The sequence below is a fragment of the Rattus norvegicus genome, chromosome 6 (assembly GCF_036323735.1).
Source record: "Rattus norvegicus strain BN/NHsdMcwi chromosome 6, GRCr8, whole genome shotgun sequence".
Taxonomy (NCBI): Eukaryota; Metazoa; Chordata; class Mammalia; order Rodentia; family Muridae; genus Rattus; species Rattus norvegicus.
In genome coordinates, this window is record NC_086024.1 from 61,543,718 (window position 1) to 61,832,075 (window position 288,358).

General features: G+C 37.8%; 1 long non-coding RNA gene across 2 annotated transcripts; it reads right to left on the reverse strand.

Annotated features, from left to right (window-relative positions):
- Window positions 1-140,247: 140,247 nt before the first annotated feature.
- Window positions 140,248-232,951, reverse strand: LOC120103524 (uncharacterized). Of its 2 annotated transcripts, XR_010052641.1 has the most exons (5): window positions 232,862-232,949; window positions 179,677-179,826; window positions 168,950-168,992; window positions 140,778-140,845; window positions 140,248-140,674 (listed from the first exon to the last, which is right to left on the reverse strand). It is a non-coding gene; the product is annotated as an uncharacterized LOC120103524 (long non-coding RNA). The 2 variants fall into 2 exon arrangements; XR_005505891.2 differs by lacking the exon at window positions 179,677-179,826 and having other exon boundaries at window positions 232,862-232,951.
- Between the last annotated feature and the right edge of the window lie 55,407 nt (window positions 232,952-288,358).

Consider the following 288,358-nt stretch of genomic DNA (forward strand, 5'->3'; position numbering starts at 1 on the left):
TGGCAGATAAATTGAAGTGAGCTCATCCTTCAGGGGGATAATAGGCCACTAATGCGTTATGCCTGCATCCTTATAGAAGGAGGAAATAGGGACTGGCAAGGAAGACATTGTGTGACTGTGAAGGCTGAATTTGGTAGTGTGTCCCCGAAGCCAAGAAATACCAAATATTGACACTAGTCCCCAAAAGGTAGGGCAGATGTGATTACAATCTTCATTATAACCCACAGCAGCTTAGACCCTTTTGTTCTTCACCTTCGATTTTCCAGTGTGATCAATTTATACATTTTGGGGTTGGTTAAGTTTATGAGAGTTTATGGTACTTTGTTATGGCACCCTCAGAGAACTCAAAGAATTGCTTCTCAGTTCCCCAGCTTGGGTAATTTTGCATCGTAATTGGAAACATCACGTGAACTTGATTTGTTCTCAATGCTGTATAATTACAGCGAAAGCACCTTCTTCAGTGGCCTCCTTTAGAAGTTCTGAACCTTTTGCTTTCAACAATGAACTTAATGTTTCCCCTTATCAATGTCATCTGAAATTGACAAAGGGATCATGAAGTTCAGTGCCAAGACTGATTCTCACTTTGAACACTATTAGTTTACTACAGTTAAGCAATGACTCATAGAGTTTTTGGAAGAAAATTACAGAAAAAAATAAAGAAAATCATCTAATTGTTGCTCCCATTCAAGTACATTCCTTACTTTGAGCTATGTGGGCAGGCCACACATGGAACATGTCAAACAGATTGATGCAGCACTGCTTTATAATTCTTTAAACTCCATCTTCAAAATATAACAAAGCCTGTTAGCGCCTTCCCTTGATCTTTGCAGAATGCTATGAAAATAATAATAAACCCCTTCGTTGAATAAACAATCTGCCTGTGACAATTGCTCAAGTGCCTTCTGGCAAGTCTAGTCCTTTCTGCTCTCTTTAAAGCTGCAAAGTGCAAATTGCTTTGCAGTAGTGATATATCCTGGTCAAAGTGAGGGGCGGGGGAGGGAGCATGCCACTTCAAAGTTGAGATTGGAGATGGAATCATCCGAACTCCATCAGTGTCTTTGTGAAACTGTCTCTTTTCGAAGAAAGTAGCTTTTGCCTATGGATCAGATTTTAACGCACCGCACTACTATTTTCTTTCACACATCCCCAGAAAATATAAATGAGGAAAAATACAGTGTTGTGACTTACGTCCAACTGTTAGAGAACACTTTGCTCTGAACCTTGTGAGGATTGGTAGTATGTCATGTCCTTCAAACAGGTCACGGACTATTCTTCTCTTACGGGACATTGAGGTGCCTCCTACTCAAGAATGGGCACGACCTGATCTTTTGTGGCAGTGTCTCATGGATGGAAAAACAATAAAGCCATAGACCTCACCTGCTTTGCACACCTAAGCTCACCTTCTTCATGTTCCTTTCAGTGTTACCACTTTTAGCAACTGTTTTTAGTAAGTAGTTATTTGTCTTTATTTTTACTTCTTATTTCTGTGATTGTATGTGAGCCTGCCTTAGTTATTATGTACCAGGAGGGACATTATAACCTTTGGAATTGCACTTACATTCAGTTATAAATCACCGTGTGGGTGCTGGGAACTGACTTCTCCCTACAACTCTGCCAGTCTTCTCAATCATCTGCAGTATGAGTTAGTGCTCTTACCTGATGAGCTCCAAAATTAATCTCCTAATGATATTTTGACATCTTTTAAGATTAACTCTGTTATAATTGTATGTTCATTAAGCAGGCAAAGATGTAGAAAATACACAGCAGTATTACATATTTGATGCAAGTTTACACATCTTGTTTTTTCACAATATTAACAATCCAACTAATTTTGACTCTTCCTACTATTCTATATTAATGTCCTGCTTGTTCTTTTATCCACTATAATATGACTTCTGATCTTCCTAATTGTGAGGTCCTTCTCTGGCCTTTTTCTGTTGGTCCTTTCTGCTGTTTTTGCAGTGTGGAGCCTTATTTCCTATTCACTTGGGTTTGAGTTCAGAGTTCTCTTAGCCCTCTTTCTCTCTGACTGTTTCTATTTTGTCTCCTTTGCACCTTCTACAGCTTTTCATGGTCTTTGGAGCATCTCATCTAACCACTCTGTTGCACCTACCAATTAAACACATAGCTGAAGCTCCTCCAGGCACTCAGAGACTGCAGGCTCACATAATCGTAATTTTGAGAAATCAACCATTCTTTCTAATCTGTTCCTGAGGCCACCATCTTAGTTTTTCTCATTATTTATTATTTGTTATTTTTAAATTCATTTTATAATTTCCCTTCCTTCTCCATTCTTGTGCCAATCAAACACATCTCAACATATCTACTAGGAAGAATCTCTCAGAAATACTTAAATAAATAGTCAATCTCTGAGTTTAAACTCTTTTAGTGTCTTCTTAAAAGTAGGGAGACAAAAATCCAAGATTTATAATTTGGAATAAAATTTTTCAAACTTGATCCTTGCCACTCTGTGGTCATAGCTTAACCTTTATACCCCAGCAAGGACAATAAGATTTAAGAACTTCACAGATCCTGTTTCTTTTCTATTCTTTGTGTCTCCCCTTTTATTATCGGGAAACTCTTTTCTTGTTCACCCTTGAGTTATTCCTAAGATCTCAGTTCAGTGTCACTTTCCTCTAGCAGCCTTTCCATGCAAACTCTTCTGTGTTCCCTTCAGGGTAGAGAAAGTATTGGGTAAATATTTGTTGAATGAATTACTCCACTTCATTTTGTTGATCTAGGCACTGGACAATCTGAAAACATATCAACATAATATTAAAATGACTTACTCATGTTAGTGTCAAATTGGTGTGCCCCACATTTTTTATTCCATGTGAACTATAATAAAGGGGCTTATTTTTTTCTCTAATAGTTGTCCTGAACAATATTATAATTAGTTCCCCTTGATAGCATAGTAACTTAACATAGTAGGTTGAAACAAACAAACACATAGACATTTCTATGAAAGGGACAATTGTATCTTTTTGGAAGTTGGGAAATTGAAATTAAATTCTGACTAGTAGGTGTAATTTAAACTGTTTGTTCCTAAGCTTTGGAAATCAATTCATAATGTCCTTCACAGAAGCTAAAATTTTATATGTAAATATAATGTATCATCGAACAGCAACATAAATGTATAGAAACATTACCCTTAATGTTTAACTAGGCTGAGGGCTTCAGCAATATATTTTCTTATTATAAGAGATGACATTGGTGGTAAATTTGACCTTTAATGTACTTTATGTACAACTTATTCATTCTAGTGTATCTATGAGGGTCTTCAGTTTTGGGAAACCTAGCCAAAAGGTTTCAAATTTGAGATTCTTCGAAGAACAAAAGTGAAAGCCTTTGCAGATGCCATGGTTAGCAAGGAAGGGAATGAATAAAGTTCGTGGAGATTTCTTTTTGGTATTTCAGTTAGGATGAGAAGTTAACGCTAACAATCAACAGATCTAAAGAGAATTTCCTGTCCTCTATTCTCATTACAAAATGGTTGGTACACAAAACAATATATGTAATGCATGCATGAGCCATGGAATATATCATTAAGAAAATTTTCCTTGGGACAGTGATACTCAGTGTTAAGAAAATCACACAATAACAACACTAATTCTGTGGAAACCTTATAGTTGACCACTCCCACTAAGGGAGAAATGAAGAGGCCAGTTACTTTGTCAATGACCTGTCGTATTCTAACTATGAAAATGAATGAATTCTGAACTGCCCAAGGAAATGGTTGTGCTGCAAATCGATCATGCCTTTCACTTTCTCCTTTTGTCTAAATGTTTTCTATGAAATGCAATTGTTTTCAATGCTTCCACATTACCACCTGTCCCATCTAGTAACATGGCTCTTTTGAGAGTAAAATGGCCCTTGGGTTGAAGGAAATACTGTGTTGCACCACAGGAAGCAATGTTTACTTTTCTTTGTTTACCACCCCCCCCCCCATCTGTGTAGTATTGAAGAAGGGCAGTAAAAAAAAGTTATCCTCCTGTCCCCATGGCCATCCTTCTAGCTAATGCCGACTTAAAATTTAAAACAGGTGAAGCACTGGCCTGCTGTAAACGCTGCCTGAAGTGGCAGATGGTGGATTGTGTCAGGACCAGATTGTTCATGCCCGGTCCCATGGCCTTATGTATTTCAGCTGCTATTTTTCATTTATTACAGCAATACCATTATCTTGACCAGTAATGCAGTTTCCCAGATATTTTGAAATCCTTAAAGCTTATTTTTTTGGAGAGTCTGTGCTGGAACACCACCGGCTGTGCCTCGTGTGCATTCTATTAGGCTAATGTAGGGTGGAAATAGCAAATTGACTTTGATAACGGATTTTCAAGTGCGCTCTTTGCGGATGAAATGCTGTTTCACTTATTATGATTTTTACAGGCAGTAATTTATTTGTAAATGTCTTGACTGCACTTTAATGCCACTCTGTCTCTGGGGGTGAGTCTGTATTACAACCAGTTACAGAGATAACAAGGTTAGGAATACATCCTCATGTGGTCTTTGTCTAGGGCCTGAAACTTTCTTCTGTTGTGACAACCTGACAGGAACAAATGACTCAACAAGCTGTAGCAGCAGGAGGGTATGGAGGCTCCAAATTAGCATATGGATGTCCTATCCATTATATGTGTGGGTTCCTTCCGTAGAAAAGTCAGACCATTAAGAAGGCTGTTCCTTCTCTCTTCAACAGAGACTGCTTTGGATTTATGAGGATGGTGAGAGTGGAGAGTAGGAGAACCCAGACACATCACCTTCAAGTGAAAGAAATCCCTGCCCATGGGCCTGTTTTCTTAATTCCTTAACATGCCTCAGTTTAGGTGCTCTCGTTCGCTTCTCAGATGAGGGAGAGCTTTATCTTCATGTTAGTGGATGGAGACAGGATTCTGCCCAGAGTAAAGTAAGTTTTCTATGTAGCAATCACCTGGTCCATATTTTCAGTTCTGTTGGTCACAAGATCTCGGTTCTCTCGTATTATTACTTCTCTTCTAATGTAGTGCAAGAGCAGCTACAGTTGCCAGTAACGTACAAATTAATGAGTATGTTAAAGGAAACCTTTCATATTTGAATGAAAGCAGGCTGTGGGAAAATTTAGTAAAAAAAAAATCTAGGTTAAGCGGAAGGTGGGTCTTGCACCTATTTGCACACCATATTTACACACCATTTAGGGTCATTGGGAAAACACCTATCCCATGTAATCCAAGTTATTCCATCCTTCGTTCCTTTTCTTTTCTTTCCTTTATTTTAAAACTTTAGCTCTCTCTCTCTCTCTCTCTCTCTCTCTCTGTATGTGTGTGTGGTGTCTGTGTGTGTGTATGTGAGAGAGGGGGCAAGGGAGAGGGAGAGGGAGAGGGAGAGGGGGAGGGGGAGGGGGAGGGGGAGGGAGAGGGCGAGGGCGAGGGAGAGGGAGAGGGAGAGGGAGAGGGAGAGGGAGAGGGAGAGGGAGAGGGAGAGGGAGAGGGAGAGAGATGAAAAGAGACTGTTGGATCTTCAGGAGCTGGAGTTATGGACATTCATGATGCACCTAAGGCAAGTTCTGGGAAATGAACTTAGGTCCACTGGAAGAGCAACAAACCCTCTGAGCCACTGATCCCCTTCCGGTCTCTTAGTTAACTTTTACATTTTATTAAAATTCCATATTCAGTAAGTGTGTTACCATCATTCTCTATTATTATGTCTCAAGAGTGAAATGAATCCATTGTTATTAACAAACTATTTTAATAACATAAATCAAGGGAATGGGTTTTATTGTAGTGTTTCTCACAGAAGCATAGAAAGCACTTTGATCCCATTTACCCTTTACACTTCCATAACCCTAACATTTCCTCTTCTGATTTAATACCCTGGCCCTCTCCTAAATCCCACCCGTGAGAGAAGACATATCACACTTCCCTTTGTGAGTGTGATGGTTAATTTGTCAGCTTTACATAAGCTACAATTACCTAGAAAAATGGCACCTCAGCTGTGGAACTCTCCATCTGACTGGCTGTACATACACACATTGCAGGGTGTTTTCTTGATTACTGATTGATGAGGGCTGGCACAGCCTAGTGCAAATAGCACCACCCCTGGGCAGGTGGTCCTGGGTTGCATCAGAAAGCAAACTGAGGAAGTCATGGAGAGCAAGAGAGTACACAATGTTCCTCTGTTGTCTCTGATTAGGTCCCTGCGTGACAGACTGTGATATGGAAGCTAGGGCAAAGGCATCTTTTCTCCCCAGGGTGATTTTAATGCTAATACACACCAACAGAAAGCCAACTGACACATTGAGTCTGATTTATTTCACTTACTATGATAATTCCTAGTTCATCCATTTTCCTGAAAATTACATCATTTCATAAATATCTATGGCTGAAAAAATTGTTGTGTGTTTAAGTGGCATCTACCCATGACTAACTGTTCGGTTTTTAACTTTGTCATCTGAATAGGGCTGTGATAAATGTGGGTGTTCAATTAGCTCTAGTCTGTGTTGATTTTGATGCCTTTAGGTATATATCCAGAAATTATATTTCTGATCATATGGTAATTACCTAAATTTCTTTTCTTCCATTTATTGATTGATTTATCTATGTATCTATTTATTTACTTTTAGAAAACTTTAAACATTTTGTCCACTAGACTGGAATAACTTAACTTGCTACCACCAGTCTGTGAGGGTTCTTTAAAAACTTAGATTTTGAGAATTTCATAGATGAATCTTATGTTTTGATTAAATGCTTCTTCCACTCCCTTCCTTCCAACTCTTCTTGTAAGCCCTCAACTTCTTCCTCTTAATTCCATGTATTCTTTTTAAATCCATTGAGTTCACTTAGTGCTGTAGGTAAGTGCAAGTGTATAGAGTCATCCACAGGCTAATAGGCAGCCTCTAAAGGCTATGTCCAAAGAAACTGGCTCTCTGTCCCCAAGACGTCATCTGTTGCCAAGAGCTTTTCAGTAGGAGTGGGACTTCATGAGCTTTGCCTTAAGGATACTTTGTTCTTCTGAATTATTTTTATATTTTATCAAACAAAGGACCTTGTGCTTTCTGGAAGAGAGATACTATCCAATGAGCTATAGTGTCTTACTAAGTTATCTGAGCTAACCTGGATTTCTCTGTATAGTCCACGTTGGCCTTCCCTTACCCCAGGCCTGTCTAAGTAGTCATGATTACAGGCCATCAAATCCAGCCCTAACTTGGTTATTTTCTTTAATGATCGGCATTCTGACTGGGGTGGGATAGAATCTCAAAGCAGGGATTTTGCTATTGTTCTTTTGAAACATGGTCTCATTCTGCAGTCCAGCCTAGCCTTCAACTTACTGTAACTTTCAGGTTGGCCTCAAACACTCAGAGATCCTCTTGTCTCCATCTCTAAGTGACAGCATTGAAGACATTATCCTCCATGCTTCTCTCAGTGACTTGCATTTTGCTGATGATTAAGGAGGTTGAACATTTTTTGATATATTTGTTGGTTATTTTATACTTCACTGAGAAGTTTTGTTTTCAATTCAATGGTACGCTTATTGAAGGAATTATTGTTTAGTTAAGACATTTCTTAACTGTTGCAAGAACAGTCTTAAAGAAAATCACACTTTATTTTATACGTATGAATGTTTTGCCTGCTTGGATGTCGGTACATCATTTGTATGCCTGGTGCCAGTGAAGATCAGAAAGAGGATGAAGGAGTTCTTGAACTGGAGTCAGAGGTGGTTTGGAGATGTCATGGGTGTACTGAGAATGCAATCCTTGTCCTTTGCAGGAGCAGCGAGTGCCTTAGCTGCTGAATGATCTGTCCAGATCCCCAGAACAATCTTTTAATCCTAACAACAATGCCATGATTGAAGTCCTTTAGAAAGTGAGCTATTATTGCTTCAGTCAACGTTTTGGGATAAAGGGTGACTGTGTTTTAACACACTAATCATCAAGACCTACAGTAATATGACTTCATTTTCCCTTTGTCTTTTTTCTCTTCTTCCTTTGCCACTTGACTGTATCATACTGTGTGACTGGTTACTGAGGTGCTGTGTCACCTTCTGTATTATTGCTTAATCCTTGATTTCCTGTGAAGTACAATGAATCTTACATTAGACTCTTCTGAGTCAGGTGGTGGGCCATCTGTTTCCAGGCTTGGGAAACATGAATAACAGAGTCACAGAAAAGCAACATCGCCCTCAGTTTTCAATAGAATATCCATATTCACACCACACACACACACACACACACACACACACACACACACACACACACACAGAGAGAGAGAGAGAGAGAGAGAGAGAGAGAGAGAGAGAGAGAGAGAGAGAGAAGATGGGGAAATTATGATCTTTAGCAGAATCTTACAGTCACCTGAATTTTACATAAAGCTGTTATTAAAATAGTGTGATACCTGAATACACACATGGAATGGGGTTGATTTGAGCAGATGCCTTTGTTGTTTTGGGGCTGACGCTAGATTTAAGTGGTTAGAAATGGTTGTGTAATTATACATAATAGGTGCATGGCATGAGGCTACCGGGCACAGGAGAGCAGCTGGCAACACTGTGCATCGATGCTGATAGCAGGTAGCACGAAGCAAATTGGAAGAATGGAGGCAAACTAGAGCCCGGCTGCCAACTCGTGATAACATTTCAAAGCCTTTACCACCTTCAGTCATAAAAATGAGGGCTCACTTAACACACTACTTTAAATTCCTAAGTCAAATATTTAACTACAGACAAAGTCTTTTAACTATTATAATCCCTTGCTTAAATTTACTCAAATGAAAATCAAATTGCTTTTCATAGTGTACCTAAGAATTCAAAGTTACAATACAGAAGAAAGTTGCTAGGACCTGTCTTTATTGTGTTTTAGAAAACCAATCCTCCTTTTTATTAAATTTTTTATTGATTCTTTGTGAATTTCACATCATGCACCCACATTACACTCATCTCCCTGTCCCTTTGTATCTGCCCTCTGCCCTTGCAACCTAACCCCAAAATAAAATAAAATAATATAGAATAAAAAAGTCTTGTTATAGTGTGTTATAGAGAATACCTTTTTGTTCTCACATCTTTCCTTGCAAATGTTCATATCAACAAGTCATTGGTCTGGTTCGAGGACCCTGGCTCCTGCTCCACCACCTATACTGGATCGTCACCTGGACTCCTCTCAGATATCCTGTTGTTACCCTATGGCCCACTTTCCCCAGTGCTTCAGTCCCTGAGGGGCAGAGCCAACTCTCTCACTCTCATGACCTCATAGCTGGCTCTCCCCTCTGCCACAGGAGGCAAGGAGTGGGAAGGGACATCTCTGCCCATGCCACCCAATGGCAGACTATGCTTGAGGCTAGATATGCCACACTTATACTTTCAGAGGCTGCTCACTTGTCTTCCCTGACATCAGAATCAGCTCTATTGTGCTGCATAGGCAGGGGTGGGGGAGAGCCAGATCTCCCAAGTGTTGTGACTTATGAGGGGCAGGAACAACTCATTACAGTGCCTCAGGCAGCAACCAGTGCAAACCAGGAACATATGTGTGGTCTTTGGTGATAACATGGGCCTAGTACACCAACACAGACTCTAGTTGCCATTAGACCATGGACTAAGACACGACCCTTGGAGACAGCCTGGGCCAGGACCTTACTATGGCCTCCTCATGTCTGCCTGTTCTTACTGCCCTAGACTCTCCAGCACACAGTCATCCACCTTAGTGATGCTCCCAGCAGGGGCTTGGTTATATTTCTTCCATCTGCCCAGGGGCTTCCCTCTCCCCTTAATGCCACACGTGCCCTCCAAATTCTCTAATGATTCCCAAAATGTGTTTCTACACAAAGGTCAAAAATTAGTACACTTGGAAATTGTTTTGAATTATTTATTGAGCTTGATGCACTGTTTTGATATTTATTAGGTATTTTTAAGAACTGTCATATATCAGAAACCTAAAACATTGCTATGATAATGTTAGAAGTGTGGAGCCTATAAAAATAAATGGGACGGAAAACTGCTTGGGTTGACGGCATACACTGCTGGCCCATCCCCTCAGAACTCAGGGCAGCACCATGAGAGGAAAAGCTATTTCTTTCAGCTGCATTTTTTTTTCTGTTAATGTGGACCTTGAACAGCTGCAGTCAAATTCCAGCTGGAAATACCCCAGTTGCAAACTGTGTTTTACAGGGTACTGGGTAATAGTGAGTTTTCCAATTTCAGGAGCTTCTGATGAAGCAAACAAACTCTAGTTTTTAGATAAGCTCATCAGAAATAGTTTTCTACGTTTCCTTGAAGTATAAAGACACACTTTGAGACAGGGATTTGAGTGTTGGGGTCACTGGGAGGTAGAGAAGATGTGATGTCAGATTCGGGAGCACAGAATGAGTTACGGAAACAGTGCTACTAAAAATAAAACAGCAACAAACAACATTCTACTCCCCTTACTGTTTCAGTAGCACAGGTCATAGCCAGTCTGTAAGTTTCTCCTTTACCTAACTGCAACTAGAATTAAAATGGATACAGGCATAGCCCATCACGATTAGTTTCGAATTTGTTCTGCTTCTAAAACAACACTAAATTGAGTCTTGATACATTGATAATCATCTTTGTGAAGTACAACATATCTTTGTTGTTATAAACAAAGAATGTAGTTTATTTTAGAAATAAGCTTTCACCTTGGAGAGTGTTAACACCATTCTACCTATGCTGAGAGTAATTTTAGTGTTCAAAATCTATATTGCAATTTTATGATTCTTGCTCATTTGACTTCATTATTTTCACCTCTTCCTTGGTATGTAAAACTTTCTTCTGTGGGAATACAGAACTGAAGGCCTTTGATACCTCTCTATGAAGCCTGCAGGTTAAAATCTCTGTGTTCTTGGACCGTGATGTTTTCCATAAAATAAAATAGATTTTCCAACATCTACCATACACTATGGTCTACACAGTTATGATTTTCACAGATCCAAGATATACTCTTACAATTGGGTTAGCCTGTTCAGACTCTTTATAACAGAACACATTAAGATTTTTCTTCCTGATTTCATCCATGCCTTGGTTTATTTGACAATCGTCGAAGTCAGGGACTCCAAAATGTACACAGGATTCACAAGGTCACTTACAAAGATTCAAATATAAGGAATAATCAATTATCCAGTCAAGCCAAACAACAAGGTCATTACTGTGACCTCAGTAGCTCACTCAGACAGACTCCAGGAATTTTTTTTTTTAACTTTCCCTGTATGCTGTCATTGTTTTTCAAAGTTCCTTTAAGCTGTCTTAGGGTTGAGGTGAGCAATTCACTCTGCTTCGTGGATGTTTGCTGACTCAGCAATACATGACGCACACATTCTCTCTTCTCACTAAGAACTTGCTGTCAGTATGGTTGGGTTACAGCCTCGAATAATGTCTACACTTGGTTGTAGATAACCAGATTTTTTTCCTCCTGCATATAAATCTGTAAACTTATTTATACATATGCCTGCATACTTCTATTAAATTAAATTCATAATTTCACAATTGTCGCCAGATAACAGATGTCCAAACACTCTATGGAGTCGGGAGACTATGGAAATTGATAATTTTCTTATTTTTATATGAAGTCTGTCTTTTAAAAAGTTTTAGTTGGTCATTTGCTGTCTAGGTTTTAGTCTTGGAACAATATCTCAATTGAACAAAATTTCCACAGAATGCATATGGAGGTCAGAGGATAATTTACAGGAACTGGCTCATTACCACCACACCTGCTCTTCAGTCAGGGCTGAACTATAGGTTCTCAACAAACTATTGACACAAATGCTTTAAGCAACATACAGGGATTGAATATTATTCTTTGATGTTTTTTCTTGACTCTTCTCTTCCATGAATTTCATTTTACATGACTTTTTCCTTGACTTGTTGTTCATGTCAATAGATGTCACACTTAAGTATCTCAGTTGGCCTGATGAACTTGCTCATTTTCATTGTCAATTTATAACCAATATGAGTTCATCCATCCACTAAATAGAAGGGCTTGTCAAGTCTGAGAATATGCAAGATGCTTTGTATTTCCTACCTTGTAAATGGATATAGCATATATCACCAGAGATATACTTATTTAATGGTGATTTATATTTATTTACTCTCTCAAATTAAAAATTTATAAAAGGAAACTACTTATGAATATACTTTCTATAAAATGTTTTCTAAATAATTTATAGGAATAATACATATATATTTATTTAACAATATATAAGATAATAAATAACTGTGATCTAAATTGACTCCCTGTGTCACAGATTTGAAACTATGTTTGAAGATCAATTTTAAATGTATTTTTACTTGGATAATATTGTTCACGTATAATGATCTTTCATATTCTATGTGTTTCTCAGTATAAGGAGGTGAGTAAACCAGAGTGCCTTGTGCTAATTCAAAAAAGAAAATCCTTCCAGTAGGAATTGTTTCAAAAGCAAAAGTCTGAGTAAAAGACTACAGAGTACTATTACAGAATTTGTTTTTGCAGTGAACTAGAGTACCTTCGTTACTAAGTATCATTTACCTGTTTAGGTCATGTGGTGGTTTGGAGTGAAAATGGCCACCTTAGTCTCCTATAGACTGTCATTATTGTAGGCATGGCCATGTTGGTGAAATGTGTGTGTGTGTGTGTGTGTGTGTGTGTGTGTGTGGTGTTGGTAGTCTTTCAGGCTTCAGAAGTTGATGCCAGGCTCAGTGTGACTCTTTCCTCTTGCTACATGCCAATCCAGGTGTGGAACTCTCAGCTCCTTCTCGAGCACCAGGTCAGTCTGCTTGCTGCCTTGCTTCCTGGCATGATGGTAATGAACTAAATCTCTGAACTGTGACCCAGCCCCAATTAAATGTTTTTCTTTGTAAGTGTGGCAGTGGTCGTGGCAAGTCTTCACGGCAATAGGACACTGACTGAGACAGTTCTTGTTTAATAGTTTTCCCATGAGAGTGAATTGCTAGTTGAAAAATACTTATTAGGGATCACAAGCTGACTCGAGTGAGAAAGAAACCTCTATTAGAAAATATTTGTAAAACTTAACATGAAAAATATCTTCTTTTAAATATATCTATAAGGTTGGTGATGAAATGTATTATGCTTTGAGAAGATAATTAACATTTTAAAAAGATCAAAGGACTATAAAATAAGACGGAGCCAGGTTTGGATTTCTTCGCTCTTGTCATGTTCAGAGGTAAACTGTGTATGGTTTGGGCAGGAAGATTTCATGGTCATTGAAAGTAGAAGAGAAACAATCCTGAATGAACCTGTTTCAGAGGCTTCTAATTGCTATTATCCTTAAGTTAGGGCCACCACTGTGTGGTAATTGGTTCGTACTTCTGCCCTCCTCACATTGCGATCAATTAGCTGACAGAGATGGAGCTGCTCCTTAATTTCAGAGAAAAGGCCCTCATGCATTTTCAGATCCTAATTATTAAAAGGTGGCTAAGACCGATAAATTTTAGCCTTCCTGGAATCATGTGGAACTACTTTTGTAAAATTAATTATATATAATTAAAAAGAGATTACAAGTGGGATAGTTATTTAAAATAGGTGCATTTATTGTACATTTAAAATATAACATATGCTTAGTTATGCTTCTAGTTTGAGAAAATAATATTTAACAATCTTACCTAAAATATAATAAAGTAGGCATTAAGTGAATCAAAACCTTAAAAATATTTTAAGTAAATGGTAGTTGGTCATTGAAAGTATTTCTGTCTCACAAACAATTAATTACCAATAAAACACATCCCAGTTTAGGGGAAAATGTAATAAGTATCTAGTAATAACATTTTTAACTAAAAATGATCCATTGAATATTTCTGATGTATAATTATGAAGAGGACAATAAGGAAGAAAGAATTCTTCTGTGGAAATGAAGAAAACATGATTTAAAAATTTTTTGTTTAATACAAAATCTCCTTCCTTTAGCCCAGACTGATCTTGAACTCTATACACTTTTGAGGATAGCTTTGAACTATTGATACTGTTGATTCTGTTTTCAGGCTGTTCGAATTGCTCACTTCTGTCAGCACATCCAGCTTATGTGGGCTAGAGATCATATATATATATATATATATATATATATATATATGTATATGTATATATATGTATATATATATATCCATTAAATCTAAAGGTTTCAAGCTACATTAATGAAACTTGACCATAAAAAGTATTCAAACTTAACAAAATTAGAAAACTGTAAGAACTGAACAAAAGTGAAATGGACAAAACTGAAAACACTTTTTTTTTCAGTTTAAAAATATTTATTTCATTCCAGTCTGAATCTGTGCTGTGAGTTGACCATTTGTGCTGGCTCTGCACCCAGTCCCACAACCCAAGAGGATGCTCAACTCCCAGGAGCTCTAACATCTCAAGGATCACAGTGGCACAGGTTCCTTGCAGTTTGAACCTGCACCCTGAACAGATCAGGGGCGCTGGCTCTGTACCCACTACTACAACACCCAAAGGGAGCCCGACTTTCAGGTGCTCTGAAATGCCCAAGATCATAGGAGAGGCCACAACATCTACCGCAACACCAGAAGTAACTGGGTACCCCAGGATCCAGGGATGTAGGAACCCCTGACCAGAGTTCCTTCCAGTATGAACCTGCACCCAGAGCAGACCTGGGGTATTGGTTCTGCATGGACACTTACAACACCCAGAGGGATCCCAACTCCTAGGTGCTCTGAAACACCCAGGATCATAGGATCACAGGATCACAGAGGAAGCTCGACTCCCAGCAGATAGGACACACCTAAAAGTACTGGAGCTCAGACACACTCAAGATCACAGTTGAGGCTACAACAACTTTCCCAACACCCCAGCCTAACTGGGACCCCACGGGAACCAGGAAAACACAAACCACCACCCAGCCTGAGCCCCAGGTTCCTTCCAGTCTGTACCTGAGCCTGGAGCCAACCCAGGGTTCTGGCTTCCCACCCACCCTTGCAACACCCGGAGAAAACTTGACTCCCAGGGGCTCTGACACACCCAGGATCTCAAGATCATAGATTGCCAGAATCACAGGATCACAGAGACAGCTGGATGCTAAGTAGTGCTGACACAACCAGGATCACAGAAGGTACACGCTGCAGTAAGAGACAGCAAGAACAGGTAGTACTAGAGATAAACATATGAGAGGCAAGGGCAAGAACATAAACAGAAACCAAGGATACTTGCCATCATCAGAACCCCGTTCTCCCACTACATCAAGACCTGGATATTCCAACACACCGGAAAAGCTAGATTTGGATTTAAAATCACATCTCATGATGATGATAGAGAGCTAAAAATAACTTGCTTAAAAAAACAAAAACAGGAGAACAAAGGTAAACAGCTAGAAGCCCTTAAAGAGGAAACACAAAAATCCCTTGAAGAATTACAGGAGAACACAACCAAATGGGTTAAGGAATTGAACAAAACAATCCAGGATCTAAAAAGGAAAATAGAAACACTAAAGAAATAACATAGGGAGACAAATCTGGAGATAGAAAACCTAAGAAAGAGGTCAGGAGTGAGAGATGCAAGCATCACCAACAGAACAAGAGATAAAAGAGAGAATCTCAGGGGCAGAAGATACCATAGAAAACATTAACACAACTGTCAAAGAAATGGTGAAACACAAAAAGCTCCTAAACCAAAACATCCAGGAAATACAGGACACAATGAGAAGATCAAACCTAAAGATAATAGGTATAGAAGAGAGTGAAGATTCCCAACTTAAAGGATCAGTAAATATCCTCAACAAACTTATAGAAGAAAACTTTGCTAACCCAAAGAAAGAGATGCCCATGAACATACAAGTCTACCAAATCCAAATAGACTGGACCAGAAAAGAAACTCCTTCTGTCACAAAATAATCAAAAACACCAAGTGCACAAAACAAAGAAAGAATATTAAAAATCAGTAAGTGAAAAAGGTCAACTAACATATAAAGATAGACCTATCAGAATTGCATCAGGTGTCCCTTCCCAAAAGGGACACCAGAAGACAGAAGATTCTGGGAAGATGTCATACAGACCTGAAGAGAACAAAAGTACCATCCCAGGCTAGTATGCCTAGCAAAACTCTCAGTTAACATAGATGGAGAAACCAAGATATTCCATGACAAAACCAAATTTACACAATTTCTTTCCACACATCCAGCCCTACAAAGGATAATAAATGGAAAGAAAGGAGAGAAAGTACACCCTAGAAAGAGCAAAAAAGTAATCTTTCAACAAACCCAAAAGACAATAGCCACATAAACATAATTCCACATCTAACAGGAAAAATAAGAAGCAACAATCACTTTTCCCTAATATCTCTTAACATCAATGTACTCAACTCCACAATAAAAAGACATAGATTAATGACTGAATATGTAAACAAGACCCAGCATTTTACTGCACACAGGAAACACACTTCTGTGACAAAGAAAGACACTACTTCATAGTAAAGTCTGGAAAAAAATTTCCAAGCAAATGTTCCAAAAAAAAAAAAACCAAAAAAACAAAAAACAAAAAACAAAAAAACAAAAACAAAACAAAACAAAACAAAACAAAACAAAACAAAAAACCAAGCTGGAATGGCCATTCTAATATTGAATAGAATAGATTTTCAACCTAAAGAAAAGGTGATCTTGTATTAGGTGAGGGAAAAGGACTGGAGCCCTGAGGGCCAGCAGAAAGAATAGAAACAGGTGACCTCAGGAGGAAAGAGATTAGGAAGACCCTCTAGAATGTACCAGAGACCTGGGAAGTAAGAGACTCAAAGGGAGAAATCCTAGATGAAAAGCCCTATAGTGGGGGAGAGGGAACTTATTGAATCCACCTCCAGCAGACAGACAGGGCATCAAGTTATGGATGGGGTTGCTATTCCATAGCCAAAGCTCTGACCCATAATTCTTCCTGTCTGAAAGAAATGCAAGGATGGAAATGGAGAAGAGTCTAAGGAAAAGGTCCAGCGACAGGCTTAAAGTGGCTTCCAGCTCAAGGGGAGGCCCTGAAACCTGACACTACTACTGAAGTTATGGGGCAGTCACAAAAAGAAACCTACCATGACTGCTCTCTGAAAGACCTAACAAGCAGCTTAAAGAGTCAGATGCAAATATTTGTACTCAACCAATGAATGGTAGCTTCTGATCCCTCTGGTTAAATTAGGCAAAAGCTGGAAGAAGCTAAGGAGGAGAGCAACCCTGTAGGAGGACCAGCAACCTCAGTTAATCTGGATCCCTGAAGTCTTTTAAACACTGGATCACCAACCAGGTGGCATACAGCAGTTGAGATGAATCCTTCAATATATATACAGCAGAGGACTCCCAGGACTGGGTTCAGTTACAGAAGAAGCATCTAACCCCCAAGAGACCGGAGGTGCCAGGAAGTTTAGAGGTCTGGTGGGTTGGGTGGGGTGAGAACATCCTTGTGGAGATGAGGTCGGGGGTGAGGAGGGATGGGAAGGAAGTATGGCATGTGGAACCCTCTGGGGGTGACCAGGAGGAAAATAAAATCTGGAGTGTAAGAATAAATAATAAATAAATAAATAAATAAATAAATAAATAAAGAAAGAAAGAAAGAAAGAAAGAAAGAAAGGAAGGAAGAAATGGAAGGACACTTCAACTCATCAAAGGAAAACAGTCTACTAAGATGGAGTCTCAATTCTGAGCATCTATACTGCAAATGGAAGGGCATCCACATTAATAAAAGAAACTATGAAAGTTCACAGCACACAATTCACCACAGACAATAATAGTAGGAGACTTCAACACTCTACTCTCATCAATGGACAGATCATGGAAACAGAAACTAAACAGAGACACAGTGAAACTTACAGAAGTTATGAATCAAATGGATTTTACATATATCTATAGAACATTTCTTCCTAAAACAAAAGAATATACCTTCTTCTCAGCACCTCATCATACCTTCTCTAAAATTGGCCATATAATTGGTCACAAAATAGACCTCAACAGATACAAGACAAGTGAAATAATCTCATTCATCCTATCAGATAACCATGGACTAAGGCTGGTCTTCAATAACAAAAATAAAGACAGAAAGCACACATATACATGAAAGCTGAACAACACTACTCAGAGATAACTTGGTCAAGAAAGAAATTAAAGACTTTTTAGAATTTAATGAAAATGAAGGCACAACATACTCAACTTATGGCAAAAAAAATGGAAGTAGTGCTAAGAGAAAAACTCATAGCTCTGAGTGTCTCCAAAAAGAAGCTGGAGAGACCATACTCTAGGAGCTTGACAGTACTATTGAAAGCTATACAACAACAAGTAGGAAATAAAATGAGAAGGAGAGTACAGCAGGAAATAATCAAATTCAGGGCTGATGTTAATGAAATGGAGATAAAAAGAACTATACAAAAAATAAACAAAACCAGGTGCTGGTTCTTTGAGAAAATCAACAAGATAGAAAAACCCTTAGCCAGACTAATGAGAGGGCACAGAGACAGTATTCAAATTAACAAAATCAGAAATTAAAAGGGAGCCATAACAGATATACATATATCAGATCCTACTACAAAAGCCCATACTCAACAATACTGGAAAATTTGGATGAAATTGTCAATTTTCCAGAGAGATATCAGGTACCAATATTAAATCAGGATCAGATAAATCATTTAAACAGTCCCATGACTCATAAAGAAATAGAAGCAGCCATTAAAAGCCTCCCAATGAAAACAAGCCCAGGACCAGATGCATTTAGTGCAGAATTCTATCAGACCTTCAAAGAAGATCTAATACCAATACTCTTCAAACTATTCCACAAAATAGAAACAGAAGGAGCGTTACCCAATTCATTCTAGGAAGTCACAATTACACTTTACTTAAAGCACACAAAGACCCTAAAATGAAACACAACTTCAGAAAAGTTTCCCTTATGAATATTGATGCAAAAATACTCAATAAAATTCTCACAAATTGAGTCCAAGGACACATCAAAATGATCATCCATCGTGATCAAGTATGTTTCATCCCAGGGATGCAGGGATGGATCAATATACAGAAATCCATCAATGTAATCTACTATATAAACAAACTCAAAGGGGAAAAAACACATGATCATCTCATTAGATGCTGAGAAAGCATTGGTCAAAATTCAACACCCCTTCATTATAAAACTCTTGGAAATATCAGGAATTCAATGTCTATACCTAAATATAGTAAAAGCAATATAGTACAAACCAGTCGTCAACATCACATTAAATGTAGAGAAACTAAAAGCAATCCCACTAAAATCTGGGACTGAGCAAGGCTGCTTTCTCTCTCCCTAACTATTCAAAATAGTACTCAAAGTCTTAGCCAGAGAAATTAGGCAATAAAAGGAGGTCAAAGGGATACAGATTGGAAAGGCCAAAATCAAAAGATCACTATTTGTAGGATCATATGATAGTATGCTTAAGTGACCCCAAAATTCTACCAGAGTTCTCTATACCTGATAAACAACTTCAGCAAAGTGGCTGAATATACGATTTACTCAAAGAAATCAGTAGCCTTCCTCTACTCAAAGGATAAGCAGACTGAGAAAGAAATTAGGGAAATGACACACTTCACAGTAGTCACAGATAATGTAAAATACCTTGGTGTGATCTAACCAAGCAAGTAAAAGATCTGTATGATAAGACCTACAAGTCTCTGAAGAAAGAAATTGAAGAAGATCTCAGAAGATGGAAAGATCTCCCATGCTCATGTATTGGCAGGATTAATATTGTAGAAATGGCCATCTTGCTGAAAGCAACCTACAGATTCAATGAAATCTCCATCAAAATTTCAACTCAATTCTTCCTAGACTTAGGGCAATTTGCAAATTCATTTCAAATAAAAAAAAAAACCCTCCAGAGTAGTGAAAAATGTTTTCTGGGGGAAATCACCATCCATGACTTTAAGCTATATTACAGAGTAATAGTGATAAAAACAGTATGGTATTTGCACAGAAACAGACAGGTAGATTAATGGAATAAAATGGAAGACCAAGAAATGAACACGCACTACTCTGGACACTTGATCTTTGACAAAGTAGATAAAACCATCCAGTGGACAAAAACCAGCATTTTCAACAAATGTTGCTTGTTAAAATGGAGGACAGCATATAGAAAAATGCAAATTGACCTATACTTATCTCCTTTTCAAAGCTCAAGTCCAAGTGGATCAAGGATCTCCATTTAAAACCAGATACATTGAAACTAATAGAAGAGACAGTGGGGAAGAGCCTTGAGTACAGGCACAGGGGAAATTTTCATGAACAGTAAAACCAATGGCTTATGCTCTAAGTTCAAGAATTGACATATGGAACCTCTCAAATGTGCAAAGCTTCTATAAGGCAAAGGATACTGTCAGTAGGACAAAGGGACAACCAACAGATTGGGAAAAGATCTTTACTAGTCCTACATACCATGGAGTACTTATATCCACTATATACAAAGAACTCAAGAAGTTAGACTACAAAGAACATACTTTTGGAATTCATAGTCCAGAATTTCTTATAAAGAATTAACTATGCCATCTTTTACTAGTCTGTCAAATAAAAAATAATTCTTAACCAAAAAAGAAGTTAGTCTCCAGAAAACCATATAACCTTATTAAAAATCAGGTACAAAGCTAAATAAAGAATTCTCAGCTGAGGGATATCAAATGGCTAAGAAGTCCCTAGCAATGTTCAACATCCTTAGTCATCAGGGAAATGCAAATCAGAAAAATCCTGAGATTCCACCTCACATTAGTCAGAATGGTAAGATCAAAAACAAAGGTGACAGCAGATGCTGGCGAGGATGTGGGGAAATTGGAACAGCCCTCCATTATTGGTGGGATTACAAGCTGGTATAACCACTCTGGAAATCAGTCTGGCAGTTCCTCAGAAAATTCGATAGTCCTACCTCATTACCCAGTTATACCACTCCTGGGCATATACCCAAATAATGCTCCAACAAAAAAGAACACATACTCTACTATGTTCATACTAGCCTTATTTATAATAGCCAGAAGCTGGAAAGAACCCAGATGTCCTTCAACAGAGGAATAGATACAGAAAATGTGGTGCATTTACACATAGAGTACTACTGGGCTATTAAAAAAAAACATTGACTTCCTAAAATTCTTAGGCATATGGGTGGAACTAGAAAATATCCCGAGTGAGATAACCCTACCACAAATAAACACACATGACATTCACTCCATGATAAGTGGATATTAGCCCCAAAAGCCTGGAATAGATGCTATAATTCACAGACCACATGAAGCTTAAGAAGGAAGACCAAAGTATGCATGCTCAGTCCTTCTTAAAAGGGTATACAAAATACTCATGGGATAAAATAAGGAGACAAAGTGTGAAGCAGCGACTTATGGAAAGACCATCCATAGACTGCCCCACCTGGGGATCCATTCCATATATATACACCAAATCCACACACTATTGTGGATGACAATAAGTGCTTGCTGACAGGATCCTGATACAGCTATCTCATGAGAGGCTCTACCAGAGTCTGAAAAATACAGAGGAGGATGCCTGCAGCCAAATATTGGACTGAGAACAAAGTCTACAATGTAGGAGTTAGAGAAAGGACTGAAATAGCTGAAGGGGTTTGCAACTTCATAGGAAGAACCACAAGATCAACCAACCAGACTCCCCAGAGCTCCCGGAGTAATCTACCAACCAAACAATACACATGGAGGGACCTATGGCACCAGGTACATATGTAGCAGAGAATAGCCTTGTCAAGCATCAGTGAGAGGAGAGGCCCTTGGTCCTGCGAAGGGTGGATTCACCAGTGTAGGGCCATACCAGGATGGGGAGGCAGAAGAGAGTGGGTGGGTGGGCGGGTGAGGATTCTCCTTCATAGAAGCAGGGGGAGGGTGGAAGGGATAGTGTGTTTCCGTAGGGGGAACCAGGAAAGGGGATAATACTTGAAATATAAATAAAGAAAATATGCAATAAAAGAAAAATATTTATTTATTTTAGTTTTTTTTTTTAATTCAAGACAGAATTTCCCTGTATAGTTCTTGCTAGCCTTGAACTCACTCCATAGATGAGGCTGGCCTGTAAATCAGTTTTGTTACACGCGTGCACACACATGCACACACACACATACACACACACACACACACACACACATTGAGAGTGGGATGTGTACTGTGGAGTCTAATCCCCCCTATGAGCTTAGGTCCCTTGTAGATCCAATGCTTCAGGTCCACACCCACCATCTGTTCCCCAGAGATGACTGTATCCCTGAGCTACTTTTCTACAATGGGTCCAACATATGCAAAGCTGTCTTTGTGGGCAATCATACTCAAATAAAATGCAGAGTTAGTTTTAGCTTAACAATGTTTTAGAAGTATTAATTTTACTAATTGACTTTCTTTTCATTCTGTTAGTAATTGAAAGCCATTTTTTCCAAATAAAATACACTAATTATTTTCTGAATATCCAGTTCTGTAACACCAAACGATTTTTTTATTAAATTATTTTATTTATTTACATTCCAAATGTTGTCCCCTTTCCTGGTTCCCTCTCCTAGAGTTCTTCATCCCATTCTCCCTCCTCTTTACCTCTGAGAGAGTACTCCTCCACCTACCCACCCTACCTCCCTTTTCTGGGGCATCAAGTCTCTACAGGATCAGTTGTATCCTTTCCCATTGAGGCCAGAATAGAAGTATATATATGCCAGGGGCCTAAGACCAGCTCATATGTGCTCTTTGGTTCATGATTAGTCTTTGGAAGCTCTGAGCATTCTGGGTTATTTGATGCTGTTGTTTTCCCTATGGGGTTGCCATTCCCTTCATCAACTTCAAAGATGTTCCACTATACCACAAGGACACATGCCTTACTATGTTCATAGCAGCCTTATGTGTAATAGCCAGAAGTTGAAAAAAAAACCCGATATCCCTAAACAGAAGAATGGATACAGAAAATGTGGTTCATTTTCAAAATGGATACTTGTCAGCTATTAAAAATGAGGACATCAAGAATTTACAGGCAAATGGATAGAACTAGAAAATATCCTGAGCAATGTAACCTAGACCCAAACGAACATGCATGGGATGTCCTCACTGATAAGTGGATATTAGCCAAAAAGTACAGAATACCCATGATATAGCTCAGAGAATGTAAGAAATTGAATAAGAAGATTGGCCAAAGTGAGGATGCTTCAATCCCACTTAGAAGGTGGAAGAAAATAATCACAGGAGGCAGAAGGAGAGACCAACTTGGGTTCAAGAGGGGAGAGGGAAGGGAAAAGGCAGGGCAGGATCAGGTATGGAGTGAAACAGAGGAGAAGCACAGAGAGCCAGAAACATGAATGGAAATATGCAATGACAGGGCATAGGGAAACTTCTAGATAGTCCCATAACCTGGGATATAAGAGACTTCCAGGAATCAATGAGGATGACCTTAGCTAGTGTGGTCAACAATGGGTGTAGGGAACCCAAAGAGACTAACTTCACTAAATAGACAGGGTTCCTAATGTAGGGATGGGGCCACCTACTTACCTTTAAAATTTTTGACCCATAATTGTTCCTGCACAAAAAAATGTCGGGACAAAAATGGAGTAGAGACTGAAGGAAAGGTCACTGACACTATTACTGATGCTACTCTTGCAGACAAGAGCCTAGTATGGCTGTCCTCTGAAAGGCTCTACCAGAAGCTGACTGAGATGGATGTAGATACTTACAGCCAACCATTGGACTGAGGTTGGGGACCCATAAGGAAGAGTTAGGGAAAATGAATTTTTTATGGTGAAAAAAGTGCATATTTAGAATTAGTCATCTGGACTCAGTATACATGATCCAAATTTTGTTGGCAATGTCCACAGCATCATAATCAGGAACCAGTCTAGCAGAGCTTTCTTCCCTCCAATAGGCCTTACTGGGGTATTCATTTTAGTCACATCAATGTCATAGAGTTTCTCCATCACCTGTTCAATCTGGTGCTGTTTAGTCTTGACATCCACAGTGAACACAAGCATGTTGTTGTTTTTTGTCTTCCTCATGGCTGACTCAGTGGTAGAGGGAATTTGATGTAGGGATAATATTCAAACTTGTTTCTCCTTGGGCAAATTATTTCAATGGCATATGGGCTGACTTGGGAGCCTCAAGTTTTTGAGCTGCTGGAAGGTTTGTAACCCGTCTTCTCTTTGTGGCTGTGGACACCTTTAGGCAGGGCCGTTTTTGGTTTTCTAGGCATTACTTTGGCTTTGGGAGGGGCACGAGCTTATTTCTTTACTTTCAGTGCCATCTTGAACAGAATGTTTGAATTGTTATAAAATACAAAGAATGTTTTATTTTAAATAGAACATTATAAAAGTTAGTTAATATAAGGACAGGTATAAATGGATCTCAAAATTTAAAGGCTGCTTTTGAAAGTTAAAAGAAAAAAAACAAGAAAGAAACATCTGTTCTCAAATCCATGAAGACAACTAGAAGGCTATTCAGAACTGTCTGTAACATGTATAATGACATATTCTGATTTTAGTTCTCAAACTACAATACTCATAGAAATATAAAAATATAGAAAATATTTACAAAAGGTATCTTAAGTAAACAATTTCTTCTTTCCAAGAGTTTGTCAGACTTTAGCTGTTTATCATGATATTTACAAAATTATTATTACAACTTGATCACAATATTCAGTTTTTTAGTGTCAACAATTAGGAATGAAGAGCTTACTTTTGTGCAACTTTAACCACTTATAATTTAAACCATTTGAATTTTAGCCTTTAGGTCACCAAATATAGTACCAATAAATGATATGCCACTTTGTTGTGATGCTGTGTAATAGACCATGTGGATGGCAAACAGTATGTTACTTCTTAAATACACTCTGTTGAGAGTTATTTTTTATGACATTGGAAGAGATTACTGAAAATATGAAACCAAGTGATAATTAAACTTAATCATGGCTATACAATTATTTTAATAAACAAATAAATTATTATGGGTCATGATATTAAGCTGATAAATATTTATTGATTATTGTGAATGACCTGCATGTTGGAGAGACAAAATAAAGAAAACCCAAGCTTCTCATCACTGGCATCATGTGATCCAAAAAAAAGAAAAGAAAAAAATATTTCAAAAGGAGAAAACACTTGTGGTTTCAGAAGGATCCCATGATAGGTAAACATGGCAGAAAGCTTCAAGCTGGATGAGAATACTGAGAGCTTACACTGAGCTGCAAACAGGAAGCCTAGAGCTCCCTGGGAATGATCCCTAGTTTGAAACCTCAGCACTGGCCCCAGTGACGTACTTCTTCCAGCAAGGCCATATCTCTTAAACCTACCCAAACCACTATGTCCTAGGGACCAAGTATTCAAATGCTTCAGAGGATGAGATACATCTCACTCAAACCACAACACAGGGACACAAGGACCTCTTTAGAATATCTTCTTTCCTCCCAGTGGAGTTACACTTCACCTTTGTTTTCATAGATTAATCTTGGACTAAATTGTGACAATCATCATAAATAGAATGCAAATGAGACCCAAGATGTGAAGTGGAAATTTCTGATTTCTTTGGAGAGTCAGTTGTGTGATGTGAAGTTTTTATGGAAACTGTCCTGTGAGAGGATGTTTTGTTGAAGTAGACATGTGGTGCTTTTCTGGAAGCTGACTGGAAAAGGGGCATGTGATGTTTGGTTAGAGTGGATGCTTGTGAGAGCACATGATGTTTGGAAAGGGACAGTGGATAATTTTGTGGTATTGATTTGCCTGGCTACTACTTACAGATCTTTGTTGGGCTTTGCTGATGCTAATCTTCTCTGAAGATACTGTGGCACTGGTTCACCTTGCCTTCTTAGCTGATCATCACTTGTTGTGACTTTGTAGAGAGAAACTCACCAGAGAACGTCTCGTGATCATCCAGTGGCTTATGGCCACTTCTATTAACTCAGGCTGATTGGCAGAGCCTCGCCAAACTGCTAATTCACAAATGGTGTTTATTAGTGGATTGAGCTGCTGCTACTGATTCATAGAAACTGAACTGTTGCTATCCTGACAATGAAGAATGGTCCCATATTTCTAAACAAGTCCATATTCCCTTTTGCTTTATGAATCTTTCCTTTTCACTAATTCTGGTGCGTGGTGGGCTAGATGGGAGGTTAAAGTGTTTAAGAACTCTTATTAAAGTAAGTATTGAAAAATATTAGCCTAGAAAGATGAGAAGTTATTTAGTTTATGCCAAGCAGCCATGTACAAGAAACAATATTCCATACTCTTAGTTTTACTTACTAATGTTACAACTTGAATACATATAATTTCAGGTTAAGAAAGGACGATTCAGGCGGTACTGTTCGATATTGTCCCCTAATATTTAATAATATTTTATAACTTTATATATTAGATAATTCAAGTTTTAAAATAATCTTGTCTGTTGATATTCTGGTGACTATCTTAGTTTCTATATTTTTATAATTAAGCTTTACTATATATACATACAAAATACTATAGACCCCAGAATGTAAGATACATAAAGAATATTTAATTTTTAAAATTAGTCCATAAAGTATTAAGGACATTATAATATCAATTTAAAATAAAATTTTTAGTGAGACTATAAATGAAAGAATATGACATAAACAACTTTAATTATTGCTCAAAATGGAACTAAAAGTCACGTATACATTTATATTTTTAATGCATACAACAAATCCTTAAGGGGAGATTTTTCTAGTTCAAAGTACATTTTGTTGAATGTATCCAAAATGTGGTAATTTATAATCATACTTACAGAATGTGAGGGTCTACTCTCATGCATATCTTATCTTGTGAGTCCCCCCATTTTTTTTGTTATCCAAGTTCATGTGTTGATACATATGGAATCATTTAATTATAAAAAAAATTTAATTTTTTACAATTTGGAGAAATAATTTAAGATTTCAGAGTAATAATACTTTTTTTTATTTCTTTTTCTTATTAGCTTGAGTATTTCTTATATACATTTCGAGTGTTATTCCCTTTCCCGGTTTCCAGGCAAACATCCCCCTCCCCCCTCCCCTTCTTTATGGGTGTTCTCCTCCCCATCCTCCCCCCCTTGTGCTCTCCCCCCAACAATCTAGTTCACTGGGGGTTCAGTCTTAGCAGGACCCAGGGCTTCCCCTTCCACTGGTGCTCTTACTAGGATATTCATTGCTACATATGAGGTCAGAGTCCAGGGTCAGTCCATGTATAGTCTTTAGGTAGTGGCTTAGTCCCTGAAAGTGGGGTTGCTTGGCATTGTTGTACATATGGGGTCTTGAGCCCCTTCAAGCTCTTCCAGTTCTTTCTCTGATTCCTTCAACAGGGATCCTATTCTCAGTTCAGTGGTTTGCTGCTGGCATTCGCCTCTGTGTTTGCTGTATTCTGGCTGTGTCTCTCAGGAGCAATCTACATCCAACTCCTGTCGGCCTGCACTTCTTTGCTTCATCCATCTTGTCTAATTGGATGGCTGTATATGTATGGGCCACATGTCGGTCAGGCTCTGAATGGGTGTTCCTTCTGTGTCTGTTTAAATCTTTGCCTCTCTATTCCATGCCAAGGGTATTCGTGTTCCCCTTTTAAAGAAGGAGTGAAGCATTCACTTTTTGATCATCCGTCTTGAGTTTCATTTGTTCTAGGCATCTAGGGTAATTCAAGCATTTGGGCTAAAAGCCACTTATCAATGAGTGCATACCATGTGTGTTTTTCTGTGATTGGGTTACCTCACTCAGGATGATATTTTCCAGTTCCAACCATTTGCCTACGAATTTCATAAAGCCGTTGTTTTTGATAGCTGAGTAATATTCCATTGTGTAGATGTACCACATTTTCTGTATCCATTCCTCTGTTGAAGGGCATCTGGGTTCTTTCCAGCTTCTGGCTATTATAAATAAGGCTGCGATGAACATAGTGGAGCACGTGTCTATTTTATATGTTGGGGCTTCTTTTGGGTATATGCCCAAGAGAGGTATAGCTGGATCCTCAGGCAGTTCAATGTCCAATTTTCTGAGGATCCTCCAGACTGATTTCCAGAATGGTTGTACCAGTCTGCAATCCCACCAACAATGGAGGAGAGTTCCTCTTTCTCCACATCCTCGCCAGCATCTGCTGTCACCTGAGTTTTTGATCTTAGCCATTCTCACTGGTGTGAGGTGAAATCTCAAGGTTGTTTTGATTTGCATTTCCCTTATGACTAAAGATGTTGAACATTTCTTTAGGTGTTTCTCAGCCATTCGGCATACCTCAGCTGTGAATTCTTTGTTTAGCTCTGAACCCCATTTTTTAATAGGGTTATTTGTCTCCCTGCGGTCTAACTTCTTGAGTTCTTTGTATATTTTGGATATAAGGCCTCTATCTGTTGTAGGATTGGTAAAGATCTTTTCCCAATCTGTTGGTTGCTGATTTGTCCTAAGCACAGTGTCCTTTGCTTACAGAAGCTTTGCAGTTTTATGAGATCCCATTTGTCGATTCTTGATCTTAGAGCATAAGTCATTGGTGTTTTGTTCAGGAAATTTTTTCCAGTGCCCATGTGTTCCAGATGCTTCCCTAGTTTTTCTTCTATTAGTTTGAGTGTATCAGGTTTGATGTGGAGGTCCTTGATCCACTTGGACTTAAGTTTGTACAGGGTGATAAGCATGGATCAATCTGCATTCTTCTACATGTTGCCCTCCAGTTGAACCAGCACCATTTGCTGAAAATGCTATCTTTTTTCCATTGGATGGTTTTGGCTCCTTTGTCAAAAATCAAGTGACCATAGGTGTGTGGGTTCATTTCTGAGTCTTCAATTCTATTCCATTGGTCTATCTGTCTGTCTCTGCACCAATACCAGGCAGTTTTTATCACTATTGCTCTGTAATACTGCTTGAGTTCAGGGATAGTGATTCCCCCTGAAGTCCTTTTATTGTTGAGGATAGTTTTAGCTATCCTGGGTTTTTTGTTATTCCAGATCAATTTGCAAATTGTTCTGTCTAACTCTTTGAAGAATTGGATTGGTATTTTGATGGGGATTGCATTGAATCTGTAGATTGCTTTTGGTAAAATGGCCATTTTTACTATATTAATCCTGCCAATCCATGAGCATGGGAGATCTTTCCATCTTCTGAGGTCTTCTTCAATTTCTTTCCTCAGTGTCTTGAAGTTCTTATTGTACAGATCTTTTACTTGCTTGGTTAAAGTCACACCGAGGTACTTTATATTATTTGGGTCTACTATGAAGGGTGTCGTTTCCCTAATTTCTTTCTCGGCTTGTTTCTCTTTTGTGTAGAGGAAGGCTACTGATTTATTTGAGTTAATTTTATACCCAGCCACTTAGATGAAGTTGTTTATCAGCTTTAGTAGTTCTCTGGTGGAACTTTTGGGATCACTTAAATAAACTATCATATCATCTGCAAATAGTGATATTTTGACTTCTTCTTTTCCAATCTGTATCCCCTTGACCTCCTTTTGTTGTCTGATTGCTCTGGCTAGAACTTCAAGAACTATATTGAATAAGTAGGGAGAGAGTGGGCAGCCTTGTCTAGTCCCTGATTTTAGTGGGATTGCTTCAAGTTTCTCTCCATTTAGTTTAATGTTAGCAACTGGTTTGCTCTATCTGGCTTTTACTATGTTTAGGTATGGGCCTTGGATTCCTCTTCTTTCCAGGACTTTTATCACGAAGGGGTGTTGAATTTTGTCAAATGCTTTCTCAGCATCTAATGAAATGATCACGTGGTTTTCTTCTTTCAGTTTGTTTATATAATGGATCACGTTGATGGTTTTCTGTATATTAAACCATCCCTGCATGCCTGGGTTGAAGCCTACTTGATCATGGTGGATGATTGTTTTGATGTGTTCTTGGATTCGGTTTGCCAGAATTTTATTGAGTATTTTTGCATCGATATTCATAAGGGAAATTGGTCTGAAGTTCTCTTTCTTTGTTGTGTCTTTGTGTGGTTTAGGTATCAGAGTAATTGTGGCTTCATAGAAGGAATTCGGGAGAGATCCATCTGTTTCAATTTTGTGGAATAGTTTGGATAATATTGGTATGAGGTCTTCTATGAAGGTTTGATAGAATTCTGCACTAAACCCGTCTGGACCTGGGCTCTTTTTGGTTGGGAGACCTTTAATGACTGCTTCTATTTCCTTAGGAGTTATGGGGTTGTTTAACTGGTTTACCTGTTCCTGATTTAACTTCAGTACCTTGTATTTGTCTAGGAAAATGTCCATTTCCTGTAGATTTTCAAGTTTTGTTGAATATAGGTTTTTATAGTAAGATCTGATGATTTTTTGAATTTCCTCTGAATCTATAGTTATGTCTCCCTTTTCATTTCTGATTTTGTTAATTTGGACACACTCTCTGGGTCCTCTGGTTAGTCTGGCTAAGGGTTTATCTATCTTGTTGATTTTCTCAAAGAACCAACTTTTGGTTCTGTTGATTCTTTCTATGGTCCTTTTTGTTTCTACTTGGTTGATTTCAGCTCTGAGTTTGATTATTTCCTGCCTTCTACTCCTCCTCGGTGTATTTGCTTCTTTTTGCTCTAGAGCTTTTAGGTGTGCTGTCAAGCTCCTGACATATGCTCTTTCCTGTTTCTTTCTGCAGGCACTCAACACTATGAGTTTTCCTCTTAGCACAGCTTTCATTGTGTCCCATAAGTTTGGGTATGTTGTACCTTCATTTTCATTAAATTCTAAAAAGTTTTTAATTTCTTTCTTTATTTCTTCCTTGACTAGGTTATCATTGAGTAGAACATTGTTCAATTTCCACGTATATGTGGGCATTCTTCCCTTATTGTTATTGAAGACCAGTTTTAGGCCGTGGTGGTCTGATAGCACGCATGGGATTATTTCTATCTTTCTGTACCTGTTGAGGCCTGTTTTTTGACCAAGTATATGGTCAATTTTGGAGAACGTACCATGAGGAGGTGAGAAGAAGGTATATCCTTTTGCTTTAGGATAGAATGTTCTATAAATATCCGTTCAGTCCATTTGGCTCATGACTTCTCTTAGTCTGTCTACATCTCTGTTTAATTTCTGTTTCCATGATCTGTCCATTGATGAGAGGGGGGTGTTGAAATCTCCCACTATTATTGTGTGAGGTGCAATGTGTGGTTTGAGCTTTAGTAAGGTTTGTTTTACGTATGTAGGTGCCCTTGTATTTGGGGCATAGATATTTAGGATTGCGAGTTCATCTTGGTGGATTTTTCCTTTGATAAATATGAAGTGTCCTTCCTTATATTTTTGATGACTTTTAATTGAAAATTGATTTTATTTGATATTAGAATGGCTACTCCAGCTTGCTTCTTCTGACCATTTGCTTGAAAAGTTGTTTTCCAGCCTTTCACTCTGAGGTAGTCTCTGTCTTTGTCTCTGAGGTGTGTTTCCTGTAGGCAGCAGAATGCAGGGTCCTCGTTGCATATCCAGTTTGTTAATCTATGTCTTTTTATTGGGGAGTTGAGGCCATTGATGTTGAGAGATATTAAGGAATAGTGATTATTGCTTCCTGTTATATTCATATTTGGATGTGAGGTTATGTTTGTGTGCTTTCATTCTCTTTGTTTTGTTGCCAAGATGATTAGTTTCTTGCTTCTTCTAGGGTATAGCTTGCCTCCTTATGTTGGGCTTTACCATTTATTATCCTTTGTAGTGCTGGATTTGTACAAAGATATTGTGTAAATTTGGTTTTGTCATGGAATATCTTGATTTCTCCGTCTATGTTAATTGAGAGTTTTGCAGGATACAGTAACCTGGGCTGGCATTTGTGTTCTCTTAGGGTCTGTATGACATCTGTCCAGGATCTTCTGGCCTTCATAATTTCTGGCGAAAAGTCTGGTGTGATTCTGATAGGTCTGCTTTATATGTTACTTGACCTTTTTCCCTTACTGCTTTTAGTATTCTTTCTTCATTTTGTGCGTTTGGTGTTTTGACTATTATGTGACAGGTGGTGTTTCTTTTCTGGTCCAATCTAATTGGATTTCTGTAGGCTTCTTGTATGCCTATTGGTATGTCTTTTTTTAGGTTAGGGAAGTTTTCTTCTATGATTTTGTTGAAGATATTTACTGGTCCTTTGATCTGGGAGTCTTCACTCTCTTCTATACCTATTATCCTTAGGTTTGATCTTCTCATTGAGTCCTGGATTTCCTGTATGTTTTGGACCAGTAGCTTTTTCTGCTTTACATTATCTTTGACAGTTGAGTCAATGATTTCTATGGAATCTTCTGCTCCCGAGATTCTCTCTTCCATCTCTTGTATTCTGTTGGTGAAGCTTGTATCTACATCTCCTTGTCTCTTCTTTTGATTTTCTATATCGAAGGTTGTTTCCATGTGTTCTTTCTTGATTGCTTCTATTTCCATTTTTAATTCCTTCAACTGTTTGATTGTGTTTTCCTGGAATTCTTTCAGGGATTTTTGTGTCTCCTCTCTATGGGTTTCTACTTGTTTATTTATGTTTTCCTGGAATTCTTTCAGGCATTTTTGCGATTCCTATCTGTAGGCTTCTACTTGTTCTCTAAGGGAGTTCTTCATGTCTTTTTTGAAGTCCTCCAGCATCATGATCAAATATGATTTTGAAACTAGATCTTGCTTTTCTGGTGTGTTTGGATATTCCATGTTTATTTTGGTGGGAGAATTGGGCTCCGATGATGCCATGTAGTCTTGGTTTTTGTTTCTTTGGTTCCTGCGCTTGCCTCTCGCCATCAGATTATCTCTAGTGTTACTTTGTTCTGCTATTTCTGACAGTGGCTAGACTGTCCTATAAGCCTGTGTGTCAGGAGTGCTGTAGACCTGTTTTCCTGTTTTCTTTCACCCAGTTATGGGGACAGAGTGTTCTGCTTTTGGGCGTGTAGTTTTTCCTCTCTACAGGTCTTGAGCTGTTCCTGTGGGCCTGTGTCTTGAGTTCACCAGGCAGGTCAGTTGCAGCAGAAAAGTTGGTCTTACCTATGGTCCCGAGGCTCAAGTTTGCTTGCGGGTTGCTGCCCACAAGCTATCTGAGGTGGCAGCAACCAGGAAGATATGCGCAGCCCTTTCCGGGAGCTTCCGTGCACTAGGGTTCCAGATGGCGTTTGGTGTTTTCCTCTGGCGTCCGAGATGTGTGTGCAGAGTGCAATCTCTTCTGGTTTCCCAGGCGTGTCTGCCCCTCTGAAGGTTTAGCTCTCCCTCCCACGGGATTTGGGTGCAGAGAACTGTTTATCTGGTCTGTTTCCTTCAGGTTCAGGCGTTGTCTCAGGCACAGGGGTCCTGCCGTTCCTGGGCCCTCCCTTACGGGAACCCAGAGGCCTTATATTGTTTCCTCTTGGGCCAGGGATGTGGGCAGGGGTGGGCAGTGTTGGTGGTCTCCTCCACTCTGCAGCCTCAGGAGTGCCCACCTGACCAGGCGGTGAGGTCTCTCTCCCACATGGTTTGGGAGCAGAGAGCTGCTGCGGGCCGGTAACCGAGGGTGTGGGACTTCCGGTAAACACAGGAAGTGCCCGGTCCTAGAGGAATTTTGCCTCTGTGTGTCCTGAGTTCACCAGGCATGTTTCTTGCAGCGGAAAAGTTGGTCCTACCTGTGGTTCCGAGGCTCAAGTTTGCTCGTGGGGTACTGCCTAAGTCCTCTCCGCAGCGGCAGCAACCGGGAAGATCTGTGCCGCTCTTTCCGGGTGCCTCCGTGCACCAGGGTTCCAGATGGCGTTTGGTGTTTTCCTCTGGTGTCTGGATGTGTGCAGAGTGCAGTCTCTTCTGGTTTCCCAGGCGTGTCTGCCTCTCTGAAGGTTTAGCTCTCCCTCCCACGGGATTTGGGTGCAGAGAACTGTTTATCCTGTCTGTTTCCTTCAGGTTCTGGTGGTGTCTCAGGCACAGGGGTCCTGCCGCTCCTGGGCCCTCCCCTACGGGAACCCAGAGGCCTTATACAGTTTCCTCTTGGGCCAGGGATGTGGCACCAAGAAAATTTTTATGGTTGTGAAATTTAAAACTTTCTAAGAATTCAGTGATTAAAATTTTGGGATCATATGTGAATATTAAGAAATATTTTAATTTTATGATTGCCTGGTTTCATTTTATCCTCAGGATAAAGATCACTTTACAAATAGTCTCTTGGAGGGATGACAACTTATAAATACAACAAAATATCAACTGATCATCAGATATAATTATATGTTCTCTTAATAGAGAGTTAACCAGTGATGAATGCAACTTTTCACCTATTATGCTAAGAGAAGCAACTTAGTTACCATGATTGTAAAGTTAGGTAGTCTTAGGTATGAGACAAAATAATCACTTTTAATATAAATTTTCCAGACAGCAGTAGCAGAATTATAACATCTCTTTTCCTTTTGAGATGTTTTATTTATGCTCCTAATAAAAACTTTATCATATTTTTATTATTTTAAATTTTTATTCTTTTCTTATACAAAATATCCTGATTACAGTTTCCTCTCCCTCTACTCCAGTCCCTTTCTATCTCTCCTTAGAAAAACAGCAACAGTAACAACAACTATAACAAAATAATCTTCTAAGGTTGTGCTATTTTTGTCTATGGAAAATTTATGCCTGCAGAGTGGGTTTGCATTAGACATTTACGCCTTGTGAAAATTGCCTTCATACTTTGGAATTTGTGTTGGGTGGTAGGTCTTGTGCTTATCCTATGAATGTTAAAAATTTTGTTTTTCATTTTGTAACAATTTTTCACGTTTATTTTATTTGACTTTATAGTTATATCTTTATGCAAGTAAGTTTTTAAAGTAATCAAACACATACTTTCTATGTCTTTTGGTTTTAGGCTTTCCTGCTACAAGCCTTATCTAAAGCTAACATTATATGTTTCCTTAACTTTTTCCTTTTAAAAGTAACTTTTTTGGGGCTGGGGATTTAGCTCAGTGGTAGAGCGCTTACCTAGGAAGCGCAAGGCCCTGGGTTCGGTCCCCAGCTCCGAAAAAAAGAACCAAAAAAAAAAAGTAACTTTTTTTTATTACAGAATTTTATTGTATATTGGATTTGTTAATATGTATTTAGAGGAACCAATCTATATGATTTGATTTGGGATACATTCTATAAAATATTGCTGAGAAAACTAAAACTCTCTTCTTAAAAACTCTCATTTGTTTACTAGCTTAGCTCTTTTTCTTTTGGGATGGGCAATGAAGGGGGCTGAGATTGAACCCAGGACCTCATGCATGTTATGCTACATGCCCAGCCCTTAGCCCTTTATTTCTGAGTTTTAAATATGGTTTTGAAAAAAGATTTATACTAATTATTTTTATAGTATGCATTATATAACTTTATAAAACATTTAAAAATATTTTTTCAAATATATTTGCCTAAAAGAATGTAAAATCTGGTTTAACATTCTTCCACAGAATTGCCTAAGGATTTTGCCTGAAATTATGCAACACCAAATAACAACAAGAAAGAAAAGTATTTTGTTTACTCATAGGTTCTAGATCAATATTTTGCATCAAATGTTAAGAATATACATTCATTTATCTCATAATATTTAATCTTATAGATTTTACAATTATGGTTATGAGATGTAAAATCATTAACAGTCATGGACTGATTGAGTTAGAAATATCATTGTATGTCAAAGCAACTTTACTATTTCACAATGTTAATTAACAAAAATTATTATTCCAGGAATTCTTTTGTCCATGATAATGACATTAAAAATAATTCTATTGTTTTAGAAATTTCTAGGAATTACAATGATTCAAATAAATTTTGCTCAATCTAGTTTCCCTCAGATAAACAGTCTTCTCAATTTTCATTGTTTACTTATATGTCTCTGTTCTTTAAAAGACTTTCTTCAAAACATCTTCTATGACCATCAAACCTAAGCTTTAGCTACTTAGACTTTGACAGACAGATCTCAATTAATATCTCCAGTAAGAACTATGGGATGACCTCTTAGAACTTAACACTTTAAATTTGTCAATGTCCATTTCTTAATTTTGTCTATACAGTCTTCTAATTGTTGAAGGAGCTGATAGTGTGTATTCTTCACTCAACACTCACCTTGGCTTTGCTAGGCCAATAGGCTTCTTAGCTGTCAGTTCAGAGTTATCTTTGTGGTCTTTCTCACTCTTATCTTTAACTGTCAAATTTAGTGTTTTTCAACCTTCATGATGCTGTGATTCTTTAATTCAGATCCTCATGTAGTAGTGACCTTAACTAAAGCGTACTTTCATTACTACTTCATAATATAATTTTGCTACAGTTATGAATTGTAATGTTTTCTGACATTCTTAGGTGACCTCTGTGAAAGGGTCATTGGAACCCAAGGAGCCATGACCACAGGTTGAAAAACACTGGTCTAATGAAATAATAATGAGAAGCCACATTGTTAACTCTGTTATCAAGTTTAAATTTTTCAAATGACTGTTCCGAATTTACTTTTCCAAAACCAATGATAAAATTAAAAAATAGAAATTTGCTATTTTCAGTTTCATTTGTTTTTACCTCCTTATAAGTTACGTTTTCTCTATATTCTATTAAAAGCAAGTTGGAACAAGCTTAAATGTTCATCAAAGGAAAATAAAGACATGGAACATGTCAACGTCAGAATTTTGTCTAACTATACAAAATAAAATTATAAAATTTACAGCAGAAGAGTTGGATCTAGAAATTATATTAAGTAAGCTAACATAGTCTATTCTTTCAATATGTAGAACATTCTTACATATTTAGGTATTCAATTTTAGTTTTTATATATATTCTAATGTCTGTGTTTTTGTAGATATGCCATGTAATGTGAAAAGAAACCACAACCACAACAGGAAAATGGTAGTATAGATGGTACAGGGGAAACAGATGTCTATATCATGGAGGAAGGAAAACGGTGGACAGAAGGATAGGTGAGGGGAATAATGGAGAAACTTCAACAATAACAAAGTATGTGTGAAAATGTCATAAAGAAGCCCAAGACTTTGTATGATAATAATGAAAATAAAATGAAAGCAAGTTTCACCAATATGTTGATACTGAACATTTTTTTTAATTTGTACTTTTGTTTAGACCATTTATATCATTTTGATGTTTAATAAACAATCTGATATTTTCATAAGTATTTTTGCATCTCACATTATCCTTCTTTGTTTTTGCTAGAAAATTTTCAGAAAACAGTTAGTGAATTTTAGCAAGTATGATTTGCCATCTATTGATTAGGTGTTTATGGACTTTAAACAAATTTTATATTTTTTGAAATGTTAAATATTTATGAATATTGAGGTTTACTTTCCTAGAATTATAAAGTATTAGTGCATTTTATTTACTTAATATTGACTCTTTGTAATTATATGGTAGCAGTGCTGAAATCGCCAATATTTGATTACTTTTGACCTAAATATTTTCATTAATTCATAGTGTCTAGTAAGCATTGTAACTTATTAAGTTTTTCTTACTCTTGGTGTTTTATGACTTCTATCTCATGCCAAAGCTCCTCTCCATTTTGTTCCATATAATTTTGTGATTCCATAATTTGTTCATCCTTTATTTTCAACCAGATATTTTATTTTGCTTATAAATAACATAGCACAAGAGTTCTTCAGTTTATTCAATTGTATGGTTTTTACCTTTGGATAAATTCAACTACACATGTATTATGATCCGTGATCTTAAATGTTTTATACTCAGATCTCTGTTGTCTGGCCACCCTACCACCGCCTTCACCAAGTCTGTTTCACCAGAAACATACATCCAGGTTAGATCTCTTTCCTCCACTAATTGTTCTGCCTGCTGTGTCCCCGGGGACACAGACAGTTGCGGAGAGATATTCACTACTCCCTGAGTTCCATTGTCCAGCCCAAGGCTGCCCACCAGAGACTGACTGTTCCAGGTTAATCAATGCCCAGATTTTATAATGCTGCAACATCAGAAACATATAGGGAAAACCAGATGCTAAAAGGGCAGCATAAGAACACAATAAACAAAAACCACGGCAATATGGCACTTTCAGAGCTTAGTTACCCCATTACAGCAAGCCCTGGATATCCCAACACAACTGCAGCACAAGAAAATGACCTTAAATCCAATCTTATAAAGATGATAGAGGCCTTTAGAGAGGAAGCAATTAATCCTCTCAAAGAAACATCAGAAAACGCAATTAATCAGGTAAAGGAAATGAGCTGAAAATTCAAATAGAAGCAGTAAAGAAAACAACCATCAGATGGAGCACAGGTACCCCAAGGGAGGAGTTAGGGGAAGGACTGAAGGAGCTGAAGGGGTTTGCAACCCCACAGGAAGAATAACAATATCAACCAACCAGACACCCTAGAGTTCCCAGGGACTAAACCACCAATAAAGAGTACACATGGCTCCATCTATATATGTAGCAGAGGATGGCCTTGTTGGTCATCAATGGGAGGAGAGGCCCTTGCTCCTACAAAGGCTCATTTCCCCAATGTAGAGGAATGCCAGGGTGTTGAGGTGGGAGTAGGTGGGTGGGAGGGGCAGCATCCTCATAAAAGCAGGGGGAAAGAGGCATGGGAGAGGGGGGAACTGGGAAAGGGGACAACATTTGAAATATAAATACATAAACTATCCAATAAAAAATAACATCAAAGAAAAGAAAATACATTTAAAGTTAGGGAATACTGGAGTTGGAAAATCCAGGGAAGAGAACAGGAACAATAGATTGCAGGATTAGAAGATACAGTAGAAGAAATAAATTCACCAGACAAAGAAAATGTTAAATCTAAATGTTAAATCTTCCTGACACAAGACATCCAGCAAATCTGGGATAATATGAAAAGAACTAACAAGAATAATAGGAAAATGAAATAATAAAATCATAGAATGAAATTCCTCAAACTAAAGAATGAGATAGCTATAAACATACAAGAAGCTTACAGGACACCAATTATATTGGAAATGAAAAAAATCCCCTGCCAAGTAATCAGTAAAACACTAAATATACAGAACAAGAAAGGATATTAGAAGCTACAACTGAAAAAGGCCAAGTAACATACAAAGATATATCTATAAGATTTACACCCAACATCTCAACAGAAACTCTAAAAACTTGAAGGGTCTGGACAAATTTCTTACAATTTTTAAGAAATCACAGATGTCAATGTAGATTACTATAACAAGCAGAACTCTTAGTCAACATAGAGTGAAGATATTATGAGACCATAATAAATTTAAACAGTATACAGACTGATAGAAAATAGAAGGAAAGCTTCAACCCAAGGAGGTTAACTACACCCAAGAAAACACAGGAAATATTTCCATACCAAAACAAAATAAGGGAATCACACACACACACACACACACACACACACACACACACACACACACACACACGTACGTATGTACACACACACACGCACATATGTACACACACACGTATGTACACAGAGAGAGAGAGAGACAGAGACAGAGACAGAGACAGAAACAGACAGAGAGAGAGTCAGACAGAGACAGACAGAGAGACAGAGAGACATTAACACTACCAAACAAATGAAACTAACTGATGTTATGAATTAAAGGGACCTAACAAACATCTATAGAACATTTCACCCAAACACAAAAGAATATATGTTTTTCTCAGTATCTCATGGAATCTTCTCCAAAATTGACAGTTATAGTCAATCACAAATCAAGCTTCAACAGATACAAGAAAATTGAAACTATTTCTTCTATATTATCAGATCACCATGGATTAAAGCTGGACTTCAAACACAAAAGAAATAGCAGAAAGCCTACACACTCCTGAAAACAGAACAACTCTCTACTTAATGACCATCAGGTCAGGGGAGAAATAAAGAAAAAAATTAAAGACTTTCCAGAATTCAATGAAAATGAAAGCACAACATACTCAAACTTATGAGACACAGAGAAAGCAGTGCTAGGAGGAAATATCATAGCACTAAGTTCCTTCAAGAAGAAATTGGAGAGATCTCATACAAGCAATTTAAAACTATACCTGACAGCTCTAGAAAAATAGAAAGCATACATACCCAGGAGGAATAGATAGCAGAAAATAACCAAACTCAGGGCTGAAATCAATAAATTAGAAATAAAGGCTTCTGGTTTCTGCCCGTACCCTGAGCTGACCCAGTCCCACAGCTCTCTGTACCCAAATCCCGTGCAGGAGAGAAGTGGACACTCAGATGTGCAGACAGTCCTGCAAGTTCAGGGGAGACCACCACTCCTGCACATTCCTGGCCCAAGAGGAACCTGCCTAGAGCGCTCTGACACAAGAACCTAGGAACAATCAGGGAGAGGATATTTCCTGTCTTTGCCTGCACCCAGAGCTGAAAGCAAGTTGCCAGGAGCTCTGACACACCTGAGAGAGCAGAGGTAAGATCACCACTTCTGCTATGAGGGACCCACCTGGAGCCCTCAGGGTAATTCCAGTTTCTGCCTGTACCCAGAGCTGACATGGTCCCACAGCTCTCTACACCCAGATACCACTGGGAGAAAGCTGGTCTCCAGAAGTGCTGACACACAGGCTTACAGGAGGGCCAAATCACTGTCAGAGACAGCAAGATCAGCTAACACCAGAGACAATAAGAAAGCAAGAGGCAAGCACAAGGATATAAGCAACAGAAACCAAGACTACTTGGCATTATCAGAGCCCAGTTCTCCCACCAATGCAAATACTGGATATTCCAACACACAGGTAAAGCAAGATGTGAATTTAAAATCACATCTCATGATGATGATAGAATACTTTAAGAAGATAAATAACTCCCTTAAAGAAATACAGACAACACAGGTAAATAAGTGGAATCCCTCAAAGAGAAAACATAAAAATCCTTTAAAGAATTACAGAAAAACCCAACCAAATAGGTGAAGGACTTGAACAAAACCATCCAGGATTTAAAAAGTGAAATAGAAACAATAAAGACAGCACAAATGGAGACAAATGGAGATGGAAAACCTAGGGAAGAGATTGGGGGTCATACATGCAAGAATCACCAACAGGATAGAAGTCATGGAAGAGAGAATCTCAGGGTCAGAATATACCATAGAAAACATTGACACAACCATCAAAGAAAATGTAAAATCCAAAAAGCTCCTAACCCAAAACATCTAGAAAATCCAGGATACAATGAGAAGATCAAACCTAAGGATAATAGGTATGGAAGAGAACAAAGACTTCCAGTAAATATCTCCAACAAAATTATAGAAGAAAACTTCCCTAACCTAAAGAAAGAGATGCCTATGAACATATAAGAAGGCTACAGAACTCTAAGTATATTTGACAAGAAAAGAAATTACTCCAGTCACATAATAGTCAAAACATCAAATACACAAAATAAAGGAAGAATATTAAAAACAATATGGGAAAAAGGTCAAGTAACATATAAAGGCAGATCTATCAGAATTACACCAGAGACAATGAGAGCCAGAAGATCCTGGGAAGATGTAATACAGACCATAAGAGAATACAAATGCCAGACCAGGCTACTATACATACCAAAACTCTCAATTACCATAGATGGAGAAAACAAAATATTCCATGACAAAAACAAATTACACAATATCTTTGCACAAATCCAGCCTTATAAAGGATAATATATGGAAAACTCCAACACAAAGAGAAAAAGTAGACCCTAGAAAAAGCAAAAAAGTAATTTTCTTGCAACAAATCTAAAAGAAGAGAGCCACACAAACATACTACAACCTCTAACAATAAAAATAACAGGAAACAACAATCATTATTCCTTAATACCTCTTAACATCAATGCACTCAATTCTCCAATAAAAAGAATAGACTAAAAGACTGGATAAGGACTCAGCATTTTGCTGCATACAAGAAACACACCTCAGTGACAAAGACAGAAACACACTTAGAGTAAAAGGCTGAAGAACAATTTTCCAAGCAAATGGTCTCAAGAGACAAGCTGGAGTAGACATTCTAATATTGAATAAAATCGACTTTTTTTTTCAACCAAAAGTTAACAACACCTACTTGATGATAAGTTGGTTAAGGAAGAAATAAAGAAAGAAATTAAAGGCTTTTTAGTATTTAGTGAATATGATGGCACAACATACACAAACTTATGGGACACAATGAAAGCAGGGTGAAGAGGAAAACTCAGCTCTGAGTGCCTCCAAAAAGAAACTGGAGAAAGCATACACTAGCAGCTTGACAGTACACCTAAAAGCTCTAGAACAAAAAGAAGCAAATGCACCCAAAAGGGGTAGAATGCAGGAAATAATCAAAATCAGTCCTGAAATCAACCAAGCAGAAACAAAAAGAACTATACAAACAAGAAAACCAGGAGCTGGTTCTTTGAGAAATTCAACAAGATAGATGAACTCTAAACCAGAGGTCACCAAGGGTGCATCCAAATAAACAAAATCAGAAATGAAAAGGGGGATTTAATAACAGAATCTGAGGAAATTCAAAAAATTATCAGATCCTACTATAACAGCCTATATCCAACCAAACTGGAAAATCTGGATGAAATGGACAATTTTCTAGAAAGATATCAGATATCAAAATTAAATCAGGATCACATAAACCATCTAAACAGTCCTATATCTCCTAAAGAAATAGAAACAGTTATTAAAAGTTTCCCAACCAAAAAGGACCAGGACCAGATGGGTTTAGAGGACAATTCTATCAAACCTTCATAAAAGCCCTAATGCCAATACTGTTCAAACCATTCCACAAAATAGAAACAAGAGGAATTCTACCCAATTCTGTCTATGAAGCCATGATTACATTTATACCTAAAGCACATGGAGACCCAACAAAGATTGAGAACTTTAGACCAATTGCCCTTATGAATATTGACACAAAAATACTCACTAAAATTCTTGCAAACCAAATACAAGAAATATAAGAACATGTCAAAATGATGATCCTTCATGATAAAGTAGGCTTCATCCCAGGTATGCAGGGATGGTTTAATATAGGGAAGTCCATCAACATAATTCACTATATAAACAAAGTCAAAGGAAAAAAACCCACACGATCATCTCATTAGATGCTGAGGAAGGATTTGACAAAATCAATACCCCTTCATGTTAAAAGTCTTGGAAATATAAAGAATTCAAAGTGAATACCTAACATAATAAAAATAAAATACATTAAACCAGTAGCCAACATCAAACTAAAGGGAGAGAAACTTGAAGCAATCCCACTAAAATAAAGGACTAGAAAACACTGCCTACATATTCAGTATAGTACTCAAAGACTTAGAAAGAGCAGTCAGACAACAAAGAGGTCAGAGAAAAATTGGCAAGGAAGAAGTCAAATATCAGTATACTTAAGTACCACAAAAGTTCCACCAGAGAAAGACTAAACCTGATTAAAAAAAAACTTTTTTTTTAGTTTTAAAAAAAAAAGTTTTTTTTTAAAAGTCATCAAAAAAGATAAGGAAGGACACTTCATATTCATCAAAGGAAAAATCCACCAAGATGAACTCTCAATCCTAAATATCTATGCCCCAAATACAAGGGCACCTACATACGTAAAAGAAACCTTACTAAAGCTCAAAACACACATTGCACCTCACACAATAATAGTGGGAGATTTCAACACCCCCCTCTCATCAATGGACAGATCATGGAAACAGAAATTAAACAGAGACGTAGACAGACTAAGAGAAGTCATGAGCCAAATGGACTGAACGGATATTTATAGAACATTCTATTCTAAAGCAAAACGATATACCTTCTTCTCAGCTCCTCATGGTACTTTCTCCAAAATTGACCATATAATTGGTCAAAAAACGGGCCTCAACAGGTACAGAAAGATAGAAATAATCCCATGCGTGCTATCAGACCACCACGGCCTAAAACTGGTCTTCAATAACAATCAAGGAAGAATGCCCACATATACTTGAAAATTGAACAATGCTCTACTCAATGATAACCTGGTCAAGGAAGAAATAAAGAAAGAAATTAAAAACTTTTTAGAATTTAATGAAAATGAAGGTACAACATACCCAAACTTATGGGACACAATGAAAGCTGTGCTAAGAGGAAAACTCATAGCGCTGAGTGCCTGCAGAAAGAAACAGGAAAGAGCATATGTCAGCAGCTTGACAGCACACCTAAAAGCTCTAGAACAAAAAGAAGCAAATACACCCAGGAGGAGTAGAAAGCAGGAAATAATCAAACTCAGAGCTGAAATCAACCAAGTAGAAACAAAAAGGACCATAGAAAGAATCAACAGAACCAAAAGTTGGTTCTTTGAGAAAATCAACAAGATAGATAAACCCTTAGCCAGACTAACGAGAGGACACAGAGAGTGCGTCCAAATTAACAAAATCAGAAATGAAAAGGGAGACATAACAACAGATTCAGAGGAAATTCAAAAAATCATCAGATCTTACTATAAAAATCTATATTCAACAAAACTTGAAAATCTTCAGGAAATGGATAATTTCCTAGACAGATACCAGGTACTGAAGTTAAATCAGGAACAGATAAACCAGTTAAACAACCCCATAACTCCTAAGGAAATAGAAGCAGTCATTAAAGGTCTCCCAACCAAAAAGAGCCCAGGTCCAGACGGGTTTAGTGCAGAATTCTATCAAACCTTCATAGAAGACCTCATACCAATATTATCCAAACTATTCCACAAAATTGAAACAGATGGATCACTACCGAATACCTTCTACGAAGCCACAATTACTCTTATACCTAAACCACACAAAGACACAACAAAGAAAGAGAACTTCAGACCAATTTCCCTTATGAATATCGACGCAAAAATACTCAATAAAATTCTGGCAAACCGAATTCAAGAGCACATCAAAACAATCATCCACCATGATCAAGTAGGCTTCATCCCAGGCATGCAGGGATGGTTTAATATACGGAAAACCATCAACGTGATCCATTATATAAACAAACTGAAAGAACAGAACCACATGATCATTTCATTAGATGCTGAGAAAGCATTTGACAAAATTCAACACCCCTTCATGATAAAAGTCCTGGAAAGAATAGGAATTCAAGGCCCATACCTAAACATAGTAAAAGCCATATACAGCAAACCAATTGCTAACATTAAACTAAATGGAGAGAAACTTGAAGCAATCCCACTAAAATCAGGGACTAGACAAGGCTGCCCACTCTCTCCCTACTTATTCAATATAGTTCTTGAAGTTCTAGTCAGAGCAATCAGACAACAAAAGGAGGTCAAGGGGATACAGATCGGAAAAGAAGAGGTCAAAATATCACTATTTGCAGATGATATGATAGTATATTTAAGTGATCCCAAAAGTTCCACCAGAGAACTACTAAAGCTGATAAACAACTTCAGCAAAGTGGTTGGGTATAAAATTAACTCAAATAAATCAGTTGCCTTCCTCTATACAAAAGAGAAACAAGCCGAGAAAGAAATTAAGGAAAAGACACCCATCATAATAGACCCAAATAATATAAAGTACCTCGGTGTGACTTTAACCAAGCAAGTAAAAGATCTGTACAATAAGAACTTCGAGACACTGAGGAAAGAAATTGAAGAAGACCTCAGAAGATGGAAAGATCTCCCATGCTCATGGATTGGCAGGATTAATATAGTAAAAAGGGCCATTTTACCAAAAGCAATCTACAGATTCAATGCAATCCCCATCAAAATACCAATCCAATTCTTCAAAGAGTTAGACAGAACAATTTGCAAATTCATCTGGAATAACAAAAAACCCAGTATAGCTAAAGCTATCCTCAACAATAAAAGGACTTCAGGGGGAATCACTATCCCTGAACTGAAGCAGTACTACAGAGCAATAGTGATAAAAACTGCATGGTATTGGTACAGAGATAGACAGATAGACCAATGGAATAGAATTGAAGACCCAGAAATGAACCCACACACCTATGGTCACTTGATTTTTGACAAAGGAGCCAAAATCATCCAACGGAAAAAAGATACCATTTTCAGCAAATGGTGGTGGTTCAACTGGAGGGCAACATGTAGAAGAATGCAGATTGATCCATGCTTATCACCCTGTACAAAGCTTAAGTCCAAGTGGATCAAGGACCTCCACATCAAACCAGACACACTCAAACTAATAGAAGAAAAACTAGGGAAGCATCTGGAACACATGGGCACTGGAAAAAATTTCCTGAATAAAACACCAATGGCTTATGCTCTAAGATCAAGAATTGACAAATGGGATCTCATAAAACTGCAAAGCTTCTGTAACGCAAAGGACACTATGGTTAGGACAAAACGGCAACCAACAGATTGGGAAAAGATCTTTACCAATCCTACAATAAATAGAGGCCTTATATCCAAAATATACAAAGAACTCAGGAAGTTAGACCGCAGGGAAACAAATAACCCTATTAAAAAATGGGGTTCAGAGCTAAACAAAGAATTCACAGCTAAGGAATGCCGAATGGCTGAGAAACACCTAAAGAAATGTTCAATATCTTTAGTCATGAGGGAAATGCAAATCAAAACAACCCTGAGATTTTACCTCACACCAGTGAGAATGGCTAAGATCAAAAACTCAGGTGACAGCAGATGCTGGCAAGGATGTGGAGAAAGAGGAACACTCCTCCATTGTTGGTGGGATTGCAGACTGGTAAAACCATTCTGGAAATCAGTCTGGAGGTTCCTCAGAAAATTGGACATTGAACTGCCTGAGGATCCAGCTATACCTCTTTTGGGCATATACCCAAAAATGCCTCAACATATAAAAGAGACACGTGTTCCACTATGTTCATCGCAGCCTTATTTATAATAGCCAGAAACTGGAAAGAACCCAGATGCCCTTCAGCAGAGGAATGGATACAGAAAATGTGATACATCTACACAATGGAATATTACTCAGCTATCAAAAACAACGAGTATATGAAATTCATAGGCACATGGTTGGAACTGGAAAATATCATCCTCAGTGAGCTAACCCAATCACAGAAAGACATACATGGTATGCACTCATTGATAAGTGGCTATTATCCCAAATGCTTGAATTACCCTAGTTCCCTAGAACAAACGAAACTCAAGACGGATGATCAAAATGTGAATGCTTCACTCCTTCTTTAAATGAGGAAAAAGAATACCCTTGGCAGGGAAGGGAGAGGCAAAGATTAAAACAGAGACTGAAGGAACACCCATTCAGAGCCTGCCCCACATGTGGCCCATACATATACAGCCACCCAATTAGACAAGATGGATGAAGCAAAGAAGTGCAGACTGACAGGAGCCGGATGTAGATTGCTCCTGAGAGACACAGCCAGAATACAGCAAATACAGAGGCGAATGCCAGCAGCAAACCACTGAACTGAGAATAGAACCCCCGTTGAAGGAATCAGAGAAAGAACTGGAAGAGCTTGAAGGGGCTCGAGACCCCATATGCACAACAATGCCAATCAACCAGAGCTTCCAGGGACTAAGCCACTACCTAAAGACTATACATGGACTGACCCTGGACTCTGACCCCATAGGTAGCAATGAATATCCTAGTAAGAGCACCAGTGGAAGGGGAAGCCCTGGGTCCTGCTAAGACTGAACCCCCAGTGAACTAGACTATGGGGGGGAGGGCGGCAATGGGGGAGGGTTGGGAGGGGAACACCAATAAGGAAGGGGACGGGGGAGGGGGATGTTTGCCCGGAAACCTGGAAAGGGAATAACACTCGAAATGTATATAAGAAATACTCAAGTTAATAAAAAAAAATAGTATTTTTTTGGCATAAATACAGACAAGTTGTTCAATGGAATAGAATGAAGGAATCAAAAATAAACCCACACTCTTGCATGTACTGGATTTGTATACAGAAGCCAAAACAATACAACAATATAATGAAAACCTCTTCAAAAATGGTACCGTTCTTACTGGATGTTTGCATGTAGAGGAATGTAAATATTCCCATATCTATCACCCTGTACAAAACATAAGTACAAGTGGATCAGTGACCTCCACATAAAATTGGACAACCTAAATCTACTAGAGCAGAAAATGGGAAACAGCCTTGAACACATTGACACTGGTCAAAACCTGACTAGAATATTGATTGCTCAGACACTAATATGAATAACTAATAAATGGAACCTCATTAAACTGAAATGCTTTTGCAAGGGTAAGGACACCATCAATAGGATAAAACTGCAACCTTAAGAAGGGGAAAAGAGCTTTACCAGCTCTAAAATCAGATGGAGGACTAATATGCAATATATATAAAGAATTCAAATTAGTCTCTGCAACCAAATCCCGTGGGAGGGAGAGCTAAACCTACAAAGAGGCAGACACGCCTGGGAAACCAGAAGAGACTGCACTCTGCACAATCCAGACGCCAGAGGAAAACACCAAACGCCATCTGGAACCCTGGTGCACGGAGGCTCCCAGGAAACAGCAGAGCAGATCTTCCTGGTTGCTGCCGCCGCAGAGAGCTCGTGGGCAGCACCCCGCGAGCAAACTTGAGCCTCGGGACCACAGGTAAGACCGACTTTTCTGCTGCAAGAGATCTGCCTGGTGAACTCGGGACACACAGAGGCAGAATTCCTCTAGGACCAGGCACTCCCTGTGTTTACCCGGAGTCCCACACCCGCAGATCCAGGCCCGCAGCAGCTCTCTGCTCCCAAACCATGTGGGAGAGAGACCTCACCGCCTGGTCAGGTGGGCACTCCTGAGGCTGCAGAGCGGAAGAGACCACCAACACTCCCCACGCCTGCCCACATCCCTGGCCCAAGAGGAAACTGTATAAGGCCTCTGGGTTCCCGTAAGGGAGGGCCCAGGAGCGGCAGGACCCCTGCGCCTGAGACACCGCCTGAACCTGAAGGAAACAGACCGGATAAACAGTTCTCTGCACCCAAATACCTTGGGAGGGAGAGCTAAACCTTCAGAGAGGCAGACACGCCTGGGAAACCAGAAGAGACTGCACTCTGCACACATCCAGACACCAGAGGAAAACACCAAACGCCTTCTGGAACCATAGTGCACGGAGGCTCCCGGAAAGGGCAGCTCAGATCTTCCTGGTTGCTGCCGCCGCAGAGAGCTCATGGGCAGCACCCCACGAGCACACTTGAGCCTCGGTACCACAGGTAAGACCAACTTTTCTGCTGCAAGTGACCTGCCTGGTGAACTCAAGACACAGGCCCACAGGAACAGCTCAAGACCTGTAGAGAGGAAAAACTACACGCCCGAAAGCAGAACACTCTGTCCCCATAACTGGGTGAAAGAAAACAGGAAAACAGGTCTACAGCACTCCTGACACACAGGCTTATAGGACAGTCTAGCCACTGTCAGAAATAGCAGAACAAAGTAACACTAGAGATAATCTGATGGGGAGAGGCAAGCACAGGAACCCAAGCAACAGAAACCAACATTACATGGCATCATCGGAGCCCAATTCTCCCACCAAAATAAACATAGAATATCCAAACACACCAGAAAAGCAAGATCTAGTTTCAAAATCATATTTGATCATGATGCTGGAGGACTTGAAGAAAGACGTGAAGAACTCCCTTAGAGAAACACAGGAAAACATTAATAAACAAGTAGAAGACTACAGAGAGGAATCGCAAAAATCCCTGAAAAAATTCCAATAAAACACAATCAAACAGTTGAAGGAATTAAAAATGGAAATAGAAGCAATCAAGAAAGAACACATGGAAACAACCCTGGATATAGAAAACCAAAAGAAGAGAAAAGGAGCTGTAGATACAAGCTTCACCAACAGAATACAAGAGATGGAAGAGAGAATCTCGGGAGCAGAAGATTCAATAGAAATCATTGACTCAACTGTCAAAGATAATGTAAAGCAGAAAAAGCTACTGGTCCAAAACATACAGGAAATCCAGGGCTCAATGAGAAGATCAAACCTAAGGATAATAGGTATAGAAGAGAGTGAAGACTCCCAGCTCAAAGGTCCAGTAAATATCTTCAACAAAATCATAGAAGAAAACTTCCCTAACCTAAAAAAAGAAATACCCATAGGCATACAAGAAGCCTACAGAACTCCAAATAGATTGGACCAGAAAAGAAATACCTCCCGTCACATAATAGTCAAAACACCAAACGCACAAAATAAAGAAAGAATATTAAAAGCAGTAAGGGAAAAAGGTCAAGTAACATATAAAGGCAGACCTATCAGAATCACACGAGACTTTTTGCCAGAAACTATGAAGGCCAGAAGATCCTGGACAGATGTCATACAGACCCTAATAGAACACAAATGCCAGCCCAGGTTACTGTATCCTGCAAAACTCTCAATTAACATAGATGGAGAAATCAAGATATTCCATGACAAAAACAAATTTAAACAATATCTTTCTATAAATCCTTCACTACAAAGGATAATAAATGGTAAAGCCCAACATAAGGAGGCAAGCTATACCCTAGAAGAAGCAAGAAACTAATCATCTTGGCAACAAAACAAAGAGAAGAAAAGCACACAAACATAACCTCACAGCCAAATATGAATATAACAGGAAGCAATAATCACTATTCCTTAATATCTCTCAACATCAATGGCCTCAAATCCCCCCAAAAAAAGAAATTGATTAACAAACTGGATATGCAGTGAGGACCCTGCATTCTGCTGCCTACAGGAAACACACCTCAGAGACAAAGACCGACACTACCTCAGAGTGAAAGGCTGGAAAACAACTTTCCAAGCAAATGGTCAGAAGAAGCAAGCTGGAGTAGCCATTCTAATATCAAATAAAATCAATTTTCAATAAAAAGTCATCAAAAAAGATAAGGAAGGACACTTCATATTCATCAAAGGAAAAATCCACCAAGATGAACTCTCAATCCTAAATATCTATGCCCCAAATACAAGGGCACCTACATACGTAAAAGAAACCTTACTAAGCTCAAAACACACATTGCACCTCACACAATAATAGTGGGAGATTTCAACACCCCCCTCTCATCAATGGACAGATCATGGAAACAGAAATTAAACAGAGACGTAGACAGACTAAGAGAAGTCATGAGCCAAATGGACTTAACAGATATTTATAGAACATTCTATCCTAAAGCAAAAGGATATACCTTCTTCTTAGCTACTCATGGTACTTTCTCCAAAATTGACCATATAATTGGTCAAAAAACGGGCCTCAACAAGTACAGAAAGATAGAAATAATCCCATGCGTGCTATCAGACCACCACGGCCTAAAACTGGTCTTCAATAACAATAAGGGAAGAATGCCCACATATACGTGGAAATTGAACAATGCTCTACTCAATGATAACATAGTCAAGGAACAAATAAAGAAAGAAATTAAAAACTTTTTAGAATTTAATGAAAATGAAGGTACAACATACCCAAACTTATGGGACACAATGAAAGCTGTGCTAAGAGGAAAACTCATAGTGTTGAGTGCCTGCAGAAAGAAACAGGAAAGAGCATATGTCAGCAGCTTGACAGCATACCTAAAAGCTCTAGAACAAAAAGAAGCAAATACACCCAGGAGGAGTAGAAGGCAGGAAATAATCAAACTCAGAGCTGAAATCAACCAAGTAGAAACAAAAAGGACCAGAGAAAGAATCAACAGAACCAAAAGTTGGTTCTTTGAGAAAATCAACAAGATAGATAAACCCTTAGCCAGACTAACGAGAGGACCCAGAGAGTGTGTCCAAATTAACAAAATCAGAAATGAAAAGGGAGACATAACTACAGATTCAGAGGAAATTCAAAAAATCATCAGATCTTACTATAAAAGCCTATATTCAACAAAACTTGAAAATCTTCAGGAAATGGACAATTTCCTAGACAGATACCAGGTACTGAAGTAAAATCAGGAACAGATAAACCAGTTAAACAACCCCATAACTCCTAAGGAAATAGAAGCAGTCATTAAAGGTCTCCCAACCAAAAAGAGCCCAGGTCCAGATGGGTTTAGTGCAGAATTCTATCAAACCTTCATAGAAGACCTCATACCAATATTATCCAAACTATTCCACAAAATTGAAACAGATGGATCTCTCCCGAATTCCTTCTATGAAGCCACAATTACTCTTATACCTAAACGACACAAAGACACAACGAAGAAAGAGAACTTCAGACCAATTTCCCTTATGAATATCGACGCAAAAATACTCAATAAAATTCTGGCAAACCGAATTCAAGAGCACATCAAAACAATCATCCACCATGATAAAGTAGGCTTCATCCCAGGCATGTAGGGATGGTTTAATATACGGAAAACCATCAACGTGATCCATTATACAAAGAAACTGAAAGAACAAAACCACATGATCATTTCATTAGATGCTGAGAAAGCATTTGACAAAATTCAACACCCCTTCATGATAAAAGTCCTGGAAAGAATAGGAATTCAAGGCCCATACCTGAACATAGTAAAAGCCATATACAGCAAACCAGTTGCTAACATTAAACTAAATGGAGAGAAACTTCAAGCAATCCCACTAAAATCAGGGACTAGACAAGGCTGCCCACTCTCTCCCTACTTATTCAATATAGTTCTTGAAGTTCTAGCCAGAGCAATCAGACAACAAAAGGAGGTCAAGGGGATATAGATCGGAAAAGAAGAACTCAAAATATCACTATTTGCAGATGATATGATAGTATATTTAAGTGATCCCAAAAGTTCCACCAGAGAACTACTAAAGCTGATAAACAACTTCAGCAATGTGGCTGGGTATAAAATTAACTCAAATAAATCAGTTGCCTTCCTCTATACAAAAGAGAAACAAGCCGAGAAAGAAATTAGGGAAACGACACCCTTCATAGTAGACCCAAATAATATAAAGTACCTCGGTGTGACTTTAACCAAGCAAGTAAAAGATCTGTACAATAAGAACTTCAAGACACTGAAGAAAGAAATTGAAGAAGACCTCAGAAGATGGAAAGATCTCCCATGCTCATGGATTGGCAGGATTAATATAGTAAAAATGGCCATTTTTCCAAAAGTGATCTACAGATTCAATGCAATCCCCATCAAAATACCAATCCAATTCTTCAAAGAGTTAGACAGAACAATTTGTAAATTCATCTGGAATAACAAAAAACCCAGTATAGCTAAAACTATCCTCAACAATAAAAGGACTTCAGGGGGAATCACTATCCCTGAACTCAAGCAGTATTACAGAGCAATAGTGATAAAAACTGCATGGTATTGGTACAGAGACAGACAGATAGACCAATGTAATAGAATTGAAGACCCAGAAATGAACCCACACACCTATGGTCACTTGATTTTTGACAAAGGAGCCAAAATCATCCAATGGAAAAAAGATAGCATTTTCAGCAAATGGTGCTGGTTCAACTGGAGGGCAACATGTAGAAGAATGCAGATTGATCCATGCTTATCACCCTGTACAAAGCTTAAGTCCAAGTGGATCAAGGACCTCCACATCAAAGCAGACACACTCAAACTAATAGAAGAAAAACTAGGGAAGCATCTGGAACACATGGGCACTGGAAAAAATTTCCTGAACAAAACACCAATGGCTTATGCTCTAAGATCAAGAATCGACAAATGGGATCTCATAAAACTGCAAAGCTTCTGTAAGGCAAAGGACACTGTGGTTAGGACAAAACGGCAACAAACAGATTGGGAAAAGATCTTTACCAATCCTACAACAGATAGAGGCCTTATATCCAAAATATACAAAGAACTCAAGAAGTTAGACCGCAGGGAGACAAATAACCCTATTAAAAATAGGGTTCAGAGCTAAACAAAGAATTCACAGCTGAGGAATGCCGAATGGCTGAGAAACACCTAAAGAAATGTTCTACATCTTTAGTCATAAGGGAAATGCAAATCAAAACAACCTTGAGATTTCACCTCACACCAGTGAGAATGGCTAAGATCAAAAACTCAGGTGACAGCAGATGCTGGCGAGGATGTGGAGAAAGAGGAACACTCCTCCATTGTTGGTGGGATTGCAAACTGGTACAACCATTCTGGAAATCAGTCTGGAGGTTCCTCAGAAAATTGGACATTGAACTGCCTGAGGATCCAGCTATACCTCTCTTGGGCATATACCCAAAAGATGCCCCAACATATAAAAAAGACACGTGCTCCACTATGTTCATAGCAGCCTTATTTATAATAGCCTGAAGCTGGAAAGAACCCAGATGCCCTTCAACAGAGGAATGGATACAGAAAATGTGGTACATCTACACAATGGAATATTACTCAGCTATCTGAAACAACGGCTTTATGAAATTCTTAGGCAAATGGTTGGAACTGGAAAATATCATCCTGAGTGAGCTAACCCAATCACAGAAAGACATACATGGTATGCACTCACTGATAAGTGGCTATTAGCCCAAATGCTTGAATTACCCTAGATGCCTAGAACAAATGAAACTCAAGACGGATGATCAAAATGTGAATGCTTCACTCCTTCTTTAAAAGGGGAACAAGAATACCCTTGGCAGGGAAGAGAGAGGCAAAGATTAAAACAGAGACTGAAGGTACACCCATTCAGAGCCTGCCCCACATGTGGCCCTTACATATACAGCCACCCAATTAGACAAGATGGATGAAGCAAAGAAATGCAGACCTACAGGAGCCGGATGTAGATCGCTCCTGAGAGACACAGCCAGAATACAGCAAATACAGAGGTGAATGCCAGCAGCAAACCACTGAACTGAGAATAGGTCCCCCGTTGAAGGAATCAGAGAAAGAACTGCAAGAGCTTGAAGGGGCTCGAGACCCCATATGTACAACTTGCCAAGCAACCAGAGCTTCCAGGGACTAAGCCAATACCTAAAGGCTATACATGGACTGACCCTGGACTCTGATCTCGTAGATAGCAATGAATATCCTAGTAAGAGCACCAGTGGAAGGGGAAGCCCTGGGTCCTGCTAAGACCGAACCCCCAGTGAACTAGACTGTTGGGGGGAGGGCGGCAAGGGGGGAGGGTTGGGAGGGGAACACCCATAAGGAAGGGGGGGAGGGGGATGTTTGCCCGGAAACCGGGAAAGGGAATAACACTTGAAATGTATATAAGAAATACTCACGTTAATAAAAAAAAAAAAAAAAAAAAAGAAAGAAAGCAGGCTAAGCAAGTCAGGAAGAGCAAACCGGTAAACTGTGCCCCTCCTTTGCCTCTGCTTCAGCTCCTGCCTCCAGGAATTGTTTGTTTTTGTGTTGTTGTCGTTGTTGTTGTTGTTGTTCGCCCCAATGCTTTTGAACTATTATGTGGAACACCCCGAGCTGCACCAGACTACACTCAACTATGGTCTAGTCTTTTGCTCTTACCTGGAGGCTTGACTGGGGAAGAAACCTTTTCCCATCTCATTCTTAGATTCACATGACTCAATCCCTACATCTTGACTTCTATAAAGTGTATCGAGGTCACTCCCGGGTCAGAAGGAGATTGTTCCCCTGAGCAAGTGGCTCTTCTCATCTCTGGTTCTTTCAGAGAGCTCACTTGATCAGGCTCACCTGCTCAAATTGGCAGGATCTCAGAATTCTGCCAACCACAGAGGTAACAGGAAGTAAGGAAACAGTGTTTGGTTTTAGACATACAAGTGTATCTTATTTTATTGCACTCTTAGATACTACTTTACTATTTTTATAATTCTTATGTGCGAGTGCTCACTTGTGTGTATGTGTACCTTATACATGCCCGAGGCCCACTGAGGCTGAATTGTGAGCCACCACGTAGGGGCTGGGGACTGAACCCAGGTCCTCTGTAAGAGTAGCAAATGCTCTTAGCCACAGACCATCTCTCCAGCCTGTATCATTGTTACTTTTTAACAAATTGAAGGTTTGCTACAGTGTACAGGCTGTGTGCAGGAAATACATCCATTTGCACAATTAGCCAGGTGGCTCTGATGATCGTTATCAGTTTTAAGCAATAAAAAATAATTCACACATGTAAGAATTTATTTTTTTCCATATAAGTGGCTTCTGGGCCATCAAGAATGGTCTTTTTGTTTGTTCTCTTTCATTCATTTATTTTTTTGTCTTATTTTGGGGTCTCATGTAGTCAACCCCAGCTTGAACTTCTCACTATTTGCTCAGGATGACCTTGAGCTCTGGCTCCTGCTGCCTCTACTTCCATAGAGCAGGTCCTGTCTTACCCTGCATACCAGTATGGTGTTTTTGTTTGTTTGTTTGTTTTTGTTTTTGTTCTTGTTTTTGTTTCTTAATGAGTGTCTTGGACTAGACATGGCAGTTCATGCCTTTAACCCCAGCACTTGGCAGGCAGAGGAGGCAGAGGCGGCAGAGGCAGAGGCAGAGGCAGAGGCAGAGGCAGAGGCAGAGGCAGAGGCAGAGGCAGAGGCAGAGGCAGAGGCAGAGGCAGAGGCAGAGGCAGAGGCAGAGGCAGAGGCAGAGGCAGAGGCAGAGGCAGAGGCAGAGGCAGAGGCAGAGGCAGAGGCAGAGGCAGAGGCAGGTGGATCTCTGGTTTCAGGCTAGCTGGGATTACAAAATAAGATCCAACTTAAAAAAAAAAAACAGAACATACCACAAGCAAATAAGGTTATATTCAATAAATACAAATTAAATATCTGAAACACTATCAATGTACTTCAACAAATAATACTAAAAATCATATAAATATAGGCAATATAATGTTTTTTATGCTAACATGCATACATTTTAAAGACTTGATGCTATTGTACATTTCATAGATAAAGATAATGAATGCATATTTTCTTAGTCCATGTGAAACCAGAAGGTAATTCACTGTGATATTTGCTTTGTTGCTGTGATCTGGCAAGCAATAAATAAATAAATAAACAAACAAACAAACAAAAGAATTCAAATTAGACATCAATGAACCAAATAACTCAATTTAAAAATGGGGTACAGATCTAAACACACCATTCTCAACAGATGAATCTCTCTAATGGCTGAGAAGCACTTAAAGAAATATTCTACATATTTATTCAATAGGGAAATGCAAATGAAGACCACTCTGAGATTCCATCTTGCACCTGTCAGAATTGCTAAGATCAAAAACTCAAGGGACGGCACATGCTCGTGATGATGTGGGGCATGGGTAACACTCTTCCAATGATGCTCCACCATACCACAAAGTCACTTGCTTAACTATGTTCACAGCAGCTTTATTCTTAATGGCCAGCAGGTGAAAAGAAAAAGTAGATTTCCCCCAACTGAAGAATGGGTAAAGAAAATGTAGTACATCTATGTAGAATACTATTCAGCTATTAAAACAAATATATCATGAAATTTCAGGCAAATGGATGGATCTAGGGAATATCATTCTGAATGATGTAACTCAGACCCAGAAAGACACGTATAGTATGTACTCACTTATAAATGGACATTAACCGCAAAGTACAGGATAACTGTGCTATAATCCACAGACTCAAAGAAAATGGGTAATAAGGACCCAAAGAGGATGCATGAATCTCACTCTTAAGGGGAAACAAAATAGTTATTGGATGTGAATGGAGGCAGAGAACTGGATGAGAGTTTGAGTGAGGAAGGGAAAGGAGGTGGGGATCAGAGGTGAGGAGAAGGTAGGTGGGAGAGAGCTGGTAGTAAGAACAAAAATCTCTGGAACTAGCTTGAGACCTGGGAAAGGGAGGCTCTGGTGAGATTATGGGGATAATTATAGCTGGGATTCCTACTAAAGGAGGATATACAGACTGAATTGGGTACCTTCCACACTCTGGCAGGACTTCTGGTGGAGGAATGCGGACATCAACCCACCCACAAACCCTTCAACCCAAAATTTGTCCTACTTACAAGTTGCACAGGCATAGAAATGGAGCAGGGATGGAGGGAACAGCCAACCAATGACTGCTCCATTATTAATGATACTCAGTTATGGTTGCAGGCTGGAACCTAGCATAACTTTCTCATGAGAGGCTTCACAGCCAAACATCAGGCAGAGCTGGAAGAGCGGGGGAGAGAAGTGAATAAGCCAGAGAAATAAAGGAAGACCTACAAAGTTGACAATCCTATGTTGAGGGGTGCTCAGAGTGACTGCTCCTTTAACCAGAAGAACATGCAAGGGCAGGACCTAGACGGCCTACACATATGTAGCAGATGTGTAGCTTGGTCCCAAAAAATTAGAGTGGGGAGGGTCTTCTCTGACTCTGTTTTCTACAATTGGATCCCTTTCTCCTGGACTGCCTGCTTGGGCTTCAGTGGGAGAGGATATACTTAATCCTGCTGGGACTAGATGTCCCAGAGTGGTGTGGTAGCCAATGGGGGCTTCCCCTTCTTTGAGGAGAAGGGAAGGTGGTAATGGAGCGGGGGTTATAAGGTAAGAGACTGTGTTCAGGATGCAAAGTGAATAAAAATCTAAATTATTGAAAAAATGTTTTATCATAATTATGGACTGAATTTGATTTTTCTTGTTAATGATTTCCAAGGTTATTAAGCTATCCTCACTTATATTACTTTCTTTTAAAAAATATATTATTACTGGAAATAGAATCATATCACTTTTTCCCTGTTCTCTTCTCCCTTCAATCCCTCCCAGGTACCACCCAACCTCTTTGACCCTATTCCCCAACTTTCGGGTTTGTAGCCTCATTTCTTTAATTATTATCACATATATGCATGCATACACACATATACATACATACATACATACATACATACATACATACATGCTACATTTGTTTAGGTGACTATGGCTTCATGACTGAACACTGCATTGAACAAACTCTTCCTAGGAGAGTCGCATTCTTCTGCTTGTCATTAGTTGTCTGTTGTTGTAAAATTATAAAAATGAAATGCTGTCTTTTATCCCCCACTAGATGTGTTATTTGTTTGTTTGCTTATTTATTTCGTGTGTGTGTGTGTGTGTGTGTGTGTGTGTGTGTGTGTGTGTGTGTTCGTAAGTAGAAGTAAGGACAGTTTGCTGGAATCTATTCTCTTTTACCATCATGGGACATGGAGATACTACTCAAGTCATGAGGTTTATCAGCAAATGCCCTTACCCTGGTGCCATCTTGTTGACACAGGAGTATGCTTTCTTTCAGATGAAAGTAAAGCAAAGACATAATTTCCTCATTCCACAAAATGAATGTTATCTGTATCTTCCCCGAGACTTCAGTCTATGAATTTCTCACTATGCTTGTCAACTCTGCGTTGGTCCATCTATCAACAATGAACATCTAACCATGCTGTTCTCTGACGTGTGTACCAGCAACACTGTTTCCTAAGCTCTTGTCTTAGTCAGGGTTTCTATTCCTGCACAAACATCATGACCAAGAAGCAGGTTGGGGAGGAAAGGGTTTATCCAGCTTACACTTCCACATTGCTGTTCATCACCAAAGGAAGTCAGGACTGGACCTCAAGCAGGTCAGGAAGCAGGAGCTGACGCAGAGTTCATGGAGGGAGGTTACTTACTGGCTTGCTTCCCCTGCTCAGCTTGCTCTCTTATACAACCCAGCATCACCAGCCCAGGGATGGCACCATTCGCTGGCTGGGCCTTTGCCCTTGATCACTAGTTGAGAAAATGCCTTACAGCTGGATCTCATAGAGGCATTTCCTCAACTGAGCCTTTCTCTGTGATAACTCCAGCTTGTGTCAAGTTGACTCACAAAACCATCCAGTGCAGCTCCTTAGCAAGCAGTTGAGCAGAGACCAAGACAGGGAATAAGTAAGCTTAGGCAGCCATTTTCTCAGAACCAGCCTTTGTGTACTCTGAATTTAAGTTCTTAAGACATAAATATGTATAAATATGCCTAGAAATATATTATCTGATTATCTTCAGGCTCATTATCTGCCTTCCTCTAACTTCTTAGCATTTCTAATTTGCAATGAGATGAAAATTAATCTCAAACTAACCATCTTTGTTTCTTCTTATTTTTTCCTATCAAAAGGTTTCCATGTCAAAGAGGTTTTTGCTCTTGACATACAAGTGTTTCAGATTCACCTGTGGGTTCCTGGGGGCCTACAGTTGACACTCTTTTTAGTGATTTTGACATTTAAAATGGTGTATTATAAGATTTTTCTTAAAATGAGAGTGGTGTTGGTGAATTTCACCCTGTAAATAATTGTTCTTCTAGTTTTTATTATATAATGTGAATCACAGAATCCTTTTAAAAGTCCAAATTTTTACATATCATTTTTGGGAGTTCGAAAACTCACAGTTATTTTTACTAGCACCTACTGTGCAAATAATAGATTTCATCGTGGTATCTTCATATATTTATATGTTGTTTTTTGTTTATAACTATTCCTGTTACCATCTCTTGTCCTTTCTCCCTCATTCTAGGTCTAGTCTTCTTCATAAATAGTCTCTCTTACTACTTTCATATCTGATATATTGCTGGAATGCACATTTTAATTTAGTATATACTTATACAAAATATGTTTTCATTTTGATATTTTTACAAATGTACATAATGGCCTTTTGTTATATTCACATCTACCACTAAGTCTATTTGCCACCAGTGTATCTCTTTCCTCTTCCCAAATAGTTAATCAATTGTCATGCTTTTGATTTTTGAACTTAACTTCTTCAAATAAGAAAAAAATGAGGAGTTTCTATTTTGGGGCTTGACTTATTTTACTTATCTCATTAAGCAAAGTTGCTTCTAACCTTTTGATTTCATTAGAAATATGCATAAAATGTTTTCATTTAATGTGTCTTCCAATGAACAAAAGTAAAGTTTTGTGATATTATTGAGAAGGACATGAATAACAGAGGCTCAATTTTTTACTCTTATTTTTGTCTCTGCATTTCCATGGTTTTAGAACAGGCCAATCAAATGAAACCATGTTTCCCAGTAGCAACTGTGGTGTGACTGAATATCTTATATTTGTACTGTGGAAGTGCGACCTCCTTGGTGACTCTATAATCCTAGAGGACAGAAAGAGAGAAGCAGCATCTAACTCTGCCTGGAATCCTCGAGTATTTGCTTGACCACTTCTGAAAGGGCAGATGCAATTTTTGAAACATCCTTTTCACTAGGGAGATTAATCTTTATATTACCATTCAGAAAACACTACAAAGAATGACTCTCCTGAATCTTTGCCCCTTGTAGTGACCTTTATGAAACTATTCCTGATATTGCTCCAAAGACCGAAATCTTGCAGTTAAACAAGACCAGGAAACATCTGTGCTCTAGATTTGATGCATGAGCTTAACACTGATCCTTGTGTTGTTCTATAATGACTGATAAGTTGACACTTCATGAGTTTAAGAAAAGAATGTAGGGATTATAAAATAGATTGGCTAGAAACTTATGCCAGACCAGACTCATATCCTATTTTTGTCAATGTTTACTGAAATAGAAAATCTGGGGTATGGTGGACCATAGAAATGTTATACTCGATTTCAGAAAGATGTTAGACAGTCTCTCTATGTTAAGGGAAAAACGAAAGAGGGGTTGTGGGGAAAGTGGGACACAAAATCTCTGAACTCTTCCTCTTTTCTAGTGATGGGGTGGCACCACTCTTTCCACTGATCCTTAAAGTTTCCTCTCCCCCTCCTCATTCTCCCCATCTCCCTTCTACCCCCATTCCTGCTTCTAACTCTTCTGCTTGCACTCTTTTCTGGTCCTATTGGGTTTACTCCTTCCCAGATTTTTATGTTTAGCTCACATTTGTTAAATATAGACTGGAAAGAATAAGATTCATTCTTCAATATATCTGAAATTAGAGCCTTTCAAAGGCATTATTAGACAAGTTTTGTAATTTAGAAGAAAAAATGTTAGCAGTTGATTCAATTGCTGTTAAATTAGCCAAATAAAGTGGGATATTTTAAAGATGGTTATTCATGATTTTCAAATTAACCATTCAATTATTTGAGTTGGAGTAAATGCGTAAAACTATATCACATATCAATTTTCACAAATGTGTTTGCATACAGAATTTTATTCCCTTGCCCTCTCTGAGCTGAGTTAATTACACATATGTGAGTTATAGCTGAGAAAGCCTAATTTACCAGAAACTTGAATATTGCTGGTATGGGAATTCTATTATTATAGTATCAATGCTTCTGAATGTGTATTGTTAAGCTTTCATGGTTTTGCATGTAAACTTTTAAAACAATTTAATGCCTCATGATTTTTAAAAGATAATATGTAATTGAAGTTAACATATTTTTAGTCCTTTGAGATTTTTGCATATTTTGTAGTTTAATAATTTTTGTAATTTTTGAAATTATAATTTAATTACAATTACCCCTTTCCTTTTCTTTCTCTAATTTCTCCCATATCACTTTCCCCAACTCCTTCAAATTTATAGCCTTAATTTATTTTTACTAATTGTTATGGCATACCCATTATATTCTGCAATATGATGTTTAAGTCCATATAATATCACACACACACACACACACACACACACACACACACACACACACACACACACAAACACATTGTCAGGACTGATCAGTTGCTACTGGATAGCCAATTAATGTGCTATTCTCTGGGAAGGGCCACCTTTTCTGTTCCCCACTTTACTCAGGTGGTGATAGTTCTTTGTGTAAGGTTGAGGCCTCATGGGCTCATCCCCATCCAGTTTGACATGTTTGTTGGTGTCTTCCTGGTCCAGATCAAGTTGGAACAATCATGTTGGTGAGACTTTATGCATACAGATTCTCTTGTTACTGGGAGACACAATCCCGTAGCAAAGTCCTTGATCAGACTTGTGGCTTTTACAATATTCCATCCATTCTTCAGCAATATACCCTAAGCATCAGATGTGGGAGTATTTTGTAGACGTATCCATTAGGATAGAGTGACATAACCCTGCACTTCAATTAATTATGGTTTTCTGTAATGATCAATTTGATACAAAGAGTGGTTTTTTTGATGATGGACAAAAGTGACACTTATGTGTAGATATAGGGATAATTATAGACTGTTTTTGGCATTATGCTGCTTTAGGAAATCAATAACCATGGCTTCATTATCACTGAGTAGTTAGGTTTCCAACACAGAGCATGGTCTCCCTCATGTTCAATGTATCTTAAGTCCTATTAGAGACTTGTTGATTACTATGTACCAATACGTGCCGTTGCTGTGCCCTTAAAATTATCATGCCCAGCTAGTTGCTGATGTCGCAGCTAGGTAGGACTGTTGGTTCCCATCCTCCTTTGAAAACTTGTGTGGTACTTTCTGGTACCATGAAAGCTAGTCCTCAGGGAAGGGGGATCGGTCTTGGGTCTCTGGGCTTCGTTTCTGAAGTGTAAAGTGACTTTAGCAATAGACATTTACCTTTCACCTTTGGAGTTAACCAAAGGCAACAGCAAAAGGCTATATATCTTGGGAGTCTCTTAGACAGCTCCAGGAAACAACCCAAAAGAAGGCTTCTTATGTCTGCCATTGGGTTTTCTTTTAGGCGGTCTTTGAAGGGAGCGCTCTCGGTCCATGTGAGAAAAGTTCACTAAAAATATATATGTGTATTTATATATAGGTTATGTATATATTTTTGTAAATGATAGTATGATGTCCTGTCTGATTTTTAAGCACCCATATAATTATTTTATCTACCTTCCCCAAGAAGACCCCACCCCATTTTCCATTTCTCTTATTAGATCACTTGTATCTGGCTATTCCCCTCTACCCTCCCTAAGGAGGCCTCCTTTCCCTTTTCCCCTGTGAGATTACATGAATCATGATTTTCTCCTTTACGCTCCTCTCATCTTCTTCAGTTCTGTCCCACCCCAAGGAGTCCACTTTTTCTCATTTTCTTCATCAAATCATCTGTGCCCTCCCTCCTACTACCTTCTCTATCACTTTCGAAATCCCATATTCTGTCAATGGTCCTCTTTTACTTTCCTAGTTTCTGAGGTAGCTACAGCATGTGGACTCACATCTGAAGATTTAGAGCGGGGAGCCTTCAGTAAAAGAGAATAAATGATGTTTGTCTTTCTGGGTCTGGCTTTCCTCAGTCAAAATTATCTTTTCTAGTTATAGTCATTTACATGAAAAGTTCCAGATTTCTTTTTTCTTTACAGCTGAATACTATTCCATAGCATGCATGTGCTACATTTTCATTTCCACTTGTAAGTTATTAATTTGTTAGGTTATTCCCACCCTCTACCTATTGTGAACAGATAAGTGATGAATGTGGTCGTATTTACGGAATAAAATGTCAAGTAGTTTGGGCAATTTCAAGGCATGGTATAGCTGAATAATATAGTAAATCTGTTTTTAGCTTCTTGAGAATTCTCCACACTAATTTCTATAGTAGCTGCACCAGTTTGCAGTCATACTAATGATGAGTGAAGGTTCCCTTCCCTGGCAGGCTCCACATTCCCGCCAGAATTTTCTGACAAGTGTTCTGTTTACCTTTTCCATTCCTACTGAGAAAAGATGAAATCTCAGAAGTTGCTCTAACTCATTTCTCTAATTGGTAGTGAGGCTTAACATTTTTGAGATATTTCAGACCCATTTTTTGAGAATTTCTCTTAAGATACCGGACCCATATTTTGAGTGGATCATTTCTTCGTATTGACTCTATACATGTGTTTTGGTCATATTCACAACTACCCATGAGTAGTCACAGATCTAGTGCTCCATTCTCTACCCATATGACATGTGCCCTTTGTTTCAAAAAGTGTTTTCAACCCACCATGTCCAATTTTTGCTGCTTAACTACTCTTGGATGTGTGATATTCCCTACAGTTTGGTCAATTTACCAGGGACTTTATTGCTAAAAGAAACGTCTCAACTTTTGTCTGCCCTGTCTGTCTCTGTCTCTGTCTTTCTGTCTGTCTGTCTATCTATCTATCTATCTATCTATCTATCTATCTATCTATCTATCTAATACTATCTACTTATCTATCTACTTATCTCCTAACAGCAAATGATTGCCAATAGCTCCTCAGATAAGGTTTCAATTTTTTGTTCAACTCTCTTCTCTATTCTGGAATTTGGGTTAACTTGAGGTAGCAACTACCATGAGTTCATAGATGTTGCTGCCTTTCTGTGTCCAGAATCCACAGTTTCCTTGTTCCTACCATCGCTGGCTCTTACAATCTTTCCTTTTCTTCTGTAATGTTTTCTAAGACTTGGGAGGAGGAAATATGTATATATATATATATATATATATATATATATATATATATATATGCCATTTAAAGCTGAGCTTCTGCTGTCTCTTATTTTCTCCAAATTGACCAGTTGTGGGTTTCTGTGTTAATATCTATTACAAAGAGAAGCACTGTGAAAGTTATCCAGTACAGTTGGAACTTTCAGACAAATGCCATCCTGATTTCTTCATATTCAAAGGTTCAAGGATGCTGTTAAGTTTTGGAGGGTAATGATTACTCTCGAGAGCAATACCCTGTAATGTTTGGGTGTCTATGTATTACAAGTAGGTTTTTATCCTAAAGAGAAATAATAACTACAACTAAAGTCAGTGTTTACCAGAAGCTCATTCCTGCCTTGAAAGGTAAGTGATGCCATTTCTCAAGGCATCTTTGACATACTGGTTAGAGCTAGGTAGATGCCCTTCAAATTTATTAAATTTCTGTTACTTCCTTTCAATTTGTGAGATTGTCTAGGGTCGTCCAGCCCCAGAGCACTCGTGTGTGTGTGTGTGTGTGTGTGTGTGTGTGTGTGTGTGTGTGTGTGTGTGTTTGCTGGGGTTGGGAGTTGTGGTGATGACCAAGGCCTTAATTGGAAAGGAGTCCACACATGAGATGGTTTGACGTCCAAAGAAAGAAGAATGTGCACGTAAAAGTCTTGAAACGGATCTCGGGTCATAGCATTCCCCATTGTTATGTGTATTAATTCTGCACATTATTATCCAATCAATACTGAGAACAAAATTCTATGCTTTACTCCTACACATAGACCCTTTAAAAGAATCAACGACAGAATGTATTGCAATGTATTCCACATTTAAAAGAAGTCCCCAAATAAAAGTTACTAAGGACCAAGTTGTGGAGTCTTTTTTAGTTCACGAACATCTAGTATTGAAAACAAAGAGCCTTTTACTTCATAATTTGAAGCCAATATTTAAATTTTTTGGGATTTTTTTTCCCTAGAAAATTGTCACTTTAATTAGATTGTAGTGGTGATAGAGCAGGAAAGATGAACATGAGTGTGTGTGAGAGCATGCGACAAGGAAGGAAAACAGTAGACAGTGTCTTCAGGATGATCTCAGGTACCAGCATGCCTGCTTGCGCTCATGCCTGTGTGACTGCTTGTGTATGTGAGGAGCTGAAATCAGTTCCCAATACTCATGTCAGGCAGTTCACAATTGCCTATATCTCCAGCACCAGGAGATTTTCCAAATATTTCTACCCTGTGAGGATACCTGTACTCATGAGCATGCGCAAGCGTGCACACACACACACACACACACACACACACACACACACACACACACACTCACACACACACACTCACACACACACAACACATAATATTTAAGTATCTATACACACATATGCATAACCTGTTTCATTTGTTTCGTTTGATTGTTTTTTATTTTTTTTATATTTTGTTTATTTACATTTCAAATATTATCCCCTTTCCCAGTTTCCCCTCCAGAAACTCCCTCTCCCACTCTCCTTCCCCCTGTTTCTATGAGGGTGCTCACCCACCTACCCCCCAACTCCCACCTCCCCACCCTGGCATTCCCCTACATTGGGGCAATGAGCCTTCACCGGACCAAGGGCCTCTCCTCCCATTGGTGTCCCTCAAAACTATCCTCGGCTATATATGCAGCTGGAGCCGTGGGTTGCTCCATGTGTATGCTTTGGTTGGTGGTTTAGTCCCTGGGAGCACTGGGGGTGGGCGGTGTTTCTGGTTGGTTGATATTGTTGTTCTTCCTATGGGTTACAAACCCCTTCACCTCCTTCAGTCTTTTCTCTGATTCCTCCAATGGGGACCCCTGCTCAGTCCAATGGTTAGCTGTGAGTATCTGCCTCTGTATTTCTCAGGCTCTAGCAGAGCCTCTCAGGAGACAGCTATATCAGACTTCAGTCAGCATGTACTTCTTGGCATCCACAATAATATCTGGGTTTGTTGTCTGCAGATGGGCTGGATTCCAGGTGCGGCAGTCTTTGGATGGCCTTGCCTTCAGTCTCTGCTCCACATTTTGTCTCCATATTTCCTCCTGTGAGTATTTTGGTCCTCCATCTAAGAAGAACTAAAGCATCCACACTTTGGTCTGTCTTCTTCTTGAGTTACATGTGGTCTGTGAATTGTGTCTTGGGTATTCCAAGCTTTTGGGCTAATATCCATTTATCAGTGAGTACATACCATGTGTGTTCTTTTGTGCCTGGGTTACCTCATTCAGGATGATATTTTCTAGTTCCATCAATTTGCCCAAGAATTCCAAAAAGTCATTTTTTTAATAGCTGGGTAATACTCCATTGAGTAAATGTACCACATTTTCTGTTTGCATTCTTCTGTCAAAGGACATCTGGGTTCTTTCCAGCTTCTGACTGTTATAAATAAGGCTGCTCTGAACATAGTGGAGCATATGTCTTTGTTATATGTTAGAGCTTCTTTTGGGTATAAACCCAGGAATGGTATACTATGGTAATACTATGCCCAATTTTCTGAGGAACCAATTTTCTAAGGAACCTCCAGACTGATTTCCAGAGTGGTTGTACCAATTTGCAATCCCACCAAAAATGGAGGAGTGTTCCTCTTTCTCCATATCCTCACCAGCATTTGTAGTCACCTGAGATTTTGATCTTAGACATTCTTACTGCTGTGAGGTTGAATCTGAGTGTCATTCTCATTTGCTTTTTCTCCTGATGACTAAGGATGTTGAATATTTCTTTAGGTGCTTCTCAGCCATTCAAGATTTCTCAGTTGAGAATTCTTTGTTTAACTCTGTACCCCACTTTAAAATAGTGTTATTTGCTCCTTTGCAAAACAATACACTTAAAATGCTGTGGCTAGTATGTGCAGACTGTTGAGTATGAGTAGTTCAGGCATTAGCTGGGTCATAGCAGTTAGTGCTTGCAAGGTTTTTCTATGGTAAAGCAACTAATGTTTGGAAAAAGGCGATTTCTTTATTTTTATTACAGGTTTCTACGTGAGATTTTTATGAGTTTATGTGTACCATATGCATGTGGGAGTTAGCAGAGGCCTGGAAAATGCTTAAGGTATCATGGCACTGGTGTTATGGCCGATTATAAGCCCCCTGGGGTTGTTAAGAACTGAACCAAGATCCTTTGCATAACAGCATGTGCTCTTAACTGCTGAGCCGTATCTCCAGGATGGATGTAGTATTTTTTAATTCAGTTTCCCTATCTGTGGAGAGAACTGCACTTGATCCAAATGTTTAGAAAATTAGATGAAGATTGAACAGAGAGTCTAGCATATAGTCTCTCAACTTCTAGCTCAGGTGCAATCAGACTAGTACCATTCAGTTTCATGCTCCAAGACAGAAGGTAAATCCTCTCATTTGTGGGGTAAGCCTTCTTATTGTTGAGTCACTATTTCGGTAGTATAAACTATGTGATATCCTCCCTGATCCCTTAGAGACGCATGCTGTCCACGATGTGTCTAAGGTACCTCAGTTTCTTCTGAACCCTTTGAAGAAATGAACAGTTATATATACAGGGCTTACATGTTTGCTGTAGTTATGTGTATGAGGATTTCTTGAAAGCTTTTATTGTGCATGTCTGAGGCATTCTCATGTCTTGCTTTAAATAGTTACTTATATTCATAACCATTTTTACTACATACCTACATGAGCAATTTTACCAAATGATTGCTGGATACTCCTCAGGTAAGTATAAATATGGAGCTTGGCAGGAGGTACCTCTTTGTCTAAGGCAAGGGGATATTAATTCTTGTCCATAGTATTATTCATTGTGTACTTCTTTCTCTGAACATGGAGATGTGAGTGTTCAGTATTTGTAGCAGAGTGGAAATGGGAAAAATACAGTGTACTCATTACCCCTGACCTTCGAAACTGGTGTTATCAACTGTCCTTGGTCCGTGAAGCTAATAGGGCTCCTTTACAATGCTCACATTGTGCTTAAGTGTGTGGGCAATCTGATACAATGATGGTTTGGAAACGTGGCTGAAGTTCCTGTTCCTTCTATTCAGCTACACAAAAGCAAACAGTATTAAAAATCATGAATACTGAAAATAAGACAGAGATGACTGTTTTTGTTTTTGTTTTTGCTGATTTATTTCTTACATAAGTGGTGTATAGGGGAAGAGAGATAGCACATTTTTATTGTTCTACCCTAACTCTTCATGCTCACTGTAATTTGGTATACAATAATATTTTCATATTAGTCTGAACAAACATTGGACACATTGTTCCCATATCCCTCCACCCTTCTCCTAGTCCTCTATGTTCCCCTAGGAAGTTTTACTGCTATTTCCATGCCATACATACACATTCTATATTTGGGAATTTTCCTGTGTGTGTGTGTGTGTGTGTGTGTGTGTGTGTGTGTGTGTGTGTGTATGTGTGTGTGTGTGTATGTGTGTGTGACTTAATTTACTTAATGTGATTATCTCCAATTGTATAAATTCTCTTGAAAATTATATAACTTGAATCTTTAATTAACATTTAAAATAAGCATACAATACAGTAGATATCATATGCTAATTTCATTGCATGTTTTATTAACTTCCCTTCCATTTCAGTTCCTGCCACCCTGATTCCTGCTCATAGCCTCCTTTCCCAATGGTTTTTCCATTTACATGTCCCCTGTGTTCTTTGGTCCATCTCTCCTGCTTCTTCTTCATCTATTTTGTCCTCCCCTCACCTTTGGGTTAGATTTCTAGGTTTTAGCCACAGTTAAACCCATATACTCTTGAATGTCTTACAGACCAGGATCCATACACGATAGAGTTGGAGTGCTGCTCTGGCAGCATATCTGAGTTCAATTCCCAACACGCTATAGGGCAGGACATAACCGCTTATAATGCCAGCACCAGGATGACCAGTGTTCTCTTTTGAACTCAGTGAATACCTGCACTCAGACTAATATACAAATGCACACACACACACACACACACAAGCATGTTCTTGAAAATAAAAACAAATCTTTCTTGGGATGTAATTTGGAGGACGTGTGTGCTCATATATTGATTAGCCAGTGAAACCCCAGAAATCAGTCCTTTTACATGTCTGTAAGTTCTAGAGTCAGAAGTGTGCATCAATGCATGTTGCTTTGCATGTGGGCTTGGGGGAGTGAACTCAGGTCCTCACATCTGCAAGGCAAGCACTTTACTGCCAGAGCCGTCTCCTCAGCTCTGTACAGTCCAGTGTTAATTATTCATCTACTGTAAAGCTAGGCAAAGATTCCTCCGGAATCCTTAGAATGTGTCTTCACTTGATTATTTCCAGTGAAGTGCAGAAGCTTTTCAAGTCAACAAAGTCTTATTTATCAGTTACTGGCATTATTTCCTGGATGTCTGGATTCTCGTTCCAAAAGCATTTACCTATGCCTAGATCTTGAAGTGTTCCAATGCTTTCTTGTCAAATGGTGTCAGAATTCCAAGGAGCAGATTTTTCACAGGTTCTCAGTGGGGATTGAGTTGGAACTTTCCTTCAAGGCTATGGAGTATTGCTGTTCACAACTTCATGAGTCCTGATGTGTCTGAGTGAAACATGCTAGAACATGCTACCTGCTCATGACGATACAGTAGTTAGAATAAGATGTCTTCTGTATGTCTTGGTCATTTGAACACTTAGTTGCCAGTTTGGTGGCTGTTTGGGAAATCTCATGAGGTGTGGCTCTTTTAGAAGAGGTGTTTCCTTAGAGATGATTTGGAGCTTTCAAAAGCCTCTGCAATTCAGGGTGCATCCTCTCTGCCTCCTGGTTTTGGTTTGAGATGTGAGTTCTCTGCTGCTGCTCCAGCAACCTACCACTTGCTAACACTGCTCCTTCAACCCGGACTGTAACTCTCTGAAATTGTCAGCCCCAGTTAAACTCCTACTTCTACAAATCACCTTTACCCTAGGACTTCACGGCAATGGGAAAGTGCCAATGACTGTTGCTTAATATTTGTTTATTGACTAAAACTAAAATCATAGATGCTAAGGCTTTTGTTGGCCCAAGAGTACTACTAGCTCTGTGGGATTTTACACTTTGCTCCATCCTTCAGAGTAAAAGTCTCAGACGCCTTAGTTACAAGAGCACAACTCGGCCATGAAGGAAGGGACCGTGAATTCTTGCTTTGTTGATTCGAGCCACATGAACTTGAATAAATTTCCTCACCTCTTTCAGCATTAGAGTAAATCTCATTCTTAACACAGTTGGATATGATTGCTGATTTCCAAATTTTCACATATTTAAAAATATTCATCTTTTTTTTAAATGAAAACTTCTCACCAATCTTTATTCTGTATGGATGTGATCCAGTTAGCCAGAGTAGAGTGCTGATCTTATACTCCTGACAATCTTTGAAACCGGCACTAAAAGCCAAGATATCTGTAAAACACTTTTGAAATCAATGAAACGATAACTTTATCACCTCCAGCTGTAGAATCTGTCATCTGTCCCCTAGCATGCAGGTCTTACTTGTGGGCTTACTGCTCTTTGCTTTAACAGGTGTGTGATTAGTCAGGTTTCAAAGCAAATGAAAACTCAGTTATGACATCATCTTCGAGTTCGTAGTGAATTAAATGAAATAAATCAACTTTCTACTTTTCCGTCCAGCCACCCTGAGCCAGTGGCTTGCGGGAGATGCTCATTATGTCTTATTACTTACTATTCTGTGAGTTAGTTGAGGATTTTGTAGTAAGCTTGGTGCCAAGGTCAAAAGCAGAGTTGTGTATAAAATGGACAAGGCAAGAGTCTGTGGTTTCCGATTTTTATATATGTGTATGTGCTAACATATGGCCTATACATTGATATGCACATGCACTCTTAGTTTTCCACCAAAGACTAAAATAGTCACCAGATAATCTTGTGATGAAAGCAGGTTCTGTTCCACATATGCAGGCATTTGAGTACCATGGTCACTTTATTTCTGAACAAGGAACACACAGGCACAAGTTGTACTTTCACTAGCTCAATTTCTTGCAAAGGTCACAAGTGTGAGGAATTTTTGTCCTAACACATTATTAAATTTCCCATAAAATACAACTTTTGAGATTTTCTCCTCCGTTACATCAGTCTTATATAAATAAACATATTTTTTTTTTTACTTTTTTGTCTTTACTCTCAGAGTTCTCAGACAAGAAAAGTAAAATCTAATTACATTATTGCTACTTTGTTGCAAATTGGTAACTGAGCACAGTAAAATCAGCATATTGTACGACACGTAATTCATATATTCATATACTCGTGATGGTGAATCCTACATTTAAAATTCCAGAGAAACTATTCAGAAAAGATTTTTCTCCTTTTGACTGCAGGACATTTCAAAATCTGAAGTTAAAATTTCTAGTGTTGGGCACAAATGCATGGGTTTGTTTGATAGCCTTAATTAGTGATTTTGTAATTGGATATCATGTCAGTTTCATGGAGCTGGCAGCACTCACTGAGAACATATCTAAATCCCTATTCTTTCATTCTCTTTCAAAATTGTCATTCATTTGGCTGACAATTCATGCATACTGTAATAGCCCTGGGGTGCAATTAATTTTAGCAGTTGCACAACTTAGTAAGAAATAAAAAGCATCGCAAGCATCATGTGTGCCTGGAAGGTCAGATGATGCCACAATTTGCACCTTTGTTGCGAGACATGAAAATTAGCAATTAACATAAATATATTGATTAACATATGGATAGTTTATACTGATATTCTAATGAAGCTAATAATGTTTAATCAGTAATAAGCATACTTTCTATCATCTTTAGGATACCACAATTCTTTGGGAAGTAAGAATTCAAATATATTTGGTTATTGTGTGAAGCATGTCCTAACAAAAACACAGATAGGTTTCTGCTCTAGAAAAATCAGTTGAAAGTAATTTTTGCATATTGATTCATTTAGTGTCATCTAAACTACATCATTAGTATCCTTCAATAGTTTGCATCCCTTACATATTCCATTAACCTGTCCCTTTTTCTTCATTAATTACTTCCAAGAACTAGTTAAAATCTCACCAAAATCACTTGACAATTATAATATGTCGTATCTGGACATATGTCTGTTGCTCATATGATGACAAAGTAACCTTCCCTGATTTACATATTTGACTCCCAACTCTCTGTTACATCTTTCAGAAACTATTTTATGAAACACCAGGGCTAGTTAATTTATGAAGCAAAAAGGTTCTGGAGGACTTTTCTTTCGGCAGTCTGATGAGATAGTCCATTACAATGGCATGATTGATTAGGGAAAATCATTGACTCATGGATTGCAATAAGGGAAAATAAAGGAAGAAGACTGTGATCCACAACCCACTTCAAAATTGTAGCTTCGTGGAACTGAGGCCCACAACCCCCACTTTGTAAAAATTCCAGAATCTTCCAATAATGCCACCCTGGTGACCAAACCTGTAGAACATGTTCCTGTGCTACACTCATGCAACTCCAGCAGATACAGGCCTGAATAGGACTTTTGGTTGAGGTGATGCTGACAAGGCAGCTGTTGATGTAGGTCGTGGTTTAGTAAGGGTCTCTTTTATTAACTGGCAGGAGCCTAGCCATGCACTGTGAAGAGTATAGCACACACAATTTTAGAACCATTGTAATCAAAGTTGAAAATAACACCTAGTAAGGCTTATTATGTCCTGATTATCTCTCGAAGAGCTTTACATACATTTCATTCTCTTCACAGTTCTATCAGGAAGTTACTGTAATTGCCATTTCCATCTTAAAGATGAATATGAGGCAGAGAGAGAGGCTAACTAATTTGCCAACGATAACACAATTATTAAATAATGGAGCTTGGATTTGTTCTTGGACTAGCTGAATCAAAAGCTTATACTTTTCCCATTAGGTATGATGGAATAAGGAGGGGGAAAGCATAGCAAAATCTAGACATTGCAGCTTAGCACTGTAGTCTCTGTAAACATTTGCCGAGCTGGACACTAAAAACCAACTCTCTCACTGTGGGTTTGGCTAACCAAGATTTTCATTGTTTAAACACCAGCTTTGTCTCACGGTGTTAGTTGAAAACCAACAGGCATTATCTGATGCCTCCTAACATAAATAAGCATAGGTCACTTGACAGAAAAAGCAAATAACAAATGCAATTTAAAGGCTAAAGGCAGTCATTGTTGTGTGCTGGGTAACAGACATGTTACATGCACAATTTAACTTTTCTTAAGTAAACAGATTCTGCACATTGTCTCCTCTGCAGCGAGGTCATTTGTGAGAATTTTAGTTTGAGAACTGAAATCTGAAACTGAAGAGAATGTGTTTGCAAAGACTTGTTTTCAAAAATGGATTATCAAGTTTTGGTCCAGTAACTCAGAAACGCTACATCTCTTTGAAGGTTGACATCATCAGTTCCCCAGTTGTTAGCCTTACTTGTTGACTGTCCCAGGATGTTCCCTTGGCCATCAGGTTCTACATTATAGTTCTTGTTTGCAGTTAGGCCTGTCTATTAGCAATGTCAAGGAAGACATCTGGCTAAACAAAGAAGAACTAATGAGGAGGTTTCAATATTGTACAGCTTTTGTGGATTCAGAATATCTGCCTAGGTTGCCTATTTTGTCCATAATGGCTTGGGCAGTTGTGTTCCTGTCATGGAAAAGGAATGGCAGGGGAGATAAAATTGTCAGAAGCCTTGTCAATAGATTATGTAGAGAAAAAGCCATGATGGTCTTATTGAACACTGTGCTCCTTAGTCGCTGGGTTATAGTTAGTGTAGAAAGCAGCAGGATTGGGCTCAAACTGTGGCAAACAGGGCTTACTTGCAGGACATGGAACCCCTGGGAACGTTTAGAATATACAGAGTTCCATGTTGGAGATGGCAATTGAGTAGGGGTATAACATATGTGGTTTCATTTAATCCTTACATTGTACCTTTAAAAGAAAAAGCCAGCCAGAAAACCCTAGGTTTAAAAATAGTCCAGTTTGTTTCAACTATTAATCACCAAAGTCAGATGTCGTTTGATATGAAAAGTTTATCTAAACTAGTGTCTCCTACTAAGAATATTCTAAAATGTTTTAAAGGGTCTATACTGTAGAAATTCCTAAGAAACATAGGAAAAGAGTCAATCCAAATACTGTGTTCTATTTAGTACAACATTGCTAGTTATCTTTTTATGTTAAATCTTTTACAGTTGCTTATGTGCTTATGTAAAGATTATCAGGAGATTTATAGAGGAAACAGTCCAAAATACTAAGAGCAAATTTCTGCTTTATTTGATTGATTCAGAAATTTTAGGTTAATAATTATATAGGCAATCCAATACTTGATGTAAAAATACATCCTTCTTATATCGTGTTTCAATGATAGTGAACTCTTTGTTGTTTCATTATAAATACTTGAAAGAACTATTGGTTTTGGTCCTTATTAGACAATTGTTTGTCCAATTTCATCAGAAGAGAACACAATGGAATATAACCATTTATTTATTTAATCATATTATAAATAGTAAATAGATGGTATTTTATTTTAAACCCAGAAAATATCAACAAATGTCAACCACATATTGCAGTTCCCTGAACCAAATGAACTGCTAATAAATCACAGATGTATTTCCCATCATCACATAGCCTCTGATGCTTCTGAAGTCATAAGCATGCAGGAAGACACATTAACTTATGTGCAATATATTTTTCCAACTGTCTTCACAAGTACTCAAGTTATAAATTTTGCTCTATAAAGGTGAATTATTAACATAGTAGAGATTGTAATTATGGAATCAAATTTCTTTATCATTCTTAAGTAAACACGGAGAGCATTATAAACTCATTCAAGCATTTGGGTAACACCTTCACAATAGAGCCTGTAATAGCTGTTTAACAGGGATGTTAGATTAGACAGAAAAACAGCTAGGCAATTGGAAATATACAATATTGCTTCTAAATCTAAACAATTTCAACATCCCATTCCCTTTTAGAATGTTTGGACTTTTGTCAATAGCTCACTAAACTTATGTTTTCTCTTTCTAGTTTCTAAATTAACTCACCAATCAATCTATTAAATAAAGAAATGATTTCTATAATACATAACAGAACGATGCTAGTATTTTCAATTAAATGCCTGTGTGATGAATCCAGGCACCACTGTGATTGTGTGATCTTTGGCGATTTACTTTACCTTAGTGCTCAGTTTATAGCTCAATCTAAAGAAAGGGATAAAAATAGCAGTTTTCAGAAAAGGTTATGGGTTTATATTAGAGTCTATGAAGCATTGATGAGTTTCTCAGTCAACCTCAGCTGCTAGGATAGTGATGATGACTATGGAGGGTGGGAAGGGCATTCTACTTTTCTAAATATTATGGAGATGAGATATTAAATATATGGTCAAGTTATAACATTAGCTTCGGTCAAAGCAGCCTGTTATTAACCTGTTATACATAGGAGAAAGACCGTGAATGACAGCTATAATAATTTGATACTAGCATAATGACACAAATGTTTGACACAGAGCTGGTTATTAGTAAAAACTTAGAGAGTCAGTAGAAAGTAAAAAATCAACCTAAAAAGCAGACAGGAGGTCAGAGCACTTGATAACCAAGCCAATGCTTAACTTTGATGCATAACCAACCTGCACTTTCTCTGAGAAGAAGAGTTCTTGCAAAAGCTGGGTGTGTGGGCAGGGACTGGGCAGTGGCTGACAAAATGAGAGATACCAGAGATCATAGCATGTCAAATGCTTGCAAGGTCTCAATTAGCAAAATTGGTTTTGTTAAAACCAAAGCCAATGTTTGGTAACAGAAGCTTGGACATCTCTGAAATGGCCTCAAAGACAAAGAAGGAAAGATTCCTCCCGTACTTGAAAACAGGCCCAGTGTCAACTGAACTCGTGTCTGCAATCACTTCTATGTCAATTACTTACTAGTAAAAGGATGTGCTAAGACAGTCTGGTCCTCCATTCTCCCTCCTTCCCTTCCTTTTCTTTATCATTGCCTTCCCTCTTCTCTCTTTCTCTTCCTGTGGGAAAGTTTTACTGTGTAACCCAGGCTGGCCTTCCAAACTCTGGATCCTACCAAGAACTGGATGACAGACAGTGTGCCAGGACACTTGTCACACATAGGATACATCTTCTGTGTTCTGATGATAAAAGACCTTACAATCAGGTAGTGTGAATTTGATAACCGACTCCTCTCATTATAACAACAACCTTAGACATGTTACACAGCTACCTATGACTCAGTTTGTCCAATTTTAGTTGACTGTAAGCAGTGAAGTTGCATTATAAAGGTGTCACAATGATGGTGTGAATACTGTAAGGTGAATGGGAGTAGGCTTGATACAAAGATGTGAAATGATATTAGTGATTATTACTGTTTGCAAATATATTTCTTTCTAAATTTTTTCTTTTATTGAATATAAAAACCCACTTTCCCATCTCCCCTCCCCCTGCTTCTATCAGGGTTCTCCCCTACCCACCTACCCAATCCCTCCCACTTCCCCACCCTGACATTCCCCTACACTGGGGCATTAGGCCTGGACAGGACCAACAGCCTCTCTTCACAGTGATACCTGACAAGGCCATCCTCTGCTATATACGCAGCTGGAGCCATCGGCCCATTCCTGTGTACTCTTGGAATTATGGTTTAGTCCCCAGGTGCTCAGGGGGGAAGGGGTCTGGTTGGTTGATATTATTCTTATGCTTATGAAGTTGCAAACTCCTTCAGCTTGTTCAGTCCTTTCTCTAACTCCTCCATTGAGGACCCCATTCTCAATTCAATGGAGGACCCAGCTATACCAATCCTGGGCATATATCTAAAAGATGCTCCAACATATAACAAGCACACATGTTCCACTATGTTCATAGCAGCCTTATTTATAATAGCCAGAAGCTGGAAAGAACCCAGATGCCCTTCAACAGAGGAATGGATACAGAAAATGTGGTACATCTACACAATGGAGTACTACTACTCAGCTTTTAAAAACAATGACTTTATGAAATTCGTAGGCAAATAAATGGAACTAGAAAACATCCTGAGTGAAATAACCCAATCACAAAAGAACACACATGGCATGCATTAACTGATAAATGGATATTAGTCCAAAATCTCTGAATACCTGATGCAATTCACAGACCATATGAAGCTCAAGAAGGAAGACCAAAGTGTGGATGCTTCAGTCTTACATAGAAGGGGGAACAAAAATACTCACAGGAGAAAAAATGGAGACAAAGTGTGGAGCAGAGACTGAAGGAAAGGCCATCCAGTGAATGTCCCACCTGGGGATCCAGCCCATATACAGCCACCAAACCCAGACACTATTGCTGATGCCAAGAAGTGCAGCTCTGCTACATCGCTCTTTGTCTAAAATGCGCGTTTCCTACAATTTCCCCATCACTTTTATTTACCATATCTTTAAGATTTTATTTATTTGAAACACTTGTAGGATCATTTCTGTGTACTTCAGTCTTGCAGTTAGCATCATTTGATTGTTAATAGATATTTTTCTTTAGACATCTGGTATGAGCTTGAAATTGTTTAGCTGCACCATACTTTGAGAGAAGGTGAATCAAGCCATGAGAGATAAAGCATCTTCCCAAGCGAGGGCCAAACTGCTGCTCTAAAACCACATCTTATAGGACAGGACACAAGAAATGAGCATTTGAATGGGAATGTGCCCGTTTCCACTTTTTATCTTTAATATGATGCTTTTTTATACAAAAACAGATCAACACCAGCATTTGGAAAAGAAGTACCTGGCATTTAAATTAACTTCAGTAGTTGATCTGTACTGAAAAATAACATCCTAGAAATATTACATTAGATCTCTTTTGCTATTAGGAGTAGGTAGACCTACTACAATTATGCTACTTCTGTACCAATTTGCAGCACAATTAAAAATTACTGGGGGCTGTAGAGATGGCCCAGTGGTCTCAAGTTTGCTTTCCAGGATGTACAATGTGGCCATCTTACATCTGTAATTCCAGTTCCAGGGATTCGATGCCCTCTAAGGGCACTGAATATGCATAGTGGACATGCATGCATTCAGATAAAACATTCATACCCACAAAATCTTAAAGACCAGTGAAATTATCTGAAATACTTTGCACAATCCTATTTGTCTGAATTTACTTAACAGCAATTATACCAGTTTTGGTGTCCTAATTACAACAAGCAAGCCATACAACTATTGTGTAATAACATGGTTAAAAATTAAAGCTGGCTTGAGGAGATATTGAGAGCCTTTAGTATTATGTTGGCACTCTTTTTCATAAACATAAAATTATTTTCCTGCAAGATATTTATTTCTTTAGTGTTAAGGAAAATTCAGTATTTACAAATGTGCTGTTTATAAGAGTAATTAGAAATCAATTTAATATTTTAAAATATGAAAAGGGATCATTAAATTTTTGGTAGCATATTCATTCAATAGAATATGACACAATCATTAGGACATATATTTATAGTCAAAAATGCATTTTGCACTATTTTAATGAGGATAAAGTTCATGCAACAGTATATAATTGAACCATAATTAAAGTCACATAAAATATCATAATTAAAGCAAGTCCTTCATATATTAAGACATTGAAATTCAGAATGTTTTCTTCCAGTCATAGTTTGTATGTGCATGTGTGTGTGTTTGTGTGTGAGTGTTTGTCTATGTGTATGCACACATACATATGTGACCAGGACATAGACCCATGTCAGATATACTTCTCCACATTATATTCAGTGCTAGAGCCTGTCACAGAGTCTGGAACTCACAGCTCTACATTGTGAGGATACCAGGCACATGCCAGCGCTCCACTGCTTCAGATGATGGGTTTCAAACCCAGGTCTTTAGGCTTCCATGGCAGGCTCCCCCTGACAACTGTGCTCAGACCCCTTCTCACAGCTTTTGGAATTTCTATAGCTTTTATCCTGGAAAATCCGCAAAGTTGGAAGCAAGTCTGTGAATGGCTGCGCTTACCCACTTGGCATCTACATCCATCATATTGAAACAAGATATTTGAACATAACTCCCCATATTTTAATGAAAATGTATTTAATCAACAACAGCAGCCGAAGAATCTTATCAAACGGGAAGGTATCCCCTTGTATAAGAGAGGCTAGATATCTTCCATTCTTCTTGACAGTCATAAGTACGCCAATCTTTCAAATGCAAAAATGACTAATTTCAACTGCATGAAGCTAGATGCCCTGAAAATCCTGCCTCAACATCTGCTTTTCTGGGCACAAGAACGTAGGAGCACATGGAGTAAAAACGCAACCTGTGCAGATTCAAAGTAATGCTTTGGTTTGAGAAACCAAAAGTGATTTACTTCCCAATGGAAGAGCTTTGGAACCCATGGGCACACTGTGTGCTCTGGACAAGTTTGGTAGTATCAGAGATGAGTTTCCTCTCCCTAACACAAGTGGCTTTTTTGTTTTTGTCAATAATCATGTGGTGTCCATCCGGGACTTGGCCTCTGTATCATAGTTTGAGGAGACCCATAGCTCACTCTATCTCCCATGTGTCTTTCAGCTTTTGCATGAAACTAGATATTTTTCTCTTTCCATTCCAGTTTTCGTTATTTGATTATTTTCATTTGGAATTGTGGGAAATGGGTGGAATTCATTTAAAATGAATTCTATAATAGAGAGTCCATAATGTTCTGCTATATGTGGATAAGTATTGTTTTCCATTACCACGTTCAAAATTCATTATAGTGTGTGAAATGCGAGTGATAATTCAAGCAGAGCCAAGTAGCACAGACCTAGATTTCAAACTACCTTTTTCAGATGGGTCACAAGTTCAAGGCTTGCCTCTGCTGCAGAGGGAGTATAAGGTCAGGCTTCTTAACTTTGTGAGACTCAGTCTCAAAACAAAACAATATTACATTAAAAAGGGGCTGAGGCTCAAACTCAAGAGGCGCAAAGCCCAGCATCACATACAGCAATAAATAAATAAAAAATAAAATAACTAAATGCTAATTAAAACTCATACATAGGAATGATACTACTGGCAAAGCTTTTTCCTAACTTTCATAACTTAAAGACTCCCCATTGGAGGTGTTTCAGTAATTAATGAGGGGCCACACTTTGACATGCACTTGAGTGTGAAGAGATTCTTGACAAAACACGAAAACTAAGGGCCGATGGCAGATATATACTTAGGAATAAAAGCACAATTCATTGAACAATGTCCACAAGTCAAATAATAAGCATTATTGTCCTTAGAGATCAGTATCATGGGCCATTTCTTCCTTAAAGGTAATCTACCTTTTAAAAGTGGAAGAGTATATTGAATCTTTTTAATTACTTAGATAGACCTTGGACAAGATTCAGAAAATGGAAATCGTTCCAGAAACCCCTTTCCACTTTCAATGAAGAAAATCTTTGATCTTAATTCACCACTTTTAAAGGGTGTGTGTGTGTGTGTGTGTGTGTGCATGTGTGTGTGTGTGTGTGTGTGTGCATGTGTGTGTGTGTGGTGTGTAGGGATCCTTGGAAGATGTTCAACATTTGATGAGATAGCTCTTTGGATGGTTTTCAAGACCTAGAGGGGTCCATAATGAAGGATCACGCTGCTTCCATTAGTGTATTTTTCCTCTTCATGTTTGCAGACAAAGCTGTGAATTGGTCCAATTTCTTGTTTGGCTAAGGTAGTCTTTATTTTAATAGAAAGGCTAGTCAACTTGGCACATTTGCAAATGAGAAGAGCAAATGAACGCAAGTAACATTTAGATAATTCTCAGAGCCAATAGGAGACAACTTTGTGCATGTGACAGCTGTACCTCGCCCCACCCCCTGGTAGTTTACCCAAAAGAGTAATATATCCTGAAAATGATGAAGAGCTCATGTCTGTTTTTACAGCTGTTAATCATCAGGTGATTTTACGATCATGTTGGGAAGGAAATTTAGTTGGATAATGTGTGTTAAAAATACAACTCTATCCTTATATAGTTAATTTCCCTTAATATGCCACCTTTCAAGTGTTTGTGGTCTTTGAATTACTAAGAAGGTTGATTGAATAAGTACTAATTTAGGGAATTTTTCTAACATTTATTCGTTTATTTTAGATTATAAACTAGAGTCTCCATTTACCTTATTGCCATATTTCTTTTCCTTGAAATGATAACTATATTATTACAAAATGAACCATGCCTAAGTTCAATATTTCAACATATTATTATGTTGTTTCTGCAACCTAATGTAACATTAGAATGAAGCTAGTGTTTGAAAAATAGGTGTTTACAATGGCAACATATGCCTGCTTTGACAGTTATTAGGAGATGTAATTAAAGGATGACATCTGAAAGTAACTTAATGAAAATATTTCACATTCACTGAAATGCAAATACCAGAAAGGGGAATCAGTTAACCAATAAAGGAAGTAGGCTCAAATACCAGCTCTTTAAGATGCAAAATACAATAGTTTTCAGGCATGGGTAGAACTGTTGAAATAGTTGTTATTAGCAACCTCACCTAGCTTCTCCTGGGTTTCAGCAGTGTCAACCACACACCCTACCCCCATCCCACCTCACTAGGTTAATTCAAGATGACTTTATCAGGTGTTAGAGCATCATATACACAAGGGCCATATTACAAAAGACAAAAGCTACTTTATTTCACTGTTTCTCTTCTAGTCCAGCCAAGGCCAGATAACACACAGGGTTATCACAGGGTTTCTCTATACCTAAGGCTGTGTGTCCTTGCACTGATAATGATTCTCTGCAGCCAGTCTGATACAGTCTTCAGTGATTTTCTTGGTTTCGTGGGCTCAATGAAACTGTTTCCAACTTAAAATCAAGCTACAGGATCCGGAGGGGAGAATATGAAAATACTTCAGAGTTATTCTTACCTCAGAAAGGGTCTCCAAAGTTCTACTTCAAGAAATTACATACTGTACTTCATGAATTTTTTCCTCGGTTTTGTTTATGTTTGTTTGTTTAGAGGCAGGGTCTCGTCTATCTCAGTCTGGCCAGAACTCTTTATGTGGCCTGGGATGACCCAAAACTTGTAATTGTCATATCTCCATCTCCCAAGTGGCATCACGTATGGTTTTGTGCTGTACTTGGGATCAAATCCTGGGCTCCATGAGTGTAAGGCAAAAATGGTACCAATTGTGCCCCATAAAATAGTGTTCTCTTTAGTTAAAATTAAAAAAAAAACAAAATGGGCTACACTATATTTTTGCATCTTAAAACTTATTGCAATAATAATCCTACCTTTTCTGATGGAGTGGAAATCACTACCAAAGCACAAATGGAGAAACAAAGGCCTTGCTTTGTAGCTGTAAACTTGCTTAACAGTATCTGAGATGGACTGGAGTGGGAGTGGAATATTCCTTCCCTCAGTGGCACAGACGGCCATTTCTGGATGAGATTCTGCCCCCTTGTAGTGGAATGTGGTGTACATTTTGATTCCCTGGCATGCTTACACTAACACCCATCTGTTAAGATGGCATTGTTCCTAAGAGAAGAAAAACAGCATGGTGGTTTGCCAAATTCCAAAACTCCTAGGTATGTGGCATACACACATATATATATATTTCTGAAGGTAGTTTCCAGATTGAAAAAAAATGAATTTAGCTTGGGTTACTCTCTCCTAGACCATATGTTCCCTGGTGTCCAATATAAGAAAGAAACAATGTCATTAATATTGGAATGATAACAAAGTACACTTTCTTATGCTTGAACTTAGAGACAGTTGCCATGAAAATCTTACATGGACCTTAAAGTGAACAGGAACTCAGTGTAAGCACTTCCAACAAGAGTGCCCATTTTCATGGATACATACATAGATATATAAGTACAATACATAACATATAACATACATTGGCACCAGTTAATGCCATGTTTTTCATGATTTGATCTGGAGCCAGAACCCACAGTTTTGAGATGGAAAGTCCTCTCTGTCAAGTAAACTTGAAATGACATTGCTGACTGCTTGAGGTGAAAAGGCACAGCACAGGCTTAAGTTAAAACCAAACAATGGGAATCATACAGGGCTCAGGAGCTCCTGAGGACTGCTGGGATAATTTGGTTACTGAAGAGAAAACAGCCTGTTGCTTAGCTACAGGACTCTGGGTGGCAGCTCTCTTCCACCTCATGTTTCCTGGTGTTTTGTTTGTGTCAATGTAGTTTCTTGCAAATGAGAATGTCTGCAGTCAGAAGCCCATATTGCAACTGTTTTGACTTGTAAAAGCAAACAGTATTAGGAGGAACTAAAATACTGAGAGACATAAAATTCAGAGGACTTTCCTCTTGTGCTTTGGTGCTAAATTAGACCCCATCAACCATGAAGTACTGCAGAAGTTCATGGGTTTATTAATGTGTTTTGTAAGATGAAGTAGTTTGATTACAAAACTAAATATAATTAGGAAAATTAGAATCTAAACATTATTAGGAATATTAATTTTGTATTGAAAACACAAGCGAGAACTTGTCACAGATACATGTAATGAAATTTTATATGCGCATTTACGTATATTGATATTTGATATTTGATCACATTTGTGTTCAGTTACCAATGTTTACTTTTTATTCTTTTTCCTTTTTAAAACTCCTTAGCAACTGTTAGATCACAAAACAGGCCTCCAAAAGCTAGTGCTAGTGACAAGTCTTAAAATGGCCCAGGCCCAACCCAGAAGGGAATCTTCTTGGGCAAATAGAAACCCTTACTCAGCATTCCTCAGAAAGCCAGTTTCTGTTTGTCCACAAAGCCAATACTTCTCCTTTCTCAGTCAACTGAGAGGGGCAAACTGCTTCTAGATCAGCCTGCCTCAGCTCAGGAGATTCTGCTATCACACAAAGTCTGCTTGCTTTGCTCTCCAGCCAAGCTACTGCTCTCTGTTCTGGTGAGACAGCCAAGCAATTTGTACACCAATAACCTTCTTTTCCTTTAAATCCACTGATTAGTCCAGCTAGTGGTTTCACTGTACTCACTTATAGAAATAAAGTACAAAGTATAAAATCCAATAATGTTCTATAATTAATTTGTCATAGTCTGTAAAATCATTATCATAATTATATCAAGTAATTGGCTTATTTTGTAATATTGAAAGATTGTTGAATTATTTGTATTAAAATACCAACGGATTTTAAACAGAGTTCTATGAGAAAGATATTTGGTTATTTTTAGAAAATCATTGGTACAAACCTATGAGGTCAATTTGAAAACGTTGTTACCCTTGGGGCCTGAAGCTGTACTTCAGCTCTACCGTACTTGGCCAGTATACTAGAGTACCAGACCCAATCCCCAACTCATAAAAAAATGGATCATAAATCTGCAAGTTTAGGACTGAAGATCAAAGAGATGACTCAGTTCTTGTGGTTCCTTTTTTTCATATTTAGAGAACAGTCTATAATGTTAATATGCTTGAAACTTTTCAACCAATCCTAATTAGGTCTAACACTTGATAAAGAATGTTAACAGTGGAAGAAACTATTGTTTGGCTAAGAAAGTCAGAAATAATATAATGGGAATCAAAGCCCTCTCCTGAGGTTCTTAGTCTCATTAGTACAAGAATTTAGTAATGGACTCAAACAGAGGCTCAAGGACAATTTTATTAGAGTTTAGAAGAAAACCCCAGGGCATATGGGCTGTACATTTCAGCAGCTACTCACGGAAGAATAGACAAGAAGGAAGAAAGCTATGGCATTCAAGCTGGCATGGAGATTGGGGGAAATGCAGTATAAATACAAATACAGAAAATATAGTATAAATATAAATACAGGGAAAATATTAATTTTGACTAATTTTCTGCCTATGTCTTTATCATAGCTTATTGTCATCCTGCTTTTTTTTTCTTTTTTTTATTAACTTGAGTATTTCTTATATACATTTCGAGTGTTATTCCCTTTCCTGGTATCCGGACAAACATCCCCCTCCCCCCTCCCCTTCCTTATGGGTGTTCCCCTCCCAACCCTCCTCCCATTGCCGCCCTCCCCCCACCAGTCTAGTTCACTGGGGGTTCAGTCTTAGCAGGACCCAGGGCTTCCCCTTCCACTGGTGCTCTTATTAGGATATTCATTGCTACCTATGAGGTCAGAGTCCAGGGTCAGTCCATGTATAGTCTTTAGTTAGTGGCTTAGTCCCTGGAAGCTCTGGTTGCTTGGCATTGTTGTACATATGGGGTCTCGAGCCCCTTCAAGCTCTTCCAGTTCTTTCTCTGATTCCTTCAACAGGGGTTCTATTCTCAGTTCAGTGGTATGCTGCTGGTATTCGCCTCTGTATTTGCTGTATTCTGGCTGTGTCTCTCAGGAGCGATCTACATCCGGCTCCTGTCGGTCTGCACTTCTTTGCTTCATCCATCTTGTCTAATTGGGTGGCTGTATATGTATGGGCCACATGTGGGGCAGGCTCTGAATGGGTGTTCCTTCAGTCTCTGTTTTAATCTTTGCCTCTCTCTTCCCTGCCAAGCGTATTCTTGTTCCCCTTTTAAAGAAGGAGTGAAGCATTCACGTTTTGATCATCCGTCTTGAGTTACATTTGTTCTAGGCATCTAGGGTAATTCAAGCATTTGGGCTAATAGCCACTTATCAATGAGTGCATACCATGTATGTCTTTCTGTGATTGGGTTAGATCACTCAGGATGATGTTTTCCAGTTCCAACCATTTGCCTACGAATTTCATAAAGTTGTTGTTTTTGATAGCTGAGTAATATTCCATTGTGTAGATGTACCACATTTTCTGTATCCATTCCTCTGTTGAAGGGCATCTGGGTTCTTTCCAGCTTCTGGCTATTATAAATAAGGCTGCAATGAACATAGTGGAGCACGTGTCTTTTTTATATGTTGGGGCATCTTTTGGGTATATGCCCAAGAGAGGTATAGCTGGATCCTCAGGCAGTTCAATGTCCAATTTTCTGAGGATCCTCCAGACTGATTTCCAGAATGGTTGTACCAGTTTGCAACCCCACCAACAATGGAGGAGTGTTCCTCTTTCTCCGCATCCTTGCCAGCATCTGCTGTCACCTGAGTTTTTGATCTTAGCCAATCGCACTGGTGTGAGGTGAAATCTCAGGGTTGTTTTGATTTGCATTTCCCTTATGACTAAAGATGTTGAACAGTTCTTTAGGTGTTTCTCAGCCATTCGGCATTCCTCAGCTGTGAATTCTTTGTTTAGCTCTGAGCCCCATTTTTTAATGGGGTTATTTGTTTCCCTGCGGTCTAACTTCTTAAGTTCTTTGTATATTTTGGATATAAGGCCTCTATCTGTTGTAGGATTGGTAAAGATCTTTTCCCAATCTGTTGGTTGCCGTTTTGTCCTAACCACAGTGTCCTTTGCCTTACAGAAGCTTTGCAGTTTTATGAGATCCCATTTGTCGATTCTTGATCTTAGAGCGTAAGCCATTGGTGTTTTGTTCAGGAAATTTTTTCCAGTGCCCATTTGTTCCAGATGCTTCCCTAGTTTTTCTTCTATTAGTTTGAGTGTGTCTGGTTTGATGTGGAGGTCCTTGATCCACTTGGACTTAAGCTTTGTACAGGGTGATAAGGATGGATCGATCTGCATTCTTCTACATGTTGACCTCCAGTTGAACCAGCACCATTTGCTGAAAATGCTATCTTTTTTCCATTGGATGGTTTTGGCTCCTTTGTCAAAAATCAAGTGACCATAGGTATGTGGGTTCATTTCTGGGTCTTCAATTCTATTCCATTGGTCTATCTGTCTGTCTCTGTGCCAATACCATGCAGTTTTTATCACTATTGCTCTGTAATACTGCTTGAGTTCAGGGATAGTGATTCCCCCTGAAGTCCTTTTATTATTGAGGATAGCTTTAGCTATCCTGGGTTTTTTGTTATTCCAGATGAATTTGCAAATTGTTCTGTCTAACTCTTTGAAGAATTTGATTGGTATTTTGATGGGGATTGCATTGAATCTGTAGATCGCTTTTGGTAAAATGGCCATTTTTACTATATTAATCCTGCCAATCCATGAGCATGGGAGATCTTTCCATCTTCTGAGGTCTTCTTCAATTTCCTTCTTCAGTGTCTTGAAGTTCTTATTGTACAGATCTTTTACTTGCTTGGTTAAAGTCACACCGAGGTACTTTATATTATTTGGGTCTATTATGAAGGGTGTCGTTTCCCTAATTTCTTTCTCGGCTTGTTTCTCTTTTGTATAGAGGAAGGCAACTGATTTATTTGAGTTAATTTTATACCCAGCCACTTTGCTGAAGTTGTTTATCAGCTTTAGTAGTTCTCTGGTGGAACTTTTGGGATCACTTAAATATACTATCATATCATCTGCAAATAGTGATATTTTGACTTCTTCTTTTCCGATCTGTATCCCCTTGACCTCCTTTTGTTGTCTGATTGCTCTGGCTAGAACTTCAAGAACTATATTGAATAAGTAGGTAGAGAGTGGGCAGCCTTGTCTAGTCCCTGATTTTAGTGGGATTGCTTCAAGTTTCTCTCCATTTAGTTTAATGTTAGCAACTGGTTTGCTGTATATGGCTTTTACTATGTTCAGGTATGGGCCTTGAATTCATATTCTTTCCAGGACTTTTATCATGAAGGGGTGTTGAATTTTGTCAAATGCTTTCTCAGCGTCTAATGAAATGATCATGTGGTTCTGTTCTTTCAGTTTGTTTATATAATGGATCACGTTGATGGTTTTCCGTATATTAAACCATCCCTGCATGCCTGGGATGAAGCCTACCTGGTCATGGTGGATGATTGTTTTGGTCATCCTGCTTTATGAGGGGCATTCTCTAACCAAGTGAATAACTGCAATGCTGGGTCTCCATTTAAGATAGAGATTCTATTCTTTAGACTTTCTTTTTCTTTTATCCTAACACTAAGGAGATAAAAGTTAAATGTGTAGTTACTTTTATTTAAATCTATAGACTATGAGCTTTGTAGCTGATTTACTTATTTAAAAAAAGAAGCTCTTAAACTTTAAGGAATAAGCTCTCGAACAACTAATTTAATAATCTTTACATGAATAAATGACTTCATAGAGGAAATAAAATGTACATTGGATTTTGAAAAACATTTGATTGTGATTAGAGCAATGAAAATATATATTTCATCAAGAAAAATAGTGAAAATAGCAAAAGAATAACTATTGAATCAATGCCGTGTGATAAATTCCTTTTCAGTTTAATCACTGAAGCATACATCAAATTCCCAAAGTGAGACAATTATTAATTATAATAGAGGTAAGTCAAACAATCAAGGAGCTAATTTAATAGTATACTTAGCATAGATTTAGGGACTTAAATAGGTATATAAAAAAGTAAATAAAATTGTGACTTACAGTGCATCCAGATGATACAAACTTAATAAAAGAGAATTCACAAAAAGGAACAAATCATGACCAGAAAAATGTAGAATGAAAGTTATTTCTTCTCATTCCTGAAAATATTTATGTTAAATTTTGATTATCAGTATATTATAACCATCCAACAATATTATGTTACTTTTTCAGTGAGAAAAAATACTTTAAAATATCTGTGGGTTGTCATCCCCTATATATACATTGACTAAAAATGGAAATTTCATAACTTAGAACTGGCCCTTTTAAACTTAAAACACTGTATTTGTTTCTTTACATTTCATTCTGACAAAATCCATTGCAGTGGCAACTCAAGGAAGGGTCAGTTCATTGACTCACAGTTCCAAGGCAGAGTCTATCATGGCAGGAAAGTCAGGAAGAAAGGGAACTGAGGCAGCTGGTCACATTGCATTCGCAGTCAAGAAGCCAAGGGAGGTGGATCTTAGGCTTGTTCAAGACTCTTCCCCATTTACTCACTCCAGATACTAAACATCTAAGGAATCTAGTCATAGTACAGGGGGTCGTCCCACCTTAATAAACCTAATTTAGAGAATTTCTTACAGCTATGTACAAATAATTGTTTCAAATTGTTATTATAGATATCAAGTTGACAGTTTAGATTAACCATCATAATCCTGTCTTTGTCAACTTAACACCTCAGACATATTACTTAAAATGATAAAATTCTACTGCTACAACATAAACGTTCATTTTCATTTCAAAATTCAAGATTCATTTAGTCCATCTCCAAAAGGAGTAAATGAATGTTTAAAAGACCAAGGTCTATGGCTCTTGTGAGATGCAGATAATCCCTTAACTGTGAACACCAGTCAAATAGAAATCAACTTTTATAGTTCTAATATGCAATGGAAGAAACACTTTGGCTCTAAAAGTAAGAATCAGGCATAGCAAGAAAAGATAGGGCCATAGCAAGACTGAAAGCCACCAGTACAAACAATGGACGTGTATCTACAGTTCTGGTATCTCGAGTGTGTGATAGGCTCTTTTGAGCTCCAAAGGCTTTGGATAACCATGCCACTACCAGAGGCCTGTGACTTACATTGGCTCTTTTTTGGGCTGGCTGCATTCTTCAACTTCCCGGTATCTTTCAGCTCTAAGAACCCATCAGGTGCAGACCTATGAAGGCCTTGTACATGCTTCAACAGTCTCTGAGCTCATGTGCCTCTTTGTACTGAGTGATTTTATAAGTCATAGCAAAACATAATTTAAGGGAAAATTGATTGTTTTGATTTATTCTTCAATGGGGTCATTGCATCATGATGAAGAGCACACAGCTGCAGGAAGAAGAGGCTGGCTAGTCCTCCAAGCTCCATTTTTTCCAATGTGGAATTCTAGCCCATTGAACGGTGCCTTCTACAGTGAAGGTGGATCTTCTTTTTCTAGTCTCACAGGTATGGGAAGGGATTTGTTTCCATGATATGTCTATCCACTGAGTTGACAATTGTGATTAATGACTATAAAGATAAATCTCTCAAATGAGTAAAAAACAACAAAGAAAGAAGTTTCCTAAATCACAATTATATTTATAGTAATAATTAAGAATAAAACCATGCAAAGTTGTGTTAGGGATGAGTTTGCATTTCTTCCTTCAAGAGAAAGTAAAGTGTCAGGCTTCCCAAAAGACCAGAGAAGGCAAGAAAATGTCTGCAAATAAAGGTTTCCAAACGAAATTGGAAGGACAAGGACAGTAGTTGAAATCAGTAATGCAACATAACTTGTTCTTACCTAATGTGGAAGATGACGAGTATAGCATACTATTTATGATGGTTTTAAATACATATCTACTATATATCAATACCCAGAATAGCATATGACAAAGATTTAAAATATATCAGTTATATTAAGGAATTTGGATATATTTAGATAACTAGTATGATTAAGACAATTTTTCATCAACTCTTTAACATAAATAACCACCATCAGTTTTAGTTTCTTTTCTTTCAGTCTATGTTTTCTTTAATATATACTTTCTTAAAAGTCTAGTGATACACATACTTTTTTTTCTCACTGTGGTGGTTTGAATGGAATGACCACATAGGGTCATATTTTTGAAAGCTTTGCCCACAGTTAGTGAAAATTATTTGGTATTGATTGGGGTGTGTGGCCTTGTTGGAGAAGGTGTATCTTTAGGATGAACTTATAGGTTTCAAATGACCATACCATGCTTAGTTATCTGTTTGACTATGTTGCATTTGGGAACCAGATGACAGCTCTCAGCTACTGCTACAGTGCAAAGCCTTCCTGCCTGCTGCCATGCACAAAACCATGATTGTCATAGACTCAGTCTTTAAGACTATAAGCCCTCTAAACTCTTTCTTTTATAAGTTGCCATGGTCACAGTAATAGAAGAATAGCTAAGGCACTCACCTATATATTTCAGTATTTCTCTTTGTCACTTAATATTTTCTTACATTAGTGTAAGCTTAAATCTTAAGAATGTCAAACGTTTATTATTTACTTCGGTTATAAATAATAATCTAAATATCATGCCCTTTTAGTTAGGGTTTTACTGCTGTGAAAAGACACCATGACCAAGACAACTCTTATGAGGACAACATTTAATTGGGGCTGGCTTATAGGTTCAGAGGTTCAGTCTATTATTATCAAGGCAGGAACATGGTAGCATCCAGGCAGGCATGGTGTAGGAGGAGCTGAGAGTTCTGCATCTTCATCTGAAAGCTGCTAGCAGAATACTCACTTGCAGGCAGCTAGGACTAGAATATTAGAGAATACACACAATGACATACCTACTACATCAAGGTCACACCTACTAATAGTGCCATTCCCTGGCTCAATGTGATACCATCACATTGCACTCCCTGGACCCTGTAGGGTGATTCAAACATATAAGTCTAGGGGGACCATACCTAAACATAGCATAATACAAAATACATTGAATTCTACTTTAAACGTCCCCATAGTTTATAGCAGTCTAGTATATAATGTTAAAAGTCCAAAGTTCAATGTCTCTTCTGAGATTCATCCAATCACTCAGCTGTAAACCCCAAGGGAAGACAGAAAAACCACTTGAGTATACTCCAAACCTTGCATCTCCATGTCTGATGTCCAAACAGTCTTCAGATCTCCAATTCCTTTTTTATCTTTGTTGACTGCAACAAACTTCTTTCTCCAGGGCTGGTTCTACTCCCTGTTAGCAGCTTTCCTCAACAGATAGCCCATGGTGCTGGCATCTTGAACATCTTGGGGTCTCCAAGGCAACTTTAATGTTACAGTTTCTTGTTTCAGTGTCAGGATCCACACAAGGTCTTTTGGGTTCCTCCAAAGGGTTGGAGTCACTTCTCCAGCTCTGTCTTCTGTAGCTCAGGTTGATTCACTCCACAGCCACTGATGTTCATCCCATAGTGCTGGCATCTCCAACACACTGAGGTCTTCTGCTGCAACTAGGCTTCAGTAATAGCCTCTCACAGGATCTCTTCATGGTGCCAGGCCTCAAATCCTTTGTAGGACTCCTTCAGTTCTGGACCATCAACTACAACTGAGGCACCTCTCAAAGGGCCAAACCTCAGCTTCTTTTCATGACCCTTTCATGCTTCAAAAACAATACTATCTGGGTGACTCTTGCGCATTATCAATACAGGTGCAGCAAGAGGTACAACTTTGGCTGTCTCTGGAACACAGCTTGTTTGTGTTCTCAGAAAATACTTCCTTGAGAGACTCTGCCAGAGCCTGACAAATACAGAGGAAAATGCTTGCAGCCAACCATTGGACTGAGAATAGGGTTTCCAATGGAAAAGTTACAGAAAAGGCTGAAGTAGCTAAAGGGGTTTGCAACCTTATAGGAAGAACAACAATGTCAACTAACCAGAGTCTCTAGAGCTCCCAGGAACTAAACTACCAACCAAAGAGAACACATGGAGTGACCCATGGCTCCAGCTGCCTATGTAGCAAAGGATGGCCTTGTTGGGTATCAATGGGAGGAGAGGCCTTTGGTCCTGTGAAGGCTTGATGCCCCAGTATGGGGGAATGCCAGGGTGGGGAGGCGGTAGAGAGTGGTTGGGTGGGTGGGGGAGCACTCTTATAGAAGCAGGGGGAAAAGCGATGGGATAGGGGTTTTGTTGAGGGGAAACAGGGCAAGGGGATAACATTTCCAATAAAGAAAATATCCAAGAAAAAGAAAAGAAGAAAGAAAACGCTTCCCAGAGGATTTCACCTCAGTGATGCTGGTCTTTTCTTAGTTACCACTAATTGCTTAGCTCCAGCTAAACAGCCTCAATTGTCCCAGGAGTCCCTTCTATTTTTCACTCTAAAGCCAGAGACACAAGGCTGAAGCTGCCAAGCTCTGCTGCTTGTTGGGGCTAGAACATGGCCCCCTTGTGGTATTACATTATCATGAGCTTTCTCTTTTCTAACTCCTTCACTGCCTAAGCTTTGCTGTCCTAGGTCTTGCTCTGTAGATTAACCTTGAAATTTAGTAAGGTAGGATCTTGCCTCAAAGTCCCACTCCCTTAATTTGTTATCTTCTTGAACACAGGATTCAGTTCCATTTCAACTCCTAGTACCTCTTAAATACTTAAACCATGTATTTTATATTTTTTTTCTCAGCTTGCTATGCTGGTTTAAAATGTTCTTCATGAGACTTAGCCAGAGAACAGAGTCTATGATGGGCGATTCTGAGACTTCCTTTGTCAATGCAATTAATCTGAGTCCCTTCATCTTAGTCTCAGGCAGCCTCTACACAGAAGGGTAAAAAACAGCCATGTTCTTCACCAAAATATTACAGAAACAGTCTCTAGGCCACATAGTGAAGTTCTTTGCCACTGAAACCTCTTGGGCCAGGTCTGCACCATTCAAATCACTCAAAACAAAAAAGTCTTCCATAGTTTTACTAGGATGACTCATTAAACCCCACTTAAAGCATTCCACTACTTTTCAAATACAAAATTCCAACAACATTATTCTTCCAAACAAAAGCATAGTCAGGTCTATCGCAGCAATACCTCAGTCTCTGGTACCAATTTCTGGTGTCAGAAGGAGAATTTGAACCCACTTACTAATAGTGCGATTCCCTGGCCCAAGCATATATAAACCATCACACATGCCCTGTGGCCTTTGAAGGCCACAGTACTCTGCATTCATAAAAAAGTTCTGTAGAGTACTAGGAAACATATTTTTCTCTTTTTTAGAATTAAGTTTTGAAGCCTAAAATGCCCTGTATTAAAGTAGCTTTATAATTTCATGCATTATAAACATGCTTATTTAAAATTCATGCTATGTTTTCATTTAAATTGCCTTAGTAAATTTGTATAACTAATGAGAGATCTACAGCCCACAACACAACTCCTTATACTCTAGATATTTCTACAAATATCTTTTGGGCTGTTTCTGCTGAATGCTATAAATAATGAATAGTGCTTCTTTCTCGCTTCCTCTCTCTGGCATACCCTTATCCTGAAGGTTCCGTTTCAGTTGCCTGCCAATCAATAAAACTTATTAGAAATAAAATGTCTGATGACAGATGTTTTTCACAGACACTTTCTCCAGGTAAAAATATTAGGTGCAAGGCTTCCTCCTGTGTGTTCCTGTGGAAATTCAACATTTTTATTTTATCTTTAAGCTTATTGATAAAATCAAAAATTGACACTCCCATTACTGTTTCTTTGTTGTCATGTCCCCATAGACCCTAAAGTCTGAATTCGAAAGTTCAACAGTATTTCACCACCAGAAATACTTAATTGTGAAAGTCTTAAGAAAGCTATTGCTTTATATTTATAATAACAAAAGACATTTCAGTACTTTTAAAGTGAATGCAAGTGGTCTTATTTAATACTAAGTGTGACTTTCTAAAAATACTCTTTTGTCATAAATATTCACAGTCTATGAACTTTGCATATTTACTTGAAGACAACCCTTCCCAACACTCCTCTCTTGTCTTGTCTTCTCCTCTTTTCTCTCCTTTCCTCTTCCCTTCTCCTTCTTTTCCCACTTCTCTCCCCCTTCCCTCTTCAACTCCTTTCATTTTTCTCTTGTGGCTCCTTCTCTTTCCTTCTCTTCATTTAAAAACATAAAGTATAATTCAGTTGCTACTTTGCATCTTTTAAGTAACGTTTATGTCTCATTACGAAAAACAGCTTCTCCTACAGCTTAAAGGATTAAGAATTCATTGTCCTTATCTATTGAGGTTGGACCAGCAGCAGAGTGGCAACCTAGGTCCAATGTCTTTGTACTTGACTCTTCCCCACCAGCAGCACAATACAAATTTAGAGGTCTCAACATGAAAAGATTTTTTTTCCAAATTCAAATAGCTGACTTGAACAATTTTTTAGATAGTCTACTTTTATTTTTACTTCTATACCATGCCTTATGTCCAAGTTGAGAAACATCAGCCTGTATTACAGTAAAGCATGGAATAAATGGGCTTCTATGCATATGTGAGAAACAATGAAGTGCTACTAAACTGAAGGGTACACTGAACACCTGTACAGAGCCCTGAATTCTTCAGAACACATGCAAGAGAACTAACTGCCCTCTCCGCTCATGCAGGATTGCTGTGTGACAGCACATGGCTATATGTTCAATCCTCTGGTAGGTTTGTTTTTTCTTTTCTGAATAAGTAATGTATATGCAGGTATCAGGAAACTCAGTACTGTGAAGATATGTTTCATATGCTGAATTAGCTTAGAAAACAATTGCAGTTATTTTCACGACAGGTTAAGAAGAACCTAGGATAGTGTTGAATAAAGCTTCCCTGAGTATCTGTTGGTTTTAAGGATCATGGGACTTAGAAAGGAATAAAAGTCCAGGGCTGTCTGCTTAAAATACAGTCTATTTGCTCGAAAGGATGACTTTGCCTCCCTCCCTATTACTTAGTCCATGGGAATAATTTGTTCTTCACTTTCCATCTGAAAACCTATTGTATCGATAGAGTTGGACAGGCAGGAAATGGCAACAAGAGCAGTACGCTCAGGACTTGCTCTACATAGCCAACGGGCAGCAAAAGTACAGGAAGAGCCTGTTCAGTAATGCTGACAGTGTGGCATACTTTTCTAGAACATAGCATTCTTCTAGGTTTCTATGTAGAGGTTTCTGAGATCTGCTGCTCTCTCTGGTGAAAGTATTCAGATATTAAGTTTTCATCTACTCAGTTCACTGTTGCTCTATGTTTAATAATTCTACAGGTCAAAACCCGTATAGCATGCAGTCTAACCAAAAGGTCCTGTATGATGATGGTGGAGAGATACTCTGGCACTGAATCAGACCATTTGGATTTGAATCCAAATTTAGCATTAATTACTTGTGGAATATTGGGCAAGTGAGTTGCCCCTTCTAAGCTTCAGTTTACTTTTGGGAACATTAAACAGGTGACAATGTAGAACATGGAGCACAAAAAGGAATAACAAATGGGGCAGGCCTGACTTTGTACCTAATATAGAATCTATTCATGATACATTTTATTTCACTAAGATTTTAAGAAATTAAACTCTTAAAGGGACTCATATATAACGTCGCAATTAGCTTTTCTTTGTTTAAGGTTCAAAATTTGAATTACTAAACTATAAATATATAGTTAATCATTGTATATCTGTATTATTTACTGTCTCCTATCCTCTTTCTGTTCCATTAATACATAAGTATATACGTATGTATATAATTTTATATATACCCATGTGTACACTCTACTTTGATAATAGAAGAAACTACTTGGCCCTATATCCATTGAATTCATCAGGTTGGTGGAAAAAACAGAAGATAATACTAGATTAAGAAAAGGCCGTTAGTACAAAAGCACTATTTATACACACAATAACTTTTTATGAAACACAAAATACTTTTTATGAAAGAATGGAGCTGAGGAAAATTTTCTTTCTCCTTCTCTGTATTCATTAATTCTCTTATTGCACATCTAGAGTTACGATGGATTAATAAAACAAAAAGCTACCTGACACTGCCAGCTCCAGGGTGTTTGTCTTAACCTCTGACATTTACAAGTGAAGACATACAGAGCCTTCTTTTGTTTCCTGGATAATCAGTCAGGTGTTAAAGAAGAGTTGATTCAGCTTTAAATGGCACGGTTTTCTCAAGCCTTGAGAAAATAGTGGATGGATTTTCTCCTCTTTCCATGGCTCAAATACACACGGCAGAGTCATGTCTAACTGTTTAGTTTTACAAGACTGAAAACATTGAATTCAAAGCTTAGGTTTTAGTTCAGGTTGATTCAAGTTTATTCATCATGTTTAACACTGCCTAAACTTCACAGGCAAATCGGAAATGAAACACAACTGAAACTAAACCAAGTCTTTTATTTTTTTTTTGTGCCTGTGAAGGGGCCTTAATATTTCATTTTATGTTTTCAGATGGGATCTAATGAAAACGTGATTTTATACAGATTCCTTGTGTCAATTATTCACCGTATTCCTTCTAAGCCAATCTGTGCGTTCAACTTGAAGCTTCATTAAGGATCAAGCCAAGTAGTCTTTACAAAGTACAGGGTTTCAGTGATGGACAGATGGCGGCTTTCATGATGTCAGGAAGTGTCAGATATTATCGTTGGCTCTGGAATGGTGGCTACTATCCAAACAGATTGGGAAACAGACAGAAAGAGCAAGAACACCATTTGTTTTATTTAGATACATTGTGAACAGAAGGAAGCAAGACAGAGCATACTTTTACACATCTTTTTTCCAGTCCTTGTGAAAACAGTTTAGGATTTGTTATGTTATATTAGCCCTTTCATTATGCAAAGGCATGGGAGAGCCAGAGAGGCTGGGGAAAGAATTTTTTTCATTGTGATTTTTCTATGAAGTTTGTTTATTTCTATTCTTTCGGAATGTGAGTCTCTTAAAACTCCTCTTTGACTGGAAGGATAAATGCTTAAGACAGAGAGAAAGGAGGTGAGGCCTTTCCGAAGTGTTTATTACTGAGACTATGAAGAGATCATTGACTTCATGATCCAGAATGCAGGGCTCTCAGAGAAGGTTAGCAAAGATCCAGTCCTCTGTCTGAAGGTGTGTCTTGGTGAAGAGCCCTAGATTTGTTTCTGTGAGAATTTAGCTCCCATAGGCAGCAAGAAGGCAATAACAGCTCCAGACTTAAAGGATCAAAGCTTCGTGCTAATCTCCCAGGAGTCCTAGGACAAGGCCTAGCAGCACACTGCTGAGGAACTTCGAACTTAAAAGGATAAAGACATTTTAAAGCACATTCAACAGACAGAACATCTATAAAAATGTTTTTGTTACTTTCTTATATTCAATTACTAAATTCCTTTCCTCCATTTCAGGAGAGGTAAATAAATTCGGCCTAATTTTGATGAGGTAGATACCTAATGACATACTCTGACCCACAGTTATAGATTAAAATCATGTCAAATATATTGGAAATTTGGTCCCTAATACAATCCTCATATATTTAAATATGAGGAACCATACAAAATTCTTAAACATTAACAAGGGATACACATTTCTTTTTTTTTTTGTTTTTAACTTTCATTTTTTTAATGGCTCAATAACACATATATACATACATACATACATACATACATACACACATGTATATACATACATGTGTGTGTGTGAGTGTGTGTGTGTGTGTGTGTGCGTGCTGGCTTTGGCTCTTGGACACATGTATATCCAGGAGAGAGAGATAGTTGGATAGTATCCCTCTACATTTTTTTTTTTTATTAACTTGAGTATTTCTTATATACATTTCAAGTGTTACTCCCTTTCCCGGTTTCCGGCAAACATCCCCCTCCCCCCTCCCCTTCCTTATGGGTGTTCCCCTCCAAACCTTCCCCCCATTGCCACCCTCCCCCCATAGTCTAGTTCGCTGGGGGTTCAGTCTTAGCAGGACCCAGGGCTTCCCCTTCCACTGGTGCTCTTACTGGGATATTCATTGCTACCTATGGGGTCAGAGTCCAGGGTCAGTCCATGTATAGTCTTTAGGTAGTGGCTTAGTCCCTGGAAGCTCTGGTTGCTTGACATTGTTGTACTTTTGGGGTCTCGAGCCCCTTCAAGCTCTTCCAGTTCTTTCTCTGATTCCTTCAACGGGGGACCTATTCTCAGTTCAGTGGTTTGCTGCTGGCATTCGCCTCTGTATTTGCTGTATTCTGGCTGTGTCTCTCAGGAGCGATCTACATCCGGCTCCTGTCGGTCTGCACTTCTTTGCTTCATCCATCTTGTCTAATTGGGTGGCTGTATATGTATGGGCCACATATGGGGCAGGCTCTGAATGGGTGTTCCTTCTGTGTCTGTTTTAATCTTTGCCTCTCTCTTCCCTGCCAAGCGTATTCTTGTTCCCCTTTTAAAGAAGGAGTGAAGCATTCACATTTTGATCATCCGTCTTGAGTTTCATTTGTTCTAGGCATCTAGGGTAATTCAAGCATTTGGGCTAATAGCCACTTATCAGTGAGTGCATACCATGTATGTCTTTCTGTGTTTGGGTTAGCTGAGTTAGGCATTTGAGCTCACACTGGAGTTTAGGATAACAGATAAAGCAGAGCAACTTTCCACATCACACCAACCTTTGAGTTTTCAATGGGACCGAAAGCACCTGGGAGTTTAAGGAGATAGAAGGAAGTCCTCAGGCATCTTTGCAAGCATCTCCGGGATGGGATCCACTCAACAGCTAGTTATTTGTAAGGCAAAACAGGTGACTCTTTCAAGCAAACTAATCAACCAGTAGGAAACATTGTTAGCTCTCCACTGAGAGGGGTGGGGGAAAAGGCTATCGTTTTATTAACTATTTATTTACTTTACAACCCTATCCACCTTATCCTCCTTTCTATCCTAGCAGTCCCTCCTCCTACCCTCCCTTCCTGCCACCAATCAACCATTCTCCCCTCTTTTGAAAAAAAAGGGAATCCTCCCAGATGGGTATGAACCAGCCGTCACAAATCAAGTTGTGGTTAGACCAAGTGCATCTTCTACTATTGAGGCTAGAGGAGGCAGCCCATAAGAAGACCAAGCTACATAACAGTGACATATGTACAGAGGGCCTAAGTCAGTCCCTTGCATGCTCTCTGATTGCCCCTTCAGTCTCTGGAAGACCCAGGTTAGTTGATTCTGTAGTTTTTCCTATGGTGTCTTTGAACCCTCTGGTTCTTTTACTCCTCCCCTTCTTCCACAGGATTCTCCATACTCTACCCAAAGTTTGGCTGTGAATCTCTACAAAGGTTACCAACAGTTGCTGGGAGAAGTTTTCTAATGATGGCTATGCTAGGCTCCGGCCTTCTTTGGGTCTGTGGATTGCAGAATGATTATGCTTTTCTTTATGGCTAATATCCACTTAAAAGTAAGTGCATACCATGTTTATTTTTCTGGATTTGGGTTATTTCACTCAGGATAATCATTTTTAGTTCCATCCATTTGTATGAAAATTTCATGATGTCCTTGTTTTTCATAACTGAGTAATACTCTATTGTGTAAATGTATCACATTTTCTTTATTTATTCTCATAGGAGGGATATCTAGAATTTTTTCCCAGTTTCTAGCTATTATGAATAAAGCTGCTATGAACATAGCTTAGCAAGTGACCTTGTTGTACAGTGATGCACCTTTTGGCTATACTTCCAGGAGTGGTATAGTTTTCTCTTAAGATCTATTCCTAATAGACCCTAATAGAACACAAATGCCAGCCCAGGTTACTGTATCCTGCAAAACTCTCAATTAACATAGATGGAGAAACCAAGATATTCCATGACAAAACCAAATTTACACAATATCTTTCTACAAGTCCAGCACTACAAAGGATAATAAAGGGTAAAGCCCAACATAAGGAGGCAAGCTATACCCTAGAAGCAAGAAACTAATCATCTTGGCAACAAAACAAAGAGAATGAAAGCACACAAACATAACCTCACTTCCAAATATGAATATAACGGGAAGCAATAATCACTATTCCTTAATATCTCTCAATATCAATGGCCTCAACTCCCCAATAAAAAGACATAGATTAACAAACTGGATACTCAACGAGGACCCTGCATTCTGCTGCCTACAGGAAACACACCTCAGAGACAAAGACAGACATTACCTCAGAGTGAAAGGCTGGAAAACAATTTTCCAAGCAAATGGTCAGAAGAAGCAAGCTGGAGTAGCCATTCTAATATCAAATAAAATCAATTTTCAACTAAAAGTCATCAAAAAAGATAAGGAAGGACACTTCATATTCATCAAAGGAAAAATCCACCAAGATGAACTCTCAATCCTAAATATCTATGTCCCAAATACAAGGGCACCTACATATGTAAAAGAAACCTTACTAAAGCTCAAAACACACATTGCACCTCACACAATAATAGTGGGAGATTTCAACACCCCACTCTCATCAATGGACAGATCATGGAAACAGAAATTAAACAGAGATGTAGACAGACTAAGAGAAGTCATGAGCCAAATGGACTTAACGGATATTTATAGAACATTCTATCCTAAAGCAAAAGGATATACCTTCTTCTCAGCTCCTCATGGTACTTTCTCCAAAATTGACCATATAATTGGTCAAAAAACGGGCCTCAACAGGTACAGAAAGATAGAAATAATCCCATGCGTGCTATCGGACCACCACAGCCTAAAACTGGTCTTCAATAACAATAAGGGAAGAATGCCCACATATACGTGGAAATTGAACAATGCTCTACTCAATGATAACCTGGTCAAGGAAGAAATAAAGAAAGAAATTAAAAACTTTTTAGAATTTAATGAAAATGAAGGTACAACATACCCAAACTTATGGGACACAATGAAAGCTGTGCTAAGAGGAAAACTCATAGCGCTGAGTGCCTGCAGAAAGAAACAGGAAAGAGCATATGTCAGCAGCTTGACAGCACACCTAAAAGCTCTAGAACAAAAAGAAGCAAATACACCCAGGAGGAGTAGAAGGCAGGAAATAATCAAACTCAGAGCTGAAATCAACCAAGTAGAAACAAAAAGGACCATAGAAAGAATCAACAGAACCAAAAGTTGGTTCTTTGAGAAAATCAACAAGATAGATAAACCCTTAGCCAGACTAACGAGAGGACACAGAGAGTGCGTCCAAATTAACAAAATCAGAAATGAAAAAGGAGACATAACTACAGATTCAGAGGAAATTCAAAAAATCATCAGATCTTACTATAAAAACCTATATTCAACAAAACTTGAAAATCTTCAGGAAATGGACAATTTCCTAGACAGATACCAGGTATCGAAGTTAAATCAGGAACAGATAAACCAGTTAAACAACCCCATAACTCCTAAGGAAATAGAAGCAGTCATTAAAGGTCTCCCAACCAAAAAGAGCCCAGGTCCAGACGGGTTTAGTGCAGAATTCTATCAAACCTTCATAGAAGACCTCATACCAATATTATCCAAACTATTCCACAAAATTGAAACAGATGGAGCACTACCGAATTCCTTCTACGAAGCCACAATTACTCTTATACCTAAACCACACAAAGACCCAACAAAGAAAGAGAACTTGAGACCAATTTCCCTTATGAATATCGACGCAAAAATACTCAATAAAATTCTGGCAAACCGAATCCAAGAGCACATCAAAACAATCATCCACCATGATCAAGTAGGCTTCATCCCAGGCATGCAGGGATGGTTTAATATAAGGAAAACCATCAACGTGATCCATCATATAAACAAACTGAAAGAACAGAACCACATGATCATTTCATTAGATGCTGAGAAAGCATTTGACAAAATTCAACACCCCTTCATGATAAAAGTCCTGGAAAGAATAGGAATTCAAGGCCCATACCTAAACATAGTAAAAACCATATACAGCAAACCAGTTTCTAACATTAAACTAAATGGAGAGAAACTTGAAGCAGTCCCACTAAAATCAGGGACTAGACAAGCCTGCCCACTCTCTCCCTACTTATTCAATATAGTTCTTGAAGTTCTAGCCAGAGCAATCAGACAACAAAAGGAGATCAAGGGGATACAGATCGGAAAAGAAGAGGTCAAAATATCACTATTTGCAGACGACATGATAGTATATTTAAGTGATCCCAAAAGTTCCACCAGAGAACTACTAAAGCTGATAAACAACTTCAGCAAAGTGGCTGGGTATAAAATTAACTCAAATAAATCAGTTGCCTTCCTCTATACAAAAGAGAAACAAGCCGAGAAAGAAATTAGGGAAACGACACCCTTCATAATAGACCCAAATAATATAAAGTACCTCGGTGTGACTTTAACCAAGCAAGTAAAAGATCTGTACAATAAGAACTTCAAGACACTGAGGAAAGAAATTGAAGAAGACCTCAGAAGATGGAAAGATCTCCCATGCTCATGGATTGGCAGGATTAATATAGTAAAAATGGCCATTTTACCAAAAGCAATCTACAGATTCAATGCAATCCCCATCAAAATACCAATCCAATTCTTCAAAGAGTTAGACAGAACAATTTGCAAATTCATCTGGAATAACAAAAAACCCAGGATAGCTAAAGCTATCCTCAACAATAAGAGGACTTCAGGGGGAATCACTATCCCTGAACTCAAGCAGTATTACAGAGCAATAGTGATAAAAACTGCATGGTATTGGTACAGAGACAGACAGATAGACCAATGGAATAGAATTGAAGACCCAGAAATGAACCCACACACCTATGGTCACTTGATTTTTGACAAAGGAGCCAAAACCATCCAATGGAAAAAAGATAGCATTTTCAGCAAATGGTGCTGGTTCAACTGGAGGGCAACATGTAGAAGAATGCAGATCGATCCATGCTTATCACCCTGTACAAAGCTTAAGTCCAAGTGGATCAAGGACCTCCACATCAAACCAGACACACTCAAACTAATAGAAGAAAAACTAGGGAAGCATCTGGAACACATGGGCACTGGAAAAAATTTCCTGAACAAAACACCAATGGCTTATGCTCTAAGATCAAGAATCGACAAATGGGATCTCATAAAACTGCAAAGCTTCTGTAAGGCAAAGGACACTGTGGTTAGGACAAAACAACAACCAACAGATTGGGAAAAGATCTTTACCAATCCTATAACAGATAGAGGCCTTATATCCAAAATATACAAAGAACTCAAGAAGTTAGACCGCAGGGAAACAAATAACCCTATTAAAAAATGGGGTTCAGAGCTGAACAAAGAATTCACAGCTGAGGAATGCCGAATGGCTGAGAAACACCTAAAGAAATGTTCTACATCTTTAGTCATAAGGGAAATGCAAATCAAAACAACCCTGAGATTTCACCTCACACCAGTGAGAATGGCTAAGATCAAAAACTCAGGTGACAGCAGATGCTGGCGAGGATGTGGAGAAAGTGGAACACTCCTCCATTGTTGGTGGGATTGAAGACTGGTAATACCATTCTGGAAATCAGTCTGGAGGTTCCTCAGAAAATTGGACATTGAACTGCCTGAGAATCCAGCCATACCTCTCTTGGGCATATACCCAAAAGATGCCTCAACATATAAAAGAGACACGTGCTCCACTATGTTCATCGCAGCCTTATTTATAATAGCCAGAAACTGGAAAGAACCCAGATGCCCTTCAACAGAGGAATGGATACAGAAAATGTGGTACATCTACACAATGGAATATTACTCAGCTATCAAAAACAACGAGTTTATGAAATTCGTAGGCAAATGGTTGGAACTGGAAAATATCATCCTGAGTGAGCTAACCCACTCACAGAAAGACATACATGGTATGCACTCATTGATAAGTGGCTATTAGCCCAAATGCTTGAATTACCCTAGATCCCTAGAACAAAGGAAACTCAAGACGGATGATCAAAATGTGAATGCTTCACTCCTTCTTTAAATGAGGAAAAAGAATACCCTTGGCAGGGAAGGGAGAGGCAAAGATTAAAACAGAGACTGAAGGAACACCCATTCAGAGCCTGCCCCACAGGTGGCCCATACATATACAGCCACCCAATTAGACAAGATGGATGAAGCAAAGAAGTGCAGACCGACAGGAGCCGGATGTAGATCGCTCCTGAGAGACACAGCCAGAATACAGCAAATACAGAGGCGAATGCCAGCAGCAAACCACTGAACTGAGAATAGGTCCCCCGTTGAAGGAATCAGAGAAAGAACTGGAAGAGCTTGAAGGTGCTCGAGACCCCAAAAGTACAACAATGTCAAGCAACCAGAGCTTCCAGGGACTAAGCCACTACCTAAAGACTATACATGGACTGACCCTGGACTCTGTCCCCATAGGTAGCAATGAATATCCTAGTAAGAGCACCAGTGGAAGGGGAAGCCCTGGTTCCTGCTAAGACTGAACCCCCAGTGAACTAGACTATGGGGGGAGGGTGGCAATGGGGGGAGGTTTGGGAGGGGAACACCCACAAGGAAGGGGAGGGGGGAGGGTGATGTCTGTCCGGAAACCGGGAAAGGGAATAACACTTGAAATGTATATAAGAAATACTCAAGATAATAAAAAAAAAAAAAAAAAGAAAAATTCACCAATTTAGCCTAAAAAAAAAAAAAAAAAAAAAAAAAGATCTATTCCTAATTTTCTAAGAAACCACCAAATTGTTGCCTTTGTGAAAGTTTGCACTCCCGCCAGCAATGGAGGAGTGTTCTTCTTGCTCCACATCCTAGCCAGCATGAGTTGTCGTTTGAAGTTTTTATCTTATGGCTACTGATGAAATAAGATGAAATCTCATAGTTGTTTTTGACTTGCAATTTTCTGATGACTAATGACATTGAACATTTCTTTAAGTGCTTCTCTGCAATTAACTATTCCTCCTCTGAGATTTATCTGTTTAGGTCAATACCCCATTTTTAATTTGGTTATTTGATTTGTTTGAGCCTAGTGTCTTGAGCTCTTTATACATTTTGGATGTCAGCCCTCTGTCAGATGTAGGGTTTGGGAAGACATTTTTCCATTTTGCAGGCTACCATTTTGTCCATTGGATGGTGTCCTTTGCCTTACAGAAACATTTCAATTTCATGAGGTTCCATTAATAAATTGTAGATCTTAGAGCCTGAGCCATTGGTGTTCTCTTCAGGAGTTGTCTCCTGTGCCAATGCACTCAAGCTATTCCCTACTTTATCTTCGGTCTGATTTAGGGTATCTCGTTTTATGTTGAAGTCCTTGATGCACTTGAACGTGAGTTTTGTGCAGATCTATTTGCATTCTTCTTCATGCAGACACCTAGTTAGACCAGCACTATTTGTTGAAGATACTTTGTTTTTCCACAATATAATTTTGACTTCTTTATCAAATGTTAAAGTGTCCATAGGTGTGTGGGTTTACATTTGGTTCTTCGATTCAATTGATCAGCCTGTTTGTTTGTGTGCCAATACCATGGGATTTTTATTATTGTTTTGTAATACAGCTTTAAATTATGGATGGTGATACCTCCAGAAGTTCTTTATTGTTCAGGATTGTTTTAGCTATCCTGGCTTTTCTGTTTTTCTAAATGAAGTTGAGAACTTTTATTTTAAGGCCTATTAGTAGTCATGTTGGTATTTGATGAGAATTGTGTCGAATTGGCAGATTGCTTTTGTAAGCTGGCCATTTTTACTATGTTAATTCTGTGGATCTTTGAACATGGCAGATTTCTATTTTCTGATATCCTCTTTATTTTTTTCTTTTTTTGAGAACTTGAAGTTCTTGTCACACAGGACTTTCACTTGATTGGTTAGAGTTATATCAAGATACTTTATATTATTTGCTACTATTGTGAAGGCTTCTGCTTCCCTATTTTTTTTCGGCCATTTATTTGTTGTATAAAGGAAGGATACTGATTTTTTGAGTTAATTTTATAAACAGGTACTTTGCTGAAGGACTTTATCATCTGCTGATGTTCCCTGGTAAAATATTTTGGGGTCACTTATGTGTATGCAAATAAAGTAGTGTTAGTTTGACTTCTTCCTTTCCAAGTTGTATCTCCTTGAGTCTTGTTTTTGTTGTTGTTGTTTGTTTTTGTTTTTGTTTTTTTTCTTTTACTTATCTTAATGCTTTAGCTAAAACTTCAAGTACTATATTAAATAGATATGGAGAGAAAGAGAGAGAGAAAGATAGATAGAGATAGAGAGAGAGAGAGAGAGAGAGAGAGAGAGAGAGAGAGAAAAGACAATCTTGCCTTGTTCCTGATTCTAGGGAATTGCCATACATTTTTCTCCACTTGATGTTGGCTATTGGCTTTCTGTATATTGCCTTTATCAGGTTTAGGTATAGGCCCTGTACCCCTGACCTCTCTAAGACTTTTATCATGAAGCGATTTTGTATATTGTAAAAGGCTTTTAAAGCATCAAATGAGGTGATCATGTGGTTTCATTCTTTATGTTTGTTTATATGGTGTATTACATGGATGGATTATTGTATGTTGAGACCTACCTACATCTCTGATATTAAGCCTAGTTGTTCAATGTAGATAATGTTTTTCAGGTTTTCTTGGATTTGACTTGAAAGTATTTTCTTGAGTAGTTTTGCATTAATGTTTATAAGGGAAATTGGACTGAAATTCTTTCTCTTTTGAGTCTTTGGTTTAGGTATCAGGGTGACTGTGGCCTCATAAAATGAGACAATGTTCTTTCTATTTCTGTTTTGTGTAATAATTTGAAGAGCATTTGTATTTAACTCGTTTTTGAATGTCTGGTAGAATTCTGTGTTAAAGCCATTTGACCCTTGATTTTATTTGTTGGGAGACTTTTTGATGGCTTCTATATCCTTAGGGAATATTTTAGATTGTCTATCTGAACTTAATTTAACTTTGGTTAGTAGTATTTATCAAAGAGATAATCCATTTCATTTTTATTTTCCATTTTTTTATAGAACATGTTTTAAATTTTCCAAATTTTGTGGAGTATAGGTTTTGAAGTAGACCTAGTGATTCTTTAGATTTACTCTGTGTTTGCTTTTAACCTTCCATTCATTTCTGTAGTAGGATAACTGGGTTCTGGTGGTTCCATATTGCCCTGGCCTTTTGTTTTGTTTTCTTTTGTTTTGTTTTGTTCATTTGCTTTTACGATTGCCTCTGACCATCTGGGTTTTGTGATTGTTATTGTTTTGGGTGCTAATTTCGGAGTTTATCTTTTTGGATGAGTGTGTTTTGCATTTTCTCCTCCCTCCAACCTCCACAGTTTCTGTTTCCTCTCAGTCTTCTGGCCTGAGTAACCAGGATTTCTGGTTGGTGGCAACTGCATCTTCAAGACTTCAGGTCCAATAGGTATCTGCTGGTTTCTTGTTGTTGTTGTTTTTGTTGTTGTTGTTGTTTTGTGGAGTTTTTTCTTAGTTTCTTTGATCTTTTTATTTGCCCACATGGTCTCTGAGTTTTGGGTGCTAACATTGCCTATAGAGTTCCCAGTATCAGAGTGACTCAGGGTCTCTCATGCTTGCATGGACTTCAGAAAAGCAGCTGGAGTTGTGAGCCAGTTAAGCCCGCTCTTGGCACCAAGCCCTGACAATATACTATTGAAAGAAAACATAGTAATACTGCTTTGGCTCCATCAGCCAGAATCCACTAAAGAGCCCATGACAAGACAAGTCACTTCTCCAGCTATTACCAGCTCCCTTCCCTATCTACTGGGGAGTCTTAGCATCACTATATCATGCTGATAAACCACTTCAACAAAGTGGCTGAATATAAAATTTTCTCAAACAAATCAGTAACCTTCTTCTTCTCAAAGGATAAACAGGTTGAGAAAGAAATTAGGGAAATGACACCCTTCACAAGAGACACAAATAATATAAAATACCTTAGTGTGACTCTAACCAAGCTAGTAAAAGATCTACATGACAAGAATTAGAGTCTCTAAAGAAAGAAATTGAAGATCTCAGAAGATGGTAAGATTTCCCATGGAGATGGATTGGCAGGAATAATATAGTAAAAATGGCCATCTTGGGAAAAGGAATCTACAGATTCACTGCAATCCCCATCAGAATTCCAACTCAATTCTTCATAGAAGGAACAATTTGCAAATTCATTTGGAAAAGCAAAAAACCTAGGTTAGCAAAATATGCTCTCAATAGTAAAAGAACTTCTGGGGGAATCACCATCCCTGACCTCAAGCTGTATTACAGAGCAATCATGACAAAAATTGCATGGTATTGGTACAGAGATAGACAGGTAGATCAATGGAATAGAATTGAAGACCCAGAAATGAACCCACACACCTATGGTCACTTGATCATTGACAAAGGAGCTAAAACCACCCAATGCAAAAAGGACAGCATTTTCAACAAATTGTGCTGGTTCAATTGGAGGTCAGCATGTAGGAGAACGCAAATTGACTCATTCTTATTTCCTTGTACAAAGCTCAAATCCAAGTGGATCAAAAACCTCCACATAAACCAGATACAATGAAACTAAGAAAAGAAAGTGGGGAAGAGCCTTGAACACATAGGCACAGGGGAAATTTTCCTGAACACAACATCAATGGCTTATGCTCTAAGATCAAGAATAGACAAATGGGACCTCATAAAATTGCAAAGCTTCTATAAGGCAAAGAACACTATCAATAGGAGAAAATGGCAACCAACAGATTGGGAAAAGGTCTCTACCAATCTTACGTCCCATAGTGGGCTAATATCCAATACATACACAAAGAACTCAAGAAATTAGACTCCAGAGAATCAAATAATCCTATTTAAAAATGTGGTACAGAGATCATCAAAGAATTCTCAATTGAAGAATACTGAATGGCTGAGAAGCACCTAAAGACATGTTCAACATCTTTAATTATCAGGGAAATGCAAATCAAAACAACCCTGAGATTCCACCTCACACCAGTCAGAATGACTGAAATCAGAAACTCAGGTGACAGTAGATGCTGGCAAGGATGTGGAGAAATAGAAACACTCCTCCATTGTTGGTGGGATTGCAAGCTGGTAGGAAAACTCTGGAAGTCAGTCTGGCGTTTCCTCAGAAAATTAGACATAGTACTACTGTAGGAACCAGCTATAACAATCCTGGGCATACACCCAAAAGATACTCCAACATATAACAAGGACACATGTTCCACTGTTTATAGCAGCCTTATTTATCATAACCAGAAGCTGAAAAGAGCCCAGATGTCCTTCCACAGAGGAATGGATACAGAAAATGTAGTATATTTGCAAAATGGAGTATTACTACTCAGCTATTAAAAACAATGACTACATGAAATCGGTAGGCAAATGGATAGAACTAGAAAATATCATCAGGAGTGAGGAAACTCAGTCACAAAAAAACACACATGGTATGTACTCACTGATAAGTGGGTATTAGCCCAAAAGCTTGGAATACTGAAGAAAAAATTCACAGATCATATGAAGCTCAAGAAGAAGGAAGACCAAAATGTGGATACTTTATTCTTTCTTAGAAGGGAGGACAAAATACTCACAGGAGGAAATACAAGGACAAAGCAGCGACTAAAGAAAAAGTCATCCAGAGACTGCCCCACCTGGGGATTCATTCCATATGCTGCCACCAAATCCAATCACTGTTGCTGAGCAAGAAGTACTTGCTGACAGGAGCCAGATATGGGTGTCTCCTGAGAGGCTCTGCCAGAGCCCTACTCATACAGATGAGAATGCTTGCAGGTAACCATTTGGGCTGACCTAGGGGACCCCAATGGAGGAGTTAGAGAAATGTTTGAAGGATCTGAAGGGATTTGCAACCCTATAGGAAGAATAGCAATATCATCCAACCAATCCCCACAAGAGCTCCCAGGGACTAAACCCTCAACCAATGTGTACAGATGGAGGGACCCATGACACCAGCTACATGTGTGACCGAAGATGGCACTGTCCAACATCAATGGGAGGAAGGTCCTTGGTCTTTTGAAGGCTTGTTTCCCCAATGTAGATTAATTCTAGGGTGCTGAGGTTGGAGTGAGTGGGTAGGAGTGGGAGCATCCTCAGAGAAGCAGGGGGAGAGACAGGGTATATGGGAGGGGGAAGGGGTAACATTTGAAATGTAAATACATAAAATATCCCTGAAAAATAAAATTATTTTAAAAAAAGCAAGAAGAAATAGTTGTTATTCATTCAAAATAAAAATCAATTTTAATTATTTTATTTTTTGTGCCTTGACCAAACAAGTGTCTTACTAAAACACGAATAAAGAAGAGAAAAAGCCAGAACATTTAATGGGTAGTTAGTCCCAGATTGTGAGCAACAATGAGAGTAGACCCCAAAAGAAAGTAGTGTGAAACTTCCTGCCAGAGGCATCTAATTCAAGAGCTACAGAGTAGGTTTCACATCATTTACACAATGTCATGGTTTATGCAGGAAATTTTATAGCCTTAAATAAAATTAATCCTTGTTCTATCTTAGAAATAATCTAGACTACTTGACAAGTTAAAATTATGTTTGTATGGAGCATGATTTGAATATCAACCCTGGCTAAAGATGTTAAAGAACTCCTGTTATGAGAAATTTAACATTAGTGTTCCAGCCAAAGCTATTAATTTATATCAAAGAATTTAAATATCTGTAGATCATCTTAAATCTCACTTGAACTTAGACTTTCAGGAATAACACACACTGAATTTACATTTTTGTGGGATCTCAGAAGAAAATAGAATCTATACATATGCATATTATATCAAACGTAATTTTATTAAGTTTAAATGTTAACATGGGGAATTCCATGTACATTAAGAAGTCACTGCCACCCTTCTGCCTGGTCCTTTCTGTGGGACAGACTGCTAGCTGTCTGCTCCCTAGAAGAGGCTATATCCTGAGGAATATCAGAGGATTTGTTGCACTCAGAGGATTTGGTAAGAACACCTCCACACACAAAGTCCCACAGCTGCTATTGGAGCCCAGTGGACTCACCATCCCCCAGAAACCCTGCCCATTGAATTCCCTTCTACCTGGTCCTTTCTGCTGGGACAAACTGCTAACTAGTCTGTTCCCCAGAAGAGGCTATATCCTGAGGCATACCAGTGGATCCACTGCACTCAGAACTTTTTATTCCACATCCCGAGGTATCCCAGGTGATCTGCTTCACTCAGAGCATCTGACACCACAACCAGGGACATCCCAGGAAATTCACTGCACTCAAGACACCACAGCTTAAAAGCATCCTAGTAGTTCCTCTGAACACTGGGCAACTGGGCAATTGACACCACAGTCTGAAGACCTCCCAGGGGCTCTGTGGCCTTCAGGACAACTGACCCAAAAGACTGAAAGCCTCCCTGTAGTGTGGCTGCACACAAGGAAACAGAAACCATAGTCCCAGTCCATTGACTCCCCCTGGGGAACAGTTTTGCATAGGACAACAGTTTGACTGCTCCTCTGAAGACCCAACAGTCTGAAGGTCTCACAGGAGATCTACTGCAGCCAGGGCAACAAATCAGCAGCTTCTCTGCCCCTGTGAATATCCTCCAGTTGGAAGGCCTTACAGGAAGTCTGCTATAGCCACAGCCACAGACCTACCAGGAGACCTGTTGCAACCCAGGGACAAAAGAGGCAGACTCCAGAGTCACTCAGACCTAGTATACACTAGGGATAATCAGATGGTGAGACAAGCGCAAGAGTAAGCAGTAGAAGCCAATATACATGGGCATCATCAGAACCCAGTTCTCCCACCACAGCAAGCCCTGAATACACTAACACACCTGAAAATCAGGAAGCTGACCTAAAATCCTATCTCATGAAGAAAATAAAGTCCTTTAAGGAGGGAATAAATAACCCACTGAAAGAAATACAGGACAACACAGGTCAACAGGTAGACGCTCTTAAAGAGGAAACAAATAAATCTTTTAAAGAAATATAGGAAAACACAATCAGATAAATGAAGGATTGCATAAAGAGGTCCAAGCCTAAAAGTGGAAGTAGAAACAATAAAGAAAACACAAATGGGGGCAAAGCTGGAAATGGAAAACCCAGGAAAGAGGTCAGGAATTAGAGATGTATCACCAATAGAATAGAATACAAGAGATAGAAGAGAGAATCTCAGGGGCAGAAGATACTATAAAAGAGATTGACCCCACAGTAAAAGAAAACTCAAAATATAAAAATCTCCTAACTGAAAACATCCAGGAAATTCAGGACACAATGAAAATACCAAATCTAAAAATAATTGGAGTAGAGGAGAATGAAGATTCCCAGTTCAAAGAACCAGAAAAATCTTCAAAAAAAAATTCATAGAAAAAAACTTCCCCAACCTAAGGAAAGAGATGGCCATAAAGGTACAAGAAGCCTATGGAACACCAAACAAATGGGATCAGAAAAGAAAATCCTCTTGTCACATAATAATCAAAACACTAATCACACAGAAGAGAGAAAGAATATTAAAAGCTGCAAGGGAAAAGGGCAAAGTAGCATGGAAAGGCAGACCTATAAAAACTACATTAGTCTTCTCAACAGAGACAATGAAAGCTAGAAGAGTCTGGTCAGAGGTCATGCACAAATACAAGCCTAGGCTACTATTCCCAGCAAAACTCTCAATCAACATATGTGGAGAAAACAAAATATTGCAGGACAAAACCAAATTCAAATAGTATCTATTTATCAATCTAGCCCTACAGAGGATCCTAGAAGGAAAACGCCAATACAAGGAAGATAGCTATACCAAAGAGAAGATAAGATATTAAGCATCTCACAACAAAGTCAAAAGAAGAGGCATAAAGCTACATACAAAGGCAAATATAACAGGAACCAACAATCATCTGTCTTTAATATCTCTCAATATTAATGGACTCAGCTCATCTATAAGAGACATAAGCTAGCAGATTGGATATGCAAAAAAGATCCAGCATTTAGTTGCAGAAAAGAAACGCACCTCAATACAAAAGTAGATACTATCTCACAGTAAAAGGATGGAAAAAGTCTTCCAAGCAAATCGTCCCAATAAATAAGCTGGAGGTACCATCCTATTATTCAATAAAACAGACTTTCAACCAAAAGTTATCAAGTGTGATGAGGAAGGACATTTCATATTTATCAAAGGGAAAATCCACCAAGACAAAGTCTCAATTCTGAACATCTATACCCCAAATGCAAGGGCACCCACATTCATGAAAATCTTTACTAAAGCTCAAAACACACATTGAACCCCACACAATAATAGGGGGAGACTTCAACACTGAATTCTCACCAATGGGCATGTCATTGAAACAGAAACTAAACAGAGACACAGTGAAACTATTAGAGGTCATGAACCAAATGGATTTAACAGATATCTACAGAACATTTCACCCTAAAACAAAAGAATACACCTTCTTTTCAGCACCTTATGGTACCTTCTTCAAAATACGCCATATGATTGATCACAAAACAACCCTCAACTGATACATAAAGATTGAAATAATCTTATGCATCCTACCAGACAACAATGGTCTAAAGCTGGTCTTTAATAACAAACAATAAAAGCAACAGAAAAACCACATACATGTAGCAACTGAACAACTTTCTACTCAGTGGTTGAAATAAAGAAAGAAATTAAAGACTTCCCGGAATTTAATGAAAATGTTGACACATCATACCCAAACTTATGGAACACAATGAAAGCAGTGCTAACAGGAAAATTCATAGCACTAAGTGCCCTGGTAAAGAAACTGGAGAGATCTTAAATTAGCAACTTAACAGCACACCTGAGAGGTCTAGAACAAAAAGAAGCAAACTCACCCAAGAGTAGAAGGCAGGAAATAATCAAACTCAGGGCTCAAATCAAGAAAGCAGAAACAAAAAGAACTATACAAAGAGTCAACAAACCAGGATCTGGTTCTTTGAAAAAAATCAACCAAATAGAAACAAGAGCAAACCCAAAAGCTGGTTCTTTGAGAGAATCAACAAAATAGATAAACCCCTACCCAAATTAAGTAAAGGTCCCAGAGTCATTATACAAACTAACAAATCAGAAATGAAAAGGGAGACATAACAACAGAAATGGAGGAAATTAAAAGAATTCATTGAATCCTACTACAAAAGCTTATATACAAGCAAACTGGAAAATCTAGATGAAATAGATGGTTTTCTGGACAGATACCACATGCCAAAGTTAAATCAAGGGCAGGTAAACTTTCTAAACAGACCCATATCCCATAAAAAATAGAAGAAAAGTCATTAAAAAATCCCAAACAAAAATAGCCCAGAATCAGATGGATTTAGTTCAGAAATCTACCGGACCTTCAAAGACCTGATACCAGTATTCCTCAAAGTATTCCATAAAATAGAAACAGAAGAAATGCTTCTCACTTATGAATATCAATGCAAAAATACTCAGTAAAATTCTTGCAAACAGAATCTAAGAACACACTGAAACCATCATTCACCATGATCAAGTAGGCTTCATCCCAGTAATGCAAGGTGGGTTGAATAAATGAAAATCCATTAAAATCATCCACCATAAACAAACTCAAAGAAAAAAATAACATAATCAATAAGATAAATCGACAACAGATTTATCTTACAGATTGGAACAAAAATCTTCACTAACCCTATGTCGATAGAAAGCTAATATACAAAATAAATAAAGAACTCAAGAAACTAACCACCCAAAATCCGAAAAACCCAATCAAAACTCGGGTATAAAACCAAACAGAGAATTCACAACAGAAGAATCTCGAATAGCTGGGAAGCACATAAAGAAATGTTCGAAATTCATGGTCATCAGAGAAATGCAAATCAAAATGACCCTGAGATTCCACCGTACACCAGTCAGAATGGCTAAGATCAAAATCTCAGGTAACAACACATGTTGGTAAGGATGTGGAGAAAGATGAACACTCCTCCATTGTTGGTGGATTGTGAACTGATACAACCACTCTGGAAATCAGTCTGGAGGTTCCTCAGAAAATTGGAAATAGACTTACCTAAAGACTGAGAAATGCCACTCTTGGGAATACACCCAAAGGATGCCCCTCCATGCCACAGGGGCACATGTTCCACTATCTTCATAACAGCCTTATTTGTGATAGACAGAAGCTGGAAACAACCCAGATGTCCCACGACAGAAGAATAGATACAGAAAATGTAGTTCACTTACACAATGGAATATTACTCAGCTATGGCATGAACATGGATGGAACTAGAAAATATCATCCTGAGTGAGGTAACTCAGACCCAAAAGGACATGCATGGTATGTTCTCATTAATGAGGGGATATTAGCTAAAAAAAAGTACAGGTTGGGGATTTAGCTCAGTGGTAGAGCGCTTGCCTAGCAAGCGCAAGGCCCTGGGTTCGGTCCACAGCTCCGAAAAAAAGAAAAAAGAAGAAAAAAAAGTACAGAATACCCAAGATACAGTCCTCAGAACTCAAAAAGGTCAACAAAGTGAAGACCCCAAGTGAGGATGCCTCAGTCCCACTTGGGAGGGAGAAGAAGACAACCACAAGGTGAGAGTGAGGGAGGAAGGGACAGGCAAGGGAAAGTGGATGGGGATGGGGGAGAGGGGAACATAATCTGGTATTGGGTGAGGGAAAAGGACTGAAGCCCTGAGTGCCAGCAGCAAGAATGGGAACAGGTGACCTCGTGAGGAAGGAGGTTGGGAGCACCCTCCAGAATGTACCAGATATTTGGGAAGTGAGAGACCATCAGGACTCAAAAGGGAGGACCATAGATGAAATGCCCTACAGTGGGGAGAGAAAACTTGTTGAGCCCACTTCCAGCAGAAAGACAGGGCATCATGTGAGGGATGGGGTTGTTATCCCACAGTCAAAACTCTGGCCCATAATTCTTCCTGTCTGAAAGAAATGCAAGGATGGAAATGGAGAAGACCCTGAGAGAAAAAGAGTGTCCAGCAACAGGCCTAAAGTGGGATCCAGCTCAAAGGGAGGCCTCAAGACCTTACACCATTACTGTGGCTATGAGTACTCACAAAAATGGACCTATCATGACTGCCCTCCGAAAGTCCCAACAAACAACTGAGTCAGATGCAGATATGCACCCAACCAATTAACAGAAGCTGCTGACTCCTCTGTTGAATTAGGGGAAAACTGGAGGAAGCTGAGGAGGAGGGCGACCCTATAGGAGTACCAGCAGTCTCAATTAACCTGGAGCCCTGAGATCTCTCAGACACTGGATCACCAACCAGGCAGCATACACCAGCGGAGATCAGGACCCCAACACATATACATCAGGGGACTCCTGGGTCTAGGTTCAGTCAGAGAACCTGCTCCTAACCCTCAAGAGACTGGAGGCCCCAGGAATTTTAGGGGTCTGGTGGGGTGGGTGGGGTGGGGACATCCTCGTGGAGATGGGTGGTGGGAGAGGGGAGAGGTATGGGACATGGAACAGTTGCAGGGTGGACCATGGGGGGAATAAAATCTGGAGTGTAAAAATTAAAATATAAAATAAAAGTCACTGCCTCAGCGGGTCAGCTGCTTATGCAGAAAAGAAGCTTGGTCAACATTTCAGTGAACTTTTTTATTTTTTGTGTTTACAGAATGTAATTTTTTTAAAAGTCTCTCATCTCATACAAGAAACAGAGAAAACTCAGGTTAGACTCCACAGAAAAGTAGAGTTCCTAATTTTGAGACTAAGAATGAGCTTCTTCTAAGAACACACTCGAGTTAACTGACCACACTGGTTAGTAGTGGGTGAATTTCTCCACAGGCACATCTTCTTTATGTGCTTTCTCTTTTGTCAAGTTCACCTGGGTAATTAATTGTGTAAGCTATCTCTCAAATGTTATAAATTTATATAACTTCCTTGTTTAAACCATTTTGAATGCCACTCTTGTTAAATTTCCAAATCCTACACACCTTTTTGTACATAATGTAAAATTCATCTTTTTTTGTACTGACTATAGTGTATTTTAATTTTTCCAGCAGCATTGAAAAAATAGATGACCTCAGCCTCACACCTATAAATTTTTAAAGAGAAAGTAAGAATTATTAATGCTCACACTATCATTTAGGAAACTATCTATTTTCTGAGAATAATATCTGAATCATATTATACAGAGAAAAACTGAATTACTGAAATCTGATTGTGTTAGCGTGAAATGCAGAAACAACATACCCACCAGAGAGAAGAAAATCCATCAATTTCTTACCATTGAAAACAGCCTAAATTGACATTTTAACACATTTCCTTATGGTCTGTTTATGTTTTTGGCAGAACTACATATCTTTAATTTACTTTTATGCAATTAAAATACTATTTTATTTTGGGTTTTTCTCAGTTACTATCTTCGAGTAATGAGACTGGAATTAATTTTATGCGACTTGTTGTAATTTCTCTGATATTTAATTCTCCTGTGACTTTGTTCCTCTTATATAGTCTGAAGAATGTATGGAAAGTAGCAAGGTGTCATGGCACAGTTTCTAACGTAGAGTTGACAGTAGAAAAGATAGAACATATGGGATTATCTGGGAGGGTGACCATTGGTAGAAAGCTGAAGAGAAATAGGTGCTTCGTGCTATAACTTCTCTAGCTAGGGTAGAGGAACTGTCAGCAAGACCCTAGGGGTAACTTAGGATTACTTATTTAAAATGTACACAGAAAAACTTCATGCTGTTTCTCACAGACTCTAAGTCCTAAAAATTCACTCTGACTAAATTCTGCTGGCAGTGACTGATGCCATCTCAGTCCACTCCTTGGCAAATTATTACATCAAAGGAATGGGTAGCCTAGTCCTTCACTGAGCATTGACTTCTGGAACCTGAAGGGAAAGTCAAAACTACACAGATAAACGGGAAATGAAGTTTACCTACATCAGAGTCAGAATGGCATCTCCACAGGAAGAAGGGGTGGATGTCAGGAATAAAAGTTACCAAATTCCACCTAGAGTTCATCCATGTTAATAGCTGCCTGGCTTAGACTCACTGCTTTGGGCCCTTCTTCATGTTCTTCCTCATCATCAGCTTTAGCTCTGTGTCTGCAGTTCATCTACTTCCTAACTTCTCTTTCTCTTCTCACTATACCACACTGACTGTCTCAGTGACAATTCAACGTTATTTCTGTCCCAAATTTCTCCAGAGGAAGTCTTGGATCTATGAAATTAAGAGAATTTTTCAGTTTTGATATCCTACCCTAAAACTTTACCATCAAGTTTGGGAAAGTCTTTCCCTAACTAGTCTATGTTTTACTTCATTGTAAATGGCATCTTCTCAGTTTTACTGCCTATCTCCTGGTTCTTTCCTATCAGAGTCTCTCTGCCTCCTTTGCCACCAAGTCCCCAAGTTCCAGAACCTGTGTTCCAGCAGACCTATTCATTTTACTCTTTTGTCAAAATTAGATTTTGACTCTCTAAAATTTGATCAGGTCAGTCTTACAATCAACCCCCCCCCCAATTATCCATAGCAGGTGATGTTTTAATGTTGTTGATGAAATTTTAGACTCTCTTGTCCCCTTACTACTCTAACCTCAGCTTTCAATATATAAGTCCTAAATTATTTAGCCAGCTGGACAACTTGTAATGCTTTCAATCTGTTAATATTTTTAATCACACATATGTATTAGCACATTCAATCACTTCTGTCTGGGAGACAAACTCATCTGAGTACTTGTTCTTTCTAATCACCTTCAATGTGTATTCCAAGGACTGCCTTGTAAATAGAAGAGTTTAGAACACCATTTGCAATCCTACATTACCATACTTCCCTTTCTTTCTGGACTAAAATCTCCTTAAAGTCAGTGTTTCATCACCAGCACATACATTGAGGCCTGATGCTTAATTTGCTTCCAACACAGTGTTGACTGAGTAGTTAAAGGAAAAGTTCCTATCCCATGCCCAACAAACAGCCACCCCACCCCACCCCTCACCACTCCACACCACAGAAAAACTTGGCTTTTAAAATTCACAGGACAAGTGTGTCTTTCATCAGTGTGTTATGTTTCTCTGAAGGTTTGGGGTCAGAGTCAATCAGCATTGTCCTGCTGAAGAGGATTATGTACCTCTATCTTCAAAAGTTTATTGGCATCAAATGAGGCAGTTCCTTTTTAAAGTGTCTATATTCCATCAGCCCAAACACGACAGACCGATTAGATTTCATGTTAGAGAGGAGCTGATGGTATAAAATGAGAGAACGAATCATTACCTGCAGTCGACCATTAATCTCTGTGAAATGTCCTTTCATGTAGTAGTAGTAATTGCACTTATAAATTGAAAATAGAAATATATTTATTCTAGGCTGAAGATTTCTGTTTTCTGCTATTTCAGATATATATGCAAGGTGTTTCTAGAGATGTAATGTTCTGTACTTAGGCTGATAAGACGGCTTAATACATGTTTCTCTACTCAGCATGGATAGTGGATAAGATTTCTTGCTTTATCACTTCTAACCCTCTGATCAAAACAATCATAAAAACGTATTTCATTTGAATATTATTTTAGAAAAACATATCTACATTTCCAACAGCTAATCTGCCTTATCACAATATAGCATGAGATTAAGTTTCTGGTGATTTTTATTTTATATTGTTGGATAAAAATTAGTGTCATATGAGGCAAAGGTGTACAATAAAAAGAAATAGTATTGTAAATTGGCATGTCTTTGACAGTGTTGATCAGTTATTTTTGGGGCTCCTGTAATAAAGTACTATGATGAAAAGCAGGATAAGGAGGAAAGTTTATTTGGGGTCACATTTCCAGAGGGAGAGTCCTTGATGTCAGGGGAGACAGAGCAGCAGACAGCTAGAGCACAAAGAGAACAGATCCCATTCTCAGCTGTAAATGCAAAGCAGAGAGACAAAGCTAGAAAAGGCTATAAACTCCCAAAGTCTGCTTCCATAAGGTACGTCCTACCACAAGGTTCCACCTTCCCAAAGGTCCTCTACCTCTCCAAACAACACCACTAACCAGGAGCCAAGAGTTCAAATAAGTGAGCTAATAGTGGACATCAGTCATTTAAACCACTACAGAGTATGTGGAGGTTATTTAATTTATAGGCTTTAAAACTTGGTTTATTATTTAAAATTAAGGTTAATAGTGGTTTGTTTCTATGAGGAAATAATGAATTAATAGGTTTGTATGTAAGCGACAGTTCAGGGAATTCTGACTAAAAATATCACAGTTTGGGATTTTGTTTTCTTTTTCTTTTTTCTATTGGTCTAAGCTGCTTTTCTACTGCTGTGATAGGACAATAAAGCATCTTGACCCTATCTCGGTGTTGAAAATCGTCTTATAATAGAGACAGACTAGGTCCATTCCTGTTTATATTTAAAGATGTTTCTCGATGATTGGGCTATGCCACAACTATAAACTTAACTAAAATGATTCTGTACTTCCTGTTCCAAGAAATGTCACCCATGCTTTTGCTTAAAGAGGTTGTTATGACCACCTTAAGACCATGCCTTGTTTCTGAAGGTTGTTATGACCAACTTGGTATGCTTCTGTGACCTCTGCTTCTTTGCCTGACGAACCCCCACTTGTGAATCCCTAGTCTTGATCTATAAAAAACCTTATCTTTCCTATGTTCAATCCTGATCTCTTGAACCCCATCATAGGAAGAGACAGCTTGTGTGCACAAACAAAGCTCGTTTTAATGAATTTGACCATGATTTGTGAAGGTGGTCTGTCTCCTGGCATCTGTGGGATTAACAGAAACCACAACCAAAGCAATTTACACAAGAGTTTATTAGGGGCTTACAGTTCAGAGGGTTAACGTTCATGACCATCATGGCAGGGAGTATTGCAGTAGGCAGGCAGGTCTAAAGATGGACAAGCAGCACAAGTAGATGTACAACTGTGAAGCAAAGAGAGGTAATGTGGGGGGTTTAAATCTAAAGGCCCACCTACAGCAACACACCTCCAACAAAAAGGTCATACCTTCAAATCCTTCTCAAGTAATTCTGCCAACTGGGGACCAAGTATTCAAATATATGGATCAATGCTGGGGAGGGGGACATTTTCATTCAAAGCATTACAGTGTGCTATCAGATTTTTTCATATGAAATAGCAAATAACTGAAGGTCATTTTTGTCTGTTTTCTAGCTGCCATGAGTGGAGGGAAGCACTTTCTGATAATTCCCAATCCTGATGATTATAACCTAATCAGTGTCTGACCTATGGTCAGTCGTACATACTAGTGATAGATATTAATGCAGCAGGTACTGCTCAAGAATAAATTTAACCATCAACTGAAAGATAAAAATACAGCCACAGCCTGATTCTCCTTTGTAGTGATGTCCGTGTCACACGAAAACACTCTCCTTAAGATTGTCTTTCTTTTCCTTTAAATTATAGCAGAAGTCTGGGCAAGTGGGTGTATAAGGTATAAAGGTCAATACCAATGCCCCACTGGAAGAAAAGAAAACTTGTCCAGGCTACTTTTGTCTCATGCATGATACTATACTTGGGAGAAATCCTATAGAATTTCCAGTGGAAAATTTGTTTAAATAAGTTTGAGTTATTAGTATACAAAATGAGGTTACTTACAGAAGCTGAGTCACCCTGCTTATAATCAGAATGATCTGTCCTGCTCTTTTCCTATCAACTCACATATATTCGTTACATTTCTTTTCTTTTTGTTTAAATTGGATATTTTATTTATTTGTATTTCAAATGTTAATCCTGTTCCCTGTTTCCCCTTCACAAACCCCCTGTCCCATTCCCCCTCCCCTTGCTTCTATGAGGGTGCTCCCTCACTCACCCACCTACTCCTGCCTCCCTGCCCTGGAATTCCTCTACATTGGGGCATCAAGCCCTCACAGGACCAAGGGTCTTTCCTCTGCCATATATGTAGCTGGAGCCATGGGTCACTCCATGTGTACTCTAGTTGGTGGTTTAGTCCCTGGCACAAAAAACAACTTAAGAGGGAAGTGGTTTATTTTTCCTCAGTATCCAGGGTATACTGTCCATCATAGCAGGAAACCCATAGTAGAGAGTGACAACATCTAGGAACTGAGAATTCAGGGCGTGGTTTCTCATATCTCAGTAAACTAGGAAAGAGAGTGATACTAAGAAGCTGGGGTTAGGACAAATTGGCAACCAACAGATTGGGAAAAGATCTTTACCAATCCTACAACAGATAGAGGCCTTATATCCAAAATATACAAAGAACTCAAGAAGTTAGACCGCAGGGAGACAAATAACCCTATTAAAAATGGGGTTCAGAGCTAAACAAAGAATTCACAGCTGAGGAATGCCGAATGGCTGAGAAACACCTAAAGAAATGTTCAACATCTTTAGTCATAAGGGAAATGCAAATCAAAACAACCCTGAGATTTCACCTCACACCAGTGAGAATGGCTAAGATCAAAAACTCAGGTGACAGCAGATGCTGGCGAGGATGCGGAGAAAGAGGAACACTCCTCCATTGTTGGTGGGGTTGCAAACAGGTACAACCATTCTGGAAATCAGTCTGGAGGTTCCTCAGAAAATTGGACATTGAACTGCCTGAGGATCCAGCTATACCTCTCTTGGGCATATACCCAAAAGATGCCCCAACATATAAAAAAGACACGTGCTCCACTATGTTCATCGCAGCCTTATTTATAATAGCCAGAAGCTGGAAAGAACCCAGATGCCCTTCAACAGAGGAATGGATACAGAAATATGGTACATCTACACAATGGAATATTACTCAGCTATCAAAAACAATGACTTTATGAAATTCGTAGGCAAATGGTTGGAACTGGAAAATATCATCCTGAGTGAGCTAACCCAATCACAGAAAGACATACATGGTACGCACTCACTGATAAGTGGCTATTAGCCCAAATGCTTGAATTACCCTAGATGCCTAGAACAAATGAAACTCAAGACAGATGATCAAAATGTGAATGCTTCACTCCTTCTCTAAAAGGGGAACAAGAATACCCTTGGCAGGGAAGAGAGAGGCAAAGATTAAAACAGAGACTGAAGGAACACCCATTCAGAGCCTGCCCCACATGTGGCCCATACATATACAGCCACCCAATTAGACAAGATGGATGAAGCAAAGAAGTGCAGACCTACAGGAGCCGGATGTAGAGCGCTCCTGAGAGACACAGCCAGAATACAGCAAATACAGAGGCGAATGCCAGCAGCAAACCACTGAACTGAGAATAGGACCCCCGTTGAAGGAATCAGAGAAAGAACTGGAAGAGCTTGAAGGGGCTCGAGACCCCATATGTACAACAATGCCAAGCAACCAGAGCTTCCGGGGACTAAGCCACTACCTAAAGACTATACATGGACTGACCCTGGACTCTGACCTCATAGGTAGCAATGAATATCCTAGTAAGAGCACCAGTGGAAGGAGAAGCCCTGGGTCCTGCTAAGACTGAACCCCCAGTGAACTAGACTGGTGGGGGGAGGGCGGCAATGGGGGGAGGGTTGGGAGGGGACACCCATAAGGAAGGGGAGGGGGGAGGGGGATGTTTGCCCGGAAACCAAAGAATTATTATTAAGTATTAAGTAAATTAAAAAAAAAAAGAAAGCTTGCTCGCCAACCATCTACCTCCTAAAGCTATACTTCATTTTCTAAAGGTTCTATCATCTCCCCAAACAGTGCTGCTATTTGTAGACAAATTTATCAAGCACACAACTTTGGGTATGGGAGCCAGGTCACATTTCCTTTCTCCAATAGTATGTGACTCTGCCTCTTATGTTATCAGGTTTGTTAGAAATCACCATTAACCAAACCATCTTGTTGTTCCAGGGTTTGATAAGTTAGCAATATAATTATGAAGGTTTAAAATGTCATGTATGGAATTACTGTATGGTATAAAATAAAATAAGAGTTTTGTTATTGCTAGTAAATCCAGTTGCTATTGTGTGGTGTACTAAAGAATTAAATAGGAAAAGGAAGATGCCCCTCAGGTGGGTAGGAGTGGCTGCCATGTGCACATAAGAATGTGAGTTTAGATCCACAGCACTGGTACAAAGCTGGGCATGGTTGCCTGCACCCGTAACACCAATGCTCAACACTAAATGGAAAGAGATAGGGAATGGTGACTGCTTTCTCAGGTCCAGATTCAGCGAGAGACCCAGGCATACATACATATAGCAAATCCATCCACTAGCCATACGATAGCACACACAAAGAGAGTAGAGGGTGAGAAAGAACAAAAAGGAAAGAAAAAAGAAAAAAGAAAGAATGAAAGAAAGAAAGAATGAATGAATGAATGAAAGAAGAAAGAAAAAGGAAAGAATGAAAGAGAAAATGTTAAACACAAAAATATTTGTCCAGACCACCCAGAAACACATGGAATGCAGCACCTTGGAAAACTGGAAGTAGAAAAAGATTGCAAATTATTTAGCAAGTTAAAAATAGCTCTTTGTTGCACCAGTGGAAGGGGAAGCCCTGGGTCCTGCTAAGACTGAACCCCCAGTGAACTAGACTATGCGGGGAGGGTGGCAATGGGGGGAGGTTTGGGAGGGGAACACCCACAAGGAAGGGGAGGGGGGAGGGTGATGTCTGTCCGGAAACCGGGAAAGGGAATAACACTTGAAATGTATATAAGAAATACTCAAGATAATAAAAAAAAATAAAATAAAAAAAAGAAATACTCAAGTTAATAAAAAAAATAGCTCTTTGTTAAAAAAAAAAAAGAAAGAAAATATGTAATTCAGAGGAAACAGCAACAGTCTCCATGGCTGTGCTTCCCAAATAATCTGAGATTAAGGATTGGCATTTAAAAAATTCTTCCAGAGAATGGCTTATTTACTTATTTAAAGTTAACCTAGGAAACAATGGATCTCATTATAGAATCTCCATATAACAATACATCCATGACCTTATACTCAGTTCTAGCTTTCTCCCCGAAGGCTCTATCCTGCCCTCAGGCTGGTCCTGGTCTCCAGCACAGAGTCCTTCTTTGGCTTGTATGTTCCATGCTTCCCATTAAGCTCTTTTCTTCACCCATCTTGAGCTTCCTAATACATGTGAGCAACACATACAAAAAAAGCATCTGAGAATCTATATTTTGTATGTAAGAGAAAACATGGGATCTGTCTGAGTATGGCTTATTTTATTAGTGTAATTTCATTTCTTGGGAATGTCATGATTTCATTTTCAGAGTGAAAAGACATAAAAGTATGTTTATATAAACATAGCAGGAACAAACATAACAGGGAGAAAACAGAACCACAAAAGCTACACACGCTACTGTCAAAAGTATGTGTGGTGTAGTCCCAAACTTTGTACACGTTTCATTGTAAACCAATGAACAGAATTCACACATCACTCTGCTACAGAGTTGTGTCATGTAAATTATTTTATAGGGTGACAACAGTATTGAACTTTCCTTACAAATTTTAAGTATAAATACAGCTACAAAGTTTGTTCAGCAATTTGAGTTTAATTACTGTTTGAGAATTGTGGATGTTTTTATCTTGAGAGAAAAGTTTGCCTAGTTAAATTATTTCTGAAGAATAGGATTAAGTTTTCTTTCAATACAAAATGGTTTTGTATCGTTTACAAGCCATTTTGCTTGTCATATAACCCTATTAGGATCAAGACATGTATATTCCAAGTAGCAGGAACCAATGAATTCAATGTTAATATTTTTCTAGATTGTTGTAGTAAAGAAGCCATGTTTGGTAATGTATTCAGTTTATACCTACATTCTGTACTCTGAGAAATATAGCTTAAAAAGAATACCAAATGAACTATTCAGTTAATGTTTTCTGTCATATTTTAGATAACAAATCAACGAATGAGTTTTCCAATGGATTAATGAGTGTATATATGAATGTAAATGAGAATGAGAACATTAACTAAATATAGATCACCAATAAAATTTATTAATTTGAAAACACCTCTCCTCCTTTCTTCCAGTCCTTCATTAGTTTACTCCTTCATGAAACCGATCTTTTGTAAATCTAATAAAAACAAGTGACCATGTTGTGAACTTGGATTAGAGAGTACATAAAATCCCATGTGACAATTGCTCATAATTGAGGGATAAATGCATAAAAGTAAAACACAATTGCAGTCTGATGCATTCATTTTTGGAACTTCAGACTGATTAGAAAATCACTCCATGATAGAGTCTCAGTAAAAGCACTTGAGCTCTTCCACATACTTTCTCAAGACTAGACAGATATTGGTGGAACATTTTAGTCTACAATAAAAGCAATGGGTATATACAATCATTATCAATGAGTCAGAAAAGTAAATAAAATCAATCCTTTTCCAATTCTTCAACATATAACTTTAGATAAAAACATTTAAAAAATGTTAAGCCAGTTTTTTTGCTTAAAATATTTGTGAACACTTTCACTCTCTCTTGTGCTTGGCAAGCCCTGGGCATTTTAGATTAATGAATTTCCCAATCACTTAGAGAAGAAATTTAAAACAAAGTTTACTCTCAAGATGTAACTTGAGACTGAGTTATACCTCTGTTTTATTATTCCTAATGGCACTGAGTCAATCCACAGATATTTCATCCTGCAATTTTCTACTGTTATGAAAATGCATAATGTTAATCATTGTGATACTTTATAAACTGACCATAAACCAATGTTTATAGTCAGTTAATCATCGTATTACTTTGCCTTAGGTAATTTAATACATTACCTTAATGTAGCAATCTACTTAATATACATTTTAAAGGAGTACAATAAAGGTTGTATAGTGTTAATGCATTATGCATTCTAACCCCAAATTTAAAAATACAATTGCAGTTTGGACAGAGTTCAGCTATTCATAACTCTGGTTTCTTCTGCCTTTTTCTGGGAAGAATGAAGGTTTAATGAAGGGCATCAGTTAACTGCTATTCTGTGTCTGATGATACATCTGTTCCTCAACCTGCTCCAGGCAAGAATAGCTTTTGATACCGTCAGTTTCCCACTCAGAGATCTACAATTACTCGATTACAGAACACCAAACCCCCAATTGCAAGAAGAGGAAAAAAAAACTACCCCCCAAAATAGATAATAAACTTGGAAGTAGGAGGCATTGACTTAAAGAAAGGGAGTCAGTACTTTTTGTGAAGTTACTACAAAACTCTTATTTTAAAGATTATTTTTTGGGGGTGGCAGGGAGACTATTTCTTTTATATGTATGAGTGTTTTGCCTGAATGTTATGTCTGTGCACCATGTGCACACCTGGTGCCTAAGGAAGCCAGAAGAGGGCAGCGGATAACCTGGAACTGGAGGTACCTATGTTGTGAACTACCTACCACATGGGTGCTGGGAAACTAAAACGAGGTTCTCTGCAAGAGCAGAAGTTGTTCTTAGCCAAAGAGATGTTTCTTCAGCGCCCAATTTTTGAATGAGTATTCTTAAACCTAATCATTTAAAGACAGTAGACTTGGTCACTGTGTTGTCTAATAAGTAAATTTTAGTTATGGACTACTGTGTTCCAGGTACAGGTTCATACTTTACTCTCATCTTTAATCCCCATTAAAAGGACTGAAATAGAGATTTCATTCTTGACCATAAACTTAGAATATATTATATAGCAATATGTGATTCTAATTTGAAGTTTTAGAAAGCAGAAAATGAATCTGTTGAAAGCTTTCTTCTCCTTTTTTTGTCTATGAAGACTGTGGGTATTGTCATAGATATATTGATGCTTCAATCTATAGACAGCTATTGTAGAGACTGAATTTGAGGTTCAAGGCTTGGAATTGACTGTACATCATAAAACGGTGCTTATCTCCAGTCTGGATAAAAGTCAGCTGCCTGATTCTGGGTTTTGGAAGAAGATAGACCCATTTATGGAAGAAATTTGTTAAATTCTTCTTTTATAGAAACAAGGAGCACAGGAAAATGATTTGAGAATTCCATCGTGGTGGCCAGAGAAACTAATTTCTTTTTTCATTTTCACACAGGTTCACTCTTTTCCCCACATTGAATAAGGGTTTTCAGAATTATTTATACTGAAGAAATTCATAGAATGTATTCCTTTTAAAGGAATATTTATTCTATAATATGGACTTTATTTTAGAAATCTAAAGGGTCTGTGCTAGCTTCCCATTTTCTTTCTTTTCATTTCCTACCAGATTGTGTTGAATGTTTAGACAAGTAGAACTCATGAGCTGACAAAAGGCCAATAAATTAAAAAAAAAAATTCGGTCCCCAGCTCCGAAAAAATGAACCAAAAAAAAAAAACCCTCAGCCATCAGGGAATTAATTGGAAATTACAAAATCCTTGAGATTTCTACTTACCTCAGTGAGAATGAGTGTGATCAAGAAAACAAATAATGACACATTCTGGCAAGACTGTGGGAAATGAGGAAAACCAAACCGTTGCTAGTGGAAGTGTCCGCTATTGTAACTGCTATAGAAACTGGTGTGGAGGTTCCTCAATAATTATAACTAGAACTATCATATGACCCTGCGCTAATACTTCTGAATACAAGGACCCTAGATCCTTCTCAAATGTCCATGTACACTACAGCACTATTCTCAATAGCAAGGAAGTAAACCAGCCTAGATATGTTGCTATGGGTAATGAAATGTGGCGCGCGCGCACATACACACACACACACACACACACACACACACACACACACACACACAGTGGAACTTTGTTTAGCTATAGAGAAGTAAAATTATAAAATCTGCAGGAGAATGGCTGGAGCTGAAACATATTAAGTAGGTGACTCAGTCTCAGAAAGAAAAAAATAACAATGTTTTTTCTCATACGGGATCCTAACTTTTAATATTGTGTATATGTCAATAAAGGATGGTGAGAAAGGGATTATATTCTGAAACCAGGTAGAAGACCATAAGAGGTAAACAAGAGATGTAGAAGAGAGGTAGGAGGTGAAAAGCAAAGGTCACATGTAACTTAAAGGTGGAAAAGAAGCTACTTGGTGTGGGAGGGGACAAAGGAGCCTGGGAGGATGGGGAGGGAGAGAGAAGAAAACAACAAAAGGACATTGTACTTGAAAAAGTTCATACTATAACCCAACTTTCATAGTTTTAAACGCTGTAGCAGTTAAATGATTGTAACACATTTTTATCTTTTATTTAAAAATAAAAGTTCCTTGTACAATGATATGTGTTAAGAAATCCAGTATACGTTAAACATGTGTCTTTTGTTCTAACACATGGTAAGAGGAACTTAGAGTTTTATAGATCTCAGACACAAATTCATAATATTTGTTCCCAAAGTATAGGACATCCTTTTTCACACAGGTAACTGTAATCTTCATCCGTCAGCAAAAAAAAAAAAAAAAAAAAAAAAAAAAAAAACTTCTCTTTGCAACCAATCAAAATGCAAAAGTGTGGAGTTGATTCCCATTAGAAACAGCTACAAAAAACACCTGCACAGAAGCTTCAGGGAACATTGATAAAGAAGAGATGTAAATACTGTAAGAGGCAGAGCATCCAGAGTTTGCGTCTCCTAGTAACAACAAAAGCTACACAAACTTGACTGCCCAAACATGAAGTGAACAAAGAGAGTAGCAACAAACATGCCAGACCAGATGGGGAAAAGCTTTCAAAGGCTCAACCCTACAGAAAGAATTATAGGCAACTGAGTAAAGCTGGAAACCAGAGACAAGTACTGAGGCACCTTGTGTAAAACCAAATAGTACTAGGGAGGAAAAGGCGAAAAAGAAGAAACAAGCAAACAAACACAGTGATAAAATGACTCCTAATGATACTCTGCTATACTCATAGATCAGAGTCTTATTCAGCTAACAGCACAGAAGCTCCTTCCTGCAGCATATGGGAAGAAGTACAAAGATCCACATCCACACCTTATGAGGAGAGTTAGAGACCTTGGAACACTCAGCCCTGAGTGGGATGTCTTCATCAAATCTCTCCCCTCAGGACTTAGGGAACTCTGGGGAAGGGAGGCAGTAACAGTATAAAAGCCAGCAGTGATGGATGCCATCAAGCCACCAGCAAGTCCCAGATTAAAGGAAAGCAAGAGGCTCCCAGGACCCAACAGGGATGAGATTAGCTGAAATGCCCAACAAAGGGGAGGGAGAAGCTGTAGATACCATATCTAGGGGTTAGGCAAGGCCCCTGATTAGGGCATGAGGCCACACAAAGTTTTAACCCAGAATCGCTCCTGTCTAAAGGAAATACAGGAAAAAAGAGTGAAGCAGAGACTGAAGGAAAGGCCATCCAGAGACTGCCTAACCCGGGGATCCATCCCATCAAACCCAGTCACTATTGCTGATGCCAAGAAGTGCTTGCTGACAGGAACACTGAGATGGATGTCTCCTGAGAGGCTCTGTCAGATCCTTACTGACACAGATGAGGATGTTTGCAGCTAACCATCAGTCTGAGCACAGGGACCCCAGTGGAGGAGTTAGAGAAAGGACTGAAGGAACTGAAGGGGTTTGCAACCCCATAGGAAGAACAACAATATCAAACAACCAGACTCCGCCCCCCCAACCCCCGAGCTCCCAGGGACAGAACTACCAACCAAAGAGTAAACAAGGAGGGACCCATGACTCCAGCTACATATGTAACAGAGGATGGCATTGTCTGGCATCAATAGGAGGAGAGGCCCCTGGTCCTGTGAGGCCTTGTTTCCCCAGTGTTGGGAATGCCAGGGTGTTGAGATGGCAGTGAGTGGAAGTGGGAGCATCCTCACAGAAGCAGGGGAGAGGGGGCAACTGGAAAGGGAATACATTTGAAATGTAAATACATAAAATAGCCAATAAAAAAGAAAACACGGAGTAGCCATTCTAATATTGAATAAAATTGATTTTCAACCAAAAGTCATCAAAAAAGATAAGGAAAGAAACTTCATATTCATCAAAGGAAAAGTCCACCAAGATGAATTCTCAATCCTAAATATGTATGCTCCAAATACAAGGGCACCTACATACATAAAAGAAACCTTACTAAAGCTCAAAACACACATTGCACAGCACACAATAATATTGGAGATTTCAACACCCCACTCTCATCAATGGACAGATCATGGAAACAGAAATTAAATAGAGACGTAGACAGACTAACAAGTTAAGAACCAAATGGACTTAACAGATATTTATAGAACATTCTATTCTAAAACAAAATGATATACCTTCTTCTCACACCCTCATGGTACTTTCTCCAAAACTGACCATATAATCAGGCACAAAACAGGCCTCAACAGATACAGAAAGATAGAAATAATCCCATGCGTTCTATCAGACCACCACAGGCTAAAGCTTGAGGAAAGAACGCCACATACACATGGAAGTTGAACAATGCTCTACTCAATGATAACCTGGTCAAAAAAGAAATAAAGAAGGAAATTAAAAACTTTGAAAGAGCTTGAAGGGGCTTGAGACCCCATATGAACAACAATGCCAAACAACCAGAGCTTCCAGGGATTAAGCCACTATCAAAAGACTATACATGGACTGACCCTGGACTCTGACCTCATAGGTAGCAATGAATAGCCTAGTAAGAGCACCAGTGGAAGGGGAAAACCTTGGTCCTGCCAAGACTGAACCCCCAGTGAACGTGATTGTTGGGGGAGGGCAGTAATGGGGGGAGGGTAGGAAGGGGGACACCCATATAGGAGGGGAAGGAGATGGGTTACAGGGATGTTGGCCCAGACACCGGGAAAGGGAATAACAATTGAAATGTAAATAAGAAATCCCCAAGTTAATAAAGATTAAGAAAAAAAAGGAATAATGAAAATGAAGGTACAATATACCCAAGCTTATGGGACACAATGAAAGCTGTGCTAAGAGGAAAACCCATAGCTCTGAGTGCCTGCAGAAAGAAACAGGAGAGAGCATATATCAGCAGCTTGACAGAACACCTAAAAGCTCTAGAATAAAAAGAAGCAAATACACCAAAAAGGAGTGGAAGGCAGGAAATAACCAAACTCAGAGCTGAAATCAACCAAGTAGAAAGAAAAGGGACTATTCAAATAATCAACAGAACCAAAAGCTGGTTCCTTGAGAAAATCAACAAGAGAGATAAACCCTTAGCCAGACTAACCAGAGAACACAGAGAGTGCGTCCAAATTAGCAAATTCAGAAATGAAAAGGGAGACATAACAGCAGAATCAGAGTAAATTAAAAAAGTTATCATATCCTACTACAAAAGCCTATATTAAACAAAACTTGAAAATCTGGAGGAAATGGACAATTTCCTAGACAGATACCAGGTACTGAAGTAAAACAGGAACAGGTAAACCATTTAAACAATGCCATGACTCCTAAAGAAATAGAAGCAGTCATTAAAAGTCTCCCAACCAAAAAGAGCCCAGGTCCAGATGGGTTCAGTTCAGAATTCTATCAGACCTTCATAGAAGACCTCATACCAATACCATCCAAACTATTCCACAAAATTGAAACAGATGGAGAGTTACTGAATTCCTTCTATGAAGCCACACTCTTATAACTAAACCACACAAAGACCCAACAAAGAAAGGGAATTTCACACCAATTTCCCTTATGAATATCGATGCAAAAATACTCAATAAAATTTTTGCAAACCGAATCCAAGAACACATCAAAACAGTCATCCATCATGATCAAGTAGCTTCATCCCAGTTATGCATGGAGGGTTTATTATATGGAAAACCATCAACGAAATCCACTATATAAACAAACGGAAAGATAAAAACCACATGATCAGTTCATTAGATGCTAAGAAAGCATTTGACAAAATTCAACACCCCTTCATAATAAAAGACCTGGAAAGAACAGGAATTCAAGGCCCATACCTAAACATAGTAAAAGCCATATACAGCAAACCAGTAGCTAACACTAAACTAAATGGAGAGAAACTTGAAGAAATCCCACTAAAATCAGGGACTAGACAAGGCTACCCACTCTCTCCCTACTTATTCAATATAGTTCTCGAAGTTCTAGCCAGAGCAATCAGACAACAAAAGGAGATCAAAAGGAAATCGATTGGAAAGGAAGAAGTCAAATTATCACTATTTGCAGATGATATGATGGTATATTTAAGTGTTCCCAAAAGTTCCACCAGAAAACTACTAAACCGGATAAACACATTCAGCAAAGTGGCTGGGTATAAAATTAACTCAAATAAATCAGTAGCCTTCCTCTACACAAAGAAACAAGCTGAAAAAGAAATTATGGAAACGACACCCTTCATAATAGTCCCAAATAATATAAAATACCTCAGTGTGACTTTAACCAAGCAAGTGAAAGATCTGTATGATAAGAACTTCAAGCCTCTGAAGAAAGAAATTGAAGATCTCAGAAGATTGAAAGATCTCCCGTGCTCATAGATTGGCAGGATTAATATAGTAAAAATGGCCATTTTATCAAAAGCGATCTACAGATTCAGTGCAATCCCCATCAAAATTCCAATCTGGTTCTTCGTTCAGTTAGACAGAAAAATTTGCAAATTCATCTGGAATAACAAAAAAAAACAGGATAGGTAAAACTATCCTCAACAATAAAAGTACTTCCAGGGGAATCACTATCACTGAACTCAAACAATACCACAGAGCAATAGTGATAAAAACTGCATGGTATTGGTACAGAGACAGACAGATAGACCAATGGAATAGAATTGAAGACCCAGAAATGAACCCACACACCTATGGTCACTTGATTTTAACCAAGGATCCAAAGCCATATAATGGAAAAAAGATAGCATTTTCAGCAAATGGTGCTGGTTCAATTGGAGGTCAGCATGTAGAAGAATGCAGATCAATCCATTGTTATCACCAAGTACAAAGCTTAAGTCCAAGTTGATCCATGACCTCCACATCAAACCAGATATTCTCATACTAATAGAAGAAAAAGTGGGGAAGAATCTCGAGCACATGGACACTGGAGAAAATTTCCTGAACAAAACACCAATGGCTTATGCTCTAAGATCAAAAATTGACAAATGGGGTCTCATAAAACTGCAAAGCTTCTGTAAGGCAAAGGACACTGTTGTTAGTAAAAAAACAGCAACCAACAGAGTAGGGAAGATCTTTATCAATCCTACAACTGATAGAGGGCTTATATCCAAATTAAACAAAGAACTCATGAAGTTAGACCACAGGGAGACAAATAACCCTATTAAAAATGGGGTTCAGAGCTAAACAATGAATTCACCGCTGAAGAATGTCAAAGGGCTGAGAAGCACCTAAAGAAATGTTCAAAATCTTTAGTCATAAGAGAAAAGCAAATCAAAACAACCCTGAAATTCCACCTCACACCAGTCAGAATGGCTAAGGTCAAACACTCAGGTGACAACAGATTCTGGCGAGGATGTGGAGAAAGAGGAACACCCCTCCATTGTTGGTGAGATTGTTGACTGGTAAAACCATTCTGGGAATCAGTCTGGAGGTTCCTCAGAAAATTGGACATTGAACTACCGGAGGACCCAGCTATACCTCTCTTAGGCAGATACCCAAAAGATGATCCAACATACAACAAAGACACATGCTTCACTATGTTCATAGCAGCCTTATTTATAATAGAAACCAGATGAAAGAACCCACATGTCCTTCAACAGAAGAATGGATACAGAAAATGTGGTACATCTACGCATGAAATCCTACTCAGCCATCAAAAACTATGACTTTATGAAGTTCATAGGCAAATGATAGAACTGGAAAATATCATCCTTAGTGAGGTAACCCAATCACAGAAAAACACACATGGTATGCACTCATTATTAAGTGGATATTAGCCCAAATGCTCGAATTACCCTAGATGCACAGAACACATGAAACTCAAAAAGGATGACCAAAATGCGGATGCTTCACTCCTTCTTTAAAAGGGGAACAAGAATACCCTTAGGAGGGTATAGGGAGGAAAAGTTTAGAACAGAGACTGAAGGAACTCCCATTCAGAGCCTGCCCCACATGTGGCCCATACATATACAATCACCAAAGTAGATTAGGTGGACAAAGCAAAGAATTGCAGGCTGACAGGAACTGGATGTAGATCTCTCCTGAGAGAGACAGCCAGAATAACACAAATACATAGGCGAATGCCAGCAGCAAACCACTGAACTGAGAACGGGACCCCCGTTGAAGAAATCAGAGAAAGGATTGGAAGAGCTGAAGGGGCTTGAGACCCCATATGAACAACAATGCTAACCAACCAGAGCTTCCAGGGACTAAGCCAGTACCTAAAGACTATACATGGACTGACCCTGAGCTCCTACTGCATAGGTAGTAATGAATAGCCTAGTATGGGCACCAGTGGAAGGGGAAGCCCTTGGTCCTGCCAAAACTGGACCCCTGGTGAACGGGACTCTTGGGCGGGAGAGCGGTAATGGGGGTAGGATGGTGAGCAGAATAGCCATATAGAAGGGGAGAGGGATGGTTTAGTGTGATATTGGCCTGGAAACCAGGAAAGCGAATAACATTTGAAATGTAAATAGGAAATGCCCAATTTAATAAAGATGGGGAAAAAAGGATAATAGTAGTTAGAAAACACAATCAATTAAAAACAAGAAAAAAAAAAAACACGATCTTCTAAATCAACAGGAGCCAAGCTCATATTAAGTCACAGAGATCAAAGCAGTATGCATGGGCCCTGCATGTGTACACCCAGATCCCCTGCTTATGTATTACTTTTTCTCGTTTAGATTTTTATTGGACTCCTGAGTATGTAAATTGGCAGGTCTCTGATTCTTGTGTCTTTCCTTTGACTCTTTTCTCTTTGTTGTTTTGTCCTGTCCAACTACAATAAGACAGCTATTGTTTTACCTTATTATATTTTATTTTGCTATATTTTAATATTATGTCTTAGAAGCCTGTTCTTTTCCAATGAGAAACAGAAAGGAAGTGTATCCTTATAGGAGCAACTGGGAACAGTAGAGGGAGGAGAAACTGTAATCAGGACAAATTATGTGAGAAAAAAAATCTTATTTTTAAGAAAGGAAAAAAAATGAAAAGGAAACCCAAGTCACTTCATTAAACACAGAAGTCACTTTTAAAGAAAAAAAGTGGCAAAAAGAGAGTCAAAATTTGTTTTCAGTCAACAAATTCCATATAGAATTAATTAGTAGCATTGGTATCAATGGTAGCAATAGCTACATCAACACTTCTCATTTATTGAGCATATATTTATGTTTGTTTCATAGATCATCTCCAATCTCATACTTGACTTTGGTAATTCTCTTTCCTGTTTCAAAGGAAATGAACAATCAGAGCAATTAACTGATTTACACATTCAACACATGGCATTGGGAACACCAGATTATAGCTGTCCCACTCGAAAGCATATGTTTGTGGGCTTAACTCATAGTGTCTAGTCACAATAACTAAATTTGCTCTGATTTCATCCAAATTTACAGTGTTCCTTATGATGTTTCTGCCACTTTCCTGCCTCAGTAGATTTGAAGATAAGAGTTATAGGAGGCATTGCTTCGGGCCTTCATATACCTTCAACACCAGGAAGGTCTCTGTGTGTGTTGTTGGTGTTGGTTTTCCTTAAATGTCCAAGTTTTAAGTACAGCTTTACGTGTAAAAGGGTGATATGAAAACAAAACTTGAAAGCAATGGGGATTAAAGCTGTGAACTTTTTCAAATTGGCTCATCCTTGTGTTTGCCAAACCAGTCTGGTGGTTTGTGTCACACTCTCTGTCGTAGGCAGGCACATTGGCTCTTTTCCTTGGGAAACTGTTTACAATTAGAACTCATCCAAAAGAAAGTATTGGATAACCATGGATACCCTTGCTTCTTGCCATAGAGAGATCTAATATTTTGTAACCATATAATCTAATCATGGCTTGTGGGGACAAAAAAAAAAGAGAACAATAACGGATCAAACTAACTCAACATAAAACAACAGCATTAACTATATCAACAACAACAATGAGTTAATGGGAAGGAGTCTGCTATTTCTTGGAACCTGACATAAGTTCTCAAGGTATCTGATGCTCTGGAGCTTGGGCAGACTGACTGGGCTGAGGAAGCATTCTCTGGGCTACCCATGCATCTTCATTCTCAGAACATGCTCCCTGTGTGCCTGTCTTATTCTCTGACGTTCCTTTGGGCATATGTGAGGCTCTTTGCCTCCCTTTTGTTGGAAAGTGTTAGCAAAGAGCTGTCCTCAGCCTTCCCTTCAGACCCAAAATAAATTTCCAGAGGTTTCTGCCTATTCTTGCTTGGTCCTTGCTCCTGGTCTTTCTTCTATATGTCATTTTGTCCAGGCATAGGTCATATGCCTTATACCAAGAGTCCTGGGGTGATTGCAGGCCCTTATCACCTGAAACTTTGAAGTTAGGAGAAACAGAATGTGACTGCAAGGGGACATTATCTCTAAAGGTGAGAAAGAATGATAGGTTGAAGACTGAAAACATAGATGGCAATCACCTAGACATTTGCTGTGTGTTTTCCTGAACTCATGTCCATGTCATGTGAGAGAAAAGTAACAAATGTGGTTTGTACAAGGTTGGCAAGTTGCCTACTATTTCAAAACTGATTGAGGTTGTAGTTACATTGTTAGATGCATGGAAAAGCTGCAAGTGATTGGAAATGCCAGCTGTCATTTAACTTTTGAATGACAGATAAGAGGCACAGAAATGGAGTCAGAATTGAGGTCAGGCCAAAGTTAGTCACTCCTACTGTCATATCATGATTTCTCTCTGACTCGTATGATTGACTGGTTAAATGAAGAAATAATAATACCTTGGAAGAATACTCATTCACTGAGGGCATTTGTGAAGTCCTTAATGAAGAGCTTTCTGTAGATTAGATAGTCAATGCATCTTGATTACCAGTAAAGACAGTTAGCCAAGTTGATAAGAGTAACTCCATGACACTGTCACACTACATATACTCTTGACTGTGGAATTGAGAACAGAGTAATATAATCATAAAGCCATATATTCATAATACATCCAGAGTTATGCTGTACACACACACACACACACACACACACACACACACACACACCACATACTCATCCATCTGTAGTTTATAGGATGAAGACCTTACTGTGGCCTTGTATGAACTAGGCATTGGTGGCAGCTCTGTTTGACAGGTCACTGGACAGAGTTTTGACTTTCACAGGGTTTTCGTTTCAGTCTTTCCTTTCCAAATTCCACTTGCATCATCTCTATACATTTATGAAATCTTGAACTTGGTTCCCAACACTCTGCATATAAAGACTAACCTGTAATTATCATTTGAAAGGAGTCAAAATTGACATGTTATAATGCATGAGAGAAGATACTTGCATTTTTCTCAACTTCCTATGTGATTCAAAGTACATCTGTAGCATACATAAAATCTACAAAATTTCCATTTAATATTTCTGCAAAATGTGTAGCAGTCCAGTGAGAACAAAACATTTGAAAGGTTACTTCTCTCAGTATCTACTTCACTGAGCCTGTTGGAAAGAGGGTTAAAATCACTGTTAAAATTCTTCTACAAGAATTTATCACATAAAACACTGTAGCAATTCAATAAACCCTAAATTCTTTATTTCTAAGGAACAAATATAATTGTTGACCACCAGATGGCTCCCATATTTTTAAAACTTTGTCAGAAATAGTAGAAATCACACAAACAAATAACCTCAGATTAAAAGGAAGTAAAACTGAAAGGAGAAAATAACGGAACCCATGGGCATCCGAAGTACAAATAGACAAGAGGGAATTTCCCTTTTTATTGACAAGTGTGTGTGCTTTGGATGTGAAGCACAGTACATAGTTCCTTTCTGAGCCCTACTCTTTCAGTAATTGTACAAGTGTAGCTTATAAAAAAAAACCCAAAAAGTATGCAGGAAAATCCCTTCACTCGAGCTTAAGTTCAATAGCACACTTGTTTCATATATTGTTTTGAACAATATAAATGTCCTATCTCATAATCAGGACTAATATTCCCTGGGACAATGTATAATTTTATTGACAGACCACCTTTACTGTCATCTCATCTATGTATCTATTTTATGAGACATTTAGTGCTATCGTCACAATACAAATCAAAGTCCACACAACAACAAAATTTTGGACTGTGTTAACAGCAGAGCCAGCCCATGGTGAGGGTCATAGCTCCTGGAGGGACACTGCTGACACCCTAGATGATGTTTTAACTGATGTGTTCTCCGAGCCTTAATATGTAAGCTATTAAGATAATAGACCCCACACTTGTCACTTTGACAGCTTCTTTAAAGGCTAAGCTGCCCAATTTGTCTCTCATTAAAAGCTGCTGTGCAGCGTAGGGATCCGTAGCTACTGAGCCACTGCACTTTCAGAGCGTACGCATCTATTTTGAGAAACATTTTTTTTTTGTCAATAAGACAGGCATATGTTTCAATGAGTCATCTTAATAGAGCAAATTCACAAGAAGGGGTGAGCTGCTCTTCCACCCTGACCCTGAATTTCCTTACCTTTCCTTGTTAGTACAAAGCTTGCCCCTGTGCCTCCTGCCACTGAGAAGGCAGTCACGGGCAGGCCGGGGCTCCTTAGCCCATATGGTTTTATTTGTGTTCCGCTGGCACAGTTATACTCATACAGTAACCAACATAAATTTTTAGTTTTATTATCACCTCTAAAAAGAGACAGAAATGTGAAAATTGAAGCCAGAAGGTTTGTATCACAGGATTAATTAGGCAGGGCCAAGTGGAGTCGCACTCCTCCTGGCAGTGAGCGCCTCAAGAAGGTGCCTGCCTGCAATTACCAAGCACACGACGCAATTAAAAACCCTGTTTCTTTCTCCCGAGGTGTTACTTGTTAGTTGATAAATCTCTTTTTTAAAATTCTCTGGGGATCTGAACTGGCTTGAGGTGCAATCTACCAGGGTAGATATTCATGAAAAATTGATTTAGCTGTAGCCCAAGTGCAATAGGTTTAAAATAAACCTGAAAGGAATGAACAGTGTGTTTCTTGGCTGACATTTTATTGGCCATTTTTTAATGCACAAAAGACTAGATAATTAAGAATTGGGACTTCATGGATCTCCACAAGGAGAAATGAATCGAATTGGTCTGCTGTCCCAGGCACTGCCTAAGTGACTGCACATCCACTGACCTTTTCCACTGGCCTTTTTGTTCAGTATATGGACAAGATGGTCCAGACAGGTCAAACGTATATGCCTCCCACAGCCCACGGCCCCTTATAATAGAAAAGTGCCTCAGTATAAAATGATTTCCTGTTGCTTAATGTAAATCCTTGCCCACAGAGATTTGAAACTTGGATCTGTTAGTCTTGTTCTCCCAAGGAACTTCTGCTTTGCGTGGTCGCTTCGAAGGCTACATCAGGGTCTTAAGATTGGAAAGATGCATCAGGGGGCAGAAGGAAGCTCCAATTGTCTTCTGGCAGCTAGTTTAAAAAGAGTGGGATTTAACCACAAGTCCATAAATCAGGCAGCCTACTCTTTCCCCTGAAATATAAATAATTTAAACATGCAGCATGCACTCCGTACCTGGTTGGAGACTAGTGCCCTATCAAGGCGTGCGAACCTGAGCTTCAGCAATGATCTCATACTTCCTGCTGAAAAGAGACGCAAAATATTTTTAAATCAATAGGATAAAACCATCGTTGTAAATGATGCAGCTCAGCTTTCGTTTCAAAATGCACCATGTACAGTGTAATGCAAGAAAGGAAGAAAGAGACCGCTGGCTTTGCTACTTCTATTTCCTTATACTGTTTCTTAATTAAGGAAATTGGTAATAATTAAATAGTGCTTTACCAATTCCTTACATCCCTCCTTACATCTTATTTATTATTTTCATATTTAAGAATTTATCAATAGTTATCTAAAAGGATTATTCAAATAGTAAAAATGCAAGTGGGGATTATGGCCTTAAAAATTTGCCAACTATTAGTCATAATAAGTTTGATAAACTGTAACTTAGAAATCTGAACTCTAGTATTCAACATTAACTTTGGCGATTCTACTGAGTGTTTTATTTATGTCTCCATTTTTTAAGGAAAAGGGAGATTCCTTTTTCCATTGTGTCTAACTTCTCAACACATTTTTACTCTTTGTTTGTGCTAATAAGTACTTATTATTGAGGCAAGTGGCAAGCTAACATTACCTTAAGAAGTTTTAGATAGATGATGAGAAATGATTTTTCCTTCCATGTCCATGAGTTAGTAAAAGACCAGAATCCAGGTTTTGCCACTCTGAAATGAACTGATTTATCTTGGTGAGGTCACTTGAAGGACACAAACATGACATTTAAGTTTTCTTCTTAGGACTCAGGCTGTGCTTTAGCCTAAGTACCTTGATTAAGTTTTAGCCTCCTTTTGGGTCTTCAATAGACATATTCTTCCTTGAAAGTTCCCCCATGTAGTTGATTGAGTCCCCAATGACTGTGATCAACCAAGCCTTAGGACTGTAAATATAACAGATATTGCCTGAGTGGTTAGATTGTAGGACAGAAGATATTTATCATCGGCAGTCAATGTTCATAATCAGTTGATACCTGTTAAGTCTTTTGTTGGAAGTCTCGATTCAATCAGGCAAGTCTTTAAAATAGGATCTGCAAATCAAAGACTGGAGGAAGCCATTGACCCAGCTCTGACTGCCCTGATGGGGCCAAACAGGGGTCCTACAGGCACTTCATGTCTGCAGTGACACAGTACAATACCTGCTTATAATTCTCAAGATTCCAGATAGTGTTTCCTGTAAGTGAGAGTTGAGAAAGTAGAAGATCCTATTGGGAACAAGTTTCAACAACTGGGCCATTTTCCAAGCCTGGTTGCCTCTTACCAAACAAAATTCCTAGTCATCTTCATTCCTTTCATGGGCTTTTAAAGTCGTGTTTCCCACTGGGTTACTTGAAATCACTGAACTTCTACAACTTTTTCTCACTTTCTGTTGCCTGTGAGAATTAACAGATGACTATAAATGGTTGTAAAATAGGAATGCACAAGTGGACATTTATTAATGACATTTAATAGAATTAATGAGACTATACATATTTTACTCTCTAGTATTAATTTGCATCAGCATAGTACTTTAGTCTACCACTGACATCCTAGGCCCACATAGGAAAATGGAGTAATTTTTTTTTGCCAGGCATTTCAGCACCTTATTTGATGATAGTGTGAGAAAAAAAATAAATGCTAAACACATGCCAGAAAGTTCACAACATGATCAGAATTTTGAAGATCTTGTCTATATTTTAAAAGATTTTCACATTTTAGTGTTATGGAAAATATCAAGCAGTAGGACCATTTCTTACAAAACTTTTTATATTTACTGTCTTAATTATCTGGCCTTCATAAAGCTATGCAAATTCTCTCCTTTATTCATGATTATGGAAATGCATTGAAAATATTCTTTTCCCTATATCCTGAAACCATGATTTTATCATTAAAAATCAAAGGGAACTCCATAAATGAAGGAAATAAAATTAGAGCTTGAGTCCTTCAACTCAGGTCTTCTCAAATCTGCTTCTATTGCTATTTGGGATGGTAATTCCTTGCAATGGAGCATAAGTGATATTGACATAGGAAGACATTTTTAGAAACATCCTTATTCTCTATCCAGTAGACATCAACAGACTTCTCCCCCAGCTGTGACAAACAAGAACAATCTTCAGATCCAGCCAAATCTTTCTCGGGGAAACAAAGTCTCTAGTAGCCCAACTACATTCTACAGGTTAGAAATCAATTGGCTTCATTTTATTTTTTAAAATTAATTCATTTTGGGGCTTATAAATTTCAATTATTTTAAAACGTTGATGTACAATTTTGTGTGGTATACTATGTGTGTAAATTATATATTGATGAAATCAAGGCAGTGAACATTTTAGTCCTTAAACATTAAATATTTAGATTAATATATAATAGTTAGCCAAATTATAGTTTTGTAGGACAGTATGGTATATCAATAGATATATATGCTAAGTACTGATGAAGCCTGGGAAATTCATTTCCTATCTCTTTCTTATGTCTTCATTTCATTTGAGAATATTTAAATAAAATATTGAAATCTGTCATTTGCTCAATTTGTTTTCTATTTTGGTGTTCCTCATTGGATCTTTTAAGCATGATAAAAATTAGAAGGGAAAGTTAAAACCTTCTAACATCTGGTTAAACATGTTCAAAGACGGCATCCAGCACATATTTCAATACACCTGTTTTCACTTTGAGAGACCTTACAAGTATAGTCAAAATATCAATGATGCTAGTGCCATGTAGGAATTACACAGGGTTGAGTTAGCACAGTGAATTTGGGAATTCATTGAGCTTATGAAAACTTCCTGATTCCCTCTACTTGGTCTAGAAATCAATGAATGCACGTGTGAGTGCTGGAAGAATCACATCTTTGTCGGGTTTGCTTGGTCATTTTTGCTTTGTTTCTTTAACTGCAATAGACACACTGAGCCTCAAGTGTAGCTTATGCTTTTCAGAAAGAGTAGATGTGCTTAATGAGTATCTCACAAACACTTTACATACAGTTTTTGTCTGGTCTTTTAATTGTCTTATTCGTTATGATTTCGTGAAAATTGAAAGTTCCCCTTCTTGCAGTAAGAAGAGAATGGAATTGATTCATTTTTTTCCATAAACTAATTCAAATACGTGAGGAAAATAGCCCGATGACAAAAATTTTGTACATATTTTAACAGAGCAACCAACACGGTGGTACATTAGTCAGTTTTTCTCTTCTAATTAGAAACTGCTCAAAGGATCCATTTTTTTAAAATTTAGATTCATGTCTTCAGAAATTTTAGTTCTGTTGTTTGGGTCTGTGGTGGCCCAGTAGCTTATGGAGAGAGCATGTGGCAGAAATGGACTGTTCACCTCATGGTGAAAAAAGAAGAGAGGGGGCTGAAGAAGTGGTAGTTCAAATATCTTCATTAAAGAAAGTTAAAAAATCTCATCCTTTTTATAGACTTTGCTTCTAAAAGGCTCCTAGACTCTACCTTACACACACACACACACACACACACACACACACACACACACACACACACATACCACACACACACACACATACCACACACACACACACACACACACACACACACACAATACAGTGGTGCCAGGGTAGCTTGATGAGAATTAATTCCTGGATTGGGTACAAAATATTTAAGAGAAAATTTCATGACTATCTTGTTACCACATTTATCCCAATCCCTAGACTAGAAAGCCTGCCACTTTTCTTTGTTGTATTTTGATCTCAGTTGAATGTGGTATCTATGTCAAAACCAGAATCAGAGTACCTTACATCCATTATCAACTGAACCTTTTGCATGGGGATGGATTCATTGATGAAAAGACATATATTTGAGGATGGTGTTATTGAGTTTCATCCATATGTTTATAAAATCTTTGGAAATTTGACAAGAAATATTTTTTTCTGTATTGTTTCACACCAGTGAGTAGATATTTTCATACTTTTGAATGTTATTAAGGAAGTATTACACAAAGTTAAAAAGGATCCACTCAAAAGGAAAAAAGAAAGCTTTACTGCTTATCAAAAAGAAGAAATTGCAGAAAGTCAAGAAATGTGCTTTACGTTGAATAAAACCTTAAATTTGCATTTCTTCTGTAGACTCTAGACGATGTATTTTAGCAATGTCACTTTGATATATCAGTAAATAATTTCCTTCAGCTCTGTGATACAGCTTAGTTATTACAAAGTCTGTTTTATGGCAAATGCTCTTTTGAGGTTACTGTGTGTTTGAACAATGGACATAAATTAGTGCCTAAATGGATGGTCTGTGGTTTTAGGATCCTTTCTAGAGAGAATAAAATATTACACACACTTTTCTATTATGCTGACTTTTACATTTCTTTATTTCTCACCATCATTTAAAGGTAATCTAAATTTTTATTATTTCTTTGCCTCTATCTCTCATGTATTTCTCTCATTTCTGTTTCTATTTCTCTATGTCTCCATCTCTGAAACACACATGCACACACAAACACACACACACACACACACACACACACACACAGAGAGAGAGAGAGAGAGAGAGAGAGAGAGAGAGAGAGAGAGAGAGAGAGAGATCCTTCATGATATACCAAATTTTTTGTTTCTTCAGGTGAATTTATAGGCTCTTCTCCTCTACTATGATCTTCCATGTTTACCAGATTGAAAATTTATATTCTTTAAGGCTACACTTAGCTTATTCACTAGATGATAACTCATTAGCAACCAGATCCATGTATCTCTCTCTCTTCTTCCATTGATTTCTAGGCTATGACACAATCTTCTGGATTTCCTTCTAATGTTTGCACATCCTTGAGGCTTTCTGTTGCTATCTGACTGGAAATTTGGGGCCCTAAGATGTGGGGCGGCAGGCTGTGAAAGGTACCCTGGCTTCTAATGAGATAAGGTCAGAAACCCTGGTGACCCTGAAAGGGAAGGCAGGTGTTTCCCTAAACTCCCAGGAGTCCAGGCCCCTCTCACATAGCTACAGCCCTCCCACCCCCACTCGATCCCCCTGTAGAGAAGCTTGTGGCCATCAGTCACATTGAAGCAGGACCACACCCTCCCGCATGTAGATAATGTATTCCCAAGCTCTCATACCAAGCCAATAGGAAGTACCTGCTATCAGACCATGACCCACCCCAAAACTGTATATCAGAATCCTGTGCAGAAGGATTAAATGTATTCAAGAACTACTCTGCAGTCAGAGAGTTTCTGTCATAAGAGCTGTAACACTGTCACTTGGGGAAGAGATCTGCTCTCCTGAAGTCGACTCCCCCTTCTCTGCAACCCCTCTCTGGCTAACCAGTCTCTGGCGAACCAGCCTCCTGCTGGCTCAGCCAAGCTAACATCTTGGAGCAACTGAAGCAGTAACAGGCAGCAGAGGCGATTCCCCTCCGCCTGAATTCTCTCCCCTTCACCGGAGCCCTCACACCTGGCCAGGCCAGAGATCTCTGTGGAAAGCCTCTGACACACAGGCCCACACTAGGATACAATTCTAAGTCTCTATTGTCTCTTGTCATATACTCACCAGTTAAGTCTCAGCCATTCTTTGGCATTATTAACCACGGTACGGGAGACACCTATTTCAGCTTTCTTTCTTCGTCAATAAACCACTCTAAAATTTAATGGCTTACAATGACTACTTCTCATTAGTCTCAGAGATGACTGATCTAACTTTAGTGGCTTTCTTGCTTCTTATGACTTATGACTACATGAACATAACATTCTATTGTATTGAGGTAGTTAGATGGCCTCTCCATATGTCTGAAATTTGATGTCAGTTATCGGCAATCAACTGAGACAGCAGCGCATGTACTAAGTGTGTGGATTGGATTTTTCACACTATGACGGCTGAATCCGGGGAGAAGTGCTTCACGACTGAGAAATCATAGAGTAATGAGACAGACACCATATTTTTTTTCAAAATTTTTAAGTTTATTTTATCAGATTAACTTTGTGCATGAGTATTCTTCCTGCATGTTTATATGTGTGCTTGATTCATCCAAAGGCCAGAAAAAAACATTGGATCTCATGTTCCTGAAGTTACAAATGGTTGCAAGCCAAATAGATGTTGGGTGCTGGGAACTGAAGCCTGGTGTTTGGAAAAGAAGTAGAGTTCCTAAGCATTGGTCAGTCTTTACGGCATCTTTGGGCAAAGCATGCTCTCTACTCTTCATGACATTAATAGTCACATTTCATTACTCCTTTTGGCCCAAAGTCCTGTATTGTATCATTTAAATCAGGTGCAGGCAGTAGGTATGTTGGCCTTACTACATATAAAGATACTATAAATATACTACCCTCACAAACTCAACATACTTGTCAGATGGGGACTGTGGCATCTAATAAGCATATCAATTCAAATAGCCAAGAAATAAATAATCGCTGGATAATAGAAGTATTGAAATTTAGCTAACCATGTGCCAGTTTTGTGCTTATGAGCTCTTTCTGCTTTGATGGATTAATTCCCTGAGTCTCCTGAAGTTATGTATATCATCCTTTCCCTGAAAAGTAGCCCTCGCTTACATCTGTAAAGCTTTTGTAAGGTTTGTTCTCACTATCAGAAGTTAGAACTTTAAAGATCAATTTAAAATATGCTATTAGCTTTAGTACAAGCTGAGTGTACAAGTGTAACACAAAAGACCAAAGATAGTCAAATTGATCCTTAGCATAATGGACATTGCTAAATGTATTTTAATACCTGACCTCAAATTATACTGCAAATCCATAGTGACAAAGATGACAATGTGCATGCACAAAATTGATCTGTCAAACAATGGTGCTGAATCAGAGATCCAGAGTAAATGCAAATAGCTGTGATCATTTAACAGTTGATTGGATTTCAAAAATATAAGTTAGAATAAAATGCTGTGTGTTCGTCAAAGAGGGTTGGCGAACCTGGGTATGGAAATATATTCACATCTGTCACCCTGAAAGAAAGCAATTCAAAAATGGTTAAAGATGTTAAAGTACAACCTGAATTACTGGAGTTATTGAAAGAAAACATAATGGAAAATATGCAAGATATACTGCCAGGGAATTTCTAAACAGAACTATAAAAGAGCATAAATGGTTCCAGGCATTGATAAGTGAGATATGTAAAGAGATCTTCACAGAAAAGGAAACTATGAGCAGAGAAAGCAGACAGGATGAAGACTGGTAGAAAACCTTACTAACTGTATTTCAGACAGGAGATTAGTATCTAGAATATAAGATTTACTGCAAAAATTAAACAGCCAAAGTGGCAATCAATAAATGGGCTAGTGATCTGAACACATAACCCTCAAAATAAGAGATTTCAACAGCCCATGAGTATTTTAAAAGCCTTATCTGAATACTCACACACTGGTGGATCTCTTAGCCTTCATCAGAGACTCATCTTTCTGTTGTAGGTGACAGTTAATACAGAGATCAATAACCAATCAGTAGTATAATCAATAATGGATTGTCAAACCATCTCTAGAAGGAACATTTATACCCATATCTCAAAGGTTCAGGGATCATTGTGGAAAAGAAGACACAGAACTTGTGACCAGAGGTAGTAGACATCTGCAGTGTTTCCTGGACATGATAATGCAGTTGCACACATAGACTCACAGTAGCTGAGACTGAATGCAGAAGATCTGCATGGAATCAAGCCATCAAAATCTAATTATTCATAAGAGAGGGACTGAAGAAGTCCAACCCCTTGCAGAGGAAATACAGGCATTTGATAGATGCTGGGCTAGGTAAAGGGAAAGTAAGGTTTTTTAAAGGAATGTGATCTCTGAGAGATTGCTCTCACACTACTGGATTTTTCGACACCCTTGAAGAAACAGACATTACCAAATGGTCCCAGTGGATTTTATAAAAGGGATCCTAGAAAAGTTGGATGAAAAGCAGTGGTGGAGATAAAGGAGAAATTGAAGTGATGAGATGGTGGATGAATTTGATCAAAATATATTATATAAATGTATGAATTTCTCAAATGATAAAAAAATGAGCTTCAAATGCCCACATAGAAACAAAGAAAAATGTTCTCAACATCCTTAGCCAGCAGAGAAATGCAAATTAAAATTGGGAGTTAGCATCTCACTCGATCTAGGATAGGTATCATCAGGTAGACAACGGCAGTAAATGGCTTTGAGAATGTGGAGAAAGAAGAACCCGCATACACTGTTGGTGCATGCATGAAGAAGTATACTAATTTATCAATTAGTTATAGGAACTACTATGGAGGTTTCTCAGAAATCTAAGAATAGAACTACAGTATGAACAGAGATATGTGCATATCTATCTATATTTACTGTTGTTCTAATCACAACAGTAAGGAAACGGAACCAGCCCAGGTGTCCATCAATACATGAATGGATAATGAAAATGTGGTACATTTTCACAGTAGCAATTTACTTGGTCATAAAAAATGAAATTATGTTTTCTTTTTCAAAACATGGATATGTCTGGAAGCTAGACTATTGAGTGAGGCAACACACACTGAGAGAGACAAGCACCATTGGTTTGTTCATAAAGTGGGTCCCAGCCTTCAGTGTTTATGTACGTGAATATATTTGGGTGTGATTGTGGTTATAGGTCATAAAACTAGCAAAGAAAATCATGAGAGAGGAAAAGGTGGTTTTGAGAAAGGAGTGGAGTTGACAGAACACACAAGACTACTAAAGCTGAAGGGAAGCTGAGGGGAAGGGTGGTGTTAGAAAGCCACGGGGTAGGAAGAAGAGATCAATAAAAACACACTTTATGTTTGAAAATGTTACAATGAAGCTTAATCATGGTACACTAATTCAAAATATAACGAAATGCATAAAGTCAATTTTCCTAGAAAAGTGACAGAACTCTCTGGGAAATAAAACCTGCAAGTTTTAAATCTCGGATCTGGAGGCTTCATTGTCTAGAAGAAAGCGTTAGAAAGGTACTTTTGAATATTCACCAAATGTCAGATCTGACTGACTATCCCTAATGCTGATGTAGACCCGACTATGTGGTGCTGACTCTGAGGCTGTGTTTTGGTAGTACTGAGTTTTAGGTCTTGGTCCTGATTTCATCTTTTACTTGGAAAGTCTTTGGCTTGGGGATACTGAGAATTAGAAAAATTCAAACAAGTCCCAGACAGGAAATACTTTCTCTTGATTTTGTTTGAAAGAGGGAAGTTCTCTTTTTGCCATTTCCTCTATGTACACTTTATTTCATAAAAGTAAACCAGTTGTCACATTCAAAATTTGGCTCACAGAGTTACTCAGAGCAACTTAAAACTCTGCTGGGTTTGTTTTTATAGAGGTCATACTTGCATAGGAAATGCAGGGTATCCTTTTATCTTCGAAGACATTTTTATCCTTACTACTTCCCACCAGCAGTTTCCTTTAGGCTCTCCTATCTCCCACCTGCTTGCAATAAATGAGAGGAAGATTAGTGGTAAGTGGTTTGGACTTCTGTTGCTCTGTGAACTAATTTGTTTTGCTATCATTTACTCTGTAGCTATTGCAAAAGAGAATTTTAAAAAAAGCCAGGTGGTTATATGTCACAGTTCTGTTGCTTGGCCAGCTCCCATTACTAGGTCTTCTGCTTTACTACAAAGGAACATCGAAGAAGGCTTACTCACAAAGCAACTTAACACTGCTCATTGCCACTACCACCTAGGGCTGGGAGACCAAATCCACTTTGCCTCTGGGTTCTGGAGGAAAGTGACCTGAGATTGAAACTTCCAAAAGAGGCCCAGATGCTCTTGAGGGCTGGAGTAGAAGTAACCACCATAGTACTTTTATATCCTTTTTGTTAGGCCTTTATAACCAGGAAGATCAATTAGTAGACTATGAAGGAAGTCCACAATAAAGTCCTTTTCACAATTTTTAAAATGACAGTTTGTTGCCATTTCAAATATATTACATTTTACAGATGTCTAGTTAGATATTTCTTTTGTGTGCTTTAGTCGAGTATTATTGTGTATTTGACATGAATGCTTCCCAGGCAGAGGGCTAACTTCGTAGATATGTGACCATTGCAGTCACACAGACCTATCTAGGATCAAGGAGACTTATATTTGTTTAAAGACCTTTTATTGCTGCCTTAAATTTTAGAGTGATTTTAAACCAGAAACTGCATTTTCTTGTTCTGATAGATTTCAATGCAATGTAGCTTACACTAAACACTACCTTAAAGCCAAACTCTTCCTTCTGGAGCTCTTATTTAAACAATTGAGTCCTCTTTAATCAATAATTTCATGCCTGTCTTTGAATAATTATCTTGTATTTTCAAAGCAGTTGGAACATCTTTTCTTTTCTTTTTATTAGATATTTATTTATTTACATTTCAAATGTTATTCCCTTTCCAGGTTTCCCAAACATAAGCCTCCTATCCCTTTCCTCTCCCCATCTTTTATAAGGGTGTTCCCCTCCCCAACCACCTCCCTTCCAACCCTACCCCTGACATTCACCTACATGTGGGGGTACAGGTCCTTGGCAGGACCAAGGGCTTCTCCTTACATTGATACCCAACAAGGCCATCCTCTGCTACATATGCAGGTGGAGCCATGGATCAGTTCCTGTATAGTCTTTGGGTAGTGATTTAGTAGTTGGGAGCTCTGGTTGGTTGGCATTGTTGTTCTTATGGTGTTGCAAGCCCCCTCAGCTTTTTCAATCCTCTCTCCAATTCCTCCAATGTGGTTGCCATTATCAGTTCAATGGTTTGCTGCTTGCATTCACCTCTGTATTTGACATGCTCTGACTGTGCTTCTAAGGAGACAGCTATATCCGACTCCTGTCAGCATACACTTCTTAGCTTCATCAATGTTATCTAGTTTTGATGGCTGTACATATATGGGCCACATGTGGGGCAGGCTCTGAATGGCTGTTCCTTCAGTCTCTGCTCCAAGCTTTGCCTCCATATCCCTTCTTATGAATATTTTTGTTCCCCCTTTTAAGAAGTGAAGTATCCACACTTTGGTCATCCTTCTTCATGTGGTCTGTGGATTATATCTTGGGTAATTCGAGCTTTTGGGCTAATATCCTCTTATCAGTGAGTGCATACCGCGTGTGTTTTTCTGTGATTGGGTTACCTCACTCAGGATGATATTTTCTAGTTCAATCCATTTGCCTATGAATTTCATAAAGTCACTGTTTTTGACAGCTGAGTAGTACTCCATTGTATAGATGTACCACATTTTCTGTATCCATTCCTCTATTGAAGGGGATCTGGGTTCTTTCCAGCTTCGGGCTATTATAAATAAGGCTGCTATGAACATAATGGAGCATGTGTCTTTGTTATATGTTGGGGCATCTTTTGGGTATATGCCCAAGAGAGGTATAGCTGGGTCCACATGTAGTGGAATGTCCAATTTTCTGAGGAACCTCCAGACTGATTTCCAGAGTGGTTGTATCAGCATGCAATCCTACCAACAATGGAGGAATGTTTCTCTTTCTCCACATCCTCACGTCCAGCATTTGTTGTTACCTGAGTTTTGCTATTAGCTCTTCTGACTGGTGTGAGACAGAATCTCAGGGTTGTTTTGATTTGGATTTCGCCAAGGATGTTGAATATTTCTTTAGGTGTTTCTCAGCCATTAGATATTACTCAGCTGAGAATTCTTTGTTTAGCTCTGTACCCCACTTTTGATAGGGTTATTTGGATTTCTGGAGTCTTACTTCCTGAGTTCTTTGTATATATTGGATATTAGCCCTCTATCAGATGTAGGATTGGTAAAAATCATTTCCAAATCTGTTAGTTGCCATTTTGTCCTAATGACAGTGTCCTTTACCTTAAAGAAGCTTTATAGTTTTATGAGGTCTCATTTGTCGAATATAAGCCTTTTTTTTTTTTTTTGCCATTGGTGTTTTTTTCAGGAAATTCTTACCAGTGTCCATGTTTTCGAGGCTCTTCCTCACTTGTTCTTCTATTAGTTTGAGTGTATCTGGTTTGATGTGGAGGTCCTTGATCTACTTGGACTTAAATTTGTACAGGGTGATAAGAATGGGTCGATTTGCATTCTTCTACATGCTGACATCCAGTTGAACCACACCATTTGTTGACAAATGCTATCTTTTTTCCACTGGATGATTTTAGCTCCGTTGTCAAATATCAAGTGACCTTAGGTGTGTGGGTTCATTTCTGGGTCTTCAATTTGTTCCACTGATCACCTACCTGTCTCTGTACCAATTATCATACAGTTTTTATCACCATTACTTTGTAAAACTGCTTGAATCGGGGATGGTGATTCTCTCAGAATTTCTTTTATTGTTGAGGATAGTTTTCACTATTCTGGAGATTTTTGTTATTTCAAATGAATTTGCAAATTGCTCTTTCTAACTCTATGAAGAATTGAGTTGAAATTTTGATGGGGATTACATTGAATCCATAGATTGCTTTTGGCAATCCCATGAGCATGAGAGGTCTTCCCATCTTCTGAGATCTTCATCAATTTCTTTCTTCCTAGACTTGAAGTTCTTGTCATACAGATCTTTTATTTGTTTTGTTAGAGTTTCACCTAGGTATTTTACGTTATTGGGGACTATTGTAAAGGGTGTCATTTCCCTAATTTCTTTATCAGCTTATTTATCTTTTGAGTAGAGGAAGGTAACCCAATTTTATATACAGCCACTTTGCTAAAGTTGTTTATCAGGCTTAGCAGTTCTCTGGTGGACTTTTGGGATCACTTTACTATACTATCATATCATCTGCTAATAGTGATATTTTGATTTCTTCCTTTCTAATTTGTATCCCTTTGACCTTCTTTTGTGGCCTGATTGCTCTGGCTAGGACTTGGAGTACTATATTGAATAAGTAGGGCGTGAGTAGGCAGCCTTGCCCAGTTCCTGATTTTATTAGGATTGTTTCAAGTTTCTCTCCATTTAGTTTAATCTTGGTTCCTGGTTTGCTGTACATTGCTTTTACTTTGTTTAGGTATGGGCCTTGAATTCCTGTTCTTTCCAACTCTTTTAACACAAAGGGGAGCTGAATTTTTTCCAATGCTTTCTCAGCATCTAATGAGATGATCACATGATATTTTCTTTGAGTTTGTTTACATAGTGGATTACATTGATGGATTTCCATATGTTAAACCATTTCTACTTCCCTGTGATGAAGCCTATTTGATCAGGATGGGTGATCATTTTGACATGTTCTTGGATTTATTTTGCGAGAATTTTTCTTTTTTATTAACTTGAGTATTTCTTATAAACATTTCGAGTGTTATTCCCTTTCCCGGTTTCCGGGCAAACATACCCCTCCCCTCTCCCCTTCTATATGGGTGTTCCCCTCCCCATCCTCCCCCCCTTGCCGCCCTTCCCCCAACAATCTAGTTCACTGGGAGTTCAGTCTTAGCAGGACCCAGGGCTTCCCCTTCCACTGGTGCTCTTACTAGGATATTCATTGCTACCTATGAGGTCAGAGTCCAAGGTCAGTCCATGTATAGTCTTTAGGTAGTGGCTTAGTCCGTGGAAGCTCTGGTTGCTTGGCATTGTTGTACATATGGGGTCTCGAGCCCCTTCAATCTCTTCCAGTTCTTTCTCTGATTCCTTCAATGGGGGTCCTATTCTCAATTCAGTAGTTTGCTGCTGGCATTTGCCTCTGTATTTGCTGTATTCTGGCTGTGTCTCTCAGGAGCGATCTACATCCGGCTCCTGTCGGCCTGCACTTCTTTGCTTCATCCATCTTGTCTAATTGGGTGGCTGTATATGTATGGGCCACATGTAGGGCAGGCTCTGAATGGGTGTTCCTTCAGACTCTGTTTTAATCTTTGCCTCTCTATTCCCTGCCAAGGGTATTCTTGTTCCCCTTTTAAAGAAGGAGTGAAGCATTCACATTTGATCATCCGTCTTGAGTTTCATTTGTTCTAGGCATCTAGGGTAATTCAAGCATTTGGGCTAATAGCCACTTATGAATGAGTGCATACCATGTGTGTCTTCTGTGATTGGGTTACCTCACTCAGGATGATATTTTCCAGTTCCAACCATTTGCCTACGAATTTCATAAAGTCATAGTTTTTGATAGCTGAGTAATATTCCATTGTGTAGATGTACCACATTTTCTCTATCCATTCCTCTGTTGAAGGGCATCTGGGTTCTTTCCAGCTTCTGGCTATTATAAATAAGGCTGCGATGAACACAGTGGAGCACGTGTCTTTTTTATATGTTGGGGCATCTTTTGGGTATATGCCCAAGAGAGGTATAGCTGGATCCTCAGGCAGTTCAATGTCCAATTTTCTGAGGAACCTCCAGACTGATTTCCAGAATGGTTGTATCAGTCTGCAAACCCACCAACAATGGAGGAGTGTTCCTCTTTCTCCACATCCTCTCCAGCATCTCTTGTCCCCTGAATTTTTGATCTTAGTCATTCTCATTGGTGTGAGGTGAAATCTCAGGGTTGTTTTGATTTGCATTTCCCTTATGACTAAAGATGTTGAACATTTCTTTAGGTGTTTCTCAGCCATTCGGCATTCCTCAGCTGTGAATTCTTTGTTTAGCTCTGAACCCCATTTTTTAATAGGGTTATTTGTCTCCCTGCGGTCTAACTTCTTGAGTTCTTTGTATATTTTGGATATAAGGCCTCTATCTGTTGTAGGATTGGTAACGATCTTTTCCCAATCTGTTGGTTGTCATTTTGTCCTAAGAACAGTGTCCTTTGCCTTACAGAAGCTTTGCAGTTTTATGAGATCCCATTTGTTGATTCTTGATCTTAGAGCATAAGCCATTGGTGTTTTGTTCAGGAAATTTTTCCACTGCCCATGTGTTCCAGATGCTTCCCTAGTTTTTTTTTCTATTACTTTGAGTGTGTCTGGTTTGATGTGGAGGTCCTTGATCCACTTGGACTTAAGCTTTGTACAGGGTGATAAGCATGCATCGATCTGCATTCTTCTACATGATGACCTCCAGTTGAACCAGCACCATTTGCTGAAAATGCTATCTTTTTTCCATTGGATGGTTTTGGCTCCTTTGTCAAAAATCAAGTGACCATAGTTGTGTGGGTTCATTTCTGGGTCTTCAATTCTATTCCATTGGTCTATCTGCCTGTCTCTATACCAATACCATGCAGTTTTTATCACTATTGCTCTGTAATACTGCTTGAGTTCAGGGATAGTGATTCCCCCTGAAGTCCTTTTATTGTTGAGGATAGCTTTAGCTATCCTGGGTTTTTTGTTATTCCAGATGAATTTGCAAATTGTTCTGTCTAACTCTTTGAAGAATTGGATTGGTATTTTGATGGGGATTGCATTGAATCTGTAGATTGCTTTTGGTAAAATGGCCATTTTTACTATATTAATCCTGCCAATCCATGAGCATGGGAGATCTTTCCATCTTCTGAGGTCTTCTTCAATTTCTTTCTTCAGTGTCTTGAAGTTCTTATTGTACAAATCTTTTACTTGCTTGGTTAAAGTCACACCGAGGTACTTTATATTACTTGGGTCTATTATGAAGGGTGTCATTTCCCTAATTTCTTTCTTGGCTTGTTTCTCTTTTGTGTAGAGGAAGGCTACTGATTTATTTGAGTTAATTTTATACCCAGCCACTTTGCTGAAGTTGTTTATCAGCTTTAGTAGTTCTCTGGTGGAACTTTTGGGATCACTTAAATATACTATCATATCATCTGCAAATAGTGATATTTTGACTTCTTCTTTTCCGATCTGTATCCCCTTGACCTCCTTTTGTTGTCTGATTGCTCTGGCTAGAACTTCAAGAAGTATATTGAATAAGTAGGGAGAGGGTGGGCAGCCTTGTCTAGTCCCTGATTTTAGTGGGATTGCTTCAAGTTTCTCTCCATTTAGTTTAATGTTAGCAACTGGTTTGCTGTATATGGCTTTTACTATGTTTAGGAATGGGCCTTGGATTCCTATTCTTTCCAGGACTTTTATCATGAAGGGGTGTTGAATTTTGTCAAATGCTTTCTCAGCATCTAATGAAATGATCATGTGGTTTTGTTCTTTCAGTTTGTTTATATAATGGATCACGTTGATGGTTTTCCGTATATTAAACCATCCCTGCATGCCTGGGATGAAGCCTACTTGATCATGGTGGATGATTGTTTTGATGTGCTCTTGGATTCGGTTTGCCAGAATTTTATTGAGTATTTTTGCGTCGATATTCATAATGGAAATTGGTCTGAAGTTCTCTTTCTTTGTTGGGTCTTTGTGTGGTTTAGGTATAAGAGTAATTGTGGCTTCATAGAAGGAATTCGGTAGTGCTCCACCTGTTACAATTTTCTGGAATAGTTTGGATAATATTGGTATGAGGTCTTCTATGAAGGTCTGATAGAATTCTACACTAAACCCATCTGGACCTGGGCTTATTTTGGTTGAAAAACTTGTAATAACAGCTTACATTTCTTTAGGAGTTATGGAACTGTTTAGATGTTTTATGTGATCCTGATTTAACTTCGGTACCTGGTATCTGTCTAGAAAATTGTTCATTTCACCCAGATTTTCCAGTTTGGTTGAATATAGGCATTTCTAGTAGGATCTGATGATTTTTTGAATTTTCTCAGATCTGTTGTTATGTCTCCCTTTTCATTTTTGATTTCATTTATTTGGATACTTTCTCATTCCATTTCTTTCCATACACCATGAGTTTAGCATGAGTTATATTTCATGATGATTACCATAACATCAGGTTTCTATAAAATAAAACATTACCTATTGCTGATTTGAAATTTATTATGTAAAAAATGAGCAAAACAACCTTGGAACTATGGGATAATTAATCTAATTTCACACAATTTCGATCCTGAATATTTTAAATAAATTCTCCATTACCAAACAAAAGAAGCATCAGCCTTGGGGGTTTAGAATATTTAAGGTAAGATACTTTTAAAGCCACAAATAAAATGGGCCCAGGTGAAAGGATAGAAGACAGAGAAGGACTCAGATGAAGCTCACCTTAGATTTTTGGAGGGTAACAAATGATCTCGTAGATAATCTCTAATATGTATACTTCTAAATGTAGGTGAATTCTATGGAATGTATTAGAGATTTGATCTGATTCCTAAGGAACAAGTAGTTTTAAATTTTCTCCTTGAAAATGTTAAATTTGTCCAGGCAATTTCATTACTGCTCAGTAGTTTAGTTGATAGCAGTTATGTCTAGAAATGTCTCCTCCTGGGGCTGCTTTTGATTTTTGCATCTCTTTTCTATGTATATCATATAGAGGCTCTAAGTGGAATATGTATACCATAGATAAGAGCAAATCTGTAAATAAATATTCCATAATTTTCTTAAGAGCTTTAGATAAGCATGCCAGCATTATATCTATATTATAAATATGCTAAATGCTTATTTATGCAATTACAACTAAAACAACTTTGCTATGTTTACTGAACGAATTTGGTAGGAACTTCTCAACAGTGATGTTTGATACAACAGCAAAACAAACCAATATTGTGCCCATCCTGAGATAATGGGGGGCATTATTTCTACCTATAAAACCATAGCATAGTATTTTTTCAGCTCCAGGTTTTTTCTCCATGTATATGAACAATTTTGTTCTGACTCCAAAACAGAAACTATATTCATCATTTTTTCATGCTAGAGATTAAAGGATATTGTAAAATCTTTATTAACTTAATACAAAAGCTATCTATAATGAAAACAAACCTTCAAGCAAGTAACAGAAATGAAGGTGTAATAGTTGATTTATTTAAAACAACCACAGAAACCCAAGCTATTCATAAAACTTGAAAATGTTCTCAAACCCAGTTAATTTTATATATTAATAGCAGTCACAAGTAGCTATTTCTGTAACTATGAATGTTGTAGTCTAGATGCTATATTTGTACACTTACATGTGTTCTTGACTTCATATGTGTTTGTACTTGTAGATACAGGTTGATTAAAGGGTTTCCTCTGGATAACCTCCTATAGTACATTGATGCTATACAATGTTCTACATTGCTGCATTAGAGAGAGCATCAATCCATCCAGGTCAAATGCCGCAGAGCATATCCTGCTCTTGTGTGGTGCTTTGAGTTCTTATAGATTTATATGCATAAAGTTATGTTTAAACTAACAAAAAAGTTATGTAACTCATTATTTTATAAATTTGAAACACATTTTAAAAATTTATTACAAATAATTGATAGTCACAACTTTTCAGGTAAGAGGACTATAGCACGTCAAATTATGAAATGCAAAACCAATGATGGAAATTCAAACTGGTGAACAAATAAGTATATATATTATATATATATATTTATATGCATATACAAATATATGCAAAGCTTTCTGAAGGAATATCATGATATCAGAGCAAGTAATCCTGAAGATGTTTATAAAAAAGTAGGCAAATTAATGACAGAGAACAAGGTCAAACTTATGGCTTTATGGCTTTTCTGCTTCCAGTCAAACCTATTCTAAGCTCATGTGTGCTATTGCCCTTTACATTTTTAAATTAAAATGAATAATTATTCAAAATACTTTAATTTAAATATAATTTAACATATTTCTGCATTCCCAAGTCCTTTCAGATCTTTTGCAAGGCAAGTTTTGACTATTTACATATAAATATTCTTTTTTTATATATATATGGCTAGAGTTTATTATAGAACAAAACCACACATCATTGCGAGCAAGGGAAAAAGGCACACTTCATATGACATGGCAAGACCAGGCTGCATATTGACCTCAGTCATGTCGCTCATGGATCCTAAATTTAGCCAGTGAAAAAAATATTTCATTAGGTATAAGGTACATCTTATATTTCCTTTTTGTAGTTCTAAATATTTTATTTTTATTATTAATCTTTAATCTTTTTTTGCAGTCCAGTCGTTATCCCCCTCCTGGTTTGCCCTCTGACTGTTCCTCATCCCACCCCATCCCCTTCTGCAAGTAGATGTCACCCATCCCCATCCCAGCAGACCTCCACACTCCCTGGGGCCTCAAGTCTCTCCAGGGTTAGGTTCCTCTTCTCTCACTGAGGCCAGACCAGACAGTCCTCTGCTGTATATATTTCTATAGTACTTTTTCTTGTATCTGACCTGAGCCATCACGAGATACAGCACTTTTTCTAATAATGGGTTTCATTATGATGTCTTCTTACACCTTTAATTTTTTTTTAATTTAGAGAATACTTTATTAGTTTTTGTAATCAAACCCACGTATATAAGACCTTACATATTTAATACAGTGTGTTACCCCTGTACAAATGGAAAAAACTTAAGTTCAACATTTCTAGACCAATACGGCTGTTAATTTCTGTACAGTGCCAACTCAACACAGTAAACGGGGATACTTTTTTCGAAAGTTGACAGCACAGGTAAAGTTTCAAAAAATTCAAATTATATATCTGTATATATATATTTATATTTATATAAAAAGACCAATAATAGCAGTGTGTTATGCATCAAAAGCAGCAACAGCTTTTCCAGGTTCTGCAGTCATCTGAACAAAACTGTAGAGACATCCAGCACACTCCATTAAAAAAAAAAAGTAAAAAAACAAAACCCGAGAAAACAGCACAGTTCTGTTACTCTTGTGGTACCTGGCACCATTTTTTTTAAATTAGCTTCTCAATCATCATCTGGAAAGAAAACATTCTGAGCAACATCATTAAAAACAGCTCTGATAAAGCACGGTCACTACTACGTATCATAAAGCAGGTACAAGCTATTTTACATCCACAGAGGTATGATACAGTACTGTCCTACATCTATAATACTAGAGGATACAATTTAAAAGGCATTATTTGAGACTTGATTCTACTTTTCCAGCAGAGGGCCCAAAGGATGGTGTGACACAGCTTTGTAAAGAAACATACTCTAGACAGGATTTCCTTTCACTAGTGGCACAGTTCTAAGGATTCATTCTCTCCATGAATGTCAGCTAAAACCGTTATTAAAAAAATGAAATATCCCTAGAACAAAACCGTATAACCACCGGATTCACATGAAGATGACCTAGTGGAGACAAGCTGGACCTCACCTTACCAACAAGCTATCAAATCTGTTATGTTTAAACAGTGAGACCTCCAAGGAAGGAGATGCCAAGTAGTGCTTCAAAGCTTCGGACCACAATCAAACACAGCATCCTTTTCAACAGAAGCAGAAGCTCATCTGAATATGCTCATGGATGCTGACATCAACATTTAATCATCTCCTCACTCATCCAGGAAGAGGGGGAGATCAGTTACTACTGTACTTTATTGTGTTCAACCAAATCACCATGTTACAAAAATAGCAAGCTGCCATAATAAAAAATAAGGCTCCTCTATCCAGCACCAGATAGCATCATTTTACTTTCAAGCCTAGAAATTGCACACTTGTATATAAACCAACCGAAGATGAGGATTGAGAGTTCATCTTGGTGGATTTTTCCTTTGATGAATATGAAGTGTCCTTCCTTATCTTTTTTGATGACTTTTAATTGAAAATTGATTTTATTTGATATTAGAATGGTTACTCCAGCTTGCTTCTTCTGACCATTTGCTTGGAAAGTTGTTTTCCAGCCTTTCACTCTGAGGTAGTGTCTGTCTTTGTCTCTGAGGTGTGTTTCCTGTACGCAGCAGAATGCAGGGTCCTCATTGTGTATCCAGTTTGTTAATCTATGTCTTTTTATTGGGGAGTTGAGGCCATTGATGTTGAGAGATATTAAGGAATAGTGATTATTGCTTCCTGTTATATTCATATTTGGATGTGAGGTTATGTTTGTGTGCTTTCATTCTCTTTGTTTTGTTGCCAAGACAATTAGTTTCTTGCTTCTTCTAGGGTATAGCTTGCTTCTTTATGTTGGGCTTTACCCTTTATTATCCTTAGTAGTGCTGGATTTGTAGAAAGATATTATGTAAATTTGGTTTTGTCATGGAATATCTTGGTTTCTCCATCTATGTTAATTGAGAGTTTTGCAGGATACAGTAACCTGGGCTGGCATTTGTGTTCCCTTAGGGTCTGTATGACATCTGTCCAGGATCTTCTGGCCTTCATAGTTTCTGGCGAAAAGTCTGGTGTGATTCTGATAGGTCTGCCTTTATACGTTACTTGACCTTTTTCCCTTACTGCTTTTAATATTCTTTCTTTATTTTGTGCGTTTGGTGTTTTGACAATTATGTGACAGGAGGTGTTTCTTTTCTGGTCCAATCTATTTGGAGTTCTGTAGGCTTCTTGTATGCCTATGGGTATCTCTTTTTTTAGGTTAGGGAAGTTTTCTTCTATGATTTTGTTGAAGATATTTACTGGTCCTTTGAGCTGGGAGTCTTCACTCTCTTCTATACCTATTATCCTTAGGTTTGATCTTCTCATTGAGTCCTGGATTTCCTGTATGTTTTGGACCAGTAGCTTTTTCTGCTTTACATTATCTTTGACAGTTGAGTCAATGATTTCTATGGAATCTTCTGCTCCCGAGATTCTCTCTTCCATCTCTTGTATTCTGTTGGTGAAGCTTGTATCTACAGCTCCTTGTCTTTTCTTTTGATTTTCTATGTCCAGGGTTGTTTCCATGTGTTCTTTCTTGATTGCTTCTGTTTCCATTTTTAATTCCTTCAACTGTTTGATTGTGTTTTCCTGGAATTCTTTCAGGGATTTTTGCGATTCATCTCTGTAGGCTTCTACTTGTTCTCTAAGGGAGTTCTTTATGTCTTTCTTGAAGTCCTCCAGCATCATGATCAAATATGATTTTGAAACTAGATCTTGCTTTTCTGGTGTGTTTGTATATTCCGTGTTTGCTTTGGTGGGAGAATTGGGCTCCGATGATGCCATGTAGTCTTGGTTTCTGTTGCTTGGGTTCCTGCGCTTGCCTCTTGCCATCAGATTATCTCTAGTGTTACTTTGTTCTGCTATTTCTGACCGTGGCTAGACTGTCCTATAAGCCTGTGTGTCAGGAGTGCTGTAGACCTGTTTTCCTCTTTTCTTTCAGCCAGTTATGGGGACAGAGTGTTCTGCTTTTGGGCGTGTAGTTTTTCCTCTCCACAGGTCTTCAGCTGTTCCTGTGGGCCTGTGTATTTGGTTCACCAGGCAGGTTTCTTGCAGGGGAAAAGTTGGTCCTACCTGTGGTTCCAAGGCTCAAGTTTGCTCGTGGGGTACTGCCTAAGTCCTCTCCGCGGCGGCAGCAACCGGGAAGATCTGCGCCGCTCTTTCCGGGAGCGTCCGTGCACCAGGGTTCCAGATGACGTTTGGTGTTTTCCTCTGGCATCTGGATGTGCACAGAGTGCAGTCTCTTCTGGTTTCCCAGGCGTGTCTGCCTCTCTGAAGGTTTAGCTCTCCCTCCCACGGGATTTGGGTGCAGAGAACTGTTTATCTGGTCTGTTTCCTTCAGGTTCCGGCTGTGTCTCAGGTGCAGGGGTCCTGCCGCTCCTGGGCCCTCCCCTACGGGAACCCAGAGGCCTTATACAGTTTCCTCTTGGGCCAGGGATGTGGGCAGGGGTGGGCAGTGTTGGTGGTCTCCTCCGCCCTGCAGCCTCAGGAGTGCCCACCTGATCCCCTCAGGAGTGCCCACCTGATCCCCTCAGGAGTGCCCACCTGATCCATAAATATTCTTAATACTGATTATTTACCAAATGTTTTTTTCTATCTGAATGAGTTGAAATTAAAGTCAACTAGCGATCAATAAGTATATGCTTTTAGATATTTAATTCTACTAAACGCACATTGTTACTTATTAGGAGAATAAGAATGTAGAAATCACTATCATTTAACTCATATATCTACTGTTTGAGTTTAAGTTTATTAATGCTTTTAAAGATTAGCCTGAGAATTTCTTAAATGTAGAGTGTATAAATATAGCCCATGGAAATGCAAATCAAATTATGTTGAGATTTTATCTAACACAGAATTACTACAATCAATAAATCAGATTATAGCTTAGTTGGCGAGTACATGAAGTATGGATAACACTAATCCATCACTTGGGATAGGGTAAACACATACAGCTATGTGGAAATCAGTGTGGCAGGTCCTCAGGAAAACAGGGATTGATCAAGGACAAGATCCAGCTGCATCACTCTTTGGTATACATCCGAAGAATGCTTCATCCTTGCACAGAGACCTTTGCTCAACCTTTTTTTTTTTTGAAGTTCTGTTCATAATAGCCAGAAATATGGAAATAATCTAGATGTTCCTCAACAGATCAGTATATAAAGAAAATTTAGCACATTTGCACAATAGTATATTAGTCAGTCATTTATAAAAAAGGAAATCACAAAATGCACAGGAAAATGGAACTTAAAAAATCTTGATTGAAGTAACCCAAACTTAGAAAAACAAATATGATATATTTGCATATACATGTATATTAACAATTAAGTTGGTGATAAGCAGGCAAAAATTCATTCAAAGAAGATAAGTATAAACTAAGTGACTAGAGGGTACAAATAGTTATCATTAGGAAAAGGAAATAGAATATAGAGTTATTCATGGATGGACGAAAGACTAAGACAGCAGGATCAAGTAGAGAAAGGAAAGGAAGAGAGGATTAAAGGAAGAACTACATGGAGAGGAAGCTAAATTTAGAAGACATTTGACGGATAGTATGAAAACCCAATGAAGTAGAATTTTCCAGAAATAGATACACATATGATGACAATTTAAATGAAGCTGCCAAATGACAGGGAGACAGAGCCCCCAAACTGGACATTTCTTCTCACCAAATGAGGCTTCCAATACCAGGATTGGTTTACATCTAATTGAGTTGTTGTCCAAAGGTATCTTATTGGAACTCCCAAACCACTGGGAAAAGCAGTGACCTCTCAAGTCTATCACATTTTAACATCATAGCAATTTGAAACTGAGGTAATATATTGGGTGAAACAAGAGCTGAGGCTTCATGGCTTTTCAGTGACTTCAGCAAACTTCAGCAGCACAGTCAAGCACTGAGAAGCCTGCACGTATCTTGGAAACCACTATTTGCTTACAGTGAAATGCATCCAACAAAGTCCTTTTTTACAATTTAAATAGACTGGCCAAGAACATAGAGAGTTTGTAATATTAAATTAATTCTATAATTACTAAAAACAATGTTAGTTTTAATGTTTAACTTATTGAACATAATTTTGTATCATAGTTCTTAGAGTAGAATCCACTACTAATTTCGTAAACAAGTATATTTTATATCTACATTCAAATTCCTTATCCTCGTGTACACGTGTTAGTAAAAATAATTCATCAAATAAACTTTTTTTGTAACAGAAGGAGAAATTAATTCAGAAAGTCATACAAGGTCAAAGGGCAGGAAACAACTGACTGCTGGGTACATCTAAAATATAATTCCTATACCTTGGTTCTGGGAATATCACAGAAAAGTGGTAGAAAGATTGTAATAGCCAGAGGATCTAAATGACTTTTGTCAGACTGTGTCTTGTGTATAAAAGAGGCAAACTGCATATATAAAATCTTAGCAATATGTCTACCAAAATACTACCTGAACAATAGCAATACCAACATCTATGGGGGAAATTTCATGGTACCCTACCAAATAAGGAGCAACTGGTCATTAATGATGGCCAAGAAAGAGAACTAGTCTTTTCCAGAGAGGATGAATCTGATATCCAATACAAAGTGGCCATACTTAAATATATATATTAGAACAACACTAAAGAGACACAGCATTTGTGTAGTTGTGTGTACATGTGTGTCTATGTATATATATGTTTGTGCATGTATATAAAATGTATATGTGTGTAACAATAATAATCTAAAAAAAATCATAATTTTGCACCAGAATTAAAAGGAACAGTAGATATTGAAAGGAAGATAGAGAGGGCGAAGATGATCTAAATAAAGAACATATATATGAAATTAAAAATAAATTTTATAAAAAACATTCAATGCTATAAGCAAATATAAAATCTCTTCCTGGTGATACTTTAATGTTTGGTTCATAAATAGTATATTTTCTAAAACAGTGTCTCAATTTTAATTTTTTTAAGGAAAAGAAAAAGATGCTAGGTACTGAAATAAAACCATAAATACCATATTCAGAATGTTAAAAGGGTATTGATATTCAACATACTTTGAAAATGAAAGTTTTATTTTTATTGAAAATGAAGACGATCAAGTTATATTAAATTATTTATGAGAAATATTCCTGTAGGTTCTGTTCACCCGCTCCAGGAGTAGAGATTACCTGCTGCCTGTCTTTTTTTTTTTTTTTTAAATTAACTTGAGTATTTCTTATATACATTTCGAGTGTTATTCCCTTTCCCGGTTTCCAGGCAAACATCCCTCTTCCCCCTCCCCTTCCTCCCCCCCTTGCCGCCCTCCCCCCAACAATCTAGTTCACTGGGGGTTCAGTCTTCCTGCTGCCTGTATTTAGCTTTGTAAATTGTGTGGTCAGTTTATTGCTTTCTACAGAGTGCTTCTCCATCACCACATTCTTTACATTCTTCACAAGAACACCGAGTTTACACTGCAACACTATTTACTGAAGTGTTGCTTTCCCTTTGAAATTATATTTTCTCTATTTTTTAAAAAAAGCCATTATTTATAATCTTTCATTCAACAAAGATTCATTAGCTATTTACTGTCTACAAAATTATATGAGACAACACTCAAGATCCCTTTCCTTTTTACATTTTAATAACATTTAACCAATAAAGATGTTTTTGTTTTTATGTATATGTGTATATGGTGAGCATATGTGTATATGGGTTTGTATATGTGTGTGTATATATGTATGTGTATATATTTGTGTGTGTGTGTGTGTGTGTGTGTGTGTGTGTGTGTGCTGGTGTGTACATGTGTATGTGGATAAACTTCCCTGTGGTTTAGGAGGTTAGATCAGGTCATATAGTGTCTTCTTTTTATCATTCTTGCCCCTTTCTCCTTGATGAAGGATCTCTTACCAACCCAAAATCTGTACAAGAATTTTAATCCAGAAACTTGGCTGCTCTGACAAGGGATTACATGAAAAGAACTTCCAGGTCTGTATGATCCAGCTGGAATGCAGACATGCCCTAGATTACAGTATAATTTGTCTCGAATATAAACATACCCTGAGTACATATAGACCTTTAATCCCTAACAGTTAAGGTAAGCTTAGTTTATAGAAGAAAGCAAACACATTTGAAATTGATATCTAAGTGAAGTGCAAAAGTGATAAATCAGAGAAAGATTTGACAGAATTAGTCAGAGATGGGGTATCCCCAACACACACAAGAATAGCACAGGAAAGAGAAGCTACTTAAGAACAACAAGAGATAGACTGGGTGTGTTTTTCATACATTGTAGTTTTACTGGACAGTTTCCCAGAGAGAATGAGCTAGAAACAAGTGAACAGAACCTGTAAGGGCCAGAGAATGAGACGGGGCCAGAAGACTAGAACATATTGCCAAGTTAGTATGAGGCCAGGTGGAGTAATTTAGTCAGAAGCTGAGAGAACCTGGATTGAATCAGTCAGCTCAGAGGTTTGGACTGTATGGAGGATAGAAGTTTCCAGGACTAGGCCTAGGGATAGTTACTACAAAGAAGGAAATGCTCTGGGCTCAGCCCAAGCTCTGTAGTCACACAGATAAAATTTACATTTCCAAAAATCTTTCCATTTGAGCTAGGGCTAACTGACCACTAAGCTGTCAAGATTTGCCTGTCTTAGCTCAGCGTTGAGATTACCACCGTGGATGATGGTCTTAATTTTACTTTGTCACTGAGGATTCAAACGTGGGTCCTCATGCTGATAAATGCTATTGATACATCTGCGTATTTAGAAATAAATTCCCTTCTCACCCATTAATACATTTTAATGAACATAATAAAGGAAACTAGTGTTAAAAGGTCATATTTGAAAATTTCTAAGCCTTCTCATCTATCCACACCAATTTTTGCTAATAGTGAAAACACTTGGTGGAAAAATTCAAATACCAGATCAAGCAACAAACTGCATTCTATCATTTCCTAATCTGAAATATCAGCATAATTTCTTTAATTCTCTTTGTTATTTTAAAGCTTTTAGCAGAAATTCATCATATTTATGGGTCTGGGAATGATACTGTCTTCAGTATCAGGGCTAGCTAAACATTAACATACATCAGAGCTCTAAAACCAATGACCTATGAACCACATCTAGCTTGCTGTCTGTATTGTAAATAAAGTTTTATTGGCACATAGCATTTATTTATTATAGTAGCTGTTTTTCCTCCTAAAACAGCAAAAATAATTCGTATCTAAAATGTGTGCACCTCACACTAATTTATTTGATCTTTGGCCCTTCATAGACAATGTTTTCAATCCACAATTTAAATGAAATTAATTTATGCTATATATTAATGTAATTGTTTTATAGAGTGACAAACACATATAATTTTTTTCCGGGAGGGGAGAGAATTCATTTAGCTTATAAGTTACAATCAAGGCAGTACCTTGATGAAGAGACCCATTTGCTCACAGGTTTGCAGTCAGCAGCCGTCCTATACAGCACAGGACCACTTGCCTATGGATTTACATTGTCAGCAATCCCAAAAGAAAGTCCCTATAGGCACCCATAGGCCAAACTGAGTGAGGCCACTGAAGTTACTTCTTCCCATGTATATCAAGTTGACAACAAGACAAACTAAGATAACACATAACGAATTAAAATATTTTTCACCCATGAAAACACTTCTACATCAATGTTCACAGCAAGATTATTCACAGTGCTAAAAAGCATCAATAATACAAATGTCTCCTAATTGATTCATTTGTCAAACGTGAAATACAGATGTAAAGTCTATTCTTTGAAGCTCAAAAATGTAGTAATGATAGCTGCCATTGCATGAGCAATAAAAACATCATGTAAGAGAATGCAAGCAGTCACAAAGGACTAGCTACAGCCTGATCCCATAGGAATAAATACAACATCCAGAAAAGATACCCAGAGAGAAAATTGGTTGATGCCTTTCCACGGTAGGGGAGTTGCAAGGGAAGATGAATAACTTAAGATAATTAGGGTTGCTTATAAAGCAAGTAAAAATGTCCTGAAAATGATTACAGTCAGGAGAGGACAACTCTGAATACACTTAAAATCCATTCAGTTGTTTACCTATCTTATTCTTTGGAGAAAGAGGTTCGATATCTTATCCTCCTCTCAAGTGCTAGAGTTACAGGCATGAACTTAATTCACATCTCTTAATTTGTTCATTAAATACCAATTATAAATTATTTCTTATACTTCTTGATATCAAAATAGGAGAAATTAGGCTCCTTGCCATTACAGTAGATTTCTGTGATACTTACAGTCGTCAGCTTGGCAAAATAAAGAGTGACCAGGAGATGGGCCTCTGAGTTTATCCGTGGGGTTTGTCTGGATTACAGTAATTATTTATAGTGGGTAAACTTACCTGTGGTGTGTGCCACCATTCTCTGGCTGGGATGTTGGACTACCTAAAATGTAGAAAGAGAGCTGGACATTAGTACATGATCCATCAGGGGTGGGGTGTGATGTGACTAGATGCTTCAAGCATATGCTCCTTGGTTTCCCCACCATGAGGACACCATTGGATTCTAAGCCCATTCTCTCTTTTTAAAATTTTTTTCTTGGATATTTTATATATTTACATTTCAAATGTTATCCCATTTCCCCATGTCCCATACCCTTCCCCCTGCTTCTATTGGGATGTTCCCATTCCCACCCACCCACTCCAAATTCAATGCCCTGGCACCACCCTACATTGGGGAAATAAGCCTTCACAAGACCAAGAGCTTTTCCTCCCATTGATACTGGACAATGCCACCCTCTGCCACACTAGTGGCTGGAGTCATGGGTCCCTCCATGTGTACTCATTGGTTGGCAGTTTCGACCATGGGAGCTCTGGTGAAGTTTGGTTGGTTGATATTGTTGTTCTTCCTTCCTATGGTATTACAAATCCCTTCAGCTCTTTCAGGCTTTTCTCTAACTCCTCCATTGGGGTCGCTATGTTTAGTCCAATTGTTAGCAGCCACCATCTTCATCTCTAGCAAGCCTCTCAGAGTACACCCATATCAGGCTCCTGTCAGCAAGCAATTCTTGGCATCAGAAATAGTGAATGGATTTGGTGGCAGCATATGGGATGGATCCCCAGGTAGGGCAGTCTCTGAATGACCTTTCCTTCCGTCCCTACTCCACTCTTTGTCGCTGTATTTCCTCCCATAAGTATTTTGTTCTCCCTTCTAAGAAAGAGTGAAACATCCACATTTTGGTCTTCCTTCTTCTTGGGCTTCATATGATCTGTGATTTTTTTCTTAGCTTTGGCGCTAATATCCATTTATCAGTGAGTACATACCATGTGTTCTTGTCACTGGGTCACCTCACTCCTGATGATATTTTCTAGTTCTATCCATTTGCCTAAGAATTTTATGTAGTCATTGTTTTTAATAGCTGAGTAGTACTCCATTGTGTAAATGAACCACCTATTCCATATCCATTCCTCTGTTGAAGGACGTCTGGGTTCTTTCCAGCTTCTGGCTATCAGAAATAAGGCTGTTATGAACATAGTGGAACATGTGTCCTTGTGTGTCCATCTTTTGTGTATATGCCTAGGAGTGGTATAGCTGGGTCCTCAGGTAGTACTATGTCCAATTTTCTGAGGCACCTCCAGGCTGATTTCCAGAATGGTTGTACCAGCTTGCAATCCTACCAACAATGGAGGAGGGTTTCTATTTCTCTACATCCTCGCCAGCATCTGCTGTCACCTGAGTTTTTGATCATAGCCATTCTCACTGGGCCTATACCCTTTTATTTGAGAATGAGTCCATTGATGTTGAGAGATATTAGGGACCAATAAGTGTTGCTTCCTGTTATTTTTGTTGATAGAGGTGGAATTATGTTTGTGTGTTTCTCTTCTTCTGGGTTTTTGGAAATGTTAACTTTTTGCTTTTTCTTAGGTGTAGTTTCCCTCCTTATGTTGGACTTTTCCTTCTATTATCATTTGTAGGACTGGATTAATGGAAAATATTGTTATATTTGGTTTTGTCTTGTAATACCTTGGTTTCTCCATCTATGATAATTGCAAGTTTTGCTGGATATTGAAGCCTGGGCTGACATTTTTGTTCTCTTAGGGTCTATATGATATCTGCCCAGGATCTGGCTTTTAGGGTCCCTGTTGAGAATTCTGGTGTAATTCTGATAGGTCTGCCTTTACATGTTACTTAACCTTTTCCCCCACTCCTTTCAATATTCTTTCTTTGTTCTGTGCATTTGGTGTTTTAATTATTATATGATGAGAGGAATTTATTTTCTGGTTCCATGTGTTTGGTGTTCTGTAGGCTTCTATTTTTTTAATTGGATATTTTCTTAATTTACATTTCAAATGTTATCCGTTATCCCCTTTCTTGATTTTAGGCTTCTGGTCTGTTTATGGAATCTCTTTCTTTAGGTTAGGAAAGTTTTCTATAATTTTGGTGAACATATTTGCTGGCCCTTTGGGTTGTGAATCTTTACTCTCTTCTATACCTATTCTTTAGTTTCAGTTTTTCATTTTGTCCTGGATTTCTTGTGTGTTTTGAGATAGAAGTTTTTTGCTTTTTGTATTTTCCTTGACTATTGTGTTGACGTCTTCTATGGTATCTTCTATGGCTGAGAATCTCTCTTCTATCTCTTGTATTCTGTTGGTGATGCTTGCACCTGTAACTCCTGTTCTCTTTTCTTTGTTTTACATCTCCAGGGGTGTCTCTCTTTGTGTTTTCTTTAATGTTTCTATTTCCATTTTTAGATCCTGGATGGTTTTGTTCAATTCCATCATTTGTTTGATCATGTTCACTTGTATTTCTTTAAGGGATTTCTGTGTTGCCTCTTTAAGGGTTTCTACTTGTTTACTTGAGTTCTCCTGTGTTTTTTAAAGGGAGTTATTTATATCCTTCTTAAAGTCCTCTATCATCTTCATGAAATGAGAATTTAGATCTGAATCTTGCTTTATAGGTGTGTTGGGATATCTGGAACTTGCTGTGGTGAGAGATTTGTTTCTGTTACTTATGTTCTTATGCTTGTCTCTGGCTATCTGGTTTTCTCTGTTGTATCTGGCTTCCAATCCCTGACTGGAGCCTTTCCTTCCTGTGATTCTGTGATCTTGGATGTGTCAGAACCCCTAGGGGATTGAGCTGCAACTGGGATGTGGACTCAGTGGGTGGGAATCCAGAGCACCTGCTCTGTTCCAAGCACAGGTACAAACAGGAAGCCTCGTAGGTCTTTAGTTAGGTGGTTACCTATGTCCCAGGGTTTCAGGAGTCCCCATTATGCAGAACATTGGGACAGGGTTTGGGAATATCACCTGTGATCCTGGATGTGTTAGAATACCCGGGGACTTGAGCTTCAAATGGGGTGTGGGCTGTGCGGGTTTGGATCCTGAGCTGAGGCTCTGTTCCCAGCACTGGTGGAAACAGGAAGGCAGGTCTCTGACTAGATGGCATCCTAGTATGAACTCTTGATTGAAAAGTATTCTAAAAGACTGGTGGCATGTAGCTGACAAAATTGTAGAGTGATGAAACTTGACTGTTGGTTTTTAAAGCCATGTGATGTTCAGATATTAACTTAGAATCTGTGCTATAATCTCAAGACCACTAGACCTGTAAACATTCATAGGCATTCTATATGTTACTCTTTGATAAAACAAGAACTCCAACATTATGGCATAGTTATCACAATTGAAAATAGATAATAAGTAGATGTGAGACTCACTTAAAAGGTAAGTCTATTTTAATCTACAGATGATGTTGAGTCAGACTTAAACCTCAGTTTTACTTTTGATTATAGTTCATGAATTCTCTTAAACAAGCAGAACAAATGAAGAGAGAAGCATCCCATCTCGAATACCAACAACCTGGTCTTTGGATTGCATATGTCAATCGAGTAGTTATTATATAGAGTGGCAATGAAGATGCTTTCTTATGATCCAAAATTTTTAACACTGAGCACAGATATGGCTCAGGGAGGCACAAAGAGTGTTAGCTGTGTGTTTGTCTTAAAAACATATTTTTTATTTTATTTTTAAATATTATTTAAATAAAAGAAAAACTAGTTTTTTTAGTCGTTAAAGTTTAACACAAGTCAAATTACTTAACAGATTTTCAAAGGTACATTAGAGAAAAAGGGTGATAGTTTGTAGAATATTATTGCTTAAGATCTTTGGAAATAAGAATTACAGGCACGAGTACTAAAAGCAAAGAAACTAAGCATGTTGACGTGCACAAGTGTGTAATCTGAGTTTTGGCTGATGCAGGGCAATTGTCCTCTTTCTTCTCAACTGTCTCAGCCCCACTGCTCTGCAAGGTGGCTGGAGCAAGTGCATCCTTGACCCAAAATGAAATGTTTCATCAACTAGTTTAAAGACTGTTTAAAAAAAAATCACGACCTGGCTTTTAGCCGCCAGTGTCCTCTGAAATACTCTGCTGATTCACAAAGCTGTCTGAGAAATTCACAATGTCGCTGTAATAGCATCCTGAATGAGGATAAAGTATCCATTTGAAGATTGGAAAATTTACTTTATTGGCTGAAAGGGTACTCCCCTTTGGTTTAAAGGAAGGCATTAGAAAATCTATTACAGTTGAATTATATTTCGCAGCTACCATCTTGTCATGTTATAATTAGTATTTCATTTTAATTGTGCTGCTATATAATTTCTTATGGAAAGATACTCAGTCTGAACTTTGAAGTGTTCCCTCCCCCCCTCTCCTTTTTCCATGTAATACTTTTCTACTTTTCTCTAGGTTCTAAAGAGAGGGTAGATATTATTAAAGTGTTAATTATGTTAATTGAGGTATTTTGTTCTTCTTAGTGATATGAAAAAAGGTAATATATAAAAATATGCTTTTTTGCTTATAAAACTGGAGTCTGGTTGTCCATGCCATCCAGAAGACTATTTTAAACAAATTTGTAATAGGACACACATTTCTCACTTATTTTAATAAAAATAATTTTCCCCCTTCCTCCCTCCTCCCTCCCTTCCTCCCTTCCTCCCTTCCTCCCACCCTTCCTTTCTTTCTTTCTTTCTTTCTTTCTTTCTTTCTTTCTTTCTTTCTTTCTTCTTTCCATAGTTTCTTCTTCCTCCTTTCCTCCAGTCCCTAGTGACCTCCACTGGATCCCCCAACCCTTCAGTCCTTCTTTTATTTTCAGAAAAGGGCAGGCTTCCAATGAATATCTGTCCACAATGGCTTACTAAATTGTAGTAATGCTAGGCACTTCCCCTCATACTGAGGTAGGATAAAACAGCTCAGTAGAATGAAAGTGTCCCTAAAGCAGGTGTAAGAATCAGAGACAGCTCCTGTTTCCATTGTTAGGAATCCCACAAAAAGACCAAGTTACACAACTGTAATTTAAATGCACAAGGTCATCCCTATGCAGGCTCCCTGGTTGTTAGTTCCGTCTCTCTGAGCCCCTATGAACCCAGGTTGGTTGATTCTGTGGGTTTTCCTGTGGTACTTTTGACCTCTCTGGCTCAGTCAATCATCACTCCTCTTCTGCAGGATTTCCCAAGCTCCTCCCAATATTGTCTATGGGTTTCTGCAACTGTTTTCATCAGTTGCTCGGTGAAACCCATCTAATGTCCATTTGGCTAGGCATCAATCTATAATTATAACAGATATGATTAGGAATCATTTTTTGTAATTTTCTATCTTAGGTCTCTGGGTTATTCAGCCTCTGAATCCTGTCCCTTCAGGTGTTGTCTTGGGTGGACTCCCTCTTATGGTATGAGTCTCAAGCTGGACACATTGTGTACTGGACACTTCTACAATACCTGTTCTACCTTTAACACATAACATCTTGTAGGCAGAACAAATTGTAGGTCAAAGGTTTTCCAGCTGGGTTGGTGCCCTCATTTGTCCACTAGAAGTTTTTCTGGTTACAAGAGATAGTCAATTAGGTTCCATATTCTCTGTTGTTAGGAGTTTCAGCTAGGACTACCCTTGAAGAGTCCTGAGAGTTTCCATTGCACTAGGTTTTGAGCTCATTCCAAATATTGTGTCCCCAGGAAACTGGAATATTACTTAGCTGATAAAAGCAATGATATCATTAAATTTGCACACAAATGGATGGAATTAGAATAAAAAATCAAATCATCCTGAGTCAACACACACCTAGAAAGACAAATATAGTATGTCATCACTTATAAGAGGATAGTCATAAAGTAAAGGATTTAAGGAGATTACTCACAAAGTAAAGGATAACCATGCTACAATCCTCAGATAGTGCAAATCTAAGTAACAATGAGGGCTCAAGGAAGGAATGCATAAATCTTCCTGTGAAGGTGAAATAATCACAGGAGTCATTTGTGTGTGTGTGTGTGTGTGTGTGTGTGTGTGTGTGTAAGACTCCTGGGTTCTTCTAAAATTATATATAGATATACATATATGTATATGTATATATATATATCAATTTATTTCTATTTTACACTGTATTTATCAAAAATTTCTAAGAACTGCCCTATTTCCTCACCAGGACTTTATTCATTCTTTGAGGAAATATTTGCTATCACTATTACTATTTCGCTTTGCTTGTTCAAAATATGAATAAAATACTCCACCTGAACAAACTCAGTCTAGTTTTCAGAAAGCTGTCCAAGTAAGCAACTTACTTGTGCCCAAAGAATTCTGTGAGTGTTTTCTTCTCACTGAGCAGTCTGTATGATGCCTTGAAAGTTGAGATTCAATGGATAAGACATTTCAAGGCAATAAAGCAATGCTAGTAAAAACATAATTTCTTGAAAATTAAGGACTGGAAGGAAAAATTGAAAGTTCTGGAAATTTCACATTGCCTTTGTGGAGGAAACCTGGATCAAATGATGAGACTGTACCCAGTACTGAGTCAGGCCATTGAGAGCTGTGTGAAATGCTAACATACCAGATCTTATTCACCAAACTGTAAAGTGTCTCTCATTAAAGGTAAGGAAAGTCTCTTAATGGCAATGTCAAGGGCAGGTCGGAAATTGAAAAAAGAAAATACCGAGAAAATACTAGACATGTCAGTGGGAGAAAATTGGTACCTTGTTTTGAATTGCTTCTTGTGCAGCAAACTATTCTTAGTAAGAGAACATTATTATCTAATCATTGCCCTAAATGTTACGTGGGAGAAACTTTTGCCAGTCATTAGTTACTATATACCCACAGCGACCTTGGTTCTTATTATTGACTAAGTTGCACACCTCCAAGTTCTTACATTGAAGTCCAGATAGCCAATGGAACTACATAGTTCCAAAGGATTGAATTGGTAAGGCTGAGTAAGGTCTGATGTCCCCACAAGGTGGAAAGAGACACATGGATGGATAATTTTCTCTCAATGTGCCGACAGAGGAAGGGCCATATGCTGGTACAACACACAGTAACCAGACAAGCCAGGAATAGAGACATCACCTAAAACCAACCTTAACGGCTCCTTGATCTGGACTCTTTACCTACCCTGTGAGAAGATGAATTTATGTATTTAAACCAGAAGCACTCTAGTCTGTGCTATTTTGCTATGGGAGTCAGAAAAGATAAAGCCCTAGGGTGGAGTTTCTTTTTTAAGTTCCACACATCTCACCCTAGGATTTTAATCCACAGGCAGCAGTACATTCCACAGATATGGAGTGCATACCTGTTAGACTCTTCTCAACTCCTCATTTAGTTAGAAGCAGAAAAATACAGCAGAGAAACTGGCTCACATAGAAACATTTCAGCAAGTGAGGGACTTCGGTGGAAAGGAAAATGACTTACTCAATACTAAAGTCCAAAGTCAATTGTATTTGTAGCATTTCCTTAGAAGTATTTGCTCAAAATCACTATCTTGAATGCAAAGAAATACACAAATACTGGGATATGTATATGTACCAGTGAGGCCCATGACATCATGGAACATCAGTTGGGTCTGATGCTCTGGCTTCCGTGAAATTATCTTTCACATCTTGGGCTGCCATACTTTTTAAAGAAATTTATACGCCTTCATTTTCCTTCTTCTTTATATTTGTTCATATGTTATGAAAGTCAGCATTTACGTTCTATTATCTAAACCCCCAGCTTTCTTCTCTGGATTGGGAGAGTTGAACCACACTTAAATTGTTTTTTTTTTTAATTTATTTCTAACTTCAGTCTATAAATCTATACTTCTGTAGACTGGAATTTCAGTTACATAGTTAACCTCTGGTAATTCTGGTTAAATGTTTCACAGCAACATAAAAGTTCCAATTGGTGTGAGTACCTTTCTAATATTATATTATTCTTTCTTCAAATATGTTTTGGGATGCATTAAATCCAACTAAGGTATAGTGTGTAGACATAGCAGTTAGTTTTCGAAGACACAGAATCCATCTAGAAGGAGGACATTTTAGATGGCAAAGACAAATACTGTTACACCTTGAAACAATCTCAAAATAAGCCTAGAACTAGTCAAGATCCCCCTAAAATAGTACATTCTTTACATGCTAGGAAATATTTTCCACTTCTCAAGTTTCCCATTTATAACACTGCATTTCCCTTAGGCTCAAAATGTAGTATGAAACCAGTAAATATTGAAAGTTTAGTGAAAGGAGTAAAGACTGATTCATAAATTTGGTATTTCCATTTATTGTACATAGGTAATCATTTACAAAGGGAAACTAACTGTCCGTCAGTATTACCATTGCTTTTTCACAAGACTTCATAATGAACAAGAAGGGGGAAAAAGACAGTAAGAAGAATAGTTTTTGTGCAGCTGTTGAATATAAATTAGCTAATTTAAAACTTGTTGGTAACTTGTCATCAGTATAAAAGGCATAATAGTCTTCAAGATAAATAATAATCTTTTACTTGTAGTTCTGTGTATTTTGTCTATTGGTCAAATACACAATTACTGCACAAAACAGCAATAGATTTTGGTGACATGGTCTCTTGTATTTGCAGTGGGCTTTGCAGAAATAATATGGGTTTGAAAATGATGACCTAAAATCATACAAGATAGCACAATGATGTAGTCTTAAAGATACAGGAAGTAATATTGGTGACTAGTGACAATAGGGAAGATTAGATATTTCTTAATCAGAATGAATGTTGACTCTGGTCTGGAGACCATTTCTTATTTGATCACGCTTGGAAAACAGCAAATGTCAGGGCCATTATTTTTTATTAACAGGATCTGGCATGGGCATAAATAGCAAATTCAACTATCTTATTTTTATGGTGGGCTTCAGAAACAAAGTGGATTGAAAAATATTATTTGAAAATGGATCATATACTCGTGCTTATAGATGAGTGGTATCAATTTTTAATAGAATATTTTAGAAGTAAAAGCCAAGGTAATTTTTTGTAAAATGCTAATGAGTCGTCTTTGTCACAAAAAGGATACTTTGTATGTCTGCCTCATCACAATTTTAATTGTAAATCTCAGGAAATGTAGAATATGAGAATTAAGTTAGGAAGTGCTCAATGGATTGCAGAGTAAATTTTATTAAATTTCTTCATAAAATAACATCGACAAATAATCTAATATAGAGCTGTCTGTGCCCTTACAAGGTATCATTGTAGGAACAAATAGGAGATTCCAAACTCAGCCTAAGTTCTCCGAGTTCATTTTCGATGATTTTGATGATTCTCTGTGATATGTATTTTAAAAATTATTTGCTTTTCTCTTTAAAGCAATAGTACTTTAAAAGAACTATAACATTTAATATAATAATATAAATTTTAGTTTAATGTTTCATATATTCTAAGGTATTAAATATAATCCCTCTTATAAAAATACAACCATATCATTTTAATACAAATTATAAGTGAAATTTCAATGGAAAAAAGAAATAGAAGTAACATGAAAATTTGAAAGGAGATCATGTGGAGGAAAAGCCAATTTCTTCATTTATATGGTCTTTCCCTATAGTTGGCCTGAATTTTGAAAGGTGTTAACTTCTGTTTTGTGTGATTCAGGTATGAAACATGCTGTTTATCAACAGTGCCTGTAAGAAAGCAGCATCCAGCTTTAGCCTCACCAGGATTTACAGTGAATTGCCACACCAGGCTTCATAATCCAGGCTCAGTAAATATTGTTTACAAGAATCTAAAGGGCGAGTCCCATAAAGATCATTCTGAGTTCCTTCACAATTATTACCTTTCACTTTTACACCTTGAGACAAAGTTTCATTTGTTTTCAGAGTTGCAGTGAACTCACTTTAGAGCCAAGGCTAGATTGCACTTATAGCAATCCTCATGCCTTCCAAAGGGCTTCAAATATAGATGCATACCAATGACCATGGCAGTTCTCATTATTACATATAACTTTCAAGCAGAAAAAAACACCATCTTGCTGATACCATTTTGACTGGGGTGAGATGAGATCTCAAAGTGGATTTGCCTTGCTAAGGACAACAAGGACTTGGAACACTTTCAAAAGTATTTGATAACAATTCTTTTGAGAATTTTCATATCTGTAGCCCGTTCATTAAAAGCTAAGGTTTTATTTTGGTGTTTGTTATCTTTTGTGTTCTTTGTGTATTCTGGGAAATGATCTTCTGTTGGATGTAAAGGTGATGGAGACTTTCACTCTGTGGCTGGTTCTTCCCTCAGTTGAGTTTCCCTTTGACAGCATGAGATCCTGTCTGCCACTTGTTTGTCTTTTATGCTGCACAGTCAGAGTTGCACTGAGAAATTATCTATGCCTATCTACTGTGTAGGGCATCCTATTTTCTCCTTTATGAGATTCAGAGTTTCAGTCTTCCACTAAGCTTTCTTATCTATTTGGAGCTGACTTGTTCAGGGTTGCAGATGAGGCTCAAGCTTTCTTCTTCTACAAGCAAACACCCAGTTTTCCCAAAACTGTTTGTAGAAAATACTGTCTTTCCTGTATAGTACACTATTTAGAGTCTTTTGGTACTCTGTAATACCAAAGGACAGAGGTAAACACCAACCCAGCTTCAAACGATTCATTGCACGTCTGCAAGATGTGTTAGTATAATGGTGGAGAGCTCCGGGGAGTAATAAAAGAAAATCTGATTGGATTTAAGGCCCTATCTCTGAGGAAAAACCCAGACCTAACACTTCTCCAGTGCTACAAATCTGAAACTAGATAGGCTAGGGGATCTATGAGTAAACCAAATAGTAAAGTTCTGGTAGAGGAACAAAGCCATAAAATGTATCCTAGCAACACTCTGCCACTCACAGAATAATTCCTTCCTCAGAGAATCTTCTTTCTTCAGTTGATGGGAGAAAAACAATACAGAGACCCACATCCAGACATTAGAGAGCTTGAAACACTGAGACTTTAAAGGAATGTCTCCATCAAATTCCTCCTCTCAGGGATCATGGAATTCTGCAAAAGAGGCAGAAAGAATGTAAGGGGATGGAGGACACTAGGGAATAAAGGCCTCTAAACACAGCAGGACTGATGCACACACGGATATACATAGGAACTTGTAGAGAATATGACATCAAGCATAGGGCTAACCCATGTGTTTGCAAGGTGAGGCGTCAGTGCTGAGAGGAGATGTGGACAGAAGCTCTCACGCCTAACCTAGAAGCTATCTCCAATTGTGATGAAAGTGAAAATTTAGTTTCATCTAGGGAGTCTCATAGGACAAACTCTTAAGGATATGTCGTATACCCAGCAGTATATGTCCAACAAAAAACAAATCAATGGCACCTTTGGAGGGTTTTGTCTCATAATGTCATGTCAGGGCACTCTCTCTGCCTCTGTCTCTGTCTGTCTCTGTCTCTCTGTCTTTGTCTGTCTGTATCTCTCTCTCTGTCTTTGTCTGTCTGTATCTCTCTCTCTTTCTTTGTCTGTCTGTATCTCTCTCTCTCTCTCTCTCACACACACACACACACACACACACACACACACACACATCATTTAGGTCATTTGGGTTCCTATTATGGTTCCTCATGCCTTTTCTTCTGTTTGTTTGTTTTGTCCCATTCCAGTTTGCTTGTTTTGGCTTTTTTTATTTTGTCATTATTCTTTAGATGGCTGTTTGCATTCTAAGAAGAGACATAAACCATATGGATTCAGGTGATATGGGAGGTGGGAGAACTTTGGCACACTTGGTGAAAGAAAATTGCAATCAGAATACATTGTATGCAAAAAAAGTCTATTTTCAGTAAAAGAAAAAAATAGTTGAAATTGTGTGAACTAAAGTCTGGGTCCTCTGTTATCCTTCATTAATCTTCATTCCTGTTTTTATGCCAGGACAACAACATTTTTATCACTGTATTTCTGTAGCATAACTTGATATGGGTATGGGAATGTTCTTAGTGATGCCCTTTTTTGCTGTAGAGTGCTGTTGGTTATCTGAGGTCTTCTGTGTTTCTACATGGATTTTAAGACTCTTTGTCCCATTTCTGTGAAGAATGACATGGAGATTTTAATTGGGATTGTAGCAAACTTGTAAATTCTTTTTGGTAGAATGCTTATTTTCACAATATTATTTCTTCCAGTCCAAAAATGATTATTTTCTCAAATTTTCAAAGTTTTAAAATATCCATGCAGAGGTCTTTCATCTCCTTAGTAATTTTACTCTGACTCATTTTGTTATCTTGAAGCTATTGAGAATGGACTTTTTTCTATGACTTATTTCTCACTGTGTTTGTCATTGGCGTGTAGATAGATTACTGATTTTCTGTATGCTAATTTTGTATCCTGCATCTTCACTAAAAGTAGAGGTCAGTTTTAGGGGCTTTCTGGTAAAATATTTAGTCTCTTTTATAAAAAGCATAACATTTGCAAACAAGGGCACTAACTTCCAATTAGTATTTCCTTCATTTCTGTATCTTGTCTTATAACTCCAGCTGAGATTTAGAGAATAATGCTTAAAAAAGACCATTGTACTAAGAGTTGGCAGCCTTACCTTGGTCCCTATTTTGATGGCATTGCTTCAACTTTTCCTCCATTTATCATGATATTGGCCTTTCTTATGTTGAAGTGTGTTCCCGTCAACCTTGTCCTCTCTAGGACTTTTACCATGAACTATCGTAGGCATTTTCTGCATCTACCAACATGTCTTTTTATCATATGACTTTTGTCTCCCGGTATATTTTTATGATTTATTTGCTTATATATGCTGAAACACTCCTGAATCCTAAAAAGCTAACTTGAAAACGTCAGAATTAGCATTACAACTGACATCTAAGAAAGTCTTCCTCTTTCATTAGGTATGTGAAATTCTAACCTTTGCTTGACTTATCAGTAAATTGGAGAAAATATTTAATTTAATAGACTGTTAGTATAGATTGAGTACATAACCAAGGGACTGATGTTTGATATTTCACAAATAATTTGTCTATTCTGATATACTCATTTACTTTGAAAAGTGTACTCATTTTATGTTTATCAAATGAAATGTTTAATTCATTAGTTTCTTTAAGCAATGATCTTCACATTAAAACATCTCTATATTTCTATCTAGTTTCTTCATTTACTACTGGTAAATTATGGAAAAGGTATTTTCACCTAATTACAACAATATATTGTGTGAAATTCAATGTAATTTAATCTTTTGGGAGGTGTATTATGTCTAGTATGATTTTGGGATGAAAGACTGATTAATGTTAGCTCCAATACAAACAAACAAACATGTCACAATACTAGACTCGGAGACTTATCAAGTCATTTTATTCATGGGCAATTTTCAACCCCCAACATAGTGTTTCTGACTTTAAAAGGATACAGTAACCTTTTAGGCAGGGTATTAAGATTAATTCGTTTAAATTGCAAAGTGCTTTATGCATGAAATATTGTATGAGATAATAGGATAAATATTAATAATATCCCGTCCGAAGTCCACAGACAGCCCTAGAAAGATAACTAAGAAAAATAAATTGGATGGCTTGGTATGAAACTGAAAATCTCTAATGGAAGGAAAGTTTGTTCCTACTGCGTGCAGTGCTGCATCATGCATAATGTAATACCGGGTCATTTCCAATTGTTTTAATTGCTGCAAGTAACTGATCTTTAATGCTGCTCCTGACAAGGTTTAGCTCAGCCCTAATGACTGTAAAATGGTGCCAAAGACTAGCATTATCCCCCATTGAACAGTAAATGGTATCGACCCTCTTCCCTGGGTCCATCACTCAACAGACTCCTTAACGTAATTCATGGCACAATTAACATTAATTAACTTTACAAAAATCCCTCTACTCTCTGCTGTTTTAAGACTTTAGGCATTGAAGAAGGTAAAGAGCAACTAACAGAAAAAGTTATGAATCCTCTTGCGAGAGCCATCAATTAGGGTAAGTAAAAGATTCCTAAATTTTTATAACCCTCATTTATCATTTGCCACTCCTGATAAGTTTATCCTGTGCAAAGATATCTTTAAAGCCATTCAGTATGAAAAGAACCATTCATCTCTGTACTTCACACCCACTTTAAAACCAAGAGTAGGAGCTTCCAAATTCATGTCAGAGTAAAGCAAGAGTCACAAGTGATTATTGGGCCCTAGGTGAAAACTCCCTAAGTGCCTCTCAGACACACAAGGGAAGAGCTTGGCCTTTTCCTTCTCATCTCCATCTCTGGAGAACACTTCTACAGGAATTGCATTTCTGCTATGAGTTCCAAGTGATTAACAAAGCTTTCTCTAGAATTGCAACAATAATGGGGAATCTACATTCATTAGGTATGAGACTGTACATGTATTTTCCATTTAATCATTACAGTACGTTCATATAACAGGTTGTCACAGTCATTTGAGTGAAACTTCCTAACACTATAATGGTATTTGCTTTATTCTAAGCAGCCAGATGTAATTGTCCATTAATGATGGAACTACCATTCAAATCTACTTTATATTCTGAATTAATGGCCTTTTTGTTATAAAGGTAGCAAATTTGGCTTTACTGCATGTGAAGTATCAGGGTAATTATACTTGGGAAGCAAACTGGAATAGCAATGGCTCTCAACGAGAAAGTATGCAGTCTTTTTTTTTTTTTTTTGTTAAATAAGAGCAGCCCAGGGCGAGGGTAATAGAGAAAGCTGATTTATCTACCTAGAAATTATGAACTTACTGCGTGACTTACATGTAGCTCAAAAAGTGCCCTAGAGAGGTCTTGTGCCTCTTAGTTACATTGAAAAGAAGGTAGCTCCTTATTCCATATATTCCTTTCATAAGTGCTCAAAGACTTCTCAGAATAATTGACTTCCATTTCACAGATTCACCATTTGTCTTAGGTGCTTCACCCTCATCATTTGGATTTTAGATCTTTCAATAGAATTAGATACGTGCAAATTTCTTTCATTAATCTTTTGCTTATATAGACCTTAAGTAAACAGCATGAATTTCTTAGCAATTTTCTTCTTTTCAAAGTTATTAGCATCTGTGTGTTTGCATGGACGAATGCATGTGTGTTTGTGTGTGTGTGAGTGTATGTGTGCCTGTGCCTGTGTGTGTGATGAGTGTCCTTACCTTTATTTGTACAAATTACATATCTGCGTTCCAGTTCCTAGAAACAGTTTTCGACTCTCTGGTAGAAAAGTTTTTCTGTGAAGTCCAACGTGCTATACAACTGTTCCAAATGTGAATTTTTAGCTAGATATAATATGGTATTAAAACCTCACAGAAATAAAAATAGAAAATGGATTATGTATCTATATTCTAAAAAAATGATGTGGTAAAGTGTGAAAATATTTCAGGACTGGAGTCTGTGTAGCAGCCTTTGAAGAACATGGAGATGTACATTTCTCCATGCATTTTCTTCATATTACTGTGTGAATTAGGTTGAATCTTGTCTTTCTTAGAAAAGAATAATTTAACCTTATTCAAACACTTTATTCAATGCATGAGAATACTGATGAGTTGAGATTTCATGTAGAGTTCAAGGTGGAAACTGAAAATGTTAAAGACTTTTTCATTTGTTAATGCATGGTTATGTTTGTTTTTAAAGCCTACTTCTAAAGAGAGATGGCAGCAAAAAATTCCAGGACAGTGACGATTTAAGCATCTAGAAATATTTTATGTTCATGTGTCTCTTACAACAAACTTTATAATGCCAACTGAATAATTCAATCATTTTTTCATACAGCACATATTAAGGTAAACTGATAATGTTCATCATAAGGAAAAATGATAAGGCGGATCCATGTTGTTCTGACCACCACACAACCTGCATATAGTCATTGCAATTATAACACAAAGACACAGAGTGACAGCCATGTGGAAGAAATGTCAAAATAATGTAACTTTATGGAGAAACCACTTAGTAGCCTAGGGTAGGCAGAGACCACGTAGAGCCATGTCACATTTAAGTAGATGGAAACAAGGATTTTGATGATGTTCTAGTCTATCCTACACTTGGAGGAGTAGATTACCTCACTAGATAGACTCTTATACTCTGTTGGTTAAAAATAGGAAACGTAGTTGATGGGGAGAAAGAGCAGAGTTTGGGAGAAGCTAGAGATGGGTAGCGGAGAATAGTTGTGATCAAAATATATTGTACAAGTGTATGAAATTCTCAAACAATAAAGAAAAGCACTTGAGGAATAATAATTAGTATAACTTTTTATTAGTTTTGGTACATAAGACTACCTCTGAAAACTCACCAGGAATTTTTACTTTGAGTTACTATTATCTGCATCTAGACCAAAAGATATTTGACTGTTTGAGAAATCATCTTATAATGTCATTCATTTTCTCTCCTAGTATTTAAGTCTCAAAATAAGAAAATTGGTGGTTATCTGTTCCACATAAAGCCCCTCTAGGTGGCAAGCATGCAAACATCCTGTTATTTTGTTCTTTTCATATTGCCATATTAATACTGAATGGGAACACAGGCCATTGTTTCCTCATACACATCAAGTCCAAAAATCACATCTATTCATCCATTCATTTATTAATTCTTTGAGACAATTTACATGATAGTGTGAGGCACATTTAAACACATTGACTCATCTCCATAAATCCTAGTGGAACAGAGAGTTACATAAAAACATGATAAGGCATTGAAAAAAAAGGCATTTTAAAAAAGCTACAAGTATAAACTTTCCTAGCAATACAGAAAAACTAATTTAAGGAAATAATATTCCGTACAGTTTTTTAATGGACAGAAGTTTAAGTGAGGGTGAGAAGAGAACATTAGACTGATGAATAAGCCAGTCAAAAACTTAAAGGTATGAGCATACAGAGTTCCTTCTGAAACTGTGAACTAGACATATAAAGAAACGACATTTATAGTAGAAATGAGATTCTCAATATCATCTGAACTCTATTTTATACCATCGTAAAACCCCACAATTTCTCTTGATGGTAATGAAGAGTAAAGACATTTAAATTTGAAACTTATATCTACAGGCTTACCTTTGAAAAAATTGACTGGAAATTGCATGGTGGTACGCTGCAAGCCAACACAAAGTCTGTTATACTTGAGCTTTGTCAATTATAAAATTCTGAGGCAACATTGACTTTGTCCCAACATTGATCATCAATTTTGCATCCAGACTACAACATATCCAAGACTTCTGAAATCATTCTCAGACATGCAAGAAATGTTTTCAATAACTCACCATAGTGATATTTTATTAAGGCAACTGCACATCAACAATTTCTAAAAATTAAGTTTTAGAAACCACAAAGAGGTATTCTTGGTATTGAAAGCCACCAGCTGCCACACACTATAACCTGAATTCAACCCCAAGGATTCATGTGGTAGAAGGACAAGAAATGAGTCCTGAAATCTTTTATCTGACCTACATCTCACTAACAATGAATTACAAATGTGACTTTTTCCAGTTAAGAAATTGTGTTGATATGAAGAGATTTTTCATGTCCTCCTTTTGATAAACACTGAAGCTAAGCATGTATGTGCACATACATCTGAATTGACAGATTTTTCTCTGCTCTCGTCTTTACCCTCTGTGTTTGTCTACTCACTGTGCAGTTCCCCTTTCTTAAACAGTTCTTACACTCCTGGTGAATCTTCTGTAGTCCCTGAATACTGTCTCTAATATTGCTTCAATTTTTTAAATGTTTCGTGTAAAGGAAAAGTATTATGAAATTCCAGGATGTTCTGGGCAAAATACATGTACAAATGTGAGATTTACTATTATTTAGCAATAACCAGTTAAAATATGGTAAGGCAGAGAATCTCATAGGAAATAATAATATGAACTAGAAATAAATAAGAGAAAGTGATAATTGAAACACTCATGAAAACCAATGAAGCAACAGTCACCATATTCACAACTTCAGATACAAGAAAGACATGATATGGACAGAGATTCTCAATCTTACAGGGATGTGATTACTGCACAAATTAATTTATAAACTCAATGCATGGTCAGCGATGCTTTTGATATAAAGTTTGCGATCTGAGTTTAAAGTTGATATAAAATTTACTAATAGTAAATAGACTTTTGAAAAAGATCAATAGTTCTATAAATCATAAAAATATTGATTTTACTTGATATATAAAGTCACTAGAACAACATAGTTTTTGCCAAAAAAGAAGCAAAGTAATAATAATAAGGAAAATATTTTAAAATGGCCTCAAATCTGCCTCTTACATTGGGATTTGATACAGACTCATGGTAGCATATTAAGTTAGAGCATACAGCAAACGTGATAAATTAATGCCCTGAGGACAGCAAGTAATTGCCTTGGCCATGATAGAATGTCCTGAGGTACAGTGTGGTGGAAAATTAACTTTATATATTAGATAGTGTAATCAGATTTCTGGGGGGCTCTAGCATAGATGCCCTTTACTGATGATGCACTAACACCAACTTCTGGGTGTGCTGGGTGATGGTCGTCCCAAGAGTACCCTCTCTGTAGGTTGGAGACACTCCACAGGCTGGAACTAGATATCCACTAACTGCATCTGACTCAGTTTCTTTGCCTATATTATCTTTTTACTCATTTCAAGAGGGTATAATTACTTATAAAATTATTCTTATTACAGTATTTGATTATCATGAGTGGACCTGAGGTAAGATTATTGCTCCTTTTTGGATGGACTATGTGATTTAACAGAGATTTATTTGTTTTGGCACCTCTGGAACTCTGGGTTGCCTGGACTTGCGGTGACATCATCCCGTGTATATGACTTATAAGTCTCTGTATCCAGAATAAATTGGAAGAGTTTTATAGCACACCTTTACCTACTTCCAGGTAATAGAGACCAGGGGAGACACATTATTTCCCACAGACCATTAACCTGTGAAGGTATGCAAATATAGAAGTCCCAGGTGACAACCCTGAAAAAAGTTTGAAGGAATAGCTTTAAGAGTTGAAGATGGGATTAAGAGCCCAGCCAACAAAATCCTTGCTGTACATGTAAGAGGATGTGGGTGCAATCCCCAGAAACCAAGAGAAAAATAAGGATAGATATGGTAACTTTGGAAAGACAAAAACAGATAGACGCTCGGGACTTGCTAGCCTACATAGCCTAAGCAGTGAGCTCTGGGTTTAGTGTAACACTGTGTTCCATAAAACAAAGTATGCGGATTCTGAGGAGCACCATCTAGTGTTGAAATCTAGCCTTAACATGAACACACACACACACACACACACACACACACACACACACACACACACAGTAAATGCACATCTACAAATGCCTTTTCACAAATATGCTTAAAGTTAAAGTGTGTACATTGCTAAAATATAGGCCAAAGTTATCATCTATTACACTAAACACATGTCAACAAAGAATACTATTCTGGTAGCTTTAATCTCAAGACCATATTGTATGAACTTTAGAAACGTTTATATAAAAGACAGAAATTTAGACTTTTGAAATGTTTGTACCAAAAAATAGAGGTTGGGCATCAGTAAACTTCATAAAATGAAATCTCAAAGCATGGTAGAATTTAATAAAAATGTTAAACTAAGTACTTCGCCCATTAGGTATATCCACTCTGACTAAGCTCTTGCATCTATCCCTGCTGTCTGCCTACTGCTAACACATTCACTGATGGCCCATGCTTTTATAAGTGAAAAACAATGAATATATGAGGGTTAATGCATGTGTGAGGGAAATGGGGCCAGTGCTGAATGAAGCTGAAAGTGTATTTCAAATCACTTTATACATCTAAGTGTGAGACTTCTAGAGGAGACAAGATGGCTTGGTGTACTTTCTAAAGACTTTCCATGATAAATCATTATAGACATTTGTCTTCAGTCAACATGGACACTTCTCAATTCTGGAGGCCTGAAGGATAAAATGAGGTGCCAGTAGTTCCACAACCTCCCTGAATGGAAGATAAACATTCTTCCTAGTCTCTTCCTAGCCTGTGATCACTGTTAACAGCTTCTACTATTCCTTGCTGTCTATCACCACAAGGAGAAACCATGACAAATAAGCAAGTTGGAGAGGAATGGGTTTATTCAGCTTACCCTTCTGCAACACTGCCCATCATTGAGGGAAGGCAGGAAAGGAATCTAACAGGATAAGATGGATTGTGTGAGTAGGAACTGTGGCAGAGGTTATGGAAGAAGGCTGCTTTCTAGCATGCTTCACCGGGGATGCTGTTTTATTATAGAAGGACTATCAGCTCAAGGGTAGCTAAGTCTACAATAGATCAGGCCCTTCTCCATTAATAAATAATTAAGAAAACTGCCTTAGAGCTGAGTCTTATGGAGGCATTTTCTCAACTGAGGTTCCATTCTTTTTGATAACTCTAGCTTGTGTCAAGTTAACATATTAGCCAGCAAATTTGGATACCAATTTCATCATAAGAACTCTGTCTTTGCTGGGGAAAGGTTTCAGCAGCAAAAGCGTTTGTGAGAACCTGGGATCCACACAAATGCTGGACAGACACACCAACCACCTGTAACTTCAGTGCGTAGGAGGTGGAGACAGGGAATCCAAGAAGGAACCTGGCCTCCCAGAGTAGCTGAAGGGATAAGGTAGCTCCTGGTTCAGCAAGAGACCCTGTCTCAGTAAACAGGGTGGAGAGTGATCAAGAAATTCACAGCTGGTAACTGTGGTCTTCCGTATGCCACTATACATATTTTCACCTGCATATATTCAAATATCCACACACATTCCAATTTCTGCCCCCATGCAAAATATATAGATACACACACACACACACACACACAGATTTGTCTAGGTCCTCATAGAATTGTCTTTCCTTTTTAAGTGTTGATGTGTCAGATGATCTCACCCATTGATAGGGTTTACCAGTATGAGCATTTGGTTTTATCGGCAAAGATTCAATTACCAAGTGAAGGCACATTTATGGATAACAAGGGTTAAGACGTTAACCTATTTTCTTTCTTCTTTTTTTTTTTTTTTGTAGGTCACACATCTACCAGATACAGTGACAAGGTTGTTGATGACCTTGAGCGAAATTAAGCAATTAAGTTCTCCGGTCTTCTCAAGCCTGCGTGAATTTTACTCTTGGTTTCACCCTCCAGGCACAAGATGTTCATAAATCTCCATATTAATCTGGTGAAGAATTTCAGAGCATAGTGCCTGAGTCCTTGTTCTACTGTGTTTCCCAGAGTTGATGTCCACAACTTTCTCTCTCATGGACCAAATTTGTCATTCCTAAGGATTCTGTAGTGTTCAAGTTTCTACAACAGTTCTTTGTCAAATAATGTGAGAAACTTTCCTTGCAGTAAGTTTCGTTTAAGGTATCTGAAAATTTAATTGGTATATCAATTGGCAGGTGCAAGTTAATTTTATGGGTACTTAATTGCTAATTTCCTATGCAAATCAATATTTGAACTTTTAATTCTCAATTGAGCATGTATTAAAATGGGATTTCAACTCCTTAAAGTAACTGAAAAATTTTTAAGTGTATTTGCGTGCCTCAATATAAACCTTCTGTTCTGGTGCCAATATGATCTGTGGCTTGAAAGCAAATCTTGTTAAAACCTTTTAAGAAGTAAATATCATTGCAGATATTTTCTTATATCTAGAAGGACAAACTTTTAGAGAAGTTTCCAAAACTCACATTTTATTTACTAATAGTTACCATGTCACAAAAGTCCAAACTAATAAATAAAAGTTAGACATTAGACAAAGATACAACCTTGGGGAGAACACTGAAGTTTGAACATGAAATGTAAGCATCATATTTATTTTAAATGCATGTACTGAAGACAATTTTGTGTACTACTTTGCTTTGCTTTCGTTTTAAGTATGGTCTTTCCATCACATTAATTCAGATGTGGAATTTTAACTTGAAGTCTTGTGTTGATGTTCAACATTTGTATTTATCAATTAAGACATTTGGTTAATGTTTAGGTGTCTGAGTCTGATTATGGTTTTTATTTGGAAGCATTTCTGATTTAAAATTTTAGAGAAGTTTAATAGATATATTATATATGTTAGATATACATACATACATACATACATACATACATACATACATATGTGTATTTATTTGTAAAAGAGTTTCTACGTTCTGCTAACAATATTTCTATCTTTTATGGTTAATCCAGTAATAAAGCTTTGGTCTCTTTATGTACCTCAAAGTTATCTCCAACTTGAGGTCCTCCTGCCTCAGCCTTCCAAGAACTTGAATCACATAAATGTGTCACCAAGTCTGGCTATTGTATCTCTATGGAAAATATGCATGTATGTTTAAATTTATATAAATTTTCACCTTTATAAATAAAAAAGGCCATCACATTGGGATTTGTGTTGTGACTTTTAAATAAATTTCTAAGATTGTTTTTAACATTTCTGCCATTATCAGAAACTGCTATCAACCATTTTCTTGTTAAATTAGACATGGCTGTGAGATTTTGTATATGTACCTGGAGGTAAAAATCGGTTGATCTTACGGTAGGGTATTCTTCTAAGTCATATCATTTTAATCATAATCTAGATTTCAGATATGTGGTTATACATATTCAGAACACCAGAAAAACATGGCTCACTATATGTTGATGACCAAGAGGAACCTTCTAGGACTTGAGAAAGTTCTACTTCATCCTTGGATAGTCAACATGGAAATAGAGTTCAACATTACAATTATGAACTACAAAATGTTGGTACCAACAGAAGTAAGATGGAAGGCAGGTATACCGTCATAGCTTCCACCCAGATTCAGACCCCTGCTTAGTGATTACCTCAAGTAGAGAGTGTAGTCATAGATAATCGGACCTCTTTCCCACAGAATTCTAAGAAATGGGCATTGGGGCAGGAAAGAGAGTTCAGTAGTTAAAAGTATATATTGCTTTTCTAGTGGGTCTAAATTTGACTTCACTGAAGTTGGCTGTATCACAACTCTCTTTAACTCTAGCTCCAGGATCTCAGACACTCTCTTCTGGTCTCCATCAATACCAACACACAGGCAGTGTTTATCCACACCAAACATTCCTCAATGATTGGCCATGCCTGGCAGAAGAGTACAGAGGTTGCTCAAGGTCCTTCTCCACTCTACCTGTTCCCCAAGACCCAATCCTCAGGGTGGTTCTTAGTGGAATAACAGAGCACCAGATTCAGCTTTCCCTCCTCCTTATCCATACTTCCTATGTATCTAAAAGAATATACACCCCTGGCCTGTTCCTTTTCCAAACTCCAATACCAGCAAGTGCTACCCATGAGCACACCAGGCTAGCCGAATAGTAAAACAAGGACCACACAGCTAACACTGAAAACCCAGAGACAAAATAGAAACTAAGAAACAAAACATGCGCCCAACAAAGACAAACCCAGAAGGCAGCAGCAAGACCTATAATTACCCGAAACCCAGATGCTTAGACACCAGTATAAAGACACAATCAATAATAGGATAGTATGTATCCACCTGAGCCCAGCTATCTTACCACAGCAGACAACCACAGACACACAGAGAGAAACAGACACACAAACACACAAACACACAGACACACACACAGACACACACACACACACACACACACACACACACAATGTCCTTAGAGAGGAAATAACGAAATCCATGAAGACACTCAAAATTTGAGGAAATGAATAAATCTCATAGAGAAACCAAGAAAAAAGCAACAGTTAACTAAAACGAACAAAACCACTGAAGACCTGAAATGAAAATAGAAGCAGTAAGGAAAAACGCAAACTGAGGGACTTTTGGAAATGAAAGTTTAGGAATGCAAATAGAAAACATAGAGACAAGCTTTATCAAAACCAGTTAAGAGATGGAAGAGCCTCAGGCATTGAAAATAGGATAAAAAATGAATAGAAAGGATAAAATGTTAAGTTCAAAGAATTTCTGACACAAAACATCCAGGAAATCTGTGACAAATATGATATGTCTAACCCTAAGAATAATAGAAATCACAAGAAAAAAAAGACACAGCTCAAAGGCTCAGAAAATATTTTCATCAAAATTATATAGAAAAAATTTCCAATGTAAAGAAGGAGATACCTATAAACATACAAGAAACTTAAAGAACACCAGATAGTTCATGCCAGAGAAGAAAATTCCTTTGTAATATAATAATCAACATATTATACATACAGAACAGAGAAAGAGTAATAAAAGCTTCAAGGAAAAAGAACCAAGTAAAGTATGTAGAGGAATTTTAGTCCAGCAGCATGGCTGCTCTGTCAAGGCATCTCATCCAAAGACCTTCTAGGTTTATACAATCCAGCCAGAACGCAAACATATTCTGAATTACAGTATCTGTCTGCTGAACCCCTGCCACTGCCACCTTAGTAGACACTTTAATCCCAAACAGGTGAAAGTAGTTTGGAGAAGAGAGCAGCTATGTTTGAAAGTAACATCTAATTGAGAGGCAGACAAAGTGGTGAATCAGAGAAAGATTTGACAGAAGTAGTCATCATAAAATATGCCTAAAATCATGAGAATAGACAGGAAGCATACTGATGACTTGAGAGAACAGCACATATTGAGTTTAACCAGTTTAGTTGATGAAGTTTGTGCAGTACAGTCGAGTTAATTTATGACTTCTATTCAGGTTGTTCATTTGTGCAGTGCAGGTCAGCAGAGGCAGTTGAAGCAAGAGAATAAGAAGGAGCCCTAAGACTAGCAAAAAATGTCCATGTTAGTTTGAGCCCAAGCAAAGCAATTTGATGAGAAGGCAGGAACCAGTTTGAATCAGTTAGCTTGGAGAGGAGTTTGAACCAAAACAGTTGAGTTGAACCAGTCAGCCAGGATTCAGAAAGATCAAGAAAGTGTGAGCTTATTCATCACTAAGCCTCTGAGGTTAAAATTACATCTGGTGAATAAAAGAAACTTTTATAACTGTATAAAGGTAGATCTCTTAGAATTATACCTAACTTCTCAACAGAGACTCTAAAAGTCAGAAGGGCTTGGACAGATGTGTTCCTACTCTAAGAGACCAAAGTTGCCGCACAAATTACTATACCTAGCATAACTTTCAATCACCATAGATGGAGAAAATAAAATATTCTGTGATACAATGAAATTTAAACAATACCTACCTACACATATTGACATATACTAGGTTCAGATGGAACTGTTCAACCGAAGGGGGTTAGTTATACCTGTGAAAACACAAGGTATAAATTATTTCACATCAAGGGCTGGAGAGATGGCTCAGCGGTTAAGAGCACTGACTGTTCTTCCAGAGGTCCTGAGTTCAATTCCCAGCAACCACATGGTGGTTCACGACCATCTGTAATGAGGTCTGATGCCCTCTTCTGGTGCATCTGAAGACAGCTACAGTGGACTCAGTGTGCTCATATGAATAACATAAATTATTTCACATCAAAACAACAAAAGAAGACACACACACACACACACACACACACACACACACACTACCACCACCACCACTAACAGTAACATCAAAACAGTAGGAATTAGCCAGCAGTGGTCATTTATATCGATACCATTGGTTCCAATTCCCTCAACAAAAGCACTGACTAACAGAATGGTTGCTAAAATAGGGTCCACCATTCTGCTGCATACAAGAAAAACACCTTAGCATCAAAGATAGCTATTACCTCTGAATAAATTAATCAAAAGAGATGGGGAAATGACATTTCACACTAAGAATCTACCAATATGATGCCTCAATTCCTAATATCTATGCCCCAAATGTAAGGTCACTAACATTTGTAAAGAAATATTACTAAAGCTTAAATTACATATTGACCCTTACACACTGATAGTGGGAGACTTCAGTGTTCCATTCTGATTGTCAGACAGATCATGCAGATAAAAAATTAAAAGAGTAATACTGTAGCTAGCAGAATTAATATACCAAATGGATCTAAGATATTCAAAGAACACTTTACCCAAACACAAAAGTATATACTTTCTTTTCAGCACTTCATGAAACTTTCTCCAAAATATTCAACACATACAATTTTGCAAAGTGTGTCTGAAAAGTTACAAAAAAAATTGAAATAACCCCCTGTCCCTTATCAGACCACCATAGATTAAAGCTGGATTTCAAAAATGGAAACAACAGAAAACCTACAAACTCATGGAAACTGGAAAATTCACTACTGAATAACTATTATGTCAATGTAGAAAAAAAAGAAAAAAAAACATAGATGTTTAAGAATTCAATAAAAGTCACAAATCCAAATTTATGGAACACGGTGTAATAGATGCTAAGAGGAATGTTCATAGCACTAAGTGCTCACATAAAAAATTGGAGCAATCTCATACTAGTAAATTAAGAGAACAATGGAAAGCTCTAGAACAAAAGAAGTAACACGCCCAAGAGATGTAGAAGCAGAGTGACTAAGGGTTGGAAACAATAAAATAGAAACAAAGAGGACAACACAAAGAATCAACAAAATAAAGAGTTGATTCTTTGAGTACATCAAGAAAATAGACAAACCCTTATCCAAACCAACTAAAATATGGAGAAAGAATATACAAATTAACAAGATCAGAAACAAAATGGGGGACACAAGAACAGACATGGAGGAAATCCAGCGCATCAAAGGATATACTTTTAAAACTCTAGAACATTAGAAAATCTAAAAGAAATAGGCATGTTTTTCCATAGGTACCATTTACCAAAGTTAAATCAAGGTCATATAAACAATTTAAATACACCAATAACCCCTAGTGAAATAGAAGCCATCAGTAAAATACTCATAACAAAAATAATAGCAACAACAACAAAACCCAAGGCCAGATGTTTTTAGCTTAGAACTCTACTGGAGTTTCAAGATATGTCAAGGCCAATAATTCTCAAATTATTCTACAGAACAGAGATGAAAGGAACATTGCCCTATTCATCTTATAAGTCACAATTTACCATGTTACTCAAACCACATAAATACTCAAAAGAATAAATTACATACCATTTCCCCTTATGAACATACAGACAAAAATACTCAATAAAATACTTGTAAACTGAATTTAAGAACACACCAATGTATCACACACTATGATCAATTAGGCTTCATCCCTGAGATACGGGGTTTATTCAAAGTACCCCCATATATAAAAATTGTAAAATGCAAACAAACAAACAAAAATGCATGATCATCTCATTCTACGCAAAAGCCCCTTCATGATGAAAATCCTGGAAAGATTAGGGCTGTTTTGAAATGGAAACAACCTATATGTCTTTCAACCTAAGATAAAGAAAATTTACATTTACATAATGGAGTATTAATCAGCTGTTAAAAATGACATCCTAAAAATGTCAGGCAAATGAATAAACCAAGAAAAAAAATCCAGAGTGAGAAAACTCAGACTCAGGAAGACAAACATAGTATATATTAATTTATGAGTAGACTTTAGCTGTTAAGTAGATGATAATCAAACTACAATCCACAGACCTAGAGAGGTTAGGTAAAGATGAGAGTTCTATGGAAGATATATGTATGTCCCTAGGAAGGGGATACAGAATAGATTTTGCAGGTGAACTTGGGTATGGGTGATGATAGGAATAGAAGAGGTCAGGTAGGGCAGGGAGATATAGCGGAGAGAGTTCATGTGGAGACAGCTAGAAATCAGGGTATTTGAGAAACTGTGTTTTTGATATCTTAAAGCTCAAAGCACTGTACATACTTTGAGCAGTACAAGGAATAGATTGTGATATATACTTACTAGAGATGCTGTTCAACAACATCATCTTAAAAGTAAGAAAAGTAATCTTAAATGGAAAAGATGTGTGGAAAGTGTGCCTTTTGTGAATTGTTTTGTAAAGTAAGAAAAATATGTGTTAAGATTGGTATGAAGCCGGGGTTGGGGATTTAGCTCAGTGGTAGAGTACTTGCCTAGAAATAACAAGGCCCTGGGTTCGGTCCCCAGCTCCGAAAAAAAGAAAAAGGAAAAAAAAAAGATTGGTATGAAGCCAAGGAAGCATTGAGTGAATGTATAAAAAAAAGAATGGATAATGTCCTGAGGGAATGAGTGTCCTTGAATGGATACAGCCATGTCAAGTATTAATGACTGAGTCCCATGAAAAAACTGGCAAAGCTTTCTTCTAGGTAATGCTAACACAGCTTTCCTTTGGTCCACATGTGAATGCTGACAGTCTGTAAGTCTGAATGCTTACTAATATTTGAACAGGATGTGCATAAAGTAGCAACTGATGTTTTCCATCTGAGACAGCTTGCCTTCAGAAATATCCTACACATATTACCACACCTCCCCTGTGATACCTAACACATGGTTGAAGTACTGTGTTGTCTCACAGTTGGCATGACTCCTTTAGATATTGCACTCCCCACCTGATCCCATCATTTCTACATGCAAATCTGGTCTTTCTTCTTTTGTAGTCCTAGTCATATTTGCAGGACCCAAGCCAAGTACAATGTGGTAATATGTCAGAGTAGAGGTTTTCTCTTTTAGTGGTGATGATCAGGAAGGGAACAAGGAATCTTCCTGGGTGAAAGAAACACTGTATTTCTTAATTTGACTTCTGAATTTAACCTTATGAAATTTTTCTGAAAAACAATTTATATAACTTTATGTCTAGCATGCTTCAGAAAAGCATTTCATTAGGGGCTTAGCTGTTGTCTCAGTAGAGAAGAGAACTTGTTTATAAAGCACGAGGAACCAAGTTCATGTCTCCAGTACCCACATAAGCAGCCACTGCTATGGGCCTAGTGATAGAAGGGTTGGTTGCTGGGCTTCTTGACTTCATAGCCAGGCTAGCACTAGGTTCAGGGAGAGATTATATCTCAAAACAGGTGTTTGGCAAGGAAGCTGTCTCAATGGGTAATGCATTTGCTGAGCAATCTCAAAGAAGTGGTAACCTGCATCTGAAATCTCACCTTCTTTCACAACACGAGAAGTAGAAACAGAAGAAACACCCTAAGTTCATTGGCCAGGCTACCTGGAGTACACAAATCATCTGCAGAAACCAGAGGACCCTGACTCAATAAAGTTGAAACCAGAATAACTCACAGACGCTGTCCTCTAACAACCACACTCTGTAATGGTACATGGCAAGCACGCTTTCACTTGTATGTGCATCATGCACACACCACACACACCAGAAACAGAGGAGGAATGATAGAGCAGGTCACCTGACATGCATCTGTGGCCTCCACATGTGTCTGGGGGACTCCACCTGCACACTCTCATTTGTGCATATACTATACATATACATATGAATTCATATATGTAAATAAAAAAATTAAAAATTAACCAGGTTAGATCTCAAAATAAATACAAGAGGGTGTCATCACAATATGTCCTGTGCCCTAGTAGTATGACATTTATGGAATTATAATAAGTGAAATTTTGAAGATTTCTTTATCCCTAATTTTTACATCATGAATACATGGGATGAGGAAGCAAGCAGCACATGTTTGTCTCAGGACACAAATCAGCACACTGGGCTTTTCACACCTTTTACATGCAACAATCTCTCTCTGTGGCATTTGAAGAACTTTTAGGAATAATTGGGTAAATTTAGGGGATGGACAGAATCAGGGCATCATGCTTTGAGAAACAGTACAGAAAATTTTGAATTGGATTGGGTAATTGTTAGTAAGATTTTTTGTTGTAAACTACTAATCAAATTCAACTCAATTTGAATATACTCTTTACATTATTCATCTCTAGTGTGATGAAGGGAAACATAATATATTATATGAGAATATCCCTGTATGATGGGCATGCCCTGCATTTGGATCTATCTACAGAGGAAGTACAAGTTCTCCATCAGATGAGTCATAGCCAATCTGATGATCAGCGAGTTCCCAGCAGGGTTAGTGCACGGTGACAGACATGTGCTGAGCCCATGCTTCAACAAGAATGATGTTATGATGTTCTTTAACACAGGCTTCTATTTAAGCACTCACTCCTAGAAGATAATGCCAAAATAATTGACCAATGTGACTGATTATAATGTTACAATTATATAGGGAAAAAACCTCTTAGCTAACATATATTACTTTAAGATAAATCAAATTGTAAGACTAAACTGATTGATGGTTTTAAAGCCAAAGAGAATATAATAGAGCTGTTCTCTATTTTTAGGTGCAATCTGTTCCTGTCTACACTGCTTAAAAATAGCAAGACATAAGGTAAGATTTCTACTGTGCCTGTGCATTTACATGTAAACAGACAGCAGGGGTTGGGCCTTATAAGGGGACTCATCAGAAATGAATATGGTCCATGATATTTGTTTCTGTTTTCTTCCAAATTTTATTCATGGTCTTTATTATGGAAATAATATTTTGAGCTAAGTGTATAACTTTAATCTTAGCCATGTGTTCTTCCCAAATCCAACTTCTTGTAATCTTTTCTATTAAATAATTTATTGAGTCCAGCCCATATATATTTTATTTAAAATATGAAAGAAGACTACCAAAGTCAAATTTAAAATCCATGAAAAGAACCTAAAATCGATGGTCAGTAGGTAGCAACTGTACATGTTGAAGTTATTGTTATCATTAATAATAATGCTCGTAACTCTACAAAATGTAAAACATGTCAAAAACAAATTTGACTCTCTATTTACCAGTTTTGCTTAGAAGTGACAGCTTTTGTATAGAATGAAATAGCTCAGTTTTTCTAACTTTGTTGCTTATTGCAAACAACAGGGGATTGTCAAAATGTCCTAGTATGAATGCCTTACATAGGAGGGTATTATTTATACATCTGAGATATAGTCTTAAGGTTTTAAAATTAACCTGCTTAGTCTTGGCCACACCCCCTTGTTCAACTCAGCTGTTCTGGCCCAGACTCCTCTCCAAGCCAACTGTTTCAAACCAGCTTCTCATGAAATTGCTCTGTTTGGCTTCAAACTCTCCCTGGCAATTTTTTCTTTTCTTCTGACTCCTTCTCATTCTGTCTTCACCAGTAACCTATGTCTATAAAACTGTTCCAGTAAAACTGCCCCTCTCTCCTCTTCCCTTTCCTGCCTCTCTCCTCTGTTTCTTGTAATGTTCTCTTAAGCCTCACTTCCTTGTGTTGTTCCCATGAGAGTTGGGAATATCCAATCTCTCACTCATTTTGATAAATGCTTTTCAGACTCATGCTTTGTCTGACCTTTATAGACATCACTTTCAAACATGGCTGCTTTCTTCTACCAGCCATGGCTGGTAGAAATTACCTTCATTTTTTTCAGAGTAAAGATGTGTGCTAAGGGCATGTCTGCATTCCAGCCAGATCTCACAAACCTAGAAGGTCTTTGGATGTGATCCAATGCCTGTTCATCCATGTTGCTGGATTAAAATCATCTATATAATAGGTTCTCTTTTGGGCCTATAAGCCATCCAACTATGGTTGTTTGGTTAGATTTACAGTAGTAACTTGAGTTTGTTTGTGTATAGTAGGAGTTTAACCAACTAGAAGGCAATTGGTTATACTTATAATGTTAATACCATAATTGCATTCATGAGCATATTTTTCTAGGGCAATCAATACTGTGTCTTGAGGAGTTCATGGTTGGGTAAGATTGGTGATGATTTTTCTTCGCGTGACAGTATTATGGATGTTTTCATGTTTTTAGATATAGATTTACATGAGACTTAAAATATGCAAGTCACTAAATCATGACTTTTCTTTTTGATATAGGTATCAGGCTGGGTACACAGCTGTAACATATGCAAGCTAGCTGATTTCTCCTTTAATCTCTGTGACCCCTATGAACCCAGGCTAGTTGATTTTATGGCGTATTCTTGCAGTGTTCATGATATCTCTGACTTCCACAAACCTTTCTTTTCTTTTTCAGCATGATTCCCTAAGGTCTGCCTACTGCTCGACTGTGGGTCTCTGCATTTGTTTCCATCCATTTCTGAGTGAAGCCTGTCTGATGACAATTGGGCCAAGAACTAATATATGAGTATTGCAGAATATCATTAGAAATCATTTCATTGACTTTTGTTTGGCCAATCATGTTTGGTTTTACCCTAGGTCTGTGGGCTATCCATTCTCTGTGTCTTGACCCTCTAGGTGGGTTCCCTCTCATGGCATGGGTCTCAAGCTGGACCACTCAGTGTGCATAATTTCTGTTCACTTCTAGCCTAGCATATCTTGTAGGCAGGAAAAATTGTAGTTTGAAGATTTTGTGGCTAGGTTAGTGTCCCAATCCCGCCACTGAAAGTCTTGCCTGGCTGGAGAAGATGGCTGATTCAGGCTTTGTATTCCCCCATTGCTAGGAGTCTTAGCTAAGGTCACTCTTGTAGATTCCATTGCACTATGTTTCTACTTCACCATTAATTCCAGTTGGTTCTGCTAGAAGTCTCTTCCTCCCTCTCCCTACCTCCAAAGCCTAATGTTCCCATCCCCAGATGCCATCAGTATACCAATAAGATCTATTCTATTTCCCTCTCTGGGAGAGTCATGCAGCCTCCATTGAGCCCTTCTCGTTACTTAGCCTTTCTGGGTCTGTGAGCTGTAACGTGATTATCCTTGACAGCTAATGTCCCTTTATAAGTGAGCACATGTCATGTTTGTTATTCTAGGTCTGGGCTACCTCACTTAGAAGGATCTTTTCTAGTTCAATCCATTTATCTACAAATTTCATGATGTATTTTTTAAATAGCTGAGTAATACACTGTTTTATAAATGTACTATATTTCCTTTATCCATTCTTTGGTTGAATAACAACTGGGCTTTTTCCAGCTTCTGGCTATTATGAATAAAGTTGCTATGAACGTACTTGAGCTAGTGTCCTTGTGGTAGGATGGAATGTCCTTTGGGTATATGACTAGAAGTTGTATAGCTGGATCTTGAGGTAAACTGAATCCTAATTGTCTAACTATAGGCTTGCTGTAAATTGACTTTTTAATGTTTAGGTATGTGTCCTTTGTATTCCAGATCTCTCCAAGACTTTTATCATGAAAAGGTATTGGATTTTATCAGAGACTTTTCAGCATCTAGTGTGATGATCATTCTTTGCTCTCAGCTTGTTGACATAGTTGATTACATTGATAAATTTTTGTATGGTGAACCATCTCTGCATCTGAGGAATTTAGCCTATTTGATCATGGTGGATGATCTTTTTGATGTGTTCTTGGGTTTGCTTTGTGAGTGTTGACTAGTTTTTCAGAAATGTTCCTGAGGGAAATTGGTCGATAATTTCCTTTTTTGTTGAGACACTGTGTAGTTTGGGTATCAGGGTGACTATGGTCTCATACAAAAAATTTGATAATGTTTCTTCTGCTTCTATTTTGCAGATTAATTTGAGAAGTAATGCTAGTAGCTCTTTGATAGTTTCGTAGTAGTCTGTGATAAAACACTCTAGCCTGCACTTTCAATTAATTAATTTTGTTAGGAGACTTTTAATGACTGCTTCTAATGCCTTACAGGTTATAAATTTACTTAAATTATCTATCTGATCTTGATTTAATTTCGGTTAGTGGTAACTATAAAGAAAATTGTCTATGTTTTTTAGATGACAAACTACATTTAATACCTAAGACTACAAAACCCTCACAAAAACACAGAACAACCAAAATTCAAGAATCCAGCTTGAAAATTATTTCCTGATTATAACTACTAATGCATAGATTACAAAAATAATAACTTTTATAAAATTTAAAACATTTGTATATAACAGAAGATACATAAAATGGAAATATCCATAAATCACATATCTGATAAGAAATTAATATATAAAATATCCCTGGAGTCCTTAACCACTCAAATGACATAAAGGCAAATATAATTTGAAAATAGGCAAAGAACTTGAAATATACCTTTCCAGGAAAGGCAGAGATGATCACCGAACACCCAATCATATCTGGAGTACCCATTAACTCAAAAAAACCTTATGCCTTAAATAATGGAAATATGCTATTTCCCCGTAATAAATCTATGATAAATCTTCATTTCTATTCATATATATTTTCAAACATCCTAAAACATAGAAAGATTGGTAAATCTGGCCTTTAGGTTCATGTACAATAAAACAAAGTGTCTTTTGCAGAAACATTTAGGGAAAGTCTCCTTTATAGTACCTTATGCCTATGCCTAATTAGACATCCACAAAACTAAAACCAGATACATCATAGAATAGGACATACACATTGAACAAATGCTTACATAATCCATAACAGACCTCCATCTGTGCTTCACTAACATAGCAAATATACTCCTTTTCTTTAAAATTTATTTTATCTACAATGTATTTTGATGTGTTTTATTCAACCAACTTCTGCTAGATCTTCCCATCCACATCCACCTACCCGACTTCAATCTCTCTTTCCTCCCAACATTCCCTTCTCTAAAAAAAAAGAGAAAATCCAAATGTAAAGCAAATCAAAACAAACAAACAGAGATACCCAATAAGGTAAACAAAATAAAGCAAAACAAAAAGTTTCCAAAATATATGAAATCAACTTTATGTTGACTGACTATTCCTGGTGTTGGGTTCTGCAGTAGATCATGGTAGATGTACTTAGTGACCCACTATTGGACTCAATAATTTTGTCTTTCTCACCAGCTATTACTCATATATAACTTATTGGTTAAGGATGGGACTTTTGCATTCATCTTCTCTTTCTCAGCAGTGTGATTTCTAACCTGTGTGTGCCTTGTGTATGTTTAGTGCTTGTCACTGTCTCTGAGCTCTCTATGTGCATCAGTCCTGTTGTATCTGGAAGATGCTATTTCCTTGGAATCATCCACCACCTCTGGCTCTTATAATCTTTCATTAAAAATAAACCAGTGCCCACCGTCACTCTGGGCAGTGTATTTCTTTCTGTTATGTATATTGTTTAACTTTTGAATAGTATCTTGTTATTTTGCAAATCTATATGTTTTTGTACTTTACTTACATTAATAGGAGATTAAGAACCTGAAAATACCTGGCCATTGATACTAAGCTTGGGGGGATTAACATCACCACAATAACTTTGAAACAGCAGTAATGAACCCTGCCTGGACTCAGTCAGTACTCCCACCTTTGCTCCAGAAGACAGACTGGTAAATGTATTTCCATAGCCCATTGCCTCAGACATTAGGGTGAGGCAGATGTGCTAGGCTCTGGAAGCCATGGTCAGCTCCATAATGTCTCAATTTGCATAGATTTCCTTTGTTTATCTTTTCCTCCATCTTGGTCTTCCTGAGATTATCAATTTAGACCATATGGATTTCTCTCTCTGGGTTTACGGAGCCTGTAGTAGAGAATATATTATGGTAACAAGAATAGTGACTTGAAAATGTATCTTAAATTTCCATAATTCATATTTTAAAGTATAAAGCATTTTTATCTCTAAAAATTATAATTCTGGGTATTTCCCACTTTAAACTATCTTTCTAAAATATCATACTTCAGTAAGAAATTAAGTTGAGTTAAACCTAATTTCTTTATCATTAACATTTCTCTCAAACTTTCTACATCTTTACAATATAGAAGGTGAATGTTGTTATTGTAATTAGGCTAAGCTGGCCAACATTGTGGCTTTTAGAAACCCAAATATATCCCCAGTTATAGAAAAAATGGCCAGAATCCCTTGCCAGTTGTGCTGGTTTGAAAATGATTGGCCCATGTAAAGTGTTAGGAGGTATAGCTTTTCGCAGCAGGTTTTACCTTGTTAAAAGAAGTGGTTTCAGTGGAGATGGGGCTTTGAGGTCTCATATATGCTCAAGTCTGGGCAGCATGATCCAGGGCTTCTTCCTGGCTGTCTGTGTTCAGCAGAATCAGTCTCCTGCTGATTTCAGATTGAGATGTAGAATTCTTGACTCTTCAAACATGTTTGCTTGCATACCGCCATGCTTCCTGCTATAATAATGGACTGAAACTCTGAAATTGTAAACCAGTCCCAGTTAAAAACTTTATGTATATGAGTTGCCTTGGTCATGGTTTCTCTTCACAGCAATAAAACCCAAACTAAGACGTTAGCTTAGGTTCCATGGGATGCAAATCCAGAAAACATGTCTGAGAATCATAGGAACTTCAGAGACTCTCATGTAGCTGAAGGTAGCATGGAGATTATAATAATGTGGACCCAGAAGAAAAGGGAAAAATAAACAAGAAAAAAATCCTAGTTCTGTGCTATTATATGCCCATGAAGATACAAGTAACCAGTTATTTTAACTGGCGATGGGGCAATGTGACAGAGGACAGGGTGGCACAGGGGATTTCAGGGGGCTGGATCTGCTGCCTTTATGTGTTAGGGATAATCTTTCAGAGATGAATTATATTTATAACAAAAGACTGCCCACCTTTCTATTAAACATTACCATCAGTCTTCTGCTTTCCTCTGGTACACAATATTGTGCTTTCCTCGGTACACAATACAGGTAGAGTTTCACAGGTAGAGTTACTCTTATGCCTACTATTTGGATTTTTAAATCTCCAACTTATTTGAAACACCACTTCCATTTCACTCCTAATTTCTCTAGATAACAAAAGTTATTTTCTGCTCTTGAGACCTTCCTATTCTTCTGTAGTTTCCCTCTGTATAGTGTAGGATGATGGTGGGATTTCAAACAAGCAACCGGCTTCTTTTAGGATTCAGTCAAATATTGTGAATGAAGATTATCAAAGAGATTTTTTTCTAGATGCAGTTTTTTTATAGTTCATTTGCAGATAATTTATGGGTTGAAAACCTCTCTACAGAACATTGAGCTGAATCATTTTGGTCTATGTATCAAGCACCATCAAGTTAGCACACACTGATTATTCCAGAATTAAAAGTCAGTCTTATTTGGGAACATTTTCTTCTTGTCATATAAAGTTAGCAGATATCACAGCCATGTAATTTCAGGCATGCTCTAGAAACGCAGGCCAGGAGAGTGGGATGCTCAGACAGATCATATTAGATATAAAAAGACAGAAATTGGGTGTTTGTGGTTTAAGATTTCATGTTAAACAGGAGTCAGCATGATGGCTCAGTGGGTAAGGTTGTATACCATTAGGCATGAAGACCTTGACATTGATCTTTAGAATCCAAATGGTAAATGTGAGAAACCACCACCAAAATTTGTACTCTGACCTCCACATGTGCACATGATGTACAGGCATTCACACATAAAATAATAAATGCAATTTTAAAATTTTATATGTTGAGTATGTGTCTTTTGAGTCTTCTGTTACTCATCCTAAAGAAATGACTTTCTTTTCCAAAAATAATTTAATAGCTCAAAAACAATTTCCAAACTCTTTTTAAAAGCTATTTAAATTAGAATACTAAGTAGCACTTTAATAATATGGTTTGATGGTGAATGTTATGTAATGCATAGTTAGCTAGATATGTAATACATTTTTCTCATAAACCATAAATGATTAAGATTTAAGAGTGAACTCCATTTTTCTTTGTGGTTTGTTTTATGAATCAGGATCCATCTAGGCAGTCTTGACTATATTCGAGCTAGTTATATAGATGAGGCTGGTCTTGAACTTACAGAGAGTCACCTATCTCCGCTTCCTGACAGAAGTTGGAATTAAAGGTATGAACAACCATTTCTGGCACATTTGATTTTGAATTCATACTAAATCATCAACACTTGTGCACAAAACACATTTGTAGAAGGTTTGTTGATAAGAGAAAGCAACAGTCAATATATGATTAATAGGTTCCACCAAGTTTGGTAACAAATCTAAATGCCTTTGTTACTGTTATTTTTCCCAAATAACAAGTCAGTTAGTTGATAGATCTTTGTTTTTGTTTTTTGTTTTTTATTTCATTTTTATCTTGACAGAAAGAATTATCCTGGGTTCCAAAGAGATTTCTACATTTGGAAAGTATGCAGAAGACATAATGAGAAAGTTGGTAATGAATATATAATTAAAAAAAAGTAAAATTAAGCTCCAATTCCTTTCTCTTTGTCTTCTCTCCATCAAACCTCATATCATGTTGCTATTTGGGTGACATCAGAATCAAGGAAGCAATATTTATAGAGGGATGTTACTCCAGTGATAACAGATTACATGCAGCCCTGGCAACAATCTAAGACACAGCAGGGGAGCTGTAAGAGAGCTATTTTTGTAACATTTAAAATTATACTAAATTTTAAAAAAATTCCTGCTGGGCCTCAAGCTTTAAATAACATGGTGTGGCGCAACTGATCAGACTATCAGATTCTGATAATTTATTGCAAGAAATGTAAAGGAGTTGACAAATACTATTTATGTATGAAAAGCATTTTAGGCCATTTATATAATTCAACATCTTAAATCATGCTTTCAATGGATTATAGTCTGAAAATAGAGCACTATAAAGTGGGAGCTCAGTATAAAAAGTAATAAATCAAAGTGTTCGGCTTTTGCCAAACAGTATCAAGAAGCACAGCTAAGGTCTATACACATAATCTCCAACACACTATTCGCCCAATTTATCATGACAGTTGAATAAATTAGACTTGCAGTTGGTTGTTATTTAATTTTCTCTTTGTAACCCTCTTTTATGCTATATTAACTTTATTGATAGATACTTTATATAATTTGCAATTCATCCACATATAGAGTATAGCTTATTATTTTCATATATTCAATTATCACATTTTATTTTTGTTACCTTATAAAAGCCATCAATTAGCTTTTATCTCTTTTTCCCAACCAAACTAAGAGTCCTAGCTAAACACTAATTCACGTTCTCTTGCTAAGTATTTCTCAATTTTGAAGTTTCTATCTCACAATAATGTTATAAGGTACGTAGTCTTTTGTGACTTGTTTTTTTCACTTACTATTTTGTATTTACCTAGAATTATAAATCATTCCTTCTTATGAACTGGACGTGTCAATAGTAGCATGTTGGTACATTTGTCAGTTGCTAGGTATTTAGACTGTTTCTACTTCTTGTTTGTCATGACTAAAATTATTCTCAGAACTAGGTCTGAGTGCATGTGTGTAGCTGTGTGTAAATATAATTTTGTTTTCATTCTTTTTAAAATTATTTTTATTATGAAACAAGACACTCTTCCTTCTATGTTAAATGCATGTACATTAAAACAAGTGTTTAATGACTTCAATTTGCAACATAAGGATATTACTAATAGGCTGATATTAATTTGTATTTATGCAGTGAGTGGCAGTAGATGCAGAGACTTATAACCAAATAAAGGATGAAAAAGTGTTTGGGCCGAAATGGGTCATCTATAATGACCCCTCTATCATTCAGGAAGCATTGCAAAAGAGAATGGAGGATATAAGAGAGCTGTGAAATTCTGTCTTTTAGGCATGATATGGCTGTTGTACCCACAAGCTCATAGGTCCTGGGACTGCAAGAGCCAGCCCATGATTTTATGGATGTGGCCTACATGGGGCCTCACCAGTCCGTGACAACTATAAACAGCTAATGAGTACCATGGAAGCTGGGTCATGTTTCTCAGTAACACAGCTATTGGTAAGCTGTGTTTGCTGAAGTAAATATCCTCACTCCTGTACAAGCAGCCAACTTTACCTAACTAAACACAGTGGTCCCCCCCCCCACAGAAACATAAAAAGTGAAGGAAAAGTTGCTATACAAAATATAGAAGGGGCCTGAGTTACTATCTGGGAGAAAAATGTATGAACTATAAAATGGTGAAGAATAAAAACTTTTATTTGCTAGAGTTGAAAGATGTATGTTGCTCATATCATCCTAAGATGTGTTTGTTAGGCATTGCTATGAATCTGTTCACATTGGTAAAATGTAAGGACAACTTTATTTGATAAACATTTTCTTTCTTTTCTTCTTACTCTTTTTCTCCAAGGAATCTCAAGACATGAAGAAAAGTGGAATTATTGTGGAAACAAAAACTTTGACAATTGATGTTTTGATTTCTGTACGGAAATCCTGTATACCTTTACATTCAGTCCTGAGGCTCCACTGTAATGAAAGCGCCCGGTAATGCTTTCTAGAGCCACTTAATGTCCAGTTCAGCTCACATTTAACTGACTCTTGTATCTCTCTGGACAGTGATATCGTGTGTGTGTGTGTGTGTGTGTGTGTGTGTGTGTGTGTGTGTGTGTGTTAGTCTCAATATTAAAGATTTTAGTAACAAATCTGTTAGATGTTCAGATTTAATTGAAGTCATTGTAAATTCTTTGTTTAAATTCATGGGCAGAATTTGGCCCTTAGTGTGTAATTAGTATTTACTTAACATACTGGAAGTCATAATTGCAATTCTTGCTGGCGTGAGATGACCTCAGTTACAGCTAATGACTTAGACCACAGCAGCAGAAAAATTTGAAATAAAATGAAAGAAAGTTCAGAGAAGGTTTTAAAGTGGTGGCGAACTATCCTGGAATAAAGCCCTGAGGAGAAGGGGAAGGGGGGAGGACATTCCTGTTGGCCTTTTCTATCTCATGTCTCATCTCTCTGAACAGTTATTCTACATAATTTACTAGGAACGAGAAAATATTTTCTTTTCAAAATCCATACTTAATATTACAATTATATCACAAAATATAATCATGTAAAATAAGTAAAACTACTGATCCTGAAAACATGAGTAAAATTATATTTAAGGAAGTTTTTGTAAATTTTAGCTACTAAATAGACTATAGCTGAGATTACCTGACTTCCCAAAGAATGACTATATACCACATAATATTATTGTAAATTATTTTATCATATAATTATTTACAATGAGTTATCCCTGTACACCAAGGTTAATGTTTGCATTTCTATGCTCCCTAACATTTCTCTAGTGCTTCCCTCTCCAAACATGATCAGTCCTCAGCAGAAAGGAGAAAGGGAAGTAACTAATACGTTCAGGTTCCTTGTGTTGAAGACAATACAATGCTGTGAGTTTTTCAGGAAAAGAAATGTCTGCTAAGTTAGATGCACATTCAGTTATATACGCAATGAAATTTCTTTTAGTGTGTCTGTTCTACTTTTCCTATTTTACATATTTTAATATCAGTTAATAACTTCCAGATAAAATTGAATGAAATGGAAAGTAGTTTTTTATACTCACTTGGCAAAGTTTTAAAAATCTTTGAACCAGTTGAAATGGTTAAATATAATGGGTAATATATAAATAATAGCTAAAGGGAAAAAAATAAGATGACGGTGCCAACTAGTTCTTGCTGCCGAGCTCCAAAGAGTCTAAGAGCCACACGGACGTGACACAGGGTGACACAGCAATAAAAAAGATCTGCAGGGCCCACAGTACTTCAGAAAAACTGAGACAAAGGGGGGAGCAAGTTTCTGGGAAGATGCTTTCAAGATGTAGACCCACAAAATTGGATGGCAAGATGGAAGAACGGAGTCTCGTATGGAGAATGATTAATTTGTATTCTTTGAGGCTGCTTCTCAGCCTCAAAGTCTTGCACGTTGCAAACACAAAAGTACTTGCTTATAAGCAGAAGGGTAGGAGCCATTGAAGATGGAGGTGGGGCAGCTCCTTGGAGCTCCTGCAGGAATGGCTTATTGCTGAATAGGGCAGGCCCAAGATCAGCTAATTTCAAACTTGGAGCTTCTGTGGCTTGTCCTGCTGGGAGGAGGAGAGTACAGGCAGCAATAATTCCCACAGGCTACAAGCACCAAGGCTGGGGAGGCTGACATTGAGAGCAGAGAACTGTGTTGCAGCTAAGAGCTTGCACAGAACCTGCCCCTGGAAGCCCTGACTAGCTGCAACAGCACCCTGACTCTGAACAAGGGTAGGATATCTGAGGTGAGTCTCAGTGATGGATCAGTGTTTGTGTTGCTTCAGAAACCAGAAAACTTCCCAAAGACTATTCATGGACTGAGCCATGGCTCCAGCTGCATATGTAGCAGAGGATGGCCTTATTGGGCACCAGTGGAAGGAAAAGCCCTTGGTCCTGCCAAGGCTGGACACCTCTCTCCCCACAGTGTAGGGAAATGTTGGGGGGGGCAGATGGGGAGAGGAACACCAGATAGAAGAAGGAGAGGGGTTGGGGTAGAGGGATAGTGATTGAGTGGTGGAGAGGCAGAATGAGAGAAATATGACAGCGTTGAAGCTGAGTAGGTCCAAGAGGGTGGCACGCAGGAGCACAGAACTTTTACTCTGACCCATGCTGTCCTGATGCTCAATCCCTCTAGTTCCAAAGACCTCGATGGTCATTGGTATCTCTGGAGATCCCCTTTGGTATCCATGGTCTGCTGCTCCAGAGATTCAAGTGGATGTCTATGGTCCTACAGCAACCAGAAGCCATGTTAACATCCCTTGCCCTGACCAGAATTACCATCGAAGGCCATATAGCTATTTTTCATCAGGCCACTTCCTGAGGACATCCTGATGTTTATACATCGTGCTTCCACATGAGGTGATGTTGTTGTGAGTGGTCTGGCATCTGAAGACGTGGTGATTTCCAGGTCCATGTCTGTGTCTGTTGTCTGATTGTAGCGGTGGTCTGTGTTGGTATCCTTGGCCTGCTTTACTACTAAGGACCATTTGGATATCTGTGGTCTTTACTGCAACCTGAAACTATGTTGATATTTGTAGGCCATGGTGCACCCTAGAACCAACTGATGTGAGTAGCCTGGGCTGCCACATGAGGCCACGTTTATGTTTATGTTCTTGGCCTATGTTGTTGCCAATGGCTGTGACGGTGTCCACTACTCGTGCAGCTTCAGAGGGGTCAATTGATGTCTATGGTCTGTACTCTCATAGTAGACCATGCTGAGGTCAGTGGCACATGCTGATTCTGAAGGCTATGTGGATCTGTGGTACAGTGCTGTTGCCAGAAAACATGTGTAAGTCCGTGATTCATGCTTCCGCTACTCTAGCCATGATATTGATGAGTTCAGATCCATACTTGAGGAAGAATTCTATGAGCAACACAAATTGGACATTTTTTCATTGTTATTGTCCTTTTCCTTTGAGGGTCCCCAAGACTGGGAAAGAAAACATGAAAGGACTGGGAAGTGAGGGTGCTCAGTGTTCATGATGTGAAATTTCCAAATAATCAATAGAAATATTATACAAATTTATGTAAATAAACTTAAAAACTTAAATAGAAGTTCCCATTAATAATATGCTTGCCTTTTCCCATTAACTAATAAGCATTATTTACAGATAGCCTTTGTACTGGCTAGTTTTGTGTGTCAACTTGACAGAAGCTGGAGTTATCACATTGAAAGGAGCCTCAGTTGAGGAAATGCCTTCATGAGACCCAGCTGTAAGACATTTTCTCAACTAGTGATCAAGGGAGGAGGACCCAGCCCATGTGTGTAGTGCTGTCCCTGGGCTGTTAGTCTTGAGTTCTATAAGAGAGCAAGCTGAGCAAGCCAGGGGAAGCAAGCCAGTAAGTAACATCCTTCCCTGAGCTCTGCATCAGCTCTGCTTCCTGAACTGTTTGAGTTCCAGTCCTGACTTCCTTTGGTGATGAACACAATGTGGAAGTGGAAGTATGTGTGTTTCTAGATGTGGAAATTTATGGTCACAAAGTTTGCCTGTATTTTTCCAGTGTCATACAAAAACTCTGATACACTTAACGAGGTGGATCTTTCCTAAGTATGGTCACTTACAGTGCATACAAATCATTTCAGCCAATCACGTCAAAGAAACATTAGTTTCCCGTGTTTCTTTAAAACCTGTTGGATCTGTGGGCTGAATCATGTCTATAGATACTACAGCTATGGTTATCCCCTACCTTTGACCATTCTAGTGATAGGAAAATTTCCTTTCTTTCAAAAGGTAGTTTGCATGGATGGTTCTGGGAATGGGTTCTCCTAGCATTCTACCTTCAACATGATGATTTACACTAGCAGTAAAATTGCTTCATGCTTTTGTATTGAGTAGAATAAAATGTTATTTCTCTTACATAATGGTTGTTAATAAGGAAGAGCTATTGCTATTATAGCCACTGCTAATCACATGACTTTAGCACATAGTATAAAATTACATTAACCATGATATGTGGAGATAGCACTTTGTTACTTACTTTTCAGGAAAATAATAACAACAGCAAAATATCCAAGAAGAAAAAGAGGGAAAGAAAAAAAGGAGGGGAGGAAGCTGAAGCTAATCAGTTTTCTGAACACAGTTTGATCTCCTTTGTTGAGCTTGTATAGCTTCTGAGAATATTCAAATTTAAATGTGGACTCGTAACAAATAGAAATTATAAGAATCCACTCACTCTTAAGTCACAAGAGTCTTATTTCTAGAGCAAGACCTCAAATCCCTGCCTGGAGGATATTTTGCAAGGTGCATAGCCATTGGGAAATAGGCACAGGGCATGTGATTTCTTCTCATCATGCAGTGGATTCATCTGCCAGCTCCTGTTTGCTCATTTATTAAATAATACACAGCATTTGCAACAGTTACAAACAGGAATAAAGCAAGGTGAAAGTCATTGGCATTCTTCTTGCGCTCTGTGATATAATATGACCTGAAGTTACATGAAATGGGGCAGTGATGCAAGAATGAAGGACCCAGAAACACCGGTCTGTGAAGGGCGCATTCTCCTTTGCCATTTGTGAAGATATGGGAAGAACACAAGTAGTCCAGTGAAGCTGGGAGCTATGCTTGGCTGATTGCATGTGCCCTTTGGCAAGTGACTTACATACTCCGGCCTTAATCTGTACATAAGGGAAACATCTCTTTGCGTGATTAGTTGTGATTTTTTTTTGTTGCTTATTTAGCAGGCATTTATTGACAAATATATTCTATCAAGTACTAGGTTTAGTATCAAAATTGAGAAATTAAATAGCAAATAAAAAAAGAAAGAATTTCCACCCTTACAATGTGTTGTTATTGTAGATAGAGACATGCACAATTTAAGCATAAGAGGTAATTATAGAATTGTCAAATACGCTAAGTTATATGATGGATATGTGAAAAAATAACCATCCCCTTTCTCCGTATTGGTGTGTGTGTGTGTGTGTGTGTGTGTGTGTGTGTGTGTGTGTGTGTGTATCCATAGCTATTGTTTTATTCTAGGCAACTGTTCTGCCATTAAACTATATCCCAGACTCTGAGTCCAACATAGATAAGGATGACAGGATGGATAATTTGATGTATAGTGAAGATACCAGTTGACCAATGACTGGAAAAGTAGGACCCATTTATAATGATTTAAGAAAGAATTCTCCAGGTAGAGATATTATCAAGTGCTAGGCCCAGTAGCTACAAAAGGCTTCTGTGAAGAGAAATGGAAATGAGCCTTTGTAGTTGAGAGCCCCAAAACACAAGCTTGCCTGGAGCTTTGACTAGATCTGAATTAGGCAATAACAAATCTTCAGTTACTTCCTTTTGATGAGATGTCCCAGAGGTTATATTCCTTGTGCCGATCATCTCATATTGAAGGCAAGAGTCAAACAAGTTGCCCTTGGACTTCGCAAATCTCTAGATGAAGAGCAGCTACAAAGATGAACGGTGCACGAGGCTTCTCATCCCATCCCGACTTAGTCAGAAACCAGATGCTCCACACTAACGTTAATATAGAAGATGAATAAGGTGGTTGGAGACAGTGAGCTGTGTGTTTTACAGGAGAGAGGGGTGCAAATTACTGCATACAGCTTTGTGTGTTGGCCATAAGACCTATTTAGTGAATAAGGCAAAAACAATTGAGACTGAAAGGTCCCATGGAAAAGATCCATGTGATAAGAAGCATGGGCAGAGAGAAAAGGTAAAAGAAAACTCAGAAGGTTCTAAGAATGTCAGAGGCCCCTCTTGGAGCTTGGGAGAGGATTAAACTCTCTCAGACTCTCCCAATGCCAGTGGACCTAAAAGGAACATGCACTTCAAGTAAGAGTTTGGGAAAGATGAGACTGACGATTATAGAGCAGTATTATTTTGAGACATGGATTCGTATGATTTGTTCCTTATATATAATTAACCAGAATAGTAGAGAACTAGTCAAAAAGCCTGAAAAATACTGTTATTAAAATGTACCTAATAACAGGATTTAGAATAAAGTAGTCTAGATCTCATTCAGGGTTTTTTATGGTAGCTTCATAAACAATTTGTTTAAAGTGAGAAATGTGGACAGAATGGGCTGGGGACTTTGCTCCATGACTGGAAGCACATTTCTTCGGAAACTCAGGTTCAGGTGAAAGCATACACATCTGGCAGTCCTTGTAGCTTCCTGCAACTCCAGCTCCAGGGCATGACATCTTGATGATGCAGGCACCTGTACTCATTCATGTGTACATAGCTCTCCCACCAAATACTCAAATACAACAAAAATACAAATGTTAAGATGTCTATAGGCAGATAAGCCTTCCAGACTGTAGGGTTAAAAGCTGACTTATGTCAGGGTCATATGACCAAAGGGTTTGCAGCTATTTTGTAGAAAGTAAAGAATAAAGAAATATTTGCAATTTAGAGAAACTTGAAATTGGATAATATTCAGTCACATAACACACAGTATAGGAAATACGTTATGTGGGTAAAATTGTGAAATGTACGGACGCTTTACAAATGTCAATGAAAAAACTGACCAAGTGTACCTGGTCCCAGGTTCATCAAGTAAGAAGTGAAGGAACTGGACCTCTCATCCATGAAGCCTGTGGCTGGAATCACCCTTCCATCCTGGTGACTGGATTCATCCTGAGCCTTAGCAGGCCCAGCCAATGCTGTGGTATGGATATAAAGTTAGCAGACATCATGACTCCCATGACATTTCATAGGCCCAACTTCACCTTAAGGAAGGAGACTCGAATGTGACCCAGTCTCCTGGTGTCAGTTATTTGATGTTTTTGACAATGATGCTGAACATTGCTTTGACAAGTTGACGGCAGTGATTCATTTCACAGATGAGCTACTTAAATATTTAATAAAAGATTCTCCTTGCCTGTATCAGAATTTGAACAAAAGTATTAGCAAAAGAGTTGCTTTTAGTGTTTAGAAGAGGAACAGAGACTATACAGCAAGGTTGATATTACAGAGAGGACAATTTCTTGTCCTCCTTCTATATTGTACCAAAGAGCAACATACCAAAAAGTCTACCAACATAATCAACATGTGTTTCACCATTGAAATATCTTTAGGTTATTCATAGGTCATTGCCAGAACCTTAAAGCTGTAGAACTTAACCAGTGGTTCAAGTTGTTTCACATCTCCAATGCTTACACTCAGGAAGCAAAGGCAGGTGGATCTCTGCTTGCTTTTTAAAAGTCAGCTTGGTCTACACATTGGTTTAGAGGCCAATCAGGATCCTATTGCAAAAAAAATATTGAGAGTATGGTAGTGGTTTTGGTGGTTGTGGAGCAATATTACGGTTAGGTAAAATAAATTACTGTTGACTAATATCACCCTATAATATAATGTAACAAAAATGTATTTGTCTCACCTAACCACAACATTGTTCTTGCTGAATAACTTTACCATCACCCATTCTCCCCTATTTTGCTTAACTCTATTTTGTTTTCTGAGATTTTCAGCATTCCTTACATGTGTACTATATTAACATCACTTTCTCCCCTTTCCTATTCAGCTTCTGCCATGTGTCCCCCTCCCCACTTAAATACATGGCCTTGTCATTTACAGTTTCTGTTTTACACACACACACACACATCCTACCAAGCTCATTTAGTGTTGCTTGTACATACATGTATTTAGGGCTGTCCACTTAATATTGAATAACTTACTATAGGGTTTGTCCTAAGAGAAGACGAACTCTTCTTTCTCTGCAATCAATGATCATCTGAGCTTTACATCAAGGCCCAGAGCTTTATGAAATTTCCCCCATGAACATTGATGTGCTGGCCAGTGTTTTCATTTAAACAAGCATGTTGTTGAGATTTAATGTGTCTAATACCCCTGACATGCCTACAAAAATTATGTTTTTTGACCACATCACATACCAGTTTATTATTTTATTTATGTCATTTTCTTGGGGTTAAAGATGTAAGGTGTCATGCTAATTCAAAAAAATATATGAACTTACTTCATTTATTTAGGTCACATTGCACTGTAGTTCCAAAGTATAACTATTATTCTATGTCATCAACTACAAAGCATTGTATATTTGTGGAAATAAATAATATACACATGCATAAATTTCTAGGAAGTTAGAAAATTTGATCTCATTCATGTTTTACCATTTGAAAAATCAAATTTTTGAAATATTTAAATAATCTGTTGCTTGAATATGTTTTATAAGTATTTTCCTTCCACAGTTTTTTAAAATTAGATATATTTCTTTATTTACATTTCAAATGTTATTTCCTTTCCCGGTTTCCTGTCCATAAGTGTCCATACACTCCCCCTCTCCCTTATGGGTGTCCCTCCCATAGTCACCCCCCCTTAACCGCCCCCCCCGACATTCCCCTGCACTGGGGGTCCAACCTTGGCAGGACCAAGGGCTTGCTATTCCACTGGTACCCCAACAAGGCAAGGCTATTCTTTGCTACATATGCAGTTGGAGCCCTGGGTCAGTCCATGTATAGTCTTTGGGTAGTGGTTTAGTCCCTGGAAGCTCTGTTTGTTTGGCATTGATGTTTTTATGGGGTTGTAAGCCCCCACAGCTCTTTCAATCCTTCCTCTAATTTCCTCAAAGGGGTCCTTTTCTCAGTTGAGTGGTTTGCTGCTAGCATTGGCCTCTGTATTGGACATGCTCTGGATGTGTCTCTCAGGAGAGATCTATATCCTGTCCCTTTCAGCATGTATTTTTTAGCTTCATGAATCTTATCTAGTTTTGGTGGCTGTAAGTGTATGGGCCACATGTGGGGCAGGTTCTGAAAGGCTGTTCCTTCAGTGTTTGCCTCCATATTTCCTCGTATGGATATTTTTGTCCCCCCTTTTAAGAAGAAGAGGGAGCATTCCCATTTTGGACATCATTCTTCTTGAGCTTCCTGTGGTCTCTGGATTGCATTTTGGGTAATTCAAGCTTTTGGGCCAATATCCACTTATCAATGGGTGCATACCAAGTGTATTTTTCTGTGATTGGGTTACCTCACTCAGGATAATATTTTCTAGTTCATACCATTTGCCTATCAATTCCATGAAGTCATTGTGTTTGATAGCTGAGTAGTGCTCCATTGTGTAGATGTACCACATTTTTTAACCCATTTCTCTGTTGAAGGGCATTTGGGTTCTTTCCATTTTGTGGCTATTATAAATAAGACTGCAATGAACGCAGTGGAGCATGTGTGTCTGCTGTATGTTGGAGAATCAACACCCCTTCATGATAAAAGTCCTAGAAAGATCAGAAATTCAAGGCCCATATCCAAACATAGTAAAAGCAGTATACAAAACACCAGTAGCTAACATCAAACTAAATGGAGAGAAATTTCAAGGAATCACACTAAAATCAGGGACGGCAAGGCTGTCTACTCTCTCCCTACTTATTAAATATAGTACTTGAAGTCCTAACCATAGCAATCAGACAACAAAAGGAGGTCAAGGGGATACAAATTGGAAGGGAAGAACTATTTGCAGATGATATGATAGTATACTTTTATGACCCCCAAAATTCCACCAGAGAACTACTTAACCTGACAAAGAACTTCAGCAATGTGGCTGGGTATGAAAATAACTCAAACAAATCAGTAGCTTTCCTCTATTCAAAGTTATCCTTTCGTTATCCCAAAGTAAGGAGGCTAAGAAAGAAATTAGGGAAATGACACCCTTCACAATAGTCCCAAATAATATAAAATATCTTGGTGTGACTTTAACTGAGCAAGTGAAGGATCTGTATGACAAGAACTTCAAGACTCTGAAGAAAGAAATTGAAGAAAATCTCAGAATATGGAAAGATCTTCCATGCTCATTGATTGGCAGGATTAATATAGTAAAAATGGCCATATTGCCAAAAGCAATCTACACATTCAATGCAATCTCCATCAAAATTCCAACTTAATTCTTTATAAAGATAGAAAGAACAATTTGCATATTCATTTTGAATAACAAAAAAACCCAGGACACGGAAAACTATATTCAACAATAAAAGAACTGGGGAAATCACCATCCCTGACTTCAAGCAGTATTATAGAGCAACAGTGATTAAAAAAAACCTGTATGGTATTGGTACAGAGACAGGCAGATAGACCAGTGGAACAGAATTGAAGACCCAGAAATGAACCAACACACCTATGGTCATTTGATCTTTGAACATGGAGCTAAAACCATCCAATGGAAGAAAGATAACGTTTTCAACAAATGGTGCTGGTTCAACTGGAGGACAGCATGTAGAAGAATGCAAATCGATCCATTCTTATCACCCTGTACAAAGCTTAAGTCCAAGTGGATCAAGGACCTCCACATCAAACCAGATACACTCAAACTAATAGAAAAAAAATGAGGAAGAGTCTCGAACACATGGGCACTAGGGAAAATTTCCTGAACAAAACACCAATGGCTTATGCTCTAAGTTAAAGAATCGACAAATGGGACCTCATAAAACTGCAAAGCTTCTGTATGGCAAAGGACACTGTCATTAGGACAGAATGGCAACCAGCAGATTGGGGGAAATATCCTTACCAATCCTATATCTGGACTAATATCCAAAATATATAAAGAACTCTAGAAGTTAGACTCCAGAGAACCAAATAACCCTATTAAAAAATTAGGTAGAGAGCTAAAAGAGAATTCTCAGCTTAGGAATATCGAATGACCAAAATGCACCTGAAGAAATGTTCAATATCCTTAGTCATCAGGGAAATGCAAATGAAAACAACCCTGAGATTCTACCTCACACCAGTCAGAGTGGCTAAGATCAAAAACTTAGGTGACAGCAAATGCTGGTGAGGATGTGGAGAAAGAGGAACACTCCTCCATTGTTGGTGGGACTGCAAACTGGTACAACCACTCTGGAAATCAGTCTGGAGGTTCCTCAGAAAACTAGACATTGCACTACCTGAGGACCCAGCTATACCTCTTCTGGGCATATACAAAAATTATCTTATAGCATATGTCAGAGAGATTTGTTATGTCCATTGCCCGTTTATTCACAATAACTAGGAAACAGAAGCAACTTAGATGTTCATTCTATATGTCTACACTTTAGTAATTCTCTTAACCTCTTAAAGATCTTTAAATTAGAAGTCCCCAAATAAAGTATATCATATATTCAAAAGATATATCTGTGTATATATATGCATACATATACATATGTACATACTTATGTCTTAGTGACTAAATTACATACACATATGCAGACACACATATGATATATATGTAATATGTAATATGTAATTAATATATAATATATAATATAAGCATGTATTCCAAGATTTATGAGCCTTTCCCAACCCAAAGGACAGTGAAACCCAAAGGCAAACTCCTTGGAATAAAATCAAGAAAAGAGCAAAGTAACAATGCTAAGTGTTAAAAAAAATTGCAGCAGAAAATGTAAATTGTTAGTTGCTCTGACATACAACTTTTAGGAAACAATAAACACAGAACTGTGTCTCTGATATACTCATTAAATACACTGTGGAACTATACATAGATGTATCAGACTCAGAAAATAAGTTATTATTTTGAGCCTTACGTTTCTGGAACTTCACTGGCCTCTATGCATCTGCCAAAGTGTATACATCTCCTTTTTGCAGCACCTAGACAGCATGTGCTGTTATGTCATTTTGCTCTTAAGCAATCTATCTGCAATAGTACAATGTATGTTAATTTTGATTACAGTGTCAGGAGGCTAATGATATTCAGTATTTTTCAGATTTTATTGACTATCTGTATCTTTTACTTACAGAAATATGTTTTCAGATTACATTTCTTTTCTCTTAGGTTTTCATTATTTTGAAGATTTCATACATGTATATAATCAAATATGGCGATACCTATTTCCCTTTACCCTCTAACTTGCCTAGCCTCCCTATCAACATGAACCCTTTCCAACTTGCATGTCCTATGTTTATTTGTTTTTGATAATCCATTAGTTCATGGTGCGAATATGTGCACAGGTGTCAGATTATCTACTGGAACATGAAAATCTTCCAGTAGCCACATCCTTAAAATGAAACGCTTTTCTCTTTCTTGCAGCATCTATCCACATATATAAAAATCCTATGAATTCCTGCTAGAGTGTACAGGTGTTCTCACTGGCCACTTAGTATTGTTTAACACATCATAGGGGCTGTCACTGAAGAAAGTGATTTTCCTTTTCTGTTCAGGCAAAGATTTCCTATAGCTTTCATCTAGTTGAAAAGTCTTGTGAAATTTCCATCAATATTTCCTTGTCCATTGATTGAATTATTATGTTTTATTTTATGTATCACATAGGACAGAGGTCAAGTTTCAACATTCTGCATCTAGATAAGTAGTTTCTCTGTGTCTTTTGTTGGAGATGCTGTCCTTTCCCCAGAGCATGCAGAAAGCACAATTGTCAGTTACCTCTAGAGATCTAGATTTATTTGTGTTCTTAATTAGTTTTACGAGCTATGTGCATCCACTTTTAGTTGCAAATGTTTTATGTTATGTGACATTGTCTTAGTTACTGTGGCTCCACACAATCTTTTAAAAAGGCGAGTTCACATTCTTATTCTTTTGATTCATTTTATTCAGTTTTATCCTTTTTTGTTCCATACTGTTTCAACTATTTATGATGTTTTATTTTTCCATATAAATTCTAAGATTATTTTTGTAATTTTGTGAAAAAAATTCATTGGTTTTTTTGGATGGATATCATTTAAATCTGTGAATCATTTTGTGTTATATGATGACCTTAACAGTATTAATTATTCCTATCATAAACATTAGATAGCCTTCTATACTCGTGTCTTTTTCAATTTCATTTTATCAGAGATTTTATTTTATTTTGTGTAATGTTCTTATCTTTTGCTGTTTTCCTATATATTTGATTATTTTATAGGTATTATAGTAAGTAGGATTATTTTCATGATTTTTCTCAATAAGCTAATTATTAGTATATAAATATGCCACTATCTTGTTGACTGTGTAACTCATGTGTTATAATCGTGAACTGATAGAGCCTTTAAATTTCTTATATGAAATCTTTGTCTGCAAACAAGAATGACTTGACTTCCTTCCTATCTGTAAAATGCATTTATTCTTGTAAGCACTTATTGTATGCAGATTCATAAAGCACAGATAGGATTATATTAAGCATTCAAATCAGTATTTTAATCTAGTGATTGCACTGGTTCACATTCCTTCAAAAAGAGTGATGTCTATAAAATTGCTTAAATAGGAAATAAATAATAAATCTAGGCTTTTAAAAAAGATAATATTAAAATGCATAATGCTCTCTTAAACAGTATGATAATGGAGAGTATAAATAAATAAATTGAATTAAAATAGTACTAAAGTTAATCTCATTATGCATGAGATCTTAGGAAATAGTTTACTTAAAATTTGATATGGAGACATTTGTATATGGACAATCCCTATTCTGGAAGATTGATTGCTCACAGACTGGGTAGTAAAGATCCAAGTGTCCATTTTTCTTTTGCCTTTATGTATTAACTTACTTTGCAACAAGAAAACAATTGTTTGTAGTGGGGAATGAGACGAGGAGAAAAGTAGATAGGATGAAATACCTCTCTTTTATATTTCTTTCTTTTTTTTCTTTTCTCTTCTGTTTTCTTTTGTGGGGGTCAGAATCGGAGCAATGGGAGTACAGGATACTCTGATATTTTCCATATGTCTTAAATTTATATAGAGACAGATTTCCCACAGCAAATTACTTTAAGCTTGACTCCGATGAGTTAAAGTTACTTTAGATCTGCCTTTTCTCTTTTGAATTTATTTTCTAAACATCTCTAAAATATTTCTCCTTAAACTCTAAAAGAAAATTCAACATCAGAATTTTCTTTCATTTGATACACAGAAAATAGTGAAGGGCTGCTATGCCATCTTGACTGGGAGGAGACCAGCAAAGCGCTGCTTTACCTATCAGACTCTAGAGACCTAAGCTGTGATGACATTGGTCTAGGCTCCTATCCTGTTTGCTCTGCAATGTGACTTCTGAATGACTCAGGCTGCTGCAGTAAGGAAGCACATGTTATTCCATAGTTTTACACTATTTCCAACAATGAAGCTAAGCCATGCTTGTGGTTTGACTTGAAGCAGGACAAAATGTGGCATTTCATTGCTTATTCGTGTGAATTTCTACGATATTTTCCACGGTTGTTTGATCACACTGTTCACGATGGGAGGCTCATGCTTTTCTCAGCCTGCCTTGCTATTCTCTCAGAATTTTGTTGTCTTAAAAATGTTAATATGTTATATAATTGAATGAATTATTAGGAAACTAATTTTATTGTATGAACTTTTACCGTTCAGAAAAAAAATCGTACTATCTAGGAAAATACTAGACCCTTACAAATATGTGATAATTCAACACCTACAGTTGGACATTTATTCATTGTAGATGAGTTTGTTATCTAGCTCTTATTATAGTTGCTCTTAAGCAATTGAAATTATGATAATGATGGCATAACCACATAAAATATAAGAGCATTATTATATATCTGTAGACCAAAACACTGTATCATGATAGTAACTATATCTTGTAATATTTAGAGTTTTGAATTTTGATGTGACAAATTGAAATATGTTGATATATATCTTGGAAAATTTTATTTCAATATAAATTGATATTTTCTTTTTTATTTACATCTTGAATGTTATTCCATTTCTAAGTTTCCCCTCCAGAAACCCCTTATCCCATCCCCCTTTCCCCCTGCTTCTTTGAGGGTGCTCCACCACCCACCACTTCTAGCCTCCTCACCCTGGCATTCCCTTACATTGGGTCATCAAGCCTTCACTGGACCAAGGAAGGGCCTCTCCTCTCATTGACGCCCGACAAGACCATCCTCTGCTACATACTTAACTGGAGCCATGGGTAGCTCCATTTATGGTATGCACTCACTGATAAGTGGATATTAGCCCAAAAGCTCTGAGTACCCAATATACAATTCACAGACCATACATACTAAGCTAAAAGGAAGAAGGAAGACCATAGTGTGGATGTTTCAGTCCTTCTGAAGGAGCAACAAAATACTCAAGGGAGGAAATAGGGAGACAAAGTGCAGAGCAGAGTCTGAAGGAAAGGCCATCCGCAGACTACGCCACCTGGGTATCCATCCCACATATAGTCACCAAACCCAGATACTATTGCTGATGCCAAGAAGTGCATGCTTGCAGGAGCCTGATATAGCTGTCTCCTGAGAGGGTCTGCCAATGCCTGACAAATACAGAGGCAGATGCTGATAGCCAACTATTGGCCTGAGAACACGGTCCCCAATGGAGGAATTAGAGAAAGGACTGAAGGAGCTGACAAGTTTTGTAAACCCATAGGAAGAACAACAATATCAATCAACCAGAAAACCTAGAGCCCCAGTGACTAAACCACAAACCAAAAGGTACACATGGCGTGACCCATGGCTCCAGATGCATATGTAGCAGCGGATGACCTTGTTGGGCATCAAAGGGAGGAGAGACCCTTGACCCTGTGAAGACAGAATGTCCCAGGGTAGGGGAATGCCAGGGAAGGGAGGAGAGAGGGAGTGCATGGGTGGGAGACCCTCATAAAAGCAGTGGGAGGGACTTGATGGCGGTTTGAAGAAGGGAAACCAGGAAAGGGGATAACATTTGAAATGGAAATAAAGAAAATTTCCAATAAAAGGAAAAAAAAAAGAATGGATCGATTTTCATTCTTCTACATGCTGACTTCCAGTTGAACCAGCAGCATTTGTTGAAAATGCTGTTTTTTTTTCCATTAGATGGTTTTAACTCCTTTGTCAAAGATCAAATGACCATGAGTGTGTGGGTTCATTTCTGGGTCTTCAATTCTTTTCCACAAATCTACTTGTCTATCTCTGTACCAACACCATATAATTTTTATCACTATTGCTCTGTAATACAGCTTGAGGTCAGGGATGGTGATTCCCACAGAAGTTCTTTTATTGTTGAGAGTAGTTTTTGCTATCCTGGACTTTTTGTTATTCCAAATGAATTTGCAAATTGCTCTTTCTAACTCAATGAAGAATTGAGTTGGAATTTTAATGAGGATTGCATTGAAACTGTAGATTGCTTCCCGGAAAGATGGCTATTTTTACATTTTTAACTATATCAATCCTGTCGATCTATGAGCATGGGTGGTCTTTCCATTTTCTGAGAAATCTTCAATTTCTTTCTTTAGAGACTTGATGTTCTTGTCATACAGATCTTTCACTTGCCTGGTTAAAGTCACACCAAGGTATTCCATACTTTTGGGGCTATTGTGAAGGGTAGCATTATCCTAATTTCTTTTTTTTTTTCTTTTCTTTTTTTCGGAGCTGTCGACCGAACCCAGGGCCTTGTGCTTGCTAGGCAAGCACTCTACCACTGAGCTAAATCCCCAATCTTCCTAATTTCTTTCTCAGACTGTGTATCCTTTGAGTAGAGGAAGGTTACTGATTTGTTTGAGTTAATTTTATACCCAGCCACTTTGCTGAAATTGTTGTTCAGGCTTAGTAGTTCTCTGGTGAAACTTTTGGGGTCACTTAAGTATACTATCAAATCATCTGTAAACAATGATATTTTGACTTCTTCCTTTCCAATTTCTATCCCTTTGACCTCCTTTTGTTGTCTGATTGCTTTGGCTAGGATTTCCAGTTCTGTATAAAATAGGGAGGGAGAAAGTGAGCAGCCTTGTCTAGTTCCTGACTTTACTGGGATTGCTTCAAATTTCCTTCCATTTAGTTTAATGTTGGCTACTGGTTTGCTATATATTTATTGTTTTTACTATATTTAGGTATGGGCCTTAAATTTCTGATCTTTCCAAGACTTTTAACCATGAAAGGGTACTGAATTTTGTCAAAGGCTTCCTCAGCATGTAATGAGATGATCATATGGTTTTTTTCTTCTTCTGAGTTTGTTTATACAGTGGAATAAGTTGATGAATTTCCATACATTGAACCATCTCTGCATTCCTGGGATGAAGCCTACTTGATCATGATGGATGATCATTTTGGTGTGTTCTTGGATTCTGTTTGTGAGAATTTTATTGAGAATTTTTACACTGATAAGCATAAGGAAAATTGATCTGAAGTTCTCTTTTTTGGTTGGTCCTCTGGGTGGTTTTGGTATCAGCATTACTGTGGTATCATAGAACGAACTGAGTAATGTTCATTCTGTTTTCATTTAGTGGAATGGTTTGAAGAGAATTGGTATTAGGTTTCTTTGAAGATATGATAGAATTCTGCACTAAACCCATCTAGTACTGGTCCTTATTTTGGTTGGGAGACTTTTAACGACTGTTTCTATATCTTTAGGGGTTATGGGACTGTTTAGATGGTTTATGTGATCCTGATTTAACTTTGGTACCTTGTATCTGTCTACAAAATTGTCCATTTCATCCAGAGTTTCCAGTTTTGTTGAGTATAGGATTTTGTAGTAGAAGCTGATGAATTTTTTTTAATTACCTCACTTTTTGTTGTTATATCTCCCATTTCATTTCTGATTTTGTTAATTCAGATACTGTCTCTATGCCCTCTAGTCAATCAGGCTTTATTAACCTTGTTGATTTTTTCAAAGAACCAACTCCTAGTTTTGTTGATTCTTTGCATAATTCTTTTTGTTTCTACCTAGTTGATTTCAGCCCCGAGTTTGATTATTTCCTGCTGTCTACACCTTTTGGCTGCATTTGCTTCTTTTTGCCCTAGAGTTTTCAGGTGTGCTGTCAAGTTGTTAATATGTGCTCTCTCCAGTTTCTTTTTGGAGGCCCTCATAGCTATCAGTTTTCATCTTAGCACAGCTTTCACTGTGTCCCATAAGTTAGGGTATGTCTTGCCTTCATTTTCATTACATTCTAAAACGTCTATAATTTCTTTCTTTATTTCTTCCTTTACCAAGTTATTATTATTTTATTTATTATTAACTTGAGTATTTCTTATATACATTTCGACTGTTATTCCCTTTCCCGGTTTCCGGGAAAACATCCCTTTCCCCCTCCCCTTCTTTATGGGTGTTCCCCTCCCCACCCTCCCCCCATTGCCGCCCTCCCCCCAACAGTCTAGTTCACTGGGGGTTCAGTCTTAGCAGGATCCAGGGCTTCCCCTTCCACTGGTGCTCTTACTAGGATATTCATTGCTACCTATGAGGTCAGAGTCCAGGGTCAGTCCATGTACAGTCTTTGGGTAGTGGCTTAGTCCCTGGAAGCTCTGGTTGCTTGGCATTGTTGTTCATAAGGGGTCTCGAGCCCCTTCAAGCTCTTCCAGTTCTTTCTCTGATTCCTTCAACGGGGGTCCTATTCTCAGTTCAGTGGTTTGCTGCTGGCATTCGCCTCAGTATTTGCTGTATTCTGGCTGTGTCTCTCAGGAGCGATCTACATCCGGCTCCTGTCAGCCTGCACTTCTTTGCTTCATCCATCTTGTCTAATTGGGTGGCTGTATATGTATGGGCCACATGTTGGGCAGGCTCTGAATGGGTGTTGCTTCAGTCTCTGTTTTAATCTTTGCCTCTCTCTTCCCTGCCAAGGGTATTCTTGTTCCCCTTTTAAAGAAGGCGTGAAGCATTCACATTTTGATCATCCGTCTTGAGTTTCATTTGTTCTAGGCGTCTAGGGTAATTCAAGCATTTGGGCTAATAGCCACTTATCAATGAGTGCATACCATGTATGTCTTTCTGTGATTGGGTTAGCTCACTCAGGATGATATTTTCCAGTTCCAACCATTTGCATACGAATTTCATAAAGTCATTGTTTTTGATAGCTGAGTAATATTCCATTGTGTAGATGTACCACATTTTCTGTATCCATTCCTCTGTTGAAGGGCATCTGGGTTCTTTCCAGCTTCTGGTTATTATAAATAAGGCTGCTATGAACATAGTGGAGCACGTGTCTTTTTATATGTTGGGGCATCTTTTGGGTATATGCCCAAGAGAGGTATAGCTGGATCCTCAGGCAGTTCAATGTCCAATTTTCTGAGGAACCTCCAGACTGATTTCCAGAATGGTTGTACCAGTCTGCAATCCCACCAACAATGGAGGAGTGTTCCTCTTTCTCCATATCCTCGCCAGCATTTGCTGTCACCTGAGTTTTTGATCTTAGCCATTCTCACAGGTGTGAGATGAAATCTCAGGGTTGTTTTGATTTGCATTTCCCTTATGACTAAAGATGTTGAACATTTCTTTAGGTGTTTCTCAGCCATTTGGCATTCCTCAGCTGTGAATTCTGTGTTTAGCTCTGAACCCCATTTTTAATAGGGTTATTTGTCTCCCGGCCGTCTAACTTCCTGAGGTCTTTGTATATTTTGGATATAAGGCCTCTATCTGTTGTAGGATTGGTAAAGATCTTTTCCCAATCTGTTGGTTGCCGTTTTGTCCTAACCACAGTGTCCTTTGCCTTACAGAAGCTTTGTGGTTTTATGAGATCCCATTTGTCGATTCTTGATCTTAGAGCGTAAGCCATTGGTGTTTTGTTCAGGAAATTTTTTCCAGTGCCCATGTGTTCCAGATGCTTCCCTAGTTTTTCTTCTATTAGTTTGAGTGTGTCTGGTTTGATGTGGAGGTCCTTGATCCACTTGGACTTAAGCTTTGTACAGGGTGATAAGCATGGATCGATCTGCATTCTTCTACGTGTTGACCTCCAGTTGAACCAGCACCATTTGCTGAAAATGCTATCTTTTTTCCATTGGATGGTTTTGGCTCCTTTGTCAAAAATCAAGTGACCATAGGTGTGTGGGTTCATTTCTGGGTCTTCAATTCTATTCCATTGGTCTATCTGTCTGTCTCTGTACCAATACCATGCAGTTTTTATCACTATTGCTCTGTAATACTGCTTGAGTTCAGGGATAGTGATTTCCCCTGAAGTCCTTTTATTGTTGAGGATAGTTTTAGATATCCTGGGTTTTTTGTTATTCCAGATGAATTTGCAAATTGTTCTGTCTAACTCTTTGAAGAATTGGATTGGTATTTTGATGGGGATTGCATTGAATCTGTAGATCGCTTTTGGTAAAATGGCCATTTTTACTATATTAATCCTGCCAATCCATGAACATGGGAGATCTTTCCATCTTCTGAGGTCTTTTTCAATTTCTTTCTTCAGTGTCTTGAAGTTCTTATTGTACAGATCTTTTACTTGTTTGGTTAAAGTCACACCGAGGTACTTTATATTATTTGGGTCTATTATGAAGGGTGTCGTTTCCCTAATTTCTTTCTCGGCTTGTTTCTCTTTTGTGTAGAGGAAGGCTACTGATTTATTTGAGTTAATTTTATACCCAGCCATTTTGCTGAAGTTGTTTATCAGCTTTGGTAGTTCTCTGGTGGAACTTTTGGGATCACTTAAATATACTATCATATCATCTGCAAATAGTGATATTTTTACTTCTTCTTTTCCGATCTGTATCCCCTTGACCTCCTTTTGTTGTCTGATTGCTCTGGCTAGAACTTCAAGAACTATATTGAATAAGTAGGGAGAGAGTGGGCAGCCTTGTCTATCCCTGATTTTAGTGGGATTGCTTCAAGTTTCTCTCCATTTAGTTTAATGTTAGCAACTGGTTTGCTGTATATGGCTTTTACTATGTTCAGGTATGGGCCTTGAATTCCTATTCTTTCCAGGACTTTTATCATGAAGGGGTGTTGAATTTTGTCAAATGCTTTCTCAGCATCTAATGAAATGTTCATGTGGTTTTGTTCCTTCAGTTTTTTTTATATAATGGATCACGTTGTTGGTTTTCCGTATATTAAACCATCCCTGCATGCCTGGGATGAAGCCTACTTGATCATGGTGGATGATTGTTTTGATGTGCTCTTGGATTCGGTTTGTCAGAATTTTATTGAGTATTTTTGCGTCGATATTCATAAGGGAAATTGGTCTAAAGTTCTCTTTCTTTGTTGTGTCTTTGTGTGGTTTAGGTATAAGAGTAATTGTGGCTTCATAGACGGAATTCAGTAGTGCTCCATCTGTTTCAATTTTGTGGAATAGTTTGGATAATATTGGTATGAGGTCTTCTATGAAGGTCTGATAGAATTCTGCACTAAACCTGTGTGGACCTGGGCTCTTTTTGGTTGGGAGACCTTTAATGACTGCTTCTATTTCCTTAGGAGTTATGGGGTTGTTTAACTGGTTTATCTGTTCCTGATTTAACTTCGGTACCTGGTATCTGTCTAGGAAATTGTCCACTTCCTGCAGATTTTCAAGTTTTGTTGAGTATAGGCTTTTATAGTAAGATCTGATGATTTTTTGAATTTCCTCTGAATCTGTAGTTATTATTGAGTAGAACACTGCTCAGCTTCCATGTCTATGTGTGCTTTATGTTGTTTTTGCTGTTATAGAAAACCAGCCTTAGTCATGGTGATGTGTAGGATACAAGTGATTATTTCTATCTTCTTGTATCTCTTAAGGCATGTTTTATGACCAATTATATGGTCAATTTTGGATAAGGTAAAATTGGTATTTTCTACTACCTTATAAAAAGTTTTTCAAAAGACAGATTATGACCATTTATTTATTTGTTCTCATCACTGATTTTGAAGCATTAAAAATAATTAAACTGATCTTATTTTTAAAATATTAATAGTTATTAAAAATCACTAAAATTGTCCATTAATAAAAATAGCACAGAAATGATCCAAATTCTGTTTCCTAGAGGAAATCCTGCAAAGCCCACAGCATTTTATGTGTTACCTGTAATTCACTTCATAGAGTAATTTATTTATCTATTTAAGAGTCGATTCATTAATCATTTTATGAGTTCCGGATTTGATGGAAAGTAAATAGAGAGAAAAGCTGTGAAAACTCATTAAACCTGACAAAGCTGTGAAAAGATACATGGATTGGAAAGTTCAGTAAGGAAGGACAGAGAAAAGGAAATGAAACAAAAAGAGTTCTAGCTTTAAAAAGTACTTCAGTGGGTCAAGGTATTGACTCAAATATTCAAACAGGAATAGTTAATCTGGTTCAAGACATTGAGTAGCACAGGCAAAGATGTATGCTATGGAAATTATCTTTTTTTTTCTGGTTCTTTTATTTTTTTTTCGGAGCTGGGGACCGAACCCAGGGCCTTGCGCTTCCTAGGCAAGCGCTCTACCACTGAGCTAAATCCCCAACCCCTATGGAAATTATCTTAAAGATTATAACTGCATAATCTGAGATGAAGGCATCTTTGTAGGAATGATCATAGGTTAGTAGAAGGAAAGAGCATTGGGAGTATAAAGAGAAGGAGGAAAACTATAAAAGTGTGGGTTATGAGGTGGCTATGGTATACTGACAGAGCCCTCTCAGAAGCTCTGAAACAGGTCTCAGAACTGTCTATCTGGGAGAGTATTCATACATACATACATACATACAGACATACAGATATAGATATAGATATAGATATAGATATAGATATAGATATAGATATAGATATAGATATAGATATAGATAGATACATATCCTGTGCTTCTCCTGCAGGAAGAATGGGTTGAATCCCCCTAGAAGTGGAATAACTAACTACGGTGAGCCATATCTTCATCTCACAGCTATGAACTTTCTTCCTGATTATTTTCCATCTTACTCACCAAAATTAGAAGGTTAAGGAAAGCACTGATCTTGTGATAGCTACTGTTTTATTAGTTGAAATATAATATATCTGTATATATAATGAGCAAATATAGAAATAGAAAATACATTCATTATTCTAACACAGGAAATTCCAGGCAATGGCCTACCCAATGTCCTTTGGCCTCTCCTACCATCTTGTTTTAATTGTTCCTATCGAGTCCTGCTGATTCACTTTGTGCTTCTGTTACCTTGAGCTGCTGCAGAACCTTTGACAATTGGACTGATTGATAAATATGCTAAGACAATAGCTAAAACTTTCCCAGTAGCAAGACCTTTTTACTAGCATCATTCCACAGGGCAGATCCTAGGATAATGGCTAAGGTAATGACCTTTTAGACCAAGATTGTTTGAACTACTCCCATAGACACTCAAAATCCTCAACTTGGACTTGAAACAAATTGCTGAAGGTGTTCAAAAAAAAGATTTTAAATCGTCAAAGCTCTTGTCTTTCTGGCAGTCGTACTGTGAATAACTTTCCTCCCGTAACTTCAGCAACTGTATGTTTCCTTGGTTTCTGGGATAGGTGGACTGGATGGTCCATAAGAACTCCTGGGAATCAACAGGTTCCCTTCAGCTCCATTATTAACACATGTCACATGTTGGAAAGTATATTTTAGCTTTAGGGTAAAATAGGCCTTGCTATGATCTTGTCACTGCTGCCTGACTTGCCAAGTACAAGTGCAACAGTCACCAAAATTTCCTGGTGCTTTTATTTTACATATACAATAAGAAAATAGTCTCCAATTTTCTGGTAAAACCCTAACAAACATAGGACCTCCAAATTATCCATTTGTCAAAGTCTACTCATAAATATATTTCAAATTATCCTTATCTTAATATAATATCTATCAGTTAGAGGCTCAGACTTTTCTTGCATGAGACAAAATGTAAATTTTATTATTGGACACAGCTGTTAACTTTTTAAAAGTTATTTATTTTTATTTTATCTGGGAGTATTTGCATGCATGTATGTGTACCACCATGCAAATGCTTGCTTCCCACAGAGGCAGAATGGGTTGTACCCACCCAGAACTAGAGTTACAGATTATAGAGAGCCATATCTTCAGCCTATAGCTATTCACTTTATTCCTGGTTATTTTCCAGATTACTAACCAACTGAAAGGGTAAGGAAAGCACTGATCTTGTGACAGTGACTATTTTATTAATTGAAATAAAAATACATTATGGACATTTTAAAAGAATTCTTTTCAGTATGAAGTTGGTTAAAATATTTATAGGTAGTAAGAGTCAGAAGTTATAAACAAAGAAATTGTCATAGTTTTAAGATTTTCGTAAAAAAGGCAGCACTGAGGATACACAGCATTTTGAGATGGCCTCTAAAATAGGCCCTCAACTATACCTGATGATGACTTTCTAGATAAGTCAACGCATAATATATTTCTGCAGATTCTGCCAGGCCTGTGAATCACAAATCATTTGTGAGCATATTCGTTGAATGTATTTGAGAGATGTTTTTCTTTTTTATCATTTCTGTGATGTTACAATTATTGCCTAAAGGATCAAATATGAATATCCTTGATATGGACCCAAGAAATCTGAAATCATTCACTGAGCTTTAGGCAATATTGGTATGCAATCACAAATTATAATGAACTGAACTTGATAGAATTCTCTGAACTTATTTCTTCTCCTGTTAATATGAATGATTTCATCTCACTTCTATTATAATTACACATAACATATATGCCTGCATAGTTTACCATTGCTTAGTGGTAAAAGAAAAGTGCATATACAAATCAGTAATGTCTTCTGTGAAAATCTCACCTTTCCTTCATCTGTGACTCAAGAGGAAAAGTCCACTCCCAAAGGACACATCACCAGCACTCTACAATCACACTCACTGGGACAAGCGCTCTACCATTACAGCCACTAGGAAGACTTTGTGACATCACAGAGACCTCCGCCCTGGGGTAAACAGCTGTTCTGGGTGCTTGCCAATTGAAGCAATGGCCTAACAAAATCTGTCAACAGGGGAGCCACATCACATCCTCTTAGTCCTGCCACACCTTCTTTCTCTTCCCATTCAGCAGATCCCATGAGATACTGCAATGTATGGAAGGCCAGGAAGGGTGACGTACGTGTGAACATATGGCCCTGCCCTCCTGGGGTAAATGTACATGAAAGCATATGGTGAGGCCTCCTCCTCAGCAAGCACAGGATGGCATTTGCCTTGGTTACATTGTTTATTTTTCCATATGGTTAAGATTGTCCAGGAAAATGGATAATTTGCATTAATTTGGTTTCAAAATTCTTTCTACATATAAATAAATATTTAGCTAGGTTACAAACAGTTGCCATTGCTTATTAAGAAATGCCTGTAAATTGTTTTCTATGCATATAAATTCTATACATAAATTTAATTATGTACATTTAAAAGTACATAGTTTAAATTATCTATTGCTTAAGGGAGCACATACAAGTCTCATGAAAAAATTTTCTGCTTAAACACATTCATTTGGATATAGATGATCTAATTTTCCATTTATTATTTTTTATGTCTTTACTTCTTTTCACCTTATTTTGTTCTCTTCTTCATCTTCCTTTTTCACATTCTTCTGAGACACAGTCTCATTAGGTTGAATGAGACAATTCCAGCCTTGACTGTTCTGGAACTGACTATGTAGACCAGACTGGCCACAAATTCACAGAGATCTACTTGTTTATATTTCCTGTATGCTTGGATTAAAGATGTCTGCTATTATTTCTAGCTTTCTCTTTATCTTCCTCAGATAATTAATTTATAAAATATCATTCTAATTTTAGTTGGGAACTAATTTTTCCAGAAAGCTTCGTATTATAAGCACATGGGTATCTTCTAGCATCTTCTTTTTCTGTCTTACTGTTTTTTATTTAAATATTTGATTAAATGAAGTATGCAAACATCATGAGGAAAAGACTACATTTAGGTTTTCATTATAGCATTGGTTCAAACTAAGGACATGTGATTTACAAAAACTGAGAGAATGAGTAAAGAAAAATACACACCCAAGAAAGATATTGAAAAATGAGAAATAGAGTTTTATAGACTGTAATAAAATGAATGGTTAGCTACAGAAAAAAAATATAGCTCCTGATTAAGTGTGGTAATTTTTTAAAAAGCAGAATCAAGGAGGAATCTGTGAGTTCTGGTTTATCATATAAAGAAAGAAAAAGTGGAGAAGTTGGGAAGCACTGTTTCTTCTGATGTTCAGCAAGCAGTTAAATGCAGTGAGACTGGGCATTAGGTAAGGTGTCATGAGAGATCTTTCCTCATGTGTTTTCTTAGTGACTTCTCAACAATGGGAGAGTGAACAGGCTAGACCCTGATGCACAGTGATGACCTTCACTAGACATGGAGTACATCAGCACTTCCCCCCCTGGTCTAATTAGCCTCCGGCACTAAAATATAAATTTAAAAAAGAGATCAATATATGGGATTCTCTGAATGAGTACAGATCTGAAAATATTTTTTCTTTGTAGAGTATACTCACAGAAAGGGATTTTAGCAAAGAAAGACTTTAGTTATAAAGTGGATAAGATGACTAGTTTATTCAGGGTACAACAATCATCTTCCATCTGCTTTCATCTAATGGGCTCAGAGACAAATGGCCCTGGTGGTAGGGATGTGAACAGAACATGCCCCAAGCATGTGGACTTTTATTTACAAACACAGAGCTGGCTATGGCAGCCATGTTTTTCTCCTTGTTATGGTTACTATTGCTGTAATGAAACACAATTACCAAAGGCAACCTGAAGAGGAAAAGAAATTCTTTGCTTACACTTCCATATCACTGATGGAAATCAGGGTAAGAACTCAAACAAGATAGGAACCCAGAGGCAGCATCTTATACAGAAGCCATGGGGACCTGCTATGTATTTGCTTGTTTCTCATGATTTGCTGGGATGCTTTCTTATAGAACCTTGGGTCACCAGCCCAAGGGTGTCCCAAATCCACAGGGGACTGGATCCTCCCACGTCAATGACTAATTAAGAAAATATTCTACTGGCTTAACTGCTTATGTCTCAATCTATGAACACATTTTCTCCACTATAAGCACTAAGCAGGACAGTAGTCACTGTTCACACTAAATTGGTCTCCATCTTGTGGAGGGTCCCCCTTTGAGTCCTGAGAGTCTCTCACCACCCAGGTCTCTGACATTCTGGAGGGTCTATCCAACCTCCTACCTCCAGAGGTTGCCTGTTCCCATTCCTCCTGTTGGCTCTCAGAGCTTCAATCCTTTTCTCCCACCCAATACAAGATCACACCCCCATTCCATTTCCCTACTTTTTTAATTAGTTGATTATCTATGTATTTACATCCCACATGCTGCCCCTCCTTCAGATTCCCATCCCAGATTTCTTCCCCCATCTCCTCTTCCTTTCACCTTTGAGTAAACAGCCCTGCCCTGGGATTCGCCCACCCTGGTACATCAAGTCTCTGGAGCAGTATTAGGTGCATCCTCCCCCACTGAGGCCAGACATGGTGGTCCTATGCTACATATGTGTCAGGGGCCTCAGAACAGTCCATGTATGTTCTTTGGTTGGTGGGTTAGTCTCTGGGAGCTCTGAGGGAACCAGGTTAGTTTACACTGGAGGGAACCAGGTTAGTTTACACTGTTGGTCTTCAGTAGGTTTGCCATCTCCTAGAAGGCCTTCAATCCTTCCCCTAACTATTCCACGGGGATACCCAACCTCTGCCCAATATTTGTGGGATCTGCATCAGTCTCAATTAACTGCTGGGTATGGACTCTTCAGGGGCTACTATGCTAGGTTTCTCTCTGCAAGCACAACATATCATCATAGTGTGATATCCTAGTGTGATGGATTGATGCTTGTCCATAGGACGGGTCTCAAAATGGGCCTGTCACTGACCTGCCATTCTTTCGGCTTCTGCTCCATCGTCATTCCTGTATTTTTTGAACACAGGACCAATTCCTAACATTACTCTTCCCTGTAATTATTACCAATATGAAACATTAGGAATACAACTCTAGACAACATTACAAATATCCAGACACTTCAAAAATAATGATCAGAGAAAGGACTGGAAGAGCTTGAGGGGCTCGAGACCTCATATGAACAACAATGCCAACCAACCAGAGCTTCCAGGGACTAAGCCACTACCTAAAGACTTTACATGGACTGACCCTGGACTCTGACCTCATAGGTAGCAATGAATATCCTAGTAAGAGCACCAGTGGAAGGGGAAGCCCTGGGTCCTGCTACGACTGAACCCCCAGTGAACGTGATTGTTGGGGGAGGGTGGTAATGGAGGGAGGATGAGGAGGGTAACACCCATATAGAAGAGGAGAGGGAGGGGTTAGGGGGATGTTGGCCTGGAAACCAGGAAGGGGAATAATAATCAAAATGTAAATAAAAAATACTCAAGTTAATAAAGATGGAAAAAAATAAATGATTGAACTGCCCTACCAAGTAAAGAATCATAGTCACCTGAGGTATTTCCTAAAGGTAAGGGGAATACTGAATCCATAGTAGGGAAGATATACATATAAATATCAATCACAGTCAGTCAACCTTACACTTACAGACATGAGGACTTCAACTGCTGTGTGCACAACATCTATTTTCCTAAGCATTTACCATGTAGTAATACATTAAATAAATATTTTTGTTTCTCACATATTCTTTGGAATATATATTTATAATCTATATTTGATTTCTATTAGTGTTTACATATTACTAACATTGTAATATAGTGATTTAGTTACAGGGTCTCAAGAAAAACAAGATTCACTAAAGACTTTGCCTCCTTTTTTTGGAGAGATTAATGACCTTTTGGTTCTATACAGCAGAGTTATATCATATTAGGGTGCAACTGCAATCTTATTGCCTTTACTTGGATACAGGTGTGGTATAATGAAATTCATACAGTGTCAAATTGATGGTGTAGACTTGTAATGCCTAAAGGTAGATTTGAACATGACAGGATTAGAGTTATCCATACAGTTTCTAAAGCATAATTTCTCAGGATATCTTGGATAGTTCTAACAGATATTTACATTTCAATCAATGGACTGAATAAACAAGCTATGTTTTGTCACCTAATGTGAGCCAGAGTTACTCAGTTATTGATATACACAGAAAACAAAGGCAAAGAAAGGCAAATTCATATTTATTCTCCCCCTCATCCTCCCTGCCTCCCTGACTCCCTGCCTTCCTGCCTCCCTGCCTCCCTGTCTCCCTGCCTCCCTGCCTCCCTGCCTCCCTGCCTCCCTGCCTCCCTGCCTCCCTGCCTCCCTGCCTCTCTGCCTCCCTGCCTCTCTGCCTCCCTGCCTCCATTAACTCTTCTTACTTCCCTTTAGCCATTATAATTACAGTTCTTTTTATTTTAAACTTCAGGATAAGCCCCAGAAAATAATGACTCAGGAGTGATTAGAATGTTATGGCATCTGAGTCCATGGTCCTGAGACCTTGAGACTTGAACAGATTGATGTGACAGTATCAGCTTCTCTGCCTGTCACCTTGTACATGACAGACACCTCAGTCTCAGTCAGTTGTCTCACTAAGTCTCATCAAATATCTAGCTATCTATTTGTCTATCTACATGCAGGTCAGTCTGTCTATCATCTATCTATCTATCTATCTATCTATCTATCTATCTATCTATCTATTTATCTATCTATCATCTATCTGTCATCTATCTATCTATCTATCACCTATCTGTCATCTATCTATCTATCTATCTATCTATCTATCTATCTATCTATCTATCTATCTATCTATCTTTCCATCCCTTCTCTAGCTTTAATCTCTCTCTAACATAATAGTGTTTTTTCAAACTTAAAATAGATGACTTCAAGAACTGGATATTAATCAGCATATCTTTATAACAGTTTTGCACATATTATAAGAAAAATTTAAGACATGGTTTTGCTTCTTTCTTTCAATTTATTTCTTCTGAATTTTGAATTAATTCTTCTAATTGTATGGTAAAGTCATTATTCTAAATTCATAGTCTTCATCAGTATGAGTTTGAAAACTATATTTTTAACAAGATTTCTGCTTTAATATTTTTTCTTTCTTCATTTTCCTTTGGACTGGGCAATTTAATTCATATGCTGTTTTTCAATTCTAGTATGCTGCTATGCACTTAGTACATGTGAATATCAGGCAACTAAAATACTACTTAGATATACATTTATGACAGGGATTTGACAGCTCACTACCTCCTTATTGGCCTTTCACAGGACTCTTAAAGGGCCACATTTAAGCCGAATATCATTTTACATTTGTATTCATTTATTTCTGCCCCTAGACCTAACTTAGTTGACTCAAAAGGCTTAGTGTCTCTTTAACATACAACTATATCCTTTTTAGTAGCCTTTTCATTTCTAAATAATGTTTAAGTGGTCTTTATCTTTGGCCTGCTGCCTAGGATAACTGCAGAGCCAGACAGAGAACATCACAATATTCTCTGGCAGGCTTTTTGAAGTAAATCACAAGTGTCTGCATGCTAAAGCCTGCATAGTGTTCTTTTGTTCATGTCAGAATAACTATCCAGGGAATAGATCTCTGTCCCCAAGGTCTTTGTAATGGCCATTTCAAACACACACACACACACACACACACACACACACACACACACACACACACACACACACACACTCACAAACATTTCATGTAGTTCTTATTGACTTCGGTTTGTAGCTAAGTCTCATAATGGACTTGTTCTTTTTTGTGGTAGCTCTGAGCTCAATTGCAAAACATATTTAGTTCATGTTGGGAACACCTGGCCTCTTGTTTTTAAATTGTGTTTCAACCACTGTGGAGTACACTCTCTTCCTCTTTTCCTCTCTCTTTCTCTTTCTCTCTCTGTCTTTCCCTTTATGTCTCTCTGCCTCTGTCTCTTGTTTCTGTCTCTTTCTCTGTGGCTCTCTCTGCTTCTCTGTCTCTATCTCTTTGTCTCTGTTCTCTCTCTGCCTGTCTCTCATCTCTCTCTCTCTCTCTCTCTCTCTCTCTCTCTCTCTCTCTCTCTCTCTCTCCCTCTCCCTCTCCCTCTCCCTCTCCCTCTCCCTCTCCCTCTCCCTCTCCCTCTCCCTTCTCCTTCTCTCTTTATTACTCATCATACTTGGCCTTTTGGAAAAAAAGCCCTCCTATAATTTCTTATTTTTAAAAGGACTATTTAATTGAATGTAATGTATTTCTGAGGTCTCTTTTATTTGAAGCAGCATAACAAATGGTTTTTTTCCTGTGCTACAGAGTTGACATATGAGCAGAGTCAATGGTAGAAAAATCAACCAAAGGTGGGATTCTGAATACTGAAATAAATGTACCACTGTTGGATCACTGATTTGACTTGATTTCAAAAATACAGTGGTCATTTTGCCTAGGTAGTATGAGATGCTGTTTTCTTTCTATTCCACAGTTAGGTCTCTATTCACAACAACAATACAAAAGTTTTAATTGGAGCACTTTCTTAGGAAAGAGTAAGCTATTGTTAAGAGTACAGAATCTAGGCTGGAAACAAAGCTTAGTTGTATCGCATTTGTATACTTTGCCAAGCCTTAGGTTCAATTACCAGAACCACAAAAAGAGAAGAAAGAAAAAAATGAAAAAATGAAAGAAGTAAGGAAGGAAGTAAGGGAGAAAGAGGGAGAGGGAGAGAGAGATGAAGGGGGGGGGCAAGGAGAAATGACTGGGAAACAATTGACCTAAGCTTCTGTCAAGACATGAGTTGTCACCACATGCAGTGTTTGGAAAGCTATTTAACTTCCCTCAGAAGACGTTGATGCCAGATGAACAAATATCTAGGTACTCTGTGAGTTCTCTCTGGGTTAACTATGACATTTCATATAAATCAGTTATTGTAATCCTTTATGAAGTGATTAGCTGTGACTGATTATATGGTCATTTTTGAAGAAGGTACCATGAGGTGCTGAAAAGAAAGCACATCCTTTTGTTTTAGGATGAAATGTTCTATAAATATCTGTTTAGTCCATTTGGTTCATAACTTCTGTTCATTTCTTTATGTCTCTGTTTAATTTCTGTTTCCATGATCTGCCTATTGATGAGAGTAGGATGTTGAAATCTCCTGCTATTATCATGTGGGTTACAATGTATGATTTAAGCTTTAGTACAGTTCCTTTTATGAAAGTAGGTGCCCTTGCATTTGGAGCATAGATCTCTATGATTGAGAGTTCATCTTGGTCTTGGAGGATTTGAATATGAAGTGTCCTTCCTTATCTTTTTTGATGACTTTTGATTGAAAATCAATTTTATTCAATATTAGAATGGCTATTTCAGCTTATTTCTTCAGACCATTTACTTGGAAATTTGTTTTCCAGCTATTTATTCTGAGGTAGTGTATGTCTTTGTCTGTGAGGTGTGTCTCCCATATGCAACAAAATGCTGTGTCCCCTTTAAGTATCCAGTCCCTTAGTTTGTGTCTTTTTATTGGGGAATTGATGTTAAGAGATATTAAGGAATATTGTTAGGGTTAACCCTAACCCTAACCCTAACCCTAACCCCTAACCCTAACCCTAACCCTAACCCTAACCCTAACCCTAACCCTAACCCTAACCCTAACCCTATTTAAGGTTAAGGAGATGTTAAGGAATATTGTTGCTTCCTGTTATTTTTGTTGTTAGAGGTGGAAATATGTTTGTGTGTCTGTCTCTCTTCTTTTGGTTTCATTGCAAGGAGATTACTTTCTTGATTTTTCTAGGGTGTAGTTTCCCTCCTTATGTTGGAGTTTTCCAACTATTATCCTTTGTAGAGCTTGATTTGTTGAAGGGTATTCTGTAAATTTGGTTTTTTAAAGGAATATCTTTGTTTCCCTGACTTTTCTTAAGGGATGGGTGTGTACAGGATTTTGTGTGTCTAGATGAGCAAATTATATACTATCTAGGTGGGCAGTTTATATCCTTACCCATTGGTTGTAAGTTAATTGTGTGGATATATTGTACATTGAGTATTCAACATATAAGTCTGGGTGTAGGGTTACAGTTTGTTGAGTCTTGATATTACCAGGCAGCTGGGACCAGAGTTCCCTGCTGGCCAAGGCAGCTAGGGTGACTAGCAATGGGAGAGGAGAGACTGCTGGGGCCAGAAGATAGCTATGTTGATGTGCTGTGGTGCCTGTCTGAAACCAGCCATTAAAATAAATTAAGGTTAGTTTTATATGGTGCTATAGTGCCAGGCCTAATGCCAGGGTCCAAGAGTACCAGGGCCCAGTGTGGAGTGGTGACATGCAGGAACTGGTCATGACCTTTTTTAATTATACTGAAACAATTCTATCTCCTGTTCTCTGCTAAAATCATCCCCATTGGGTCCTGGGAGCCTCTGGTTTCCTTGGCATCTAGTGGCTATCCCCAGTTCCTCATCCCCCACTGCATATTTTTATTCGATTTCCTGCCTCTCTGTCCCTCTACTGCCCCTCTCTTTTCTCCCCATCCTCTCTACCTCTCAGGTTCCCCTTCCCTCCACCACCCAGTCATTCTGTTCCCCCCTCAGTACAAGAATGAAGCATCCACACCTTTGTCTTCCTTCCTCCTAAGTTCCATATGATCTGCGGGTTGTGTCCTGGCCATTGTGAGGTTTTGAACTAATATTCACGTATCAGTGAGTACATATAATGTGTTCTTTTGTGTCTAGGTTACCTTACTCAGGATGATTTTCTAGTTTCATTCACTGGCCTGTGAAATTCATGAGGGCACTGTTTTTAATGGCTGTGTAGTACTTCATTGTGTAAATTTGCCACCTTTTCTGTATCCCTTCTTCTGTTGAGGGACATCTGGGTTGTTTCCAAATTCTGGCTATTATAAATAAGGCTGCTATAAACATAGTGGAGCATGTGTCCATTTATATATTAGAGCATCTTTTGTGTATATGCCCAGGAGTGGTTAGCTTGGTCTTCAGTTAGAAACTGTTTCCAGTTTTCTGAGGAACCTCCAGACTGATTTCCAGACTGGTTGTATCTTGAAATCCCATCAGCAAAGGAAGACTATTCCTCCACCTGAGTTTTTGATCCTAGCTATTCTGACTGGTGTGAGGTAGAATCTCAGGGTTGTTTTTATTTGCATTTCCCCGATGACTAAGGATGTTGAACATTTCTTTAGGTGCTTCTCAGCCATTCAAGTTTCCTCAGTTGAGAATTCTTTGTTCAGTTCTATACGCCATTAATAGGATTCTTTGGTTCTCTGGAGTTTAACTTCTTGAGTTCTTTGTATATTTTGGATATTGTCCTCTATCTGATTAGTAATGATCTTTTCCAAATCTGTCAGTTGCCATTTTGTTCTATTAACAGTGTCTTTTGCCTTACAGAGCTTTTCAATTTTATGAGGTCCCACTTGTCCATTTATGATCTTAGAGCAAAAGCCATTGGTGTTCTGTTCAGGAAGTTTTCCTCTGTGCCCTTGTGTTTATGAAAAGGGAGACATAACAACAGAAACTGAGGAAATTAAAAAAAAAATCAAATCCTACTTTAAAAGTCCACATTTAACAAAACTGGAAAATCTAGATGAAAGGGAAGATTTTCTAGACAGATACCAGATACCAAAGTTAAATCAGGACCAGATAAACCATCTAAATAGTCCCATAACCCCTAAGGAAATAATGGCAGTCATTAGAGGTCTCCCAACCAAAAAAGCCCAGGGCCAGATGGTTTTAATGCAGAATTCTATCAGACCTTCAAAGACAATCTAACACCAATACTTCTGAAACTAATCCACAAAATAAAAATAGAAGGAATACTTCCAGTTCTTTTTCTATGAAGCCACAGTTACACTGATACCTGAACCACACAAAGACCCAACAAAGAAAGAGAACTTCAGACCAATAAACCTTATAAATATCAATGCAAAAACACTTAATAAAAACTCACAAACCAAATCCGAGAACACTTCAAAACAACCATTCACCATGATCAGGTAGACTTCATCCCAGAAACTCAGGCATGGTTCAATATATGGAAATACATCAATGTAATTCATTACAAAAACAAACTCAAAGAAAAAAACTACATGATCATCTTATTAAATGCTGAAAAGCCTCTAACACAATACAAAACTCTTCATTTTGATGGTATTGGAGGGATCAGGAATTTAAGGTCCATACCGGCTTTTACTTTTTATTCATATTTATTTATTAACCATACAATGCTATGTTGGTTCAGTGTTACTGTTAACTCCTATTTTTTCTTTAGAATTACTAGATAATAGATCAATTACTAGGATGATGTTATTTCAAATGCAACAAGAAGCTTTATTCCAAATTATTGTTGGGGATCACAGAAAACTGCATTCTAAAAAGATCTTATGAATTCCTGAATTTAGATGAATTTATGAGTTTAAATTTATAAATGTACATGTTTCTTAAGAGAACACAGCCTGTAAGAGAATGGACTTTTTTTTTATATGATAAAGGTCCTTAATGTCTGATGTGTGACGAAATGCTGTAGATCCAATACAATGTTCTCGGGGTGTAATGCTTTCTCATTTCAATTTTCAATTTCTGATACTTCAAACATAGTCAAGATAATGTGGTTCTATTAGGACTGAGAGTAAAATTCTTCAGGGCCTTCTACCTACTATCAAAGACTAGGTCAATGAAGGACGGATTTTAGGAAGAGATGGAAAGTGAGTAACATTTTATCTTATTTTATCGTTATTGCTCAACTTGGTTAATCTTCACACTCCCTCTGAACATTTCTATGCTTTTCTTTTTTCTTTCCATGTTTGCTAGTTATTACTTTCACAATTTCCAATTACTCCTTTATATATCTTAGGTTTCTGTCCTGAGACATCCTAACTTTTTGCAATAATTTAAATAATATTTTAAAGATATTTGGTTATATATCTATATCTATATCTATATCTATATCTATATCTATATCTATATCTATATCTATATCTATCTATATATATGTATATATATATATATTTGTAGTCCTGTTTATTTGAATAACTTGGCCACTTTTATTTACCTGAGCCAGTGCCTCGCTAAGTTACCCAGGCTGACTTTGACCCCATTCCCGTACCTCCTTCACCGTGGACTAGGCTGGCATTCAACTTCTGATCTTCCTTTTCAGCCTTTAGAGTAGCTGGAATTGTAGGTCTGCATTGAAAATGGACCAATTATTAGGATGTTGTCATTTTAAAGCACCAAAGAACTCAACTTCAAATTATTACTGGAAATCCTAGAAACTGGATGTCTGGAAAAATTTTATGAAATGATTTATTTACACTCTTTTCTGATCACTATAACATATTTATGACATTTGTTTTGATTCTTTATTGAATAATTATAATTTCAGATTTTCATCATCATGTATTGCTGTATATAGTTGTCAGTTCTTATTTAGGTAGTAACTTTTCTGACTCTTTGTATGATAAATGTCTTTAATTATTTTATGAGGACATTTTGGGCATTACATTTGTAGATTATGCTGTGATTGTTCAAGGAGGATGCAATCTAGTAGGATAAGGGAGTCAGAATCTGCTTAATGCTGATCCAAATGAATGGAAATTCAGGTTCCCCACTTGCCCTCCACAGAGACTTTATAGGAAGGACATAGCTCATCATGAACCACATAGGATATCTCTTCTAGTAGCAGTGGCTAGCTACATGCAGGCAGCACTAGAAGGCTCACCCCTCTACTCAGTCTGTTCTGTAATTCCTTTTCAGACTAAAAGGTACATCAGCTGGGCAAGCTTGGAAGGTTTGTCTACTCATATTTTGGCCAACAGAAATGAGGGTATGGTATATATATTTTGAGGATAGCTTGTAAAACAGGAGAAGAAATATCTTTCTCTTTTCTAGAGATCTGGGTAGAAGTAGCAAGTTAATCATTTCTTATAGCATGTGCTCACTTATAAGTGGATATTAACTATAAAGGAAAGGATAATCATGCTACAATCCATAGACCCAGAAAGGTTAAGTAACAAGGAGGCCTCATGGGGTGAATTCATGAACTTCCCTAGGAACGTGGAAATAGAATAAATATTGCAGGAGGACTAAGGGCAGATGGGAACAGGAAGAGGAGGGATCGGTTGGGGGCAGGAAAAGATGGAGTGACAGAGTTCTGGCAGAGACAATTGAAATTAGACAGGGACAAGATAGAAACCTAGATCAGTAGATTCTCCCAAGACTCTACATGAATGACCCTAACTAAGATACCTAGATATGGTTGTAACCGAGTTAACAGTACCAGGCATGAGCTTTGTATTACACATGAGGCTTAAATCCAACTAGCATATCTGGTTACATACTACCTTCCTAAATTCATACCCCAACTGTAGCAGCAAGTGTATCTTACCAGGCATTATTATAACTCACATAATTTGCAACTGGGAAAGGCCACTAATTACATTATTCTCCATACTGTACACAAAGCTGACCTGGACTACGGATATTATTCAGTATGGATGTTATTTAGTTGCTAAATCTGTAAGCATGTGTTATTTCTCCAATTGTACCTGAATAGTGTTTTATTAACTAAGCTAAATAAATAAATAAATAAATAAATAAATAAAAACAATTGAAAATGATGATTAATTCAGAACATTCTGAGTTAAACATGGCTACTATGCTGATAGTAAGAGACTGTAGGTTGCTCAGCAATAAGTGGGATACAACCTTCCTCAAGGCTCAGAGATCATTGAAGATCAGATGGCAGAAAGAGTATTGGCACTAAAGTCACTGAGCATCTACAGTATTTGCCAGACATACAGGATCATTTCACATATGAGCTCATGATAGCTGTGACTTTATATATAAGATCAAGAGTGCTGAACCCAAGCATGAATGAGGAAGGTTCATGAAATCTCATTCCTATTGAAGAGCTATTGGCATTTGATGCTATTGCCAGTAGGGGAGGGATACTGTGCTTTCTTCAGGGATGCTGCTCCTGAATGTTTATCCTTGAGTAGGTTGTTCTTCACATACGTATATACAGCAGTATCAAATGGACCCTGGGTGTCTTAGTTACAATTTCCATTTCTTTGAAGAGATACTACAAGCAAGGCAACTCTTATAAATGACACCGTTTAATTGGGGCTTGTTTTCAGGTTCTAAGGTTCAGTCCATTATCATCATAGTGGGACTCATAGCAATGTTCATATATGCAGGGCCATGGAAAAGCTGAGAGTTGTACATCTTGTTCTGAAGACAAACAGAAGAAGATTGTGTCCCAAGGAGCTTGGAGGAGGATCTCAAAGTCCACCCCCAAAGTGACACACTTCCTCCAATAAGGACACATCTACTTCCACAAGGCCATATTTTCTAGTAGTGCCTTTCCCTGAGCCAAGCATATTCAAACCACAATACTGTGTTAAAAAGAAAAATAAAAGCATATAAATTTGAGAAGGAAAACTGGTAGGGGTATTGTGAAGGGAATGAAGGTTATGATTGCTCAAAATACATTATATGCATGTATAAAATTGCCAAGTCAAAAAACTGAACTTTTTTTAAAAGCAAGGAATTCATTAATATTCATAGAAGTACATTGAAGAATTATGTCTCATTGCTTGGTAAAACTATTTTTTAATGTTTTTATTTTTATTGAATATTTTATGTATTTACATTTCAAATGTTATCCTCTTTCCAGGTTACCCCTTTTCCCATCCCCCTTCTTGCTTCTATGAGGATGCTCTCTCTCCCACCCACCCATTCCCACCTCAACACCCTGGCGTCCTCCTACACTGGGAAAATGAGCCTTCACAGGACCAAGAGCTTCTTCTCCTACTGATGCCAGACAATGCCATCCTCTGCTATATATGGGGCTGGAGACATGAGTCCCACCGTGTGTACTCTTTGATTAGTGATTTAGTCCCTGGGAGCTCTGGGGGGGGGGGGGAGTCTGGTTGGTTTATATTATTCTTGCTATGGGGCTGCAAACCCCTTCAGCTCCTTCAGTCCCTTCTCTAACTCCTCCATTGGGGTCCTGGTGCTCAGTCCAATGGTGAGCTGCAAGCATCCTTATCTGTATCAGTAAGTTTCTGGCAGAGCCTCCCAGAGACATCCATATCAGGCTCCTGTCAGCAAGCACCTCTTGACATCAGCAATAGTGACTAAGGACCGGTTGTTGGTTAAGGGTATACAAGTAGCTGTGCTCTCCTGCTAGAGCCTCAAAACAAGCACTTAAAGTAAAACTATTTTTTTTCCTTGAATCTTGTTACCTTGGTAACATGACATCTTCACTAAGACAGAATCTCAGTTGACATGAGAAAGACACTTCATCAACAGATTATAAGAGCCAATAAAGTTCTCCTAAAAGTTTCCAGGACACTATCAGGTCTCAATCAGATCTTGTACCACCCTTGATATATTAGCTTAATTCTATTGACAATTGATAAAATAAAATATATTTATTAATGAGGTTAAATTGTTATGATTTGTCTACAAGAGCAGAACAAGCAATTCAAGGTACCTAATATATTCATCGTCTTAAACGCTATTCTCACAATGGTGAGAACTTTTGGAATTTACTCCTAATAATCTAAAATCAAACTATTTTTAAGTTTTTTAATTGATAAAACTATGTATTTCTGAGTCATCATGTGATTTCTGATACATTAATTATGAAATTTTCAAATAGCCTTAGCTTATCTGTATCCTGAAACATTTATGATTAACAGATTCAAAATTCTTTATGTGCTTTTTTAAAAATCCACAGTAGTACTTTACTCTATGTTCATTCTACTGTGCAACAGAACTTTTTCTACTATCCAAATGTGACTCTATCCCTGTATTTTCTAAGCTTTTTGACAATCACTGTTATGTCAATTTCTATGAAAAGGCCTTAACTGTACACACATAAGAGAGAGCATCTCTGTGCCTGAATTGTCATTTAAGGCAATGGTCTGCAGTTATAACTCTTTTATTCCAACTTTCAGAACTTTTCCTTTTTATTCAGAGCTGATGGGACTCTATTGTAAATAGTTACCAGATTGCTATTATCCATTTATTTACTGGTGGAAATTAATTTCAAAACATTTGACTAAATGAATAATCCTACAATGTTATGAGCATCAAAGTGCAAATGTATCTTAAATATTTTAATTATAAATCTTTTGAGAAAATACTCAAAAGTGGGACTGCAGAATTACATGATCATCCTGTTTCCTTGAGGAATATTAATACTTTGTTTTTGTGCAAATTGATATCATTCATCTTTTCTTGTTACTAATACTAAACATTTTCATATAACTATTGTTTACTTGCATAGTTTATTTTGAAAAATGTCTATTCAATTTTCCTGTCCATATTTTAATTTGAATATTTTTTCTTTTTCTTTTTTTTATTAACTTGAGTGTTTCTTATTTACATTTCGAGTGTTATTCCCTTTCCCGGTTTCCATTCAAACATCCCCCTAGCCCCCCCCCTTCTTTTTTCTCTTTCTCTAGTTGGCTTTCCTACATGTTTTATGTATTGACTTCCTACTAGCTGTATGGCTTACAAATATTTTCTCTCAATCTTTATTCTTCTTCTTCTTTTTTTTTCCAGAGCTGTGGACTGAACCCAGGGCCTTGCACTTGCTAGGCAAGCGCTCTACCACTGAGCTAAATTCCCAACCCCTTTATTCTTCTTTTTAACTTCCTTTACTGTGTAGAGATTTTTGTTTGATCATGGTATCCTTTAAAACCTTATTTACATTGTATAGTGGGTAAAAGCACTTAACTGGGAATGTTAACATGTCCCAATTCTAACTGCAATTACTATTAGTCCCTGCACAGGTGTATCTAGTTTCCAAATATCACATACTGCATGTTGGAGGAGACTAACACTGATTCCATAGAAATGCTTAGCCAGAGTATGACAGTAGTGAACATCAGATATGTGACAGTTATCTTCTTGTTATTACAATTTAAGTGGTACATCAATGTAATATTTTTGGTGTTCCACTAATAATTCACAGCACCTTCTTTGAAAGATATGTAGCTAAGTTTCAAATCAAGTCTAACACTCAAGCACAAAGGGAAATTTTAACTGCAACGGAATATAAATGTTCAGCAAATATTGAAATAAATGCTACCATAAATTATCCTTATTAGTTTTCTGGCTACAGGAAAACTTTTCTATATAACCTACAGCATCATGAGAAGGATGGTAAACTGAATCATAAAAATATTTGGTAACATTATTTTTGTTTTCCAATAGCTCACTAGACTTATTGGGAGATATTTTCAGGAATTTCAGTGGCGATCTGACAGAAAAATAAATCTTAATAAGCACTTTTGGCCTGTTTTTGTTTTGTAAAATAAGAAGCATAAACAAAATACAAATCACAGCCTTTACTTTAAACATTATAAATCTACATAATGTCAGTTTTGCTGAACACTTTTGAGGTTTCACCAGGATGTAACAACTGCCACCATGAAATCACATATATAATTGCAACTATTGTAATGTATTTAAAAGCACAATTTGTATATGAATATTTGTAACTAGGTAAATGACTAATTTTGCGATGTAGCAAGCATGACTGCCTACTAGACTGTACGGCATTAATTAATTTATTCATTTCTGTCACATTGGCAATCTGAAGTAAATACAGAGATTTGGTCATCTTTTTTTCCAAAGTCACAGTTGTTCAAGACTTGACAGATCCTCTTACCCTCAGTTATGAATGCAAATTTTCATTTACTTCAAATGTGATTGTATGGTAATGATTTTGTTATGTGATTTTAAAATCTCATATCAAATTGAGTGAATAGTTTTTTTGTTTGTTTGTTTGTTTGCCTCGAAGCATATGACTCTAGAACAGCACATTGGCAGAGAGTTCATCACATAGGGAAGCATTTTCTCCATTTATAAATCTGAAGAAATTGAAAAAATATATGTTCAGATACGCTTTCTCAGAGTTAATATGAAAAGTTACTTTGTTACTATATAGCTCTAAATAAATTTACAGACATTGTAAAATGACATTTTGGGGAATGTATTAATCCATTCTAATATTCTGAATTTCTCAATGATATTAAATTTACATCACATAATTCAATAGAAAAACAAGCAGACATTTCTTCAACCAAGAACTCATAGCTGGCAGTAGTCCCACAGGAAGGGATATGGTCTCATCAGACCATCCTTTTCCCAGGATTAAAATTTGGCTGGCCTAATATTGTGAAGGTCTTCTCCTGATAGACGCTGGTAAGGTCATAAATGCAATAAGTATGTATTATCCAGAAAAATTGTTTTCTGAATGTCTCCCCATCTCGAAGTTAGTATGTTCCTTCTGCTTCCTCCTCTGCAATATCCCCTGAACTGTGAAAGGAATGATCCAATGACCCCACTTAGGGTTGAGTTCTCTACCTTAACACACTTAAATATTTCTAATTCTATTAGAAAATAAGAGTTAATCATTTCACAGTTTCATATATATATAATATATGTATACATTTCAAAAACAAATATTATTCATTAAGAATAGATTATGTGGTCCCATGAAACTGAAGATCTTCTGTAAGGCAAAGGACAGAGTCAATAGGACAAATCAGCCACTTACAGATTGGGGAAAAAAACTTCACTAACTCCACATCTGATAGAGGGATAATATCCAAAATATATCATGAACTCAAGAAGCTAACCTCCAAAAAACCAAACAACCCAATCAAAAAATGGGGTGTAGAACTAAACCCCATTCTAGGAATTCAAGGAATCTTGAACAACTAAGAAGCATGTAAAGAAATGTTCAAAGTCCTTAGTGATCAGGGAAATACAAATCAAAATGACCCTGAGATTCCACCTTACATCAATCAGAATGGCTAAGATCAAAAACTTGGGTAACAGCACATGTTGACAAGAATGCAAAGAAAAAGAAACATTCCTCCATTGCTGGTGGAATTTCAAGCTGGTATAATCACTCTGGAAATCAATCTGGAAGTTCCTTAGAAAATCGTAAAGAGATCTACCTGAAGACCCAGCTATACCACTCTTGAGAATATACCTAAGAGATGCCCCACCATGCCATGGGGCACATGCTCCATTATGTTCATAGGGGCCTTATTTGTGATAGCCAGAAGTTGAAACAACCCAGATGTCAAAGAATGGATACAAAAAATGTGGTTCATTTACACAATAAAATACTATTCAGCCATTGCAAATGAAGACATCCTGAGTTTTGCAGGCAAATGGATGGAACTAGAAATTATCATCCTGAGTGAGGTAATTCATGGTATTATTAGGTATTAAAGGTATGTATTGACTGATAAGTGAATATTATCCAAAAAAGTACAGAATACCCAGGATACAATCTCCAAAACTCAAGAATGTTAATAAGCTTGAAGGTCCCAAGTGAGGATCCCTCAATCTCACTTGAGAGAAGAAAATAATCACAGGAGACAACAGGGATGAAGAGATCTGGGTGAGAGAGGGGAGAGAGAGGGAGAAAGGGGGAACGTAATCAGGTATTCAGGGGTGAGCAGGACTGAAACGCTGATGACCTGCAGAAAGAATGGAAACAGGCAACCCCAGGAGGTTGGGAGGAGGTGGGGAGGAGACCCTCTAGAATATACCAGAGACCTGGAAGGTGAAAGGAGCTCAGGACTCAAAGGGAGAGACATTAGATAAAATCCTCAACAGTAGGGAGATAGAAGTTGTAGAATTCACTTCCAGTAGAAAGAGATGGCATCAAGTGGAGGGATGGGGTTGCCATCCTACAGTCAAGAGCTCTGACACATAATTGTTCCTGTCTGCAGAACGTGCAGGGACAAACATGAAGAAGATACTGAGGGGAAGGATCCAAATTTGGATCCAGCTCAAGGGGAGGCTCCAAGGCCTGACACTATTACTAATGCTATTGTGTGCTTACAGACAGGAGCCTAGCATGGCTGCCCTCCGAGAGGCCCAAGAAGCAGCTGAACAAGTCAGATGCAGATATGTATATCTAATAAATGGGCAGAAGCAAGAGACCTCTGTAGTTGAATGAGGGAAAGGCTGGAAGAAGCATGATCCCATAGGAAGTCTCAGCTAACCTACCCCCCTAAGATTTCTCAAACAATGAACAACCAACTAGATAGCATTAAAAAAACTGATACTAGGCCCAACACATATACAGTCAAGGACTCCCTGGTCTGACCTCAATGAGGAAAGATGCACCTAACCCTTGAGAGACTTGAGGCCCAAGGGAGTGGGGAGGTCTGGTGAAGACATCCTCTTGGAGTGGGGGAGTGTGGAGGAAGGAATGGGATGAGGAACTATAGGAGTTCAGACTGGGAGAGGGGATAATGACTGGACTATAAAAACAGATTAAAGATAAAAAGAATAGATTTGTGTGTTTCTTGAAATATATCTCAACTCCATGAACTGCCTTTATTAAGATTTAAAATGTGTATATAGACAGATATAATATGGACAAATCATTACAAGATATAAATAATATACAACATGTAGGTATATGATATTAATTTATTTCATATAAAAAGATGTTAAATACATACAAATAATACAAGCAAATTAAAATATAATTTAATGCTGCTTCAGAGTCCTCAGATGGATTTTCATGTGGTCACATATTTAACTGAGGAGATCAATGCAAGGGACCAAATAATGAGTCCAATGTTTCTAATAACCACAGTATCATTTTGTCAAATCTAGTTGAAGAGTCTTTGAGTATTTAAATAAGTTTGATTGCACATAGTAAGTGCATGTGTTATAATACACTTGAAAATAACAGGTAAATCATTTACTATTATTGAAGAGAACAAGAAAATGCAATCAAAATGTCAAGGGAATTCATATTGAATAAAAGTCAATGTTCATGTTTCATAAGAATTCACATTCAGAATGAAATCTTTCTAGGTAAATCATATAAACATGTTGTTTTCAGAAAGAGTGAAAGTGGAAATGAGCTAAATAAATATGCAAAATATAATTTGACTGGTCATCTGGCAAAAGAGCATTTTCTAGGGGACAGTTGTTACAAACGTACTAACTGCCAGTGGCATTATCTCAGGTAATGCCAGGTAGTATGTTACCTGGACAAAATGATGACTTGCTTTGGAAACTTATGATGGAATAATAAATAATATTTTATGCTTAGTTACCATTACAGGCTAATTAATATTCTTAACAGTCGAAGATTTTAAGCACTAAAGAAATCACTAGGAATATATATAGGCAAACTTCCTGTCTATTTTAGGCAGGCAGCCCTTTATGACAGAAACCAAGATAGGATGTTGTAAACTGCATGTATTGCCTACCTTTGTATTTTAGTACGTCAGTGCAGGAACATTTATCCAAAGGCTTGTTCTGTTATTGAAAGGTAATGGTGGGAACCAACTTCAGAACATGTAAAATGCAAGATTTTTTAATCAATGCAAAGCTATTAATTTAACCAACCCTTCCTGTAATAATATTGAGACAGACTGTCTGCCTGTTTCTACATTATAGCTAGCTTTGCAATCTGTGTAGAATTTAATGAGGTGTGTGATTTTCGTGAACTTATTGATTCTGAGAGACTCAAAGATTTTAATACTACAGAAGTTTTCATATTATTAAACTTTCATTTATCTTACATAAAGACAATAGTATTTTAGTGCCAGCTCTGAATATCTTTGAACTGCTCTTGTCCTACACGAACCAGTTCCTCTAAATTTTTGAAGCATTATACAATTTAATCTTCTATAACTCTGTCTCCATATATATATTTAAGTTAACTTGTTGGGTTTTTGTATTGAATTATTGAAAACCTGGAGAGTTGTCTTTGTAGTCTTATATCTTGCTAGGTATCAAATACCAGGTAATTTATCCTTTGGTATATTTTTATACTCTACAATGTTACTACAGCACTTCAGGAAGGTGTTCGTAAATCCCTAGCCTATTATTTTTAGAGTTGTGTCTGGTATTATTAGAGTTCTTGTTTACTGGTGTGTAACAATGAATCATATGGGATAATGTCTTGTGATCTAAAAATTGTTTGTAGACATAGTGTGTGATGCCAAGTTGTTTAAACTCATTATGTGATAAGGCTGCAGATACTTGGTCTACTTTATTATCATTATGAACTATGTGAGGGTAAAAGCTATGATGTTTGCATATTGATAGAACTCTAGTCCTAATAATTTCACCAAAATTGCTTTAAAAAGATTTTTATTTTGGAATTCAAGCAAATGTCAAAGAAAGGATTCTTAAAGTGTATCTTACAGATATCCCAAATAGTATTAGAGATCTTTCTTCTAAACTAACCTTAGGAGATATAGTGATGAAAGCTATTGCTATTGCTAGGAAATAAATGCAGAGACAAAAAAACTTGTCTTTATTTAAATTTTAAATAAAGGGATTTGGATTGGAATAAAAACGGACTATCCCATTGTTTAGATGTTTGAAAGCTTTTAGATTAACAAATAATACATATATTAATTCCTTAAATATCCATTCATTATAGCTAAATATACAATTCAGAATAGATGTGTTGATATAGAGATATTGTGAACTAGAAGTTCTTCATGTATATAGTGGAGAGTTGATAGTTTTTATGTTCATTTCCTTTTTATAACTAAACATTTTCCTCTATTTCTTATTTACTCAATAAAATCAATAGCCTACAGAATACCCGAGATATGGTCCTCAGAAATCAAATAGGTAAACAAAGCTGAAGAACCCAGTTAAGGATGCCTCAGTCCCACTTAGGAGGGAGAAGAAAGCAACTACAAGGGGGAGGGGGAGGGACCTAAGAGCAAGAGGGACAGTGGTTGGGGGAGAGTTGAACATGATCTGGTATAGGGTGGGAGGAAAGGACTGAAGCCCTGAGGGCCAGCCAAAAGAATAAAAACAGGCAACCTCGGGAAGAAGTAAGTTAAGAGAACCCTCAGAATGGACCAGAGACTTGGGAGATGAGAGACATTCAGATTCAAAGGGGGGTGACCCTAAAGGAAATGCCCTACAGTGGGAAGAAGGAACTTGTTGAGCCTACCTCCAGTAGAAAGGCAGGGCATCAAGTGAGGAATAGGGTTGCTATCCCACAGTCAAAGCTCTGACCCTTAATTCTTCATGTCTGAAAGAACTGCGAGGATGGAAATGGAGAAGAGTCTGAGGAAAAGAAGGTCCAGTGACAGGCCCAAAGTGGGATCCAGCTCAAGAGGAGGCCCTAAGACCTGCTACCATTACTGAAGCTATGGGGTGCTCATAAAAAGGAACCTATCATGACTGCCCTCTGAAAGATCCAAGAAGCAGCTCAGTCAGATGCAGATATGCATATCAAAACAATGAACAGAAGTGGTTGACACCTCCCTTTGAAATAGGGAAATGTTGGAGGAAGCCGAGAAGGAGGGTGACCCTATAAAAGGACCAGCAGTTTTAATTAACCTGGACCCCTGAGATCTCTCAGACACTGGATCACCAACCAGGCAGCATACACCAGTTGATATGAGGCCCCAACACATACAGCAGAAGACTGCCAGGTCTGGGTTCAGTCAGAGAAGATGTACCTAGCCTTCAAGAGACTTAGGGCTTCAGGGAGTTTAGAGGTCTGGTGGGGTAGGGGGGGGAAGTATGGGATGTGGAACAGTCAGAGGGTGGACCGGGAGGGGAATAAAATCTGAAGTGCAAATATATATATATATATATATATATATATATATATATATATATATATGAAAAAAGATAAAAGTGTTTGAAGAAAATGAGGAACAGTATTGTCCTTGCCATGCCTACTTTCTTATGTTAATACGGATTTTTTTGAAATGTATTGTAGTTTTGACTTCTAAGCAACCAATGTCCTTGACTTGCTGTATTTTCCTGTGACTCTTTGCCTTACATCCTATTTTCCCCATTTTTACAACACAAATATTATAGTTAATTCTTTCATTCTAGCCATCTTTTAATTCCAGGTCTAGTTCCTCTTGATGATCTCCCCTATGCATCTGATTGGTTCTTATCTACACACATTCTCAACGCCTTCAGAGACTCCTTATAAGCTATAAATCTCTATGTTAGACTAGCTATTATTATTGCCTAGATGCTCTATAGGAATTCAACACTTTCAAGGTCTGTTAAATTGCCTCCCTTCCCTGAGAGATTGTATTCCTTTAGAGCTCTATAAATATAACTTTTATTCACCAGATTTAATTGTCACCTCAGAGGTTTATTGCTGAATAAGCTCACCCTTTCTAATTCTTTCTGAACTCTGGCTGACTGTTCAACTCAGCTGTTCTCACTCAAACTCTTCTCCAACTTGACTTGTTCAAAATGGGTTTTCTGGGCTTCTTACTCAATTGCTCTGCTTGGAAAAAATTGTCTCTGAATTTCATAAACTAAATGGCACTGACAGCACTGAACTGAACTCAGCTGATATCCACTGCATTTCCTGAACTCAACTGAATTGGACTCACTGAAATGCCTCCTTCTAATTCAACTCCCAACTACTCTAAACTGACCTGAATGAACTGACTTCAAGTACTCTCCCTGTGCTGATTTTAAATAACTTTTCTTACCTGTGCTGTTCACACAGTTGGATGTAGTCTATCTCTGACTTACTCTTTCAAATCTTTGTCCGATTTGTCACATTGTGTGCCCCTCAATAAGATGTCAGTTTCAAACATGGCTGTTTCCTTTCACAAACTAATTTTATCTTAAGCATGTATACTAAGAGCATGTCTGTATTTCAGTCAAAGGGATTCAAGGTGTGTGGTATGTGTACATTCCAGCTTGTTCACCCAGACCTAGGTCTTTGCATGTAATCCCATGCCATATCATATGCTGCTGGATTAAAATTCTCCTATGGAGTCTTTTTTCTTTTGACTCCCCTATCCCATCTTTATGTATAGGAATGGTGTTTTATTTTGTTATTTTTGTAATTCCTGAATCTTCTTTGTTTGCCCCATCACTACCTATGTAGACCACCAAGATCTGTAGCTGCAATAACTCCATTGCACACTTCCTGAATATTCAGCTTTCATTCTTCTCCCTGACCTTAGGAAAGAAGAGCAAACTTTTTGGCCTTTAAAAATTTATTTTTTGTTTACTTCTCTGACTAATAACACTACTTCTCTTGGAGTTTCTTTGAGCTCTAATCTAAAGGAAGTTTAGTTTTATAATCTCACATAAATTCACTCTGTCTTTAGGCCTTCGTGATTCATTTTCAATGAACCAATATGAAATTGAACTTCAGACTCAGGCTGATTGATGATACAGAAGAAGCTAGCTTTTCTATAGAGAAACCTCTTAACAGCCTTATATTCAACTAGATTTGTCTTTATTCCTCTTTTCTGTTTTATTTTGATTGTTCATATTTCACTGTTCTACTTCCATCAATGAATGCATATACATACCATTTGTCCTAACATTCTATTTACTTGTGTATTTTCTTCAATTTAGATGTACATTCTTCAAGGATCACACATGCTTGTACATATATCCCAGATTAGTATAATGTGTGTCTAATACACATCTGAAAAAGAAATAAATGTACTGGCTAAATAATTTTCTACCTATAGTAAACCTATCTCTCTTTTTAGGTGGAAATAAATAGGGCTTATGGGTAAATAAATTCTTGAAAATATATAATATAATATATATTATATTACCAGATCTTTATGTTTATTAGACACATTGTAATATACACACATTATAATAATACATTATAATGTATGTGACAAATTATAGAATATTGACTCAACTACAAAGCTGTTTTGAAAGTGCAGGGACCCAAATTCCAATACTGTCTTCTACTGTCTCTACTTATGCCTTCATACAGGCTATATCTCAGCTCACTGAAAGGCAAGAATTGTACATATGACAGGGTTTCTGTTAGATAAAATAAGCAAGAAGCACCCAAGTACAGAGTTTATAATAAACATTTGTTACTATTCTCATTATAACCTCCTTACCTGCTTCTAGGAAGGCAAATATGGGAAGCAAAGATGTAGACCTCCTGGGATACCATGAATGAAATCCAAAGTTCATCAGAATTTAATAGAACACAGAGTCATTTCCTAGTAATATGAAAGGCAAGCAAAGTTGTATCATGAAATCCTATACACATTAGAGAGTTTTTCCTTGACATTTATAGGAAATTACTGTAGAGAAATAATAATAATGTAAGAATCCTCAAAGGTAATGGGTTATTTTATTGTAACTTCACACCCATAGATGAACTGACAAAAACAAAATTATGTTACATTTACCTGGGCTAAACACCAAGGGAGGCCAGTAGAATAACATTTTACATTGAAGTCTCAAAGAAAACTACCTATGGCAGCCTTGAACTATTTTTGGCATGCCTGTTGGTCTTTATTCTTGATAGGTTTTCCTTAGGAGGCTAGAGAATAAAATATTTTACTGATAATGATTTTTAACAAGTCTCTTTTTTCAAAATAAGGGTAGGTGCTTGTGTGCATGTGTGTGTGTGTGTGTGTGTGTGTGTGTGTGTGTGTGTGTGTTTGTACATATAAATACAACAACCAACAACATATGATACATTAAACATATTTAATGAGCCTAATTTTCCTTCTGATTTAATACAGCTCAATAAATGGAAACTGTGCAGTCAGAATAATGAAAAGAGGACATGATTTATCTCGTTCTGTTGGTGTCCTTCCTATGTTCTTTTGTACTGTGATTGCACTGTTGGATAATATTATTTTGTTCCCAAGGAAATATGTCCTTTTGATTAGGTTGTAGATATTCTCTCATTTGTCACTGTTATATCACGTATGCCATGTAGCAGCAGGAACTCTTGATTATTTAATTGCATGTAAGAACTCATTAAATCCTACTATCAATCTTGGGACATATGGTAAACATCACCCAATAGTGTGAGAGGTTGTAACAGTGATCTGTCACTAAGGCGAACCCGTTTTCAGCAACACAGACATGGTTTAGTTTTCTGATCATGATTATTTTTAATTGATATTGATTTAAAAGTGAGGGGTCATCTAGGCATCTTAATCCACACTTTAAAATTAATAATATAACCATTTGTAATTTTATTAGAGACATAATCTTTGTACCTGATTTTCTCCAGTAGTAATTGAGTTTATGCTTTTGTGAATGCTATGCACCATATTTTGAATTCTATATTTTTCTCTTGCTAAGATTTAAACAATGCATCTTAATTAATAAAAGGTAGCAATCATTACTGACAACTGCCCATTTATAGGTATGGGGATCAGAATCATCAGATACTATTTCTGAACTGTCATTTTTTAAAAACAGCTATTTTTCCTAAGAGTCAAATCTTAAAATTTAAACTCTAATATCTTTATTAAGTGAACATGCTTTTATAAATGTAGACTTACAGCATAAGTTTAGAATTATTTAGCCCTGCATTGATGCAAGTCTGTAATGCGGGTGTCATTAGCTACTTGGTGTAAAGGTTAATTAACAATAAAGTTTTATTATACCAGTCTGTTTTTTAGAAAATCGTGCTTATTGTGATTAACAATAGGAAACCAAGTGCATTAAAAATAAAGCCCCAGTTTCCTTCTTCTGCTGTAGTAATGAGCATTTAAGCCATTAAAAAATCATATTTCTACATGCCTTCAGTATAATGTCCTGAGACCATATGTACATAGAGAATAATTAGTTCTCAGATTCTGAGAACTTCTCCAAGCTCTTGAAGCAAATATATGTAGATATTACTTAGATCTCAGGAACAATTTAGCGAGACTTCTCAGGCCTCTCAGAAGGAATAGAAAGCTTAAAGGCTCATTCTTTAACCCAGCATCCTAGCAAAGAACCAACTATGCACGTAGTGTGGAAATGGACCATAAAAGCTGGAAGGTGATTATTTCAGTTCTAAAATATTTTTAGAGTGGTGGGACCAAAATCTCAAATATACTATCAGAACAACATGTATAACCTCTCCCTTTTCCACAATAGAAGACTCTCATTAAATGTTCGTTGACTTAAATTGTGGGGAAATTACATAAACAGCAAATTATTATTGTTGCAGCGACCATACAGATTTAAGCATTGCCTTGCTAGGAGAATTATCACTTTTAATGTCTGTGTTTAACCACTTTGTAATCATTTTTTAAAATACTTAATTTTATTAACCATATTTCCCTCATTCTCACTTAAGTTTATTTGGAAAGTATGTGTGCTAAGCTCGATGATAAACAAAGCTTATCTGGACAGCGTTCAACCTACTGCTTCTGCTCTCTCTCGTATTTTGTATTCTAAACATATATGAAAAATATCAATGATTAGTCCAGTTTTACTGAAAAGGAAGCTAGGGTGCAATAAAGTTAAGCAACTTGTTCTTAGAACTAATGAATAAGCAACACCCAGACAGATACACAGTCCAGACTGAAACCACGTGACTCTGTCTCTTCAATCTTCACTCCCCATTCCGTTTCCCAGAGCTGGTAAATGTGTGGAGTCCTTGTACTGTTGATATTTTCTTCATCTCATTGCTAATTGGTTATGGGTCATCAGCTCACCCCCTACTTGAGGTTGGAAGTAGACACTTGGAGCATTTCAAGTCATAAACGGTACACAGACACTTGTGTCTATTAGTCAGACTTCATACACATAAACAAAAGTATAAAATAGCCGCAAAAATAATTAAGGTTGCCTGTAAAAACACAAATGGCAATTTTCTTTCACTTCTACTGTAATTTTAGAAATCCTGATTATACCTACCACTGACCATTTTTCAAACCGCGCAGGCTGAAGTCTGAGCTTAGAGAATTGTTACCCTTGAGATTGTTCTGTCTGACTCAGATTTTGTTAGTCAGACGTGTCTGAACAGACAGTGAAATCTGATGGCTTCCTATCCTTCTTACTGCTACAGAAGACAAGGATAATAGGTTTCGTCTTTGGGGAATTAAGCTTGTGTTCCTCTTCTTCCCCATCTGTACTAGTCTGCCCAGGCATGATCTTATCAGTGCCACTAGGAAGGACAATACTGTCTCTGAGAAGCATTCTCTCTCTTCTGGCACATATGCTTATCCATTTTGTGCTTCCGAGACACTTCCTCTTACCACAACGATGCCACTTAAAATCCCGTTATAGTTTGCATCTTTGTATCTCCGTTTCTCCAGCAGATGCAGAACTCCTTTAAGAACAGTTTTGTTTTGTTTTTTAAAAAAATATTTTATGCATTCTGACATATATAAATAGAATGATGAAGACAAAAAAACCCCAGAGGCTATGGATTTGAGCAAGGGGAAGTGTGTATGATGTGAGTGGGGCTGGGGAGAGTAAAGAAAGTATGATATTTATATTTTAATTTCAAAAAGGAAAAGTATAAAAAGAACACTTTATCCAAGCTTACAGAGCTTATATTTTTATAAGTTGTAGCGCTCTTTAACTAATTAAACTGACCAATGTCACACTCCAATTTATGTTTAAGTCACATTTTCCCTTTTATTTCATCTCTCTATTTCTCAGTTCACATGTTTGAACCTCACTACCCTGTCTTTATATTGTCAAACATCACATGCGTTAAAAGGGCAATATACCAATATTCATTAAATTGAATGAAAACTGTGTTCTTATTATTAATCAGAATATTGAATCTGTCAAACTCTGGGTGAAAGATTTTAGTGAATTATGAATAGTAACCATAATGCCTAATTATAAAGTTGATTGTTCACTGTTCTGGATTATTCTGTATCTGCACCAAAGAATAATAGAATTGATAGAGTAAGTGATAAGCTTACCAGAATTAGATAATAGATCCCAATACATCTGTGTGGGTTTTTTTCTATCATGAATGAATTTTTGATTTATAGTATCAAGAAACAATGCTGCCCTATGGAACCAGTGAGAAGGACAGAAAGACACAAAATCCTGTATTTGTAGCCCAGTTACTCTGGGATGCACTTGTCCTTTTATGATTAATTTAGACATTTTCACTAATAGATTCAAAGATAATTGCCAGATAAACAGCTGTGCTATCCCTGTAACAGGAGAGGAAATGAGTAAGGGATATTAAATAAGGATAAATGTTTCTCAGGTGCATTAATCTGGAAAATGGGGTTCATTGTAAGACACTCTGTCTTCCTTGGTATTTGGATTTGAAAATGAGAGTATTAAGGCACAAGGACATGATAGGGCACCATGAGAAGGCGCAAAATCAAGCGATTGTAATAGCATGCATTCCTCTGAGTGAAAAGTTCTGACCTTTTAATTATTTAGTTTTGTACTCAAACTTGATTTACATATAGAAACCCCTTAGAGTAGGGTTTCTAAATGCATTTAAGTCCTGAATCAAACCAATTTATTTCAGTGAAAATTAAGAAAATAGTAAAAGTAACTTTAAAGGTAAAAGAAATAATTAAAACAAGAATATAGTATAAGAACTACAGCATGCATGACATTTTTACAATGAAGTTCAAAGGTCTGAGACAACTATATAAGGTCATAGGCAACTGCAAAACAGGTGGCTTGTAATGCAACTTTTGTAAAGCAAACTGTGATCTAGACATCCTGTGTTTAAATATGGAGGAGGCAATCCATCAGTAGCATTAAATTTGCTCAATTTGATTTAGTGCCAAATGTAAATAGACAATTGAATCCTGTGGCTGTGTTAATAGGTTAAGTAATAACTGATATCCTTTGGCAACATCTGGGTCAAACTGCTTTCCTGTTGGATCTGCTTCCTTCACCCTACCGGAGTATGAAGAATACTGAACTTCAAACTTAGGGAATTCATGTGAGGGCTTGAAGAGAAGCAAGGGAGGGAGAAATCATATAATCTAAAAAAATTAAAAATAAAAAGAATGAATTTTGTTTGTGTAAACTATTGGCTACAAACTTTCTAGGTTTAGTTTGGGGAACTACAATACGGTAGTTTTATGACTATAAGTTGTGGCTAGCAGGATCAACTGTAACCAAAGCCATTTTAAAACACCCAAAACTCTGATGATTTTCATGCTGATAATGTTGTAGAATATTACCAGAAACCCACTAAAATGACTCAGTAGATAAAAACAGACAGAGAGTTCTAAGACTAGAGAAATGTCTCAACAGTTATGCACAATTGTTGCTCTTGCAGAGATGACGGGTTTGGTCCCACCACCCATATTCTGGTTCACAACCATCCATAGCTACAGTTCAAGAAGATTTGTCCTTCCTGGATACTAGGCATGTACATGGGGCACATACACATTATGTAAGCAAAACACTTATGCACATAAAGTAAAATACATTTTAAAAAGGGATTGCTCAGCTGCATACATGAAGGCAATAGACTGTCCTTTTATTGATTAAAAGTACACATTAAATATTGTGATATGACAGATAGTTAGGCTGCATAGGTTAATCCCCTCAGATCTTTACTTTGAGCTATTGGCATTGATGAATTATGCACTGTGACATTTAATATTTCTTATAGACCGTCTTAAAAAGCGCTGTACCTGCAGCTGTGCTTCTGGGATTTGTCTATCAGGTTAGTTTACTGTGAAGCATTCCTAATAAGGCTAGATTACTACTCAAATAAGTATGTATGAAGAATAAGTGCAAGGAGGTTGTGAGAAGACACGTGTATAAGAAGAATAGCTCAGCTGAAACACAACCGTCTGGAGCACGAGAGACTAGACACTGCTTCTGCTGTGCAGAAACATTGCTAAGGATCTTTGACACAGTCACTTAGAATATCCCATGTGCACAGTATGGAAGATCATGTTTGTAAATGTTAGGCTAACACTATTACACAATAAATTTAATTTCATATATGCCATAGGAACTGTATGAAAGCTGTTCTTGTTGCTTTTTAACAGCTCTGATCTAGTTTATTTCTAAAATTATGTTTTTTCCATTAAATTTAAAAGATCTTTGTAGGGGAGGTGAGGGGACATAGGTGGATTTTAAGTGTCCAGCTCACAAATAAGGACTTTCCTTCAGCCTCTTTGCTCACATGACTCATCTGGAAAATGAGAGACACATGATAAGGCTTAAACTAAAAATAAAACACTTAGGCAAAGACTGAGAATAACATCACACAAACGTAAGGCCTTTTATAATTGTGAAATAACTTCCACCTTTGAGAGTGTACTTTTGCCAATACTTGAAAATACAATGCAAAGTGTTTGTCTCTTGATAACAAAACTAGGATATAAGAGTTTAACTGGTTCACTTATAGAGAGTGAGCTCATTTCATGTGATCTAAGATCTCTCTGAGGTTCTTACTAACAATAAAATGTCTCTTTTTTAATTCAAAGATACTCTAAATGAGATAAAAGATATTCTAAATGAGATGAAATAAAAATTGCACTGGATTTTAAGTTTGTGTCAAAAATCTTAAATACCCTCTTGTATTTAATCACTAAAATGCATGAATACATGCTCTTTGTAATTGTATGGACTTTTTTTTCCCAGGGGAAAAGGCAGTGATGTCTAAAACAGTGGGTCAACCTTGGCCACCTAGTAACCACTGAAAGACACTAATTTTTATAAAGTTATGGGGATAAATGGGCATGTAATTAAGGAAAATGATAGAAGTGATCTGAGTTGTACAATTTTCTGACTTACAAATTACTCATCATTGGAAAATACAGGTCAAAACCATGAGGAGATCTCACCTCACTAAGGTAAAAATAGCCATTATCGAAAAGCCAAGATAGCAAGTGCTGACAGGATGTGCAGAAGGGAAGCCTTGTACGCTTTGAGTGGCAGAGTTTCCATATGACTCAACAGTCCCACTTCTGCATTCCTGGTCAAAGTATTGAGACATCTATGTTCACTGTGCATTGACTATGCAATCAACTAATGATCGCAAAAAGATTTGATCTGCAAATGTAATGAAAACTATCTGGCCATAAAATGAAGGAGACAATGCATTGGCTTAGCATTGGCTAAGACATGGTACATATTGGAACCAAGTTCAGGTTCCCTGGCTGTGCAGCAAGTCCCATTAACCCCAGAGTCTTCTCTCCTTTCCCATCACCCATTGCTAATCTACACAGAGCAGCAAACCTCCTTTTCCTACCTCCCACTGTCATCATATTATATCCTAGTAAGCAGTGGGGAGATGAGAACATAAACATTGCTCTGCTTAAGAATGTAACATAGTAAAATAACTATTTTTTCAAATTGCTTTTCAAAGGACATGAAAACGTCAGAAATTAAACTGGTTTACAAGAGATAAAAATGTTTAGGAAATTGTTTTCAGTATCAGTTCTACATTTTTTAGAAAGTGATTCCTTGAAGCAGCCTCAACAGTTTCATGACTTTGAGAAGTGTTTTCTGAACTCTGATGTCTACCCTCACCCCGCTCCGTGCACTAGAATGCTTGAGTTAGAATATTAACTTAGTTTTTTCTCCTCTCCCTTCCCTTCCCTTCCCCTACCTTCCCCTCTTTGCCTCCCCTCCCCTCCCATGCCCTCCCAGACTCTCTCATCCTTTCCATTCCTCTCCCCTCCCCCTCTCTCTTCCTTCCTCTCTCTGTCCTTTTCTCCTTCCTCCCTTCCTTCTTTCCCTCCCTCCTTTCATCCTTCCTTTCTTCCTTCTCATTCTCTCCTTCTTCTTGATTTTGTCCTGAAATACTTGACATATGTATGTATGTCGGGACACAGGTCAGCCTGTGGTACAGTGCTACTGTGTAGGTCAAGAGCAACTTCAGATTTGAGTTCCCATCTCCATCCTTTTTGAGGCACTACCATTGCGTTGTTTGCCTCAGTGTACAGCAGGTTAGCTACTTGTGAGCTTCCAGGGTTCTCCTGTTCCACCCTTCATCCCACTACAGAAGCATTGAGAATAAAGACATGTGTTAACACAGCCAGGTCTTACATGATTCTAGGGGCTTTGAATTGAAGTCCTTGTGTTTACATTACAAGAACTTCACCCACTGATGCACCTCCATATCCCAACTGTCTTTTCCTTTCTCTTTTGTAGCTGTGGTTGATGTTGGACACTTATGAAAAAGGTTTCATGATTCCAAAGTATCTAAAGCTTGATACAAACATAAAAACTGACAGACAGGAGAGAAATGGCCTCTGTCCTCAGTCTCAGCTAGCACAACAGTGATGCACGTAAGAAAGCACAGCAGTGATGCACGTGAGGAAGCTGATCCCTGTCTCTAACTGGCCACATTGTCACTGGACGCCTTATCACATTTACCTTTTCTTCATTTCTCCATGGAAACAAAGAAGTAAAATTGGACAAAAAGAATTGAAACCGAATTGCAGCTGAAATGTCTGAAGTGCCCTCCTGTGTCCACCATGCTGCTGCTTCCTTCCCCATGTGCACTCCTGTTATGATAAGAGTGTTTACCTCAACCACAGGTACATTTAGCAGCACCATACGGTGCATCACAAGAGGAACATTTCATACTCATTAATATCTACAGTAGCCTGTGATGCTTAACCATATCCTTTTAGTTGGCCCCATCTCCCTTATACAAGTCAACTTCATTATATCCCCTCGTGTAATAGAATGAAGGGACATCCTAGTGCCTGGACACCTATTTTTTTTTTTTTTTTTGCTTTTACAGTGAAATATTCTGGTAGTAAATCTGTAACATCATGTGTGCTATATGTGGTAACATGTAGATAGTAGCTAGAGAAATAATTGTCAAATGGGCATCTATTAATAAGTTAAATTTTCTGAAAGAGATGAGACTAAAGACGGAAAACAGAGGAAAGATAAGTGTAAGTAGTAACAGAGAAGAAGACGTTTCATGGATTTAATAGTTTCACTTTGGTTATAGAAGGGGGTTTATTTCTGTTAACTACCATATGTAATATCCAGAGCAGATATATTTACAAATAAAGAAACAATGAGGAGAAAGGGCAGAATGTATAGACCATGATGTAAACACACACAGAGCATTCTCTGCTGTTTCATCGACTAGCTGAAGAGAGTTTAGGAATTAGACTCTGCACTTCATGAGTCCAACACAAGACAGGAAATAAGGTGAGAAACATGACTAATTGTAGTACACAGAAAAACTACAGTTTCCAATATAAATGCAGAAGTAAATATTTCCTATGAGTTCATGTTAAAGGATGCGGTGCAGTGTCTTTAGTATGACATTTGTCACACATGCAGTATTAAGTTTCTAGGGAAGCTAATGATATGCTGATTCAGCAGGAGTGCTTCTCATTGGAATGCACAATCTGGTTTAATAATTTCTTTAAAAATTACAAAAATAAATGCGCTGTTGTCCACAAGAGAGGAGACACATTGATAGTATTTTAAAAATTGTGAGGGTTTTTTTTTCTCCATATGTGGACACTGGGCATGAGCAAGCATTGGACAAAAATGAGTCTGGAAGATAGCTATCCATCTGTACACAAGTGTCCTGCTCCCAGAGTTGCTGGATCCCTGTGACTTCCACATTTGCAAGACTCCAGATACCAGATCCATGGTTTCACATTCAACAGCATTTCCAAACAGATGTGTCTACATCACTTGCTCAGCTCATGACTCGGGACATTATTTTCATATTGTGCTGACAGAGGAAACAAGCTGGTTTGCTAGTGCTTCAATTTTTCCACATTGACAATTTGTGCTTCTCCGTGGTGTGTTTTCCCCACTTGAGTAAGCTTCCTCCTTTTTCTCTGATCATTTACATCTACATCAAGGAATTACCATTTATCATTGTTTTAATTTTATCTAGGTCCCATTTTTACCTTGACTTTTAATTTTCTACTCTCTATGTAGAATAGTATCTAGCTCATTGACCTTAAATCTAGGAATTTCCCCATCATTAGAAATTATTTTTTCTGTTATTTTTATATTAGTTTATTTATTTACATTCCAGTATTTTCCCCCTTCAGTCCCCCTTCTCACAGTTCCTCATCCTATTCTTCCCCCCTCCCTTGCCTTCAAGAGGGTGCTTCCCCCATTGTGCTTCCCCTTTTTCTGGGGCCTCCAGTGTCAAGGATTAAGCATATCTCTTCCCACTGAGGCATGACTGAGCAGATCTCTGTTATATATGTGCCAGAGGCTTCAGACCAGCCAACACAAGCAGTTTAAAAACAACCCCTCCCAATAGTATGAAATAACTTGTTACTAGTTAGATGTTACAGGCTGAATGTGTCATATAAGTTCCTCTAAAATGCAGTCTGCCACCTCCCTATCCCTGAGTTGATTGAAAAAAAAAGGATCCAGAAATTGTGAAGATGGAGTGTCACTAATAGGCCTGGACCTTTGCAGGTAATGCCTAACCAAGGAAGGATGATGCACAGGGAAGCAGGAGTGATGGCATGCTAAGACAGGAAGCCTTGTAGTGCAGGGTGTTCTCACAGGTCATAGTCGCTCATTATCCATCCTCATCACCTGACTCCTCATCACCTGACTTCTCATCTCACTCATCTCATCTCATCTCATCTCATCTCATCTCATCTCATCTCATCTCATCTCACCTTATCTCATCTCTGGAGCTCCATGTCACTGACTAACTAGATTTTGATAACATCAAAATGTTTATTTTCAATGGAATTAGGCTACATTATTCTAGATATAATTGTATGGGAGGGATTTCACTTTAGATACAGTAATGTGTCCTGTTTCTTTAGAAAATGGATCCTTAGAAGAGTAGGTTGTTTTCCTAATTCCCATGGTTTGCCATTGTAAGCTACTATGATAAGATACTAACAAGTAAATAGTTAATAAAATTTCTTCCATGAGTTTATAGTATGTAGTTTTATACTTAGGAGTAATTGAAGCACATGTATTTCTGTAAGTTGTCTAAAATATTAAAGTGACTTTTGAACATTAAAAAATATACAGGGCATAACATTTAATATAAACATACAACTGATTCTTGTTAATTATAATTATATATAATATATAAATATAATTATAATTTTGTCAATACTTTTGACAAATATAATCCCATATGAGTTAAAGGTCCAAATGAAGAAGAAAACAGGGATGAAAAGAAGAAGAGTCATAAGGACAGCATGAGGACTGAACGGGTAACCTTTATTACACAGCACAAAGAATGTCTGGGAAGCTTGAGTTTTTGTTAATTATATGCACATAGGCTTCTTTTGAATTTATAAGTTAAATGTATTAATTCTATTTTATTTCTATGTAAAAATTCATAAAAAGCAGAGATTATACACCTGGAAGATTTGTCTAAATATTATGAGGCACTTTTTTGTTGTTTTTTGGACAAAAGTTTGCAATAATCCTGAATTAATGCTAATGAACTTTGCCTATTTACCTTTTTCTTGAGCTTGATATAAAATCATTGTATCTATTGCTACTGCTCCAAATGCAATATTTGTAATCTAAGACTGAAAATCTAGCGCTCTTGCTTTTGTTTTCTTTTAAGTTAATAGTTTAGTGAGAAACTGTAAGCCTTGCCCGACCTCCCACAGTAAGTAGATTCTACTATTCAGCTTTGTAATATTTAACTTTAACCATAATTATGTAAAAGTATAAAATATCAGTGACAATTCTAATGAGTATTTCATTCATTTTAACTAAATATTACAAGTATTAACTTTAAATTTAAATAATATTTTAAGAACTAATAAATTGGAATATTTTTAAGCAGTTAAGTTATCTTGAGCATAGATCATATACTTGTTTTTTTAACCAAAATCAAAATTCAGCTACTTAGAAGTAAAATAAATAATTATTATTTCTCCATAAAATGCATACTGAATTAAACTCACATATCAAAACTTTCTCTAAGCAACACATAGGAGAAATGTTATTATACACAAGTTAAAACAAATAAAATATAAAATACAGATTTTTTCCCCAAAATGTAGTGAATTTGTATTGAGTGACACTTCACTTTAAACTTTGTATGTAGTATGTCTTACCCAGGTTTGAGAGGCATTTCAAAACTAAAAACTGAAGTTGGCTTAGTGGGTATATGCTTGCTACAAAGGCACTAAGACCATAGTTCAAATCCCAGAACTTTCATCAAACCCAGCACACAAGTATATGTGTGTAATCCAGCTGTTTCTTCAGTGATCCGGGATGTACCAACAAGACAGTCCCCAGATACTCACAGCTGGAGAAAGCATATCTCCATCAACAGACAGGGCAAAGACCAATACTAGAGTTCATCTTCTAAAACCATGATGATACCATGAAACACAAGTGTCTGCAGTCACACACATGCACACACGCAAAGATAAAAAATACCCTGGACTCTAACCTCATAGGTAGCAATGAATAGCCTAGTAAGAGCACCAGTGGAAGGGGAAGCCCTTGATCCTGCTAAGACTGAACCTCCAGTGAACGTGATTGCTGGGGGGAGGGCGGTAATTGGGGGAGGATGGAGAGGGGAACACCCATATAGAAGGGGAGCGGGAGGGGTTAGGGCGATGTTGGCCCGGAAACCGGGAAAGGGAATAACATTCGAAATGTAAATAAGAAATACTCAAGTTAATAAAAAAATTAAAAAATAAATAAATCAGACAATTAAGACAAAAAATACATGGATTACTTAAAATGTGTTACCTACATACTTTATGTACCAATAGAATTTATATGACTTTAATATTTTTTATTTTAGATAGTATTATAGATGTATACAATAACATATAATTATATCTTTCACTTTTTCTATCATCACCTTCTCCTATATACACCCAACATTTCATATCTCATAATATGTGTGCATGATATATATATATGTGTGTGTGTGTGTGTGTGTGTGTGTATATATACATATATATGTGTAAAAGAAATTGATCAGTTCAATTAGTACTGCCTAGATATGAATAGGTGTTATAGGCTTTCTATTGTGATATGATAATCAGAACAAGAGCAATTTCTGAAAAGATTTATTTTTTTCTTATCCTTCTTTATCACGGTACATCATCAAAGGAAGTCAGAAACATTGGGGCAGTAATTGAAGCAGAATCCATGGAGTACAGTTTACTAGTTTTTCTTTCATGCTTTTCTCATCCTGACTTGTACAACTCGGGATCTCCAGCATCTCCAGCGCAGGTGTGAATCTACACTCCTCCAACCCAATACTGGCTGGACTTATATCAATCAACAGGCGTGGGACCATCCACTGCAGAATGGAAAACCTACCAATAGTCACATTCTCATAGATGAATGATTCCCCCTTCTCCAGAAACCACACACTCTCATTAGCTTCTTAAGAATAAGTCCTAAACAACCGCTGCTGGGATACTGGCTGGCTTAATCAGGTGCAGGTCTTAGGTGGATAACTAGAGCTGCTGTGAATTCACGAGTGTGACAGATATGTCTAGAAGACAAGATTTCACAAGATTGCCCCAAAATTTTGGCTGTTTTATTCTTTCTGTTTTCTCCTCGTTAATGATTTATGAGGCTTGGACATGGAAGAATGCAAATGTTGCTTTTATTTCCTCAGATCAGGTGATGAGATGAGGGCTGTACATAAGCTGTGTGAATATAACAGGCTGAGCCCAGAGAGTTCCTTTTCTGTGTTAACTATCCCTAGGCCTAAGCCTCGAAGCTTCTAGATTCAGTACAATCTAACCTTCAAGCCACTTCAGATTGAATTGACCTTCCTGACTTCGTACTAACTTGGGCAATATGTTCTAATCTATTTGGCTCCTTCTCTTTGTCTGGCTTGTTCTGCCTTCATCTGTGTCTATCTCATTCTCTCTGAAATCTATAAAACTGCCCTTTTATAACTGCTACACACACACACACACACACACACACACACACACACACACACACACACTACATGCCACATACCACCCCTTTCTCTCTCTTCTGGCTCTTAAGTAGTCTGTCTTCCCTGTGTTATTCTCCTAGGTTTGGGATATCCTATCTCTGACTCTTTCTGTTGAACCTCTGATTCATCACTTTGTCTACCCCTCAATTAGACATAACTTTTAAACATGGTTTCTTCATTCTACAAACTAACTTTACCATCATTGCTAGACATTAAAGTTGTGTACTAAGGGCATGTCTGTACTCCAGCTAGATGATACTGTACTTCAGGGCATATTAGCCTGCTGGTCGGGCCACATTATAAAGACTTAGATCTTTAGGTGTAATCACTTGCCTGAGTAGCCATATTATGGGGTTAAAATTCTTCTTCAGAAAATCTTGTTTTCTCCATCAAAGGTGATTAAAAGATTTCCTGGGTGTAGTAATCTGGGCTGGCATCAGTGGTTTTTTGGAATCTCCAATATCTGTCCTGGCCCTTCTTGCTTATAGAGTTGAAAAATTAGTTGTAATTCTAATAGGTCTGCCTTTAGATGTTACATGCTCCTCTTTCCTTTGAACTTTTATATTCTGTATTTCTTTCTTTGTTCTGTATGCTTATTGTTTTGACAATTACAGGCAGGAGGACTTTCTATTCTGGTCCAATATTTTTAGTGTTCTGTAAGATTCTTGTACCTTTAAAGGCATCTTCTTCAGGTTAATAAAATTTTCTTCTATAATTTTGTTAGAAATATTTTATTGAGTTTTTTGGGCTGGGATTATTCTTCTTCTATTTCTGTTATTTTTACTTTTGGTCTTATCCTAATGTCCAAGATTTCCTTGATATTTTATGTTAGATGTTTCTTAGATTGAACATTTTCCTTGACTGACTATCAGTCTCTTTTATTGCATCTTCAATGCCTGAGATTCTCTCTTCTGTCTCTTACATTCTGTTCATGATGCCTGCATCTATAGTCACTGCTTCCTTACTTAGACCTTCCATCTCCAGGATTCCTTCAGTTTGTGTTTTCTTTATTGCTTTGACTTCCATTTTCAGGTCTTGCAATAATTCCTAATTATACTCTCCTATACTTGTAGACAGGATTCTAGCACAGTTGTCATGGAGGAGGCAACTGATGAAAACAAATGTAGGCACCTACAGCAAATGTTAGGCAGAATTGGGGGGATCCTGTGGGACAGGAGAGAAAGGATTGTAGGAGCCAGAGAGTCAAGGACACCACAAAAAATGCACAGATTCAACTAACCTTGGCTCATAGGGGCTCACAGAGACTGAAGTGAGAATCAAAGAGCTGATATGGCTCTGAGTTAGGTCTCTGCATATATGTTATGGTTGTATAGCTTGCTCATCCTGTAGGACTAACAGTGTGAAAGGAGGCAGGGGTGACTTGACTTTTGCCAGTTTGGGGGAACCTTTTCCTTCTATTGCATTGCAGTTTCTGCCCAAATATGAGGAGAGATGCCAATTCAGTTAATATCCTTGGGAGGCCTGTTCTATTCTGAAGGGAAATGGAGGAGGAGTGGTTTAGAGGTGTCAGGGAGACATAGGGAGTGTGGGAGGGTAAGAGGAAGGGGAAACTGTGACAGTGTAATATAAGAGAGAAGGATTAGTGAAAAAATTAAATACAGGAGAGATCAAAGTCTTAACTAACTTCTCATTTTAAGTCTGTTAAATTATAATAAAAATGTGAAACATGCAATGAACATGTCTAAATTTTTATTTCACATTACTTTGAGCTCTGAGGACTTGACGCCAGAAACCTTTGTTTTATAAATATGATTGACAAAGCCACGTTTTCAGGGATGTTCTACAGAGTAAGACATGTATTTTCAAATTACTCGAAACAGGGAGACTTCTTTGTCTAATCCTTTCCATCTCCTCTATCATCCATTTACTCCTCTTAGCCATCTAGCTATCCATCCACTACCTGCTCATCCATCTAATACAATAAACTCCCCATCACGCATGCAATCTGCCCACTTATCACTCTTCCACCCATTCATCCACCCCCTTTCAAATTTGTTTACAAAGTCAAAATTTGTTGTTGTTTACTCCTTCATTCTTGACACAAAGGCTTCCTTCATTTCAGATCAGTGGGCTGCCACTTCCTTGTTATTTATTGAATACCCTCTAGAACATATGGGATGTGCTTTTAATGGAGCAAGGCAGAGTTTTAGCAAAATAATACTAAACTGAAAGTGACTATTGAGGCTCAATGAAGAGGACTCTAAAGGAGAGTAACCTTCATATGCTTTGAATGCAACTGAAGTAAACATCCAACCTTTATTTAGCACATTTTTGCCACCATTTCTCTTTACACTATCTCTAATGGGTACAGGGCATGGCCCTATTAGAGTGCCACAAGATTTTTTCCTAACACTGGGACCGAGCTCAAGTAGTTTTTTGAGTGTGAGTGAAAAGGATATTGTCAGCCAAGAAACAAAATAAAGAATTTACTGTTCATGGATGTATCAAAGAGTTAAAAATAGATTAATGTTTATTTTTAAAATTTCCACATAATACTATTGTGCCTTTTGTGATTTTTATTTGTTACAGTGTCATATAAGATGACTCGTCATCATTATAATAATATAACAATACTAGGCAAACTAGATGAAATTCCAACATGTTAAGGCTAATATGTTTCTAATTTCATTATTTTAATAGAATTAGTTGTGTGGTAATTACTTCTGGTCATATGAGATACATGAAGAATTTTCACAGTATCATTAACTAGCATTACTTGATTAACCTTCTTTTGTTAGTTTGAATTGAGTAGCATTTAGAAGGTAATATGGGCACGATCATTTTTGTTCATTAAGTATCTGTTTGTACTAGTTTATCAAGACCTTCATGCTTAATACTTGATTAAAGAAACACTAGATTATGCTAATATCTTTAGAAACATCCTGAGAATTATAGTATTTATTGGAAATTTAATCAACATTTAATTACTTATTATAGAGTAAGTAGTGATAGAAAAAAGGCTAAACCTCAAACTTTAAATCTCTTTTGAAATTGAGTTTAATCTTAGTTATTCATAATTTTATTAATTTGAATTTTAATAATAAATATTATTTTAAGCATTTCTGTATCTAATTTTTCCTTTACAAATTATTTTAACACATATAACAATGTTAAATTATATAGCATATATATGCTTTGGGAAGGAAAAAGAATGAAGTGAAAAAAATGTTTTGGTGCTTCCCCCCACTCTGCTGTTGCATGAGCTTATTGTTAGAAGCTCAGCTTTCTGACAATGGAATTCTTTCTGCCATTTCATTGAAGTGACCAGAAATTTTATTAAATGTTTCTTATGCCTAGGAAATATATATAATGTTTTATTATCAACACTACAAATATAACTTCGGAAATTAAAGTTAGGAAGTTAAAGTTAGGAAATTAAATTCAATTTACTTATTATGAGCATGGTGGTGAGTGACTAAAGGCTAAGCTCTAAGGAGGTTGATGTTAAAAGATCATTAGTGAAAGATAGCCTGGGCTACATGAGAAAACTTTGTAATCAACAACAGACAAACAAACCAGCAAACAAATAAAGAAACTGGGAACCTTTAGCAACATGAGATCATGTCCATACAAATTCACAGAGTAAGGGATCAAAAGTTTGCTGCCAAAGCTTCTATTACAACTGAATATTGTGCCCTACATTTGAATGTCCTAGTTTTCTTTGCCGTATCATCGAGTTTTACAAAAGCTCATCATAGCAATAAAATTCAACAAGAAATATTTACAAATCAAATAATTCAGTGCATCAGTGCTCAATGAATGAGTCAAAATATAAATTTTTCTGAAATAATTTATAAGTTGAAATTTCGCAACAATTTCACATTATTTCAGAGGTTTAATCAATAGTTCCACCCATCTACCTACAAATTTCATGATGTCATTGTTTATTATGGCTGAGTCACTATTGTGTAAATCTACTACATTTTCTTTATCCATTCTTTGGTAGACAGAGATCTAGATTATTTCCAGTTTCTGGCTATTATGAATAACAATGGTACAAACATATATGACCTAGAATCATTGTAGTAGGATGAGGTATCCTTTGGGTATATTCTCAGGAGGGGTATAGCTGATAGCTTTCTCAGAATAGCCAGAAACCATCCATATTGAGGTGTTTAAACACATGAGTTGGGGAGAAGAGGGAAGAATGGATCTTTGTTTAAGGAACTTATATGAGTCCTTGCTCCTCAGATGGTTCCCAGGAAAATTTTTCCTATATGGAAGCAAAACAGCAGAGTCTTTGAGATGAGGAGGAATAACATCAAAATCACAAAAATCAACAAACTCATAGGAAGTGAGAGATTGCAAACTGGTACAATCTCTGTGGAAATCAGTCTGGAGGTTCCTCAGAAAATTGGACATTGCACTACCTGAGGACTCAGCTATACCTCTCCTGGGCAGATACCCAAAAGATGCTTCAACATACAACAAAGACACGTGCTCCACTATGTTCATAGCAGCCTTATTTATAATAGCCAGAAGCTGCAAAGAACCCAGATGCCCTTCAACAGAGGAATGGATACAGAAAGTGTGGTACATCTACACAATGGAGTACTACTCAGCTATCCAAAACAATGACTTCATGAAATTCATAGGCAAATGGATGGACCTAGAAAATATCATCCTGAGTGAGGTAACTCAATCACAGAAAAACACACATGGTATGCATTCATTGATAAGTTGATAATAGCCCAAATGCTCAAATTACCAAAGATGCACAGACCACATGAAACTCAAGTATGACCAAAATGCGGATGTTTCATTCCTTCTTTAAAAGGGGAACAAAAGTATCCATAGGAGGGGATATGGAGGCAAAGTTTGGAGCAGACACATTCAGAGCCTGCCCCACATTTGGCCCATATATATATAATATATATATATATATATATTATATATATTAGAAACCCTGTGTTTATTCTAAGGCTGAAAATTGTACTCAAATTACCTGAAAAATATATATATCAGGATGATAGGAACCAGAACCTGATATAGAAATACTCAATTTTATAAAAATTGAAGAAAAAAACCAAACTTTAGAAACACATAGTACTGAAACTTCAAAAAGTCATGAGAGAAAATGACGGAAACAGGTGTCTTTTCTTTTAAAATGAATGCCTTGCAAGCCTGCTTGAATTTATGGATCCTGGGGCCTATGCACAGATGAACAGAACTTTGTAGGCTTCTATTCTAAGTCAGTATTATCACAACTTTTGAAGTTTTGATATATAACTTGCCAAGTATGACCTGATTATCTTTCAAAGAATTTGACTTGTCATGAATTCTACTATGAATCCCTGAGGACCAGGATGGCATATGTCTTAGCCCTAGAATAAGGGAAATACTTACTCAAATTCCAATTCTTTAACTCTAGTAATAAATGTAAATAAGATATTTTAGCATAAAAAGAATAAAACTGCCTAGTACGTGTGAGGCACATCTCTAATGGTGTTTAAAAAGGAGCTAAACATCTCCGTGGGAATTCCTAAAACATTTATCTTTCAGGGAGTTATTTAGTTTCGCGGTCTTTGTTCTTTAACAAGCTAGAGAAAATAGGTCAGCTAATGTTATATTAATCAGTAAATTAATATTTTAATTTGTTTTTCTTTCTAGTTAAAATGCTTGCAGCTTTTCTTTTTTTTCTTTTTATTTATGCACTGGTGATAAGTGGTGTCATTATCGTATTGTACCTCAGGGCTGTGAGATAACAGCGTCCAGCAGTAGCTCTATTCTTAGGTAAGTGGGAGTTTTATCATGCCACTTACACATTTAAATGGCACACCATGGCTCCTGTGTGACAAAGTGCCTTAGAATTGAGTCATAAGATTCTCCACATCTTCCTTTGCAATCCACATCATAAAGCTATTACTTTAAACCTGAATAGTTTTGCTTAGTAGAAACACTGTGTTTATTCTAAGGGTGAAAATTTACTCAAATTACCTGAAAATATGAACAAGGGCTTCAGGTATTATTTCTAGTTTCTTGTAACAATTGACAGTCCAGGGGACAATTGGAGACAGAGGTTTGATTGTGTATATTTTGCAAGGCAATAAACTTTGTCAAAGGTTTATAAATAGAAATTTAACAAAGTCTAGTTATTCTTATTTTTGTTTCATAAAAAATTTATATTTTTCTTTGCTTTCTCTTTTCTTCTTTCTTCCCCAGCACTTTGCCATTGCATCTACTGAAGAATCAAAATGTGAAGGGCTGGAAATTTTTGTATGATATTATTTGTTTGGTGATGTTTGGCTTTCCTGACAGTTAACCTGAACTTCTTTGTTCCATTAGAACCCAAAACTGTCATGATTGGTTGAAATCTTGGCTATGAAGACTTTAAAGAGATTAATTGAAGCTGGTGACACAGCAAGTGGCTGAAGTCTATACGGCAGTGAACACTAGCATTGTTCGGAATGGAAGGTTAAAGACTTAGCCACTGTTTCTTTGCCTTGCTATAGTTCAGCTGATATTCAACAGAAAAAGATGTTAACCTGATTTTCTGATAAATCGGGTGTTATGTTAAGATACGTAAGAATAGTGAAGTGAATTTTGAGAGATGACTGTGAAGCCCAGCCAAAGTTATTAACAGCAAATGATGTGGTGTTGATCTCTTAACATCCCATGGCCTATTTTCACTGTCTCGAAGTTTTTAGTTTCAATATGTATCGGTTCACATGTGCAGCATCATATCTCAGCTGCAGAGTACATCAATACCAACTCTTCTGTCTGCCTTGGATCAGAGGGAAATATTTCCATCTGCCAGTGTGAAAAAGGTCATACACGATTTGCATATATTCAGTCTACAGTCCCAATAACACAAACCACTGGTCCTGCCTAGAGCTGCGGCATAGCCACTGCACACCCGAGACAGAGCACAGCCACAGCAGAGCGGCAGTGTCAATGCTGCTCATATTATCACCACACAAATGCCAGGAGTTCTAAGAAGAGAACGTTGAAAATCTGAAACTCATGTGAAATGGATATTGCAGATGTTTTATTTAGTGTAATTAAATTTGTGTGGTATCTTGCTTCTAGTGAGGAAGTTTTGAATAGCAAAAGAAAGTAATGTATACTTGGGTAATTAAAGCTTACTATTTACCAATTAATAAGAATAAACACAAAGGACAGGTGTAATGTCTCATGCCTAAAATTTTAATACTCAGAAAACAGAGGCAGCAAAATTCTTATGATATTAGGATGAGAAGACTGATTACACGTCTGAGCTACAGAGTGAGACTGTGTACCAACTAACTCCCCACTCAAAGAAAACCCTCTAATATTTATATGCTGACAAAAGATGACATACATTTTTGAATGATGAACTCAGGACTATTTCCTTCTCTAGACATTTGACATTTCATATATGTGTGTGTGTGTGTGTGTGTGTGTGTGTGTGTGTGTGTGTATGTGTGTGTGTGTGTATATGTGTGTGTGTGTGTGTGTGTGTGTGTGTGTGGTATGTGTATATGTGTACACATGTGCCAGGCATGGTAGATAATGCTTGTAATCTCAGCACTTGGAAATCTGAAGCATCAGAATTGTCATAAATTTGAGCCAATCTGGGCTACTATGTCAAGTTGAATCTCAACTGTCACATTTCTTTAATGGCAAAACTAGTATGTGATACTGCTAGAATCAAATTCTAAGTCTTATTTTTAGATGACATGCCTAATTATTAGACTTTTGATTAATGTTTTAAAATAATTAAGAAAGTAGATTGTGAGTAGAAAGCTCAACAGTTAAAAGAACTTATTTTTTTTCTAAAGGACCAAGGTTCAATCTAGTGCAACCATATGGTGGATCATTTTCATCTATAACTCTAGTTCCATGGGATATAGTACCCTTTTCTGGCTTTTGTATGGTCCAGGCACTCAAATGGAACACAGAAATACATGCTAGCAAAATACCCATAGGCATAAAATAAAGTTAAAATAAACAGGTTAGAAAATAAAATACAATGAAAAAACACTAAAAGACATTAATTTATTTAAAACTACATCATATATTCATCTGTCCTATAATTTTCTTAAATTTCCGGTCTATTTCTATAGCCAAATTTTTTTATACTTTGAAATAAAATCTGATCGCCTGAGTTTGTCTTATCCCTCTGTTGGATGATACATTTATATGATGAGAGAAGAGGTCACAAGGTCTGTTGAACTTTCTTTTGGGGAGTTCTCCTGAGGCAGCACCAGGAATAAATAGATCTGGCAGGAGAAAGTTACTGAAAGTTTCATTACACAGAGTTTTGTAACAGTTCAAGCTGATTCGTAAAAAGATTCGAGAAATGATGGCTTGGGAAATGAGAGCTGAAAGATAGAAAACATGTTGCAATTCACGTGACTGGACGACAGGACAAGAGGAAGAGCCCACAAACTCTCATGCTCTAATTTGTCTAAGAAAGGTAAGCTATGCTTCAATTGTATATCACACAAGAGGAAAAGGAAGAGTATTAGGTAAGTGTTACTCAATCCTGATCTTCAGGAAAGCAATCTCACCCACCTCCAAGAAAAGAATCACAGAAAAGATTTTTCTCCATGGCAACCAGAAACATGGGTATAATACAAAGGGGAAATCGTTAGCTGTTTGTTGGTTGATAAAAGAACATCTAATCATATTAAAAGACATAGTACTCCAGTAACCCTTGTTTTGGTAGGTATCTAGGATAGGAAAGATTGGAAAGAGGGAGGGGTAGGTGGGCTAGTGGGAGGGAAAATGGGGAGGGAGATAGAGAGAGAGAGAGTGAGAGAGAGAGAGGGAGAGAGAGAAATATTTCCATCTTTCCATCTGAATTGAGGTCATAATGGAATAGCACAATGAAATAGCCTCCTTATTAAGTTGTAACTGCAAGACACTACTCAGTGCTCCAAAGTAGAAAACTAGGAACCAATCAAATCCAGTATCATTCACAACAAAACAAAACGAATTGTAGGCTAGTGATGTCGCTCAGCAGTAAGTAGTGTTTACTAAGAAAGCTTATGTTCAAGAGCCCAATGTTCAAATATTCCCCATGGAGAAAGACAAAAGAAGAGGAGGAGGAGGAGGAGGAGGAGGAGGAGGAGGAGGAGGAGGAGGAGGGAGATGAGAAATAAAGCTATTTAAGCATGCAGGCCTGCTTGCTCACCTATGATCTCAGCAGAAGAGGCTGAGGAGAAGAATTCCATCCGAACAAATCTGCTTTACCATGTGAGGACCAGGACAGAGTGAGACCCTGCACTAATGACAATGACAAAAGGCAAATAACCAAACAAACATGCCAGTGAAAACGTTAAGAGTATCATAGCAATGCCTAATGTGATTCTACTCACAGCTAATCATTCCCTACAAGGCTACACAGTCTTTTATTTTCTTTGTAAAGGCACAAGGCAAGAGACCCTGTAACTTCAGCTTTTCACATCCCCATCCCAGGTATTAACTCAATAATAACTCAAAGTATTTACTACTACTACTACTACTACTACTACTACTACTACTACTACTACTACTATTAATTTACCTATTCACTTTATATCCCATTCACTGCTTCCCTCCAGGTCACCCCCTCCCACAATCCTTCCCCCCACCCACATCCCTTTCTCCTCTGAGCAGGTGACCGCCCCCAGGTATCTGTCTTTTATTTACAATGTTTATGGCCTTATGCTAAACTTGCTTCCCAACTAGGTAATAACTTATTTAACCCATTTAAAGTATTGTGCATCGACTACAAGGCTAGTTACCTCTTCTCAGTTTTAAGAATCTGACACCTTCAGAGTCCAAGGTGAGTCTTCCCTGAACCTGATTATCTCCCAGAGTTCCTGTCTCTCTACCAGATGTCCCACCTTCTATTTCCTGCCTAGTGGTAAGAGACCATCATTTTTTATTGACATGTTATGCTTCTACACACTACACAGGAGATTCTCTGTGGGTCCCAGGCTACTTAAACACACTAGAAAATATTTATATCACATATTTACAGTCATGAAATGGGCAGCCAGTTACATTCTTAAGCACCCAATGCAAATGTCTTTTTTTTTTGACATTTTCTTTTCAATTTTTGTTTTTATTAAGTTGAGTATTTCTTATTTACATTTTGAGTGTTATTCCCTTTCCCGGTTTCAAGGCCAACATCCCGCTAACCCCTCCTCCTCCCCTTCTTTATGGTTGTTCCCCTCCCCATCCTCCCCCCTTTGCCGCCTCCCCCCAACAATCATGCTCACTGTGGGTTCAGTCTTAGCAGGATATTGGTGAATTTTGAAAATGTTTTGAAAAGAAATATTTGAATATAACAAAAGATTCTTAATTTTTGTTTTCTACTATATTTCAAAATCACCGTATTACTTTAACTTTTATACTCTATCTTTTTTTTTTATTAACTTGAGTATTTCTTATATACATTTCGAATGTTATTCCCTTTCCCGGTTTCCGGGCAAACATCCCCCTCCCCCCTCCCCTTCCTTATGGGTGTTCCCCTCCCAACCCTCCCCCCATTGCAGCCCTCCCCCCATAGACTTGTTCACTGGGGGTTCAGTCTTAGCAGGACCCAGGGCTTCCCCTTCCACTGGTGCTCTTACTAGGATATTCATTGCTACATATGGGGTCAGAGTCCAGGGTCAGTCCATGTATAGTCTTTAGGTAGTGGCTTAGTCCCTGGAAGCTCTGGTTGCTTGGCATTGTTGTACTTTTGGGGTCTGGAGCCCCTTCAAGCTCTTCCAGTTCTTTCTCTGATTCCTTCAACAGGGGACCTATTCTCAGTTCAGTGGTTGGCTGCTGGCATTCGCCTCTGTATTTGCTGTATTCTGGCTGTGTCTCTCAGGAACGATCTACATCCGGCTCCTGTCGGTCTGCACTTCTTTGCTTCATCCATCTTGTCTAATTGGGTGGCTGTATATGTATGGGCCACATGTGGGGCAGGCTCTGAATGGGTGTTCCTTCAGTCTCTGTTTTAATCTTTGCCTCTCCCTTCCCTGCCAAGGGTATTCTTTTTCCTCATTTAAAGAAGGAGTGAAGCATTCACATTTTGATCATCTGTCTTGAGTATCGTTTGTTCTAGGGATCTAGGGTAATTCAAGCATTTGGGCTAATAGCCACTTATCAGTGAGTGCGTACCATGTATGTCTTTCTGTGATTGGGTTAGCTCACTCAGGATGATATTTTCCAGTTCCAACCGTTTGCCTACGAATTTCATAAACTCGTTGTTTTTGATAGCTGAGTAATACTCCATTGTGTAGATGTACCACATTTTCTGTATCCATTCCTCTGTTGAAGGGCATCTGGGTTCTTTCCAGTTTCTGGCTATTATAAATAAGGCTGAGATGAACATAGTGGAGCACGTGTCTCTTTTATATGTTGAGGCATCTTTTGGGTATATGCCCCAGAGAGGTATAGCTGGATCCTCAGGCAGTTCAATGTCCAATTTTCTGAGGAACCTCCAGACTGATTTCCAGAATGGTTTTACCAGTCTGCAATCCCACCAACAATGGAGGAGTGTTCCTCTTTCTCCATATCCTCGCCAGCATCTGCTGTCACCTGAGTTTTTGATCTTAGCCATTCTCACTGGTGTGAGGTGAAATCTCAGGGTTGTTTTGATTTGCATTTCCCTTATGACTAAAGATGTTGAACATTTCTTTAGGTGTTTCTCAGCCATTCGGCATTCCTCAGCTGTGAATTCTTTGTTTAGCTCTGAACCCCATTTTTTAATAGGGTTATTTGTTTCCCTGCAGTCTAACTTCTTGAGTTCTTTGTATATTTTGGATATAAGGCCTCTATCTCTTGTAGGATTGGTAAAGATCTTTTCCCAATCTGTTGGTTGCCGTTTTGTCCTAACCACAGTGTGCTTTGCCTTACAGAAGCTTTGCAGTTTTATGAGATCCCATTTGTCGATTCTTGATCTTAGAGCATAAGCCATTGGTGTTTTGTTCAGGAAATTTTTTCCAGTGCCTATGTGTTCCAGATGCTTCCCTAGTTTTTCTTCTATTAGTTTGAGTGTGTCTGGTTTGATGTGGAGGTCCTTGATACACTTGGACTTAAGCTTTGTACAGGGTGATAAGAATGGATCGATCTGCATTCTTCTACATGTTGCCCTCCAGTTGAACCAGCACCATTTGCTGAAAATGCTATCTTTTTTCCATTGGATGGTTTTGGCTCCTTTTTCAAAAAATCAAGTGACCATAGGTGTGTGGGTTCATTTCTGGGTCTTCAATTCTATTCCATTGGTCTATCTGTCTGTCTCTGTACCAATACCATGCAGTTTTTATCACTATTGCTCTGTAATACTGCTTGAGTTCAGGGATAGTGATTCCCCCTGAAGTCCTTTTATTGTTGAGGATAGCTTTAGCTATCCTGGGTTTTTTGTTATTCCAGATGAATTTGCAAATTGTTCTGTCTAACTCTTTGAAGAATTGGATTGGTATTTTGATGGGGATTGCATTGAATCTGTAGATTGCTTTTGGTAAAATGGCCATTTTTACTATATTAATCCTGCCAATCCATGAGCATGGGAGATCTTTCCATCTTCTGAGGTCTTCTTCAATTTCTTTCCTCAGTGTCTTGAAGTTCTTATTGTACAGATCTTTTACTTGCTTGGTTAAAGTCACACCGAGGTACTTTATATTATTTGGGTCTACTATGAAGGGTGTCGTTTCCCTAATTTCTTTCTCAGCTTGTTTCTCTTTAGTGTAGAGGAAGGCTACTGATTTATTTGAGTTAATTTTATACCCAGCCACTTTGCTGAAGTTGTTTATCAGCTTTAGTAGTTCTCTGGTGGAACTTTTGGGATCACTTAAATATACTATCATATCATCTGCAAATAGTGATATTTTGACCTCTTCTTTTCCGGTCTGTATCCCCTTGATCTCCTTTTGTTGTCTGATTGCTCTGGCTAGAACTTCAAGAACTATATTGAATAAGTAGGGAGAGAGTGGGCAGCCTTGTCTAGTCCCTGATTTTAGTGGGATTGCTTCAAGTTTCTCTCCATTTAGTTTAATGTTAGCAACTGGTTTGCTGTATATGGCTTTTACTATGTTTAGGTATGGGCCTTGAATTCCTATTCTTTCCAGGACTTTTATCATGAAGGGGTGTTGAATTTTTTCAAATGCTTTCTCAGCATCTAATGAAATGATCATGTGGTTCTGTTCTTTCAGTTTGTTTATATAATGGATCACGTTGATGGTTTTCCGTATATTAAACCATCCCTGCATGCCTGGGATGAAGCCTACTTGATCATGGTGGATGATTGTTTTGATGTGCTCTTGAATTCGGTTTGCCAGAATTTTATTGAGTATTTTTGCGTCGATATTCATAAGGGAAATTGGTCTGAAGTTCTCTTTCTTTGTTGTGTCTTTGTGTGGTTTAGGTATAAGAGTAATTGTGGCTTTGTAGAAGGAATTCGGTAGGGCTCCATCTGTTTCAATTTTGTGGAATAGTTTGGATAATATTGGTATGAGGTCTTCTATGAAGGTTTGATAGAATTCTGCACTAAACCTGTCTGGACCTGGGCTCTTTTTGGTTGGGAGACCTTTAATGACTGCTTCTATTTCCTTAGGAGTTATGGGGTTGTTAAACTGGTTTATCTGTTCCTGATTTAACTTCGATACCTGGTATCTGTCTAGGAAATTGTCCATTTCCTGAAGATTTTCAAGTTTTGTTGAATATAGGCTTTTATAGTAAGATCTGATGATTTTTTGAATTTCCTCTGAATCTGTAGTTATGTCTCCCTTTTCATTTCTGATTTTGTTAATTTGGACGCACTCTCTGTGTCCTCTCGTTAGTCTGGCTAAGGGTTTATCTATCTTGTTGATTTTCTCAAAGAACCATCTTTTGGTTCTGTTGATTCTTTCTATGTTCCTTTTTGTTTCTACTTGGTTGATTTCAGCTCTGAGTTTGATTATTTCCTGCCTTCTACTCCTCCTGGGTGTATTTGCTTCTTTTTGTTCTAGAGCTTTTAGGTGTGCTGTCAAGCTGCTGACATATGCTCTTTCCTGTTTCTTTCTGCAGGCACTCAGCGCTATGAGTTTTCCTCTTAGCACAGCTTTCATTGTGTCCCATAAGTTTGGGTATGTTGTACCTTCATTTTCATTAAATTCTAAGAGGTCTTTAATTTCTTTATTTCTTCCTAGACCAGGTTATCATTGAGTAGAGCATTGTTCTACTTCCATGTATATGTGGGCATTCTTTCCTTATTGTTTTTGAAGACCAGCTTTAGCCCACAGTGGTCTGATAGGACACATGGGATTATTTCTATCTTTTGGTATCTGTTGAGGCCTGTTTTGTGCCCCATTATATGGTCAATTTTGGAGAAAGTACCACAAGGTGGTGAGAAGAAGGTATATCCTTTTGCTTTAGGATAGAGTGTTCTATAAATATCTGTTAAGTCCATTTGGTTCATAACTTCTGTTAGTCTGTCTATGTCTCTGTTTAATTTCTGTTTCCATGATCTGTCCATTGATGAGAGTGGGGTGTTGAAATCTCCCACTATTATTGTGTGAGGTGCAATGTGTGTTTTGAGCTTTAGTAAGGTTTCTTTTACGTATGTAGGTGCCCTTGTATTTGGGGCATAGATATTTAGGATTGAGAGTTCATCTTGGTGGATTTTTCCTTTGATGAATATGAAGTGTCCTTCCTTATCTTTTTTGATGACTTTTAGTTGGAAATTGATTTCATTTGATATTAGAATGGCTACTCCAGCTTGCTTCTTCTGACCATTTGCTTGGAAAGTTGTTTTCCAGCCTTTCACTCTGAGGTAGTGTCTGTCTTTGTCTCTGAGGTGTGTTTCCTGTAGGCAGCAGAATGCAGGGTCCTCGTTGCATATCCAGTTTGTTAATCTATGTCTTTTTATTGGGGAATTGAGGCCATTGATATTGAGAGATATTAAGGAATAGTGATTATTGTTTCCCTTTATATTCATATTTGGATGTGAGGTTATGTTTGTGTGCTTTCATTCTCTTTGTTTTGTTGCCAAGACGATTAGTTTCTTGCTTCTTCTAGGGTATAGCTTGCCTCCTTATGTTGGGCTTTACCATTTATTATCCTTTGTAGTGATGGTTTTGTAGAAAGATATTGTGTAAATTTGGTTTTGTCATGGAATATCTTGGTTTCTCCATCAATGTTAATTGAGAGTTTTGCTGGATACAGTAACCTGGGCTGGCATTTGTGTTCTCTTAGGGTCTGTATGACATCAGTCCAGGATCTTCTGGCCTTCATAGTTTCTGGCGAGAAGTCTGGTGTGATTCTGATAGGTCTGCCTTTATATGTTACTTGACCTTTTTCCCTTACTGCTTTTAATATTCTTTCTTTATTTTGTGCGTTTGGTGTTTTGACTATTATGTGACGCGAGGTGTTTCTTTTCTGGTCCAATCTATTTGGAGTTCTGTAGGCTTCTTGTATGTCTATGGGTATCTCTTTTTTTAGGTTAGGGAAGTTTTCTTCTATGATTTGTTGAAGATATTTACTGGTCCTTTGAGCTGGGCGTCTTCACTCTCTTCTATGCCTATTATCCTTAGGTTTGATCTTCTCATTGAGTCCTGGATTTCCTGTATGTTTTGGACCAGTAGCTTTCCGCTTTACATTATCTTTGACAGTTGAGTCAATGATTTCTATGGAATCTTCTGCTCCTGAGATTCTCTCTTCCATCTCCTGTATTCTGTTGGTGAAGCTTGTATCTACAGCTCCTTGTCTCTTCTTTTGGTTTTCTATATCCAGGGTTGTTTCCATGTGTTCTTTCTTGATTGCTTCTATTTCCATTTTTAATTCCTTCAACTGTTTGATTGTGTTTTCCTGGAATTCTTTCAGGGATTTTTGTGTCTCCTCTCTATGGGCTTCTACTTGTTTATTTATGTTTTCCTGGAATTCTTTCAGGGATTTTTGCGATTCTTTCAGGCATTTTTGCGATTCCTCTCTGTAGGCTTCTACTTGTTCTCTAAGGGAGTTCTTCATGTCTTTCTTGAAGTCCTCCAGCATCATGATCAAAAACGATTTTGGAACTAGATCTTGCTTTTCTGGTGTGTTTGGATATTCCATGTTTGTTTTGATGGGAGAATTGGGCTCTGATGGTGCCATGTAGTCTTGGTTTCTGTTGCTTGGGTTCCTGCGCTTGCCTCTCGCCATCAGATTATCTCTAGTGTTACTTTGTTCTGCTATTTCTGACAGTGGCTAGACTGTCCTATAAGCCTGTGTGTCAGGAGTGCTGTAGACCTGTTTTCCTCTCTTTCAGTCAGTTATGGGGACAGAGTGTTCTGCTTTCGGGCGTGTAGTTTTTCCTCTCTACAGGTCTTCAGCTGTTCCTGTGGGCCTGTGTCTTGAGTTCACCAGGCAGCTTTCTTGCAGCAGAAAATTTGTTCTTACCTGTGGTCCTGAGGCTCAAGTTCGCTCGTGGGGTGCTGCCCACGGGCTCTCTGCAGCGGCAGCAACCAGGAAGACCTGTGCCGCCCCTTCCGGGAGCTTCAGTGCACCAGGGTTCCAGATGGTCTTTGGCTTTTTCCTCTGGCGTCCGAGATGTGTGTGTAGGGAGCAGTCTCTTCTGGTTTCCCAGGCTTGTCTGCCTCTTTGAAGGTTTAGCTCTCCCTCCCACGGGATTTGGGTGCAGAGAACTGTTTATCCGGTCTGTTTCTATCAGGTTCTTGTGGTGTCTCAGGCACAGGGGTCCTGCCGCTCCTGGGCCCTCCCCCACGGGAGCCCAGAGGCCTTATACAGTTTCCTCTTGGGCCAGGGATGTGGGCAGGGGTGAGCAGTGTTGGTGGTCTCTTCCTCTCTGCAGCCTCAGGAGTGCCCACCTGACCAGGCGGTTGGGTCTCTCTCTC